Consider the following 270,149-nt stretch of genomic DNA (forward strand, 5'->3'; position numbering starts at 1 on the left):
TTAAGTATTAGTATTCTAGTTCATGACTTCTTGTGGGGCAAAGAGAAAAGTGCCCAGCTGTTAGCATTTGTTAACATTTCTCTCGCCATTATGGTATGATGCCTGTGTATGGAATTAACAAGTGACTGCTGTGGGAGGGAGATTTCAGAGTAATTGACAATACTAGGGGAGGGCTCACGGGAGCACAAATATGAACATTATGAATCTTAGTTGTGAGATCATGTTTCTTTGGAAGGATGAGTGAAGTTGTGAACTTCTTCGTGTAGTTTAAATACCACACAGTGCGCCTCCACTTTATCACAGGTCAGTAATAGAAATTATTTTTCAAAATATCCATTTCTACTATCATCTGGAGTTCTGACTGAGGTTATAAAAGAAGAATGACGAGAATCTAAAGCATCCAGGATGGGACTGCAGTACTGGTGAGTCAGATTTTTTTTTATCTTTGTACACAACAGTTTGTCTACATTGGTAGATCTCAATCTAAGCTGAATGTTCATGTTTACATTGTATTCTAACAGGTTCAGGATTCTGGTATTATTACTGGTCTTGGACTCATTTAACATCCAAGCAAATTGTCAGGTGAGATGTAGTTAAAATCCAAGATGTCATACATCATCACAGCATATGGAGACACAAATGAAAACGTACTGGTAGCTAGTAGAGCTGAGTGCAAAGTAATGGCTCCTGGAAGAATAACTTTCTGATATGCCACTTTTTCTTTCTTATTCATTTAGAATCTGACAGAAAAGCCTCTGTATGAATCTACAGGAAATTAATTATTTTTTATTTTTTAATTTATTTTTTAATATTCTGTTACTTCAGGGTTTTTTCTAGCAACAGAAAACTAGCATCTAGCACTGTCTATTGAAATGCAGGACACCAGTGCTGGTGACTCTGTTTATTTATCAGAGATAAAATCCATTTACTGTATATCTGCCAGTGAGCTGTCACTGCACATGCTTCCTCACCTGCAGGCAGCATGGTAAAGAACAGGAAAGGTTGAGCATAATGATATATGACTTTGTACAGACAGATGCAGCTTATGTTGGAGTTTATTTGGGTACATTTAGGAGGGGTGCAATCAGTTACTGACAGTCCTGTCTGAGTCAGGCCGGTTTCACACGTCAGTGGCTCCGGTACGTGAGGTGACAGTTTCCTCACGTACCGGAGCCACTGACACACGTAGACACATTGAAATCAATGCATCTGTGCAGATGTCATTGATTTTTTGCAGACCGTGTCTCCGTGTGCCAAACACGGAGACATGTCAGTGTTCGTGGGAGCGCACGGATTACACGGACCCATTAAAGTCAATGGGTCCGTGTAAAACACGTACCGCACACGGACGTTGTCCATGTGCAGTCCGTGTGCCGTGCAGGAGACAGTGCTACAGTAAGCGCTGTCCCCCCAGCGTGGTGCTGAAGCCGCCATTCATTTCTTCTCTCCAGCAGCGTTCGCTGGAGAGAAGATATGAATAATCCTTTTTTTTTTTGTTTCTCGTGTTTAACATAAAGATCCATGTCCCCACCCCCCTCCCACCCCCTGTGCGCCCGCCCGCTGTTATTAAAATACTCACCCGCCTCCCTCGCAGTGTCCTGTCCTGGCCGCAGCTTCTCCTGTATGCGGTCACGTGGGGCCGCCCATTACAGAAATGAATATGCGGCTCCACCCCTATGGGAGGTGGAGCCGCATATTCATGACTGTAATCGGCGGCCCCACGTGACCGCTCATACAGTAGAAGGTGCGGCCAGGACAGGAAGCAGCGCCAGTGAAGGAGCCGGGTGAGTATTTTAATAACAGCGGGCGGGCGCACAGGGGGTGGGGACATGGATCTTTATGTTAAACACGAGAAACAAAAAAAAAAAAGGATTATTCATATCTTCTCTACAGCGAACGCTGCTGCAGAGAAGATATGAATGGCGGCTTCAGCACCACGTGGGGGGGACAGCGCTTATCTCTAGCGCTGTCTCCTGCACGGTGCGTGTGGTACCCAGTTGGCACACGGGCGGCACACGTGTGCCACACTGATGTGCCACAGAAACGCACGGGCACACGGACACTGATAATTCCGGTACCGACTTTTCCGGTACCGGAATTATCTGGACGAGTGGGACAGGCCTCAGTGAGATGGCTCACTATCCTGAGAAGCACACCATAAGCTAAAGATTAACCCCTTAATGACACAACCTATATTTCAAATCTGACATGTGTCACTATGAGTAAAAATAACTTTGGCTAGCCTTTATGTATGGATTGCCTATTTCTGAGCCTGCTTTTACAACATATTGTTCTTTATGATAATATTAAAATTAGGCTCATTTTCAAAACATTAACAAAATATGAAATTTACTAAAAAAATTATACAAATGTATATTTTTCAAAAGTTTAATGTCCTTGACAGTAAAGTCATATCACAGAAAATGGTTAAAATATAATTTACCGTATGTCTACTTTATGTAGGCATTGTTTTTTTGTCCATTTATTTTTTAGGGACATAATGTGGCTTATTTTTCAAATTTTCAAGAAACTTCAGAAAACCAGTTTTTTAGGGTCTGAGTCAGCTCTCTGTTGCCTATGTAATACAAACCCTTTAAGGGAACCCTTTTAAAATATTCAAAATAGTATTTAGGAAATTGTGTAACCCTTTAGTGGTTTCACAGGATTTAATGGAAAATGAAAGGAATAATAGAAGAACACCCTATATGTCATTGTACACTACTGTTTGGGCACACGGCTGATCTCAGAATAGCAGAAGCCCACCAAAGTGACCACATTTGGTAAGTATACCTATCAAGGATTTCATCTACTAATATCATGAGCACTTTGATCCAACAGGTGTTTAAAAAGGTTTGCGGGTCATTAACCCCTTTACCCCCCAAGGCTGTATGCACGTTAATGACAATTGCCATGATTGTTTTTTCGTGATATATTGGACTTCATGATAATGGTAAAATTTATTCTATATGACTCGCGTTTATTTGTGAAAAAAATGAAAATTTGGCAAAAATGTAGAAAATTTTACAATTTTCAAACTTTTATATTTTATGCGCTTAAATCAGAGAGTTATATCAAACAAAATAGTTAATAAATAACGTTTCCCACATGACGACTTTACATCAGTACAATTTTTTTAAAAACTTTTATTTGGTTAGGAATTTGACCAGCGATTTCTCATTTTTCAAATAAAATTTACATAACCATATTTTTAGGGACCAGATAACATTTGAAGTTGCTTTGAGGGGCCTATATGACAGAAAATAATGAAAAGTAACACCTGTTATGATCCAGGCCTGGGTTTTTTTCTTGTTATTCTCTCCCCAGTCTGGTCATGCAGGGGTTAACCTTCTCTGACTCTTTTTGGGTTCTGTGTGGCTATTTTAGTCTACTGTGGCCTGCAGACCAACGTCAGTGATAGTTCATGCTCCCAGGCTAGAGCAGCTGACTCCTTGATACCGTGTTTTGTCCTCTGCCCGTTTATTCTGTTCCTGTGATTTCCCTTTCCTGCCACCCGCTTGTCTTAGTGTTTGCTCCCTATGCTTGGACCTTTTGGTATGTGACCCGGCTTGTCTTCTGACCTGTTTAACTGTCTCTTGTCTCGGTTATATCTGCTCCCATCTGGCTCTGACTTCTGGCTTGTATTTGAACACGTGCATTGCTGTTACCTCTGGTACTTCTTGTGCTGACTGTTTCTGATTCGGCTCGTCTGACCACTCTTTCGTCATCAGGTGGCGCTTGTGCTGCTGCTCAGTGGTGTTACGCTGTATGCAACCTCTTTTCCCTCCCCAGCATACCCTGGTGGAGGTTTCACTATACTGCTCTGCAGCAGTATTACAACACCATTATAAAAACTACACCCCTCAAGGTGCTCAAAACCACATTCAAGGAAAAAATGGAACTCAAAATTTGTTGTGCAATTTATCCTGAGCATAATAATACTTCATATGTGGGGGAAAACCACTTTGAAACCCCAGGTTCATCTCAGAAAGTTTATAACGTTGAGCCATGAAAATAAAAAAAAAATCACATTTTTTAGTCCCAAATTTTCCATTTTCACAAGGGTAACAGGAGAAATTGCACCATACAATTTGTTGTGCCATTTGTCCTGAGTTTGAAGATACCTCATATGTGGGGGTAAACTACTGTTTGGGCTCATAGCAAGGCTAAAAAAAAGGGGTGGAATCAACGTCGGACTGGAGTACCTTGGGCCCACCAGAGAAAAATCATTCTTAGGGCCCACCATGCAGTTATGTAAAAATACCACACGGGACACATCCTCTATACACTGCACAGCACAGGACTCATCCTCTATATACTGCACCACACGGGACTCTATATCCCACTGGCTGTATTCCACTGCTTCTGGCAACTAAGAGGACCAAAGCTATGACACAGTTGCAGAAGACAGCGACTGTTAGGTATTTTATTACACACAGGGAACTTACTGATACCACTCTGGTGGTGAAATAAAAAAATACCCCTAAGTAATGCTTTAATACTTTATGAAAGTATTGGAATGTGCCATAATTATCTGATGTTGTACCATGCACAGCTAATTAAAGTTAAATGTCATTTTACAGAAAATATATTGCTTGACGTGTGTGTGTGTGTGTGTATATATATATATATATATATATATATATATATATATATATATATATATACACAGGTCCTTCTCAAAAAATTAGCATATAGTGTTAAATTTCATTATTTACCATAATGTAATGATTACAATTAAACTTTCATATATTATAGATTCATTATCCACCAACTGAAATTTGTCAGGTCTTTTATTGTTTTAATACTGATGATTTTGGCATACAACTCCTGATAACCCAAAAAACCTGTCTCAATAAATTAGCATATCAAGAAAAGGTTCTCTAAACGACCTATTACCCTAATCTTCTGAATCAACTAATTAACTCTAAACACATGCAAAAGATACCTGAGGCTTTTAAAAACTCCCTGCCTGGTTCATTACTCAAAACCCCCATCATGGGTAAGACTAGCGACCTGACAGATGTCAAGAAGGCCATCATTGACACCCTCAAGCAAGAGGGTAAGACCCAGAAAGAAATTTCTCAACAAATAGGCTGTTCCCAGAGTGCTGTATCAAGGCACCTCAATGGTAAGTCTGTTGGAAGGAAACAATGTGGCAGAAAACGCTGTACAACGAGAAGAGGTGACCGGACCCTGAGGAAGATTGTGGAGAAGGACCGATTCCAGACCTTGGGGAACCTGAGGAAGCAGTGGACTGAGTCTGGTGTGGAAACATCCAGAGCCACCGTGCACAGGCGTGTGCAGGAAATAGGCTACAGGTGCCGCATTCCCCAGGTAAAGCCACTTTTGAACCATAAACAGCGGCAGAAGCGCCTGACCTGGGCTACAGAGAAGCAGCACTGGACTGTTGCTAAGTGGTCCCAAGTACTTTTTTCTGATGAAAGCAAATTTTGCATGTCATTCGGGAATCAAGGTGCCAGAGTCTGGAGGAAGACTGGGGAGAAGGAAATGCCAAAATGCCTGAAGTCCAGTGTCAAGTACCCACAGTCAGTGATGGTGTGGGGTGCCATGTCAGCTGCTGGTGTTGGTCCACTGTGTTTCATCAAGGGCAGGGTCAATGCAGCTAGCTATCAGGAGATTTTGGAGCACTTCATGCTTCCATCGGCTGAAATGCTTTATGGAGATGAAGATTTCATTTTTCAGCACGACCTGGCACCTGCTCACAGTGCCAAAACCACTGGTAAATGGTTTACTGACCATGGTATTACTGTGCTCAATTGGCCTGCCAACTCTCCTGACCTGAACCCCATAGAGAATCTGTGGGATATTGTGAAGAGAAAGTTGAGAGACGCAAGACCCAACACTCTGGATGAGCTTAAGGCCGCTATTGAAGCATCCTGGGCCTCCATAACATCTCAGCAGTGTCACAGGCTGATTGCCTCCATGCCACGCCGCATTGAAGCAGTCATTTCTGCCAAAGGATTCCCGACCAAGTATTGAGTGCATAACTGAACATTATTATTTGATGTTTTTTTTGTTTGTTATTAAAAAACACTTTTATTTGATTGGACGGGTGAAATATGCTAATTTATTGAGACAGGTTTTTTGGGTTATCAGGAGTTGTATGCCAAAATCATCAGTATTAAAACAATAAAAGACCTGACAAATTTCAGTTGGTGGATAATGAATCTATAATATATGAAAGTTTAATTGTAATCATTACATTATGGTAAATAATGAAATGTAACACTATATGCTAATTTTTTGAGAAGGACCTGTATATACACACAGCCCACCAGACTCCAGGCTTATAGCTCTCCTAGACTCCAATTACCAGTACAGAACCCAACACTGTAGAATGTAATGTCATTTTACAGCACTGGCTCCAGTACGGATATGGAAATAAAGAAGACAGAGCAGGACACAGGACTAATGCAGAGTTAGGCCTCATTCACACTTTTGCATTTTGGTCGCCATTTAGCATTGGGATTTGTAAGACAAAACCCAGAGCTGAAGCTACACAGAATATAATAGAAAGATTCACATTTATTCTTCAAATTACTGACGAAAACATGTCAGTGCAGATGAGGCCTAATAAGCAGCTCACCACACAGACCAGGAACTAAATTTGATGGGCTCACTCACACGAGCGTATAACACGGCCGAGAGCTATGTGATGTTGTATCGGATAGCACTGGGCCCAGTGTTCTACTATGGGATAGTGCAGATGTGCAATTATGGCAGCAAGGTGCAAGTGTATCTGATATTCGGATGACACGTACCCATACAAGTCTATAGGTGCGTGCAGTAGTGTAACTAGCGATAGGGGGCAGATGGTGCTGTTGCCCTGGGCCCCCCGCTCTGAGGAGCCCACCTGGAGCTACACTACATATAACTTTATCACTGTGCATAGCGCGCCAATACAGTTAAACTCAGCGACAAAGCGGGAGAGTTTGAGCAGAGTGACATTACCATAATCGGACCAATTCTTTTGCATAAGAGAATCAATGGCCATGTGAACGAACCCTAAACCTCACATGATTGAAGATGTAGAGAACCCGGTGCCTAAATGTGAACATCAAGAAAACAATGACATCCCATCTGTAAAAACATGAATGATCATTATTAATACTGGAAACAGGGGCACTACTCACAATTCTGAGGCTGAGATCTCACCCGTTAGCTTGTCTGGGGTCGGCTCACTATGGTAAGGAAAAGTTAGATGTGAGTAGAAAACAAAATACAGGTCAAGCTCCTGACATAATGACATTAGGCTTCCTATAGATTTACTGTACTGACGGATCTCAAAATATGTCTGTGTATGGTACATTACTAAAAGGAAATAGTTCATTAATGTAACATATAGTAACATAGTTAGTGCAGCGCCCCCACTGCCGCAGGGCCGAGGGGTACCCGGTACCGGGCCTCTGAGTCTCTGCTCTGGGGTTGTCACGGTGGCTAGACCCGGTCCGTGACCCTGCTGAGGGGCGCCCAATGAAAGGTGTGAATGGTGGTGGTAGTGCGGTGCAGTAAATAACGAGGACACCAGGTTGCAGTCTCTTTACCTCTTTACTGAAGGCTTCAGGGTCCTCAATCCGGAATACGGTTAGCCGGGCTACGCAAGCTTGGCCGGTCCGATGGCACATCCAGAGTTCAACAACAAAGAAATAAAAACACACCAGCGCTCCCAGAAGGATAAACTAGAAAGCTGCAGGTGCCTAGACAGCTACTGTGCTGACTCTGTCAAATGACCAAAGAGAATAATTAATAAATAAGGACACCGCGCTAACTAGATGAAGTAGTACAGAGGAATAAAAAGTGAACGTCTAACTAGACAAGACGTGCACCACAATAAGAGTATAAGCAATATAGGCAATATAGGCAACCAATAACCAATACAAGAAAGAGCAGAGCAGGTGCCTATTAAAGCCGAGATTTCACATCAAAGTGCGTGGCAAGTAAAAGTAAAAAAAGCACACTTACTGAATGATAGTAAAACTGCTTGTGAAGGTGCTAGCGTGCTCCCAGTGAAGGCTGTAGCCGTCCAGATGGGTATGGGAACAGAAACACCAGCGGCCCAAGTAGATAGTATTACGATGTCCAAAGTAGAAGCGTGGGGCAGTACAAACACCTGGTGGTATGGGGAGCGTCCTCCCTGGTGAGTGTATGCCCGCCGCGCACGACAGGAGCGCTGCTGACCGGCACACGTGGACCGGAAAAAAGCCGCTGCACAGAGCGGTGAAAGGAGGGGGCGTGATTTGGGTGACGTCACCAAAAACAAAAAGCAAAGGACGGATGCCGCACAGGACCACAATTGCCTACGCGTTTCGAAGGTCTCCGGACCTTCTTCGTCAGGGCTCTACTTTGGACATCGTAATACTATCTACTTGGGCCGCTGGTGTTTCTGTTCCCATACCCATCTGGACGGCTACAGCCTTCACTGGGAGCACGCTAGCACCTTCACAAGCAGTTTTACTATCATTCAGTAAGTGTGCTTTTTTTACTTTTACTTGCCACGCACTTTGATGTGAAATCTCGGCTTTAATAGGCACCTGCTCTGCTCTTTCTTGTATTGGTTATTGGTTGCCTATATTGCCTATATTGCTTATACTCTTATTGTGGTGCACGTCTTGTCTAGTTAGACGTTCACATCCAGAGTTCCCTTTGCAGGTGGAAATCTGTGCCTACCTGCTAGCGCTTGTGTGTTGTAGTCCTTCCCTGCTGAGCACCACGGGATAGTCCTCACAACTGTTGTGTCTGTTTCTCGTGTTCCCTCACAACTCGATTCTGATGTTCTTCCACGTCCCCCAGATCTTATGGTTAAGACGCACCCATATGACGGGGAGGCTCGGAGCTCTTCCGGGACTCTAGCGTCACCCCACTCCTGTTGTTACCCCCCTGTGTCTTCCTAGGTCAATTGGGTGAGACAGCCCGCCTATAACTGACTGTCCTGCCGTAGGTTTGAAGTTTGGCTTGGAGCTCTATACTTCCTCGGCGTTCCGGCCACCGGTTATGCGCCTCAGTAGGATGTTGCCTCGTCTTACAGCACGACTCCTACTGGTATTCTCCTTGTTGCGTTGATCTCGTTTCTCACTCAGCACAATATACCTCGCTTCTTGTCCTTTCTTGGGGTACCGCCGCTATATCGTGCAGGCGCGGTCCCGTAACGTTCTCTCTGGTTGCTAGGCCTCTGTCAGGATCCCACCCCTGACAGGGACGCCTCTGAATCTTCCCCCTACAACACCCTCTGCCACAAGGTGTTGCCTGGTTCCAACCCAGTCAGCTTTCTCCCTAACTTCCTGCCTAACCCCCAGTTTTACCAGATTGTGAGGAGTGGCCTAATAAATTGAACCCTTAGCTCCCCCTGGAGGCCAGACTGTGAAATGTATTTGTGTCTGTGATACCTGGTCAGATGAACTCCTTCAGTGCCATCAGACGTACCATAGCCCCCCTTAGTGGCGGAGCAACAGTACTGCAACGACCAGGACTCTGGGGCGCTGCATTTGGAGCGCCCCCACACCGCCGCAGGGCCGAGGGGTACCCGGAGCCGGGCCTCTGGGATCTCAGTCCTGGGGTTGTCACGGTGGCTAGACCCGGTCCGTGGCCCTGTCTGTCAGTGGGGGACGTCCGGTGCAATAAGTGGTGTTGTAACGGTGCAGTTGTGGGGTGCAGGTCGCGATAAATAATGAGGACACCAGGTTGCAGTCTCTTTACCTCTTTACTGAAGATCTCTGGGTCCTCAATCCAGAATACGGCTCACCAGGCTGCGCAAGTCCGGCCGGTCCAATGACACTTCCAGAGTTCTCTTCACAGGAGGAAATCTGTGCCTTCCCCCTAGCGCTATGTGTTGTAGTCCTTCCCTGCTGTGCTTACGGAAAGTACCCCACAACTGTTGTGTCTGTTTCTGATGTTCCCTCACAACTCGACTAGATGATGTTCTGCTAATCCTCCGTCCCTCCCTGAGGTTCGGGTAGGAACGGCACCCGTTTGACGGGTAGGCCTGGAGTTCTTCCGGGACCCTAGAGACGCCCCTCTCCCACAATTGCCTCCCAAGACTTCATAGGTGATTTGAGTTAGACAGCCCGCCTGAGACTGACTGTCCTGCCGCTGTTTGGAGTATTGCTTGAAGCTGAATGTTGTTCTACTCCCTCGGCGTTCCGGCCACCGGTATTGCGCCTCAGTAGGATGTTGCTCCGGTCTTACAGCACGACTCCTACTGGTATTTCTCCTTTGCGTGATCCCGTTTCTCACTCAGCACAATCTATCTCTCTTCTAATCCTTTCTTGGGCACCGCCGCTACCCGGAGCAGGCACGGTCCCATTACGTTCGTTCTCGTTGCCAAGCCTCTGTCAGGATCCCACCCCTGACAGAGACCCTACTGTATCTTCCCCTACAACACCCTCTGCCACAAGGTGTTGCCTGGTTCCAACCCAGTCAGCTTTCTGATCTAACTTCCTGCCTGACCCCCAGTTTACCCACTATGGTGGGGAGTGGCCTAATGAATAGCACCCTTAGCTCCCCCCGGAGGCCCGGCTGTGAAATGTATTGGTGTCTGTGATACCTGATCAGATGAACTCCTTCAGTGCCATCGGACGCACCATAGCTCCCCATAGTGGCGGAGCCACAGTACTGCAACGACCAGGACTCTGGGGCGCTGCACATTAGCAAGGCTGAAAAAAGACATTTGTCCATCCAGTTCATCCTATATTCCGCCAGAATAAATCCCCAGATCTACGTCCTTCTAAAGAACCTAATAACTGTAAGATACAATATTGTTACGCTCCAGGAAGACATCCAGGCCTCTCTTGAACCCCTTGACTGAGTTCGCCATCACCACCTCCTCAGGCAAGGAATTCCAGATTCTCACTGCCCTAACAGTAAAGAATCCTCTTCTATGTTGGTGGAAAAACCTTCTCTCCTCCAGACGCAGAGAATGCCCCTTGTGACCATCACCTTCCTTGGTATAAACAGATCCTCAGAGAGATATTTGTATTGTCCCCTTATATACTTATACATGGTTATTTGATCGCCCCTCAGTCGTCTTTTTTCTAGACTAAATAATCCTAATTTTGCTAATCTCTCTGGGTATTGTAGTTCCCCCATCCCCTTTATTAATTTTGTTAACCCTTTCATGATGGGGAAATTTTCAAGTTTTGCGCCCTAATTTTGTACTTCCTTTTGTTTCAAGAGCCATCCTTATGCCCATATAGACCAGGGGTGGGCAATTAATTTTCCCAAGGGGTCACATGACAGACCGTGACTGTTGTGGAGGGCTGAGCCAATAGGCCGAAATTAACTCTGCTCAATTTTAATATTGATATATTATAATTATTATACTATTGATAATTTTATTAATATTAATTGCATCACTTAATATTGAGCAGAATTAAGTATGCTGACATCCCCCTATATATCGTTTGAACCCGAGCACAGCCCCATCTGTATATCGTATGAGCCCACCAACATCCCCTTATATGTGTCATGAGCCCCACACAGCCTCCCCATATACTGTATGAGCCCCACACAGCCTCCCCATATACTGTATGAGCCCCACACAGCCTCCCCATATACTGTATGAGCCCCACACAGCCTCCCGATATACTGTATGAGCCCCATATACACTGCATGTTGCCCCATAGCCTCCCCATATGCAGCATGTCAGCTCTATATGCAGCACCAAGTGCCATGTCGCCCTCATATGCAGCACCATGTGCAGCATGTCACCCCCCATGTGCAGCACCATGTCACCCTCCCATGTGCAGCACCATGTCACCCCATGTGTGCAACACCATGTCACACCCCCATAGCCTCCCCATGCACACCCAATTAGCCTATACACAGGAGAGAGAAAAAATTAACCCCACATACTCACCTCGGTCCCGTTCCCTGGCGCACTGCTTGTCTCCCCGCCTCCGGTGCGCTGACTCTTCGATGTACATAGCTTACGCAATGAAGTGATGTCATTGCGCCAGCTGTTTCACACGCTGATTGGTGGAGGAATTGGCTGGAGGCCCCTCCTCCACCAAAGGAGTCAGCGGCGCAGCGCAGAACCACAGATGGAGACAGCAAGCGGGCGGGCACTGTATGGCCCATGGACCTCTGATTTCCAGCCCCACGGCTGTCTTGGTACATGGGCCGGACTGAGACAGCCAGAGGGCCGGATGTGGCCCGTGGGCCTCACTTTGCCCAGGTCTGATATAGACATATGAGGGCTTGTTTTTTGCAGTACAAGTTGTACTTTTGAATGATACCATGGATTTTTACACATAGTGTACCTGAAAAAGGGAAACAAATTCGAAGTTCAGTGAAATTGTGAAAAAAAAAACTAAATTCTGACTTTTTGTTTTTAATTGTTTTTACGGTCAGCATTGTGTGGTAAAATGACCTTGCAATATCATTCTGCTCATCAGTATGATGACGGCGTTACCAAACGTCCATTTTTTTAATTATTTTAGTAGTGAAAAGAAATAGAAATTTGAGACAAAAATGTTTTTGTGTCACCATCTTATAAGACCAGTAATGTTTCTATTTTTCGGCTGATGGAGCTGTGTGATAGCTTATTTTGCAGGGCTAGATGATGTTTTTATTAGTACAATTTTAGGATAGATGTGACTATTTGATCGCTTGTTACAGTTTTTTGTGGAATTGTGGCAACCAGAAAAAAGGAAATTTCACATTCTTGAATTTTTTTCTGATTAGGCTCCTTTCACACGTTGCGTTTTTGCTTCGTTTTTTTAATGCAAATTTTCAGCTGTGTTTTACAGTAGCAGCAAAATCTATGAGATTTCAGAAATTACATGCACACAGCTTGATTTTTTTTGTCCTCAGTATTGCAAAATGCCTCATGTCACTCCTTGCTGCAGTTTTTCAGTGTTTTAGTAGTGTTTTTCACCTATTGAAAGCAATATGTAGTGCAAACAAACACTGCAAAACGCAGTAAAAACGCAATGTGTGAACATAGCCTTACGGTGTTGACTGATCGGGTTAATTGTTTTTATATTTTGATAGAACTGATTTTTTAAATTTTTTAAACATCTTTATTTTCAATGGGGTACAAGGGGGATGATTTGAACTTTAAGGTTTTTTTTTTTTTTAATTTTTAAATTTTCACTGTTATTGTTATTGCCCTTCGGGGACTTAAAGATGCGATAGTCTGATAGCCCGTGCTATATAGAGTGATGCCAGAGCATCGCTGTATATTGCAGAAATCAGTCTCCTTTGGTGTTTCAAAGGAGCTCTGTAATGACAGGCACAGGGGTCATCAGCTGACCCCTTGCTGTCATGGCAATCCACCGGCGACCCACGATCACATAACAGGTGCGCCGATGGGCAAAAGAATGATGCGTACGCATGTCGGCGCCACATGTTAAATGCAGCTGTCAGAGATTGACCGTGGCATTTAACATGTGCCATACATGTAAGGCGGATGTCATGAAGGGGTCAAATACCTGAGGGCCCCCTCCCCACTGTGTCACGTAATTTCCTGAGGCTGAGGGCCCCCTTCCCCAGATGGGAAATGGTGGGAGAGGTGAGACCCACAGTAAATTAAGAGACAGTGGGGAAGGGGGACCACAGGAAATTAAACATTTTCTATGGGGGACCCCCACCTTGTGTCACCTTTAGATTGCATGGGGGGCCTCCACTAACTACCTCAGTGGCTGGAGAACTATGCTGCACGCTGCCTGCAGGCATCATCTATGTTACTTACACATCACTGCCTGCAGCCAGTCATCACAAATGTCCCTCAGCTCCAGTCTCCATCTATATATTGCTGTGCTGCTTGGGCAGGACAGCCGACCAATCACAGCACAGATCATTGCCTGAGGTGTGCTGTGAGGTCACACAAAGAAAACTAATGCTGATTGGCTAATATGCAGCCAATCAGCATTAGACCACCTCTGTCCACACTTTATGATGAAGAGCTGGAGACCCAGTGCAAGAAACAGGTGACTGTGGTGGGTCAGCTGCTGCGTGCATGTGTGTCTCCTCTCTGACTCTGCCTCACAGTCAGCTGTGCCTCTGACTGTGCTGGCTAAAGTGAGGTCGGCACACACTCGCGCTGCGCACGGGCCGGCTCTTAGCAGATCAATGGAAGTCGGCAGCGCCAGCAGGTGATGAGAAGGAGCTGCCGCGCGGCTGCACTTCACATCATTTGTTCCATACAGCCTGCGCGCCGATGCCGGCTATAAAACAAAGTGGGCACCGCTCGGTGCACACTATTGGCATGCAGGGCAGGGAGAAATGAAGGAGGCAGGAGCTGGTGCTGGGGGCGGGGCCCACCGGAGGATTCTTCGGTGTCCCGGTGCCCCAGTCTGACCCTGGGTGGAATGCAGACTTTGATGGAATGGTCTGCCGGTGTCATGTCTCATTTCGAGAGCTCCTGATTTGCCTAAACAGTGAGAAAAACCCACAAATCTCGAAATCCTGATGTGATAGCCAAAAACGGAGTTCATATTCATAATCAGCAGCCAAAATTGACTTAAAATATGTTTTAAAACCTTTTTCCAGAAAAATTGCGTTGACCAGTGTTATCCGTGTGTCATCTGTATGCCATCTGTACGATTTTCTCGCCGGCTTGCAAAATGGACATAGAATGCATCCATGGGCCTAAATATTCGTGAAAACGTATATACAGTCTATAGATATATATATATATATATATATATATATATATATATATATATATATATCAGTGAGACACACATATATATATATTTATATTTCATACAGAGCTAGATAGCAGAAAAGCCGGTAATTCAATTGCCGGCTTTTGCTATCTCCTTACCAAACCCGACAGGAGATTAGACATGGTTTACATACAGTAAACCATTTAATATCTGATATATTTTTACATATTCCTCACTAATAATATTATTAGTGTGTGTGTGCAAAATTTGGGAGCTCTGGGTGTTAAAATAAAGGGTTAAATCACGGAAAAAACTGGCGTGGGCTCCCGCTTAATTTTCTCGGCCAGAGTGGGAAAGCCAGTGACTTAGGGCAGATATTAATAGCCTAGAGAGGGTCCATGGTTATTGGCCCCCCCTGGCTAAAAACATCTGCCCCCAGCCACCCCAGAAAAGGCACATTTGTAAGATGCACATGGGTACTACCCCCTTCCCAGGCTATAAACATCGGCAATCAGCTGTCGATTTTCCCTCTGCTGGTTCAAAAATTATGCGGGAGCCCACACGGTTTTTTTCAGAAAAATTATCTTTTAATAATTAAATGCATGTACAGTTTGCTGCATACACTCTGTACTAATTGTATATGTCACAGACATCTGTATATCTACCTATTCTATGTGTATTTACTATATGTAATCCATCTATTCTATCCTGTCAGCTCCTGCTGTGATTTTACACTACGTGGCTCTTGAGGGTATGTGCACACGTCAGGATTTCTTGCAGAAATTTCCTGAAGAAAACCGGAAATTTTCTGCAAGAAATCCGCATTTTTTTTTTGCGTTTTTTTCCCGGTTTCTTTGCGTTTTTTTTTAGCATTTTGCCAGCGAAATTAGCTTGCAGAATGCTAAAGTTTTCCAAGCGATCTGTAGCATCGCTTGGAAAACTGACTGACAGGTTGGTCACACTTATCAAACATAGTGTTTGACAAGTGTGACCAACTTTTTACTATAGATGCAGCCTATGCAGCATCAATAGTAAAAGATAGAATGTTTAAAAAAAATAAAAAAAATAAAAAAATGCTTATACTCACCTGCAGACAACCGATCTCCTCGCGGCGTCCGTTGTCCTATAGATGGTGTGTGCGCGCAGGACCTTCCATGACGTCGTGGTCACGTGAGCGGTCACATGACCGGTCTCGCGACCAGTCACAAGACCACGACGTCATCGCAGGTCCTTCACCGCACACCAGCTATAGGAACCGAAGCGGCAGCATGCACCAGAGAGGCGGGAAGACTCCGGAGGCCATCGAAGGTGAGTATATTACTATTTTTTATTTTAATTCCTTTTTTTGACCAATTATATGGTGCCCAGTCCGTGGAGGAGAGTCTCCTCTCCTCCACCCTGGGTACCAACCGCACATGATCTGCTTGCTTCCCGCATGGTGTGCACAGCCCCGTGCGGGAAGTAAGCAGATCAATGCACTCCTAGGTGTGCGGAATCCCCGCAATCCTGCAATTTTAATGAACATGTTGCTTTTTTTCCGCAATGCGATTTTTTCGCAGAAAAAAATGCAACATTTGCACAAAAAATGCGGAATACCCTGTACATAATAGGAGGCATATGTTAACGGTTTTTTTTGCGTTTTTATAGTGAAAAAACGCGAAAAAGAGAAAGGCTCATTGTGAGCTGAAACGTTGAATTAACATGTGGGTAAATTAAACCCTGCATGTTTTTTCATTGGAATAATGGAGTGCTGCCTCTTTTTTTGAAACTTTATCTATCTATCTATCTATCTATCTATCTATCTATCTATCTATCTATGTAATCTGTATACATTTTTATGTGTGTCACTGACATCTATAAATCTATGTAATCTATGTGTATATATCTATTCTATTCTAACCTGTCACGCTGTGATTTTACTGTATGTGGAACATTGAATTGCAGGCTTTTCAAAGAACACAGGTGTGTAAAAATTGGACAGCACTCGCATGGTCCAAGTGCTGTGTGATTTTTTTGCATTGGCGAGTCTCAGCCGAGTCTCGTGAAAATCACAGCATGCTGCTATTTTTCACGCACGCCGAATACGGCTGAGAAAATAAACGCTGATGTTAGCTGCCCCATAGATTAATACTGGGCCAAGTGCGATGTTTTCTCACATAGCACTCGGCCGAATTCTATGGTAGTGTAACTCTGCCCTTAGGGATATGTTACTGGTGATTCTCATTGTATGCTGTGTTATATGAATGTATAATAAATAAATTTGAAAAATCAGAAAAAAAAACATTCCAAAGCATTACTGTTGGATCTCACAATAATAATACATTAAAAATATATAATAATTATTAATAAATAACCACAAATGAAACTCTAAAAATAAACGAAAACAAGCCAGTAGTCAGAATGACTACATTCAGTAGTTCTAGTCGGGGTCACGAGTCCAGTAGTCCTAGTGTTAAATGCATGACGGACACAGTGTGTCCTGGTTCGGGAACTGACACCCGACTATGACGGACTGTGTCCGTCAGTGGACGTTAAGGGATTAAACTTGGAAAAGTCAATAGTTGCTTTTCTACAAAAAGTCTGTAGGGCTTATGTAAGGAGATGGATATATTGCCCATGTTCCCCCTTGAAGAATATGTATATTGTATGAATTGGGATGTGCGTTAAAAATATTAGTAATATTGATAATGTGTGTAGTGTAACAAGTCTGCTGGCATCACGGCATGGCTCACACTATCTTACCCACTGCTCCAGGTTATGTTGCGGTTTCTGTTTTTCGCCAGCTCCATATTCTGTGTCTCTGCTCTCTGCATGCTTCCTGGCTGTGTACATAGGGGGGCGGCGCCTGAACTCTCTGGTTCTTATAGGAATCAGGTGCATCTGTCTAATCTGTTCCTGACCAATTGCCAGGAGGTCTCCAGTATTTAGTGCAGCTCCACCCAGTGGACTGGGCCTGTGCAATGTGTTAGCTCAGTTTGTGTTTTGCTTCTGAGTTTGCCAGGCCTTGCTCTGAGTTACTCCCTCTCTGGAGGCTTTTCTCTGTGTTATTGCCTTGATCTTGTTGTCTGCCCTTCAGGAGGCAGAATATCCTGGTCCCTGTGTCTTTGTCCTTGTTTCTTGTCTTATTCCATTTCCTTGTCTGAACTTAGTCTTATCTCGGTCTCCTTGTCTGTGGCTTCCTTCCCTGCTGTGTCTTTCCTCGTGTTCTCAGTCTGCTTACACTCCGCACTCTTGCGGCTCTGCCTGCTCTGTACCTTTGTGGCTTTACCTCTGCTCTGCACTCCTGTGGTTCTGCTCCCTTCTACTCTGCTTATCTTCTGCTGCAGCAGTAATCTCTTGCTGCAGCTCCTCTCCACATTCCTTGCGGTTCTGCTCTGCTTTGCTGCTACAGAAACCTCTTGCTGCAGCTCCTCTCCACATTCCTTGTGGCTCCGCTCTGCTTAGCTTCTGCAGCTGCAGTAATCTCTTGCTGCAGCTCCTCTCCACATTCCTTGTGGCTCCGCTCTGCTTAGCTTCTGCTGCTGCAGTAATCTCTTGCTGCAGCTCCTCTACATATTCCTTGTGGTTCTGCTCTGCTTAGCTTTTATTGCTGCGCTATATCTTGCTGCTCTAGTGCTCCTATCCGCAGCCTTGCGGTTCTCTTCCTGTGTGAACAGGTCCCAATCTGTTCCTTCATACCTCATTCCTTTCTGCTTGTTTCTTTTCCTGCACTTCCTGTGTGAACAGGTCCCTACCTGTACCTTCATACACCACATCAACCAGCCCTGTGTTCTCTGCCAGCCCTGTGTTCTCTGCCGTGCCTGCCAGCCCTGTGTTCTCTGCCGTGTCTCTGCCAGCCCTGTGTCTCAGCCGTGCCAGCCTACTCATCTGAGTTTCAGCCGTGCTCTTCTGCCAGTCCTGCCTGAAGCCCGCACTAATCCTGGTGTTCCTGTCTCCCAAGTGGGATCAGCAGCCACAGCCAGACATCACCCTGGAGTAGCACCTGGCAGCTGCCTGCTGCACAAGCCTGACCTCACCATCAGGGGCTCCAGTGAAAACCCAGGCAGCTGTCATAGTCACGCCCCTTCCAGGGTAGTCTGGTTTGTGGCACAGTGGGGCCACAAACCCCCCGAGCTCATGCCCACCAGTCAGGGTGTGAGCGTGACATGTAGTTTGACATTAGAGATAGCGAGAGTTAATGTTTGCAATTAGCTCAGAGTGGGAAGAGCTAAATTGAAGGGAAACTGACTGTTTCAAACTTTCAATAATCCAAATACTATTAATTGGGTATATATCAATAGCAATAATCATAAAATTCCCCATAAAACTCAATTTTTATTAAATTACTCTAAAAATGCCACCAACCTGTGGCTACTGACACTCTCGGTCACCGTGAACACAAAAACCGTGCAAACAAAGTGAAAAAATACGGTGAAAAAACCCCTAAGTTTGGGGGAAGATTTACTGGATCCTATTAATTCCTCTATACTGATACCTGCCTATCTGCGGGGGTTGGCACCCTAGAAGGAGCGTTATGGCGCCCCCGCTCAGAGATGGCTTACCCTAGGGTCCCTAGATACACCCTGCAGTGGATAGTAACCCTTCTACCCAAAGTACGATTCTAAAGGGTCCCCTCACGTCTATACAGAGATAGATCCTATTCCTAAGGAAAACCTTATCCCCAAATCTATTAAAAACAATAGAGAACATGTATTTCGGCTCTGGTCGGCACTATATATAAACTATGCATACTTTTTATTTTTGACTTCTTTAGTAAAAAAGTCTCTGAGCCATCTGGTCACTTGATAAATCCCAGCACCTCAACCCCTTATTGATATTATAGGGAATCTCCCATATTCATCTCTTATGGTGCAGGGTGTCACAACTTATTATCTGTGACTATGCAATATCAGTGATACTTATCATAGCCCTGTATGCCGTGCCGCCCGCCTTCTCTCGCCTCAACGCGTTTCGCCCCTCTGGCTCATCAGGAGGCCCAATCCTCAATCATGTGTATCGATATAGAGTGATGCATTACCAACCTATTCACTGACCTTGGTTTAAAAAGGCCCGCTTCTGTGTGCATGCCGCTACTTTTCTTCCGGTTCATTTACCAGGAAGGAGACCTTTTCCAATGTATTCTGGGTTTTCAGTCCGAATTGCGCTTGCTGTATATGGACCGCACTGCGTTCCAGCCCTTTTAGCCTTTATGCGCCTGCGCTGCTTTGCTTACCCTTAACGTGGCCTGAGCTGCGCCTGCTCTCAGTGGAACGCAGCTCTCCTGACTGCGTTCCAAACTTGATACATTCATTGAGAGCCTGCGCCACCCTGCTCGCCTATTGTCCGCGCTCCATCTGCGATCCTCCTCGGATCTCAGATTAAGTGCTACTTCACAATGTTGCTATGCAGCAGGATGCTGTATCTGCGCTCATATTCAGATAGCAGACAGAGCGCTAATTTATAGATATTTTAGCAGGGTGCTGTATCTGCGTTCATATTCACATAGCCAATAAAGCGCTACTTTATAGTAATACCATTTTTTGACACATATCTATATCCAGCTGAACGCGCCCATACAGCCCCAATGTGATCCTATATCCGTATTTATTAGTATTCCACACCTTTTCAGCTGACTACCTTCAGCCACAGAATCAAAATATGTGCCTGATACCCACACATGGAAATACATCTCTGTAGACTAAGTATCCTATCAACATGCACCGGGTCCATAAACTCAAGGATTATTTTTCTAAAACACCATATATATATATCTTTGCAGAAATCTGCATATCCCTTTTAAACGGGATCTCCTGGAATACCGCATGTCTAGGTTCTCAATTTGTCTTAATTCAATCAATCATTTAGTTGGGCCGAGGCCACAGGTACTTCCTCTGTGAATTACAAGAAACATGCAAATGATAACTGTTCATTTAGACCTTTCGGGCTTATTGCATCCATTCTAAAGGTCCATTCACACTCTCTTTGTAATATTAACTTATCTACATTACCTCCTCTAGGGCTTTGTTTGACTACTTCTACAACCGTGAACCTTATACTATTTATATCATCCTGATGTTTCAGCCTCATGTGTTTGGCCAGGGGGGTATCTCTGTTATTTCTTATGTCCCCCATGTGTTCTCCCACCCTTCTACGTAGCTCTCTCTTCGTCTTGCCTATGTAATCCATAGGACAGGGGCATGTGGCCATATAAACTACCCCCGCTGTCTTACAATTGGAGAACTCTCTCTGGTAGAACACTTTGCCTGTTGAGGAGCTCACAAAAGATTTATTCGGTTTCATCCATTTGCACATCTGGCAATTGCCACATTTGAAAAACCCACATGATTTTCTATCCAACCATGTCCCTTCTCCCATAGGTCTGGTGTAGTGACTATGCACTAACATATCCTTGAATGACTTTCCCTTTCTATATGTAATGTCCGGGCCATTCCCTATCATGTCTCTCAAATCAGGATCCATTTTGAGGATGTCCCAATGTCTGTTGATTACTTCCCTGACCTTCCGGTGCTGGTTATCATAGGTCCCTATGATTCTCGTGCGTTCTTCACTACGCTCTATCTGTATCGTCGGTTTATGTAACAGATTCTGCCTATCCTCATTTATTGCAAACTGGTATGCCATGTCAATGACGTGGCCTGGGTAGCCCTTTTCCTTAAATCTATTCTGCATGTCTACCGCTTGGCCATGAAAGGTTCTATTATCTGAGCAATTTCTTCTAAGCCTCAAGAACTGACCTTTGGGAATCCCTCTTTTAAGAGGGATCGGATGATGACTATGCCAGCTCAAGAGGCTGTTAGTACTCGTTGGTTTCCTATATATCCCAGTTGTCAAACCTCCATTTTGTTCCTTTTTAATTTTTACATCCAAGAAAGCTATTTCCTCCCTGTGTATTTCTGAGGTGAAGCCAAGGCCCACGTCATTGCAATTTAGTTCTTCAATCAGTAAATTAAACTGCTCTTTTGTGCCGGTCCATACTACAAAGACATCGTCTATAAAACGATACCACATGGTCACAAACTCATGCCACCACTTTGGATTCTCCCCAAACACACTAGTCTCTTCCCACCAGCCCAGGAACAAATTTGCATACGATGGGGCACAGGGACTCCCCATTGCAGTGCCCCTGAGCTGGTGGTAGTGTTTGCCATCAAATTTAAAGGCATTATGGGAAAGGATATAATTCAAAAGCCGCATGACAAAGTTATTATGATCTCTACTGTTGTGAATTCCGTTCTCAGACTCCCTCCTGTGGTCATGAATGGTACTTTGGTTAGTTCTGCTCTTGGACTCCCTCTGGTGGCTTTGAGCGGAACTGCTGGTCACTGAGGTTGGCTTTGTCAGCTGCTCTCGTTTATTGCTTGCTGGCTTCCTTATTTAACTCCACTCAGATCGTTACTTGATGCCAGCTGTCGTTGTTTCAGTATTGGTTCAGATCTCTCTTGGACTTCTCTGAGGACCTGTCTACTCCAGCAGAAGCTAAGTCTTTGCTAGTTCATTTTTTGTTACTGCTTCCTGAATATATTTCTTAGTACTGCTATTTCTACTCCAGCTTGCTATTATGATATTCCCTTGCTAGCTGGAAGCTCTGGGGTGCAGAGTGGCACCTCCACACTGTGAGTCGGTGTGGGGAGTCTTTTTGCTTACTCTGCGTGGCTTTTTGTAGTCTTTTGTGCTGACCGCATAGATCCCTTTTCTATCCTCTGACTAAATTAGTGAAGTCTGGCCTCCTCTGCTAAAACCTGTTTAATTCCTGTGTTCGTGACTTTCCTCTTAACTCACAGTCAATATATGTGGGGGGCTGCCTTTACCTTTGGGGAATTTCTCTGAGGCAAGGTTAGGCTTCTATTTCTATCTTTAGGGGTAGTTAGCTCTTAGGCTGTGAAGAGGCGTCTAGGGAGAGTTAGGTACGCTCCACGGCTATTTCTAGTGTGTGTGATAGGAGTAGTGTTTGCGGTCAGCAGAGTTCCCACTTTCCCAGAGCTTGTTCCGATTGCTAGTTTACTCATCAGGTCATTCCAGGTGCTCCTAACCACCAGGTCCATAACAGTACAGCTGGCCTTCAAAGTGTTAATGCATCTCAAAAGAGGGATAAGAGAAGTTCTGAGCCCATTTTTTTTTCTTTGCAGTGTGTTTTGTCTCTCTTTTCCCCTTAATCTCTGGGTGGTTCAGGACTCAGGTGTAGATATGGATATTCAAGGTCTGTCCTCTTGTGTGGATCATCTCACTGCAAGAGTACAAAGCATTCAAGATTATGTAGTTCAGAATCCGATGTTAGAGCCTAGAATTCCAATTCCTGATTTGTTTTCTGGGGATACATCTAAGTTTCTGAATTTCAAAAATAATTGTAAACTGTTTCTTGCTTTGAGACCCCGCTCCTCTGGTGACCCCATTCAGCAAGTAAAAATTATTATTTCTTTGTTGCGTGGCGACCCTCAAGACTGGGCATTCTCCCTTGCGCCAGGAGATCCTGCATTGCTTAATGTAGATGCGTTTTTTCTGGCGCTTGGATTGCTTTATGACGAACCGAATTCAGTGGATCAGGCAGAGAAAATCTTGCTAGCTTTGTGTCAGGGTCAGGATGAAGCGGAGATATATTGTCAGAAGTTTAGAAAATGGTCTGTGCTTACTCAATGGAATGAGTGTGCCCTGGCAGCAATTTTTAGAAAGGGTCTTTCTGAAGCCCTTAAGGATGTTATGGTGGGATTCCCCACGCCTGCTGGTCTGAATGAATCAATGTCCTTGGCCATCCAAATTCATCGGCGTTTGCGTGAGCGCAAAATTGTGCACCATTTGGCGGTGTCCTCTGAGCAGAGGCCTGAGCTTATGCAATGTGATAGAACTTTGACCAGAACTGAACGGCAAGAACACAGACGTCAGAATAGGCTGTGTTTTTACTGTGGTGACCCCACTCATGCTATCTCTGATTGTCCTAAGTGCATTAAGCGGTTCGCTAGGTCTGTCACCATTGGTACTGTACAGCCTAAATTTCTTTTGTCTGTTACTCTGATTTGCTCTTTGTCATCCTACTCGGTTATGGCATTTGTGGATTCAGGCGCTGCCCTGAATTTGATGGACTTGGAGTTTGCCAGGCACTGTGGTTTTTTCTTGGAGCCTTTGCAGTATCCTATTCCATTAAGGGGAATTGATGCCACGCCTTTGGCCAAGAATAAACCTCAGTATTGGACTCAGTTGACCATGTGCATGGCTCCTGCACATCAGGAAGATATTCGCTTTTTGGTGTTGCATAATTTGCATGTTGTGGTCGTGTTGGGTTTGCCATGGCTACAGGTTCATAATCCAGTATTGGATTGGAAATCAATGTCTGTGTCTAGTTGGGGTTGTCAAGGGGTACATGGCGATGTTCCATTGGTGTCAATTTCTGCTTCCACTCCTTCTGAAGTCCCTGAGTTTCTGTCGTATTACCAGGATGTATTTGATGAGCCCAAATCCAGTGTCCTACCCCCTCATAGGGATTGTGATTGTGCTATAAATTTGATTCCTGGTAGTAAGTTTCCTAAGGGCCGACTTTTCAATTTATCTGTGCCAGAGCACGCCGCTATGCGGAGTTATATAACGGAGTCCTTGGAGAAAGGGCATATTCGCCCGTCTTCATCACCGTTGGGAGCAGGGTTCTTTTTTGTGGCCAAGAAGGATGATTCTCTGAGACCCTGTATAGATTACCGCCTTCTCAATAAAATCACGGTCAAATTTCAGTACCCTTTGCCTCTGTTGTCTGATTTGTTTGCTCGGATTAAGGGGGCTAGTTGGTTCACCAAGATAGATCTTCGAGGGGCGTATAACCTTGTGCGTATTAAACAGGGCGATGAATGGAAAACAGCATTTAATACGCCCGAGGGCCATTTTGAGTACCTGGTAATGCCATTCGGGCTTTCAAATGCTCCATTTGTGTTTCAGTCCTTTATGCATGACATCTTCCGAAAGTATCTGGATAGATTCATGATTGTATATTTGGATGATATTTTGGTCTTTTCGGATGATTGGGAGTCTCATGTGAAACAGGTCAGAATGGTATTCCAGGTCCTTCGTGCTAATTCCTTGTTTGTGAAGGGGTCTAAATGTCTCTTCGGAGTTCAGAAGGTTTCCTTTTTGGGCTTCATTTTTTCCCCTTCTACTATCGAGATGGACCCTGTTAAAGTTCAGGCCATTTATGATTGGACTCAACCTACATCTGTGAAGAGCCTCCAGAAATTCCTGGGCTTTGCTAATTTTTACCGTCGCTTCATCGCTAATTTTTCTAGTGTGGTTAAACCTTTGACTGATTTGACAAAGAAAGGTGCTGATGTGGTGAATTGGTCCTCTGCGGCCGTTGAGGCTTTTCAGGAGCTGAAACGCCGTTTTTCTTCGGCCCCTGTGTTGCGTCAGCCAGATGTTTCGCTCCCTTTTCAGGTCGAGGTTGATGCTTCTGAGATTGGAGCAGGGGCTGTTTTGTCTCAAAGAAGTTCTGATGGCTCTGTGATGAAGCCATGTGCCTTCTTTTCTAGAAAGTTTTTGCCTGCTGAGCGTAATTATGATGTTGGCAATCGGGAGCTGCTGGCTATGAAGTGGGCATTCGAGGAGTGGCGACATTAGCTTGAGGGAGCCAAGCACCGCGTGGTGGTCTTGACGGATCACAAAAATCTGACTTATCTCGAGTCTGCCAAGCGGTTGAATCCTAGACAGGCTCGATGGTCGCTGTTTTTCTCCCGTTTCGATTTTGTGGTCTCATACCTTCCAGGTTCTAAGAATGTGAAGGCGGATGCCCTTTCTAGGAGTTTTGTGCCTGATTCTCCGGGAGTCCCTGAGCCGGCTGGTATCCTCAAAGAGGGGGTAATTCTGTTTGCCATCTCCCCTGATTTGCGGCGGGTGCTGCAGGAGTTTCAGGCTGATAGACCTGACCGTTGTCCAGCGGAGAAACTGTTTGTCCCTGGTAGATGGACTAGCAGAGTTATTTCTGAGGTTCATTGCTCAGTGTTGGCTGGTCATCCTGAGATTTTTGGGACCAGAGATTTGGTGGCTAGGTCCTTTTGGTGGCCTTCCTTGTCACGGGATGTGCGTTCTTTTGTGCAGTCCTGTGGGGCTTGTGATCGGGCTAAGCCCTGCTGTTCTCATGCCAGTGGGTTGCTTTTGCCCTTGCCAGTCCCGAAGAGGCCTTGGACGCATGTTTCCATGGATTTTATTTCAGATCTTCCTGTCTCTCAAAGGATGTCTGTCATCTGGGTGGTTTGTGATCGCTTTTCTAAGATGGTCCATTTGGTACCCTTGCCTAAATTACCTTCCTCCTCTGATTTGGTGCCATTGTTTTTTCAACATGTGGTTCGTTTGCATGGCATTCCAGAGAACATTGTGTTGGACAGAGGTTCCCAGTTTGTCTCTAGGTTTTGGCGGTCCTTTTGTGCTAAGATGGGCATTGATTTGTCTTTTTCTTCGGCTTTCCATCCTCAAACAAATGGCCAAACCGAACGAACCAACCAGACTTTGGAAACCTATCTGAGATGCTTTGTTTCTGCTGATCAGGATGATTGGGTGACCTTCTTGCCATTGGCTGAGTTCGCCCTTAATAATCGGGCTAGTTCGGCTACTTTGGTTTCGCCTTTTTTCTGCAATTCTGGTTTTCATCCTCGTTTTTCTTCGGGGCAGGTTGAGCCTTCTGACTGTCCTGGTGTGGATTCTGTGGTGGACAGGTTGCAGCAAATTTGGACTCACGTGGTGGACAATCTGACGTTGTCCCAGGAGAAGGCTCAACGTTTCGCTAACCGCCGTCGTTGTGTTGGTCCTCGACTTCGTGTTGGGGATTTGGTTTGGTTGTCTTCTCGTTATGTTCCTATGAAGGTTTCTTCTCCTAAGTTTAAGCCTCGTTTCATTGGTCCTTATAAGATTTCTGAAATTCTCAACCCTGTGTCATTTCGTTTGGTCCTTCCTGCTTCTTTTGCCATCCATAATGTGTTCCATAGGTCGTTGTTGCGGAGGTACGTGGCGCCTATGGTTCCCTCCGTTGATCCTCCTGCTCCGGTGTTGGTTGAGGGGGAGTTGGAGTATGTGGTGGAAAAAATTTTGGATTCTCGTATTTCGAGACGGAAGCTTCAGTACCTGGTTAAGTGGAAGGGCTATGGTCAAGAAGATAATTCCTGGGTTGTTGCCTCCGATGTCCACGCTGCCGATTTAGTTCGTGCCTTTCATTTGGCTCATCCTGATCGGCCTGGGGGCCCTGGTGAGGGTTCGGTGACCCCTCCTCAAGGGGGGGGTACTGTTGTGAATTCCGTTCTCGGACTCCCTCCTGTGGTCATGAATGGTACTTTGGTTAGTTCTGCTCTTGGACTCCCTCTGGTGGCTTTGAGCGGAACTGCTGGTCACTGAGGTTGGCTTTGTCAGCTGCTCTCGTTTATTGCTTGCTGGCTTCCTTATTTAACTCCACTCAGATCGTTACTTGATGCCAGCTGTCGTTGTTTCAGTATTGGTTCAGATCTCTCTTGGACTTCTCTGAGGACCTGTCTACTCCAGCAGAAGCTAAGTCTTTGCTAGTTCATTTTTTGTTACTGCTTCCTGAATATATTTCTTAGTACTGCTATTTCTACTCCAGCTTGCTATTATGATATTCCCTTGCTAGCTGGAAGCTCTGGGGTGCAGAGTGGCACCTCCACACCGTGAGTCGGTGTGGGGAGTCTTTTTGCTTACTCTGCGTGGCTTTTTGTAGTCTTTTGTGCTGACCGCATAGATCCCTTTTCTATCCTCTGACTAAATTAGTGAAGTCTGGCCTCCTTTGCTAAAACCTGTTTCATTCCTGTGTTTGTGACTTTCCTCTTAACTCACAGTCAATATATGTGGGGGGCTGCCTTTACCTTTGGGGAATTTCTCTGAGGCAAGGTTAGGCTTCTATTTCTATCTTTAGGGGTAGTTAGCTCTTAGGCTGTGAAGAGGCGTCTAGGGAGAGTTAGGTACGCTCCACGGCTATTTCTAGTGTGTGTGATAGGAGTAGTGTTTGTGGTCAGCAGAGTTCCCACTTTCCCAGAGCTTGTTCCGATTTCTAGTTTACTCATCAGGTAATTCCAGGTGCTCCTAACCACCAGGTCCATAACACTCTACATACTATTGATCTCTGTTTCAAAAAGTGATGAACCCCTCTGGTCCCTGCTTCATGAGGTATAATTCTGTACAGAGACTCTACATCGATCGATGCCAGCCATGAATCCTCATCTAAATAAATTCCCTCAAGTTTTTTTAAAAGGTCTGCTGTATCCCTTAGATAAGAGGGGAGGGAAACCACAAATGGGCGGAGTATTTTATCGATGTACAGGCCACAGTTCTGTGTTAGTGAATTTATTCCAGATACAATTGGTCGTCCCCTCAGCGGTTCCAACCTTTTGTGTACTTTGGGTATTGAGTAAAAGGTAGCCACTGAGGGGAAGACTGGGAATAGGAAATCATGTTCATTCCTAGAGATGAGGCCCTTGATAAGCGCCTCATCCAGGATTTCTTTCAGCTCGAATTTATAGCTTTCCATTGGATCTATCCTTAGTATCTCATAGGTGTTTTTATCCTGAAGGATGGTATTGCACATATCGCAATATTTCTTGTGATCCATGATTACCACGTTCCCCCCTTTGTCCGATGTTTTGATCACCAGCTGGTCATTTTCTTTTAACCTCTGTAAGGCCCGTTTCTCTCCTTCTGTTAAATTGTGTTCCCCCTCTAAGACATGGCTTTTGATTTTTCGTAGATCTCTTTCCACTAGCTGCAAAAATATGTCAATATTGCTTACTTCCCCTTGTGGTGGCATTCTCGTGCTCCTATTCTTAAGAGTGGTAAAAGGACCCTTTCCTGTCTCATTATTCTGTTCATTTTCACTAAGAAGGCCTAATAGGGCCTGATAGTTTTCCACATCATCCTCTTGGAGGCCTTGTTTTAAACATTCTTCCCTATTATTATGTAGGAAAAACTTTTTCCATCTAAGTTTTCTACAGAAAAGGTTCAGGTCCTTAAACCACTCAAAACAATTAAATTGATTCGTGGGTACAAAATTAAAACCCCTTTGTAGTATACTGGTTTCTTCCCTGGAAAGTGGGTATGTTGACAAATTTATAATTTGACCCCGATCTAGTTGAGTTTGGTTCTGAGGTAATAACCTGTTTTCACACTCTGTTCTAAAAAAGAGGCCGAGGAGGACGAGGACGAGGCCGATGCTGGTGTGTCCCGTACCGTGGGAAAAGAGGTTTTCATCATTCCTCCTCCATTTCTGTATCCTCCTCGCCCCCTTCTGCCCCGTCTTCCCTTTTGGTACTGCCATTTATAGTAAAAGGGCGCCGCTCCTCCTCCCTGTCCCCCTTTAGATGATGATTCTGTTCTCTCTGTATCTGAGGTATCGATATCTGAGGAGGACGCTTCTACTACTGCGTCTTTTTGGAAATCATAAGCCTGGTTTTCACCAAAATTTTTAAGATCTTTCTGGAATTGTATTTGCTTTCTTTCCTTCAACAGCGCTTGATATTTCTCTACAGATGTTTGTAGGAGCCCTTCCCTTCTATTAACGTCCAGATCTGATTTAAATTTTAAGATGTTTTCTATTAGTTTATTTAAATTATCTGTAGTTTTCTCAATGAGTTTTTTCTCCTCCGCCAGCAGTATCTGCATGAAGCGGATAGATGAGTCAATTGACTCCTTTAACCACAGATTGAGCAGTTCGGGGGAGCAGGTTCTAGGTGATGGACTGATGTTAATCCTAAGACCTCTTGGAACTATCCTATTTTTTATATAGTTCTCTAATGTCCTGATTTCCCACCAGGACTTCAGGAACCCCTTATATCCCACATATATTTCATTAAATAGATTTTTTAAGGTCAATGTACCAACATCTTTGTCCTGTGTACCATTCACATTAAAGGCCTGATTTGCATCTTCCAACCACTGGTTTAGATTACCGTAATTGGACCTGATAAGAAACTAGCCATGCTATATCCAAATAAGTCAAACTTTCAATAATCCAAATACTATTAATTGGGTATATATCAATAGCAATAATCATAAAATTCCCCATAAAACTCAATTTTTATTATATTACTCTAAAAATGCCACCAACCTGTGGCTACTGACACTCTCGGTCACCGTGAACACAAAAACCGTGCAAACAAAGTGAAAAAATACGGTGAAAAAAACCCTAAGTTTGGTGGAAGATTTACTGAATCCTATTAATTCCTCTATACTGATACCTGCCTATCTGCGGGGGTTGGCACCCTAGGGGGAGCGTTATGGCGCCCCCGCTCAGCGATGGCTTACCCTAGGGTCCCTAGATACACCCTGCAGTGGATAGTAACCCTTCTACCCAAATTACGATTCTAAAGGGTCCCCTCACGTCTATACAGAGATAGATCCTATTCCTAAGGAAAACCTTATCCCCAAACCTATTAGAAACAATAGAGAACATGTATTTCGGCTCTGGTCGGCACTATGTATAAACTATGCATACATGATTGAGGATCGGGCCTCCTGATGAGCCAGAGGGGCGAAACGCATTGAGGCGAGAGAAGGCGGGCGGCACGGCATACAGGGCTATGATAAGTATCACTGATATTGCATAGTCACAGATAATAAGTTGTGTGTTGTGAATTTGGATTCTGGGCTCCCCCGGTGGCTACTGGTGGAATTGAACTGGTGTTTTCATCTTCTCTGTTCACCTGTTCCCATCAAGATGTGGGAGTCGCTATATAACCTTGCTGCTCTGTTAGTTGCTTGCCGGTCAGCAATGTTATCAGAAGCCTCTCTGTGCTTGTTCCTGCTCCTGGACAACTACTAGATAAGTTGGACTCTTGTCCATGTTTGTTTTTGCATTTTTGTTCCAGTTCACAGCTGTGGTTTCGTTACTGTGTCTGGAAAGCTCTTGTGAACAGGAATTGCCACTCTGGTGTTATGAGTTAATGCCAGAGTTTTAAAGTAATTTCTGGATGGTGTTTTGATAGGGTTTTCAGCTGACCATGAAAGTGCCCTTTCTGTCTTCTGCTATGTAGTAAGTGGACCTCAAATTTGCTAAACCTATTTTCATACTACGTTTGTTATTTCATCTTGATTCACCGCCAATACATGTGGGGGGCCTCTGTCTCCTTTCGGGGTATTTCTCTAGAGGTGAGCTAGGACTAATATTTCCCTCTGCTAGTATTATTTAGTCCTCCGGCTGGTGCTGGGCATCTAGAATCAACGTAGGCATGCTACCCGGCCACTGCTAGTTGTGTGTTAGGTTTAGTTCATGGTCAGCTCAGTTCCCATCTTCCAAGAGCTAGTTCCTATATATGCTGATGCTATGTTCTCTTGCCATTGAGAACATGATAGTTTGACCGGCCCACTAAAGGGTTAAAATCCTTGGCTGAGAAAGGAGAGAAATAAGAAGTCTGCTGAGAATTTTTTTTTTTTTTTTTTCTCCTTCTAATCTTTGAATGGCTCTGTGTCCACCTGTTTGTAATGGATCTTCAGAGTGTAACTGCAGGTTTGAATAATCTCGCCACGAAGGTACAAAATTTGCAAGACTTGGTTTGTCATGCACCTATATCTGAGCCGAGAATTCCTTTGCCGGAATTTTTCTCGGGGAATAGATCTGGGTTTCAGAATTTTCGAAATAATTGCAAATTATTTTTGTCCCTGAAATTTCGCTCTGCCGGAGACCCTGCACAGCAGGTCAGGATTGTGATTTCCTTGCTCCGGGGCGACCCTCAAGACTGGGCTTTTTCATTGACACCAGGGGATCCTGCGTTGCTCAATGTGGATGCGTTTTTTCTGGCCTTGGGGTTGCTTTATGACGAACCTCATTTGGAGCTTCAGGCAGAAAAAACTTTGATGTCCCTATCTCAGGGGCAAGATGAAGCGGAAATTTACTGTCAAAGATTCCGTAAATGGTCTGTGCTTACTCAGTGGAATGAGTGCGCCCTGGCGGCGACTTTCAGAGAGGGTCTCTCTGATGCCATTAAGGATGTTATGGTGGGGTTCCCTGTGCCTGCGGGTCTGAATGAGTCCATGACAATGGCTATTCAGATCGATAGGCGTTTGCGGGAGCGCAAACCAGTGCACCATCTGGCGGTGTCCACTGAGAAGTCGCCAGAGAGTATGCAGTGTGATAGAATTCTGTCCCGAAGCGAGCGGCAGAATTTTAGACGGAAAAATGGGTTGTGTTTCTATTGTGGTGATTCTACTCATGTTATATCAGCATGCTCTAAGCGCACTAAAAAGCTTGATAAATCTGTTTCCATTTGCACCTTACCGTCTAAGTTTATTCTATCTGTGACCCTGATTTGCTCTTTGTCATCTATTACCACGGACGCATATGTCGACTCTGGCGCCGCTTTGAGTCTTATGGATTGGTCCTTTGCCAAACGTTGTGGGTATGATTTAGAGCCTTTGGAGACTCTTATTCCTCTGAAGGGGATTGACTCCACCCCATTGGCTAATAATAAACCACAATACTGGACACAAGTAACTATGCGTATTAATCCGGATCACCAGGAGATTATTCGCTTTCTGGTGCTGTATAATCTACATGATGATTTGGTGCTAGGATTGCCTTGGCTGCAATCTCACAACCCAGTCCTCGACTGGAGAGCTATGTCTGTGTTGAGCTGGGGATGTAAGGGGGCTCATGGGGATGTACCTGTGGTTTCCATTTCATCATCTATTCCCTCTGAAATTCCTGAGTTCCTGTCTGACTATCGTGACGTCTTTGAAGAATCCAAGCTTGGTTCATTACCTCCACACCGAGAGTGCGATTGTGCCATAGATTTAATCCCGGGTAGTAAATACCCAAAGGGTCGTTTATTTAATCTGTCTGTGCCTGAACATGCTGCTATGCGAGAATATGTAAAGGAGTCCTTGGAAAAGGGACATATTCGTCCATCGTCATCTCCCTTAGGAGCCGGTTTTTTCTTTGTGTCAAAAAAAGACGGCTCTTTGAGACCATGTATCGATTATCGGCTTTTGAATAAAATCACTGTAAAATATCAATACCCATTGCCGTTGCTGACTGATTTGTTTGCTCGCATAAAGGGGGCCAAGTGGTTCTCTAAGATTGACCTTCGTGGGGCGTATAATTTGGTGCGAATCAGGCAGGGGGATGAGTGGAAAACCGCATTTAATACGCCCGAGGGCCACTTTGAGTATTTAGTGATGCCTTTTGGTCTTTCAAATGCTCCGTCAGTTTTCCAGTCCTTTATGCATGATATTTTTCGCGATTATTTGGATAAATTTATGATTGTGTATCTGGATGATATTCTGATTTTTTCGGATGACTGGGACTCTCATGTCCAGCAAGTCAGGAGGGTTTTCCAGGTTTTGCGGTCTAATTCTTTGTGTGTGAAGGGTTCTAAGTGTGTTTTTGGGGTACAGAGGATTTCCTTTTTGGGATATATTTTTTCTCCCTCTTCCATTGAAATGGATCCTGTCAAGGTTCAAGCTATTTGTGATTGGACGCAGCCCTCTTCTCTTAAGAGTCTTCAGAAATTTTTGGGCTTTGCTAACTTTTATCGTCGATTTATTGCTGGTTTTTCGGATATTGCTAAGCCATTGACCGATTTGACTAAGAAGGGTGCTGATGTTGCTGATTGGTCCCCTGACGCTGTGGAGGCCTTTCGGGAGCTTAAGCGCCGTTTTTCCTCTGCCCCTGTGTTGCGTCAGCCTGATGTTGCTCTACCTTTCCAGGTTGAGGTCGACGCTTCTGAGATCGGAGCTGGGGCAGTGTTGTCGCAGAAAAGTTCTGACTGCTCCGTGATGAGGCCTTGTGCCTTCTTTTCCCGTAAATTTTCGCCCGCTGAGCGGAATTATGATGTTGGGAATCGGGAGCTTTTGGCCATGAAGTGGGCTTTTGAGGAGTGGCGCCATTGGCTTGAGGGGGCCAGACATCAGGTGGTGGTATTGACTGACCACAAAAACTTGATTTATCTTGAGACCGCCAGGCGCCTGAATCCTAGACAGGCGCGCTGGTCATTATTTTTCTCTCGGTTTAATTTTGTGGTGTCATACCTACCGGGTTCTAAGAATGTTAAGGCGGATGCCCTTTCTAGGAGTTTTGAGCCTTACTCGCCTGGTAACTCTGAGCCCACAGGTATCCTTAAGGATGGAGTGGTATTGTCAGCCGTTTCTCCAGACCTGCGGCGGGCCTTGCAGGAGTTTCAGGCGGATAGACCGGATCGTTGCCCACCTGATAAACTGTTTGTTCCTGATGATTGGACCAGTAGAGTCATCTCTGAGGTTCATTCTTCTGCGTTGGCAGGTCATCCTGGCATTTTTGGTACCAGGGATTTGGTGGCAAGGTCCTTCTGGTGGCCTTCCCTGTCACGAGATGTGCGAGGTTTTGTGCAGTCTTGTGACGTTTGTGCTCGGGCCAAGCCTTGTTGCTCTCGGGCTAGTGGATTATTGTTGCCCTTGCCTATTCCTAAGAGGCCTTGGACGCACATCTCGATGGATTTTATTTCAGATCTGCCTGTTTCTCAGAAGATGTCTGTCATCTGGGTGGTGTGTGACCGTTTCTCTAAGATGGTCCATTTGGTTCCTCTGCCCAAGTTGCCTTCTTCTTCCGAGTTGGTTCCTCTGTTTTTTCAAAATGTTGTTCGTTTGCATGGTATTCCTGAGAATATCATTTCTGACAGAGGGACCCAATTCGTGTCTAGATTTTGGCGGGCATTCTGTGCTTGGATGGGCATAGATTTGTCTTTTTCGTCCGCTTTCCATCCTCAGACGAATGGCCAGACCGAGCGGACTAATCAGACCCTGGAGACATATCTGAGGTGTTTTGTGTCTGCTGACCAGGATGATTGGGTTGCTTTTTTGCCATTGGCAGAGTTCGCTCTCAATAATCGGGCCAGCTCTGCCACTTTGGTGTCCCCATTTTTCTGTAATTCGGGGTTTCATCCTCGATTTTCCTCTGGTCAGGTGGAATCTTCGGATTGTCCTGGAGTGGATGCTGTGGTGGAGAGATTGCATCAGATCTGGGGGCAGGTGGTGGACAATTTGAGGTTGTCCCAGGAGAAGACTCAGCTTTTTGCCAACCGCCACCGTCGTGTTGGTCCTCGGCTTTGTGTTGGGGATTTGGTGTGGTTGTCTTCTCGTTTTGTCCCTATGAGGGTCTCTTCTCCTAAGTTTAAGCCTCGGTTCATCGGCCCGTATAAGATATTGGAGATTCTTAACCCTGTTTCCTTCCGTTTGGACCTCCCTGCATCCTTTTCTATTCATAACGTTTTTCATCGGTCATTATTGCGCAGGTATGAGGTACCGGTTGTGCCTTCCGTTGAGCCTCCTGCTCCGGTGTTGGTTGAGGGTGAGTTGGAGTACGTTGTGGAGAAAATCTTAGACTCTCGTGTTTCCAGACGGAGACTCCAGTATCTGGTCAAGTGGAAGGGATACGGCCAGGAGGATAATTCTTGGGTGAATGCATCTGATGTTCATGCCTCTGATCTGGTTCGTGCCTTTCATAGGGCCCATCCTGATCGCCCTGGTGGTTCTGGTGAGGGTTCGGTGCCCCCTCCTTGAGGGGGGGGTACTGTTGTGAATTTGGATTCTGGGCTCCCCCGGTGGCTACTGGTGGAATTGAACTGGTGTTTTCATCTTCTCTGTTCACCTGTTCCCATCAAGATGTGGGAGTCGCTATATAACCTTGCTGCTCTGTTAGTTGCTTGCCGGTCAGCAATGTTATCAGAAGCCTCTCTGTGCTTGTTCCTGCTCCTGGACAACTACTAGATAAGTTGGACTCTTGTCCATGTTTGTTTTTGCATTTTTGTTCCAGTTCACAGCTGTGGTTTCGTTACTGTGTCTGGAAAGCTCTTGTGAACAGGAATTGCCACTCTGGTGTTATGAGTTAATGCCAGAGTTTTAAAGTAATTTCTGGATGGTGTTTTGATAGGGTTTTCAGCTGACCATGAAAGTGCCCTTTCTGTCTTCTGCTATGTAGTAAGTGGACCTCAAATTTGCTAAACCTATTTTCATACTACGTTTGTTATTTCATCTTGATTCACCGCCAATACATGTGGGGGGCCTCTGTCTCCTTTCGGGGTATTTCTCTAGAGGTGAGCTAGGACTAATATTTCCCTCTGCTAGTATTATTTAGTCCTCCGGCTGGTGCTGGGCATCTAGAATCAACGTAGGCATGCTACCCGGCCACTGCTAGTTGTGTGTTAGGTTTAGTTCATGGTCAGCTCAGTTCCCATCTTCCAAGAGCTAGTTCCTATATATGCTGATGCTATGTTCTCTTGCCATTGAGAACATGACAGTTGTGACACCCTGCACCATAAGAGATGAATATGGGAGATTCCCTATAATATCAATAAGGGGTTGAGGTGCTGGGATTTATCAAGTGACCCGATGGCTCAGAGACTTTTTTACTAAAGAAGTCAAAAATAAAAAGTATGCATAGTTTATACATAGTGCCGACCAGAGCCGAAATACATGTTCTCTATTGTTTTTAATAGGTTTGGGGGATAAGGTTTTCCTTAGGAATAGGATCTATCTCTGTATAGACGTGAGGGGACCCTTTAGAATCGTACTTTGGGTAGAAGGGTTACTATCCACTGCAGGGTGTATCTAGGGACCCTAGGGTAAGCCATCGCTGAGCGGGGGCGCCATAACGCTCCCCCTAGGGTGCCAACCCCCGCAGATAGGCAGGTATCAGTATAGAGGAATTAATAGGATCCAGTAAATCTTCCCCCAAACTTAGGGGTTTTTTCACCGTATTTTTTCACTTTGTTTGCACGGTTTTTGTGTTCACGGTGACCGAGAGTGTCAGTAGCCACAGGTTGGTGGCATTTTTAGAGTAATATAATAAAAATTGAGTTTTATGGGGAATTTTATGATTATTGCTATTGATATATACCCAATTAATAGTATTTGGATTATTGAAAGTTTGACTTATTTGGATATAGCATGGCTAGTTTCTTATCAGGTCCAATTAATCTAAACCAGTGGTTGGAAGATGCAAATCAGGCCTTTAATGTGAATGGTACACAGGACAAAGATGTTGGTACATTGACCTTAAAAAATCTATTTAATGAAATATATGTGGGATATAAGGGGTTCCTGAAGTCCTGGTGGGAAATCAGGACATTAGAGAACTATATAAAAAATAGGATAGTTCCAAGAGGTCTTAGGATTAACATCAGTCCATCACCTAGAACCTGCTCCCCCGAACTGCTCAATCTGTGGTTAAAGGAGTCAAATGACTCATCTATCCGCTTCATGCAGATACTGCTGGCGGAGGAGAAAAAACTCATTGAGAAAACTACAGATAATATAAACAAACTAATAGAAAACATCTTAAAATTTAAATCAGATCTGGACTTTAATAGAAGGGAAGGGCTCCTACAAACATCTGTAGAGAAATATCAAGCGCTGTTGAAGGAAAGAAAGCAAATACAATTCCAGAAAGATCTTAAAAATTTTGGTGAAAACCAGGCTTATGATTTCCAAAAAGACGCAGTAGTAGAAGCGTCCTCCTCAGATATCGATACCTCAGATACAGAGAGAACAGAATCATCATCTAAAGGGGGACAGGGAGGAGGAGCGGCGCCCTTTAACTATAAATGGCAGTACCAAAAGGGAAGACGGGGCAGAAGGGGGCGAGGAGGATGCAGAAATGGAGGAGGAATGATGAAAACCTCTTTTCCCACGGTACGGGACACACCAGCATCGGCCTCGTCCTCCTCGGCCTCTTTTTTAGAACAGAGTGTGAAAACAGGTTATTACCTCAGAACCAAACCCAACTAGATCGGGGTCAAATTATAAATTTGTCAACATACCCACTTTCCAGGGAAGAAACCAGTATACTACAAAGGGGTTTTAATTTTGTACCCACGAATCAATTTAATTGTTTTGAGTGGTTTAAGGACCTGAACCTTTTCTGTAGAAAACTTAGATGGAAAAAGTTTTTCCTACATAATAATAGGGAAGAATGTTTAAAACAAGGCCTCCAAGAGGATGATGTGGAAAACTATCAGGCCCTATTAGGCCTTCTTAGTGAAAATGAACAGAATAATGAGACAGGAAAGGGTCCTTTTACCACTCTTAAGAATAGGAGCACGAGAATGCCACCACAAGGGGAAGTAAGCAATATTGACATATTTTTGCAGCTAGTGGAAAGAGATCTACGAAAAATCAAAAGCCATGTCTTAGAGGGGGAACACAATTTAACAGAAGGAGAGAAACGGGCCTTACAGAGGTGAAATTAAAATGACCAGCTGGTGATCAAAACATCGGACAAAGGGGGGAACGTGGTAATCATGGATCACAAGAAATATTGCGATATGTGCAATACCATCCTTCAGGATAAAAACACCTATGAGATACTAAGGATAGATCCAATGGAAAGCTATAAATTCGAGCTGAAAGAAATCCTGGATGAGGCGCTTATCAAGGGCCTCATCTCTAGGAATGAATATGATTTCCTATTCCCAGTCTTCCCCTCAGTGGCTACCTTTTACTCAATACCCAAAGTACACAAAGGGTTGGAACCGCTGAGGGGACGACCAATTGTATCTGGAATAAATTCACTAACACAGAACTGTGGCCTGTACATCGATAAAATACTCCGCCCATTTGTGGTTTCCCTCCCCTCTTATCTAAGGGATACAGCAGACCTTTTAAAAAAACTTGAGGGAATTTATTTAGATGAGGATTCATGGCTGGCATCGATCGATGTAGAGTCTCTGTACAGCATTATACCTCATGAAGCAGGGACCAGAGGGGTTCATCACTTTTTGAAACAGAGATCAATAGTATGTAGAGATCATAATAACTTTGTCATGCGGCTTTTGAATTATATCCTTTCCCATAATGCCTTTAAATTTGATGGCAAACACTACCACCAGCTCAGGGGCACTGCGATGGGGAGTCCCTGTGCCCCATCGTATGCAAATTTGTTCCTGGGCTGGTGGGAAGAGACTAGTGTGTTTGGGGAGAATCCAAAGTGGTGGCATGAGTTTGTGACCATGTGGTATCGTTTTATAGACTATGTCTTTGTAGTATGGACCGGCTCAAAAGAGCAGTTTAATTTACTGATTGAAGAACTAAATTGCAATGACGTGGGCCTTGGCTTCACCTCAGAAATACACAGGGAGGAAATGGCTTTCTTGGATGTAAAAATTAAAAAGGAACAAAATGGAGGTTTGACAACTGGGATATATAAGAAACCAACGAGTACTAACAGCCTCTTGAGCTGGCATAGTCATCATCCGATCCCTCTTAAAAGAGGGATTCCCAAAGGCCAGTTCTTGAGGCTTAGAAGAAATTGCTCAGATAATAGAACCTTTCATGGCCAAGCGGTAGACATGCAGAATAGATTTAAGGAAAAGGGCTACCCAGGCCACGTCATTGACATGGCATACCAGTTTGCAATGAATGAGGATAGGCAGAATCTGTTACATAAACCGACGGTACAGATAGAGCGTAGTGAAGAACCCACGAGAATCATAGGGACCTATGATAACCAGCACCGGAAGGTCAGGGAAGTAATCAACAGACATTGGGACATCCTCAAAATGGATCCTGATTTGAGAGACATGATAGGGAATGGCCCGGACATTACATATAGAAGGGGAAAGTCATTCAAGGATATGTTAGTGCATAGTCACTACACCAGACCTATGGGAGAAGGGACATGGTTGGATAGAAAATCATGTGGGTTTTTCAAATGTGGCAATTGCCAGATGTGCAAATGGATGAAACCGAATAAATCTTTTGTGAGCTCCTCAACAGGCAAAGTGTTCTACCAGAGAGAGTTCTCCAATTGTAAGACAGCGGGGGTAGTTTATATGGCCACATGCCCCTGTCCTATGGATTACATAGGCAAGACGAAGAGAGAGCTACGTAGAAGGGTGGGAGAACACATGGGGGACATAAGAAATAACAGAGATACCCCCCTGGCCAAACACATGAGGCTGAAACATCAGGATGATATAAATAGTATAAGGTTCACGGTTGTAGAAGTAGTCAAACAAAGCCCTAGAGGAGGTAATGTAGATAAGTTAATATTACAAAGAGAGTGTGAATGGACCTTTAGAATGGATGCAATAAGCCCGAAAGGTCTAAATGAACAGTTATCATTTGCATTTTTCTTGTAATTCACAGAGGAGGTACCTGTGGCCTCGGCCCAACTAAATGATTGATTGAATTAAGACAAATGGAGAACCTAGACATGTGGTATTCCAGGAGATCCCGTTTAAAAGGGATATGCAGGTTTCTGCAAAGATATATATATATATGGTGTTTTAGAAAAATAATCCTTGAGTTTATGGACCCGGTGCATGTTGATAGGATACTTAGTCTACAGAGATGTATTTCCATGTGTGGGTATCAGGCACATATTTTGATTCTGTGGCTGAAGGTAGTCAGCTGAAAAAGTGTGGAATACTAATAAATACGGATATAGGATCACATTGGGGCTGTATGGGCGCGTTCAGCTGGATATAGATATGTGTCAAAAAATGGTATTACTATAAAGTAGCGCTTTATTGGCTATGTGAATATGAACGCAGATACAGCACCCTGCTAAAATATCTATAAATTAGCGCTCTGTCTGCTATCTGAATATGAGCGCAGATACAGCATCCTGCTGCATAGCAACATTGTGAAGTAGCACTTAATCTGAGATCCGAGGAGGATTGCAGATGGATCGCGGACAATAGGCGAGCAGGGTGGCGCAGGCTCTCAATGAATGTATCAAGTTTGGAACGCAGTCAGGAGAGCTGCGTTCCACTGACAGCAGGCGCAGCTCAGGCCACGTTAAGGGTAAGCAAAGCAGCGCAGGCGCATAAAGGCTAAAAGGGCTGGAACGCAGTGCGGTCCATATAGAGCAAGCGCAATTCGGACTGAAAACCCAGAATACATTGGAAAAGGTCTCCTTCCTGGTAAATGAACCGGAAGTAAAGTAGCGGCATGCACACAGAAACGGGCCTTTTTAAACCAAGGTCAGTGAATAGGTTGGTAATGCATCACTCTATATCGAGACACATGATTGAGGATCGGGCCTCCTGATGAGCCAGAGGGGCGAAACGCGTTGAGGCGAGAGAAGGTGGGGGCGGCACGGCATACAGGGCTATGATAAGTATCACTGATATTGCATAGTCACAGATAATAAGTTGTGACACCCTGCACCATAAGAGATGAATATGGGAGATTCCCTATAATATCAATAAGGGGTTGAGGTGCTGGGATTTATCAAGTGACCAGATGGCTCAGAGACCTTTTTTACTAAAGAAGTCAAAAATAAAAAGTATGCATAGTTTATACATAGTGCCGACCAGAGCCGAAATACATGTTCTCTATTGTTTTTAATAGGTTTTGGGGATAAGGTTTTCCTTAGGAATAGGATCTATCTCTGTATAGACGTGAGGGGACCCTTTAGAATCGTACTTTGGGTAGAAGGGTTACTATCCACTGCAGGGTGTATCTAGGGACCCTAGGGTAAGCCATCGCTGAGCGGGGGCGCCATAACGCTCCCCCTAGGGTGCCAACCCCCGCAGATAGGCAGGTATCAGTATAGAGGAATTAATAGGATCCAGTAAATCTTCCCCCAAACTTAGGGTTTTTTTCACCGTATTTTTTCACTTTGTTTGCACGGTTTTTGTGTTCACGGTGACCGAGAGTGTCAGTAGCCACAGGTTGGTGGCATTTTTAGAGTAATATAATAAAAATTGAGTTTTATGGGGAGTTTTATGATTATTGAAACTGACTGTTTCCTTTTAGAAACTTAGATAGGGCCTGGAGTGCATAGAGAAAAGTCTTAAGGTCCAAAGTGAGTAGTGCCACATTCTTCGGTGTTCCTAAGTGAGAGGAGACCAAGAGGAAAGGGATAGTGTGATCTGGAGCAGGAGTGACTGAGAGACACAGTGATTTTTTGAGACGGTCTTGTGAGAGAATGCCTAGCAGAGAGGCACAGATTTTATAACTGCTGAAATTAACGTGCCTGGAAAGCACTGAGTAATCAAGACAAGTAGAGTGCCCTGGACGGAGATCCAGAGTGCAAGCTCTAGACAAGGTAAGTACAGGCCATAATGGAACCATAGCTCCCTTAAAGGGAGAGAAGATGCGGGACCGCGGGTCGAGTAAAGGACTCTTGCTAAGCATGACTTAGTACTAAGCTGGGTTGTAGTGAAGTAGTGAGGAACCGTGAATACAAAGGATAAATAAGGAGCGTAAAGAGGAAAGGTAAAGATAGACGTCAAGTCTAATGAGGAAGGCATCTGTGTGCGGAAAATGCTTTGAGTTGTGAAGGAAACATTCATAAGACTGTGTACCCGCTATCTCTTGTATATATTCCCTACCAAGTTACCATTCATTAAAAAAATTTAATTTTGACTGGTAATCTCCCTAATTGAACTGTCTGGTTCAGGTCAACCAGCAACATCGGTTACATGCGGCCTGCAAAGGTGTAGTGCTCTCACAACACAAGTCCACACTCCCACCCAGGACCTCCACCTACATATAAGGTGCCAGGGCGTAAGAGATGAATACCTCACCCACAATTACAGCACGGCACCACGTTACACTTTCAAAAGTAGGCCTCAACAGATCTTGGAGCCTCATTCAGCACCCTGCATATGCAGTTATTCCTCTCTGTCTCAGGCCAGGACAGAACTTGCCATCACCCGCCACAGTCTGTCAGCCTGTTTCAATTTCACAATAGAGTTTATAGATCTTATCTCCCTCAGTTTGACCCCTTACAATCTTTTCCCATTATTCTTTCATCTTCTCAGTTTCACCAATACAACTATTCTGGAAAAAAACAAAACAAAATTGTTACTCCAAGTAGTTTCCTTGCAGCGGCCATGTGCAGGGGAAATACTCTTCTAATATATTTTTATCCTCAGTGCTAACAAAGCACTTGACTTATGGAAAATAGCCCAAGTGGATACAATTTTCATCCCTGATCCTTTCATAGGAGAAAGTAAATTTTCTGACACTCCACTTGTCCTTCCACTGTTCCTTGTCACCAGCTCCTGAGAGTGCCTGTCACTGTTCTCTGCAGCAGAAGTTTATAAGGGAACATGTAGTCACAGGCATGTGAACTATGACAACAATGTGCCTTCAACAAGCATTGCTATTTCTCAGTTTTAATACCCTGAGATTATACATACTGGGAACATTCTGTCTTTTGCCTAATGCAATATTCAGTTAAAGGGCCTTTTAAAATGTACCTTTTATTTTTTTTTTTTTTACATCAGCTCAGTAATGTACAGCATATGTTATTCTTGTATGTATTTAATTGTTGGCATTAACCTTCACACAGACTTTGCTTTTATCAATCACACTGCAGGAAGTCTTCTACATTAACCCTGGGCAGTGAGGTAAATGTAACTGGTAACATCTACTATATAATTCTCTAAGGGTCACTTCCGTCTGTCTGTCCTTCTGTCTGTCTGTCTGTAACGGTTGTTCGTTCGCTGATTGGTCTCGCCAGCTGCCTGTCATGGCTGCCGCGACCAATCAGCGACGCGCACAGTCCGGAAGAAAATGGCTGCTCCTTACTCCCCGCACTCACTGCCCGGCGCCCGCATACACCCCTCCGCTCACCGCTCACACAGGGTTAATGCCGGCGGTAACGGACCGCATTATGCCGCGGGTAACGCACTCCGTTACCGCTGCTATTAACCCTGTGTGACCAAGTTTTTTACTATTGACGCAGCCTATGCAGCGCCAATAGTAAAAACATCTAATGTTAAAAATAATGAAAAAAAATAAAAAATGATTATATACTCACCTACGCCGCCTTTCCCGCTCCTCGCGATGCAACCGCCACGTTCCGTTGGCACAGATGGTCTGGCAGAAGGACCTGCCGTGACGTCACGGTCATGTGACCACGACATCATCACAGGCCCTGCGCTCCTGCACGAGCAGGCTGGGACCGGACGCTGCCGCCCGTACCTCGCACAGGCGACAGAACTACAAGTATGGTGAGTATGTTAGAACTACAAGGGGCCCTCGGATCGGAAGGTGAGTATGTTTATTTTTTATTTTTAACCTGTGACATATGTGGCTGGGCAATATACTACGTGGCTCTGTGCTGTATACTACATGTATATAGAGAAGATGGGGGCACCACGGTCAGTGGGATCACACCAAGACCTATTGGAAAATCAATGTTGAAATATGAAGAAAAAGAGGAGGTAGGTCTTACAAACGGGGATCACAGGACCACAGCTTTATTTCAAAAATCCAAAAATACACAAAAGGCAAAGCACAAACATTTAAAACCATTTAAAAGAAGGGGAAATACAGAATAACCCCATATAAACAACAACCCCTAATAAGGCAAAAAAAAACGCACAAACCTTCAGGGTACAAAGTGAACATGCCCACCAAAAGAAGTCCTAAATGGACTGCATGACCATCAATGAGTATAATAACTGGCACAAGTGCCTGTGTGACTAGCAGATCAATATACAAATATCAAGCAGCTAAGTAAGGCTGGTTTCACACTTGCGTTTTTGTCTGCAGCGTTTTTTGCCCAAAAAACGCATGCGTTTTTTTCCCCTATATTTAACATTGAAAACGCATGCGTTTTTTCGCGGCAAAAAAATGCATTGCTGTCTATGTAAACGCATGCGTTTTTAAGCACATGCGTTTGTTTGCGTTAAAAACGCATGCGTTTTTATAGAAAAAAAACAGAAAACACACTGAAAAGCCACCCACCACCATCAAGGTGATAAAGGGATCCTAACCCTAACTCTACCCCTAACCTCACCCCTAACCGTTTAATGAACATTTTCTGACAGTCATAGTGCCACGTATTTAAGTGCCACGTATCACGTATTTCAGTGCCACGTATTTAAGTGCCACGTATTTCAGTGCCACATATTTCAGTGCCACGTATCACGTATTTCAGTGCCACGTATTTAAGTGCCACATATTTCAGTGCCACATATTTAAGTGCCATGTATTTCAGTGCCACGTATTTCACTGCCATGATATTTCAGTGCCACGTATTTAAGTGCCACGTCTTTCAGTGCCACGATATTTCAGTGCCACGTATTTAAGTGCCACGTACTGTAAATACTATAACTACGTGGTTATACGTGGCACTGAAATATCGTGGCACGTAAATACGTGGCACTTAAATGCGTGGCACTGAAATACGTGGCACTGAAATATCGTGGCATTTACGTGAAATACGTGGCACTTAAATACGTGGCACTTATATACGTGGCACTTATATACTTGGCACTTAAATACGTGGCACTTATATACGTGGTCACTGAAATATCGTGGCACTTATATACGTATATATGTATATACGTATATAAACGTATTTCAGTGCCACGCATTTCAGGTTAGGGTTAGGGGTAGGGTTAGGTGTAGGGTTAGGGGTAGGGTTAGGGTTAGGGTTTTTTGTTTTTTTCTTGTTTTCTTGTGTTTTTCTATAAAAACGCATGCGTCTAAAAAACGCATGCATTTTACCGCGTTTACATGCGTTTTTTCACACATGCGTTTTTTAAAAAACGCATGCAGATAAAAACGCAAGTGTGAAACCATAACATGGACTAATGCAGACACCAAGAGATAAATAACACAGTGTGAATTGATGAAAAGACACTGTAAAAGGAACACAGAGCACATAGTACCTAAACAAGCAGGGCTAGTGTTGCCAATATGGCAGACATATAATAATGTCAAATACACACCTAAGAATGTACCTGGCGACCGGAGAGGATAAGGTGCATGAGCGGCAAACCTGCCTTACAAAATGACCCTCCCGTAGCCGGCCATGGGCAAAGACCTCTGAGCGTGAGGACCCTGGTAGGACCATGTGAGCATGAGGACCCTGAAAGGTGAAAGTGCGGGCTATGCGGAAGCATAAACTGATCTCTGATTAATACACTGCCAGGTCTGTGACATCATGCAAGCACAAGCTTATGTCAGCTGTGTGGTTTTCCATGCCAGTCGAGATGTGGACGGTACAAACGAAAGTTTAGTGTGTTCTGTGGCTCGCTAAATTCGAATCCGTGAGCAAAGTGCTACATGAATATCGGCGCATTTATAACGAAGCGCCACCACATAGGAATAACATTACTCGGTGGGATAAGCAGTTGAAGGAAACCAGCAGTTTGGTGGAGAAACCCTATTCTGGTAGGCCATCAGTCAGTGACGAGTCTGTAGAGGCTACACGGGATAGCTACCTAAGGAGCCCTAAAAAATCTGTGCATGTGTGTGCTCGACAATTATACCTAAGCAAGACTACAGTTCATAAGGTGTTAAAGAAACATCTCTGTTTAACTGGGTACAAATTGCGGCTGTTGCACGCTATCAAACCGACGGATAGACCCAAACGATGTCTGTTTGCTACAGATATGCTTCATGAGATCAACAATAATGCAAGATTTTTACAGAAGATTGTGTTTAGCGATGAGGCGACCTTCCATATCTGTGGACATGTTCATCACCATAACGTCTAAATATGGGCTTCTGAACATCCTCATGCCTATGATGAGTACGAACGTAACACTCCTAAAGTGAACGTGTGGTGTGGCCTGATGCATGATAAGGTGATAGGCCCATTTTTTTTCGCGGAGCGGTCTGTGACGGCAAACATGTATCTTGACATGTTGGAATTGTATACAGTGCCACAATTTCCAGAAGGTGTCATCTTTCAACAGGACAGCACTCCTCCACCCTATGCCACCACTGTTCGTGAGTTTCTGGATCAAACATTCCCCCGGCGGTGGATAGGCAGGGGTTCTGTCAAGCCAAGACCACCACGAACCCCGGATCTGACACCCTTAGACTTTTACTTTTGGGGTTATGTGAAGTAACATGTGTACATTGAACGTATAAACAACATTAATCACTTAAAACAGTGAATCACAGACATTATTCACTCTGTTACACCAGACGTCCTTACCCGTGTGTGGCAAGAACTTCACTATCATTTGGATGTGTGTAGGGCAACAAATGGAGCCCACATCGAACTGTACTGAATAGGTATGAAACTGGGAGAGTTTTTCTTTTATTTGTAGCAGATTTCATATTCTATCATTTTTTGCTGCTTTCCAGTGACTGGTCAAAAGTGCACCATGACATTACGGACACACTGTAGTTGTGCTGGTTATTATGCTTACTTACATTGGTTCTATAGAGTTTGGCATTTGACTAATAAAAAGCGAATGCATAGGGTGTTCAAAGACCGCAAAGTGCACTTTACAGTGGGTACGGAAAGCATTCAAACCCCTTTAAATTTTTCACTCTTTGCTTCATTGCAGCCATTTGGTAAATTCAAAAAAGTTCATTTTTTTATCATTAATATACACTCTGCACCCCATCTTGACTGAAAACCCCCCAGAAATGTAGACATTTTTGCATATTTATTAAAAAAGAAAAACTGAAATATCACATGGTCATAAGTGTTCAGACCCTTTGCTCAGACACTCATATTTAAGTCACAAGCTGTCCATTTCCTTGTGATCCTCCTTGAGATGGTTCTACTCCATCATTGGAGTCCAGCTGTGTTTAATTAAACTGATAGGACTTAATTTGGAAAGGCACACACCTGTCTATATAAGACCTCACAGCTCACAGTGCATGTCAGACTAAAGGAGAATCATGAGGTCAAAGGAACTGGCCAAGGAGCTCAGAGACAGAATTGTGGCAGGGCACAGATCTGGCCAATGTTGCAAAGGAATTTCTGCAGTACTCAAGGTTTCTAAGAGCACAGTGACCTCCATAATCCTTAAATGGAAGAAATTTAGGACCATCAGAAGTCTTCCTAGACCTTGCCGTCCAGCCAAACTGAGCAATCATAGGAGAAGAGCCTTGGTGAGTGAGGTAAAGAAGAACCCCAAGATCACTGTGGCTGAGCTACAGAGATGCAGTAGGGAGATGGGAGAAAGTTCCACAAAGTCAGCTATCACTGCAGCCCTCCACCAGGCGGACCTTTATGGCAGAGTGGCTTGACGGAAGGCTCTCCTCAGTGCAAGACATATGAAAGCCCACATAGAGTTTGCTAAAAAATCACATGAAGGACTCCCAGACTATGAGAAATAAGATTCTCTGGTCTGATGAGATGAAGATAGACCTTTTTGGTGATAATTCTAAGTGGTATGTGTGGAGAAAACCAGGCACTGCTCATCACCTGCCCATACAATCCCAACAGTGAAACATGGTAGTGGCAGCATCATGCTATGGGGGTGTTTTTCAGTTGCAGGGACAGGACGACTGGTTGACATTGAAGGAAACATGAATGCGGCCAAGTACAGAGATATCCTGGATGAAAACCTCTTCTAGAGTGCTCTGGACCTCAGACTTGGCCGAAGGTTCACCTTTCAAAAAGACAATGACCCTAAGCACACAGCTAAAATAACAAAGAATTGGCTTCAGAACAACCCTGTGACCATTCTTGAATGGCGCAGCCAGAGCCCTGACCTAAATCCATTTGAGCATCTCTGGAGAGACCTGAAAATGACTGTCCAACAACCTTCACCATCCAACCTGATGGAACTGGAGAGGATCTGCAAGGAAGAAAGACAGAGGATCCCCAAATCCAGGTGTGAAAAACTTGTTGCATCATTCCCAAGAAGACTCATGTCTGTACTAGCTCAAAAGGGTGCTTCCACTCAATACTGAGCAAAGGGTCTGAATACTTATGATCATGTGATATTTCAGTTTTTCTTTTTTAATAAATTTGCAAAAATTTCTACATTTCTGTTTTTGTTTCAGTCAAGATAGGGTGAAGAGTGTACATTAATGAGGAAAAAATGAACTTTTTTGAATTTACCAAATGGCTGCAATGAAACAAAGAGTGAAAAATTTAAAGGGGTCTGAATAGTTTCCATACCCACTGTAGATACCTAGAAAATCAGACCAGAGACTATTGAATTTGTTACTATAAGGAATATATATTTATTCATTGCAGGTGTGTCGAATTTGTGTGGCAATGTGTACACAAACTAGTTCCTTTAACTGTGTGGTACTCAGATGCGGCACTTTACTCAGATGAAACATTTGCTTAAATGTTACAGTACCAACACATCTGTAGTCTTTTCGAAGACACATATCCTAAACAGACCTTCTGTGGACATCCCACCACAAATAGACTTGCTTTCACACTTGCAATTCTCTGGACCTCTCACTCTTGGTGGGTTCCTCTGCTGGCAATGAGACTCTTGTCTCTTCCACATTCTTTGCCAGGTCTTAGCACTCACATGCCCTTGTGTCACTCCCTAGCGGCAGCTTACCTAAGCTGGACTTTTGCTATCAACTCTTTCAGGTGACAAACACTTGTCACTTTCTCATGGCAGCCTTCACCTCTCTGTCTCCTCAGGGATGAGTTTGACTACAGCAGACTTCTATTTTTCCCAGGGTATGGATAGTTGCAGGGGCAATTCTCTATCAGGTCGGGCTCTCCTTCACCTCCTTACATATGTAAGAAAGAGACTGACCTAATAGTCACCCCCACAAGGATCCATAGCTGGGAAATAATGTTTTTCTTTGCAGTCACAAAGGCAATCTTCCTTCTGTCACCTAGGGCAACACACCACTTCAGATGCGCTCTCTTCCCATATACATATCATGGATTTTAACAGGCAGCATGGCTACTATCCACTCCACATGCACCCTGCAACTGACCCATCTTTTAGAGAAGCACTTGCATCAAAGTTTTTATCATTTTAATATATTGTAGTAGTCATCATATTATACAGCGCTGTGTACTTACAATTGCTCATTTTACCTCTCTACCCAGTGAGTTCTTCTCTTTTCCATTACATCTATGATACCACATCACACACTAGCTGAATCCTTCTAAGCTCTATGTAGAAACAGGAAGTCTCTTTTCCCTTCATGAGTCATCACTGCAAAAGTACCTGGTTTCTGGCAGGGGGTGGAGGGATCAGCTATGACAGGAATTTAAAGGGAACCTGTCACCCCCAAAATCGAAGGTGAGCTAAGCCCACTCCCCCTCTCTGACCTTTCCCGGCGCTGGCGCACTGCAGTACTTTGCTCTGCCCTCAACAGGTCAGACAAAGTACGCCTGTGCCGGAGCCGCAGCATGAAGACAAGAAGAGGACATCATCCTAAGAAGATGGGAAGCCCCGGACCGCGACGCCCATCGGACCGGATCGCAGTGGGAACGCCCCTGGGTGAGTATAATCTAACCTCTTTTTCTCATCTTTCAGGATACATCGGGGGCTTATCTGCAGCATTACAGAATGCTGTAGATAAGCCCCTGATGCCGGTGGGCTTAGCTCACCTTCGATTTTGGGGATGACAGGTTCCCTTTAATAGGGGAATGATTTATGCAGGGGAAAGAGATGTCCTGTTTCTTGATAAAGCAGAGAAAAGAGAAGGATTAACTGGGTACCCAGTGCTGTATAATATGATGATTGCAATATGTCTCTAACCCCTTTGAGGCCAGTCTCACACGTCCAGATAATTCCGGTACCGGAAAAATCGGTACTGGAGTTATCCGTGTCCGTGTGCCTGTGCGTTTCTGTGGCACATCAGTGTGGCACACGTGCGGCACACGTGTGCTGCCCGTGTGCCGACTGGGTACCACACGCACCGTGCAGGAGACAGCGCTAGAGATAAGCTCTGTCCCCCCCACGTGGTGCTGAAGCCGCCATTCATATCTTTTCTGCAGCAGCGTTTGCTGTAGAGAAGATATGAATAATCCTTTTTTTTTTTTGGTTTCTCGTGTTTAACATAAAGATCCATGTCCCCACCCCCCTCCCACCCCCTGTGCGCCCGCCCGCTGTTATTAAAATACTCACCCGGCTCCCTCGCTGGCGCTGCTTCCTGTCCTGGCCGCACCTTCTACTGTATGAGCGGTAACGTGGGGCCGCCGATTACAGTCATGAATATGCGGCTCCACCTCCCATAGGGGTGGAGCCGCATATTCATTTCTGTAATGGGCGGCCCCACATGACCGCATACAGGAGAAGCTGTGGCCAGGACAGGACTCTGCGAGGGAGGCGGGTGAGTATTTTAATAACAGCGGGCGGGCGCACAGGGGGTGGGAGGGGGGTGGGGACATGGATCTTTATGTTAAACACGAGAAACAAAAAAAAAAAGGATTATTCATATCTTCTCTACAGCAAACGCTGCTGCAGGGAAGATATGAATGGCGGCTTCAGCACCATGTGGGGGGGGACAGCGCTTACTGTAGCGCTGTCTCCTGCACGGCACACGGACTGCACACGGACAACGTCCGTGTGCGGTACGTGTTTTACATGGACCCATTGACTTTAATGGGTCTGTGTAATCCGTGCGCTCCCACGAACACTGACATGTCTCCGTGTTTGGCACACGGAGATACGGTCCGCAAAAAATCAATGACATCTGCACAGATGCATAGATTTCAATGTGTCTACGTGTGTCAGTGGCTCCGGTACATGAGGAAACTGTCACCTCACGTCCGGAGCCACTGACGTGTGAAACCGGCCTGAGATGAAGCTTGTTTTCATCTTCCTGACCAGTCCAAATTTTATAATTCTGACTAGTGTCAATTTATGTGGTCATAACTCTGGAACGCTTCAACAGTTCCCAGTGATTCTGAGATTCTGATTGTACTTCATGATAGTGGTAAAATGTGTTTGATACGTATTGTGTTTATTTGTGAAAATGTCAGAAATTTGGCCAAAATTATACAATTTTCAAACTTCAAATTTTTCTGTCTTTAAATTAGAGAGTTATGTTACACAAAACAGTTAATAAATAATATTTCCCACTTGTCTACTTTAACCCCTTAACAGCCAATGACGGACATAGTCCATCATTGGACGCCTCCCCCTGTTTGGTGCAGGCTTCGGCGATGAGCCCGCCCCTTTTCCATCACATGACAGCTGATCTGATCAGCTGATATGTACCCCTAACAGCTGCGGGTAGAATCGCGATCCACTCATGGCTGTTTAACATGCACGCGCTGGAAGTGTGTCATTACCTCCTCCCATCAATGACCATGTCACATGACTGTGGTTTGCCGATGGGTCGGCATGACAACCAGAGGTCTCCTAAAGACCCCTACAGTTGTCACTGCCGGATTGCTATGAGTGACACCTGGTGGCCGGCGCTCATAGCAAGTGTGTAATTCTACTACTTACAGGTGACCTGATCATTGCCTATATGTAGCAGAGCCAATCGAGTTATGGCAGCTTCTAATCTCCCATGGAGACTATTGAAGCATGCCAAAAGTAAAAAAAAATGTTTTCAAAAATAAAAAATTATAAAAGTTTAAATCACCTCCCCTTTCGCCCCATTCAAAATAAAACAATTAAAAAATATCAAACATACACATATTTGATATTGCCGCATTCAGAATTGCCCAATCAATAAAAAAAGATTAACCTGATCGTTATACGGTGTAGCGAGAAAAAAAGTGAAAACGCCAGAATTGCGTTTTTTTTTCTCGCTGCGACATTGCATTAAAAAGCAATAACGGGCGATCAAACGATCGTATCTTGACCTCATTTAGTATCATTAAGACATCAGCTCGGCGCTCAAAGAATAAGCCCTCACCCAACCCCAGATTACAAAAAATTGAGACGCTACGGGTATCAGAAAATGGGACAATTTTTTTTTTTAAACAAAGTTTGGAATTTTTTTTCACCTCTTAGATAAAAGAGAACCTAGACATGTTTAGTGGCTGTGAACTCGTAATGACCTGGAAAATCATAATGGCAGGCCAGTTTAAGCATTTAGTGAATCTAGTAAAAAAGCCAAACAAAAAACAAATGTGGGATTGCACTTTTTTCAATTTCACCGCACTTGGAATTTTTTTCCCGTTTTTGAGTACATGACATGACAAAACCAATGATGTCATTCAAAAGTACAACTTGTCCTGCAAAAAACAAGCTCTCACATGGCCATTTTGACCAAAAGCTAAAAAAGTTATGACCATGGGAAGAAGGGGAGCAAAAAATGGAAACGCAAAACTGGAAATACCCCTGGTCCTTAAGGGGTTAAATCAGCACAATTTTTGAAACATCATTTTTTTTTCATTAGGAAGTTATAAGGATTAAAAGTTGACCTGAAATTTTTCATTTTTCCAACAAAATTTACAAAACTATTTTTTTAAGGGCCACAACACAGTTGAAAAGTCTTTGAGGGACTTGCGTATGACAGAAAATACCCCAGAGTGACATGATTCTAAAAAATGCACCCCTCGAGTTGTTCAAAACCACATTCAAGAAGTTTATTAAGCCTTTAGATGCTTCACAGGAATTAATGGAATGTGGAAGGAAAAAATTAACTTTTTTTCTCAAAAATTTTACTTTAGACCTTAATTTTGTTTATTTTCAGTAAAAATGTATATCTTTCCACATATACAGGTACGCGCTGGGTAATGACAAAAATTAAAGAAAGAAAATGGCAACAAACAGAGATTCTTGTATAATTCGGTCAGAGATCACAATGATAAAGTGTCCCAATGCTGCAATAAAAACCGGCAGCTAAATGGGTACAAGGCGGTTTTCCCTACCTTTACTGTTGGTAATTTGCCAAAATGAGGAAGCTGAAATGGTATCCCTCGTCTTCTCCGCTGAATCCAAATAGCGGTACGCTTGTAGAAGCTGGTGGCTGCCCCGGCCGGTAGCAGCCACCTAGAACTAACCTTCGATAGGGAGCGGGATCCTGCAAAGCCGGTGCCGCGTGTGGTGTCAGCGGTGATCCGGATGGTGCGCAGGACCTGCGTGACGTAGGCGATCACGTGACCGCTCACACAAACCGATGGTGAGTACGGGGTGCGGTAAGGATCAAAACCAACACGTTTCGGAGATTCCTGTCTCCTTCCTCCTGGTTTTGATCCTTACCGCATCAGGTTAACAGGGGAAAATAGATACAAAACCCCTTATGTGGCCGAAACTGAACACAAATCCGAATGTGCTACTTTTGCGCCAAATTTGAGATTGGCGAATGTTTTCCGAACAAGTTCTTTCATCTCTAGTAGTGATAATTTTATTTCTATGGGTGTTCTCCAGAAACAAGCAGCAGTGGATGCTAATGAGGAAAAATTGCAAACTGCCATTGTGGTGCCCGTACATTGTAGTCCCCAGTATCTTGCAGTCAGCAGTATGTTGTAGTCCCCAGTACTTTGTAGTCACCAGTACGTGGTAGTCACCAGTTTGTCATCACTATAGAAATGCCAAACATGTGGACGCTAAATGTGGTTTAGGCAGGGGTGGATTAAGAGTAGCCAGGGCCCCGGGCTGTTCAGACTCTGTGGGCCCCCAGTCATGTGACGGCGTCATGCAACGGGGTCATCGTATACCTGAACCAGATTATTCCAGAAAAATAGTTGCTGAGTGAAACTCCACTTCTCACCTATCACACATTAACAGTTCCCATCACCAGATCACACATATAACCGGCAGCTTTTGTTTTGGCCAAAAGATTTTTCAAGCCGCCACCATAACACGGTAGACACTTTTGGCAGGGCCCTACTCTATTGTAACCTATTAAATATTTGTTAAAATATGCAATACAATTTAGGTATATTTTTATTTATTTTTCAATTTTTAAAATGACCAATAATATCACATACAAAGAACAAATACCACCGCACCATGACCAGACCACATATTACCACCACAAAGTGACCAAATAGCACGTACAAGGAACAAATACCACAGCACCATGTCCAGACCACATATTGCCACCACATAATGACCTAATACTGCAATACTGATCAGTAATAAAAAAAACACAATACTATCACCATAAGTGCCATTATACACAGGAGATCTGTACTTAGTATGTAGTGTCTGTGTACAGGTAATAGTGATCACTGGTGGTATTATACACAGGAGCTCTGTACATAATGTATAGGTAATACAGTGATCATTGGTGACATTATACACAGGAGCTCTATATATAGTATACAGTGTATAGTGTCAGTGTATAGGTAACACACTGACTCACCAATGACATCTCTAGGTGAAGTCCTTCATTTTTCATCCAGCATAGACCGCCATCCCTTCTTCCAGCCAGGGCTCATCTCTGCAGGAAATAACACCGTTATCTTGAGCTCCGCTTGCAGAGCACATTACTTAATTTTTCCTAACTTCTACATTACACCACTTGAAGAAAAAGAGGCGACATAGTGTCACTCTACACAGTAACAGGACCGCCCCCCATTTAAAACGATATACTCAAAGAATAAAATAAATACATCACCAGTAATAATATACCTTAATTAGCCCCTATGGTAATAATATTCCCCATCCTGACCCCTGTGTGTCTCATTCCGGGCTTCAGCCATATGTTCTCCTATCCTGCCCTCATGAGTATCTATTCTGCCCCATATGATCTCCTCATCCTGCCTCATCTGTCTCCATCGTATCCATCCTGCCCCATGATCCAATCCTGCCCCATGATCCTGCATGATCTGTCTCCAATCCTGCCCCCAGTGTCTCCAATCCTGCCCTGTATCTCCATTCTGCCCCCTATGTCTCCAGCATTCTGCCCCGTGTCTCCAGCATTTCTGCCCCCAGTGTCTCCAGCATTTCTGCCCCAGTGTCTCCAGCATTTCTGCCCCAGTGTGTCTAGCATTCAGCCCCCAGTGTTTCCAGCATTCAGCCCCCAGTGTGTCCAGCATTCAGCCCCCAGTGTGTCCAGCATCTCTGCTCCATCTGTGTCCAGCATCTCTGCCCCATCTGTGTCCAGCATCTCTGCCCCATCTGTGTCCAGCATCTCTGCCCCATCTGTGTCCAGCATCTCTGCCCCACCTGTGTCCAGCATCTCTGCCCCATCTGTGTCCAGCATCTCTGCCCTAATGTCCAGCATCTCTGCCCCCAATGTGTCCAGCATCTCTGCCCCCAATGTCCAGCATCTCTGCCCCCAGTGTCCAGCATCTCTGCCCCCAGTGTCCAGCATCTCTGCCCCCAATGTGTCCAGCATCTCTGCCCCATCTGTGTCCAGCATCTCTGCCCCCAGTGTCCAGCATCTCTGCCCCCAATGTGTCCAGCATCTCTGCCCCATCTGTGTCCAGCATCTCTGCCCCATCTGTGTCCAGCATCTCTGCCCCATCTGTGTCCAGCATCTCTGCCACAATGTGTCCAGCATCTCTGCCCCCAATGTCCAGCATCTCTGCCCCCAATGTCCAGCCTCTCTGCCCCAGTGTCCAGCATCTCTGTCCCTAGTTTCCAGCATTCTGGCCCGGGTCCCCCGGATTGCCGCTCTCAATAAAAAAAAGAAACGAGTTCTCCTCACCTGACTGCGCTCCTTCGGCGAAGCTCCCTCCTCGCAGCTGAAGCACGCACTCGCCGGCGACTGACAATGACATCAGACATCGGCGACTTGCGCGCTGCGGCTGACGTCAGCTGCCAGCCTCCAATTGGCTGGTGGCTGTTAACTATTGACGTGCAAGCCGGCACGTCAATAGCGTTAAACTGCCGCAGCGCCAGTAGAGGCCCTGTGAGCAGATGAGACGGGGCCCGATGCAGGCCCCCTCTGCCCACCGGGTCAATACGTCAGTCTTAGCCTTGCTTATGTCATGGGAAAAAGTAAATGCCCTCCAGTGAAGAATCTCTTCTAACTCCCCCTTGGTTTTATTAGAAGTTAGCATGTATTCTTTACAAGTTAATATCTCTGCAACAGAGATGAGAAATCAAAAAATATATATTATATTCTGTGGTAAAATTACAAAAATTGTGCAATTCCACAATTGATTTTTTTTTTTACCATGTTCACCAAATGCTAAAACCGACCTGCCATTATGTTTCTCCAGGTAATTACGAGTTTGTAGATACCAAACTTGTTTAGGTTCTTTTTTATTTAAGTGGTGGAAAAAAAATTCATAGTTTGTAAAAAAAAAAAAAAAAAAAAAAATTGCGACATTTTCCAAGACCCGTAGCGTCTCCAGTTTTCACTATCTGGGGCTGGGTGAGGGCTTATTTTTTGTGCACTGACCTGATGTTTTTATTGATTCCATTTTGGTGTAAATACAATGTTTTGATTGCTTTGACTTTTTTCTTGTTTCACCATTTACCGTTTGGATTAATTATTTTTATATATTGATAGATCGGGCGATTCTGAACACGGCGATATCAAATAGGTGTATTTTTTATTTTTATATACATTTTTTAGTTTGAATGGGGGGTGATTTAAACTTTTTATATATTTTTTATTTTTTTTAAATAGTTTTAAAAACATTTTTTTTTGTTACACTTGCTTCAGTAGTCTCCATAGAAGACTAGAAGCTGTGATTATCCAATGGTTTAAATGCTCACTTGCTATGAGAACCACAGGGGTCGGCTGCAGACCCTGGGTTGTCATTCCAACTCATCGGGGATTAGTGACTCGCTTCCTGCGTGACCGTGTTAAATGCTGCTGTCAGATTTACAGCAGCATTTAACAGGTTAACACCCGCGAGTGGATCGCGATTCCACCTGTGGCTGTTAGAGGCACATGTCAGCTACTGAAATCATCTGACATGTGGCGAAATAGATGTAGGCTCAGCGCCGGAGCCTACATCAAAGGAGGGGACCCGACATGCGCTGTACCTGTACGGTGCATGTTGTGAAGAGGTTAAAGGGGTTTTCCCATCAGCAAAAGTTCATTTTATTCACCAGTATATCTTGGAATAATAATAATTTCCACATTTGGATGAATTTTGTGAGGTTGCACTTACTGAGTGTATTGGGGGACACTCACTTGGTACGGGATTAACGTAGTCACCCAGGCACGATTTTTCACACAAAACAGTCCATCCGGTTTATTAAAGTGTCATAAACCGGGTTATGCACAGTTCATATTATACATTTCATAGAACACAATAGGTACCAACTGGTGATATTAACTTGCAGCTTTATCTTGTACACTTCATATACGGCTTTGTCTCACTGACATTAAACATGCTGGACCTCTCACTTCATCCAGTTACCACGGGTGTCCGTACGTCGAACAGTTCACCAATGTCCCTAGTCATGTAGCGCACATGACATTGGGTCGCGGTCTCTAAACACGCTGAACCTCACCCCGGTCAGTTGCCGTGGGAGACCACACAGTTCATAGAATATCACAAGCACCAACAGTTAATGGTACCTTATGGGAGTTCCTGCTCCACCTGCTGACTCCTCGTCAGTCCTCTCTCCTGGGGAAACTGCCTTTACGGGGTTCACCAACTTGCCTGGCCGGCACACATCAGTCAGTCCAGTGCCACCGAAGGACGGTAGCTTCCCCAACACAGACCATCCAGAACCATAGCCTTACTGTGTGCTATTCAGGACGTCCATCCCACATGGGACCGTCCAACACACTGGCATGTGCTCTTCAGGATTCCTACTCCCAGGAGATCCAACACAGGTTGTGCTCTTCAGGAAGCCTACTCCCAGGTCTTCCAACACAGGTTGCCCAGTGTGCTATTCAGGACGTCCATCCCACATGGGATCGTCCAACACACTGGCATCTGCTCCTCAGGACTCCTACTCCCAGGAAATCCAACACAGGTTGCCCAGTGTGCTATTCAGCATTCCTACTCCCAGGAAATCCAACACACTGACATCTGCTCCTCAGGACTCCTACTCCCAGGAAATCCAACACAGGAACCACACAGCAACATGTGACCCACACCCTGGTCACATTATATACCTGTAACCACTCCCCTGGGTGGTAGTGTGTGGGTGTGGCTAGTTTGTCCTGCCCATTTCACACAACTAGCCTATTAAGTCTCCCTTCACAACTATACAAACTCTTAAATGACTACAGGTCCCAGAACAACAACATTGCATCAGACTTACCACGCAGACTCCGTCTGCGACACATATCGGCCATTCATAACACTGCCAGTCATTGTTTCACCACCATTATAACAACAAATATGCCTCCATGCATATCCCAATGAGCACACACAGCGCCCTCTAGCTGCCACAGGGGTCACTGCATCACAATTTATATAAAATGTCCCCGTGCTAAGATAATCTTATAAATCTGTCCCTGCTATGTGCTGTGGAAAGGCCGTGTCTCACCGTACAGTAATATGTTCTGATCACGCCACTGCTTCTGTTCAGGTGTGGGAGAAAAAAAAGGATACAGACATTACTGCAGGAGATCACAGCTGATTCTTTGAGGTAAAACATTTTTAAAACTGGCAGTGAAAAAGAATCATCTGTGATTCCCTGCTGTAATATCTGTATCCCTTTTGCATCCTCCCCTGCCCAGGAGCTGTGGTATGATCAAACCATGTCCCTGTATGGTCACAGCCATTACACAGTACACAACAGGGGCACATTTATAAGATTATCTCAGCACAGGAACATTTTATTTAAACATATCCAATTGTGGAGCTTATTATTATTCCAAAATCTATTGACGAAAATTAACTTGCGTTTGTGGGAAAACCTCTTTAAGCACAATAAATGTGGTGAAAGTTCTTCTTTAAAGTAGCATTGACATGTGGTGTTTTAATTAAAGCACATCAGTCTCATAACTATGGACAGATTGACAGCACCATAGCCTGACTAGTACATTAACGCCATAACCGTTGGTAATATTTTTTTTCTCAGTCTATGTCCATATGTTTTCCTTGTTTGTATGACAGTGTTTATAGAGCTTCACATCTAGCCAAATCAGTTCTCATACTTTGCACTAATGAGGGCCAGTAGCCCGAAACACCGTGTCTGCAAATTGAGATTCTAATTTGGCGTCTATCCTAAGTCATATTGCAAGACTCGTTAAAGAGTTGATAGTGACTTGTAGGATCGCTGCTTCCAACAGGTGGCACTATAGAGTACAAGTCCTCTTTCTATCTAAAGAAGCAATTTACATACATAATTTTTTATAACATAAATGCAGCGCCCCAGAGTCCTGGTCATTGCAGTACTGATGCTCCGCCGCTCCGCTAGAAAGATGGTTCAGTGTTCCTGTGCTAAGAAAAGAGGCAGTAGGCCTGGGCAGATAGGCAGGCGGTCCTGCATAAGACAAATCAAGAAGAAAGTGTTGCACTTAGAAGAGAGAAGTGATAAAAGTTAATTTATATTTTAGGAGTTTTATAGTAAGCCTTTAGTGGATTCAGCTTATACGTCCTTAGAGGTAAAGTTAAATTATTGTTGAGAATTTGCACTAAGTAGAATACCCGGCTGGGTAAGAAAAGTTATTTATAGGATGTTATTTAAAATATTTAACCATGTTCTGTTTGTAACGTTCAAGTGTTCTCTCCTCCCATAAAGGGAAGCTCTGTTCAAATTTACTTGTTTCTGCATTTCCAAAAATTGTATGTCTTTTTGCTGGCATGTATTGTTGTTTTCTTCCCAGTCCGGGAGTACTGGATTTAACCGGGGGGGAGTGCAGCGCCCCAGAGTCCTGGTCGTTGCAGTACTGATGCTCCGCCGCTAAGGGGAGTGATGGTACGTCTGATGGCACTTAAGGAGTTCACCTGACCAGGTATCACAGACACCAATACACTTCATAGTCTGGCCTCCAGGGGGAGCTAAGGGCACTATGTATTAGGCCACTCCTCACAATCTGGTAAAACTGGGGGTTAGATAGAAAGTTAGACAGAAAGCTGACTGGGTTGGAACCAGGCAACATCCTGTGGCAGAGGGTGTTGCAGGGGAAGATTCAGGGGGGTCCCTGTCAGGGGTGGGATCCTGACAGAGGCCTAGCGAACAGAAAAGAACGTTAAGGAACCGCACCTGCACTACATCGCAGCGGTATCTCAAGAAAGGCAAAGAAGCGAGGTTTATTGTGGAGAGTGAGAAACGAGATCAAAAGCAAAAAGGAGATAACACCAATAGGAGTCTGTTATGATCTGGTGGCCTAGGAGCAGCATGGACGAGCTCTGGAGTAGGTGGCCTCTATACTGACCGCAGACCCTGAACCTAACACCGCAACTAGAAGTAGCCGTGGGATGTTCCTGTCACTCCCTAGACACCTCGTCACAGCCGGAGGACTAATTACCCCTAAAGAAAGAAACAGGAAAACTATCTTGCCTCAGAGAAAATCCCCAAAGGAAAGACAGCCCCCCACAAATATTGACTGTGAGAGGAGAGGGAAATTACAAACGCAGACTGAAAACAGAATTTAGCAAAGGAGGCCACGCTACCTAGAAAGAAAAGACAGGACAGAGTACTGTGCGGTCAGTATTAAAATACTACAAAAATCCACCACAGAGAATACAAAAATCTCCACACCTAACTAAAGGCATGGAGGGTAACTCTGCGACTCCAGAGCTTCCAGCTTGGCTGAATAAATCCTTACACAGACAAAGCTGGACAAGAAAAAACATAGCAATTCACTGAACTATGAAGTTCACCGCATGTGGACTGCAAAAACAAAGCCAGGACTTATCTTTGATGATTTGGACAATCCAGCAGGAGAAACCAAGCAGAGATGTGAATCCTCCAGAAAAACAATGGACAACTGGCACTCACTAAAGGGTGAAGCCAGACTAAATAGCCCCATCCAAAGTGGAAGCACCTGATGACTGCTGTGAAGGACAAACAGCAGCACTACCACTTATAACCACCGGAGGGAGCCCAAGAGCAGAACCCACAACAGAATTCACAACAGGAGTTGTGCTGTAAGATCGAGGCAACATCCTATTGAGGCGCGTAGCCGGTGGCCAGAACGCCGAGGAAGTATTAGGCTCCAAGCAATACTTCAAACAGAGGCAGGACAGTTGATTATAGGTTGGCTGTCCCACCAAAATCACCTAAGAAGACATAGGGGGCAACAGTGGGAGAGGGGCGACGCTAGGGTCCCGGAAGAACTCCAGGCCTTCCCGTCATACGGGTGCGTCCTATCCATATCATCTGGGGGACGGAGAAGAACATCAGAACAGACACAAGTTGTGGGAAATAACATCAGAAACAGACACAACAGTTGTGAGGACTATCCCGTGGTGCTCAGCAGGGAAGTACTACAACACACAGGCGCTAGAAGGTAGGCACAGATTTCCACCTGCAAAGGGAACTCTGGAGGTGCCATCGGACCGGCCGGTCTCTTACAGCCCTGTTAACCGTACTCTGGATTGAGGACCTTGAAGCCTTCAGTAAAGAGGTAAAGAGACTGCAACCCTGTGTCCTCGTTATTCACCGCGAACTGCACCACGCACCACCACCTACACCTTTCATTGGACGCCCCTTAGCAGGGTCACGGACCGGGTCTAGCCACTGTGACGACCCCAGAACCGAGACAGAGAAGCCCGGTACCGAGTACCCCGCGGCCCTGCGTCTGGGGGTGCTCCATAAACATAACGCACCAGCCCATCTCCATTAAATCTAGGGAGGGCAACACTCCAAATTATATATAAACATACTGACTACCCGGCAAGTTATTAAACTGCACTTAGTCAAGAAGTGTTTTTGTTTGATTAAAAGAAATACAACTTTATTGATACACTTAAAAATACACACAATAAAATTAGTGCCTCAAAACCAGAACAATTATGCAAATAAGGTAAGCGAAAGAACATGTAGGTATCCAGTTAAGGTTACTCAGCTCTATTCCCTATTATACAGAAAAAGTCGTAAATATTAGGACCCATTAGTCATACACAAAATCTTCTGCAGTAAGAGCATTTTTAGAAACTATGTACACAAAAAAACAAAAGTGTGGTGGACTAAGACTACGCTGGAAAATTATGTGAGTCAAAAGATAATTCCTAGAGTTTTAAGGGTGCAATTGTATCCGACCTTTGACCTGGGTGATCAACAGCTTACAGATCGGTGGAAGTTGGCCGCTTCAACATGTTCTCTAGAATTCTTACAAATAATTATAGAAAGCAACAATCTGTCTATTAAAATAATAGAAGAGGAAATTAATAGACTGGAACTTTCACTTAAAAAGGAGGTGAAAAAAGAACAATTAGACATGTTTTTTTAAGGAAATTTCTAATGACCTTGAAAAATGGGCAAAAGAAATCTGCTCTGTGAAAACCAAGAAATATTCGAGGGATGTTGCAGACTATGGGAATGACAGGGTTTACAAATGGCAGGATCCACAACCAAATAAGGAGAAGAGGGACTTTAGAGCTACTTCTGTTAGCTCAACATCATCTATGTCGGATGCAAGTACTTCCAATCAGGGTACAGAGGTTGTCCCCTGAAATAAGCGTACAAGATACGGTGGCAATCCTAGAACCCACGATTTTTTCAAGAAGAGACCATACCAAAGAAATCATAAAATGAAGGTGATCAATTTTTCATCACATGTATTTGTCTCATGAACAGACATCTATTCTTGAGAAGGGTCTTACGTTTTGTCCTTCGTTCTCTTTAGATGCATTCACATCAATGAAAGATCTGCACCTCTTTTCAAGAAAGCTAATTTTAAAGAAACTCCACCATAAATGGCAAAGGGATGATGTGTTTGACACTGAGGAGGAGAGGGAAGCCCTGGCCAATTTGGAAGCCCTAGAGCTTGAAAGTAATTTTACTGAGGTGAGTAGTTTCCCAAACCATTTGGTTGGAAAACCTAAAAAGTTTCCAGCATTAAACATTTGCCCGGCAGTTGAGGTGTTTACTAAACTGGTAACCAGGGAGATCGAGGAACTTGCAGGGAAGGGATTTGGCCACTCCAATATTAGACAGTCAGATAGACAAGCATTGGATATCTTGAAAGGGTGGGATGATGTCGTGTTCAAACCAGCCGACAAAGGCGGTAACCTGGTCATATGGCCCCACACCTTGTATGAGAAGCAGGCACATAAGCTTCTAGACAACAGAGACTGCTATAGGAAATTGACCAATAACCCCATGAGATTTTTTCAGGACCAACTGAGTGATATTTTGGAGAGGGCTTTTTTGGAAGGCATAATCCCAAAGAGATTATTGGAGGTGATTAAGAACATGCATTCAAGGATGCCAACATTATATCTATTACCCAAAATTCACAAAGACCCCATTGACCCCCCGGGGAGACCTATTGTGTCGGGCAATGGGGGTCTATGTGAGGTCATCACACAAGTTCTTGATCATTATCTCAAACCTCTGGTTAGCCAACTACCATCTTTTATAAAGGATACCACAGCAGCCCTGCATAGGCTGGACAATCTCCAGCTGGGTCTGAACAGCATGATGGTTACTGCAGATGTGGAGGCCCTTTATACCTCAATTAGACATGCCGATGGGATTAGAGCGGTGGCTTGGTATCTTGAATCAAGCAATTTGGATAAAAAACTGATCCTATTATTAATAGAATTACTTGAATTTGTGCTTACACACAATGTGTTTGTCTTTGGGCGCGGCACGTATCTGCAGTTACAGGGCACCACCATGGGTGCGTGCTGTGCCCCCTCCTATGCAAACCTTTTTCTGGGGGCTTGGGAGAGGGAGATTTTTATGAGCAACCCCATCCCCCAGAGCCATCTCATCCAGGAGTGGATGGGATATATTGATGACATTTGGTTTGTATGGGAGGGGAGCATTGCCGACCTCAATGTCCTGATGCAGACCTTGAACCAGAATAATGTGAACTTCAGGCTCACCTTCAAATTTGGAAGGTCAGTAGATTTTTTGGATCTGCAGATACGTGCCCAGCCCGAGGGTGATATTGTCACGAATGTTTTTCGTAAGACCACAGCTACCAACTCGCTGCTTCATGCCCAGTCTGCGCACTTACCCTCTACAATTAGAGGAATACCCATTGGACAATTTTTGCGGGTCCGCCGCATTTGTTCAAAGGATACTGATTTTGTGGCCCAATCTGAGGATTTGGCTGAGAGATTTGTCCAACGGGGATATGGTCAAAAAACAATAAGAAGGGGGTTGACGAGAGCCAGAAACACCCAAAGGGATGTTCTGCTTTACAACAATAACACAAGGACAACCAGAGACAGCAAAGATCAGGTACGACTGATCACTGGATATCATAACAAATGGTATCAATTTAAGCAGATTATAGAAAAGCATTGGTCTGTCCTGCACATAGACCCAACTCTGGAACAGATTTTACCCCTGAAGCCATCCATAGTGGCCAAAAGGTCAAGAAACATTCGTGACATTTTAGTGCATAGTCACTATGAGCCTGAAAAGAAGATCAAACGGTTTGATAGTGACTTAAGGGGCTTTTTTCCGTGTGGTCGGTGTAAGGCCTGTTCTAATTGTATTAAAACCAAGAAGTTCACCAACTTTGACCGGTCAAAGACTTATGACATCAGGAAATTTGTTTCGTGTACATCAAAGGGGGTGATTTATCACTCCACCTGTCCATGCGGAAAAATATACATAGGCCTCACCACCAGGGAATTAAGGGTACGTGTTCGGGAACACGTTTTGGATATCGAGAAAGCCAAAACAGTGGAAGACATCTCAGGCCTAAAAACAATCCCAAGACACTATAAGAAATTTCATGATTGTGATCCTCGTCTGATGATTGTGAAAGGCATAGACCTTGTAAGTATGGGTCCCAGAGGAGGTGATTTGGGTAAAGCCTTGGCTCAAGTAGAAAGCCGATGGATTTATCGGTTGACACCTTGGCCCCTCAGGGGTTAAATGAAAATTTAGGCTTTGGTTCCTTTTTGTGAATTTTGGTATTTTTGGTAGGTTTTCTCCTTTTGCTGTTTTTTTGTGGCTATTTATCATATCTAGGCTCATGATCTTTTTGTCACATCGGTCTTCTTATGCAATTTTTAATTGGTTTGTCTTTGGGTTTTGTTTTTAATGTTTTTATTTTTCAGTTTCTCTAGGTTTTCTTTATGCACTTGATGGGTATATATACGTTTAAAGAATTGTCAGCCAGCATTTTGGAGCTGGAGAAAATCAGGAGGTGGATACTGCCCATGGACGACTCTGGTCCTTCTACCGTATCTGAAATTGAACAAAGGATGGTCTTTTTGGCCGGGAAATATGGACTATGAGAAATAAGAAAAAACTATCGACCAGAGGCTGAGATGTCGGTGGATACCAGGACCTGTACTAACTAATAGAGGACTCTTGTGGGAAATGGATTTTGTGTTTACGTTTTTCTATTTTGTTATGGGTGATATTTAGGGGCATATATGCTGTCAATTTGCATTTTTGCATTATCCCAGGCGTTCCACATTCGTTGGTGGCTGAATATATTTAAGGTTTTTGTTAGTAGTAATTAGGTGGTTTTATTAGGGTTTCTGTGCAATTTGGCATGTGATAGGCATAGTTCTGAAATGGGCATTTTTCTGGGGTATGCTGCCCCTTTCTTTGGGGTCACGCTGGGTCTGATGGTGTTGTCTGGTACCCCTTCCTGCAGGGTAGGTCCCCCTTGATGTGGCCACTCTCTTTAGATATCTACACTTATACCCACAGTACATGCGGGTTTTATATTTATTTCCCCATAGGCGCTGTCACAGAGTGTTTTATAGTGTTTGTTTACACATGCCTGGTGCTGATCTTCAGGGCGCTATTACATTCTGTCACTATTGGCTGGGGTCACAATGGATATTTTATCTGTTGAGCAGTGCATCGCAGTGCAGAGGTATCGCATGTGGCGTACTTAGTGACTGGGCGCTCTGGTAGGGGTGGCCAGTACAGTAATGGGCGGGCGACTTTGGTCTTCGCCGTATGTTTATGCCGGCATGAAGACACGCCCCTGTGTGACGTGCCGGCAACAGCTCCGCCTGGAGAAAACCTGATTGGTTGTTTTATCCTTTAAGAACTTCACGATGCCTAACCTTAGACACGCCCCCAGGAGGAAGCAGTCGCAAAACGCGTGTCGGGGTAGCACAGGTACAGCGTGCCACACGGTAGGACATTGGGGAACACCACTTTAACCAGGTAATATGTATATATAATTGTCTAAGGGTTTTTCCGTCTGTCTGTCTGTCTGTCTGTCTGTCTGTCTGTCTTTCTGTCTGTCTGTCTGTCTGTCTGTCTGTCTGTCCTGGAAATCACTCCATATAAGGTATGGTCTACAAACAGGATACCTTATATGGAGTGGTCGGCGGTTTGTAGACCATACCTTATATGGAGTGGTCGGCGGTTTGTAGACCATACCTTATATGGAGTGGTCGGCGGTTTGTAGACCATACCTTATATGGAGTGGTTGGCGGTTTGTAGACCATACCTTATATGGAGTGGTCGACGGTTTGTCGGGCGGCCTCGACCAATCAGAGATGGGCACAGCATGGCGACGATGATGTCATAATGGTTGCCATGGCGACGATGATGTCATAAAGGTTGCCTCGACCAATCAGCGACGGGCACAGTCTGCCGCGAATCACATACTACGGGGACATGCATATTCTAGAATACCCGATGCCAGGCCTCGACCAATCAGCGACGGGCACAGTATCAACATAGATGTCATAATGGTTGCCATGGCGACGATGATGTCATAAAGGTTGCCTCGACCAATCAGCGACGGGCACAGTCTGCCGCGAATTCTGGAATCATCATTGTCCATATACTACGGGGACATGATGCATATTCTAGAATACCCGATGCGTTAGAATCGGGCCACAGTCTAGTATGTATATATTAGGTTTACTGAGTCTCCCCCTATCTATATATATAATTGTCAAAGGGTTTTTCTGTCTGTCTGTCTGTCTGTCTGTCCTGGAAATCCCGCATCTCTGATTGGTCGAGGCCGCCAGGCCGGGCACAGCATGGCGACGATGATGTCATAAAGGTTGCCTCGACCAATCAGCGACGGGCACAGTCTGCCGCGAATTCGCCTCGACCAATCAGCGACGGGCACAGTATCGACGTAGATGTCATAATGGTTGCCATGGCGACGATGATGTCATAAAGGTTGCCTCGACCAATCAGCGACGGGCACAGTCTGCCGCGAATTCTGGAATCATCATTGTCCATTTACTACGGGGACATGCATATTCTAGAATACCCGATGCATTAGAATCGGGCCACAGTCTAGTAATTGAATATGCGGCATTCATGGGATGAATGCGTAGGTAATGTCGCAGGACGTATATTGATTCAATTGGCATTAGGTTCCGGTTTCATATTATGTTTATGGGTGGTGAAATTAGCCTTCTGTTTAGGTGATCCTATCAATGTGCAGTTTGCACACTTTATTTCTGATGAGTAGGATGTATACGGTTTAACAGGCATTAGGCTCTGGTTCTATATTGCGTTCATGGGCGGTGGAATCAGCTTCATGTCCAGGTGATCCTACCAATGTGCAGTTGCATTCTTTTGTCCTTAAGGGGTAGTCTGCACTGCCACTTTGAATTTTTGGAATGTTTATGGTTAATGAGACATATGAGAGTTGGATCACTATGCAGAGTCCGGCGCTTTTTCTAATTAGGAGGAGATTGTGGTCCCAGCTATTGCAGTTTGATGGCACAATGAATTGTTTTTGGTGAATGTATGTACAACTTTGTATGCAGCCCTATATAATTTATCAATGAGTAATGTGCACTGTCACTTTAAAATATTTAAAAATGCTCTTACTGCAGAAGATTTTGTGTATGACTAATGGGTCCTAATATTTACGACTTTTTCTGTATAATAGGGAATAGAGCTGAGTAACCTTAACTGGATACCTACATGTTCTTTCGCTTACCTTATTTGCATAATTGTTCTGGTTTTGAGGCACTAATTTTATTGTGTGTATTTTTAAGTGTACCAACAAAGTTGTATTTCTTTTAATCAAACAAAAACACTTCTTGACTAAGTGCAGTTTAATAACTTGCCGGGTAGTCAGTATGTTTATGTATAATTTTTTATAATAAGATTTCCCTCAGTAGAAGCTAAATAATAATCTTGTAGATATGATGCCTTTTAATGGATTACAAAAATAAAATAAGTGATGTTACAAAGCAAGCTTTTGAGACTACTTAGATCTCTTCATCAGGCATAGTATTATAAAGTATCTGAAGAAACACAAATACACAGATATATACTCAAAAAGAGCAGATACTGTCATGTCGGACACTGTCCAGACCAGGTCGTCTGACAGACAGCGGTAATTCCGCGTTTCACCACTGTTTGCTCATTGGCGTCGGCTAGTTTTCGTCTGGCTGCTCCGGGGTTAAGTTATCTGATCCTCGGATTGGAAGCTGGACCATGCCCATTTCCTTTAAATGGTTCTCCTGATCTTTGGCCCGATTATAGCTTCTGTCTTATCCGTAGTTATCTCGGTCCGGAGTGGAGAGCTGGTTGTTGGAGAATCGTTGCTGGTGGTGTATTTTCCTTTGTTTTATTTACTCCTTCCTATATTTGTTTTTATTTTGCCCTGCACCTTTATAGTGTATTCCTGATTGACTGCGGCGTGGTGTATATTTTCCTTTATCCTTGTTTGTTATAACTGTGGGTATTGGTCTATTGCATTCACTGGGTGGTGGGCGGTGGTGTTCAGTCTAGGGTGGAATCAGGAGTCAGGGTGAGGTTGGAGGCCTGAACATGCACGCCTTCAGTGTAAACTTCAGGTACAGGGTCAGACAGGGTTTCCCTAGTCTGAGGGAAATTGCAGGGGCCCGGGTTATTAGCTCTCAACCTCCTTGTATCCCCGTGACATTATAATCGGCCTAACAAAAAAAAAAAAGAAAAAAAGGGGTTCCTTTTTTTTTTTCTCTTCTCTGTGTTTTCTCATGGATCCCATGACTTCCATAACCCGCCAGTTGGAGGCGCTGTCCCTACAGGTCACTGAGTTGAAGGGAGCAGTACAGCAACAGGGACTAGCAGTATCTAATATACAGGCTGGAGCGACAGGAGGAGTTAATGAGCCCAAGTTTCCTTTGCCTGAAAAATTTGCTGGGGAACGCAGTAAATTTGTTTCTTTTCGTGAAGCTTGCAAACTGTATTTCCGTATGCGCCCGATCTCCTCTGGTAATGAGGCTCAACGTGTGGGCCTGGTGTTGTCATTATTGAGCGGGGATCCCCAAGCATGGGCATTTTCGTTGCCGTCTGATTCTGTTGCATTTAACTCAGTGGAGAGTTTCTTTTCTGGTCTAGGACACATTTTCGATGATCCAGACAGAATGGCTCTAGCAGAATCTAAGTTATGCACTATTTGCCAGGGGGAGCGTGTTGCAGAGGATTACTGTTCTGAATTTCGCCGCTGGGCGGTTGACACTCAGTGGAATGAGCCAGCATTGCGGAGTCACTTTATTCATGGAGTTTCTAATAGGGTTAAAAAAGCCCTCCTGATGTACGAGACTCCTGCTTCACTAGATTCCGCTATGAGTCTTGTTGTCCGCATTGATCGCCGTTTGCGTCAGGGGAATCATGAGACGCCGCCTGTGGGTGAAGGTTTAGGTTCACGTGAGGTTGCTGCAGGTGAGCCCATGGAATCTATGCAAATCGCAGGGGTGTCTGTTATGACCCCAATGGCAGAGGGTCTCAAAAGTACATACCAAGTCTGCAAACACAAAAAAACAGCTCATAGGACAGTGGTAACTGGGCTGACCGTATATCTAATCCTAGCACCACAAATAGCAGCAGCCGGGGAACGTGCCTACGTTGGTTCTAGACGTCTCGCGCCAGCCGGAGAACTAACTAACCCTAGAAGGGAAAAGATAGACCTTTCTTGCCTCCAGAGAAAAGACCCCAAAAGTTGGATACAAGCCCCCAACAAATAATAACGGTGAGGTAAGGAGAAAAGACAAACGTAAGAATGAACTAGATATTTAGCAAAGAGAGGCCCACTGACTAATAGCAGAATATAGTAAGATGACTTATACGGTCAGCAAAAACCCTATCAAAATTTCCACGCTGGATATTCAAGAACCCCCGAACCGTCTAACGGCCCGGGGGGAGAACACCAGCCCCCTAGAGCTTCCAGCAAAATCAGGAATCACATTTAATACAAGCTGGACAAAAGATAAGAGCAATGCAAATAACCAAAAAACAAAGAAGCAGGACTTAGCTTAATTTTGCAAGAACCAGGACCAGCAGACAGGAGCAAACAGAAAGGAACTGATTACAACGATGCCAGGCACTGGACTGAGAATCCAGGAAGTCTATATAGCAACACCCCTGGACTAACGACCCAGGTGGGTGCCAAACTGAGGAAAGACAATCCCAGAGTCATATCACCAGTGACCACAAGAGGGAGCCAAAAAAGTCTAATTCACAACAGTACCCCCCCTTTAAGGAGGGGTCACCGAACCCTCACCAAGACCACCAGGGCGATCAGGATGAGCAGCGTGAAAGGCACGAACTAAATCGGCCGCATGCACATCAGAGGCAACCACCCAGGAATTATCCTCCTGACCATAGCCCTTCCACTTGACCAGATGCTGAAGCCTCCGCCTGGAGAGACGAGAATCCAAGATCTTCTCCACCACGTACTCCAACTTGCCCTCAACCAACACCGGAGCAGGAGGCTCAACAGAAGGAACCACAGGCACAACGTACCGCCGCAACAAAGACCTATGGAACACGTTGTGAATGGCAAACGACACCGGAAGATCCAAGCGAAAGGACACAGGATTAAGGATTTCCAATATCTTGTAAGGACCGATGAAGCGAGGCTTAAATTTAGGAGAGGAGACCTTCATAGGAACAAATCGAGAAGACAGCCATACCAAATCCCCAACACAAAATCGGGGACCCACACCGCGGCGGCGGTTGGCAAAACGCTGAGCCTTCTCCTGTGACAACTTTAAGTTGTCCACCACATGATTCCAGATCTGCTGCAACCTATCCACCACGGAATCTACCCCAGGACAGTCAGAAGGCTCCACATGTCCCGAGGAAAAACGAGGATGGAAACCAGAGTTGCAAAAAAATGGCGAAACCAAAGTAGCGGAACTAGCCCGATTATTAAGGGCAAACTCAGCCAACGGCAAGAAGGTCACCCAATCATCCTGATCTGCAGAAACAAAACACCTCAAATAAGCCTCCAGAGTCTGATTAGTTTGCTCCGTTTGTCCATTAGTCTGAGGATGAAAGGCAGACGAAAACGACAAATCAATGCCCATCTTAGCACAAAAGGATCACCAGAACCTGGAAACAAACTGGGATCCTCTGTCAGACACAATATTCTCAGGAATGCCGTGTAAACGAACCACATTCTGAAAGAACAAAGGAACCAGATCGGAAGAGGAAGGCAGTTTAGGCAAAGATACCAAATGGACCATCTTGGAAAAGCGATCACATACCACCCAGATGACAGACATGCCCTGAGACACCGGAAGATCTGAAATGAAATCCATGGAAATGTGTGTCCAAGGCCTCTTCGGGACAGGCAAGGGCAAGAGCAACCCGCTGGCACGAGAACAGCAAGGCTTAGCTCGAGCACAAGTCCCACAGGACTGCACAAATGACCGCACATCCCGTGACAAGGAAGGCCACCAAAAGGACCTAGCCACCAGATCTCTGGTGCCAAAAATTCCCGGATGCCCTGCCAACACCGAGGAATGAACCTCGGAAATGACTCTGCTGGTCCACTTATCAGGAACAAACAGTCTGTCAGGTGGACAAGAGTCAGGTCTACCAGCCTGAAATCTCTGCAACACACGTCGCAAATCCGGAGAAATGGCCGACAAGATAACTCCCTCTTTAAGAATACCAACTGGTTCTGCGACTCCAGGAGAGTCGGGCACAAAGCTCCTTGAAAGAGCATCAGCCTTCACATTCTTTGAACCTGGTAAATACGAGACCACAAAGTCAAAACGGGAGAAAAACAATGACCAGCGGGCCTGTCTAGGATTCAGGCGTTTAGCAGACTCGAGATACATCAGATTTTTGTGATCAGTCAAGACCACCACACGATGCTTAGCACCCTCGAGCCAATGACGCCACTCCTCAAATGCCCACTTCATGGCCAACAACTCCCGATTGCCAACATCATAATTCCGCTCAGCAGGCGAAAACTTCCTAGAGAAAAAAGCACATGGTCTCATTACAGAGCAACCAGGGCCTTTCTGCGACAAAACGGCCCCTGCCCCAATCTCAGAAGCATCCACTTCAACCTGAAAGGGAAGTGAGACATCAGGCTGGCACAAAACAGGCGCCGAAGTAAACCGGCGCTTCAACTCCTGGAAAGCTTCCACGGCTGCAGGAGCCCAGTTAGCAACATCAGAACCTTTCTTGGTCATATCCGTCAAAGGTTTAACAACGCTAGAAAAATTAGCGATAAAACGACGGTAGAAGTTAGCAAAACCCAAGAACTTCTGAAGACTCTTAACTGACGTGGGTTGAGTCCAATCATGAATAGCTCGGACCTTGACTGGGTCCATCTCCACCGCAGAAGGGGAAAAAATAAAACCCAAAAAGGGAACCTTCTGTACTCCAAAGAGACATTTTGAGCCCTTAACAAACAAAGCATTCTCACGCAAAACCTGAAACACCATCCTGACCTGCTCTACATGCGAGTCCCAATCATCAGAAAAAAACAGAATATCATCCAGATAAACAATCATAAATTTATCCAGATACTTCCGGAAAATATCATGCATAAAGGACTGAAACACTGAAGGAGCATTAGAGAGCCCAAAAGGCATCACCAAGTACTCAAAATGGCCTTCGGGCGTATTAAATGCAGTTTTCCATTCATCTCCTTGCTTAATGCGCACAAGGTTGTACGCACCACGAAGATCTATCTTGGTGAACCACTTGGCACCTTTAATCCGGGCAAACAAGTCCGACAACAGAGGCAAAGGATACTGAAATTTAACAGTGATTTTATTCAGAAGCCGATAGTCAATACAAGGTCTCAAAGATCCGTCCTTCTTGGCCACAAAAAAGAATCCCGCACCAAGAGGGGAAGAGGATGGACGGATATGCCCCTTCTCCAGAGATTCCTTGATATACGAACGCATTGCGGTATGCTCAGGTACAGACAGATTAAATAATCTTCCCTTAGGAAATTTACTACCTGGAATCAAATCTATAGTGCAGTCGCAGTCCCTATGAGGAGGAAGAGCACTGGACCTGGACTCGCTGAATACATCCTGATAATCAGACAAATACTCAGGAACTTCCGAAGGAGTAGAGGAAGCAATAGACACCGGCGGAGAATCACCATGAATTCCCTGACAGCCCCAACTTGACACAGACATTGCCTTCCAATCTAAGACTGGATTATGGGTCTGTAACCATGGCAGACCCAAAACGACCAAATCATGCATTTTATGCAGAACAAGAAAACGAATCACCTCCCGATGTTCAGGAGTCATGCACATGGTTACCTGTGTCCAAAACTGCGGTTAATTTTCCGCCAATGGCGTAGCATCAATACCTCTAAGAGGGATAGGATTTACCAACGGCTCAAGAACAAAACCGCAGCGCTTGGCAAATGACAGATCCATAAGACTCAGGGCAGCACCTGAATCCACAAACGCCATAACAGGGTAGGAGGACAATGAGCAAATTAAAGTTACAGACAAAATAAATTTAGGTTGCAAATTACCAATGGCGACAGGACTAACAACCCTAGTTAGGCGTTTAGAGCATGCTGATATAACATGTGTAGAATCACCACAGTAAAAACACAACCCATTCTGACGTCTATAATCTTTCCGTTCATTTCTAGTCTGAATTCTACCACATTGCATTAAATCAGGTGTTTGTTCAGACAACACCACCAGAGGATTCGCGGCTTTGCGCTCCCGCAAACGCCGGTCAATTTGAATAGCCAGCGCCATGGAATCATTCAGACTTGTAGGAATGGAGAACCCCACCATCACATTTTTAATGGCTTCAGAAAGGCCATTTCTGAAATTTGCGGCCAGAGCACACTCATTCCACTGAGTAAGCACGGACCATTTCCGAAATTTTTGGCAATACACTTCAGCTTCATCCTGACCCTGAGAAATAGCCAGCAAGGCTTTTTCTGCCTGAATTTCAAGATTGGGTTCCTCGTAAAGCAATCCGAGCGCCAGAAAAAACGCATCAATATTTGCCAATGCCGGATCTCCTGGCGCTAGCGAGAAGGCCCAATCCTGAGGGTCGCCCCGTAAGAAAGAGATAACAATTTTAACTTGCTGAGCTGAGTCTCCAGATGAACGGGGTCTCAGAGATAGAAACAATTTTTCAATTATTCCTGAAATTCCTAAACTTAAATCGGTCTCCAGAGAACAGTTCAGGAATAGGTATTTTAGGTTCAGACATTGGACTGCTGGTAACAAAATCTTGTATGCCCTGCACACGAGCAGCAAGCTGATCCACACTTGTAATCAAGGTCTGGACATTCATGTCTGCAGCAAGCACAAGCCACTCAGAGGTAAAGGGGAGGAAAAAAGAGAGGAAGGAAAAAAAAAAAAAAAAACTCAGACTTTCCTTTCTTATAATCCCACTTCTGCAATGCATTAAACATTCAACTTGGGCCTGGCATACTGTTATGACCCCAATGGCAGAGGGTCTCAAAAGTACATACCAAGTCTGCAAACACAAAAAACCAGCTCATAGGGCAGTGGTAACTGGGCTGACCGTATATCTAATCCTAGCACCACAAATAGCAGCAGCCGGGGAACGTGCCTACGTTGGTTCTAGACGTCTCGCGCCAGCCGGAGAACTAACTAACCCTAGAAGGGAAAAGATAGACCTTTCTTGCCTCCAGAGAAAAGACCCCAAAAGTTGGATACAAGCCCCCAACAAATAATAACAGTGAGGTAAGGAGAAAAGACAAACGTAAGAATGAACTAGATATTTAGCAAAGAGAGGCCCACTGACTAATAGCAGAATATAGTAAGATGACTTATACGGTCAGCAAAAACCCTATCAAAATTTCCACGCTGGATATTCAAGAACTCCCGAACCGTCTAACGGCCCGGGGGGAGAACACCAGCCCCCTAGAGCTTCCAGCAAAATCAGGAATCACATTTAATACAAGCTGGACAAAAGATAAGAGCAATGCAAATAACCAAAAAACAAAGAAGCAGGACTTAGCTTAATTTTGCAAGAACCAGGACCAGCAGACAGGAGCAAACAGAAAGGAACTGATTACAATGATGCCAGGCACTGGACTGAGAATCCAGGAAGTCTATATAGCAACACCCCTGGACTAACGACCCAGGTGGGTGCCAAACTGAGGAAAGACAATCCCAGAGTCATATCACCAGTGACCACAAGAGGGAGCCAAAAAAGTCTAATTCACAACAGGTGTCACATGTTAAGAATGGTACCCCTGTACTCAGGAAGCAGGGAGCCTGTTTTTTCTGCGGTAAAACTGGTCATTTTATTAACATCTGTCCTCTGCTGTTAAAGAAAAACGCAACGGCGGAAAACTTCTGAGCTCAGAGGGTGTGGAGGAGTCCAATCTGAGCTTATGTATATCCTCCATGATGATTTATCAGTGCATGCTCCCTGCCAAAGTTGTTGTCGCTGGCAGAGAGATACCAATCACTATTTTTGTGGATAGTGGTTCCGCCACAAATCTCATGGATGAGGAGTTTGCGCGCACTGCTGGTTTTAAGATTGAAAAACTGCCTCATCCTATCCGTGTGGTCACCATCAATTCTGCTCCTCTTCCACAGGGGGAGATTACTGAGTTCGTGGCTGAGGTTAAACTCCACATTGGGGTTCTTCATTTCGAGCAGGTCACATGTAAGGTGCTCAAGAGTCTTCCGGCACAATTGGTTCTGGGTTTTCCATGGTTGTTTACACACAACCCGGTGATTGACTGGAAAACTCAGGACATAATCCAGTGGAGTGATTTCTGTCAGGAGAATTGCCTGGCCACATGTGTGTCCGCTGTGACTTCAAGCGTTCCTGAGTCACTTCAGGATTATGCGGATGTGTTCTCTGAGAAGGGTTGTTCAGAGTTGCCGCCACACCGCTCCTATGACTGTTCTATCAGGTTTAAACCAGGGGCCAAGTTGCCTAAAGCAAGGATGTTCAACATCTCCGGTCCGGAGAGACAAGCGCTCAAGGATTACATTTCTGAAAGTTTGAGCAAAGGGCACATCAGGCCGTCATCCTCGCCGGTGGCAGCAGGGTTCTTCTTCGTGAAGAAGAAAGATGGCAGATTACGCCCGTGTTTGGATTTCAGGGAGTTGAACCAGATTACGGTTCGTGATCCATACCCTATGCCACTGATACCTGACTTGTTCAACCAGGTGGCAGGTGCTAAGTGGTTTACCAAGCTTGACCTCAGGGGGGCGTACAACCTCATAAGAGTCCGTCAAGGTGATGAGTGGAAGACGGCTTTTAATACCCCTGAGGGTTATTTTGAAAATTTGGTGATGCCTTTTGGGTTAACTAACGCACCTGCAGTGTTCCAACATTTCATCAATGATGTGTTCTCGCATGTTTTGGGGAAATTCGTTATCGTGTACCTAGATGACATCCTCATATATTCTTGCGACCGTGATGCTCATTTAGATCATGTCAGGCAGGTGTTACAGCTTCTCAGAGAGAATAAGCTGTATGCTAAACTTGAGAAATGTGTATTTTTTGCTCAAGAGTTGCCGTTCTTGGGTTATATTGTGTCTGCTTCTGGTTTTAAAATGGACGCCGCTAAGGTGCAAGCGGTGCTGCATTGGGAACGTCCTGATAACCTGAAAGCACTTCAGCGGTTCCTTGGGTTTTCTAACTACTATAGGAAATTTATCAACGATTTCTCTATCATTGCTAAACCGCTAACTGACATGACTAAAAAGGGTACCAATTTCTCCGTTTGGCCTGAGGCTGCTGTTGGCGCATTTGAATTTCTCAAGAACAGTTTTGTTTCAGCCCCCATTCTTGTGCAGCCAGACGTATCTAAACCCTTTGTCGTGGAAGTCGATGCGTCTGAGGTTGGTGTGGGGGCGGTACTATCTCAAAGTTCATCCTTGAGTGGTTTGCGTCCGTGCGCCTATTTCTCAAAAAAACTGTCGTCCGCTGAACGTAACTACGATATCGGCAACAGGGAGTTGTTGGCTATTAAGTTGGCCTTTGAGGAATGGCGACACTTCTTGGAGGGGTCGGTACATCAGGTCACTGTTATTACCGACCATAAGAATCTGCTGTATTTGGAGTCTGCCAAGCGTCTGTCTCCCAGGCAGGCTCGCTGGGCATTGTTTTTCACGCGGTTCAACTTTGTTGTCACTTACAGACCAGGGTCTAAAAACACTAAGGCGGATGCTCTGTCCAGGTGTTTTCTGGGGGGAGAACCTCGGGAAGATCCAGTACCCATCCTCCAAAAGGGTGTTGTGGTTTCGGCTCTCACTACCGAGGTTGAGGCTGAGATTGCCGAGGCCCAGGAGGAGGTACCATCTGAGCTTCCAATCAACAAATCTTTTGTACCGCTTCATCTCCGCCTAAAGGTGTTGGCGGAGCATCATGATACTGTCCTGGCTGGCCACCCAGGGGTTAGAGGTACTTTGGAGTTGGTGTCACGTCGGTTTTGGTGGCCCAAAATCCGACAGGACGTGGTCTCATATGTGTCAGCTTGCACCACGTGCGCTAGGGCGAAGACGCCCCGCTCCCGTCCTGTTGGCACACTACTTCCTCTGGAGGTACCTAGTAAGCCATGGACGGAAATCTCCATCGACTTCATCACTGATTTGCCTCCCTCAGCTGGGAACACGGTCATTTTGGTGATTGTGGATCGGTTTTCAAAAATGTCGCACTTTGTGTCTTTGCCTTCTTTATCTAACGCTAAGACTCTTGCTCAGGTGTTTGTGCAGGAGGTGGTCAGGCTTCATGGAGTTCCGTCTGACATCGTGTCAGATAGGGGTACTCAGTTTGTAGCAAAATTTTGGAAAGCATTTTGCTCACGGCTGGGGATCAAGTTGTCTCATTCGTCTGCATTTCATCCCCAGTCAAATGGTCAGACCGAGCGTATGAACCAAAATTTGGAGCAGTACTTGGGCTGCTTTGTCTCTGATAACCAGGAGGAGTGGTCTACCTTTCTTCCTTTGGCTGAGTTTGCCATCAATAATCACCGCCAGGAGTCGTCTGGGGAGTCTCCGTTTTTTTTGTGTTTACGGGCTACATCCTCAGTTTTGTACGTTGAGTCAGAGAGGCTCTTCTGGCGTTCCGGAGGAAGACCAGTTAGGAACACAATTGTCATCAGTCTGGAGGAGAGTGAAACAGCGCCTGTTGAGTGTGGGTGCTAGGTACAAACATGTGGCTGACAGTAGGCGTGTGCCAGGTCCGGACCTGAGTGTGGATGACTGGGTGTGGTTATCCACAAAAAACATAAGACTCAAGATACCATCCCTTAAATTGGGTCCACGGTTTATTGGTCCATTTAGGGTCACCGCCATCATTAACCCAGTAGCGTACCGACTGGAGTTCCCAACGGTGTATAAAATACACAACGTGTTCCACAGGTCTCTTCTTAAGAAGGTGGTGGGTTCTGTGGACGCAGCGCCTATGCCACCTCCAGTCTTGGTGGATGGTAACCTAGAATTTGAAGTCTCCAGGGTGGTTGACTCTCGTGTGGTGCGCCGCACTTTACAATATTTGGTACACTGGTGTGCTTATGGGCCTGAGGAGAGGTCCTGGGTACCAGCCTCGGACATTCATGCGGTTCGGCTGGTCAGGTGTTTTCATCGTCACCATCCGGACAAGCCGGGTCCTATAAGCCGTGAGGGCCCTGGGGTCCCTCGTAGAAGGCGGGGTACTGTCATGACCAGGTCGTCTGACAGACAGCGGTAATTCCGCGTTTGACCACTGTTTGCTCATTGGCGTCGGCTAGTTTTCGTCTGGCTGCTCCGGGGTTAAGTTATCTGATCCTCGGATTGGAAGCTGGGCCATGCCCATTTCCATTAAATGGTTCTCCTGATCTTTGGGCGTCGCCGATTATAGCTTCTGTCTTATCCGTAGTTATCTCGGTCCGGAGTGGAGAGCTGGTTGTTGGAGAATCGTTGCTGGTGGTGTATTTTCCTTTGTCTTATTTACTCCTTCCTATATTTGTTTTTATTTTGCCCTGCACCTTTATAGTGTATTCCTGATTGACTGCGGCGTGGTGTATATTTTCCTTTATCCTTGTTTGTTATAACTGTGGGTATTGGTCTATTGCATTCACTGGGTGGTGGGCGGTGGTGTTCAGTCTAGGGTGGAATCAGGAGTCAGGGTGAGGGTGGAGGCCTGAACATGCACACCTTCAGTGTAAACTTCAGGTAGAGGGTCAGACAGGGTTTCCCTAGTCTGAGGGAAATTGCAGGGGCCCGGGTTATTAGCTCTCGACCTCCTTGTATCCCCGTGACAGATACATGGCATAATAAATGGACATTTAACCCCTTCACAACTTTGAATGTATCCATACGTCCGGGTCGGAAGGTACTTACCGACCTTGTACATATGGTTATGTCATAGCTTTAAAGGGGTTGTCCACTACTAGGACAACCCCTTCTTAAACTAAATGTTCTGCCTGAATAAAATAATAAATCTCATACTCCCCTCGCGTGCCAGCTACGTTCCAGCAGTGTTGGCACTCGTGGTTCGGGGGCTGTGATGTAGTGGATGACACGTGATGACAGGCATCCAATCAGCGCTAGCGTCACTGTGTCTGCCTTTGGACAAACTAAACATGGAGAGGGAGTCCAAGATGAGCTGCAGCCCTGACTTAAAAAACATTTTAAGTTTGTCTGAAGGCAAAGACAGTGACGCCAGCGCTCATTGGGCACCTGTCATGAATCCCAATGGCTAGGGATAGCACAGGACAAGCAAGGTACAAATATATAACGGACGAGCTCTAGGGTGATGGAACCTGGGCTGACCGCTGCCCTACGCCTGACAAACGCAACTAGAGATAGCCAGGGAGCGTGCCTACGTTGGTTCTAGACGCCACGCACCAGCCTAAGAGCTAACTAGCACTGCAGAGAAATAAAGACCTCACTTGCCTCCAGAGGAATGAACCCCAAAAGGTTTAGTTGCCCCCCACATGTATTGACGGTGAAATGAGAGGAAGGCACACACATAGAGATGATATATATAGGTTTAGCAAATAGAGGCCCGCTGTAAACTAGAAAGCAGAACGATACAAAAGGGGTCTGAGCGGTCAGCAAAAAACCCTAATCAAAAAACCATCCTGAGATTACAAGAACCCATGTGCCAACTCATGGCACATGGGGAGAACCTCAGTCCACTAGAGCTACCAGCTAGCATAGAGACATAATAAGCAAGCTGGACAAAAAACCAAACAACTGAAAATCAGCACTTAGCTTATCCTGAAAGATCTGGGAGCAGGTAGGCAGGAACAAAACAGAGCACATCTGAATACATTGATAGCCGGCAAGGGAATGACAGAAAGGCCAGGTAAAATAGGAAACACCCAGCCTCCGATGGACAGGTGGAAACCAAAGGCCGCAACCCACCAAAGTCACCCAGTACCAGCAGTAACCACCAGAGGGAGCCCACAAACAGAATCCACAACAGTACCCCCCCCTTGAGGAGGGGTCACCGAACCCTCACGAGAACCCCCAGGGCGATCAGGGTGAGCTCTATTGGAGGCGCGGACCAAATCAGTCGCATGAACATCGGAGGCGACCACCCAGGAATTATCCTCCTGACCATAACCCTTCCACTTAACCAAATACTGGAGTTTGCGTCTGGAAACACGAGAATCCAAGATCTTCTCAACAACATACTCCAATTCTCCCTCCACCAGCACCGGAGCAGGAGGCTCAACTGAAGGAACAACGGGCACCTCATACCTCCGCAACAACGACCGATGGAACACATTATGAATAGCAAACGATGCTGGGAGATCCAAACGAAAAGATACAGGGTTAAGAATCTCCGAGATCCTATAAGGACCGATGAACCGAGGCTTGAACTTAGGAGAAGAGACCTTCATAGGGACAAAACGAGAAGACAACCACACCAAATCCCCAACAAGAAGTCGGGGACCCACGCGGCGACGGCGATTAGCAAACTGCTGAGTCTTCTCCTGAGATAACTTCAAATTGTCCACCACCTGATTCCAAATCTGATGTAGCCTGTCCACCACCACGTCCACTCCAGGACAATCCGAAGACTCCAACTGACCAGAGGAAAAACGAGGATGAAACCCCGAATTACAAAAAAAAGGAGAGACCAACGTGGCAGAACTAGCCCGATTATTAAGAGCAAATTCGGCCAGTGGCAAAAAAGCAACTCAGTCATCTTGATCAGCAGAAACAAAACACCTCAAATAAGTTTCCAAGGTCTGATTAGTTCGCTCCGTCTGGCCATTCGTCTGAGGATGGAATGCAGACGAGAAAGACAAATCAATGCCCATCTTGGCACAAAACGTCCGCCAAAATCTAGACACAAACTGGGATCCCCTGTCAGAAACGATATTCTCCGGAATCCCATGCAAACGAACCACGTTCTGAAAAAATAAAGGGACCAACTCAGAGGAGGAAGACAACTTAGGCAAGGGCACCAAATGAACCATCTTAGAAAAGCGGTCACACACAACCCAGATAACGGACATTTTCTGTGAAACCGGGAGATCAGAAATAAAATCCATGGAAATGTGCGTCCAAGGCCTCTTCGGGATGGGCAAGGATAACAACAACCCACTGGCCCGAGAACAGCAAGGCTTAGCTCGAGCACACACTTCACAAGACTGCACAAAGGTACGCACATCCCTAGACAAGGAAGGCCACCAAAAAGACCTGGCCACCAAGTCTCTAGTACCAAATATTCCAGGATGACCAGCCAACACAGAAGAATGGACCTCGGAGATGACTCTACTGGTCCAATCATCCGGAACAAACAGTCTTTCTGGTGGACAACGATCCGGTTTATCCACCTGAAACTCCTGCAATGCACGTCGCAAGTCTGGGGATACGGCGGACAATATTACCCCATCCCTAAGGATACCAGTAGGCCCAGAGTCTCCAGGAGAGTCAGGCACAAAACTCCTGGAAAGAGCATCTGCCTTCACATTCTTTGAACCTGGCAGGTATGAAACCACGAAATTGAAACGAGAAAAAAAACAACGACCAACGAGCCTGTCTAGGATTCAAACGCCTGGCAGACTCAAGGTAAATGAGATTCTTGTGATCAGTCAAGACCACCACACGATGTTTAGCACCCTCAAGCCAATGACGCCACTCTTCAAATGCCCACTTCATGGCCAAAAGCTCCCGATTACCCACATCATAATTGCGCTCGGCGGCCGAGAATTTTCTAGAGAAGAATGCACATGGCTTCATCACCGAGCCATTAGAACTTCTCTGTGACAAAACCGCCCCCGCTCCAATCTCGGAAGCATCAACCTCAACCTGAAAAGGAAGTGAAACATCTGGTTGACACAACACAGGAGCAGAAGAAAACCGGCGCTTAAGTTCCTGAAAGGCCCCCACGGCCGCAGGAGACCAATCAGCAACATCAGCACCCTTTTTAGTCAAATCAGTCAAAGGTTTAACAATACTGGAAAAATTAGCAATGAACCGACGATAAAAATTAGCAAACTCCAAGAACTTCTGTAGGCTCTTAACAGATGTAGGTTGTGTCCAGTCACAAATTGCCTGAACCTTGACGGGATCCATCTCAATAGTAGAAGGAGAAAAAATGTACCCCAAAAAAGAAATCTTCTGGACTCCGGAGAGACACTTTGAGCCCTTCACAAACAGAGAATTGGCCCGCAGAACCTGAAACACCTTCCTGACCTGTAGAACATGAGACTCCCAGTCATCAGAAAACACCAAAATATCATCCAAATACACAATCATAAACTTATCCAGATATTCACGGAAAATATTGTGCATAAAGGACTGAAAGACTGACGGAGCATTGGAGAGTCCAAAAGGCATTACCAAATACTCAAAATGGCCCTCAGGCGTATTAAATGCGGTTTTCCACTCATCACCCTGTTTTATCCGCACCAAATTATACGCACCGCGAAGATCTATCTTAGTGAACCACCTAGCCCCCTTAATGCGAGCAAACAAATCAGTCAATAATGGCAATGGATACTGATATTTGACTGTAATCTTATTCAGAAGGCGATAATCTATACAAGGCCTCAGGGAACCATCTTTTTTTGCCACGAAAAAAAAACCTGCTCCCAGAGGGGACGAAGATGGACGAATATGTCCCTTTTCCAAGGACTCCTTAATATAATTCCGCATAGCAGTATGCTCTGGCAGTGACAGATTAAATAAACGACCCTTAGGGAACTTACTGCCAGGAATCAATTCTATAGCACAGTCACAATCTCTATGAGGAGGGAGCGAATTGAGCTTAGGCTCCTCAAAAACATCCCTATAGTCAGACAAAAACTCAGGGATCTCAGAAGGAGTAGATGAAGCGATTGAAATCGGAGGTGCATCATCATGAACCCCCTGACATCCCCAGCTTAACACAGACATTGTTTTCCAGTCCAGGACAGGATTATGAGTTTGTAACCATGGCAGACCCAGCACTAGTACATCATGTAAATTATACAGTACAAGGAAGCGAATCACCTCCTGATGAACGGGAGTCATGCGCATGGTCACTTGTGTCCAATACTGCGGTTTATTCATAGCCAATGGTGTAGAGTCAATTCCCTTCAGAGGAATAGGAACTTCCAGAGGCTCCAGACTAAAACCGCAGCGTTTAGCAAATGACCAATCCATAAGACTCAGGGCAGCGCCCGAATCCACATAGGCATCAACGGAAATGGAAGACAGTGAAAAAATCAGAGTCACAGACAAAATGAACTTAGGCTGCAGAGTACCAATGGCAAAAGATTTATCAAGCTTTTTTGTGCGTTTAGAGCATGCTGATATAACATGAGCTGAATCACCACAATAAAAACACAATCCATTTTTCCGCCTATAATTTTGCCGTTCACTTCTGGACTGAATTCTATCACATTGCATAGTCTCAGGTGCCTGTTCAGAAGACACCGCCAACTGGTGCACGGGTTTGCGCTCCCGTAAACGCCGATCAATCTGAATGGCCATAGCCATAGACTCATTCAGACCTGTAGGCGTAGGGAACCCCACCATAATATCCTTAATGGCCTCAGAAAGACCATTTCTGAAGTTTGCAGCCAGGGCGCACTCATTCCACTGAGTAAGCACCGACCATTTCCGAAATTTTTGACAATATATTTCCGCTTCATCATGCCCCTGAGAGAGGGCTAACAAAGCCTTTTCAGCCTGAATCTCCAGGTTGGGTTCCTCATAGAGCAATCCCAATGCCAGAAAAAACGCATCCACACTGAGCAATGCAGGATCCCCTGGTGCCAATGCAAATGCCCAATTCTGAGGGTCGCCCCGCAGGAAAGATATTACAATCCTGACCTGTTGAGCAGGGTCTCCAGAGGAGCGTGATTTTAAAGAAAGAAACAATTTACAATTGTTCCTGAAATTCAGGAAGGTAGATCTATCTCCAGAGAAGAACTCTGGAATAGGAATTCTAGGTTCAGACATGGGAGTGTGAACAACAAAATCCTGTATGTTTTGAACTTTTGCCGCGAGATTACTCAGGCTGGAAGCCAAACTCTGGACATCCATGTTAAACAGCTAAGATCAGAGCCATTCAAGGGTTAAGAGGAGGTAAGAAGCAGCTAGACAGCAATAAAGGGCTAGGCAGCAAAACTCTGAAGGAAAAAAAAAAAAAAAATTTCCCTTAAACACTTCTTTTTCTCCTGCTTCAGCCCCAACAATTAACACTTTGTGGGCCGGCTATACTATCATGAATCCCAATGGCTAGGGATAGCACAGGACAAGCAAGGTACAAATATATAACGGACGAGCTCTAGGGTGATGGAACCTGGGCTGACCGCTGCCCTACGCCTGACAAACGCAACTAGAGATAGCCAGGGAGCGTGCCTACGTTGGTTCTAGACGCCACACACCAGCCTAAGAGCTAACTAGCACTGCAGAGAAATAAAGACCTCACTTGCCTCCAGAGGAATGAACCCCAAAAGGTTTAGTTGCCCCCCACATGTATTGATGGTGAAATGAGAGGAAGGCACACACATAGAGATGATATATATAAACCAAAGGCCGCAACCCACCAAAGTCACCCAGTACCAGCAGTAACCACCAGAGGGAGCCCACAAACAGAATCCACAACAGGCACCAGCGTCACGTGTCACAACACTGCATCACAACACCAGGGAGAGCGAGTGCTGACACTGCGGGAACGGTGCCGGCACAGGTGGTGAGTATAGGCTTTATTATTTTATCGGGGCTGAACATTTAGTTTAAGAAGGGGTTGTGCTAGTAGTGGACAACCTTTTTAATGCGGCACCGTGACCGCAGTCACGATGATCGCATTAAGGTGCCCACTGATTCACACAGCATGGCACCTGGAGTCGTGCCCCCTTCACCCCGCAACTATCATCACTGCTACTGGCTGGTTAATCACAGTGCTTCTCATTGTTTCAGGCATTAAATTGCCTGACACACTGATGTCCATCCTATGATCGGGGTTGGAGCCTAGCAACCACAGCGTCACCAGAGCCAGCTCTAATTGGTGCAATTGACGATGACGTGGTTAAGTGCAATAACAAGAGGGACGTCCTTTTCTTGACCACTATACATGGAGATGGCTGCACCCCCACCGCTGTACGACGTACCTCAACACAGGTTACCAAACCAGTACAGCAAAATTAAATCAATGATGCTACATAAATAAATAATAATAATGGGGTACAACAAGAACACTGAAGGGACTGGATCTCTCTGATCAAGTCCTCCAGCCGTACAGTGCCATGAGAAAAGCCAAGGTGTGGTACAAGAAGCTGACCATGCACATTGTGCAGATGGCAATGTACAACACTTGCATGCTATGATGATGTGCCACTACATACCTTCAGTTCCTGTCACATGTGTGTCAGATGCAACCGACTGTCGCTCTGCATCTGGCTGTAGAAGGTCTCTGAGTTTGCAATTACAGAAGCCTCCTTAATCCTTCTGACTCTAGGACCCAGCGGCAACCTCCCTCTGGCTCTAGTTGACACACCTGGACCTGTGTGTTTATAAATCCCCAGTCTGCTGCAGAGAGTTGCCAGTGATATTCACATTTTTACCTTGTGAAGGCTTGTAGCTATAGCAGTTGGCTAACTTCCTCTCTGGAGCTGTTTGAGGACGTTTGGTGTTACATCTCTGAGTCTGCTCAAGCTAGGTTCAATCCCCTTGTCTGTCTACCTTTTTGTCTTTGATTTACAGTGGGGACTGACCAGTGCTCATCCTCTCCCCTTCCCTATCCAGGGCCTATCTCTAAGGAGATACAGGGCTTAGGTTTCCTCCTCGGCGATTGGTGAGGAACCAATTTAGGGATGGTAAGGCAGGTAGGGTGTTATTAGTTCTACCTAGGAGTCTAAACTCACCCTTTCTCTAGTGTCTGGACTTCCTTCCCCTCATCCCTTCATTTTGCACTTAGTCTTCCCACACTGTGCTTGACAGTTCCAGGAGGCAGTAATCAAGACCCTAATCTTTGGAGTTCAGGAAGGAGTGGGCGCCAGCACTTACGGTACTGAAGGTGCTCGTATTGTATCAGGCCAACTGTTCCCCATTGAGATCTCTTAAAACACAAAGAAAGGAAGGTTACAAAAGAGGTGTCGTGTGTGTTACAGAAGGGAGATACGCAAGGACCCCACCTGGCCTGTGTACAAAAGAATGCTTCAATTTGTACCACACATCCATGGACTGCTTAATTCATTTCTGACTTACACAACTCACATATGACAACCTGACATACACTACACAACTCACATATATCAACCTGATGCACTTTAGACAACTCATGTATGCTGTGAGAGCTAGACCCGTCATGGAATAAATTGATTAGCAGCACCTCAGCGGAAAGGTGAGGAATATTGTTTTTTTTCACCTCTTTTGCAGATGACAAGGGCGTCGAGGGAATGGGAGAAGTTGTGAGTATGGTTTAATTAAGAACATTAAGGAGACTGTGTCATTCATTCAATTAAAGGACTTTATTCTGAGTGTATGTGTTTTTATACAATATGACTATGGAGCTAGTAATGGGGGCATTTTATTTACGACTCTCCATTACTAACCTCAGGGCTTGATGTTACCTGACAATACAAAGGTGATATCAGCCCCCCCAACTATGACCCCACTTGCCACCGCTACAGGGAAAGTGGAAAGAGCAAGGCTAAGTGCCAGAATTGGCACATCTTAGAGATGTTCCTTTTCTGGGGAGGCTGAAAGCTGATGTTTTTAGCCTGGGCGGCCAATATCCATGTCCTCTTCCTAGGCTATTAATATCAGCCTGCAGCAGTCTGCATAGCCTTTGCTGGTTATTAATTATAGGGGGACCCTACGTCATTTTTTCTCTGCTAGTTACAGAAATTACTCAGGAGCCCATACCACATTTTTGGAAAAGTAATCTTTTATTAATTAAACACATGTACAGTAAGCTGCACACACTGTACTACTTGTATATGTCCCTGACAGATGAATTGCCAGTTTTTCTTCTATCTATCTATGTAATATATATAAACACTGCTCAAAAAAAATAAAGGGAACACTAAAATCCCACATCCTAGATATCACTGAATGAAATATTCCAGTTGTAAATCTTTATTCATTACATAGTGGAATGTGTTGAGAACAATAAAATCTAAAAATTATCAACATAAATTACAACTAAGATCCCACGGAGGTCTGGAGTTGGAATGATGCTCAAAGTCAAAGTGGAGAATGAAGTTACAGGCTGATCCAACTTCAGTGGAAATGCCTCAAGACAAGGAAATGATGCTCAGTAGTGTGTGTGGCCTCCACGTGCCTGTATGACCTCCCTACAATACCTGGGCATGCTCCTGATGAGGCGGCAGATGGTCTCCTGAGGGATCTCCTCCCAGACCTGGACTAAAGCATCTGTCAACTCCTGGACAGTCTGTGGTGCAACGTGACGTTGGTGGATGGTGCGAGACATGATGTGCCAGATGTGTTCAATCGGATTCTTTTCTGGGGAACGGGCGGGCCAGTACATAGCTTCAATGCCTTCATCTTGGAGGAACTGCTGACCCACTCCAGCCACATGAGGTCTGGCATTGTCCTGAATTAGGGGGAACCCAGGGCCACCTGCACCAGCATATGGTCTCACAAGGGGTCTGAGGATCTCATCTCAGTACCTAATAGCAGTCAGGCTACCTCTGGCGAGCACATGGAGGGCTGTGCGGCCCTACAAAGAAATGCCACACCATTACTGACCTACTGCCAAACCGATCATGCTGAAGGATGTTGCAGGCAGCAGATCGCTCTCCATTGTGTCTCCAGACTCTGTCACGTCTGTCTCATGAGCTGAGTGTGAACCTGCTTTCATCTGTGATGAGCACAGGGCGACAGTGGCGAATTTGCCAATCCTGGTGTACTGTGGCAAATGCCAAGTGTCCTGCACGGTGTTCGGCTGTGAGCACAACCCCCTCTGTGGACATCCTCATGGAGTCAGTTTCTAATCATTTGTGCAGACACATGCATATTTGTGGCCTGCTGGAGGTCATTTTGCAGGGCTCTGACAGTGCTCCTCCTGTTCCTCCTTGCACAAAGGCTGAGGTAGCGGTCCTGCTGCTGGGTTGTTGCCCTCCTACGGCCCCCTCAACATCTCATGGTGTACTGGCCTGTCTCTTGGTAGTGCCTCCAGCCTCTGGACACTACACTGACAGACACAGCAAACCTTCTTGCCACAGCTCGCATTGATGTGTCATCCTGAATGAGCTGCACTGCCTGAGCCACTTGTGTGGGTTGTGGAGTCCGTCTCATGCCACCACGAATGTGAAAGCAGAACCAACATTCAAAAGTGACCAAAACATCAGCCAGAAAGCATTGGTACTGAGATGTGGTCTGTGGTCCCCACCAGCAGAACCACTCCTTTATTAAGTGTGTCTTGATACTTGCCAATAATTTCCATCTGTTGTCTATTCCGTTTGCACAACAGCATGTGAAATTGGTTGTCAAACAGTGTTGCGTCCTAAGTGGACAGTTTGATTTCACAGAAGTTTGATTTACTTGGAGTTATATTCTGTTGTTTAAGTGTTCATTTATTTTTTTGAGCAGTGTATATATTTTCTGACAAGGAGAAGTGGTCAAAATTACAAAAAAAAACAGTGCTTTCAGACCTCAAATAATACAAAGAAAACAGTCCATAATCATTTAGAAACAACAATACTAATGTTTTAACTCAGGAAGATGACAAAAAAAAAAGACTCGCACATCCAAACTAGTGTGAATAGGTGCATACCAGGAGCAGCTACCTCCATACATAAATATACAAAATAGGTTGCACTCTATCGTGCCAAAGCATGTCTAATATGAAATACATGAAATATGAATAGCAAAATGGCTTTTGAACATTAGGAAAATATTTAAGAGACGCTTTGCACAGAATTTGATATAATCAAATAGTGTGAGCCCATCAACCATCGTCAAGGTGGTCTCATAAAACTGATGGGTCCCTGACCTCCCTGTCCAAATGTGAACACTTACCGAAGGCCAATGTCTGTATGCCTGGGTGAATGTGGACACCTCTGTTCAGCAAAGCCTACATATGAGTTGGCCGGGACCAAGTGTGATGAGATGCAATTAAAAACCACATGGTGATGGGAGGAGTGCTCAGTCAGTCAGCTAACATAGAAATGACAAAAAAAAGACTCGCACATCCAAACTAGTGTGAATAGGTGCATACCAGGAGCAGCTACCTCCATACATAAATATACAAAATAGGTTGCACTCTATCGTGCCAAAGCATGTCTAATATGAAATACATGAAATATGAATAGCAAAATGGCTTTTGAACATTAGGAAAATATTTAAGAGACGCTTTGCACAGAATTTGATATTATCAAATAGTGTGAGCCCATCAACCATCGTCAAGGTGGTCTCATAAAACTGATGGGTCCCTGACCTCCCTGTCCAAATGTGAACACTTACCGAAGGCCAATGTCTGTATGCCTGGGTGAATGTGGACACCTCTGTTCAGCAAAGCCTACATATGAGTTGGCCGGGACCAAGTGTGATGAGATGCAATTAAAAACCACATGGTGATGGGAGGAGTGCTCAGTCAGTCAGCTAACATAGAAATGACAAAAAAAAGACTCGCACATCCAAACTAGTGTGAATAGGTGCATACCAGGAGCAGCTACCTCCATACATAAATATACAAAATAGGTTGCACTCTATCGTGCCAAAGCATGTCTAATATGAAATACATGAAATATGAATAGCAAAATGGCTTTTGAACATTAGGAAAATATTTAAGAGACGCTTTGCACAGAATTTGATATAATCAAATAGTGTGAGCCCATCAACCATCGTCAAGGTGGTCTCATAAAACTGATGGGTCCCTGACCTCCCTGTCCAAATGTGAACACTTACCGAAGGCCAATGTCTGTATGCCTGGGTGAATGTGGACACCTCTGTTCAGCAAAGCCTACATATGAGTTGGCCGGGACCAAGTGTGATGAGATGCAATTAAAAACCACATGGTGATGGGAGGAGTGCTCAGTCAGTCAGCTAACATAGAAATGACAAAAAAAAGACTCGCACATCCAAACTAGTGTGAATAGGTGCATACCAGGAGCAGCTACCTCCATACATAAATATACAAAATAGGTTGCACTCTATCGTGCCAAAGCATGTCTAATATGAAATACATGAAATATGAATAGCAAAATGGCTTTTGAACATTAGGAAAATATTTAAGAGACGCTTTGCACAGAATTTGATATTATCAAATAGTGTGAGCCCATCAACCATCGTCAAGGTGGTCTCATAAAACTGATGGGTCCCTGACCTCCCTGTCCAAATGTGAACACTTACCGAAGGCCAATGTCTGTATGCCTGGGTGAATGTGGACACCTCTGTTCAGCAAAGCCTACATATGAGTTGGCCGGGACCAAGTGTGATGAGATGCAATTAAAAACCACATGGTGATGGGAGGAGTGCTCAGTCAGTCAGCTAACATAGAAATGTGTTGTGAATTTGGATTCTGGGCTCCCCCGGTGGCTACTGGTGGAATTGAACTTGTGACATCATCTTCCCTGTTCACCTGTTCTGATTAGATCTGGGTGTCGCTATATAACCTGGCTTCTCTGTTAGATGCTTGCCGGTCAACAATGTTATCAGAAGCCTCTCTGTGCTTGTTCCTGCTCCCAGACATCTACTAGATAAGTTGGACATTCGTCCATGTTTTGTTTTTGTATTTTGGTTCCAGTTCACAGCTGCAGTTTCGTTACTGTGTCTGGAAAGCTCTTGTTGATCAGGAATTGCCACTCTGGTATTATGAGTTAATGCCAGAGTCCTAAAGTAATTTCTGGATGTGTTTTGTTAGGGTTTTCTATTGACCATGAAAGTATGCTTTCTGTCTTCTGCTATCTAGAAAGCGGACCTCAAATTTGCTAAAACTATTTTCCTGCTGCGTTTGTTATTTCTTCTAAAATCACCGCCAATATATGTGGGGGGCCTCTGTCTCCTTTTTTTGGGCATTTCTCTAGAGGTGAGTCAGGTCTTATATTTCCCTCTGCTAGCATTATTTAGTTCTCCGGCCGGCGCTGGGCATATAGGGATAAAAAGTAGGACATGCTACCTGGCTACTTCTAGATGATGCGGTAGGTTTAGTTCATGGTCAGTATAGTTACATCTTCCAAGAGCTTGTTCCTATAGAGGCTTATGCTAGTTCTCTGGCCATGGAGATCATGACAGAAATGACAAAAAAAAGACTCGCACATCCAAACTAGTGTGAATAGGTGCATACCAGGAGCAGCTACCTCCATACATAAATATACAAAATAGGTTGCACTCTATCGTGCCAAAGCATGTCTAATATGAAATACATGAAATATGAATAGCAAAATGGCTTTTGAACATTAGGAAAATATTTAAGAGACGCTTTGCACAGAATTTGATATAATCAAATAGTGTGAGCCCATCAACCATCGTCAAGGTGGTCTCATAAAACTGATGGGTCCCTGACCTCCCTGTCCAAATGTGAACACTTACCGAAGGCCAATGTCTGTATGCCTGGGTGAATGTGGACACCTCTGTTCAGCAAAGCCTACATATGAGTTGGCCGGGACCAAGTGTGATGAGATGCAATTAAAAACCACATGGTGATGGGAGGAGTGCTCAGTCAGTCAGCTAACATAGAAATGACAAAAAAAAGACTCGCACATCCAAACTAGTGTGAATAGGTGCATACCAGGAGCAGCTACCTCCATACATAAATATACAAAATAGGTTGCACTCTATCGTGCCAAAGCATGTCTAATATGAAATACATGAAATATGAATAGCAAAATGGCTTTTGAACATTAGGAAAATATTTAAGAGACGCTTTGCACAGAATTTGATATAATCAAATAGTGTGAGCCCATCAACCATCGTCAAGGTGGTCTCATAAAACTGATGGGTCCCTGACCTCCCTGTCCAAATGTGAACACTTACCGAAGGCCAATGTCTGTATGCCTGGGTGAATGTGGACACCTCTGTTCAGCAAAGCCTACATATGAGTTGGCCGGGACCAAGTGTGATGAGATGCAATTAAAAACCACATGGTGATGGGAGGAGTGCTCAGTCAGTCAGCTAACATAGAAATGACAAAAAAAAGACTCGCACATCCAAACTAGTGTGAATAGGTGCATACCAGGAGCAGCTACCTCCATACATAAATATACAAAATAGGTTGCACTCTATCGTGCCAAAGCATGTCTAATATGAAATACATGAAATATGAATAGCAAAATGGCTTTTGAACATTAGGAAAATATTTAAGAGACGCTTTGCACAGAATTTGATATAATCAAATAGTGTGAGCCCATCAACCATCGTCAAGGTGGTCTCATAAAACTGATGGGTCCCTGACCTCCCTGTCCAAATGTGAACACTTACCGAAGGCCAATGTCTGTATGCCTGGGTGAATGTGGACACCTCTGTTCAGCAAAGCCTACATATGAGTTGGCCGGGACCAAGTGTGATGAGATGCAATTAAAAACCACATGGTGATGGGAGGAGTGCTCAGTCAGTCAGCTAACATAGAAATGACAAAAAAAAGACTCGCACATCCAAACTAGTGTGAATAGGTGCATACCAGGAGCAGCTACCTCCATACATAAATATACAAAATAGGTTGCACTCTATCGTGCCAAAGCATGTCTAATATGAAATACATGAAATATGAATAGCAAAATGGCTTTTGAACATTAGGAAAATATTTAAGAGACGCTTTGCACAGAATTTGATATTATCAAATAGTGTGAGCCCATCAACCATCGTCAAGGTGGTCTCATAAAACTGATGGGTCCCTGACCTCCCTGTCCAAATGTGAACACTTACCGAAGGCCAATGTCTGTATGCCTGGGTGAATGTGGACACCTCTGTTCAGCAAAGCCTACATATGAGTTGGCCGGGACCAAGTGTGATGAGATGCAATTAAAAACCACATGGTGATGGGAGGAGTGCTCAGTCAGTCAGCTAACATAGAAATGACAAAAAAAAGACTCGCACATCCAAACTAGTGTGAATAGGTGCATACCAGGAGCAGCTACCTCCATACATAAATATACAAAATAGGTTGCACTCTATCGTGCCAAAGCATGTCTAATATGAAATACATGAAATATGAATAGCAAAATGGCTTTTGAACATTAGGAAAATATTTAAGAGACGCTTTGCACAGAATTTGATATAATCAAATAGTGTGAGCCCATCAACCATCGTCAAGGTGGTCTCATAAAACTGATGGGTCCCTGACCTCCCTGTCCAAATGTGAACACTTACCGAAGGCCAATGTCTGTATGCCTGGGTGAATGTGGACACCTCTGTTCAGCAAAGCCTACATATGAGTTGGCCGGGACCAAGTGTGATGAGATGCAATTAAAAACCACATGGTGATGGGAGGAGTGCTCAGTCAGTCAGCTAACATAGAAATGACAAAAAAAAGACTCGCACATCCAAACTAGTGTGAATAGGTGCATACCAGGAGCAGCTACCTCCATACATAAATATACAAAATAGGTTGCACTCTATCGTGCCAAAGCATGTCTAATATGAAATACATGAAATATGAATAGCAAAATGGCTTTTGAACATTAGGAAAATATTTAAGAGACGCTTTGCACAGAATTTGATATTATCAAATAGTGTGAGCCCATCAACCATCGTCAAGGTGGTCTCATAAAACTGATGGGTCCCTGACCTCCCTGTCCAAATGTGAACACTTACCGAAGGCCAATGTCTGTATGCCTGGGTGAATGTGGACACCTCTGTTCAGCAAAGCCTACATATGAGTTGGCCGGGACCAAGTGTGATGAGATGCAATTAAAAACCACATGGTGATGGGAGGAGTGCTCAGTCAGTCAGCTAACATAGAAATGACAAAAAAAAGACTCGCACATCCAAACTAGTGTGAATAGGTGCATACCAGGAGCAGCTACCTCCATACATAAATATACAAAATAGGTTGCACTCTATCGTGCCAAAGCATGTCTAATATGAAATACATGAAATATGAATAGCAAAATGGCTTTTGAACATTAGGAAAATATTTAAGAGACGCTTTGCACAGAATTTGATATAATCAAATAGTGTGAGCCCATCAACCATCGTCAAGGTGGTCTCATAAAACTGATGGGTCCCTGACCTCCCTGTCCAAATGTGAACACTTACCGAAGGCCAATGTCTGTATGCCTGGGTGAATGTGGACACCTCTGTTCAGCAAAGCCTACATATGAGTTGGCCGGGACCAAGTGTGATGAGATGCAATTAAAAACCACATGGTGATGGGAGGAGTGCTCAGTCAGTCAGCTAACATAGAAATGACAAAAAAAAGACTCGCACATCCAAACTAGTGTGAATAGGTGCATACCAGGAGCAGCTACCTCCATACATAAATATACAAAATAGGTTGCACTCTATCGTGCCAAAGCATGTCTAATATGAAATACATGAAATATGAATAGCAAAATGGCTTTTGAACATTAGGAAAATATTTAAGAGACGCTTTGCACAGAATTTGATATAATCAAATAGTGTGAGCCCATCAACCATCGTCAAGGTGGTCTCATAAAACTGATGGGTCCCTGACCTCCCTGTCCAAATGTGAACACTTACCGAAGGCCAATGTCTGTATGCCTGGGTGAATGTGGACACCTCTGTTCAGCAAAGCCTACATATGAGTTGGCCGGGACCAAGTGTGATGAGATGCAATTAAAAACCACATGGTGATGGGAGGAGTGCTCAGTCAGTCAGCTAACATAGAAATGACAAAAAAAAGACTCGCACATCCAAACTAGTGTGAATAGGTGCATACCAGGAGCAGCTACCTCCATACATAAATATACAAAATAGGTTGCACTCTATCGTGCCAAAGCATGTCTAATATGAAATACATGAAATATGAATAGCAAAATGGCTTTTGAACATTAGGAAAATATTTAAGAGACGCTTTGCACAGAATTTGATATAATCAAATAGTGTGAGCCCATCAACCATCGTCAAGGTGGTCTCATAAAACTGATGGGTCCCTGACCTCCCTGTCCAAATGTGAACACTTACCGAAGGCCAATGTCTGTATGCCTGGGTGAATGTGGACACCTCTGTTCAGCAAAGCCTACATATGAGTTGGCCGGGACCAAGTGTGATGAGATGCAATTAAAAACCACATGGTGATGGGAGGAGTGCTCAGTCAGTCAGCTAACATAGAAATGACAAAAAAAAGACTCGCACATCCAAACTAGTGTGAATAGGTGCATACCAGGAGCAGCTACCTCCATACATAAATATACAAAATAGGTTGCACTCTATCGTGCCAAAGCATGTCTAATATGAAATACATGAAATATGAATAGCAAAATGGCTTTTGAACATTAGGAAAATATTTAAGAGACGCTTTGCACAGAATTTGATATAATCAAATAGTGTGAGCCCATCAACCATCGTCAAGGTGGTCTCATAAAACTGATGGGTCCCTGACCTCCCTGTCCAAATGTGAACACTTACCGAAGGCCAATGTCTGTATGCCTGGGTGAATGTGGACACCTCTGTTCAGCAAAGCCTACATATGAGTTGGCCGGGACCAAGTGTGATGAGATGCAATTAAAAACCACATGGTGATGGGAGGAGTGCTCAGTCAGTCAGCTAACATAGAAATGACAAAAAAAAGACTCGCACATCCAAACTAGTGTGAATAGGTGCATACCAGGAGCAGCTACCTCCATACATAAATATACAAAATAGGTTGCACTCTATCGTGCCAAAGCATGTCTAATATGAAATACATGAAATATGAATAGCAAAATGGCTTTTGAACATTAGGAAAATATTTAAGAGACGCTTTGCACAGAATTTGATATAATCAAATAGTGTGAGCCCATCAACCATCGTCAAGGTGGTCTCATAAAACTGATGGGTCCCTGACCTCCCTGTCCAAATGTGAACACTTACCGAAGGCCAATGTCTGTATGCCTGGGTGAATGTGGACACCTCTGTTCAGCAAAGCCTACATATGAGTTGGCCGGGACCAAGTGTGATGAGATGCAATTAAAAACCACATGGTGATGGGAGGAGTGCTCAGTCAGTCAGCTAACATAGAAATGACAAAAAAAGACTCGCACATCCAAACTAGTGTGAATAGGTGCATACCAGGAGCAGCTACCTCCATACATAAATATACAAAATAGGTTGCACTCTATCGTGCCAAAGCATGTCTAATATGAAATACATGAAATATGAATAGCAAAATGGCTTTTGAACATTAGGAAAATATTTAAGAGACGCTTTGCACAGAATTTGATATAATCAAATAGTGTGAGCCCATCAACCATCGTCAAGGTGGTCTCATAAAACTGATGGGTCCCTGACCTCCCTGTCCAAATGTGAACACTTACCGAAGGCCAATGTCTGTATGCCTGGGTGAATGTGGACACCTCTGTTCAGCAAAGCCTACATATGAGTTGGCCGGGACCAAGTGTGATGAGATGCAATTAAAAACCACATGGTGATGGGAGGAGTGCTCAGTCAGTCAGCTAACATAGAAATGACAAAAAAAAGACTCGCACATCCAAACTAGTGTGAATAGGTGCATACCAGGAGCAGCTACCTCCATACATAAATATACAAAATAGGTTGCACTCTATCGTGCCAAAGCATGTCTAATATGAAATACATGAAATATGAATAGCAAAATGGCTTTTGAACATTAGGAAAATATTTAAGAGACGCTTTGCACAGAATTTGATATAATCAAATAGTGTGAGCCCATCAACCATCGTCAAGGTGGTCTCATAAAACTGATGGGTCCCTGACCTCCCTGTCCAAATGTGAACACTTACCGAAGGCCAATGTCTGTATGCCTGGGTGAATGTGGACACCTCTGTTCAGCAAAGCCTACATATGAGTTGGCCGGAACCAAGTGTGATGAGATGCAATTAAAAACCACATGGTGATGGGAGGAGTGCTCAGTCAGTCAGCTAACATAGAAATGACAAAAAAAAGACTCGCACATCCAAACTAGTGTGAATAGGTGCATACCAGGAGCAGCTACCTCCATACATAAATATACAAAATAGGTTGCACTCTATCGTGCCAAAGCATGTCTAATATGAAATACATGAAATATGAATAGCAAAATGGCTTTTGAACATTAGGAAAATATTTAAGAGACGCTTTGCACAGAATTTGATATAATCAAATAGTGTGAGCCCATCAACCATCGTCAAGGTGGTCTCATAAAACTGATGGGTCCCTGACCTCCCTGTCCAAATGTGAACACTTACCGAAGGCCAATGTCTGTATGCCTGGGTGAATGTGGACACCTCTGTTCAGCAAAGCCTACATATGAGTTGGCCGGGACCAAGTGTGATGAGATGCAATTTGGCACGATAGAGTGCAACCTATTTTGTATATTAACTCAGGAAGAGTTCGGAAATCAATATTTTGTGGAATAACCATGATTTTTAATCACAGCTTTCAAGCGTCTTGGCATGCTTTCCACCAGTCTTTCACACGTCGCTCTTGGGTGACCTTATGCCACTCCTTGTACAAAAATGTAAGCAGTTCTTCTTTGTTTGATGGCTTGTGACTATCCATTTTCCTCTTGATTACATTCCAGAGGTTTTCAATGGGGTTCAGGTCTGGAAATTGGGCTGGCTATGACAGGGATTTGATGTGGTGGTCCTTTATGGCTGTCAGACATGTAGAGAAGCTGATTTTTATAAAACTGTGCAGTGGTCTCTTAATATTTGCCAGAGCAGTATACACTCACTGGCCACTTTATTAGGTACACCTGTCCAACTTCTTGTTAACACTTAATTTCTAATCAGCCAATCACATGGCGGCAACTCAGTGCATTTAGGCATGTAGACATGGTCAAGACAATCTCCTGCAGTTCAAACCGAGCATCAGTATGGGGAAGAAAGGTGATTTGAGTGCCTTTGAACGTGGCATGGTTGTTGGTGCCAGAAGGGCTGGTCTGAGTATTTCAGAAACTGCTGATCTACTGGGATTTTCACGCACAACCATCTCTAGGATTTACAGAGAATGGTCCGAAAAAGAAAAAAAATCCAGTGAGCGGCAGTTCTGTGGGCGGAAATGCCTTGTTGATGCCAGAGGTCAGAGGAGAATGGGCAGACTGGTTCGAGCTGATAGAAAGGCAACAGTGACTCAAATCGCCACCCGTTACAACCAAGGTAGGCCTAAGAGCATCTCTGAACGCACAGTGCATCGAACTTTGAGGCAGATGGGCTACAGCAGCAGAAGACCACACCGGGTACCACTCCTTTCAGCTAAGAACAGGAAACTGAGGCTACAATTTGTACAAGCTCATCGAAATTGGACAGTAGAAGATTGGAAAAACGTTGCTTGGTCTGATGAGTCTCGATTTCTGCTGCGACATTCGGATGGTAGGGTCAGAATTTGGCGTAAACAACATGAAAGCATGGATCCATCCTGCCTTGTATGGAGCATCTTTGGGATGTGCAGCCGACAAATCTGCGGCAACTGTGTGATGCCATCATGTCAATATGGACCAAAATCTCTGAGGAATGCTTCCAGCACCTTGTTGAATCTATGCCACGAAGAATTGAGGCAGTTCTGAAGGCAAAAGGGGGTCCAACCCGTTACTAGCATGGTGTACCTAATAAAGTGGCCGGTGAGTGTATATCTACTATGTAATCGTCTAATTCTCTGTGTTTGTCTGTAACAGAAATCCCGGGTCTCTGATCAGTTGCGCCAGCCGTTCGTGACCAATCAGCGACAGGCGCAGTCCGGCTGCGAATTGGCGTGGGATTTGAACCACGCTTCGCTGATTGGTCGCGCCCGCGACCACTCAGCGATATTGGCTCGGGATTTAAACCGCGCTTCGCTGATTGGTTGTGCCCGGCCGGCCGTGACCAATCAGCGATATTGGTGCGCAATTTAAACCTCGCTTCTAGAATACCCGATGTGTTAGAATCGGGCCACCATCTAGTATATATATATATATATACAGGGTGGGCCATGTATATGGATATACGTAAATAAAATGGGAATGGTTGGTGATATCAACTTCCTGTTTGTGGCACATTAGTATATGGGAGGGGGAAAACTTTTCAAGATGGGTGGTGACTAGGGTTGAGCGACTTTTGCTTTTTTAGGATTGAGTTGGGTTTTGTGAAACCCAACCTTCTCGAAAGTCGGATCGCGTGAAATCGGCCGATTCTACTGTAAAGTCGGGTTCCGGACCGGAACACGAAACCCAATGCAAGTCAATGTGGATTATATCTCCCTCCCTCCCTCCCTCCCTCCCTCACTCCCTCTCTCTCTCTCTCCCCTCCGTGCAAAGCATATGTTGTGTTTGACTGCGGAAAACACTGCAGCCCAAACGGTAATATGGCTCTATGACGCCGCAAAAACCAGACCGGAACCTATGTCATCACGCTGCCCACACTCCTTAATTGGCTGAAAAAATGGCGGGGAAGGCGTCATACAAAACGCGACTTTGGCGCCAAGATCGCCGACCACGTGGCCGATCCCACGCTGGAGTCGGGTCGGGTTTCACGAAACCCGACTTTGCCAAAAGTCGGCGACTTTTGAAAATGAACGATCCGTTTCGCTCAACCCTAGTGGTGACCATGGCGGACATTTTGAAATCAGCTATTTTGGATCCAACTTTATTTTTCCAATGGGAAGAAGGTCATGTGACACATCAAACTTATTGAGAATTTCACAAGAAAAACAATGGTGTGCTTGGTTTTAACGTAATTTTCTTCTTTCATGAGTTATTTACAAGTTTCTTTTTGTTTAGAGGCATTGACATGTCGCAGAGGTTAACACGTGAGGAGCGGATAGAAATTGTGTTGATGTCTGGTGAATGCAGTACCTGGGTCATTACAGCAGATTTCAAGGCAAGACACCCTACGCAAGAAAACTGTCACCATTCCCGTGTTATTTAGGTGTATCCATAAAAAGGGCACACCCAAAAAAGTTTGCCTCATCACTGAACATAATGTTCTGTGTAAACTGAGGGTCCTGTTCCAATTTTTGTTTTGCCCATTCTGCAAATACAGCGCGCCGATCTGGGTCATCCTCATTGAGATGCTGCAGCAGCTAGATTTTGTAAGGGTGCCATTTGTGAGTAGCTAATACTGATGCCTGATCAGTGCGCTGAATATGACAGTTGAATTTAGTTTTCCCCCTCCCATATACTAATGTGCCACAAACAGGAAGTTGATATCACCACCATTCCCATTTTATTTAGGTGTATCCATATAGGTGTATCCATATGCAGCGCCCCAGAGTCCTGGTCGTTGCAGTACTGTGGCTCCGCCACTAAGGGGAGCCATGGTGCGTTCGATGGCACTGAAGGAGTTCCTCCAATCAGGTATCACAGACACCAATATGTTTCACAGCTGGGCCTCCGGGGGGAGCTAAGGGTGCTATTCATTAGGCCACTCCCCACCATAGTGGGTAAACTGGGGGTCAGGCAGGAAGTTGGTAGAGAAAGCTGACTGGATCGAACGAAGCAACACCTAGTGAGAGAGGGTGTTGTGGAGGAAGAGACAGAAGGGTTTCTGCCAGGGGTGGGATCCTGGCAGAGGCTTGGCATTGAAAGAACGTAACGGGACCGCGCCTGCTCAGAATAGCGGCGGTGCCCTAAGAAAGGATTAGAAGCGAGATAGATTGTGCTGAGTGAGAAACGAAATCAAGCAGAAGGAGAATACCAGCAGGGGTTTTGTTGAAAGAGGCAGCACCTTGCTGAGGCGCATTACCGGTGGCCGGAACGCCGAGGGAGTGGAATAATATACAGCTTTAAGCCATACTCCAAACAGCGGCAGGACAGTCAGTCTCAGGCGGGCTGTCTACCACATATCACCTATGAAGTCTTGGGGGGCAATTGCGGGAGAGGGGCGTCTCTAGGGTCCCGGAAGAACTCCAGGCCTACCTGACAAACGGGTGCCGTTCTTACTGTAACATCAGGAAGGGACGGAAGATTAGCAGAGGATCAGTTAATCGAGTTGTGAGGGAACTTAAGAAACAGACACAACAGTTGTGGGGTACTTTCCGTAAGCAGAGCAGGGAAGGACTACAACACAAAGCGCTAAGAAGGAAGGCACTGATTTCCACCTGTGAGGAGAACTCTGGAAGTGCCATTGGACCGGCCGGACTTGCGCAGCCTGGTGGACCGGATTCTGGACTGAGGACCGAGAGATCTCCAGTAAAGAGGTAAAGAGACTGCAACCTGGTGTCCTCGTTATTTACCGCGACCTGCACCCCACAACTGCACCGCTACACCACCGTTAACAGCACCTATTTGCAACGGACGTCCCCCACTGACAGACAGGGCCACGGACCGGGTCTAGCCACCGTGACAACCCCAGGACTGAGATCCCAGAGGCCCGGCTCCGGGTACCCCTCGGCCCTGCGGCGGTGTGGGGGCGCTCCAAATTTTGGCGTCACGAACAGGATCTACTTAAGCCTGAAGAATCAGGTCATGTGTGCCTAGAGACTGTGATTTGTTGTGCATGAACTGTAGCTTTATTGAGAGACTGTGTGCTACCACTGACCAATAGAAGTTCCCGCCAAAAGCCGCCGCCATTGCTACTTTGGAGAAGAAGGAGGGCGTGCTATGGGAGGAGACTACCAGAATGGCGCGAGAAATGGATACCGCCCTCTGCGCTTCGGGCTGCAAGGAGATGACCTGCCCCAAAGCAGAAGACAACCTCCTGATTTGCAACGGCGGGAAGCAGGAGATGGAGAAGCCCGACCTCGGAGAAATGGCGGAGTCAGGTGCATGCACTGCCACCGACTATCAGGCAGCGATGATGAACAGCAAGTGCCTGAGCGAGGAAGATGCGACTCCGGCTTGCCCCTCTTCACCGGAGACGGACTTATGTCCCCTTCAGCCGGAGGGCCTGAACCTCCTGGAGCAGATAGCAGAGCTGAGTCCACCAACCCTGACCTTGGAGTCCGTGGAGGAGGAACCACAGCGAGCGGAGCAGCGTTCGGGGGCCGCATCGGAAGAGCCGCGGTCCGAGCAGCAGCCGACTCCAGCGTTCTTGTCGGCGGACCGGATCGACATCGGTGGAACCACATCAGGCGTAGGTACGGAAGACACCCCTGCTCCCCCTCCCGAGTCCGCTTCCACGACCCACCTCCATCTCAGTAAAGGTCGACCCTTCTCGGCAGGGTTAATGGTGTTATCCCCTGGTGACCTGGGGAGGATGGTGCCACCGCTGTCGACTAGAGTGGGAGAGCCCGTGGATGTGAGTCTAGATGGAGTAGTTCTTCGGTGGGACAGCCCCTGGGTTGGGACAGATGGATCCCAGGAGAACGGGTCCACTCTTGCGGTGCTTACGTGGGAACAATATAGACAGTGCTTGATTCTACAGTGGAAAGGCCGGAAAGAGGCCGAGCCGATGGGTCCATCGAAAATACAACAATCCCCTCCGGCATGGGATGACAGAGACGTGATAAGGCGGGGCACTGTGTTGGTCTACCATGCAAGAAGGGGGTGGGGCCTCATACACGAGCCAGGATTGGATACTGACGTTTTTGTTGCGCACTGTAACGTGAGGGCTCCCTGCTGTGGCCGAAGTGGAGAACCATTGCAAAAGGGGGATCAGGGGACCTACAGCCGTCACCAGAACCCGCTCGGGTGGTATGCATGGAATGTTCGGCGGTGTATGTTTGGAGCCGCGACCCTTACCACCTCGGACCTGGTCCCAGGAGCACCCGACCTTGTCACCATCGCGACAGTGCGCCTGGTAGCGGCCACTGAGTTGGCCAGTCGAGTTCATCTGCACGTTCGAACCGCGGACACTGGCACCACAGTGGCCGGGGGGCAGGAGCCCAAGCCACCTGAGCAAGAGTAAACCTCGGAAACCTGAAAATGTAAATAGTTACTGTTTGTTCTTTAAGTTGCTGCTAAACCCGTCCAGGGTAAACTTTAAAAAGGTGACCCCTTTGTTGACCCGGGGTCACTATTGTTGTTTTCTTGAAGTTTTTGCACAAAGTTACACAAACTGCGAAATCATGGACTGTGCATGATTTGAACTTTCTTGTAAATAGTTTGCACCTTCTTAAAGGTGCTTCCTACTGGTTTTGTTTAAAGACATTTTGCGAAGATACCATTCCGGAGCCTTTGCATGGACTGGTAGGCTGAGAAGAAGAGCTACCTCAGAAAGACTTGATCTCCTCTTAAAGGGGAGGTTAGAATTGAACTTGAAAGTGATACTGTTTTAGAACAGTAATGTCGAGATAATGCTTTGAAGGAAATGTAACTGTTTTTCATGGAAAAGTTATGTGTGTTTAATTTGTTTAAAATGTGAGACCTAGATAATGTTCTTTGAAGAGAAAGATGCAGAAAGCCCGTAGGGGTAGATGTAGAGTTCCGTTTAACTAAAAGTAAAGAAGTAATAACGAATGTGAGGATAGAAGGTAAACCCTGCGTCCCCATAGAAAGTTAGTTCGTTACTAAGGACAGAAAGTAGACCCGTAGGGGTTAGTGAGTGAGTCCTTATAGGAGCCAAGCAGAGTGTGCTCCATGCTCTCAAATTGAAAGGAATGTTATGTCTATACTATGTATAGTAGAGAAAGGCAGTAGGCCCTGGCTGAACGGGGCGGTCCTGTAAAAGAAAGGAGAGGCAGTAGGTCTGGTGCCATAGGGACAGGCGGTCCTGCAGGTTCAAAGTAGGAGAATGTGAAGTTACCTTGCCCTGTAATGTGATTATAGGAAGGCCTTTGATAAACTAAGAGTGTATGTTTCTTAAAGGCAATGTTAATTTATTGTTCCAGCATTTGCACTTAGTAGAATACCCGGTTGGGTAATGAGAGTTAATTGTAGCCTGTTGCTATGATATTTGATTATGTTTTGTAACGTTAAAGTGTCCTCACCTCCCATAAAGGGAAGCCTGTTCAAGTATGCTTATTGTTTTGCACTCAACAAATTTGTATGTCTTTTTGCTAACCTGTATTGTTGTTTTCTTCCCAGTCCCGGAGTACTGTGTTTAACCAGGGGGGAGTGCAGCGCCCCAGAGTCCTGGTCGTTGCAGTACTGTGGCTCCGCCACTAAGGGGAGCCATGGTGCGTTCGATGGCACTGAAGGAGTTCCTCCAATCAGGTATCACAGACACCAATATGTTTCACAGCTGGGCCTCCGGGGGGAGCTAAGGGTGCTATTCATTAGGCCACTCCCCACCATAGTGGGTAAACTGGGGGTCAGGCAGGAAGTTGGTAGAGAAAGCTGACTGGATCGAACGAAGCAACACCTAGTGAGAGAGGGTGTTGTGGAGGAAGAGACAGAAGGGTCTCTGCCAGGGGTGGGATCCTGGCAGAGGCTTGGCATTGAAAGAACGTAACGGGACCGCGCCTGCTCAGAATAGCGGCGGTGCCCTAAGAAAGGATTAGAAGCGAGATAGATTGTGCTGAGTGAGAAACGAAATCAAGCAGAAGGAGAATACCAGCAGGGGTTTTGTTGAAAGAGGCAGCACCTTGCTGAGGCGCATTACCGGTGGCCGGAACGCCGAGGGAGTGGAATAATATACAGCTTTAAGCCATACTCCAAACAGCGGCAGGACAGTCAGTCTCAGGCGGGCTGTCTACCACATATCACCTATGAAGTCTTGGGGGGCAATTGCGGGAGAGGGGCGTCTCTAGGGTCCCAGAAGAACTCCAGGCCTACCTGACAAACGGGTGCCGTTCTTACTGTAACATCAGGAAGGGACGGAAGATTAGCAGAGGATCAGTTAATCGAGTTGTGAGGGAACTTAAGAAACAGACACAACAGTTGTGGGGTACTTTCCGTAAGCAGAGCAGGGAAGGACTACAACACAAAGCGCTAAGAAGGAAGGCACTGATTTCCACCTGTGAGGAGAACTCTGGAAGTGCCATTGGACCGGCCGGACTTGCGCAGCCTGGTGGACCGGATTCTGGACTGAGGACCGAGAGATCTCCAGTAAAGAGGTAAAGAGACTGCAACCTGGTGTCCTCGTTATTTACCGCTACCTGCACCCCACAACTGCACCGCTACACCACCGTTAACAGCACCTATTTGCAACGGACGTCCCCCACTGACAGACAGGGCCACGGACCGGGTCTAGCCACCGTGACAACCCCAGGACTGAGATCCCAGAGGCCCGGCTCCGGGTACCCCTCGGCCCTGCGGCGGTGTGGGGGCGCTCCACATATACATGGCCCACCCAGTATATAGACGTGTGTCAATGACATCTATATATCTATCTATTCTATGTGTATATATCTATTCTATCTATTCTATTCTTTCCTGTCACTCTGATTTTACTGTTCGCGGCACATGAATTGACGGCTTTTAATCTATCTATCTATCTATCTATCTATCTATCTATCTATCTATCTATCTATCTATCTGTCTGTCTGTCTGTCTGTCTGTCTGTCTATCTACGAATATTTCCTTTGAAAATGATGTGTGAATGACATAGAGAATTGCTCTATGTAAAAGCTCATGTTAAAATCGTATTGCAATCAGATAGCAATCGCACTGCATTCGGATGTAAATCAAATGCTAGGTGGGAAAAATCGGATTGTACTCGCATGACACTCGCATTACACTTGTGCGACTCTCAGCAGGGAGACTCGGACAGATTTTTCATACGTTTAGTGTGACTCCGGCCTAAGTCATGAATCCTTGTGACAGATTTAGTCCTGTGTGCAGTGTATCAAAGATTAAAATAAATTTATATTCCCAGATATTTCAGTGTTTTTGTGATTTGAAGTTGCGTTTTTATATGAGAACTTTCATATGTAGATAGGTTTTTTGTCTGTAATCGAGTGGCAATGAGACCTCATCCTTGTTCTCAGTTTCTGTCCTGTTCCTCCAACATAAAGATTCCCAGCAGGACATATAGTGCACAGAAATAAGTACACCACATTGGAAGAAGAACAAGTGAATGTCCCGGGAATCTGATAGTTTGTAGACAACAGTAAATTCTTTTCAATGTGATCAGTTTTTTCTTTTACAAACAAATCAGAAAGAAAACGGGACTTTCCATTCAATCTCTGGTGTTTGGACAACATGGGGGCCTTGGTCTGGCTGCTCCAGTTCCTGTGGAAAAGGGGTGACACTTAGAACCCATAAATGCCAAAGGTAAGCAAAGAAAAAACACATCTTTAAAACTTCACATAAGGTATTTCAATAATTTTGTTACTGTTTATCTACAAAAAAAGCTAAAATTCTGAATTATTTGTCTAACTTTTTCAAACCTAACCTGTCGGCAGGATTGTACACAGTAACTACAGACAGTGTCAGGTCGGCGCCATTAAACTGAATACAATGATACCGTGGTTGATGAAATCCGTCTTGTGGTTATTGTGTAATCTTTATTTTCAGTTTTGAGTTAATGATATGCTCGTGCCCCGGGGCGGCCTGTCGGGATCTTCATGTGGTGCTCTGATTAGGTAGTCATGTGTATGGCTTCTGACAGGTCACTAATCCGTCACTGACCTGCCCCTATTTTACATATTGCATTTAATAGTGTTGATATTACTGTTGATAATATTCTTGATATGTAATATTGTTGATAATACTTGTAATATTGTGGCTATTGTGTAGCTTACAAAATAAAATGTACATTTGTAAATTTCTTTCTCCCACAGTAAGGGGAGTCGTCATAGGGGAGTTCGCAGTGAAGGACATTCAGCAGACGCCCGAGACTGCTGGGCTAAAACAAAAATTCAGGACTGTCCGCTGTATCTGGGACAGTTGGGACTAGAGATGAGTGGATGCATTCACGGGACGCCGGTCCAGTATGCAAGTCAGTGTTACCTGGCGGCTGGACGGGAGGGCTTGTATCTCTAAACTTCCAGCATCCCCGGCGAGACTTTTGATTAGTTTGGGCTGGAGCGACTTCACCTGTGCATCCTGCTCATCTCTAGTTGGGACCTCGGGACTTTTTTTTTCCTTCATTCACAGTCGGAGCTGACAGAACTTTCTCATCTTTTTGTAGCGTCACTATATGACACCTGTCTGTAAGGCTATGTTCACACGTTGCAAAAATACTATGTTTTTTGTTCTCTGCCTGATCCGCACCAAACTACAGAATATCAATCTTCTCCGCCTTATTTGATGCGTTTTTGGTGCAGACATGAAGCCGCGTTTTTAATGTGCTTTTTATAGTACAGAACAGCTTTGATTTTGCACATAAAAAAGTAACTGCAGTTTTTTACATGTGTTTTTTTTCAGCTCCATAGCGAAGACAAGAGAGAAAAAAAAGCACCAAAACCGCACAGTTCAGCCACGTCCTTGGGCGCACAGTGGGCGCTTTTTTATTAACGTAGTTTTTATTTTTTTTACATTTTATAAATACTCAGTAATACAGATGCAAACAAGATGAAAATAAAAGCAAATGAGCAAAATTTAAAGGCATGACATATTATAGGCAAAATAAAGAGTGCAAAGGGTTAAGGCAGGAAAAATATGGTTTATTATGGAAAATGGAAAAAAGGAAAGAGAAACAAATTAAAGGGATAGAAGGAAAATGAAAAAGACTGGTATGTACAGGATAGGTAATGGAAAGGGGTTATGATTAGTAATGAACGAATAGTGAAATATTCGGATTTGAGAAAATCATTCAAAATCATTTCTACAATTCGGGTATTTGTACCAAATAACGAATACAATGCAAGTCAGTGAGAAAGCCAAATATTTTTCTGCTGAACCCAACAAACAGGTCTGGGGGCATGGGAAAAAAGCTGAATTTGATGGGAAAGAGCTAAATCTAAATGGAAACACAATGGAGAAGATGCCTACATGCCCTTCTGACTCACATATAGTATCTGGGAATAATGTTGTCTGACTATTGCGCTGGTTTTGCGGATTTATAAGAAGACCTACCAAACCAAACCAACATTTTTTTAACCCCTTTACAATGTTGGGCGTAATAGTACCACGTCGGAATCCCTCCCTTTGATGTGGGCTCCGGCGGTGAGCCCACATCTTTCACGGTACATGTCAGCTGTTTTGAAGGGTTTGGAAGTTACGGGATGGACGTCAAGACAACTTAGAAAAAAGAACATTTGGGCTAAATTTAGGTTGGGTTGCTGTCATCCGTAGGGCTTACAAAGGAAATACAGCCCTTGCTCAATTTTAGAAGAGTCAACCTGTCTGCATCTTCTGTTGACAGTCGTGTGCGCCTATCCGTTATGATTGCACCGGCCAAACTAAAAACCCGCTCAGACAACACACTTGCGGCAAGGCATAACAGCACGGATAGGTCGGGTCAAGTGTGCAGCTTGGACAACCAATAGTTAAAGGGCACTGAAGAATTAGGAAGTACGCTGGTGTGGCACCCCAGGAGTCCGGTTGCCACAATGGCATTGCCTTCCTCACAGGGGGTGATGTCAGGCCTGAAACAAGGAGGGATCCCTTGGCCAGGTATACACAGCATGCAACACAGTTCCTGCTCCGGGCCAGCAGGGGGAGCCTGGACCCAACTTCAGGGGAGGTGCTCTCTCTGGTCAGGAGGAGGAAGTTAGTTTGGAGTTGCAGTCAGAGTCAGAGAGGAAGAGAGAAGTATAGGAAAGCTTGGGAAGAGGAGCTGTGACCATGCTCATCTCAGAGCTTGGCGCTAGAATTGGACACCGGAGTCTGTGACTGCAGGGTACCACGGTCCCAGCAGCTAAATCTGGTGGGCAGGGATTGCAGGTCCCCTGGCCCCATCACACACCTAAAGGCACAGCAGCAGGTTAGAGCCTGGAGATGCCAACAAGGAGCAACACCTGTGAAAAGGCTCAAGCTGCCTTCCATGCGAGTAACGTTTTCTGTCAGAAAGTGAGAGGAACAGAGGACTGAACATAGCTTTAGTCAACAAGGACCACAGAGAGAGAAGCGCAGAAAGGAGGCCTCCAACTCACCTGGCTTAGTGGATCCTAAGTTGCTTCAGGCTGCCTGGACCTCCATTGTCATCTGTACCCAGTGCTCCGGTCTGCACCTCTATGCATCCAGTAAAGGTAAAGGAAACTACAACCCCGCTGTGTCCTCAGATTTGTTTGCTACACCATCTGCCCTGCACTACAACCACCATCATCTCATCACTTATACATACAGTTGCCCTGGAGTCTAGCTCTACCTGTGGAGAGCTGTACCAACTCTGGTGCATCACCAAAAGCCCCAGCGGACTCTGAAGCAGCGTCGGCTAACACTTTTATTGCCGAATACCACAGGTGGCATCACAAACTATTTCATTTATCCCCTCTATTTATTTCCCTTTTCCTCTTTGTACCGTGGGCCTGCCACCATCAAGAGGTCATGGAAAAGACTCAGTGCCCACAACCGAAACTGCAACATTTCCAGGGCTAGCAATCTGGCAATGTGGACGTTTGGTCCTGTGGGTGGGTGGATATTTCCGCTTCCTGTTAAACGTCTCGGGCAGGGACAACTGAATGTTGCGCTGGGACAACGAAGAGGACATGGTTGCTGATTGTTGTGTCTGTGTAACCACAGGTTATGAGACATCAGCACCTGCTTCCTGGACAGCAGATAGGGAAGGCCGTAACAAAGGGGAAGCGGCAGTGGTTACACCCTCATACACAGATTTTGTACCCAGGTGTTCTGCCTACCTACTGAGGTGCTTGGCTACCATGTGATTCTGCATGCTGATGTTTCTTACATTGGCAGTGTACTTGCCTCTTCTCAGCTTGGTATGACAGATGCTACAAATTACAGTTGTTTTGTCTGAAGGACTTTTCATAAAAAAACTGCCATACAGGGGAACAACCCTTGGCCTGTTATGTAGCTGAGTGGAGGGCTCTGTGGAATAGTTGACCGAGTTCTCCCTCTGGTCAAACCACCAGCTCTTCTTGCATTTTTTCGTGCTACGGATCCATCCCTCTCTGCACTTCTGTGCTCGCTATTCGTGCCATCGTGACAGGTTGGATCAATGGCCTCCTCATCGGCCACGTCATCTTCCAATTCATCATTCTGATCTTTTTTCTGAGTTGCGATTTTAGGCTGATCTGATGGCAACTGTGATTCATTATTATACTGCACCTCTTCAGACATGAATTGACATTCCTCAACTTGACTTTGTTCTTGCTGTGGGTGCTCAAATGTTTGTGCATCACTGCACTCCACCTCCTCATGACCCTCTTTATTGGTGCATGGGGAGAGGCCAGCTTTGGGGTCATGTGTCTCCCGTGACTCTTGATGGGGGCAGGAAGGAGGACCAGGTTGAGGATTGTGAGGTCCGGCCTCTTGACTACTGAGACTGGACTGAGTGGAAGACTTGATTGTCAACACACTAGAGCCTTTGTCCGCCATCCAACCCACAACATCCTCGCACTTGTCTGGGTTCGACAGGGGTGTAGCACGCAGACCGAATTTTGACAGAAAGCTAGAATAAGATAAGGTTACCTTCTGATCTGTCACACGGCCTTGGCATGCACCACCACATTCACGTCCCCGTTCCTTAATGTCACTCTTTCCTATATTGAATGCATTATGAAAAAAAAATTCCTGGCTTTCTTTGTCACCCACAGAGGTGTTATGTAGAAATTCCCTGTATCTAGCAAAGTGTGGGTAATTTTTTTTTATAGCTATCACCTTTATTATACATGTCAACAGCAGACTCAGGTAAATTACTGGTAATTAGTAATGTCCGTGTATGTCAGCAGCCTTTACGCCAGTTGCACAACTGCTAGATAAATGTATGCTATTTCACCAATAGCAGAGTAAAAACATTTTTTATATCGCCTTTATTAGACATGCCAACAGCAGACACAGGAGATTTACTGTAAAATAGTGACGTTTGCATATGTGAGCAGGCTTTAAGGCTACGTTCACATTTGCGTTGTGCGCCGCAGCGTCGGCGACGCAACGCACAACGCAAATGTGAACGCATGCACAATGCAGCGTTTTGTGACGCATGCGTCCTTTTTTTGCTTGATTTTGGACGCACCAAAAATGCAACTTGCTACGTCCTGTGCGCCCGGACGCGTGCGCTGCAGGGACGCATGCGTCACAAAACGCAAGTGCGACGCATGTCCATGCACCCCCATGTTAAATATAGGGGTGCATGACGCATGCGGCGACGCAGCGGCGCCCGACGCTGCGTCGCACAACGCTAATGTGAACGTAGCCTAAGCCAGTCACACAACTGCTAGATAAATATACTCTATTTAACCAATAGAAGAGGGTTTTTTTTATATCCCATATCGTCTTTATTGCACACGCCAACAGCAGAGTCAGGTCAATTACTGGCAAATAGTGAGGTTTACGTATGTCAACAGGCTTTATGCCAGTCGCACAACTGCTAGATAAATATACGCTATTACAGCAATAGGCAAAGAATATTATTTAGCTCTAAAAAAAGATGTTTAGTATATGCTGGTACTGAGAAATATTATTTAGTTCTAAGAAAAAAGTGGTTTAGCTTATGCTGGTACTGAGGAATATTATTTAGCTCTACAAATAACTATTTTGTATATTATGGCACTGGATATGAAACCCTGCCTCTCTCTCTACTCCCACAATCTGTTCCTACACTATACACAACACAACCTAAGGCCGGTTTCACACGTCAGTGGCTCCGGTACGTGAGGTGGCAGTTTCCTCACGTACCGGAGCCACTGACACACGTAGACACATTGAAATCAATGCATCTGTGCAGATGTCATTGATTTTTTGCGGACCGTGTCTCCGTGTGCCAAACACGGAGACATGTCAGTGTTCGTGGGAGTGCACGTATTACACGGACCCATTAAAGTCAATGGGTCCGTGTAAAACACGTACCGCACACGGACGTTGTCCGTGTGCAGTCCGTGTGCCATGCAGGAGACAGCGCTACAGTAAGCGCTGTTCCCCCACGTGGTGCTGAAGCCGCCATTCATATCTTCTCTGCAGCAGCGTTTGCTGTAGAGAAGATATGAAAAATCCTTTTTTCTTTTTTTTTCGTGTTTAAAATAAAGATCCCTGTCCCCTCCCACCTCCCACCCCCTGTGCGCCCGCCCGCTGTTATTAAAATACTCACCCGCCTCCCTCGCAGTGTCCTGTCCTGGCAGCACCTTCTACTGTATGAGCGGTCACGTGGAGCCGCCGATTACAGTCATGAATATGCGGCTCCACCTCCCATAGGGGTGGAGCCGCATATTCATCAACTGTAATGGGCGGCACCACGTGACCGCTCAGTGCAGGAGAAGCTGCGGGGCGGAGAGCAAGCGTCGAGGGAGGCGGGTGAGTATTTTAATGCCGGCGGCCGGGCGCACAGGGGGTGGGAGGATTCCCTAAAGTTTATTTTAAACACATAAAAACAAAAAAAAAGGATTTTTCATCCCTTCTCCCCAGCGAGCGCTGGAGAGAACGGATGAATGGCGGCTTCAGCACCATGCTGGGTGGACAGCGCTTACTGTAGCGCTGTCTCTCCTGCACGGTCCGTGTGGTACCCAGGCGGCACACGGCTGCCGCACGTGTGCCACACGGATGGCCTACGTGAGCTCACGGACACACGGACACGGATAACTCTGGTACCGATTTTTTCCGGTACCGGAATTATCTGGACGTGTGGGACAGGCCTAACAGAGATCTGCAGCATGTACTTGCAATGCTAACACCCTACCTGCCTTTCCCTCTCTCTCGTATTAAATCTCTCCCTACGCTATCTCACCCAAACAGAGAACTAATCTTCACACTAAGGCCGGCCTCACACTCAGCGTATGTAAATACGGTCCGTTTTTTACGGCCGTAATACGCAGAAAAGTCCCCAAAATAGTGATCCGTATGCCATCCGTAGGCAGGGTGTGTCAGCGTATTTTGCGCATGGCATCCTCCGTATGTAATCCGTATGGCATCCGTACTGCGATATTTTCTCGCAGGCTTGCAAAACCAACATCTAATGGATTTATGTGCTCAAATGTTCGTTAAAACATCTATACAGTATATATACACTCACCGGCCACTTTATTAGGTACACCTGTCCAACTTCTTGTTAACACTTAATTTCTAATCAGCCAATCACATGGCGGCAACTCAGTGCATTTAGGCATGTAGACATGGTCAAGACAATCTCCTGCAGTTCAAACCGAGCATCAGTATGGGGAAGAAAGGTGATTTGAGTGCCTTTGAACGTGGCATGGTTGTTGGTGCCAGAAGGGCTGGTCTGAGTATTTCAGAAACTGCTGATCTACTGGGATTTTCACGCACAACCATCTCTAGGGTTTACAGAGAATGGTCCGAAAAAGAAAAAAAATCCAGTGAGCGGCAGTTCTGTGGGCGGAAATGCCTTGTTGATGCCAGAGGTCAGAGGAGAATGGGCAGACTGGTTCGAGTTGATAGAAAGGCAACAGTGACTCAAATCGCCACCCGTTACAACCAAGGTAGGCCTAAGAGCATCTCTGAACGCACAGTGCGTCGAACTTTGAGGCAGATGGGCTACAGCAGCAGAAGACCACACCGGGTACCACTCCTTTCAGCTAAGAACAGGAAACTGAGGCTACAATTTGCACAAGCTCATCGAAATTGGACAGTAGAAGATTGGAAAAACGTTGCTTGGTCTGATGAGTCTCGATTTCTGCTGCGACATTCGGATGGTAGGGTCAGAATTTGGCGTAAACAACATGAAATCTTTGGGATGTGGTGGAACGGGAGATTCGCATCAGGGATGTGCAGCCGACAAATCTGCGGCAACTGTGTGTTGCCATCATGTCAATATGGACCAAAATCTCTGAGGAATGCTTCCAGCACCTTGTTGAATCTATGCCACGAAGAATTGAGGCAGTTCTGAAGGCAAAAGGGGTCCAACCCGTTACTAGCATGGTGTACCTAATAAAGTGGCCAGTGAGTGTATATCTAATATATAAAGCTGAATGTGTGTATGTATGTGTGTATGTATGTCCGGGATTGGCATCTGAACCGTCGCAGCTACAGCAACAAAATTTTGCACAGTCACACGTCTGGACCCCGAGAGCGTCATAGGCTATATTGTGAGGTGAAATTTTAACCCCGCGCTTTCCAATTCACCAAACAATTTTGCCCCTATCTACATAATGGGGAAAGAGTGAAAGGAAAAGTGTTGGAGGCGTCGCAGCTACAGGCACAAAATTTTGCACAGTCACACGTCTGGACCCCGAGAGCGTCAAAGCTATGTTGTGAGGTGAAATTTTAACCCCACGCTTTCCAATTCACCAAACAATTTTGCCCCTATCTACATAATGGGGAAAAAGTGAAAGGAAAAGTGTTGGAGGCGTCGCAGCTACAGGCACAAAATTTTGCACAGTCACACGTCTGGACCCTGAGAGCGTCAAAGCTATGTTGTGAGGTAAAATTTTAACCCCGCGCTTTCCAATTCACCAAACAATTTTGCCCCTATCTACATAATGGGGAAAAAATGAAAGGAAAAGTGTTGGAGGCAAATTAACAGCTGCCAGATGTGAACAAGAGGGACTTAAAGAATGAGAGCGATGGCGCCAAAGAGTATATACTGTACAGTTGCTAAGGTGGGGCCCCGACATGGGATAATCACCACACCACCACGGGGATATGAACACACACACAAAATGCGCCACACACTACCACGTGCTCGAACACATATACCACCCTCAGCGCACATTTCACCACACATACACCAACCTCGCCACATAAAAGTTGAAACACAAAAGTCGCCGCTCAAAACTCGCCACGCGCAAAACTCTCCACATGCAAAACTCACCTCATGGAAAACTCGCCACACGCAAAACTTACACACGCGGAAAAATTGCCACATGCACAAAAGTTGCAACACATGCAAAAGTTGCCTCACACAAAACTTGCACATACTCAAAAGGCACCACACATAAAACTCGCCACGCGCAAAACTCGCCATGCGCAAAACTTGCTGCACACAACTTGCTACACTAACCTGTCACATGCAACTCGACACACAAAAAGTTGCTACACGCATGTCGCCACACAAAACTCATTTCACAAAAGTCGCTACATGCATGTTGCCACACGCAACTCAACACACACACCTTGACACACGAAACTTGCCCTAAAACACACACAAGTCTGGTATTATCCTTCAAAAATAAAAATCTGATTATTAAGCTGACAAACTACAAGAGCAACAAATGTACCATATAGGAATCCGGCAGCTGTCAGTCACATGACCAGTCTATTTTGTGTATGTGTGAGCTAATATATACTGCCAGGGGGTGGGCTTACTGTTGGCTGGGGATTTATCAGGCTGCCAATTTAGCTTACAAATATTGAGGTAAAAATACTGACCAAATAACGTGTGAACGAGGTCTAATACAGGAGGAGATGACATACAGATATATACTATATACAGGAGGAGATGACACACAGGTATATACTATTTACAGGGGAGATGACACAGGTATATACTATATGCAGGAGGAGATGACACACAGATATATACTATATACAGGAGAGATGACACACAGGTATATACTATATAGAGGAGGAGGTGACATACAGGTACATACTACATACAGCAGGAGATGACATACAGGTATATACTATATACAGAAGGAGATGACACACAGGTATATACTATATACAGGAGCAGATTACCTACAGGTATATAGTATATACAGGAGGAGATGACATACAGGTATATACTATATACAGGAGGAGATGACACACAGATATATACTATATATAGGTGAGATGACACACAGGTATATACTATATACAGGAGGAGATTACATACAGGTATATACTATATATAGGAGATGTCATACAGGTATATACTATATACAGGGGAGATGACACACAGCAGGTATATACTATATACAGGGGAGATGACATACAGGTATATACTATATACAGGAGATGGCATACAGGTGTATACTATATATAAGGGAGATGACAAACATGTATATACTGAGGTGAAAATGAGAGGTGTGAGGTGAAAATGAAAAGGTGTGAGTGCAAAATGAGAGGAGTGAGGGAAAATAGTGGAGTGATCGGAAAATGACAGATGTGAGGTCGAAATGACAAGTGTTAGGGGGGAATGAGAGGAGTGAGGGGGAAAATAAGAGGAGTGAGGGGGAAAATGAGAGGTGTGAGGGAGAAAATGAGAGATGTGAGGGGGAAAATGAAAGATGTGATGGGGAAAATGAGAGGCGTGATGGGAAAATAAGAGAAGTGAGGTGCTATAACTAACCACAGATATTTACTATGCCCAGGCAACGCCGGGCTCTTCAGCTAGCTTAGATTTACAATCTCCATGCTTTTCTCATGGTCAACTTTATGTGGCCTGTTCAAGAGTTGGAACAGCCAAAAATCTGTTTGTCTTTGCACCTGAAGGAAAAACTAAGAATGTCGTTTATCAAAAGGCTCTCGAATAAGTAGTAGAAGATTACTTCACATTACTTGGCCAATTTAGTTAAATCTGTGTGGAATATCTCTGGTGTTGAAATATATGTTGTAAAATGCTTCTATTAGCTTAGTTTTTGCCTTTTAATAATTACATTTCTATCTATTTGTTTTGTGGTTTTTTTGTGCAGAATACATTTTTGTTAACACATTCTCTTTTGCTAACAGCAGTTATTACCCCGGGCGAAGCCGGGTAGTACAGCTAGTATACTATATATAGGTGAGATGACACACAGGTATATACTATATACAGGAGGAGATTACATACAGGTATATACTATATATAGGAAGAGATGACATACAGGTATATACTATATACAGGGGAGATGACACACAGCAGGTATATACTATATACAGGGGAGATGACATACAGGTATATACTATATACAGGAGATGACATACAGGTGTATACTATATATAAGGGAGATGACAAACATGTATATACTGAGGTGAAAATGAGAGGTGTGAGGTGAAAATGAAAAGGTGTGAGTGCAAAATGAGAGGAGTGAGGGAAAATAGTGGAGTGATCGGAAAATGACAGATGTGAGGTCGAAATGACAAGTGTTAGGGGGGAATGAGAGGAGTGAGGGGGAAAATAAGAGGAGTGAGGGGGAAAATGAGAGGTGTGAGGGAGAAAATGAGAGATGTGAGGGGGAAAATGAAAGATGAGATGGGGAAAATGAGAGGCGTGATGGGAAAATAAGAGAAGTGAGGTGCTATAACTAACCACAGATATTTACTATGCCCAGGCAACGCCGGGCTCTTCAGCTAGCTTAGATTTACAATCTCCATGCTTTTCTCATGGTCAACTTTATGTGGCCTGTTCAAGAGTTGGAACAGCCAAAAATCTGTTTGTCTTTGCACCTGAAGGAAAAACTAAGAATGTCGTTTATCAAAAGGCTCTCGAATAAGTAGTAGAAGATTACTTCACATTACTTGGCCAATTTAGTTAAATCTGTGTGGAATATCTCTGGTGTTGAAATATATGTTGTAAAATGCTTCTATTAGCTTAGTTTTTGCCTTTTAATAATTACATTTCTATCTATTTGTTTTGTGTTTTTTTTGTGCAGAATACATTTTTGTTAACACATTCTATTTTGCTAACAGCAGTTATTACCCCGGGCGAAGCCGGGTAGTACAGCTAGTATACTATATATAGGTGAGATGACACACAGGTATATACTATATACAGGAGGAGATTACATACAGGTATATACTATATATAGGAGGAGATGACATACAGGTATATACTATATACAGGGGAGATGACACACAGCAGGTATATACTATATACAAGGGAGATGACATACAGGTATATACTATATACAGGAGATGACATACAGGTGTATACTATATATAAGGGAGATGACAAACATGTATATACTGAGGTGAAAATGAGAGGTGTGAGGTGAAAATGAAAAGGTGTGAGTGCAAAATGAGAGGAGTGAGGGAAAATAGTGGAGTGATCGGAAAATGACAGATGTGAGGTCGAAATGACAAGTGTTAGGGGGGAATGAGAGGAGTGAGGGGGAAAATAAGAGGAGTGAGGGGGAAAATGAGAGGTGTGAGGGAGAAAATGAGAGATGTGAGGGGGAAAATGAAAGATGTGATGGGGAAAATGAGAGGCGTGATGGGAAAATAAGAGAAGTAAGGTGCTATAACTAACCACAGATATTTACTATGCCCAGGCAACGCCGGGCTCTTCAGCTAGCTTAGATTTACAATCTCCATGCTTTTCTCATGGTCAACTTTATGTGGCCTGTTCAAGAGTTGGAACAGCCAAAAATCTGTTTGTCTTTGCACCTGAAGGAAAAACTAAGAATGTCGTTTATCAAAAGGCTCTCGAATAAGTAGTAGAAGATTACTTCACATTACTTGGCCAATTTAGTTAAATCTGTGTGGAATATCTCTGGTGTTGAAATATATGTTGTAAAATGCTTCTATTAGCTTAGTTTTTGCCTTTTAATAATTACATTTCTATCTATTTGTTTTGTGGTTTTTTTGTGCAGAATACATTTTTGTTAACACATTCTATTTTGCTAACAGCAGTTATTACCCCGGGCGAAGCCGGGTAGTACAGCTAGTATATATATATTCTGTACTTATATTTAATTCAGCGCGAGATATGTGAAAAGCCGGTAATTCAATTGCCGGCTTTTCATTTCTCCTTCCCAAACCCGACAGGATATGAGACATGGTTTACATACAGTAAACCATCTCATGTCCCTTATTTTTTTGCATATTCCACACTACTAATGTTAGTAGTGTGTATGTGCAAAATTTGGCCGCTGTAGCTGCTAAAATAAAGGGTTAAATGGCGGAAAAAATTGGCGTGGGCTCCCGCGCAATTTTCTCCGCCAGAGTGGTAAAGCCAGTGACTGAGGGCAGATATTAATAGCCTAGAGAGGGTCCATGGTTATTGGCCCCCCCTGGCTACAAACATCTGCCCCCAGCCACCCCAGAAAAGGCACATCTGGAAGATGCGCCTATTCTGGCACTTGGCCACTCTCTTCCCACTCCCGTGTAGCGGTGGGATATGGGGTAATGAAGGGTTAATGTCACCTTGCTATTGTAAGGTGACATTAAGCCAGATTAATAATGGAGAGGCGTCAATTATGACACCTATCCATTATTAATCCAATAGTACGAAATGGTTAATAAAAAACACACACATTATTACAAAGTCCTTTAATGAAATAAAGACACAGGTTGTTGTAATATTTAATTATTCTCTTAATCCAACTGAAGACCATCGTTCTGTAACAAAGAAAAAATAACAAATCAACAATATCTCATACCTTCCGATGAGCAGTCACGTCCCATGAATTAAATCCATCTGAAGGGGTTAAATCATTTTACAGCCAGGAGCTGTGCTAAAGCACTCGCTCCTGCCTGTAAAACCCCGGGTACTGAATGGAAAGCAGTTTGATCTGTACTTACCTTGAGTCGCGGTGATGCGCCCTCTGCTGGATGTCCTCATATGAACTCGAGCGTGGGAACTTTTCCAAGGCTCCAGTTCATGAGGACATCCAGCAGAGGGCGCATCACCGCAACTCAAGGTAACTACAGATCACCCAGCTTTCCATTCAGTACCCGGGGCTTTACAGGCAGGAGCGAGTGCTTTAGCACAGCTCCTGGCTGTAAAGTGATTTAACCCCTTCAGATGGATTTACTTCGTGGGACGTGACTGCTCATCGGAAGGTATGAGATATTGTTGATTTGTTATTTTTACTTTGTTACAGAACGATGGTCTTCAGCTGGATTAAGAGAATAATAAAATATTACAACAACCTGTGTCTTTATTTCATTAAAGGACTTTGTAATAATGTGTGTGTTTTTTATTAACCATTTCGTACTATTGGATTAATAATGGATAGGTGTCATAATTGACGCCTCTCCATTATTAATCCTGCTTAATGTCACCTTACAATAGCAAGGTGACATTAACCCTTCATTACCCCATATCCCACTGCTACACGGAAGTGGGAAGAGAGTGGCCAAGTGCCAGAATAGGCGCATCTTCCAGATGTGCCTTTTCTGGGGTGGCTGGGGGCAGATGTTTGTAGCCAGGGGGGGCCAATAACCATGGACTCTCTCTAGGCTATTAATATCTGCCCTCAGTCACTGGCTTTACCACTCTGGCGGAAAAAATTGCGCTGGAGCCCACGCCAATTTTTTCCGCCATTTAACCCTTTATTTTAGCAGCTACAGCAGCCAAATTTTGCACATACACACTACTAACATTAGTAGTGTGGAATATGCAAAAAAATAAGGGATATGAGATGGTTTACTGTATGTAAACCATGTCTCATATCATGTCGGGTTTGGGAAGGAGAAATGAAAAGCCGGCAATTGAATTACTGGCTTTTCTCTCTAACACCGGTGCGTATTTCTCGCAGGTCACACTGCTGGTCCGTGTGTAATCCGTATTTTTCTCGCCCCCATAGACTTTCATTGGCGATTTTTTTGCGCAATACGGTGACAAACGCAGCATGCTGCGATTTTGTACGGCCGTACAAGACCGTATAATACGGATCAGTAAAATACGGCTGATAGGAGCTGGGACATAGGGAATCATTGGGCCGTGTGTTATGTGTATTTTACGGACGTAGTTTATGCGCTCATACGTCCGTAAAACTCGCTAGTGTGAGGCCGGCCTAAGTAGCCCTTAACCCCTTCCCGACCTTTGACGCCACGTAGGCGTCATGAAAACCCGTGCCAATCCGACCTATGACGCCTATGTGGCGTCATGGAAAGATCGCATCCCTGCAGATCGGGTGAAAGGGTTAACTCCTATTTTACCCGATCTGCAGGGAGAGGGGGAGTGGTACTTCAGCCCAGGGGGGGTGGCTTCACCCCCCCGTGGCTACGATCGCTCTGATTGGCTGTTGAAAGTGAAACTGCCAATCAGAGCGATTTGTAATATTTCACCTAAAAAACTGGTGAAATATTACAATCCAGCCATGGCCGATGCTGCAATATCATCGGCCATGGCTGGAAACACTAATGTGACCCCCCCACACCCCACCGATCGCCCCCCCAGTGCTCCGTTATAGGGTCCGGTCCCCTCCGTCCGCCTGCCGGCTCCCCCGTCCTGCTGTCCGCTCCCCCGTCCTCCTGCCCGCTCCCCCCCTGCTCCTATGTCACCCCCCCGTGCTCCGACGCCCCCCTCGTGCCCCGATCTCCCCCCCCTTATACTTACCGAGGCTCCCGGTCCCCGTCCGCCTCCATCATGGGCGCCGCCATCTTCCAAAATGGCGGGCGCATGCTCAGTGCGCCCGCCGGCCGGCAGATTCATTAGAGGTACATTTTGATCGCTGTGGTAGGTTCTATCACAGCGATCAAAATAAAAAAATAATAAATAAACCCCCCCCCTTTATCACCCCCATAGGTAGTGACAATAATAAAATAAAGAAAATATTTTTTTTTCTTTTTCCACTAGGGTTAGGGTTAGAACTAGGGTTAGAACTAGGGGTAGGGTTAGGGGTAGGGTTAGGGTTACGGGTAGGGTTAGGGTTAGGGGTAGGGTTATGGCATGTGCACACAGAGCGGATCGGCCGCGGATCCGCAGCGGATCGGCAGCGGATCGGCCGCGGATCCGCAGCGGATTGGCCGCGGATCCGCAGCGGATTGGCAGCGGATCCGCAGCGGATTGGCCGCGGATCCGCAGCGGATTGGCCGCGGATCCGCAGCGGATTGGCCGCGGATTGGCAGCGGATCCGCAGCGGATTGGCCGCTGCGAATTCGAAGCAGTTTTCCATCAGGTTTACAGTACCATGTACACCTATGGAAAACCAAATCCGCTGTGCCCATGGTGCGGAAAATTCCGTGCAGAAACGCTGCGTTGTATTTTCCGCAGCATGTCAATTCTTTGTGCGGATTCCGCAGCGTTTTACACCTGTTCCTCAATAGGAATCCGCAGGTGAAATCTGCACAAAAAAAACACTGGAAATCTGCTGTAAATCCGCAGGTAAAACGCAGTGCCTTTTACCTGCAGATTTTTCAAAAATCGTGCGGAAAAATCTCACACGAATCCGCAACGTGGGCACATAGCCTTAGGGTTAGGATTAGAGATAGGGTTGGAATTAGGGCTAGGGTTTGAAATAGGGTTAAGATTAGGCTTGTGGTTAGGGTTACGGATAGGGTTAGGGGTGTGTTGGGGTTACAGTTGTGGTTAGGGTTGGGATTAGGGTTACGGTTGGGATTAGGGTTAGGATTAGGGTTGGAATTAGGGTTACGGGTGTGTTGCGGTTAGGGTTGTGGTTAGGGGTGTGTTGGGGTTAAGGTTGTGATTAGGGTTATGGCTACAGTTGGGATTAGGATTAGGGGTGTGTTGGGGTTAGTGTTGAAGTTAGAATTGAGGGGTTTCCACTGTTTAGGCACATCAGGGGTCTCCAAACGCAACATGGCGCCACCATTGATTCCAGCCAATCTTGCGTTCAAAAAGTCAAATGGTGCTCCCGCCCTTCCAAGCCCCGACGTGCGCCCAAACAGTGGTTTACCCCCACATTTGGGGTACCAGCGTACTCAGGACAAACTGGGCAACAACTGTTGGGGTCTAATTTCTCCTGTTACCCTTGCAAAAATAAAAAATTACTTGCTAAAACATAATTTTTGAGGAAAGAACAATTATTTTTTATTTTCACGGCTCTGCGTTGTTGGGGTGTTTCTACTGGTTAGGCACATCAGGGGCTCTGCAAATGCAATGTGACGCCCGCAGACCATTCCATCAAAGTCTGCATTTCAAATGTCACTACTTCCCTTCTGAGCCCTGACGTGTGCCCAAACAGTGGTTTACCCCCACATATGGGGTATCAGCGTACTCACAACAAACTGGGCAACAAATATTGGGGTCCAAATTCTCCTGTTACCCTTGTGAAAATAAAAAATTGCTTGCTAAAACATCTTTTTTGAGGAAAGAAAAATGATTTTTTATTTTCACGGCTCTGCGTTGTAAACTTCTGTGAAGCACTTGGGGGTTGAAAGTGCTCACCACACATCTAGATAAGTTCCTTCGGGGGTCTAGTTTCCAAAATGGGGTCACTTGTGGGGTGTTTCTACTGGTTAGGCACATCAGGGGCTCTGCAAATGCAATGTGACGCCCGCAGACCATTCCATCAAAGTCTGCATTTCAAATGTCACTACTTCCCTTCTGAGCCCTGACGTGTGCCCAAACAGTGGTTTACCCCCACATATGGGGTATCAGCGTACTCACAACAAACTGGGCAACAAATATTGGGGTCCAAATTCTCCTGTTACCCTTGTGAAAATAAAAAATTGCTTGCTAAAACATCTTTTTTGAGGAAAGAAAAATGATTTTTTATTTTCACGGCTCTGCGTTGTAAACTTCTGTGAAGCACTTGGGGGTTGAACGTGCTCACCACACATCTAGATAAGTTCCTTGGGGGGTCTAGTTTCCAAAATGGGGTCACTTGTGGGGGGTTTCTACTGTTTAGGCATATCAGGGGCTCTGCAAACGTAACATGATGCCCGCAGACCATTCCATCAAAGTCTGCATTCCAAAACGTCACTACTTCCCTTCCGAGCCCCGGCATGTGCCCAAACAGTGGTTTACCCCCACATATGGGGTATCAGCGTACTCAGGAGAAACTGGACAACAACTTTTGGGGTCCAATTTCTCCTGTTACTCTTGCAAAAATAAAAAATTCTGGGCTAAAAAAATATTTTTGAGGAAAGGAAACACATTTATTATTTTCACGGCTCTGCGTTATAAACTTCTGTGAAGCACTTGGGGGTTCAAAGTGCTCACTACACATCTAGATAAGTTCCCTTGGGGGTCTAGTTTCCAAAATGGAGTCAATTGTGGGGAGTTCCTACTGTTTAGGCACATCAGGGGCTCTGCAAACGCAACCTGACGCCCGCAGAGCATTCCATCAAAGTCTGCATTTCAAAACGTCACTACTTCCCTTCCGGACCCCGACGTGTGCCAAAACCGTGGTTTACCCCCACATATGGGGTATCAGCGTACTCAGGAGAAACTGGACAACAACTTTTGGGGTCCAATTTCTCCTGTTACCCTTGGGAAAATAAAAAATTGTGGGCTAAAAATCATTTTTGAGAAAAGAAAAATTATTTTTTATTTTCATGGCTCTGCGTTATAAACTTCTGTGAAGCACTTGGGGGTTCAAAGTGCTCACCACACATCTAGATTAGTTCCTTGGGAGGTCTAGTTTCCAAAATGGGGTCACTTGTGCGGGAGCTCCAATGTTTAGGCACACAGGGGCTCTCCAAACGCGACATGGTGTCCGCTAATGATTGGAGCTAATTTTCCATTCAAAAAGCCAAATGGCGTGCCTTCCCTTCCGAGCCCTGCCGTGCGCCCAAACAGTGGTTTACCCCCACATATGGGGTATCATCGTACTCAGAACAAACTGGACAACAACATTTGGGGTCCAATTTCTCCTATTACCCTTGGGAAAATAAAAAATTCTGGGCTAAAAATCATTTTTGAGGAAAGAAAAATTATTTTTTTATTTTCACGGCTCTGCGTTATAAACTTCTGTGAAGCACCTGGGGGTTATAAGTGCTCACTATGCATCTAGATAAGTTTCTTGGGGGGTCTAGTTTCCAAAATGGGGTCACTTGTAGGGGAGCTCCAATGTTTAGGCACACAGGGGCTCTCCAAACGCGACATGGTGTCCGCTAACGATTGGAGCTAATTTTCCATTCAAAAAGTCAAATGGCACGCCTCCCCTTCCGAGCCTTGCCGTGCACCCAAACAGTGGTTTACCCCCACATATGAGGTATCGGCATACTCAGGAGAAATTGCCCAACAAATTTTAGGATCCATTTTATCCTGTTGCCCATGTGAAAATGAAAGAATTGAGGCTAAAAGAAATTTTGTGTGAAAAAAAAGTACTTTTTCATTTTTGCGGATCAATTTGTGAAGCACCTGGGGGTTTAAAGTGCTCACTATGCCTCTGGATGAGTTCCTTGGGGGGTCTAGTTTCCAAAATGGGGTCACTTGTGGAGGAGCTCCAATGTTTAGGCACACAGGGGCTTTCCAAACGCGACATGGTGTCCGCTAACGATGGAGATAATTTTCCATTCAAAAAGTCAAATGGCGCTCCTTCCCTTCCGAGCCTTACCATGTGCCCAAACAGTGGTTTACCCCCACATGTGAGGTATTGGTGTACTCAGGAGAAATTGCCCAACAAAATTTAGGATCCATTTTATCCTGTTGCCCATGTGAAAATGAAAAAATTGAGGCTAAAATAATTTTTTTGTGAAAAAAAAGTACTTTTTCATTTTTACGGATCAATTTGTGAAGCACCTGGGGGTTTAAAGTGCTCACTATGCTTCTAGATAAGTTCCTTGGGGGGTCTAGTTTCCAAAATGTGGTCACTTGTGGGGGAGCTCCAATGTTTAGGCACATGGGGGCTCTCCAAACGCGACATGGTGTCCGCTAAAGATTGGAGCCAATTTTTCATTCAAAAAGTCAAATGGCGCTCCTTCCCTTCCGAGTTCTGCCGTGCGCCCAAACAGTGGTTTACCCCCACATATGAGGTATCAGCGTACTCAGGACAAATTGGACAACAACGTCCCTGGTCCAGTTTCTCCTTTTACCCTTGGGAAAATAAAAAAATTGTTGCTAAAAGATCATTTTTGTGACTAAAAAGTTAAATGTTCATTTTTTACTTCCATGTTGCTTCTGCTGCTGTGAAACACCTGAAGGGTTAATAAACTTCTTGAATGTGGTTTTGAGCACCTTGAGGGGTGCAGTTTTTAGAATGGTGTCACTTTTGGGTATTTTCAGCCATATAGAACCCTCAAAATGACTTCAAATGTGAGGTGGTCCCTAAAAAAAATGGTTTTGTAAATTTTGTTGTAAAAATGAGAAATCACTGGTCAAATTTTAACCCTTATAACTTCCTAGCAAAAAAAAAAATTGTTTCCAAAATTGTGCTGATGTAAAGTAGACATGTGGGAAACGTTATTTATTAACTATTTTGTGTCACATAACTCTCTGGTTTAACAGAATAAAAATTCAAAATGTGAAAATTGCGAAATTTTCAAATTTTTTGCCAAATTTCCGTTTTTTTCACAAATAAACTCAAAAATTATCGACCTAAATTTACCACTAACATGAAGCCCAATATGTCAGGAAAAAAAATCTCAGAATCGCTAGGATCCGTTGAAGCGTTCCTGAGTTATTACCTCATAAAGGACACTGGTCAGAATTGCAAAAAACGGCAAGGTCATTAAGGCCAAAATAGGCTGGGTCATGAAGGGGTTAAAAAAGCTTTTGGGACTCAGAAACTCTCCCTATATGCTGCTTTCACTCTCCCTACGCTCACACTACACTCTCACTATTCTGTTTGCGCATGTATTTGCACAAGAAGGCTCTGCAGGGCTTAAATATTTCCCTATGATGCTGGAAGGCCAGTCAATCACAGTAATGCCACAACCAAGATGGCGCCATCATTATTGTGATTGGCATGCAAGCCCAACATATTCATTGGCAGCAAATAAAGTGCCACCATACTGGGCGAGTCACTCGAATATGCCGAGGAGAATAGCTAATTACTCGCCTAATAACGAATAGCCTGAATAGTGCCGAATGTATTTGCTCATCTCTAGTTACGATACACACATAATATACCTTATATATAAAACATCTAAGGGGTTGGAGGGGAAGAAAAGAAAAGGGAAAGGAAGAACACCTGCAACAGATGGAGAAACAAGAATAGAGATTAAGACTACTTTCAATGCGCAATGGCGACGTACCGACGCATGTTGTGAAAAAAAAGCACAACGGGGGCAGCGGATGTAGTTTTACAACGCATCCGCTGCCCCATTGTAACATCCGGGGAGGAGGGGGAGGAGTTTCGGCCACGCATGCACGGTCGGAAATGGCGGACACGACGCACAAAAAACGTTACATGTAACGTTTTTTGTGCCGACGGTCCGCCAAAACACGACACAACCGTCGCACGACGGATGCGACGTGTGGCAATCCGTCGCAATGCGTCGCTAATGCAAGTATATGGAGAAAAAACGCATCCTGCGGGGCAACTTTGCAGGATGCATTTTTTCTACAAAACGACGCATTGCGACGTGCGTTGTACGATGCTAGTGTGAAAGTAGCCTAATACTGACTGTTACATAATGCAAAGTACTGTTTGTTGAATTCTAATACCAGGTGCAGTTTTCATGAAATCACATCCACGCTGCTTGGACAGTTAAACACAGCAGAATTTTTATGCAAAATAAAAGCAGCAGAAAATACGCAACATGTATACTTCAAGTGAACACGGTCTAAATTTCAGAGCAAAGTGGAGGTGATTCCATGAAATTTCCACCTCCTGTGGTCTGAAGACGCTGCTGAATTCTGAGATTTTGGTGCACTTTTTCTCTATAAGTTTCTTCTGAAAAAACGTATGAAGATAAAAAAAGCGCAGAATCAAAGCTTTTCTGTACTATTAAAAAAGTGTTAAAAAGCGTCATATCTGTTCAAAAATCACATCAAATACAAGGGAAAAAGCATAAAATAAACGCAGCAAATATGCAATACTGTTCAGAAAAAAAATAGCATTTACGCTACATGTGAACATGTCTTCACTTTTCAGCATTACAGTTTTATTACATACTAGCTGTACTACCCGGCTTCGCCCGGGGTAATAACTGCTGTTAGCAAAATAGAATGTGTTAACAAAAATGTATTCTACACAAAAAAACCACAAAACAAATAGATAGAAATGTAATTATTAAAAGGCAAAAACTAAGCTAATAGAAGCATTTTACAACATATATTTTAACACCAGAGATATTCCACACAGATTTAACTAAATTGGCCAAGTAATGTGAAGTAATCTTCTACTACTTATTCGAGAGCCTTTTGATAAACGACATTCTTAGTTTTTCCTTCAGGTGCAAAGACAAACAGATTTTTGGCTGTTCCAACTCTTGAACAGGCCACATAAAGTTGACCATGAGAAAAGCATGGAGATTGTAAATCTAAGCTAGCTGAAGAGCCCGGCGTTGCCTGGGCATAGTAAATATCTGTGGTTAGTTATAGCACCTCACTTCTCTTATTTTCCCATCACGCCTCTCATTTTCCCCATCACATCTTTCATTTTCCCCCTCACATCTCTCATTTTCTCCCTCACACCTCTCATTTTCCCCCTCACTCCTCTTATTTTCCCCCTCACTCCTCTCATTCCCCCCTAACACTTGTCATTTCGACCTCACATCTGTCATTTTCCGATCACTCCACTATTTTCCCTCACTCCTCTCATTTTGCACTCACACCTTTTCATTTTCACCTCACACCTCTCATTTTCACCTCAGTATATACATGTTTGTCATCTCCCTTATATATAGTATACACCTGTATGTCATCTCCTGTATATAGTATATACCTGTATGTCATCTCCCCTGTATATAGTATATACCTGCTGTGTGTCATCTCCCCTGTATATAGTATATACCTGTATGACATCTCCTCCTATATATAGTATATACCTGTATGTAATCTCCTCCTGTATATAGTATATACCTGTGTGTCATCTCACCTATATATAGTATATATCTGTGTGTCATCTCCTCCTGTATATAGTATATACCTGTATGTCATCTCCTCCTATACATAGCATATACCTGTATGTCATCTCCTCCTGTATATACTATATACCTGTAGGTAATCTGCTCCTGTATATAGTATATACCTGTGTGTCATCTCCTTCTGTATATAGTATATACCTGTATGTCATCTCCTGCTGTATGTAGTATGTACCTGTATGTCATCTCCTCTATATAGTATATACCTGTGTGTCATCTCTCCTGTATATAGTATATATCTGTGTGTCATCTCCTCCTGCATATAGTATATACCTGTGTCATCTCCCCTGTAAATAGTATATACCTGTGTGTCATCTCCTCCTGTATATAGTATATATCTGTATGTCATCTCCTCCTGTATTAGACCTCGTTCACACATTATTTGGTCAGTATTTTTACCTCAGTATTTGTAAGCTAAATTGGCAGCCTGATAAATCCCCAGCCAACAGTAAGCCCACCCCCTGGCAGTATATATTAGCTCACACATACACATAAAAGACTGGTCATGTGACTGACAGCTGCCGGATTCCTATATGGTACATTAGTTGCTCTTGTAGTTTGTCAGCTTATTAATCAGATTTTTATTTTTGAAGGATAATAGCAGACTTGTGTGTGTTTTAGGGTGAGTTTCGTGTGTCAAGTTGTGTGTGTTGAGTTGCGTGTGGCGACATGCATGTAGCGACTTTTGTGAGATGAGTTTTGTGTGGCGACATGCGTGTAGCAACTTTTTGTGTGTCGAGTTGCATGTGACAGGTTAGTGTAGCAAGTTGTGTGCAGCAAGTTTTGCGCATGGCGAGTTTTGCGCGTGGCGAGTTTTATGTGTGGTGCCTTTTGAGTATGTGCAAGTTTTGTGTGAGGCAACTTTTGCATGTGTTGCAACTTTTGTGCATGTGGCAATTTTTCCGCGTGTGCAAGTTTTGCGTGTGGCGAGTTTTGCACGTGTGGCGAGTTTTGCATGTGGAGAGTTTTGCGCGTGGCGAGTTTTGAGCGGCGACTTTTGTGTTTCAACTTTTATGTGGCGAGGTTGGTGTATGTGTGGTGAAATGTGCGCTGAGGGTGGTATATGTGTTCGAGCACGTGGTAGTGTGTGGCGCATTTTGTGTGTGTGTTCATATCCCCGTGGTGGTGTGGTGATTATCCCATGTCGGGGCCCCACCTTAGCAACTGTACAGTATATACTCTTTGGCGCCATCGCTCTCATTCTTTAAGTCCCTCTTGTTCACATCTGGCAGCTGTTAATTTGCCTCCAACACTTTTCCTTTCATTTTTTCCCCATTATGTAGATAGGGGCAAAATTGTTTGGTGAATTGGAAAGCGCGGGGTTAAAATTTCACCTCACAACATAGCTTTGACGCTCTCAGGGTCCAGACGTGTGACTGCAAAATTTTGTGCCTGTAGCTGCGACGCCTCCAACACTTTTCCTTTCACTTTTTCCCCATTATGTAGATAGGGGCAAAATTGTTTGGTGAATTGGAAAGCGCGGGGTTAAAATTTCACCTCACAACATAGCTTTGACGCTCTCGGGGTCCAGACGTGTGACTGTGCAAAATTTTGTGCCTGTAGTTGCGACGGTTCAGATGCCAATCCCGGACATACATACACACATACATACACACATTCAGCTTTATATATTAGATTTTTATGGGTTTAATAGAGAAAAAATATCAATCACGCCATTTATTTTGCATCATGTACCTAGTTCCGTAAATAATCTGTTGTGCGGGTTGTTACGATTACAGGGACACCAAATATATCTGTGTTATTTGCTGATTTGTGATATTTATTATTTAACCCCTTCATGACCTTGGGATTTTCCGTTTTTCCGTGTTCGTTTTTCGCTCCCCTCCTTCCCAGAGCCATAACTTTTTTATTTTTTCGTCAATTTGGCCATGTGAGGGCCTATTTTTTGCAGGACGAGTTGTACTTTTGAACGACACCATTGGTTTTAGCATGTCGTGTACTAGAAAACAGGAAAAAAATTCTAAGTGCGGTGAAATTGCAAAAAAAGTGCAATCTCACACTTGTTGTTGCTTACGCTTTTTTGCTAGGTTCACTAAATGCTAAAACTGACCTGCCATTATGATTCTCCAGGTCAGTACGAGTTTATAGACACCTAACAAGACTAGGTTCTTTTTTATCTAAGTGGTGAAAAAAAATTCCAAACTTTGCTAAAAAAAATATATATATATATATATATATATATATATATATATATATATATTTGCGCCATTTTCCGATATCCGTAGCGTCTCCATTTTTCATGATCTGGGGTCGTTTGAGGGCTTATTTTTTGTGTGCCGAGCTGGCGTTTTTAATGACTCCATTTCGGTGCAGATACATTCTTTTGATCGCCCGTTATTGCATTTTAATGCAATGTCGCGGCGACCAAAAAAACGTAATTCTGCCGTTTCTAATTTTTTTCTCGCTACACTGTTTAGCGATCAGGTTAATGCTTTTTTTTATTGATAGATCGGGCGATTCTGAATGCGGCGATACCAAAAATGTGTAGATTTGATTTTTTTTATTGATGCATTTTGAATGGGGCGAAAGGGGGGTGATTTAAACTTTTATTTTTTTTACTTTTTTTTTTACTTTTTTTTTTTTACTTTTGCCATGCTTCAATAGCCTCCATAGGAGGCTAGAAGCAGGCACCACTCGATCGGCTCTGCTACATAGCAGCGATCTGATGTTCGATGCTATGTAGCAGAATTGCAGGTGTGCTGTCAGCGCCGACCACAGGGTGGCGCTCACAGCTACCGGCGATCAGTAACCATAGAGGTCTCAAGGACCTCTATGATTACAATGGAGAAGCATCGCCGACCTCCGATCATGTGACGGGGGTCGGCGATGCGCTCATTTCCGGCCGCCCGGCCGGAAGCACCGGTTAAGTGCCGCTGTCTGCGTTTGACAGCGGCATTTAACTAGTTAATAGGTGCGGGCAGATCGCGATTCTGCCCCCGCCTATTGCGGGCACATGTCAGCTGTTAGAAACAGCTGACATGTCCCGGCTTTGATGCGGGCTCACCGCCGGAGCCCCCATCAAAGCGGGGCTTCTGACCTCGGACGTACTATCCCATCTGAGGTCAGAAAGGGGTTAAAAAAAGAGCATTAAAAGTGACATTTTTTCATTATCAAGTGTTTTTGTTTTTTTGTAATTTTATAGGATTAAAAAATCTCTTATTCCGTCTCTAGAATACAGAAACATACATTGTACACAACAATGTATTTCAATCAGTATAATCTACCTGTAGTCAGAGCCTGGAATTCAGATCAGGTACACAAAATTCTGCTAATTAATGACATTGCTAAAGCTTGTGGTTCAGCAACTTAAAGCACCTCTCAGAAATGTTAACGTCATAAGTTCAAGAAATGGGATCATATGAAAAAAACATAATGTTGTAATAGTATTTTTAATACTTTTATAGGAACGAAATGTTTTTTCTTGACCTCTGTTACAGGCACCATAAAAATTCATTGTTGTATACACATTGTATTTCTATGGATATGTATACTCTACTTCTAGGTTCATTGCCTGATCACAGTGGGGAGAAAATGTGAATATATAATTTAATTTATGCCCTCAGCAGAGAGAAGTATCCCCACCCCCCAGGTGGAAGAACTACAGGAGCGAAGAAAACGTCGGAGGGGAGAACAGCTGAGTCGTCTCGGGACAGTCCCGCCGAATCTGTGACGGTTGGGAGCTATGCTATATCATATTGCAGTCAAAAGAGGCAGAAATGTGGGTGAGGGCTTTGTTTAGGGCTATGTGCTCATGTGAGAGGGGCCACTTTGATTCAAGTAATTGGCAGCGCCCGTGACCTCATTCCCAGCTATAATGTCCTGATGGCAGCACTGAATGCATTACTACTACAGCTACCATCGTTTTCTATTATAGTAAGCGCTAGAGGACTAGATACCTTAGGGGTGACAGAATGTATGTGTGCAACTACTCAATGTAGCTATGTTTGCATTTGCAATTTCTATTTGTACCGTTTTTTTATTTATAAGGATATCAGTGTATGTCATTGGTTTTAACATATCATGTACTGGAAAACGGGAACAAAAATTCAAGTGTGGTGAAATTGAAAAAAAAAAAAGTGTAATTCCACAGTTGTTTTTTTTTTTTTTAATCATGTTCACTAAATGCTACAACTGACCTGCCATTATGATTCTCCAGGTCATTACAAGTTCATAGACACCTAACATGTCTAGGTCATTCTTTATTTAAGTGGTGAAAAAAAAATCCAAACTTTGGGAAACAAAATAATGACACCATTTTCCGAGATCTGTAGCGTCTCCACTTTTCATGATCTGGGTTGGGTGAGGGCTTTTTTTTGTGCACAACCTGACACTTTTATTGATACCATTTTGGTGTGGATATGATCTTTTGATCGCCTGTTATTGCATTTTATTGCAATGTAGCGACGACCAAAAAACGTAATTCTGGAGTTTTGAATTTTTTTCTCTTTATGTCGATTAGCAATTGGGTTAAAACTTTTTTTATATTGATTGATTGGGCGATTCTGAAAATGGGGATACTAAATATGTCCTTATTTGTATTTTTTATTTTGAATGGAGTAAAAGGGGGTGATTTGAACTTTTATATTTTTTTATTTTAATATTGTTAAACATTTTTTTTAACTTTTTGCATGCTTCAATAGTCTCCATGGGAGGCTAGAAGGTGCAGTTGTCTGATCACCTCTGCTACATACAAGCAATGATCAGATCGCCTGTGTGTAGCAGAAATGCTCACTTGCTGTGATCGCCGACCACCTGGCAGCACTCATAGCAATCTGTCAATGACAACCATAGAGGTCTGCTTCAGACCTCTGGTTGTCATGCCGACCCATCGGTGACCCACGATCACGTGACGGGGTCACCGATGGGCGCACATCCGGTAAGCTTGAGATAAATGCCGCTGTCAGAGATTGACATTCCACGCGCGGCAAAATGGGGGCTCAGCGCCGGTGCCCACATCAAAGAGAGGGATTCCGACGTGGGCGTATTAATACATCCAACGTCGGAAAGAGGTTAATACATTTTTTTTTTGCTATGTGCAAAAGGAAAAAAAAAAGAGCATGAACCGCACATCCCAAAATCATACGTTGATCTAAAGCCGCTAGGCAAAAATTTAAATACTGAACATGAGGTTTTCAGTTTAACATTCTGATCAGACTGTATGAAGCCCACTGCCCCTTCACGGCAAACCTCGTAGTGGGTCCTAACGCCCTAACGGAGCGGAGCCGTGCGGCAACCACCGCCGCAGCGGCCATGCACCAGCAGGGCGGACGGCCTGTTGCCCCACAGCACCCATGCTGCGAGACTGAGTCCCCAAGACTCCAGACCGCGCCGCCCCACCAGCACAAAGCCACAGCAACAATGGCCGCCACACAGCACCAGCACCAAAATGAAGGGAGCATTTAAACTCACCTTCCTCCAGCTCTTCAGTGAGAGCCAAAATGGGCTAGACCCCTTACTTTGCAGTCTCCTGCTAATTAAAATCACCTGAGCCAAATGGGAGGAGTGCTGGTCCAAAAAAAGAGACAAGTACATGCTATGTGCAAAAAGAAAAAAAAAAGAGCATGAACCGCACATCCCAAAATCATACGTTGATCTAAAGCCGCTAGGCAAAAATTTAAATACTGAACATGAGGTTTTCAGTTTAACATTCTGATCAGACTGTATGAAGCCCACTGCCCCTTCACGGCAAACCTCGTAGTGGGTCCTAACGCCCTAACGGAGCGGAGCCGTGCGGCGACCACCGCCGCAGCGGCCATGCACCAGCAGGGCGGACGGCCTGTTGCCCCACAGCACCCATGCTGCGAGACTGAGTCCCCAAGACTCCAGACCGCGCCGCCCCACCAGCACAAAGCCACAGCAACAATGGCCGCCACACAGCACCAGCACCAAAATATTGATTGATTGGGCGATTCTGAAAATGGGGATACTAAATATGTCCTTATTTGTATTTTTTATTTTGAATGGAGTAAAAGGGGGTGATTTGAACTTTTATATTTTTTTATTTTAATATTTTTAAACATTTTTTTTAACTTTTTGCATGCTTCAATAGTCTCCATGGGAGGCTAGAAGGTGCAGTTGTCTGATCACCTCTGCTACATACAAGCAATGATCAGATCGCCTGTGTGTAGCAGAAATGCTCACTTGCTGTGATCGCCGACCACCTGGCAGCACTCATAGCAATCTGTCAATGACAACCATAGAGGTCTGCTTCAGACCTCTGGTTGTCATGCCGACCCATCGGTGACCCACGATCACGTGACGGGGTCACCGATGGGCGCACATCCGGTAAGCTTGAGATAAATGCCGCTGTCAGAGATTGACATTCCACGCGCGGCAAAATGGGGGCTCAGCGCCGGTGCCCACATCAAAGAGAGGGATTCCGACGTGGGCGTATTAATACATCCAACGTCGGAAAGAGGTTAATACATTTTTTTTTTACACAGGACACTGATTTCTTGTAACTTCTTTTTTTTTGTAAATAATTCTTTATTTTTTCAAACAGAAAAGGCATATACAATGCAAATTATGTCAAAGTTAAAATGAACATAAATGTAACAAAAGACACAAGTGCAAAAGAAGTCTTCATGGTCAATATGAGTTGAAATTGAGAGAACAGAAACAGGTGATCATTACATGAGTAGACAAGCAAGTCCATCTTGAATTAAATGGCTGAAATAGGGAACAGTAAAGTGATGGGTTACTAAAACGAAAACATCTAGTGAAAAAAATAATAGGAGACCTTATAGTGGCAACGGACTCGGGGGGAAAGACAAGGGATGGGGAGAGTTTGAAGGTGTATCATTTGGCATCACATCCCAGGATTTAGTTATCCAGGAAGACCATGTCTTAACAATAAGTGTACAGTATGTGTGTGTTACAAACTAGACAATTCTTCTAGGCTGTGTAGCAGGCGTATTTTATATAACTACTATACATGGGTTGTAGGTTGCTTCTGGTGTATAGAGGTTAAATGTTTTGCAGCCTCAATCATTAGCAATGTTTTTTATTGGTTTAAAGTGCTTGGAGGGGCAAGATAATAAAACTTATGAAGGTTTCAAATTAACTCTAATTAGACCCAAATCTTACAAAGTCTGATTCATTTTGGTCCAGAAAGGTGGTATTTTAAGACATAAGCAAAATATATGAGGGTGGGTAACTTTGTGGGTACCATATCTCCAGCACAAGTTAGATTCAAGTAATCCTAGAAGTCGAAAAAAATAAGGGGCCCTTTACCAGCGACACAGAATTTTGTAGTTTTCCTGTAGAAAAGCCGTGTGAATTAGAGGATGGACTTAACTTCCGAGTCACTTAAGCTAATACTTAAATCATTTTCCCAAGAGATCATGAAGGTTGTTCAGTTTTTAAGGACTTCAGGGGGAGATCAAGTGGTAATATATTTCCGAGATCCCTTTGGGGAATAGGAAGGGAAGTTTTGAAAGTAAGCCAAGCCAGGACCATTTTCTAGTTTTTGGGAATTGTAGTTTAAATTGTTTAAATATATGAGTGACATGGATTTGTTGCAAAAAACAAAAAACTACCAAGGAGCTTTGTAGCTTCTTCTGGCCAGGCATTTTTCATAGGAACTGTGTTAGTTATGAATTTGGAAATGTTATTATTGGGCAAGCAGGGCCATAAATTATATGCATCCACATATTCGAGTTCTAGAAAGTATAAAATAGTTCAAACTGGGGCTAAAGCTGAAGGAGCATTTGAGGGAGCCAAGACTCTTTCCAGGGTCCTTTTAATACATAGGGTAGCAGTAATGATATTGTCTAGGCCATTATCAGTTGGAGGAAGAGAGTTGGTGCAGATATATTGATGTTCACCAAGTAGTAGGAGCTCTATGTCTGAGCTATTGTTATGCTTTAAAGAAACAGCAAGTTTTAGCCATCTATTTAGGTAAATTGCTTTGTAATAGGTATAGATATCTGGGAGACGTAGGCCTCCTGATGATCTAAGTTGGGTAAAGAGTTTATATGGTAATTTTTCTTTTTTATATTTCCATATAAAGAGGGAGAGAAGTTGTTTGACTGTCGAGAAAAAGGAGTTAAGGAGACCAATAGGTAGCATATTCATTGTATATAATATTTTGGGGAAAATATAGGATCTTATTACATATTTGCTACCCGACCAAGAGAAGAAGAGTAAATCATAGGATTTTAGGAGGGATTTGATGGTATCAATCAGCGGAGGGAAATTACTTTGATACAGGTGCTTTGGATTATCAGTAATTATGATTCCTAAACATTTGATAGGGCCATTTATATGGCATATGTTTCTGTAGACTTATGATGTCATTTTTGGGGAGCAGAGATATTGAAAACTTCTCATTTGTCAAGATTGATTTTAAATTTAGACAGCTCACCAAACTGTTCAAAGATTGCCATGAGCTCGGGATAGGATTTTCTAGGGTTTGAGAGTAAGAGAAGTACAAGTAGATCATCTATAGTATATGACTGAGACAAAGACCTCTAGAGATTGTTTAGGCAGGGTGTGTCCATTAAGAAAGGAGATAATGTTTTTCTAAGTCTGGAATAATGGTTTAATGTCTTTTTTATAATAGATAATTGGGAGGCCATCTGACACAGGACATAGGAATTGGGAATAGTCTTAATCGTGTCTAATATTTATTGTTGGGTGAATTGGGAGGTTAGCATTTGACAATCAGTTAGTTTGAGGGTGGTGAGGGACAGAGAGTTTAAAAAATATTTTATTTTAATGGAGACTTCTAGTAGGTTTGGCAATGTAGGTGCTGTCTATAAATTATAAAGGTTTTCGTAAAAGTGTTTGAATGATTTTGCTATTTCTTCAGTATTATCTACTGCAGCCTTTTTATTGGTCATATTTGCTTAATAAAGAACCGTTCAGAGCATTTCTTCAGTAAGGAAGAAGTAAATTTATTACACTTATTATCATGCATATCCAATTTTTGTTTGCATTCTTGATAAAGTTTGGCTGAGTGTATATATAAAATATCCTTAAGTTTGTGTCTTAAAGTTTAGAGGTCATTCTGAATGGTTTCTTGTATTTTCTTTTTTATCACAATCTGTATAATGTTTGGAATATAATTTCCCAGTACAGAAATAGTTGATGATAGTTGGTGCTGATAAGATTCTATGCAGGTGGTAAGAGGAGGGAGGAGCTCTGCCATAAGTCCGGTTGGTGGTTAAGGAAACAAAACTGCTGGATTTGTGTACATGGCAGCAGAAATTGAGTGCAACATTGAGTGCTGCCGAACTTGAAAAAACCTTTCAGAGAAAGCTAGGTGTTTGTTTAGAGGTTTTGGAATTGTTTTGAAATAGGCTGAGGGAAAGAATGGATCCCAACGAAGGGGCTTATTTTGCCACAAATCTGATATCCGTATTGTTTAGTATGGAATTGAGATTAGCGTCAATATTGAGCATGGGTAGATGTTTTTTAATAATGTGTGTAACCTCATAATACTGTGGACTGTATTCTGTTGAAATAATGGGGTTATTCCTATTGTTACCCCCTGGGAAATGATTTTGCTCTTGTGTTGAAAATGCCCGATGTTTGGATCAAGTAAATCTTGTCTATCTATCATTGATACCTGTTGGACGGCATTATTCAACACTGAATTTCTACAGCCCTTGTTTCTCAATCTGCGGCAAATGTGGTTAGATTCTCTGGAAAAATCTCCCTTGGAGGTGCAATTCCTTTTAATGAGAATGAGTTCCCCTTTAGAGATATTTTTTTCACGTGTGGGGGATGGCATGATCCAAAGTGCAGAATAGAGTTGCAGTCAGTAGATTTCCTATATGGGAAAATTACGACTTGCCTGTTATGTACGTCTGCCTGTAATTTGACATCGAAAAAATTGATCAAGTCCCAGTTATGAACATGGGTAGATTTGAGATTAAATGGATTGTTAATGAAGTTTATGAATTCTGCAATTTGTTCATGTGTGCCAGTCCAGACAAACAAGAGGTCGTCTATGAAGAGACCAAACAATTGTTTTTTATCTCTACATAGATTCATTTCACTGAAAAGAAATCTTTCCTCCCAAACTGCCATCATTATGTTTGCAAGAAATGGGGAAAATTTTCCCCTCATGCTTACTCCCTGCTGCTGTAAGAAAAATTGGTTATCAAATGTGAAGAAGTTGTGCTTCAGCAGAATGGAGACAGGCATGAGAGGAAATCCTCTATAGGTGTGATGTATGTACTATATTTGCTTAGAAAAAAACGAAGTCAATGGCAATGTGGTGGAGTATGAAGGGATATAGACCAACCACATCAGAGCCGAGCCACTGATAATGGGGCTGCCATGTGAAATTGTCAAAAGTGGATACCATGGCTTTTGTGTCCCGGATGAATCCTGGGATGTTGATCACTAAGGTCTGCAAGTAGTGATCTACCCATACTCCTAATTTTTGACTCACGGATCCTATGCCTGATATAATGGTCTAAATGAAGGAGGTGAAAATATTCTTGTGAATTTTCGGTAGAGAATGGTAAAATGCTATTACAGGATTATCAACATATAGAAACACAGTCAATAGGTCCCATACAAAATAGCTTTATTAAATATATATTATTAAAAACACAGAAGGAAAAGGTACATAGGGAAAAATGGGGCTAGTGAAAAACTGTACAACAATGCATAGTACACAAAGGGCTACAAGGTACCACCCACCGCAACAGCACACAATATATTACTGGCGTAGACCACACAAAGTGGATAGAAACATCTGAGAACACACATACACCGGTCAATCTCTATAAGGCCGATACACAGTATATTAAATATAGTGCAAGTGCACAAAAAAAAAAAAAAAAAATACATTCATTGAGTGTATTTTTTTTTTTTTGTGCACTTGCACTATATGGAATATACTGTGTATCGGCCTTATAGAGATTGACCGGTGTATGTGTGTTCTCAGATGTTTCTATCCACTTTGTGTAGTCTACGCCAGTAATATATTGTGTGCTGTTGCGGTGGGTGGTACCTTGTAGCCCTTTGTGTACTATGCATTGTTGTACAGTTTTTCACTAGCCCCATTTTTCCCTATGTACCTTTTCCTTCTGTGTTTTTAATAATATATATTTAATAAAGCTATTTTGTATGGGACCTATTGACTGTGTTTCTCTGTGGAGTGTTAGGATTTCTGTTTTACAGTTGTCCCTATTTCTGGTCCTAGCATACGCACATGGTACATTAGTGCTGGTATTAATTTTGATGTATGATATTCTGTGTGCCCCATGTATGTAATATGTATGACACAACTTTATTATTTAGGATTTTCAACATATAGGTTTTCTTTTAATTTATTGTCAATAGCGCCTATACGTACCCCTTCTGTCAAAAGAGACAAAAGTTCAGCTTGGAAGTTGTTAGTTGGATTAGAGGGAAGTTTAGAATACATGGTGGAATTATTCAGCAAAATCAAGTTTAGGGAATAATACAATTCTGCATTTAGTAATAACAGAGCTCCTCCCTTGTCAGCAGGATATCAAGTCTCAATTGTTTTTCAATCTTTCTAGGTCCCTAAATTCTTCTGTCGTTAGGTTCCCATTTTGTGCCATTTTGCACAAGTATATAAAGGTGATTTATGCTAATTAATTTTCAAAATCATTGAAGAAGTGCACAAACCCATTAAGGGTGACAATTATAAAAAAGATTCTCAACAGAGAATCTTTCTGGATATTTATGCTGAAGACTAGGTTTCCATCTGGTCTTAACGCTAGACAGGATTTGATTTTACAATGTTCAAAACAAGTCCCTAATAACAGGTTTCTGTAAGGATGTGTTCCCATATGCATTGTGTAACCAAGAGTAAAGGCTGAGTCACACATAACGATTTCGTTAACGATATCGTTGCAACGTCATGCTTTTGGTGACGTAAGCAACGATCCCGCTAACGATCTCGTTATGTGTGACAGCGACCAACGATCAGGCCCCTGCTGGGAGATCATTGGTCGATGGGAATGATCAGGACCATTTTTTGGTCGCTGATCACCCGCTGTCATCGCTGGATCGGCGTGTGTGACGCCGATCCAGCAATGTGTTCACTTGTAACCAGGGTAAATATCGGGTTACTAAGCGCAGGGCCGCGCTTAGTAACCCGATATTTACCCTGGTTACCATTGTAAAAGTTAAAAAAAAAAAACAGTACATACTCACATTCTGATGTCTGTCACGTCCCCCGGCGTCCACAGGGTTGACTGTGTCAGCGCCGGCCGTAAAGCAGAGCACAGCGGTGACGTCACTGCTGTGCTCTGCTTTATGGCCGGCGCTGACACATTCAGTGCAGGGAAGCTCTCGGCAGCAGCGCGTGCATTACCAGCGCTCCTGCCGAAAGCAGTTTAAACCCTGTGGACGCCGGCGGGGGACGTGACAGACATCAGAATGTGATTATGTACTGTTTTTTTTTTTAACTTTTACAATGGTAACCAGGGTAAATATCGGGTTACTAAGCGCGGCCCTGCACTTAGTAACCCGATGTTTACCCTGGTTACCCGGGTGCTGCAGGGGGACTTCGGCATCGTTGAAGACAGTTTCAACGATGCCGAAGTCGTTCCCCTGATCGTTGGTCGCTGGAGAGAGCTGTCTGTGTGACAGCTCCCCAGCGACCACACAACGACTTACCAACGATCACGGCCAGGTCGTATTGCTGGTCGTGATCGTTGGTAAGTCGTTTAGTGTAACGGTACCTTAAGGCTTTGAAAGCCAAAACGCGTAGCCTCGCTGGAATTCCTTTTTCTCAGCCTTGCTATCCAGCCTGTCCCAGGGCGGGTTCGCGAGAGTCTACCAGCTGGTCTTGCTGCAACTTTCATGGTGAGCTGACTCTCCACCTCACCACTCCCTCCTTAATGGGTATCTACATAGAATCTCATCAATAAAAGGAGAAAAATAGGAGCATATGGATATTTTTTAATTAGAAAAGGCTTTATTAGTAGGTGTGTAATTAACACGCTTAGTAGCAAAATACAAAAAAACACACAAAGCACACATAAGTATATAATTTATACAAGGATGTTTTTAAAAGAGAAGTGGATACACCCCCGGTGTGCACATGCCAGTAAACTTATTTATGCATGACTATGCTACATACAGGCAGCTGCTGCAAACACCTATATCGCTATAGCGGTAAAACACATGCCATGTGGCATAAAATTGAGAGGCTGAAAAGGCAGCGCTTACCCGTGAGAGGCACCAGGCAGGGTACACCGGTTAGGGTCCACAGAACGCGACCCCCGACGCGCGTTTCGCCCGCAAACAGAGGGCTTTTTCAAGGGAAGGTAGCGGTGAAGACATCTATAGTCCTTATATAGCACCAGTAACAAGGCATATAATTAAACACCTGGTACGTGTCAGCAGGTGGTTGCGGGTTAGCCGGCGCATGCGCGCGTGATAGGCCGAGCCCGGCGTCACAGGCCGCGTCATGCCAGGCGCGCGCGCCCGGGGAAAACCCAGAGCGCACGCGCCGGGCACCGGAGACGCGCTGGGACAGCGGGCCAGGCGAACCACGCAGCACAGGCGCACCACCGCATACCTGGTGAGTATCGGCCAGTATCTGCAGGGTAAGAGGGCGCATGCGCGCGTCACCAGCCGGGCCAAGTGTTACAGCCCGCGTCAAGCATCGCGGGGGCGCCCGGGAGGTGAGTCCAGGGCGCACGCGCGAAGCAGTGATGGGCGCCGCCGGAACAAATGGCCGGACGAAGTGCGCAGCGCATGCGCACCACCACAGCAGGTATGCCGTACCAGAATGTATATCTGCTGATGACACTAAGAAAGGAGGCGTTAGATAAGCAGAACAATGTTGAATCTTTGACCGCTAAGACGTGCCAAAGGGTATATCATAAATATAAAAAACAAACAAGCAAAACACCATTGGATTAACAGACACTACAACATGCCATACAGTGTATAATGTACCCTAATAGAGAAAAAGACAGCAAAAAATCATATACATCTACTGTAGACCCAATATAATAAATCCAAACACTGGGGCATAAATTGCAGAGGATGACCAAGTCCAACAAGGTTTTGATTGTGACCGAGAGGCAGTCACTATCAGCGGTAGATTCGGCTTGAGCAGGAAAAGGTTGTGCCAGATGAGGACATCGATGCTTCAAACATCATGATGTAACTGGAGGGTATATAAAAGAATATACTTAATATTAAAAACAAATTAAAAAAGAAAGAAAGAGGACCCCAGGTGGGTATCCACGCCAAGGGGGAGATGTTAAATTAGAAAGGACAGAGGAATGGACAGGAGCACCAACAAATACTACTAAAATACACGAGGATTCTTATGTACATGGGAGCAATACAATTGTTCATGAGGAAAATAAATAAAACACCCAAAAAGGAGCACCAACCAGGTGCTGAATGGCATTATGATGATTAGTCCATGCAGAGTGGGGAGGAATCTTTTTAGAGGAAGGGGGAGAAACTCAAGTACTCGTTAAGTCCCTTAGGCACCATAGAATCCACACGGACAATCCAGCCCGCTTCGCGCTGGGCGAGAACCTTTTTATAATTGCCGCCTCGTACCCCAAGATGGATACTCTCGATGCCTCTGACCTGAAGACACACCTACTAATAAAGCCTTTTCTAATTAAAAATATCCGTATGCTCCTATTTTTCTCCTTTTATTAGTGACTGTTATGGAGTTGGTTTCTTCTTCCGGTGGGGGGTTTTCTTGCACTATTTAGTGCCTGCAGTCTCTCCCCCCATCTGTATGTATCTAATATGCCGCCTGATTTTGTTATTATAGAATCTCATCAGTAGCAACTGTCATCTCCTATGTCTGTAATGGGAAAATCAGTCTTCACTTTTCATGTGTAGTATTGATTTATGAAATAAAAATTAAAATAACGTTTACTCTTTAAATTATCAGAAGTAATAGGTTTTCTTCTTTTACAGGGATAATATAGAAGTGTCATGTGTAGGACAGCTGCGGCAGTATAAATCTTGTCAGTCTATGGTAAGTGTCTAGTATAAGCGTGGTTTAGAGATAACTAGTTTTTTGTTGTTTGAGCATTTTCCTGTAATTTAACAGTTGTGCCCTGAAGATTCAGTGCCATTTAGGGATGTACAGTGCACCCTCTATAACAACAGACCAATCCCTGGCTCATCTCAGAGATATCACTGGGTGCCATTCTATGGAGGTATGAAAACAAGCACTAAGTATACTATAATATGGATGAATATTTTTGTATACAGCATAAAATAATTTCTAGCTACTAGTGATTTCATAGAATGTCTTGACTGTTTCCATACCTTTAGCTCCCATTCCCTGTGACTTGAATTGCTTGGCTGTTGGATACAACTTTTATTACACCTTTGGAAGAGTGCTAGATGGAACTAGCTGTCGGCCAGACTCTAATGGTACTTGCATCAATGGTCAATGCCTGGTAATTATCTATTAACCAGTTTCAAAAATTAACGTACCGTAATATGATAATGATTAAAATTACTATGTTATTGCCTTGTCAGTCTTACTCTTCCACAATTTGTGTATTCATTCTACAGACAGCAGGCTGTGATGGTATCTTGGGTTCTGGAGTGACGAATGATCCTTGTGGAAACTGTGGTGGCCAGAATGATTCTTGTTTTCACATCCAGGATGTTTATCGGATTCCATATCCTTCTACAGGTTATATTCAGCTATGTATTTAAATGGCTACCGATGAATTTGTCTATTGCGGGCAGGCTCGGACTGGCCCAAAGGGGAATAGAGGAATCCCCCGGTGGGCCCCTGTGCAGATCTGGGCCCCCAACCCCACTATATGAGCAGTACTTAGCATAATTCACTTGATTCACTCTGTTCAGAAAAAAAGCAGCATTTCATTATTCACTAACCAAACTATCCAGTTTATTATTATAAGGAGATATAGGTAAATTTGTCAACAAGGGTAGTGTAATATTTGTATAAAGGTGAAAAGTGGGCCCCCAAAGTCGATGTTACTGGTGACCCCTTGGTACCCCAGTCCGACACTGATTGTGGGTGACGTAATATATTATCATGGAGTTTACAGGAGAAAATCCAAGTGTTGAGGCTTATTTTCTACCACTGAGAGAAACGATTCACTTTGCTAGCCTAGACCTGTGTACACTGGGAAAGGCAAAGTGACTTGTCTCCTAGCACTCGGGGCACATGTCCTGACACCCTGTATGAAAGTTGATAAAATATCAGTGTTTTACAATTGTTTCCATCTTTCGTTATTGCTTCTAATTTTTTTACATTTCTTTCTTTTCCTTCTGCTGATAAATTGCTACTTTCAAAATGAGTATGTGTTCCACATTGATTAAAATGTCCAGCTGGAATCAGATGTCAGCAGGACATTATGTTCTGCTACAGCATGCATGTGAAAGATAGATTTCAACATTCGTAAATTAATGACCAGAAAACATTTTTCGTTATGCTCAGTCAGCCATCAATTATCTACAAGTTGCGGCTAAGCAGTAAAAAACGTGATATCTACATTTTGACAAATGATTGGATAGGTGTTGCTGGTTATTTGCTCGAAAGGATAGTTTTGTAGACTTTCAAACTTGACTATCAGTGTATTTTTCAAAGTTCATACTCTGGGTATGATGTTTACTTTCTAGTGTTATTCCCATAGGTTTGTGTGGAGGAATTTAAGAATGTCTGAAAAAACACATATTGCAAATGTCTAACTTCCTATTGCCTTCAAACACATTAAAGGGAATCTGTCAACAGGATTTCATCCCTAAACTATTTATCTGCACATGTCCCTCTTTCAAAGACAATTCCAGCATTATCTTTAAATGGCCTGACTGTTCCTCCATTACTGGGAAATCAACATTTGAAATGATATGTAAATGAGGCTGAATAGCTATTGTAGATCTGAAGGTTTATTCCTCTCCTCCTGCTTGGATGACAGTTCCTTTGCCTGAAGTCACACAGTATAGAGCACCATTTCCCAAACCCCGTAACACATCATGGTTTCAGGATTTCCTTAGCATTGCACGAGTGAGAGAACCTGTGGCAATTTCTGTTGTCTTATAATTTTATCACCTGTGCAATACTAAGGGAATCCTGAAAACATGACGTGTTGGGGGTCGTGAGTACTGGAGTTTGGGAAACTCTTGTATAAAGGTTGTCAGTCAAGCTGGTGGAGGATTATTATTATTTTTAACTTTTAAAGCATCCTTAATTGCAGGGTGCTGAACACGTGAAATATAAGTTACATATGTAACATATATAAACTTTTTAAGCAAACATACTGTCAGACAGGTACAGTGGGGGAGAGGACCTTGCCCTCACAGGCTTACCATCAACAAGGTGGAGCTGAAGTGGCGACAAGTCTTCAATCAATTCAAATTAATACGGATTTCTTAGTAATGGAGGAATGGACTGGCCATGTAAAGATATTGTTGGACTAGTCTTTGAAAGTGGTACATTTGCATATAAATATTTAGGGGGATGAAATCCTGCTGACAGACTCCTTTTAAAGGTGTTGCCCTTTTATGTTTATTTAAAAAAAAGTATTGGAAACTAAATTATGCCCAACCTACTAATATAAAGTTATTTGAAAATCATAGCCTTCACCTGAACATGACCACTTATGGAGGGGCTTGTAACCAGATATGCTTCTCCATGGAGGTTGTTGATGGATAATGCCCAGTTTAAAAAATCCTGCTGAAGTATGTGTCTAGTCATGTGCCCAACGGCGACGAGAGTAGTACTTCACTAGAAAGTTGCATATGCAATGTTAGGCCCTCACTCAGCCTATGTGACGTGGGATGGGGGCAGGGCCGTATTTAGGGTTTCTGCTGCCCTAGGCACTTTTAGTGCTGCCTCCCCCTTTGGTGAGTATGACACTATCGGCAGTGACTTTAGCAAGAATCGCTGATGTGAAAGTCGCCTTTTGCAGCAGATCCGTCAGTTTTTCTGCATGTGCTGCGTAACGGATCACTTAAGCAACACTGCATTCGGCCTCATTCATTCCCTATGGGATTTGCGGCACTTGCCATGATCTGGCAAATGCGGTACCATACCTCCCAACTTTTGAAGAAGGGAAGGAGGTATAAAGTTTGCGGTGCGCATAGCGCGCCGCGGCAAATTTTAGGCCACGCCTCTGACCACACCCATTTCACAACTAGTCACACCTATATCCACATTCCAACCACAGCCATTTAGCACTGCTGATCACACTGTTTTATATACAATAATTATAAACGAAACAATATGGCCACAGTGCTCCATACTGTATAATGGCCACAAATGATGCTCAATACTGTATAATAGCCACACGTGATGCTCCATACTGTATAATGGCCACAAATGATGCTCAATACTGTATAATGGCCACAAATGATGCTCAATACTGTATAATGGCCACAAATGATGCTCAATACTGTATAATGGCCACAAATGATGCTCAATACTGTATAATGGCCACACGTGATGCTCCATACTGTATAATGGCCATTGGCCACACATGATGCTCCATACTGTATAACGGCCACACATGATGCTCCATACTGTATAATGACCACACATGATGCTCCATACTGTATAACGGCCACATATGATGCTCAATACTGTATAATGGCCACACATGATGCTCCATACTGTATAACGGCCACACATGATGCTCAATACTGTATAATGGCCACACATTATGCTCCATACTGTATAATGGCCACACATGATGCTCAATACTGTATAATGGCCACATATGATGCTCAATACTGTATAATGGCCACATATGATGCTCCATGCATACTGTATAATGGCCACACATGATGCTCCATACTGTATGATGGCCACACAGTGCTCCATACTGTATAAAGGCCACACATGATGCTTCATACTGTATAATGGCCACATATGATGCTCCATGCATACTGTATAATGGCCCACCCCACCTCCCATCATGTATGCATGGCTCATCTCCCCCTCCCTGTATGCTTAGGTGGCTCATCTCCCCCCCTGTATGCGTGGCTCATCTCCCCCTCCCTGTATGCATGGGTGGCTCAGGCACTGGCTCATCTCCCATCCCCCCTGTATGCATGGCTCATCTCCCCCTCCCTGTATGCATGGGTGGCTTAGGCACTGGCTCATCTCCCATCCCCCCCCTGTATGCGTGGCTCATCTCCCCCTCCCTGTATGCATGGGTGGCTCAGGCACTGGCTCATCTCCCATCCCCCCCTGTATGCGTGGCTCATCTCCCCCTCCCTGTATGCATGGGTGGCTCAGGCACTGGCTCATCTCCCATCCCCCCTGTATGCGTGGCTCATCTCCCCCTCCCTGTATGCATGGGTGGCTCAGGCACTGGCTCATCTCACATCCCCCCCTGTATGCGTGGCTCATCTCCCCCTCCCTGTATGCATGGGTGGCTCAGGCACTGGCTCATCTCCCATCCCCCCCCCTGTATGCGGGGCTCATCTCCCCCTCCCTGTATGCATGGGTGGCTCAGGCACAGGCTAATCTCCTCCCCCCCTGTATGCGTGGCTCATCTCCCCTTCCCTGTATCTGCGTGGGTGGCTCGGGCACTGGCTCATCTCCCCCCTGGGCCCCGCCGTATGCGTGGCTCATCTCCCCCCCTGGGCCTGGCTGTATGCGTGGCTCATCTCCCGACTCCCCCCCTGGGCCTAGCTGTATGCGTGGCTCATCTCCCCCCCTGGGCCTGGCTGTATGCGTGGCTCATCTTCCCCCCTGGGCCTGGCTGTATGCGTGGCTCATCTCCCCCCCTGTATGCATGGGTGTCTCAGGCACTGGCTCATCTCCCATCCCCCCCTGTATGCGTGGCTCATCTCCCCCTCCCTGTATGCATGGGTGGCTCAGGCACTGGCTCATCTCCCATCCCCCCCCTGTATGCGTGGCTCATCTCCCCCTCCCTGTATGCATGGGTGGCTCAGGCACTGGCTCATCTCCCATCCCCCCCCGTATGCGGGGCTCATCTCCCCCTCCCTGTATGCATGGGTGGCTCAGGCACAGGCTAATCTCCTCCCCCCTGTATGCGTGGCTCATCTCCCCTTCCCTGTATCTGCGTGGGTGGCTCGGGCACTGGCTCATCTCCCCTCCGGGCCCCGCCATATGCGTGGCTCATCTCCCCCCCTGGGCCTGGCTGTATGCGTGGCTCATCTCCCGACTCCCCCCCTGGGCCTAGCTGTATGCGTGGCTCATCTCCCCCCCTGGGCCTGGCTGTATACGTGGCTCATCTTCCCCCCTGGGCCTGGCTGTATGCGTGGCTCATCTCCCCCCCTGGGCCTGGCTGTATGCGTGGCTCATCTCCCCCCTGGGCCTGGCTGTATGCGTGGCTCATCTCCCCCCTGGGCCTGGCTGTATGCGTGGCTCATCTCCCCCCCTGGGCCTGGCTGTATGCGTGGCTCATCTCCCCCCCTGGGCCTGGCTGTATACGTGGCTCATCAGCTCCCTGACGCTCCCATCCTGTATGGCTCGGCTCCCTGTCCACCACGGTCCTCCTTCATCCTCCCCGGCTCCTCCCGTCCTCCCTGGCTGTCATCATTCATACTCACCTCACACACCGCGCAGAAGAACGGAATCCGGCTCCACCTCTGTCCCTGCGCAGCACCGTTCCTCGTCCTGTGTGAGCGCCGCGGTCAGGTGGTACCGCTCATTTAAGGTGATGAATATGCATGCATATTCATCATCTTAATGAGGCGGCACCATGTGACAGCTCACACAGGGCGAGTTGCAGTCGTGCAGTCGCTGAGAGCAGACCAGCCGGCACCGCTGGAGCAGGTGAGGTGAGTATGATGACAGTCAGACAGGAGGCATCAGTGGCGGCGCCGGGAGGGGAGGTGGGGGGGGTCACTGTCTTAAGGTGACCACGGCCGGACCGGACTTTATGATAAAAAAAAAAAAAACCTGCTCAGGTGCCGCCCCCTGCATTGTCCCCACCCTAGGCACGTGCCCCCCTCGAGTGCCTAGTGGCAAATACGGCCCTGCCCCCCAACCAATCTACACATCCAAGAAACTCAATTCTGCAACCACTTACTGAAAGGACAATAAGTCTCGATGTCATGCAGCAAATGTACTCACTGCCAACAGCCTTAGACGGGTCATATGCATAAACTAGTACTTAGTCTTTAGGAGACATTATGGCTCTTTAGAGCAGAGCAATAAGGCAAAGCTATTAACGGGTATCTGTCAATAGGATCAAGCCTCCTAATCCATTTACATGGGCATCCATACCACAGGAAGCTGAATACAATGATACCTTGATATCTGTGATCTGATGTTTGATCCACATTTTTCTTATATGTAAATGACCTCTTCCCGGCTATGGAGAGGATGCTGGGTGGAAGATAACTTTGCCTCCAGACCTTATTTTAAATAGCAGATGTAGCTACCGGTGTGAGACATGTAACTAGCACAGAACAGCAGAACCGAACTTTGTATTCTTGCAAACACATTTTGTAGCTCTCTGAGCGCTGCTGTATTGTAACAATATTACAACCCTGTCTGTCTGTGAGATGGAAGCGGAAAGGAACCTGCAGATGTGCCAAGTATAATCACACACAGTTCTGCAGTGAGATCAGGAGAGCAGAGAGCGGCCATTACACATAACACTGGTAACTGCCCTGTCATGTAAAATGAGCTCTGGAGGCAGAGCTATCTTCCTGGAAATGTCCTCCCCAAAGCCGTGAAGATGTAAGTTATATAAAAGGATAAAAGATGATTTATCAACAACAAGGCATCTGATATCAGGCATACATGTTGGAGTTTTTTTTCAGTTGTCCATAACCTGTATGACCATATTAATAGTTTAGGCTGGTTTCACATTTGTGGTTGTGTCCGCAGCATTTCTGATGCATACGTCCGCATGCGTCTTGATTTTGGGTTAGAATGTGCACAAGTCCAATTAGCTTGGGTCCCAGTTTGTATCAACAAATGGGAAATACTCCATTATTATATAGAGTCCATTTTTGGGACTCATGGGAGGGTTCTTCATTACACATACATATCGTCCTATTACTCCTTCGACAATGTATCTGATATATTACACATATGATATGAATTTTTGAGGCAGTAGCCATGTGCTCCCTCTAAGCAAAAATCTATATAGAAAAGAAATACCATAAATAAAAAATAATTAACAATACAATGAATACCATACACAAATGATATAACCCAAAAACGTATTCAAAGAAATATGTATTCAAAATAATACTTTATTAATAGGTATAAAACATGATTACACAAAAATTCATAATTAAAACACATCATAATACAAGGGGGAAGGTAAAAAACGAAATGTAAAATCACAATGTATGCAGGGGCAGGATATGTCAACTGAGTTGGCAAATGGTAGATAAAGTAATAAATGAAATATCCAAAATAAAGGACAAAATTAATTGAGACTGCTGAACTTAATTATTCACTGATGGGAAAAGTAGAAATTAACAAAGTGTGCAGTGCAAAAATATATATATTATGTAAATACTAGTGATGAGCGAATATACTCGTTACTCGAGATTTCTCGAGCACGCTCGGGGGTCCTCCGAGTATTTTTTAGTGCTCGGAGATTTAGTTTTCCTCACCTCAGCTGAATGATTTACGTCTGTTAGCTTAGCTTGATTACATGCGGGGATTCCCTAGCAACCAGGCAACCCCCACGTGTACTTATGCTGGCTAACAGATGTAAATCATTCAGCTGCGGCAAGAAAAACTAAATTTCTGAGCACTAAAAAATACTCGGAGGACCCCCGAGCGTGCTCGAGAAATCTCGAGTAACGAGTATATTCGCTCATCACTAGTAAATACTAATGTGGCTAATATAATATACTGTATAAAGGATATGAATGAACATAAGACAGATATATGGCTTAGATATTAGATGATTAGAAAGGTTAATCTATAATAGAAATTTGCATTAATCACCAAAGTGTATAGTGCAAAAATAGCCTTGCAGCCTATATAACCAGCAGTGCAACATGATGATTTATAAAAGAAAATAGCAGTCACAAGAAATCCATTGTAAAAGCACAATACCATCCAAGATGACACACCACTGCCCCCACACATCACACCAACTCGCGTTTCGCTTTCGCTTCGTCAGGGAGACATTGCATACATTGTTATTTTATATTTTGTTTTTTACCCTCCCCCTATATTTGGTGATATCACGTTTTAATGATTAATTGTTGTGTAATCATGTTTTCTATATATTAATAAAGGATTATTTTGCATATATATTTCTTTGAATACTTTTTTGGGTTATATATGCTCCCACTAGACTGCACTCGGAATTTACATAGTAAAGGCATTGTGTGAAGTGTCAGAGGTGAAAGTCATGCCCTAATTGTGTTCTTACAAGAAGGATGAGAAACACATTGCCATTTTTTATTGATCATTCTGGAGTCAGTGGAAGATATGGGGACTTAGACAAAACATATTTTATACAATACGTATAAGTTACAGTGGCTTATCTTCACTACATGCAAGATTAGTGTTTCCAACATTATACGACGTTAAATTATACAAAACATGGCCAACCCCTAAGTGCATGTTCTGAGAGTTAATCAGATGAAAACAAGAGCAACAATATCTATCCTGGAGCAATGAAAAACTGTTAAAACGATCTAAAGGTGTAAAGCAATCTTATAGGACAGTTCCTTCAAGGTGCAGTTTATTTTACTTTTTCTGGAGCAGTCTATCACACTGGCAAAAAAGAATAGAACATTTCTCTACAAAATGATAGCATATTTTCAGGCTGGATACAGAAATGTTAGGCATTTAAAGATTGATTTGCATTCAACACACATTATTTCAATATAATATTTTGTATTATATTAGGAATCTTTGGCTACATAAATGTGACAAGTATTCCTGCTGGTGCAATGCACATTAAAGTGACGGATCGGAGTCGAAACATTTTAGGTAAAAAGAAGAATATTGCTCATATTGTTGGAAATACCAACGTTTGTAAAATGAAAACAATTTACCGTAAAGTGGTTTTCTCAAAATCTAAAATGGGTAAAATCGATAAGTGCTTGTAAAAACAAGAAACATTCCTGTTTACCACATATTAAAAAATACTCTCCGTTCTCAAGAATGGAGACATTTTGTATTGTTTACTGTTCAATACCTAGGTTAGGCTACGTTCACATTAGCGTTGTGCGGCGCAGCGTCGGGCGCAGCCGCGGCGACGCATGCGTCATGCGCCCCTATATTTAACATGGGGGGCGCATGGAAATGCGTTGTCTTGCGTTTTGTGACGCATGCATAATTTTGGCACAACTGTCAGGGCGCAGAGGACGCTGCATGATGCAGTTTTTTCTGCACCAAAAATCATGCAAAAAATGAACGCATGCGTCACAAAACGCTGCGTTGTGCATGCGTTTTGCATGCGTTGTGCGTTGCGTCGCCGACGCTGCGCCGCACAACGCAAATGTGAACGTAGCCTTACTGGCCACTTCTGCAGGCCATGAGAGGTCTTCTAGACACAGAGCCATACAGCTTGCCAGTGCTGGTCTTAAGCTGGACTCTGAGATGCCTCTGCTTGCAGCATGGGGTGTGCACAATTCGCGCTAGTGGCATAGCCTTGCCACTAGCCTGAACTGTCAATCTGTCAGGAAGTAGTGAATAATGGACTCCTGAAAACACATAGTGAGACAACAGCTTCAACTCTTTTCTCTTGCATCTGACATTTTCCACCATCATTCCATTTTATTTTTGTTCAAAATATTGATGTACAAGTAACACTCTGGTATACAAGATCATTAGTTCTCCATGCACATGATATTATGCTTGATGAAACTGTAAATTCTCATAGAATCATAGAATGTTAAAGTTAAAAGGGATCTCCAGGGTCATCGTGTCCAACCCCCTTCTCAGTGCAGGATTCACCAAACTATCTCAGAGCCCCTGTTTGGGGACTTCCATTGAAGGAGAACTCACCACCTCTTGCGGCAGCCTGTTCCACTCAGTCATCGCCCTCACTGTCAAAAGACCCTATTACAATGTGTATATATATATATATATATATATATACACTCACCGGCCACTTTATTAGGTACACCTGTCCAACTTCTTGTTAACACTTAATTTCTAATCAGCCAATCACATGGCGGCAACTCAGTGCATTTAGGCATGTAGACATGGTCAAGACAATCTCCTGCAGTTCAAACCGAGCATCAGTATGGGGAAGAAAGGTGATTTGAGTGCCTTTGAACGTGGCATGGTTGTTGGTGCCAGAAGGGCTGGTCTGAGTATTTCAGAAACTGCTGATCTACTGGGATTTTCACGCACAACCATCTCTAGGGTTTACAGAGAATGGTCCGAAAAAGAAAAAAAATCCAGTGAGCGGCAGTTCTGTGGGCGGAAATGCCTTGTTGATGCCAGAGGTCAGAGGAGAATGGGCAGACTGGTTCGAGCTGATAGAAAGGCAACAGTGACTCAAATCGCCACCCGTTACAACCAAGGTAGGCCTAAGAGCATCTCTGAACGCACAGTGCGTCGAACTTTGAGGCAGATGGGCTACAGCAGCAGAAGACCACACCGGGTACCACTCCTTTCAGCTAAGAACAGGAAACTGAGGCTACAATTTGTACAAGCTCATCGAAATTGGACAGTAGAAGATTGGAAAAACGTTGCTTGGTCTGATGAGTCTCGATTTCTGCTGCGACATTCGGATGGTAGGGTCAGAATTTGGCGTAAACAACATGAAAGCATGGATCCATCCTGCCTTGTATGGAGCATCTTTGGGATGTGCAGCCGACAAATCTGCGGCAACTGTGTGATGCCATCATGTCAATATGGACCAAAATCTCTGAGGAATGCTTCCAGCACCTTGTTGAATCTATGCCACGAAGAATTGAGGCAGTTCTGAAGGCAAAAGGGGGTCCAACCCGTTACTAGCATGGTGTACCTAATAAAGTGGCCGGTGAGTGTATATATATATATATATATATATATATATATATATAATATGCAGTGTAAGATGGCTGCCAGATGAGTCCTGGACGGGAGATATCGGAGGGTGTCATCGCGGCTATTAGCTGTGGTGATATGAGCTTGGGAGTATGCTCCTGCACATATTGTCCTTAGAGAGTTATTTGGGCCATTCCAGAGCCAGGCTTTACGAGCGGTCATAAGCTATGAGGGGGGAATGACCGCTCACATATCCCAACCCCAGGGGCGTGGTTTGGCTAATAAAATGGAGGCCAAATGTCTCATTCGGTGTCTGTGGCTTGAGATGTGGAGACCTTCAGTGTGTGTGCCAAAGACACTGACCCACAGTACTATATGGACTGTTTATTTTTCTATTTGCTTTTCACTTTGTGCCAGAAAGAGGCTGTTTGTTTGTTTTGGCTATCCAGAGCAGTTTATGTAAGCAGTTTAATAAACTCGTCTGGACATTCCAACAATACTGCTTCCTGTGCCTACCTCAGCCAAATGAGTACAGACTCCTACAGCAGTCATGGCCAAAAGTATACACACCGTTTAAATTGTTCCAGAAAATGAAGCATTTCTCCAAGAGAAGTATTGCAATTGCACATGTTTTGTCATTCACATGTTTATTTCATTTGTGTGTATTGGAACAACACAAAAAAGCAGATAAAAAAAGACAAATTGTACATCATTTTAGACAAAACCCCCAAAATGTGTAGGACAAAATATTGGCACCTTTCCAAAATTGTGGGTAAACAGCTTTGTTTCAAGCCTCCGATGCTCGGTTCAAACCTACCTGTGGCAAGGAACAGGTATGGGCAATATGAAAATCACACCTGAGACCAGATAAAAACAGGAGAAGTTGACTCAATCTTTGCACTGTGTGTGACACCCTAAGCATGGAGAAATGAAAGAGGTGAAGTGAACTGTCTGAGGACTTGAGAACCAAAATTGTTGAACAATATCAATAATCTCAAGGTTGTGCTCTGTTCTTTTGTATTGTTCCAGTAAACACAAAGGAAATAAACAGATGTATAACATAATTGTAATTGCAATAATTTTTTGAGAGAAATACATCATTTTCTGGAACAATTTCAAAGTTGCCAACACTTATAATTTAAATGCAATTTAATTATTTAAAACTTATACAATATCATTTTCAATAACCTGGTTCACACTATATTATCACGTGATTGGTGACTTCAGGGGCAGGAACACAACAGCACAGTCCACCATTCTTACACGTTTCATGAGAATACGATAAATGTTCAGTCTATACTAGCTGCCAATCCCCCAAAGAATGAGCAAAACTCTGGTTCCTCGTGTGAAATGATTTTTTGCTCTACAAAAAAGATAATTTTTTCAGAACATTATCCTGGGTGAATAGGACTTGTACTGATGATTATTCTATTAATGTTCAGTGCACATCCTAAGACTGGTCTACCTTTGTAAATAGGCTCTAATAGAACCGCAAATCGGCAATTATTTATTATTTATAATAATAATTATATTATTTATAATAATAATTTATAAATAATAAATTATTTATTTATTGCTGTAAATGAGCCCTTCTGTGCAGATCTGTGTGTCTTCGTGGTCACAGACTACAATAAACTGTATGGCTTTCCCTGCATGTAGCAATGTATTACACCTTTAATTCTACTCCCTGACCCCCATAACCACAAGATCAAACCACACAGTTTGGGAGCTTATAAAATTGGCTAGAAAATATATTTTATTCTAATGTTAAATTATATTTTAATATTAAGTGCACATTCTTTTTTTATCAGCCCTGATGAGCTTGAGTAAAGGCTATGTGATTAATGGGAACTGGGAAATTTCCAGATCTGGAGTGTACAAAGTGGCAGGGACAGAGGTACGATACTCCAAAGTTACAGCCAGTCATGAATTCCTGGAGGTTTTGGGGCCCACCAATGAAGATTTGTATGTTCTGGTAAGATTCCCTTTTTTCTATTTCTGTCTTCTCATTTTCTTGTAAAATAAAATATATTGATAAAGAAAACGAGATATGGCAGTTGATACTAGGTTCCCAATACTCTAACCATATCTACATTGGTACTTAAAAAAAAAAAATAACAAAAAGGCAGACACAAATAATATACAGTGGATATAAAAGTCCACACACCCCTGTTAAAATGTCAGGTTTATGTAAAAAGTTTCTCAGTTTGTTTCTCAATTAATTTGTACAGATTATGGGTGACATTAAAGGTGGAAAAAGTTTATAAATGATTGTTATTGATATGAGGTCTAAGGGGTAAGGTTTCTCCATGTGGAGAGTGACATACCAGCTCTGGCTTGTCAAGGTAATGATGCTTATTTGCTGTGCAATGCTCCTCTGGGAAATTTAATATGCAAATTGCCTCTTTAGAGAAAAAGAGGACTTGTAGGACCCTTTAACGAGTCTTGCAATATGACTTAGGATAAAAGCCAAATCAGTATCTCTGCGAATTGAGCTTCTGATTTGCCTTTTATCCTAAGTCATATTGCAAGACTCGTTAAAGGGTTGATTGTGACTTGTAGGATCACTATTTCCAACAGGGGGCGCTATAAAGTTCAAGTCCTCTTTTTCTCTGAAGAGGCAATTTGCATGTTATTGATATGATTATTTTACATGACAAAAACCTACATTTTTAACAGAATTATGTAGACTTTGTATAACTTTGTATATACAGAATATTAAAATCTGTATATTTAAGATAATAGGAGACCAGGAGACAGGCCAGTAGACCAGGAGATGTGGAGGGGGCCATAGGAGGGCAACAACCCAGCAGCAGGACCGCTACCTCAGCCTTTGTGCAAAGAGGAACAGGAGGAGCACTGCCAGAGCCCTGCAAAATGACCTCCAGCAGGCCACAAATGTGCATGTGTGTGCACAAACGATTAGAAACCGACTCCATGAGGATGGTCCACAGATGGGGGTTGTGCTCACAGCCCAACACCGTGTAGGACGCTTGGCATTTGCCACAAAACACCAGGATTGGCAAATTCGCCACTGCCGCCCTGTGCTATTAACAGATGAAAGCAGGTTCACACTGAGCACATGTGACAGACGTGACAGAGACTGGAGATGCCATGGAGAGCAATCTGCTGTCTGCAACATCCTTCAGCATGACCGGTTTGGCAGTGTGTCAGTAATGGTGTGGGGTGGCATTTCTTTGGAGGGCTGCACAGTCCTCCATGTGCTCGCCAGAGTTAGCCTGACTGCCATTAGGTACCGAGATGAGATCCTCAGACCCCTTGTGAGACCATGTGCTGGTGCGGTTGGCCCTGGGTTCCTCTTAATGCAGGACAATGCCAGACCTCATGTGGCTGGAGTGTGTCAGCAGTTCCTGCAAGATGAAGGCATTGAAGCTATGGACTGGCCCGCCCGTTCCCCAGATCTGAATCCAACTGCACAAATCTGGGACATCATGTCTCACACGATCCACCAACGTCACATTGCACCACAGACTATCCAGGAGTTGGTGGATGCTTTAGTCCAGGTCTGGGAGGAGATCCCTCATGAGACCATCCGCCACCTCATCAGGAGCATGCCGAGGCATTGTAGGGAGGTCATACAGGCACGTGGAGGCCACACACACTACTGAGCATCATTTCCTTGTCTTGAGGCATTTCCACTGAAGTTGGATCAGCCTGTAACTCCATTTTCCACTTTGATTTTGAGCATCATTCCAACTCCAGACCTCCATGGGATCTTAGTTGTGATTTACGTTGATAATTTTTAGGTTTTATTGTTCTCAACACATTCCACTATGTAATGAATAGTGATTTACAACTGGAATATTTCATTCAGTGATATCTAGGATGTGGGATCTTAGTGTTCTCTTTATTTTTTTGAGCAGTGTATGTTGTTACTTTGTACTGGTAATGGGAGGTTCTAGTATCTTTCAATTGAAAAAAGTATAAGGGGCTTCTTTTTCATTGCTTTTGCGCCATTTTTGTAGATTAAAAATAGTTCTTTTAGAGACTATTATATTTCAGTCTTATCCATGATTTAATTTGTGCTCTTTTTTAAATATTTTTTTCTTGTTTTTTTATTTTTTTTCTTCTTTATGGGCGTGGCTTTGGTTATCCAGGTGTTTCTATCTAATTAATCATTTGCAACTTTTTGAAATGTTGGCAATTTTTTTTTTTTGCTATTTTACTTCAATACCCTAGTGGAGTTCATTTTTTTCAAGCAACTGTAGACTAGTTTGCTGCACTTTTGAACTTTTTACTATAAAAGGGTAGACAAGAGCCAAAAAAATAGACATCTTTGAATTTGCGTTAACTCATCATACACTGTGTGCTAATTTTGATGACTATAGCATAAGATCCACCAGCGCAAAAAGAAAGACAAAACAAGAAACAAAATACGAACCCACAAACGATTAATCACTGCCTTAGTCTTTTATTGATACTCTGTTTTAGAAATCATTCCTGGCTTTGGCAGCCATAATATTCTTTACTACAAACTGTACTTTATGTGCCTATGTACTGTCTTATAGAAAGTCAGTCAGTATACTCTATTTCATATTCATATTAATGCCTGCAAATGAAAACCTAAGGTATTCACAAACCACTCACACATATATAAAATATATCAACATTTTTATTGTGCATGTTTAAAAATATACAAAATAGCAAATATAAATCTAATATATAAAGCTGAATGTGTGTATGTGTGTATGTCCGGGATTGGCATCTGAACCATCGCAGCTACAGCCACAAAATTTTGCACAGTCACACGTCTGGACCCCGAGAGCGTCATAGGCTATGTTGTGAAGCGAAATTTTAACCCCGCGCTTTCCAATTCACCAAACAATTTTGCCCCTATCTACATAATGGGGAAAAAGTGAAAGGAAAAGTGTTGGAGGCGTCGCAGCTACAGGCACAAAATTTTGCACAGTCACACGTCTGGACCCCGAGTGTTATGATCCTTAATGGCTGAGGATCACAAATAGACCAGCAAGTGAATAAACTAAGGACGAGCTCTAGGGAGATGGTAACTGGACTGATCGCAAATCTGAACCTATCCAAAACAACTAGAGGTAGCCGGTGAACGTTCCTAAAAAATTCCTAGACGTCTCGAGCCAGCCTGAGGAACTAGCTACCCCTAAAGAGAAAGAAAGACCTCGCTTGCCTCCAGAGAAATAATCCCCAAAGATATAGAAGCCCCCAACAAATATTAACGGTGAAGTAAGAAGAAGGCACATACATATGGATGAAATCAGATTCAGCAAAAGAGGCCCACTAGTACTAGAAAGCAGAAAATAGAGCAGGGGTCTATGCGATCAATAAAAAACCCTTACAAAATATCCATCCTGAGATTTCAAGAACCCACACACCAACTAACGGTGTGTGGGGAGAAACTCAGCCCACTAGAGCAACCAGCAAGCGAGGGAATTACATTTTAGCAAGCTGGAACAGAAAACATGAAAAACACTGCTGATAAAAAAAATGAGCAAACAAAACTTAGCTTGAGCTGGATGGACTGGGAGCAAGGTAGTCAGAAGGAATCTGAGTAGCACTGATTACATCGACAGCCGGCAACAAGTGGAAGTAAAAGAGAGCTATATAGGAACCTCCCAGAGGATAACGAACCAGCTGATAACCAGAGACCAGCAGGATAACAGACAAAGCCACCAGGGGGAGCCCAAAGCAAAAGTCACACCATACCACCAGTGACCACAAGAGGGAGCCTGAACACAGAGTTCACAACACCCGAGAGCGTCAAAGCTATGTTGTGAGGTGAAATTTTAACCCCGCGCTTTCCAATTCACCAAACAATTTTGCCCCTATCTACATAATGGGGAAAAAATGAAAGCAAAAGTGTTGGAGGCAAATTAACAGCTGCCAGATGTGAACAAGGGTGATTTAAAGAATGAGAGCGATGGCGCCAAAGAGTATATACTGTACAGTTGCTAAGGTGGGGCCCCGACATGGGATAATCACCACACCACCACGGGGATATGAACACACACACAAAATGCGCCACACACTACCACGTGCTCGAACACATATACCACCCTCAGCACACATTTCACCACGCATACACCAACCTCGCCACATAAAAGTCAAAACACAAAAGTCGCCGCTCAAAACTCGCCACGCGCAAAACTCTCCACATGCAAAACTCGCCACACGTGCAAAACTCACCTCATGGAAAACTCGCCACACGCAAAACTTGCACACGTGGAAAAATTGCCACATGCACAAAAGTTGCAACACATGCAAAAGTTGCCTCACACAAAACTTGCACATACTCAAAAGGCACCACATATAAAACTCGCCACGCGCAAAACTCGCCATGCACAAAACTTGCTGCACACAACTTGCTACACTAACCTGTCACATGCAACTCGACACACAAAAAGTTGCTACACGCATGTCGCCACACAAAACTCATCTCACAAAAGTCGCTACATGCATGTCGCCACACGCAACTCAACACACACAACTTGACACACGAAACTCGCCCTAAAACACACACAAGTCTGGTATTATCCTTCAAAAATAAAAATCTGATTAATAAGCAGACAAACTGCAAGAGCAACAAATATACCATATAGGAATCCGGCAGCTGTCAGTCACATGACCTGTCTATTATGTGTATGTGTGAGCTAATATATACTGCCAGGGGGTGGGCTTACTGTTGGCTGGGGATTTATCAGGCTGCCTATTTTTACCTCAGTATTTGTAAGCTAAATTCTGACCAAATAACGTGTGAACGAGGTCTAATACAGGAGGAGATGACATACAGATATATACTATTTACAGGGGAGATGACACACAGGTATATACTATATACAGGAGGAGATGACACACAGATATATACTATATACAGGAGAGATGACACACAGGTATATACTATATAGAGGAGGAGATGACATACAGGTACATACTACATACAGGAGGAGATGACATACAGGTATATACTATATACAAGAGGAGATGACACACAGGTATATAATATATACAGGAGCAGACTACCTACAGGTATATAGTATATACAGGAGGAGATGACATACAGGTATATGCTATGTATAGGAGGAGATGACATACAGGTATATACTATATACAGGAGGAGATGACACACAGATATATACTATATATAGGTGAGATGACACACAGGTGTATACTATATACAGGAGGAGATGACATACAGGTATATACTATATATAGGAGGAGATGACATACAGGTATATACTATATACAGGGGAGATGACACACAGCAGGTATATACTATATACAGGGGAGATGACATACAGGTACATACTATATACAGGAGATGACATACAGGTGTATACTATATATAAGGGAGATGACAAACATGTATATACTGAGGTGAAAATGAGAGGTGTGAGGTGAAAATGAAAAGGTGTGAGTGCAAAATGAGAGGAGTGAGGGAAAATAGTGGAGTGATCGGAAAATGAGAGATGTGAGGTCGAAATGACAAGTGTTAGGGGGGAATGAGAGGAGTGAGGGGGAAAATAAGAGGAGTGAGGGGGAAAATGAGAGATGTGAGGGGGAAAATGAAAGATGTGATGGGGAAAATGAGAGGCGTGATGGGAAAATAAGAGAAGTGAGGTGCTATTGTAGCGCCCCCACTGTCGCAGGGCCGAGGGGTACCCGGTACCGGGCCTCTGAGTCTCTGTTCTGGGGTTGTCACGGTGGCTAGACCCGGTCCGTGACCCTGCTGAGGGGCGTACAATGAAGGTGGAGGGAATGGTGATGATGTTGTGGTGGTGCGGTGCAGGTCGCAGTAAATAACGAGGACACCAGGTTGCTGTCTCTTTACCTCTTTACTGAAGGTCCCAGGATCCTCAGTCCTGGGCTGCGCAAGTCCGGCCGGTCCGATGGCACCTCCAGAGTTCCCTTTTCAGGTGGATTTCTGTGCCTACCTTCTAGCGCTTGTGTGTTGTGGTCCTCCCCTGCTGTGCTTACGGGATAGTCCCCACAACTGTTGTGTCTGTTTCTGAAGATCGCTCACAACTCGATTAAGATGTTCCTCTTCGTCCCCCAGATGATATGGCTAGGACGCACCCGTATGACGGGTAGGCTCGGAGGTCTTCCGGGACCCTAGCGTCGCCCCTCTCCTATTGTTGCCCCCTGTGTCTTCGTAGGTGATTTGTGTGAGACAGCCCGCCTATAGCTGACTGTCCTGCCGTAGGTTTGAAGTATTGCTTGGAGCCTAGTACTTCCTCGGCGTTCCGGCCACCGGCTACGCGCCTCAGTAGGATGTTGCCTCGTCTTACAGCACGACTCCTACTGGTATTTCTCCTTGTTGCGTTGATCTCGTTTCTCACTCAGCACAATATACCTCGCTTCTTGTCCTTTCTTAGGGTACCGCCGCGATCAAGTGCAGGCGCGGTCCCTTAACGTTCTCTCTGTTCGCTAGGCCTCTGTCAGGATCCCACCCCTGATAGGGACCCCCCTGAGTCTCTCCCCGCAACACTCTCTGCCACAGGGTGTTGCCTGTTCGATTCCCAGTCAGCTTCTGTCTAACTTTCTGCCTAACCCCCAGTTTTACCAGATTGTGAGGAGTGGCCTAATACATAGCACCCTTAGCTCCCCCTGGAGGCCAGACTGTGAAGTGTTTTGGTGACTGTGATACCTGGTCAGAAGAACTCCTTCAGTGCCATCAGACGTACCATAGCCCCCCTTAGCGGCGGAGCATCAGTACTGCAACGACCAGGACTCTGGGGCGCTGCACTATAACTAACCACAGATATTTACTATGCCCAGGCAACGCCGGGCTCTTCAGCTAGTATAAAAATAAAGTTCAAAACGAGAAGAATCAAGTAAAGAGGAAAGTGGCTTTAGTAAGGGGCAAGGTTGTCAGTTCACATATATTAAGAACAGTTCCCATACATAAATGACCACTCCTACACAATTGCCTGTAGACTTAAGGGGCATCAATATACACATGTCACAAAATACTGCCACTACTTACCCATATTGTAGAATAGAAACCAACTCAGATACCCCATGCAGATTTTTAAAGAAATGCTTTCTCAAGAAGTGTACAAAATAACCTCTCTTGATTACCTTATATCTCCACCAGGCTTCAAATATGGGCCAATCAGATGGTGCATGTAGTACCAGTCACCCGTCACAGGTGCATCTTGTTCCAGTTCTCATCATTGGCGCTAGTGATGAGCATGCGTGCTCGGATAAGGTGTTATCAGAGCATGCTAGTGTGCTAATAGAGCATCTTTTGGCATGCTCTAATACTATGTTCGAGTAGCCATTGCTGCATGTCTCGTGGTTGTTCAACAGCTGCAACATGTGCAGGGATTTCCTGTTTGTTAGACAATCCCTACATGCGTTGCGGCTGTCGAACACCCACAAGACGTACGGCCACGGTGACTCGAACATAGTATTAGAGCACACTGAAGATGCTCTATTAGCACTCGTGCAGGCTCTGATAACACCTTATCTGAGCACGCTCGCTCATCACTAATTGGCGCATTTAAGGAGAAATTATTTTCATGACGTCATAGATGCACGCTGATGATAATGTGAGGCCTTCACAAATGCAGGAGATATCATAACTCGTGTGCATTGGCAACAGTCACCATTTTTTCAAGTCCACAGGTGGACGTCATCCTGTGTAAAGGTACCGTCACACTCAGCAACTTTGCAAAGAGAACGACAACAATCCGTGACGTTGCAGCATCCTGGATAGCGATCTCGTTGTGTTTGACACGCAGCAGCGATCTGGATCCCGCTGTGCCATCGCTGGTCGGAGCTAGAAGTCCAGAACTTTATTTCATCGCCAGGTTGGCGTGTATCGTCGTGTTTGACATCAAAAGCAACGACGCTAACAATGGATGTAATGGAGCTAACAACCAGCGAGAACGAGAAGTGAGTCGCCATTACGTCACTGGATTGCTCCTGCATCGTTCTGGAGTTGCTGTGTTTGACGTCTCTACAGAGACCTAAACGGTTCACCAGGCTGCGCAAGTCCGGCCGGTCCAATGGCACCTCCAGAGTTCTCTTTGCAGGTGGAAATCTGTGCCTTCCTGCTAGCGCTATGTGTTGTGGTCCTCCCATGCTGTGCTTACGGGATAGTCCCCACAACTGTTGTGTCTGTTTCTCGTGTTCCCTCACAACTCGTTCGGATGATGTTCTTCTCCTCCGTCCCTCCCGGTGTTATGGTTGGGACGGCACCCGTATGACGAGTAGGCACGGAGCTCTTCCGGGACTCTAGAGTCGCCCCTCTCCTAGTGTGCCCCCCATGTCTTCATAGGTGATATATTTGAGACAGCCCACCTATGACTGACTGTCCTGCCGTTGGTTTGAAGTATTGCCTGAAGCTGAATATAGTAATACTTCCTCGGTGTTCCGGCCGCCGGTTGTGCGCCTCAGTAGGATGTTGCCTCGGTCTTACAGCACGATTCCTACTGGTATTCTCCTTCTTGCTTTGATCTCGTTTCGCACTCAGCACAATATATCTCGCTTCTGTTCCTTTCTTAGGGCACCGCCGCTATGCTGAGCAGGCACGGTCCCGTGACGTTCTTCCTTGTTGCCAGGCCTCTATCAGGGTCCCAAACCTGACAGGGACCCTACCGAATCTTCCCCCACAACAACTGGGGGTCTCAGTCCGGGAAAAAACTAATTTTTGTGTTTATTTTGTTCTGTTTGGTTTTTCTAATTTTTTCTCATTTATTTAGATCGTTTTTTGCTAATTTTTTATGTTATTTTTTGGTCTGTAGATCATCATAAATGAAGTGACTGGGGCTCTCTACCTGCTTATTGTATTATATACCCCCAAGGATACATGATATACGAACAGTCCATCGAGAATCCGCAGCTTGGGCAAAAGAACATGAATTTTTTGTTTTTTTGTTTAGTTTGTTTTTTCTAATTTTTTCTTATTTATTTATACTATTTTGATTATTTGTTATGATATTTTTGGTTTTGGGTCCATAATTGTGACACTACCTTATTGGTATAATAGGGCAATTGTAGGGCCTGTAGGGCCAGCCATCGGTGAGTGGGGGCGCCAACCGCAGAAAATTAGGGTGCCTACCCCCGCATATAGGTAGTGGATAGGAATAGGGTTTTGACAGGGGTCAGTTAGTTCCCTTGTAACTTTTATATTGTATTGTCTTCAATTCAGAACTGTGTATTTTAACTTTGATTATTAAAAGTTATATTTTAGGAATCCTTGTGTTTTGGTTTGGTGTGGTGTTCCCCCACAACACCCCCTGCCACAAGGTGTTGCCTGGTTCCAACCCAGTCAGCTTTCTGACTAACTTCCTGCCTGACCCCCAGTTTACCCACAGTGGTGAGGAGTGGCCTAATAAATAGCACCCTTAGCTCCCCCTGGAGTCCCGACTGTGAAATGTATTGGTGTATGTGATACCTGGTCAGATGAACTCCTTCAGTGCCATCGGACGTACCATAGCCCCCCTTAGCGGCGGAGCCACAGTACTGCAACGACCAGGACTCTGGGGCGCTGCATTAACAAATTTAGCAATTTTAATTTAACAGGGGGTTAACTTATCGCAGGGAGATGAAGGATTAAAGTGGAGCATAGCAGTCCAATTGAGAAGGATATGCAGGGTTAATAAACAAATTGACGGTAGTTCTGTTGTGCACTTGTCGTGTCAGGAGTTCTTCAGAATGCAGGTACCACTTGGGGGTTGGTAGCGCCAGCAATGGCTGGCACGGTGTTTGTCCAAGGAAATTCAGTTAATAACGGCGATCTGTCTTCTGGTGGCAGCTGTCGGTCTCTGGCACCTTTGCTGAGCCCCTAGTCCATGAACATATGCGGCTGGAGCAAACAATGCCGTGGCACGATCAGGATCCCCTGTGGTCGGGAAGTTATATGCTGGTAAGGGGGGCCGCAAACATCTGTCCAGTACCCAGCTCTCTCTCTATATGCGCTATGCTCACGGTCATGAAGCACACAGCACCTCTCTCTCTGCAATCCCCGCTGGTCACGGCGAGGGTACACAAATGCATGCCGGCGCAGTCCCGGTGCTCAAGGAACAGAACACGTTTCTCTCTGTGCTGCACGTTGCCTGTTCCTGCCAAGACTGACTGCTTCCGCGTGCGTGTGGCTGTTGCAGCTTAGCCACACACCTGGTTTTCGAGTGCAAAGGTTTGTCTGGTCTCTTACTCCTTCCCCCGGACAACAGAGGAGACAGCCCCAACAGTTCCGGACCTGGCATAGGACAGGTACCCGCAGCCCAGTTCTCCTCCTTACACTCCCCCTCTCCTTTAGCTCACCATTCCACGGAGAAGAGTTCATTCAGTAAACGTTGACACTGTTCGATTTCTCAGATGATCCGCTGCCAAATAAACTTGTCTTGTTCGTAACGTCTGGGTGGTATATCAGCTGTTGTTCGTTCTGTGCGGCGTAAATCAGGTTGAGTAGCCGAGTCAGGTTGGGTAGTGGAGTCAGGTTGAAAGGGCGAGGGTAAGGAGTCGCCCATATTCAGTGGAACAGCCACCTTGCGAGCTTCTCCTGGGTCGATAGGTGATGGGCCGGAAAATTCTTGTTCCTCACAGTCAACAGTTGTAGAAAGGAGTGTTTTAATAATGTTTTGCATTCTCTCCAAGTGATCTGGGTCTCGTGACAGACAATGACATAGCATGTTCCGATGGACTACGCGAGTGGGGGCGTCTTCTTCCCCTTCAGGTTGAATCTGTTATGGTCTGGTGATTAAGGAGCGACATGCGACTAGCTCTGGGCAGGTGGTAACTATACCGACCGCAGTTCCTAATCTTAACACAGACACTAGCAGTAGCCGTGGGATGTTCCTGTCACTCCCTGGACACCTCGTCACAGCCGGAGAACTAGCTACCTGTTATGGACCTGGTGGTTAGGAGCACCCGGAATGACCTGATGAGTAAACTAGTAATTGGAACAAGCTCTGGGAAAATGGGAACTCTGCTGACCGCAAACCCTACTCCTATCACACAAACACTAGAAATAGCCGTGGAGCGTACCTAACTCTCCCTAGACGCCTCTTCACAGCCTAAGAGCTAACTACCCCTAAAGATAGAAATAGAAGCCTAACCTTGCCTCAGAGAAATTCCCCAAAGGTAAAGGCAGCCCCCCACATATATTGACTGTGAGTTAAGAGGAAAGTCACAAACACAGGAATGAAACAGGTTTTAGCAGAGGAGGCCAGACTTCACTAAATAGTCAGAGGATAAAAAAGGGAACTATGCGGTCAGCACAAAAGACTACAAAAAACCACGCAGAGTAAGCAAAAAGACTCCCCACACCGACTCAAGGTGTGGAGGTGCCACTCTGCACCCCAGAGCTTCCAGCTAGCAAGGGAATATCATGATAGCAAGCTGGACTAGAAATTGGCAGTACTAAGAAATATATTCAGGAAGCAGTAACAACAAATGAACTAGCAAAGACTTAGCTTCTGCTGGAGTAGACAGGTCCTCAGAGAAGTCCAAGAGAGATCTGAACCAATACTGAACATTGACAGCTGGCATGAAGTAACGATCTGAGTGGAGTTAAATAGGGAAGCCAACATAGCAATAAACGAGAGCAGCTGACAAAGCCAACCTCAGTGACCAGCAGTTCCGCTCAAAGCCACCAGAGGGAGTCCAAGAGCAGAACTAACCAAAGTACCATTCATGACCACAGGAGGGAGTCCAAGAACGGAATTCACAACAGTACCCCTGTCATGATCTCAATGGCAAGAGAACATAGCATAAGCATATATAGGAACTAGCTCTTGGAAGATGGGAACTGAGCTGACCATGAACTAAACCTAACGCACAACTAGCAGTGGCCGGGTAGCATGCCTACGTTGATTCTAGATGCCCAGCACCAGCCGGAGGACTAAATAAAACTAGCAGAGGAAAATATTAGTCCTAGCTCACCTCTAGAGAAATACCCCGAAAGGAGACAGAGGCCCCCCACATGTATTGGCGGTGAGTTGAGATGAAATAACAAACGTAGTATGAAAATAGGTTTAGCAAATTTGAGGTCCACTTACTACATAGCAGAAGACAGAAAGGACACTTTCATGGTCAGCTGAAAACCCTATCAAAAACACCATCCAGAAATTACTTTAAAACTCTGGCATTAACTCATAACACCAGAGTGGCAATTCCTGTTCACAAGAGCTTTCCAGACACAGTAACGAAACTACAGCTGTGAACTGGAACAAAAATGCAAAAACAAACATGGACAAGAGTCCAACTTATCTAGTAGTTGTCTAGGAGCAGGAACAAGCACAGAGAGGCTTCTGATAACATTGTTGACCGGCAAGCAACTAACAGAGCAGCAAGGTTATATAGCGACTCCCACATCTTGATGGGAACAGGTGAACAGAGAAGATGAAGACACCAGTTCAATTCCACCAGTAGCCACCGGGGGAGCCCAGAATCCAAATTCACAACAGTACCCCCCCCTCAAGGAGGGGGCACCGAACCCTCACCAGAACCACCAGGGCGATCAGGATGGGCCCTATGAAAGGCACGAACCAGATCGGAGGCATGAACATCAGATGCATTCACCCAAGAATTATCCTCCTGGCCGTATCCCTTCCACTTGACCAGATACTGGAGTCTCCGTCTGGAAACACGAGAGTCTAAGATTTTCTCCACAACGTACTCCAACTCACCCTCAACCAACACCGGAGCAGGAGGCTCAACGGAAGGCACAACCGGTACCTCATACCTGCGCAATAATGACCGATGAAAAACGTTATGAATAGAAAAGGATGCAGGGAGGTCCAAACGGAAGGAAACAGGGTTAAGAATCTCCAATATCTTATACGGGCCGATAAACCGAGGCTTAAACTTAGGAGAAGAGACCCTCATAGGGACAAAACGAGAAGACAACCACACCAAATCCCCAACAGAAAGCCGAGGACCAACACGACGGTGGCGGTTGGCAAAAAGCTGAGTCTTCTCCTGGGACAACCTCAAATTGTCCACCACCTGCCCCCAGATCTGATGCAATCTCTCCACCACAGCATCCACTCCAGGACAATCCGAAGATTCCACCTGACCAGAGGAAAATCGAGGATGAAACCCCGAATTACAGAAAAACGGGGACACCAAAGTGGCAGAGCTGGCCCGATTATTGAGAGCGAACTCCGCCAATGGCAAAAAAGCAACCCAATCATCCTGGTCAGCAGACACAAAACACCTCAGATATGTCTCCAGGGTCTGATTAATCCGCTCGGTCTGGCCATTCGTCTGAGGATGGAAAGCGGACGAAAAAGATAAATCTATGCCCATCCTAGCACAGAATGCCCGCCAAAATCTAGACACGAATTGGGTCCCTCTGTCAGAAACGATATTCTCAGGAATACCATGCAAACGAACAACATTTTGAAAAAACAGAGGAACCAACTCGGAAGAAGAAGGTAACTTGGGCAGAGGAACCAAATGGACCATCTTAGAAAAACGGTCACACACCACCCAGATGACAGACATCTTCTGAGAAACAGGCAGATCTGAAATAAAATCCATCGAGATGTGCGTCCAAGGCCTCTTAGGAATAGGCAAGGGCAACAATAATCCACTAGCCCGAGAACAACAAGGCTTGGCCCGAGCACAAACGTCACAAGACTGCACAAAGCCTCGCACATCTCGTGACAGAGAAGGCCACCAGAAGGACCTTGCCACCAAATCCCTGGTACCAAAAATGCCAGGATGACCTGCCAACGCAGAAGAATGAACCTCAGAGATGACTCTACTGGTCCAATCATCAGGAACAAACAGTTTATCAGGTGGGCAACGATCAGGTCTATCCGCCTGAAACTCCTGCAAGGCCCGCCGCAGGTCTGGAGAAACGGCTGACAATACCACTCCATCCTTAAGGATACCTGTGGGCTCAGAGTTACCAGGCGAGTCAGGCTCAAAACTCCTAGAAAGGGCATCCGCCTTAACATTCTTAGAACCCGGTAGGTATGACACCACAAAATTAAACCGAGAGAAAAATAATGACCAGCGCGCCTGTCTAGGATTCAGGCGCCTGGCGGTCTCAAGAAAAATCAAATTTTTGTGGTCAGTCAATACCACCACCTGATGTCTGGCCCCCTCAAGCCAATGGCGCCACTCCTCAAAAGCCCACTTCATGGCCAAAAGCTCCCGATTCCCAACATCATAATTCCGCTCAGCGGGCGAAAATTTACGGGAAAAGAAGGCACAAGGCCTCATCACGGAGCAATCAGAACTTTTCTGCGACAACACTGCCCCAGCTCCGATCTCAGAAGCGTCGACCTCAACCTGAAAAGGTAGAGCAACATCAGGCTGACGCAACACAGGGGCAGAGGAAAAACGGCGCTTAAGCTCCCGAAAGGCCTCCACAGCATCAGGGGACCAATCAGCAACATCAGCACCCTTCTTAGTCAAATCGGTCAATGGTTTAGCAATATCCGAAAAACCAGCAATAAATCGACGATAAAAGTTAGCAAAGCCCAAAAATTTCTGAAGACTCTTAAGAGAAGAGGGCTGCGTCCAATCACAAATAGCTTGAACCTTGACAGGATCCATTTCAATGGAAGAGGGGGAAAAATATATCCCAAAAAGGAAATCCTCTGTACCCCAAAAACACACTTAGAACCCTTCACACACAAAGAATTAGACCGCAAAACCTGAAAAACCCTCCTGACTTGCTGGACATGAGAGTCCCAGTCATCCGAAAAAATCAGAATATCATCCAGATACACAATCATAAATTTATCCAAATAATCGCGAAAAATATCATGCATAAAGGACTGGAAAACTGACGGAGCATTAGAAAGACCAAAAGGCATCACTAAATACTCAAAGTGGCCCTCGGGCGTATTAAATGCGGTTTTCCACTCATCCCCCTGCCTGATTCGCACCAAATTATACGCCCCACGAAGGTCAATCTTAGAGAACCACTTGGCCCCCTTTATGCGAGCAAACAAATCAGTCAGCAACGGCAATGGGTATTGATATTTAACAGTGATTTTATTCAAAAGCCGATAATCAATACATGGTCTCAAAGAGCCGTCTTTTTTTGACACAAAGAAAAAACCGGCTCCTAAGGGAGATGACGATGGACGAATATGTCCCTTTTCCAAGGACTCCTTTATATATTCTCGCATAGCAGCATGTTCAGGCACAGACAGATTAAATAAACGACCCTTTGGGTATTTACTACCCGGGATTAAATCTATGGCACAATCGCACTCTCGGTGCGGAGGTAACGAACCAAGCTTGGATTCTTCAAAGACGTCACGATAGTCAGACAGGAACTCAGGAATTTCAGAGGGAATGGATGATGAAATGGAAACCACAGGTACATCCCCATGAGCCCCCTTACATCCCCAGCTCAACACAGACATAGCTCTCCAGTCGAGGACTGGGTTGTGAGATTGCAGCCAAGGCAATCCTAGCACCAAATCATCATGTAGATTATACAGCACCAGAAAGCGAATAATCTCCTGGTGATCCGGATTAATACGCATAGTTACTTGTGTCCAGTATTGTGGTTTATTATTAGCCAATGGGGTGGAGTCAATCCCCTTCAGAGGAATAGAAGTCTCCAAAGGCTCTAAATCATACCCACAGCGTTTGGCAAAGGACCAATCCATAAGACTCAAAGCGGCGCCAGAGTCGACATAGGCGTCCGTGGTAATAGATGACAAAGAGCAAATCAGGGTCACAGATAGAATAAATTTAGACGGTAAGGTGTAAATGGAAACAGATTTACCAAGCTTTTTAGTGCGCTTAGAGCATGCTGATATAACATGAGTAGAATCACCACAATAGAAACACAACCCATTTTTCCGTCTAAAATTCTGCCGCTCGCTTCGGGACAGAATTCTATCACACTGCATACTCTCTGGCGACTTCTCAGTGGACACCGCCAGATGGTGCACTGGTTTGCGCTCCCGCAAACGCCTATCGATCTGAATAGCCATTGTCATGGACTCATTCAGACCCGCAGGCACAGGGAACCCCACCATAACATCCTTAATGGCATCAGAGAGACCCTCTCTGAAAGTCGCCGCCAGGGCGCACTCATTCCACTGAGTAAGCACAGACCATTTACGGAATCTTTGGCAGTAAATTTCCGCTTCATCTTGCCCCTGAGATAGGGACATCAAAGTTTTTTCTGCCTGAAGCTCCAAATGAGGTTCGTCATAAAGCAACCCCAAGGCCAGAAAAAACGCATCCACATTGAGCAACGCAGGATCCCCTGGTGTCAATGAAAAAGCCCAGTCTTGAGGGTCGCCCCGGAGCAAGGAAATCACAATCCTGACCTGCTGTGCAGGGTCTCCGGCAGAGCGAGATTTCAGGGACAAAAATAATTTGCAATTATTTCGAAAATTCTGAAACCCGGATCTATTCCCCGAGAAAAATTCCGGCAAAGGAATTCTCGGCTCAGATACAGGTGCATGACAAACAAAATCTTGCAAATTTTGTACCTTCGTGGCGAGATTATGCAAACCTGCAGTTACACTCTGAAGATCCATTACAAACAGGTGGACACAGAGCCATTCAAGGGTTAAGAGGAGGTAAGAAGCAGCTAGACAGCAATTAAGGGCTAGGCAGCAAAACTCTGAGGGGAAAAAAAAAAAATTTCCCTTCAACACTTCTTTTTCTCCTGCTTCAGCCCAAACAATTAACACTTTGAGGGCCGGTCAAACTGTCATGATCTCAATGGCAAGAGAACATAGCATAAGCATATATAGGAACTAGCTCTTGGAAGATGGGAACTGAGCTGACCATGAACTAAACCTAACGCACAACTAGCAGTGGCCGGGTAGCATGCCTACGTTGATTCTAGATGCCCAGCACCAGCCGGAGGACTAAATAAAACTAGCAGAGGAAAATATTAGTCCTAGCTCACCTCTAGAGAAATACCCCGAAAGGAGACAGAGGCCCCCCACATGTATTGGCGGTGAGTTGAGATGAAATAACAAACGTAGTATGATAATAGGTTTAGCAAATTTGAGGTCCACTTACTACATAGCAGAAGACAGAAAGGACACTTTCATGGTCAGCTGAAAACCCTATCAAAAACACCATCCAGAAATTACTTTAAAACTCTGGCATTAACTCATAACACCAGAGTGGCAATTCCTGTTCACAAGAGCTTTCCAGACACAGTAACGAAACTACAGCTGTGAACTGGAACAAAAATGCAAAAACAAACATGGACAAGAGTCCAACTTATCTAGTAGTTGTCTAGGAGCAGGAACAAGCACAGAGAGGCTTCTGATAACATTGTTGACCGGCAAGCAACTAACAGAGCAGCAAGGTTATATAGCGACTCCCACATCTTGATGGGAACAGGTGAACAGAGAAGATGAAGACACCAGTTCAATTCCACCAGTAGCCACCGGGGGAGCCCAGAATCCAAATTCACAACATACCCCCCCTTGAGGAGGGGTCACCGAACCCTCACCAGGGCCCCCAGGCCGATCAGGACGAGCCAAATGAAAGGCACGAACTAAATCGGCAGCGTGGACATCGGAGGCAATAACCCAGGAATTATCCTCCTGACCATAGCCCTTCCACTTAACCAGGTACTGAAGCTTCCATCTCGAAATACGAGAATCCAAAATTTTTTCCACCACATACTCCAACTCCCCCTCAACCAACACCGGGGCAGGAGGATCAGCGGAGGGAACCATAGGCGCCACGTACCTCCGCAACAACGACCTATGGAGCACATTATGGATGGCAAAAGAAGCTGGAAGGACCAAACGAAATGACACAGGATTGAGAATTTCAGAAATCTTATAAGGACCAATGAAACGAGGCTTAAACTTAGGAGAAGAAACCTTCATAGGAACATAACGAGAAGACAACCAAACCAAATCCCCAACACGAAGTCGGGGACCAACACAACAACGGCGGTTAGCGAAACGTTGAGCCTTCTCCTGGGACAACGTCAAATTGTCCACTACGTGAGTCCAAATCTGCTGCAACCTGTCCACCACAGAATCCACACCAGGACAGTCAGAAGGCTCAACCTGCCCCGAAGAAAAACGAGGATGAAAACCAGAATTGCAAAAAAAAGGCGAAACCAAAGTAGCCGAACTAGCCCGATTATTAAGGGCGAACTCAGCCAATGGCAAGAAGGTCACCCAATCATCCTGATCAGCAGAAACAAAGCATCTCAGATAGGTTTCCAAAGTCTGGTTGGTTCGTTCGGTTTGGCCATTTGTTTGAGGATGGAAAGCCGAAGAAAAAGACAAATCAATGCCCATCTTAGCACAAAAGGACCGCCAAAACCCAGAGACAAACTGCGAACCTCTGTCCCACACAATGTTCTCCGGAATGCCATGCAAACGAACCACATGTTGAAAAAATAATGGCACCAAATCAGAGGAGGAAGGTAATTTAGGCAAGGGTACCAAATGGACCATCTTAGAAAAGCGATCACAAACCACCCAGATGACAGACATCCTTTGAGAGATAGGAAGATCTGAAATAAAATCCATGGAAACATGCGTCCAAGGCCTTTTCGGGACTGGCAAGGGCAAAAGCAACCCACTGGCACGAGAACAGCAGGGCTTAACCCGAGCACAAGTCCCACAGGACTGCACAAAAGAACGCACATCCCGAGACAAGGAAGGCCACCAAAAGGACCTAGCCACCAAATCTCTGGTCCCAAAAATCCCAGGATGACCAGCCAACACTGAGCAATGAACCTCAGAAATAACTCTGCTAGTCCATCTATCAGGGACAAATAGTTTCTCTGCTGGACAACGGTCAGGTCTATCAGCCTGAAACTCCTGCAGCACCCGCCGCAAATCAGGGGAGATGGCAGACAGAATTACCCCCTCTTTGAGAATACCAGCCGGCTCAGGGACACCCGGAGAATCAGGCACAAAACTCCTAGAAAGGGCATCCGCCTTCACATTCTTAGAACCCGGAAGGTATGAGACCACAAAATCGAAACGGGAGAAAAACAGCGACCATCGAGCCTGTCTAGGATTCAGCCGCTTGGCAGACTCGAGATAAGTCAGATTTTTGTGATCCGTCAAGACCACCACGCGGTGCTTGGCTCCCTCAAGCCAATGTCGCCACTCCTCGAATGCCCACTTCATAGCTAGCAGCTCCCGATTGCCAACATCATAATTACGCTCAGCAGGCGAAAATTTTCTAGAAAAGAAGGCACATGGCTTCATCACAGAGCCATCAGAACTTCTTTGAGACAAAACAGCCCCTGCTCCAATCTCAGAAGCATCAACCTCGACCTGAAAAGGGAGCAAAACATCTGGCTGACGCAACACAGGGGCCGAAGAAAAACGACGTTTCAGCTCCTGAAAAGCCTCAATGGCCGCAGAGGACCAATTCACCACATCAGCACCTTTCTTTGTCAAATCAGTCAAAGGTTTAACCACACTAGAAAAATTAGCGATGAAGCGACGGTAAAAATTAGCAAAGCCCAGGAATTTCTGGAGGCTCTTCACAGATGTAGGTTGAGTCCAATCATAAATGGCCTGAACTTTAACAGGATCCATCTCGATAGTAGAAGGGGAAAAAATGAAGCCCAAAAAGGAAACCTTCTGAACTCCGAAGAGACATTTAGACCCTTTCACAAACAAGGAATTAGCACGAAGGACCTGGAATACCATTCTGACCTGTTTCACATGAGACTCCCAATCATCCGAAAAGACCAAAATATCATCCAAATATACAATCATGAATCTATCCAGATACTTTCGGAAGATGTCATGCATAAAGGACTGAAACACAGATGGAGCATTTGAAAGCCCGAATGGCATTACCAGGTACTCAAAATGGCCCTCGGGCGTATTAAATGCTGTTTTCCATTCATCGCCCTGTTTAATACGCACAAGGTTATACGCCCCTCGAAGATCTATCTTGGTGAACCAACTAGCCCCCTTAATCCGAGCAAACAAATCAGACAGCAGAGGCAAAGGGTACTGAAATTTGACCGTGATCTTATTGAGAAGGCGGTAATCTATACAGGGTCTCAGAGAACCATCCTTCTTGGCCACAAAAAAGAACCCTGCTCCCAACGGTGATGAAGACGGGCGAATATGCCCTTTCTCCAAGGACTCCTTTATATAACTCCGCATAGCGGCATGCTCTGGCACAGATAAATTGAAAAGTCGGCCCTTAGGAAACTTACTACCAGGAATCAAATTTATAGCACAATCACAATCCCTATAAGGGGGTAGGACACTGGATTTGGGCTCATCAAATACATCCTGGTAATCCGACAGAAACTCAGGGACTTCAGAAGGAGTGGAAGCAGAAACTGACACCAACGGAACATCGCCATGTACCCCTTGACAACCCCAACTAGCCACAGACATTGATTTCCAATCCAATACTGGATTATGAACCTGTAGCCAAGGCAAACCCAACACGACCACATCATGCAAATTATGCAACACCAAAAAGCGAATATCTTCCTGATGTGCAGGAGCCATGCACATGGTCAACTGAGTCCAGTACTGAGGTTTATTCTTGGCCAACGGCGTGGCATCAATTCCCCTTAATGGAATAGGATACTGCAAAGGCTCCAAGAAAAAACCACAGCGCCTGGCAAACTCCAAGTCCATCAAATTCAGGGCAGCGCCCGAATCCACAAATGCCATAACCGAGTAGGATGACAAAGAGCAAATCAGAGTAACAGACAAAAGAAATTTAGGCTGTACAGTACCAATGGTGACAGACCTAGCGAACCGCTTAGTGCGCTTAGGACAATCAGAGATAGCATGAGTGGGTTCACCACAGTAAAAACACAGCCTATTCTGACGTCTGTGTTCTTGCCGTTCAGTTCTGGTCAAAGTTCTATCACATTGCATAAGCTCAGGCCTCTGCTCAGAGGACACCGCCAAATGGTGCACAATTTTGCGCTCACGCAAACGCCGATCAATTTGGATGGCCAAGGACATTGATTCATTCAGACCAGCAGGCGTGGGGAATCCCACCATAACATCCTTAAGGGCTTCAGAAAGACCCTTTCTAAAAATTGCTGCCAGGGCACACTCATTCCATTGAGTAAGCACAGACCATTTTCTAAACTTCTGAAAATATATCTCCGCTTCATCCTGACCCTGACACAAAGCTAGCAAGATTTTCTCTGCCTGATCCACTGAATTCGGTTCGTCATAAAGCAATCCAAGCGCCAGAAAAAACGCATCTACATTAAGCAATGCAGGATCTCCTGGCGCAAGGGAGAACACCCAGTCTTGAGGGTCGCCACGCAACAAAGAAATAATAATTTTTACTTGCTGAATGGGGTCACCAGAGGAGCGGGGTTTCAAAGCAAGAAACAGTTTACAATTATTTTTGAAATTCAGAAACTTAGATCTATCCCCAGAAAACAAATCAGGAATTGGAATTCTAGGCTCTAACATCGGATTCTGAACTACATAATCTTGAATGCTTTGTACTCTTGCAGTGAGATGATCCACACAAGAGGACAGACCTTGAATGTCCATATCTACACCTGAGTCCTGAACCACCCAGTGATTAAGGGGAAAAGAGAGACAAAACACACTGCAAAGAAAAAAAATGGGTTCAGAACTTCTCTTATCCCTCTTTTGAGATGCATTAACACTTTGTGGGCCAGCTGTACTGTTATGGACCTGGTGGTTAGGAGCACCCAGAATGACCTGATGAGTAAACTAGTAATTGGAACAAGCTCTGGGAAAGTGGGAACTCTGCTGACCGCAAACCCTACTCCTATCACACAAACACTAGAAATAGCCGTGGAGCGTACCTAACTCTCCTTAGACGCCTCTTCACAGCCTAAGAGCTAACTACCCCTAAAGATAGAAATAGAAGCCTAACCTTGCCTCAGAGAAATTCCCCAAAGGTAAAGGCAGCCCCCCACATATATTGACTGTGAGTTAAGAGGAAAGTCACAAACACAGGAATGAAACAGGTTTTAGCAGAGGAGGCCAGACTTCACTAAATAGTCAGAGGATAGAAAAGGGAACTATGCGGTCAGCACAAAAGACTACAAAAAACCACGCAGAGTAAGCAAAAAGACTCCCCACACCGACTCACGGTGTGGAAGTGCCACTCTGCACCCCAGAGCTTCCAGCTAGCAAGGGAATATCATGATAGCAAGCTGGACTAGAAATTGGCAGTACTAAGAAATATATTCAGGAAGCAGTAACAACAAATGAACTAGCAAAGACTTAGCTTCTGCTGGAGTAGACAGGTCCTCAGAGAAGTCCAAGAGAGATCTGAACCAATACTGAACATTGACAGCTGGCATGAAGTAACGATCTGAGTGGAGTTAAATAGGGAAGCCAACATAGCAATAAACGAGAGCAGCTGACAAAGCCAACCTCAGTGACCAGCAGTTCCGCTCAAAGCCACCAAAGGGAGTCCAAGAGCAGAACTAACCAAAGTACCATTCATGACCACAGGAGGGAGTCCGAGAACGGAATTCACAACAGCTACCCCTGAAGGTAGAAACAGGAAAGCTATCTTGCCTCAGATAAAATCCCCAAAGGATAGAACAGCCCCCCACAAATAATGACTGTGAGAGGAGAAGGAAATGACATACGTAGTATGAAACCAGATTTAGGAAAGGAGGCCACTACTAGCTAGACAGAATTAGTACAGAACAGAAAACTGTGCGGTCAGTAATAAAAACTAGAAAAAGTCCACCGCAGAGAAATGCAAAAATCTCCACACCTTACTAAAGGTGTGGAGGGCAAACTCTGCTGCCCAGAGCTTCCAGCTTAGCTAAATAGATCCATAATGATAAGCTGGACAAATGAGCAAAACATAGAAAATGCCAAACAACAAAGTCCACAACAAGTGAACTGAAAAAGACAAGCAAGGACTTAGCTTTGCTGAAATGGTCAGAGTGGCAGGGAAATCCTCAGAGAGCCATGACTCCAAGCTCAACAATTGACAACTGGCATTGAATTAGGGATAAAGCCAGACTAATATAGCCGAGCCTGAAAGACGATCAGTGAGAACAGCTGCTGATGCTAAATCCAAGAAGCAGCCATACCACTCAAAACCACAGGAGGGAGCCCAAGAGCAGAACTCACAAAAATGCTACTTATAACCACCGGAGGGAGCCCAAGAGCGGAATTCACAACAGAATCTCATAGACAGGACATTCGGATCCAATCTGGCGTTTCACCCGGTACAGGGTTTTCTCCCACCGATACTCCAACTTGCCCCAAGGCCGCTTGTCTTGAACCAGTACTTGGCCTTGAGAGCTGTCCCTCGCAGGGGCATCGTCTCATGATGTTCAAGCTCCCCAAACTTGGTCTGGACCAATCGAAGCAGAGTCTGTAAGTGATGTTGATGTTCACGGACCCATGTGGACACCCCATCCGCTGGTAGTCCTCCTCGGGGTCCAACTCCAACTCAGTGATCTCTCACCTTTTTGGCCGAACAGCATTGTGTATGGTGTATATCCAGTTGTGCCGTGTACTTGGTTGTTGTACACCCAAACAAATTCGGCCACATACTCAGGCCAACGGACTTTGGCGGTCCTCCTCTAACGTCCTCAGCATCTGAATCAGTGTCAGATTGAAATGCTCATAGGCTCCATTTTCTTGTGGATGATAAGGCATCATTCTGGATTTCTCAATCTGATACAGGTGATGCAGTTCTTCCATTACTCTTCCTTGGAAACAGTCGCCTTGGTCAGAGTGGATTCTCTTCGGACAACCGTATACTTGGATAAAGTCTTTACAAATGGCCTGTGCCGCTGGTTCGGCAGTCTTATCCTGGGTCGGAGTTACCACAGCAAATTTGGTAAAATGATCGGTCATCTCCAGACAGTGTTCATATCCTAGATGAGCTGGACCCACAATCAAGTAATCGATCATCAATACCTCTAGAGGAGCAGATGTCTCAATGGTCTGCGTTGGGGCCCTCGGTTCCGGAGGCTTGGCCAAATCGCAGTTCATGCACCAGTGACAAGCTTCATCTACTGCAGTCTTTAGCTGAGGATGGTAAACCAACTTCTGTAGCCACTGGAATGTCTTCTCTGGGCCAAAGTTGGCCCCTCTCTCATGAGCTTCGGTGGCCACCTCACTGATCAGTTTTTCAGGAAGCACCACTTGCCAGGTAATTCCCAACTCTCGTTCTAGCTGCACTTTCCGATACAACAAGCCATCCTCCAACTGAAGCCTCTCCCATTGCCGGAGGATCTGAAGTGTTCCTGGGGACAGAGCCTCCCTCTCTTCTCGGCTGGGAAGTTGCTTTAAGGCCAACGTCCTGGCGGGGTTCCGGAACCTAGGGATCTCTTGAGCCTCCAGCTCTTCATCCAAATTACACCCGGGTCGCTCGTGAGTCACTCTGGATAGAGCATCAGCATGCGTATTCTCAGCTCCTCTCCAATATATGATCTTCTATCGATACTTTGCCATTCGGGCCACCCATCTCTGCTCCAGAGTCCCCAGTTTCACGTTTTCCAGGTGGGCCAGGGGATTGTAATCAGTGCGTGCCAAGACTTCAGACCCGGACAGATACTCAGCGAATTTCTCGATCATTGCCCACACTAGAGCCAGCAGTTCCAGCTTGAAAGAGCTGTAATTATCTGAATTTCATTCAGATTCGTGAAGAGACTGGCTCACATAAGCAATTACTTGCTCTTTCCCATTCTGCATCTGCGGCAATACAGCTCCTAGTCCATGTGAACTCCCATCGGTGTGGAGGATGAAAGGTTGAGAGAAGTCTGCATAGTACAGGTGCTTCGGTCAGGGCCATCTTTAAGGTTCAGAAAGCTTCTTCCTGGATATCTCCTCACTCGATGGTCTGATTCTTGGTGCCGGATGGTACTCCCTTCAACATTTCCAGCAGTGGATTAACAATTTGAGTGAAATTTTTCATGAACCGTCTATAATATCCGGTAAGTCCCAGGACATCCTTCATGGTCTTCGGAGTGGACCAGTCCTGCACTGCTGCTATCTTCTCACATGCCAGTCTCACCACTTTGGTGGATAGGACATGTCCCAGATATTTAATATGCTTGCGAAAGAGATGACACTTCCGAGGTTTCACTTTCAGGCCGTGCCTCTGCAGCCCTCTCAACACCTGATCCAGCCATTGCAGGTGTTCCTCAAAGGTGGCGGCATTGACAATGATGTCATCAAAAAATATGAGGGTAGCTTAAAATTTCAGGTCTCCCATACATCTCTCCGTCAATCGTTGGAAGGTCCCGGGTGCATTGGTAAGGCTGAAAGGCATCCAATTGAACTCAAACAATCCCATAGGCAGTATGAATGCTGTCTTTGCCCGGTCTTGCTCAGACATGGGCACTTGCCAATATCCACTGGTCAGATCTAGCGATGAGAGGTACTTCGCTTTTCCCAGAGCAGACAAGGATTCCTCAATTCTTGGTAGCGAGTGCGAGTCTCGCACAGTGCAGGCATTCAGCTTCCGGTAATCTACATAGAAACGCAGAGTCCCGTCCTTCTTTTGTACTAGAACAATGGGGCAGCCCACAGACTTTGGCTCTTTCGGATGTCCCCGCTTTGTAGCATATGCGCCAACATCTTTCACCTCCTGGTACATTTGTGGTGGAATTTGTCTATATCGTTCTCGAATGGGTGCAGTTTTTCCCATTGGAATCTCATGGGTGATGGCTGTAGTGCAGCCGAAATCATCAGCATTATGAGCAAAAACGTCCTGGTTGGGAGATCTACACATCCACGGGCATAATGTCCAATGTCCCTACATGTAAAACAGATCAGTGGTCTTTCTGAGCGAGGTTGTCTCTTTTCCTGGTGAGGCTCGGGATTAGTTCAACCTCTGGAGGGATCCAGGGTTACGGAAGGTTTCTTCCTTAACCCCTTAATCCCATATGACGTACTATCCCGTCGAGGTGGGGTGGGCCTTAATTCCCACCGACGGGATAGTACGTCATAGCGATCGGCCGCGCTCACGGGGGGAGCGCGGCCGGTCGCGGCCGGGTGTCAGCTGCCTATCGCAGCGGACATCCGGCACTATGTGCCAGGAGCGGTCACGGACCGCCCCCGGCACATTAACCCCCGGCACACCGCGATCAAACATGATCGCAGTGTACCGGCGGTACAGGGAAGCAACGCGCAGGGAGGGGGCTCCCTGCGGGCTTCCCTGAGACACTCGGTACAAGGCGAAGTACTCACCTTGTACCGAGCGTCTCCTCCCTGCAGTCCCCGGATCCAAAATGGCCGTGGGGCTGCATCCGGGTCCTGCAGGGAGTACTTCCGGGTGCCGTGCAGGCGCTGGTAAGCCTGCAGCGATGTGAGTGAGATCGCCAATCTGATAGAGTGCTATGCAAACTGTCAGATCGGCGATCTGTGATGTCCCCCCCCCCGGGACAAAGTAAAAAAGTAAAAAAAAAAATTTGCACATGTGTAAAAAAAAAATAAAAAAAATTCCTAAATAAAGAAGAAAAAAAAAATATTATTCCCATAAATACATTTCTTTATCAAAAAAAAACAAAAACAATAAAAGTACACATATTTAGTATTGACGCGTCCATAACGACCCAACCTATAAAACTGTCCCACTTGTTAACCCCTTCAGTGAACACCGTAAGAAAAAACAAAAAACGAGCCAAAAAACAACGCTTTATTATCATACCGCCGAACAAAAAGTGGAATAACACGCGATCAAAAAGACGGACATAAATAACCATGGTACCGCTGAAAACGTCATCTTGTCCCGCAAAAAACGAGCCACCTTACAGCATCATCAAAGAAAAAATAAAAAAGTTATAGTCCTCAGAATAAAGCGATGCCAAAATAATTATTTTTTCTATAAAATAGCTTTTATCGTATAAAAGCGCCAAAACATAAAAAAATGATATAAATGAGATATCGCTGTAATCGTACTGACCCGACGAATAAAACTGCTTTATCAATTTTACCAAACGTGGAACGGTATAAACGCCTCCCCAAAAGAAATTCATGAATAGCTGCCTCACAAAAATTGGAATAAAAAGTGATCAAAAACTGTCACATGTCCAGAAATGTTACCAATAAAAACGTCAACTCGTCCCGCAAAAAACAAGACCTCACATGACTCTGTGGACCAAAATACGGAAAAATTATAGGTCTCAAAATGTGGAGACGCAAATACTTTTTTGCTATAAAAAGCGTCTTTTAGTGCGTGACAGCGGCCAATCATAAAAATCCGATATAAAAAATGCTATAAAAGTAAATCAAACCCCCCTTCATCACCCCCTTAGTTAGGGAAAAATAATAAAATTAAAAAAATGTATTTATTTCCATTTTCCCATTAGGGCTAGGGTTAGGGTTAGGGCTAGGGTTAGGGCTAGGGTTATAGCTAGGGGTAGGGCTAGGGCTAGGGTTAGGGCTAGGGTTAGGGCTAGGGTTGGGACTAGGGTTGGGGCTAAAGTTAGGGTTGGGGCTAAAGTTAGGGATAGGGTTGGGGCTAAAGTTAGGGTTAGGGTTGGGACTAAAGTTAGGGTTAGGGTTGGGGCTAAAGTTAGGGTTAGGGTTTGGATTACATTTACGGTTGGGATTAGGGTTGGGATTAGAATTAGGGGTGTGTCAGGGTTAGGGGTGTGGTTAGGGATACAGTTGGGATTAGGGTTAGCGGTGTGTTTGGATTAGAGTTTCAGGTAGAATTGGGGAGTTTCCACTGTTCAGGCACATCAGGGGCTCTCCAAACGCGACATGGCGTCCGATCTCAATTCCAGACAATTCTGCGTTGAAAAAGTAAAACAGTGTTCCTTCCCTTCCGAGCTCTCCCGTGCGCCCAAACAGGGGTTTACCCCAACATATGGGGCATCAGCGTACTCGGGACAAATTGGACAACAACTTTTGGGGTCCAAGTTCTCTTGTTATCCTTGGGAAAATAAAAATTTGGGGGGCTAAAAATCATTTTTGTGAAAAAAAATTTTTTTTTATTTTCACGGCTCTGCGTTATAAACTGTAGTGAAACACTTGGGGGTTCAAAGTTCTCACAACACATCTAGATAAGTTCCTTGGGAGGTCTAGTTTCCAATATGGGGTCACTTGTGGGGGGTTGTACTGTTTGGGTACATCAGGGGCTCTGCAAATGCAACATGACGCCTGCAGACCAATCCATCTAAGTCTGCATTCCAAATGGCGCTCCTTCCCTTCCGAGCTCTGCCATGCACCCAAACAGTGGTTCCCCCCCACATATGGGGTATCAGCGTACTCAGGAAAAATTGGACAACAACTTTTGGGGTCCAATTTATCCTGTTACCCTTGTAAAAATACAAAACTGGGGGCTGAAAAATCATTTTTGTGAAAAAAAAGGAATTTTTATTTTCACGGCTCTGCGTTATAAACTGTAGTGAAACACTTGGGGGTTCAAAGCTCTCAAAACACATCTAGATAAGTTCCTTAGGGGGTCTACTTTCCAAAATGGTGTCACTTGTGGGGGGTTTTAATGTTTAGGCACATCAGGGGCTCTCTAAACATGACATGGTGTCCCATCTCAATTCCAGTCAATTTTGCATTGAAAAGTAAAATGGCGCTCCTTCCCTTCCGAGCTCTGCTATGCGCCCAAACAGTGGTTTACACCCACATATGGGGTATCGTTGTACTTAGGACAAATTGCACAACAACTTTTGTGGTCTAATTTCTTCTCTTACCCTTGGGAAAAAATTGGGGGCAAAAAGATCATTTTTGTGAAAAAATATGATTTTTTATTTTTACGGCTCTGCATTATAAACTTCTGTGAAGCACTTGGTGGGTCAAAGTGCTCACCACACATCTAGATAAGTTCCTTAGGGGGTCTACTTTCCAAAATGGTGTCACTTGTGGGGGGTTTCAATGTTTAGGCACATCAGGGGCTCTCCAAACGCAACATGGTGTCCCATATAAATTCCAGTCAATTTTGCATTGAAAAGTCAAATGGCGCTCCTTTCCTTCCGAGCTCTGCCATGTGCCCAAACAGTGGTTTACCCCGACATATGGGGTATCAGCGTACTCAGGACAAATTGTACAACAACTTTAGTGTCCATTTTCTCCTGTTACCCTTGGTAAAATAAAACAAATTGGAGCTGAAATAAATTTTGTGTGAAAAAAAGTTAAATGTTCATTTTTATTTAAACATTCCAAAAATTCCTGTGAAACACCTAAAGGGTTAATAAACTTCTTGAAAGTGGTTTTAAGCACCTTGAGGGGTGCAGTTTTTAGAATGGTGTCACACTTGGGTATTTTCTATCATATCGACCCCTCAAAATGACTTCAAATGAGATGTGGTCCCTAAAAAAAAAATGGTGTTGTAAAAATGAGAAATTTCTGGTCAACTTTTAACCCTTATAACTCCCTAACAAAAAAAAATTTTGGTTCCAAAATTGTGCTGATGTAAAGTAGACATGTGGGAAATGTTACTTATTAAGTATTTTCCGTGACATATCTCTGTGATTTAAGGGTATAAAAATTCAAAGTTGGAAAATTGTGAAATTTTCAAAATTCTTGCCAAAATTCCATTTTTTTCACAAATAAACGCAAGTTATATCGAATAAATTTTACCACTAACATGAAGTACAATATCTCTCGAGAAAACAGTGACAGAATTGCCAAGATCCGTTGAAGCGTTCCAGAGTTATAACCTCATAAAGGGACAGTGGTCAAAATTGTAAAAATTGGCCCGGTCATTAACGTGCAAACCACCCTCGAGGCTTAAGGGGTTAAGTTGGACCATTCCTCTTGCATTCCCAGGATTTCTTTCTGCATTTCGCTCACCCAGCTTGGTTCAGTTGCAAGCGGAGCAGATACCTCCCTGCTCCGGACCATCCCTACCAGGGCTGTCACTCTCTGCTCTTGCTCGTGTGCGTGCGCCTCCGCCCCAACCTCCAAAACAGACATACGAAGATTAACCCACAAGCTCTCCGGAAGAGCCTGTTTAAGCAGTTCATTTTTAAAGCCTGCCACTAGTTGGTCTCTCAGAACTATGTCAGGAGGCCCTATGCCTACGTCATCCCACTTAACGATCGCATCGTGAATCTCCTGCAGCGCATTCCTGTATTGGGTCACTGACTCCCCCTCCCTTTGGACAAGACTAAACAATCGCATACGGAATTCCCTGACGTCCATAGGGACCCTGTGCATCACCTCTAGAATTTGTAACACCTTGGTAAAGGTGTTTCGTTCATGTGGGGGCTGGAACATGACAGAGCACCTTGCTGCTCCATCCAGAGCCATCATGGCAATCTCCGCCTGCATGGTGGATGTCATACCATGCATCCTCAACATGCCCTTGACCTGTTCAGTCCAGTCCCATAGTAAACTTTGGAAGGTTGATCAGCATGGCTCCCAGCGGTATATTGGCCCTTGGGGTACCCATTGCCACCTGGTCTGTCTCTTCTGAGCTTGTGGACTGCATCCTGCCGACTACGCCAAGTGTTAGCAGGTTGTGGGATGCAGTGATAGATAGAAGGCAGAGCAAGGGTTAACAAATTTAACAATTTTAATTTAACAAGGGGTTAACTCCTCGCAGGGAGATGAAGTATTAAATGGGAGAATAGCAGTCCAATTGAGAAGGATCTGCAGGGTTAATAAACAATGTGTCGGTAGTTCTGTTGTGCACTTATCGTTTCAGGAGTTCTTCAGAATGCAGGTACCACTTGGGGGTTGGTAGTGCTGGAAACGGCTGGCGCGGTGTTTGTCCAAGGAAATTCGGTTGGTAATGGCGGTCCGTCTTCTGGCGGCAGCAGTCGGTCTCCAGCACCTTCCGCTGAGCCTCTAGTCCATGAACATATACGGCCGTAGCAAACAAGGCCATGGCACGATCAGGATCCCCCGTGGTTGGGAAGGTATATGCTGGTAAGGGGGGCTGCAAATGTCTCTCCGGTACCCGGCTGTCTCTCTGTGGTCTGTGCGCTGTACTCACGGTCATGAAGCGCACGGCACCTTGCTCTCTGCCAGTTACCCGGCGCATTGCACTTCTCTCTCTGCAATCCCCACTGGTCACGGCGATGGTACACGAATGCAGGCAGGCGCAGTCCCGGTGCTCAAGGGATGGAGCACTTCTCTCTCTGTGCTGCACGCTGCCTGTTCCCGCCAAAACTGACTGCGCCATCTTGCTGTGGCAGTTGCCGCTTAGCCACACTCCCTGTTTCTGAGTGCAAAGGTCTGTCCGATCTCTTACTCCTTCCCCCAGACAACAGAGGAGACAGTCCCGGCAGTTCTGAACCCGCCATAGGACAGGTACCCACGGCCCGGTTCTCCTTAGGCACACTTGCAAGTTCAATGTGAGGAACTCGCATGAGTCTCTCGCATCAAGTCCCGGCACTGCCGCCGGCATTGAACTAGGAAGTGTGACCCAGCCTTACACAGACACTAGGAGCAGCAGTGGAGACACAGTGCTTGATCCCCACAGGGTAAATAAAGGGCAGGTTTGTTTGTTTTTTTTAAATAACTTTGCTTCCGGATGGTTTTCTGAAACTGGGAAACCTTTTAAATCCAAAGCAGCTTGTAATCAATTTGCTTCATCTTTTGCTGCCCTTACTCGACACTGAAATCTATAGGACTGTAAGTAGGTGTAGATTTACTTTGTATTCTCATCTAAACATACCTACTTTTCAACAGTGTCGAGAGAGGTAAAAAGTCCTAAAGTGTAAGCACAACATTATAGTGATTTCAATGAAAATTACCATATATTGTTTAATAAATTCCCTTCATAGTCCTGTAAGATGTATTCTTTGGGCTCCTGATTTATTACCTCCAATCTGTGCTCCAGCCACTGACATCAGCTTAATATTGTACTTTAATATTATCTCTACAGGTTCTCTTTCAAGAACAGAACCCAGGCATTGAATACGAGTATTGGCTATCAAAGGAGAACTTCCGCAACATGCAGAAAGATTCACAAGTCCCACAGCAGCCACTTGATTTAATTTTGGAGGCCTGGGTTCGTATACCTACATCCACGAGTGCAGGAGACACAATGGACGATGAAAGTAAAAAAGTTCACTCTAATGACAAAACAGGTATGTCTATGTGATACTTTACTGAATATTAGGTGTTAGCCTCCCATCCATATTCATTACCACCATTATGCTTGATTCTAAATAAGCACAATTTAAGCAAGAGTGACCTTCTGGTTTGTGTAGATAAAGCATATACAAATTGTTTAATTAAAGGGGTTTCCCATGATCAAAAAGTTCATTTTAATCAATAGATCTTGGAATAATAATAAGTTCCACAATTGGAAATGTTTAAAAAAATATTCCTGTGCTGAGATAATCTTATAAATGTGCTCCTGCTGCGCACTGTGTAGCGCCTGTGTCTGACCGTGCAGGAATATGGTCTGATCATACCACAGCACCTGGGCAGGCGGCAAAAGAGTATGCAGACATTACAGCAGGAGACCACAGTTTTTTCTTTCTTTGAAGTAAAACATTGCTTAAAAACACGCAGGGAAATTTTTTATTCCAAAACAATATACCATACGTGTCCATCGTTGTGTCCCATGCTGTAATCCACGTCTGGGGGCTAAATAGTTTTCAACCTGGACAGTGCCAAGATGCGACCGTCCCGGCTGAAAACCACTGGTGAATGAGCTGCTGAGAGCGCAGCATCATTCACTAGCGGTGACATCATCAAGGCCGGGCTGAACTGCGGCGACCTCAAAACCGTGGGAAAAAGCCAGTGATGATGGCACCGTCCAGGTTGAAAACTATTTAGCCCCCAGACATGGATTACGGTATGGGACACAATGATGGACAGGTATGGTATATTGTTGTTTTTTTATTTTACTTTTATTACAGGAGATCGAGGGCTTCGCAGGAATTAGGCGTTGCAGTATGGTTTAATTTAAAATATTAAAGGAGTCTGTGTCATTTTTTCGTTCATTTCATTTAATTCATTTTTCATTCTTATTCTGGCTGTGTCTTTATTTAATATATAACTATAGGACTAGTAATGTAGAGGTGTCTTATAGACACCTCTCCATTACTAAGCTGTTGGCTTGATGACAACTGATATTACAGAGGTGACATCAAACCCACAAATATGAACCCCACTTGCCACCGCTACAAGGCAAGTGGGAAGAGCTGGGCAAAGCGCCAGAAAAGGTGCATCTAATAGATGATTAACATATGCTGTAACAAAAAAGCAACTATCAGAAATCTGCGGGAAATGCAATATCAGTTTATTTTTCATATTTTTTTTTAAATTTTTTAAATTGCATGGGCTCCCACATAATTTTCATAACCAGCAGAAGGAACGCCAATGGCTGAGGTCTGATGTTAATATTCTGGGAAGGAGCCAATAGCCAAAGATTCCCAGGCTATTAATATCAGCTCACAGCTGTTTGCTTATCCTTTACTGGCTAGCTTACAGGGGAACCCCAGAAAAAAATTGACATGGGTCCCCCTATAAAATCGAACCAGCAAAGGCTAGGCAGACAGCTGCGGGCTGATATTAATAGCCTGGTAAGGGGACATGGATATTTGCACCCCCCAGGCAAAAAACATCAGCTCTCAGCCATACCAGAAATGACACATCTTATAGATGCGCCAATTCTGGCACTCAGCCTCGCTCTTCCCAGTTGCCCTGTTGCAGCAGCAAGTGGGGTTCATATTTGTAGGGTTGATGTCACCTTTGTATTGTTTCGTGACATCAAGCCCACGGTTTAGAATGGAGAGGTGTCTATAAGACACCTCGCCATTACTAATCCTATAGTTATGCAGCGCCCCAGAGTCCTGGTCGTTGCAGTGCTGTGGCTTCGCCGCTAAGGGGAGCCATGGTACGTTCGATGGCACCGAAGGAGTTCCTCCAATCAGGTATCACAGACACCAATATGTTTCACAGCTGGGCCTCCGGGGGGAGCTAAGGGTGCTATTCATTAGGCCACTCCCCACCATAGTGGGTAAACTGGGGGTCAGGCAGGAAGTTAGTGAGAACGCTGACGGGATTGAACGGAGCAACACCCTGTGGCAGGGGGTGTTGTGAAGGGAGAGACTGTAGGGTCTCTGCCAGGGGTGGGATCCTGGCAGAGGCTTGGCATTGAAAGAACGTAACGGGTCCGCGCAGGCTCCTGGAAGCGGCGGGACTCAAGAAAGGACTAGAAGCGAGATAGATTGTGCTGAGTGAGAAACGAGATCAAGCAGAAGGAGAATACCAGCAGGGGTTTTGTTGAAAGAGGCAGCACCCTGCTGAGGCGCAATACCGGTGGCCGGAACGCCGAGGGAGTGGATTAGAATACAGCTTCAAGCCATACTCCAAACAGCGGCAGGACAGTCGGTCTCAGGCGGGCTGTCTACCACATATCACCTATGAAGTCTTGGGGGGCAATTGCGGGAGAGGGGCGACTCTAGGGTCCCGGAAGAACTCCAGGCCTACCTGACAAACGGGTGCCATTCCAACCTGAATACAGGGAAGGGGTGGATTACAGAGGAACATCAAATCGAGTTGTGAGGGAACTTAAGAAACAGACACAACCGTTGTGGGGTTACTTTCCGTGAGCACAGCAGGGAAGGACTACAACACATAGCGCTAGAAGGAAGGCACAGATTTCCACCTGAGAGGAGAACTCTGGAGGTGCCATTGGACCGGCCGGACTTGCGTAGCCTGGTGAACCGTGTTCTGGACTGAGGACTCAGAGATCTCCAGTAAAGAGGTAAAGAGACTGCAACCTGGTGTCCTCGTTATTTACCGCGACCTACACCCCACAACCGTACCGCTCCATCGCTACCATTACCACCACCTATTACACCGGACGTCCCCCACTGACGGACAGGGCCACGGACCGGGTCTAGCCACCGTGACGACCCCGAGACTGAGAACTAGAGGCCCGGCTCCGGGTACCCCTCGGCCCTGCGGCGGTGTGGGGGCGCTCCAACTTGGCGTCACGAACAGGATCTACTTAAGCCTGAAGAATCAGGTTATGTGTGCCTTGGAACTGTGATTTATTGTGCTTGGACTGTACTTTATTGCAAAGACTGTGCTGCGCCATTTACCGCCAAAAGTTCCCGCCAAAACCGCCGCCATTACAGCGCTGAGGAGAGCGCAGGAGAAGAAGAAGGGCGTGGAAGTGGGCGTGAACAAGCTGAAGAGCGCGAAAGACAATGGCCGCCCAGTCTAAATATCTCGGCCCCTTGAGGACGTGTCCGTCAGCAGCCGAGATCCGCCTCCTGATCCTTAATGGTGGGCAGAGACAGAGAAAACGAAACCGCCCACGAAGAAGAGAGCGGGAAAAGGACCAGGAAGAAGAAGTCAGCGACATGGAGGACGCCATGGCGAGCCACCCGGAGGGGCACCGCAACCAGGCCTCCACCGCTGATGCTGAATTCCTGCAGGTCGGAGTGGACGAGCTCAGCGACCGACCCCGGCGGACGCAGCTGAGCACCGAGGCCGGGTGGAAGAAGGCCATCATCAGGAGCCTCATCGGACATCTGTCGGCAGCCTCATCTGGTCCGGAGCAGGGAAGAAGTCCCAGCGCTCCGAAGCTGGAAAGCAAGGCCCTGCCGGAAAGCGAGGTGCTGCAAGCAGAGATGACAGCGTCGCAGCACAAGGCCCCGCAGCCAGCGTTCCAGACCCCAGCGGAGGCAGAGCAGACCGGCACTGGAGGAACCGCATCTGAAGCAGGTATGAAGGACGACCCTGCCCTGACGACCGACACCACTCCCGTGACTGCTGGTGCCACAGCTGCTGACTCCGTTCCAGTGACTGATCTTGCAGCAGCCGCTACCTCTGCTGCAGCAAATGCCCATACTCAAGCTGCGCGGACCTCCATCGCTGTGCATGACCTAACCGTACATGAGAGACGGATTAACGGCGTTTGTCCAGCACTGGGTGTAACCCTGGATCCCACTTTGCCCAGGCCAAGAAGGGTTAAGTGCCAGGTGCAGCCCTGGAAGCCGTCCCACTAAACCTCGGAAACCTGAAACTGTAAATAGTTAACTGTTTATTTCCTTGCTGTTTTGCTGCTAAAACCCGTCCTGGGTTAACTCTTAAAGGGATCCCTTTGTTTACCCGGGATCCCTATTGCTTTTTATTTTTGCTTTCACTTTCATTTTTGCTTTTTGGTTCACAATGTTATAAGAACTGCCGTAATCATGGACTGTGCATGATTCGAACTTCCTTGTAAATAGTTTGCACCTTCTTAAGGGTGCCTCCTACTGGTTTTAGTTAAAAGACACTTTGCGAAGATATTTGCCCTATTGGTTTGAGCCAAAGACACTTTGTGAAGATACCTTTCCTACCGGTTCTAGTTAAAGACACTTTGCGAAGATACCATACCGGAACCTTTGCGTGGACTGGTAGGCTGAGAAGACGAGCTACCTCAGAAAGACTTGGTCCCCTCTTAAAGGGGATGTGTGAAATTGAACTTGAGAAAGATACTGTTGCAGAACAGTAATGTGATAATGAAGCTTGAAAAAGAAATGTAACTGTTTTACATGCTAAGTTATATGTGTTGAATTTGTTGAAATGTGAAATCTAAATAATGTTTTGCAGAAAGAAAAGATGCAGAGAGCCCGTAGGGGTAGAGATAGAGATCTGCATAGCTGAAAGTAAGGAAGTAATGATGAAGGTGAGGATAGAAGGTCAACCCTGCGTCCCCATAGAAAGTTACTTTGTTACTAAGGACAGAAGGCGAACCCGTAGGGGTTAGAGAGTGAGTCCTTAAAGGAGCCGAGTAGAGCGGGCTCAGAGTTCTTTAAACGAAAGGAATGTTATGTCTATACTATGTATAGTAGCGAAAGGCAGTAGGCCCTGGCTGAACGGGGCGGTCCTGTAAAAGAAAGGAGAGGCAGTAGGTCTGGTGCCATAGGGACAGGCGGTCCTGCAGGTTCAAAGTAGGAGAATGTGAAGTTACCTTACCCTGTAATGTGATTATAGGAAGGCCTTTGGTAAACTAAGAGTGTATGTTTCTTAAAGGCAATGTTAATTTATTGTTCCAGAATTTGCACTAAGTAGAATACCCGGTTGGGTAACAGGAGTTATGCATAGCCTGTAATTTATAATGTTGACCATGTTTGTAACGTTAAAAGTGTCCTCACCTCCCATAAAGGGAAGCCTGTTCAAGTATACTTATCGTTTTGCACTCAACAAAATTGTATGTCTTTTTGCTAATCTGTATTGTTGTTTTTCTTCCCAGTCCCGGAGTACTGTGTTTAACCAGGGGGGAGTGCAGCGCCCCAGAGTCCTGGTCGTTGCAGTGCTGTGGCTTCGCCGCTAAGGGGAGCCATGGTACGTTCGATGGCACCGAAGGAGTTCCTCCAATCAGGTATCACAGACACCAATATGTTTCACAGCTGGGCCTCCGGGGGGAGCTAAGGGTGCTATTCATTAGGCCACTCCCCACCATAGTGGGTAAACTGGGGGTCAGGCAGGAAGTTAGTGAGAACGCTGACGGGATTGAACGGAGCAACACCCTGTGGCAGGGGGTGTTGTGAAGGGAGAGACTGTAGGGTCTCTGCCAGGGGTGGGATCCTGGCAGAGGCTTGGCATTGAAAGAACGTAACGGGTCCGCGCAGGCTCCTGGAAGCGGCGGGACTCAAGAAAGGACTAGAAGCGAGATAGATTGTGCTGAGTGAGAAACGAGATCAAGCAGAAGGAGAATACCAGCAGGGGTTTTGTTGAAAGAGGCAGCACCCTGCTGAGGCGCAATACCGGTGGCCGGAACGCCGAGGGAGTGGATTAGAATACAGCTTCAAGCCATACTCCAAACAGCGGCAGGACAGTCGGTCTCAGGCGGGCTGTCTACCACATATCACCTATGAAGTCTTGGGGGGCAATTGCGGGAGAGGGGCGACTCTAGGGTCCCGGAAGAACTCCAGGCCTACCTGACAAACGGGTGCCATTCCAACCTGAATACAGGGAAGGGGTGGATTACAGAGGAACATCAAATCGAGTTGTGAGGGAACTTAAGAAACAGACACAACCATTGTGGGGTTACTTTCCGTGAGCACAGCAGGGAAGGACTACAACACATAGCGCTAGAAGGAAGGCACAGATTTCCACCTGAGAGGAGAACTCTGGAGGTGCCATTGGACCGGCCGGACTTGCGTAGCCTGGTGAACCGTGTTCTGGACTGAGGACTCAGAGATCTCCAGTAAAGAGGTAAAGAGACTGCAACCTGGTGTCCTCGTTATTTACCGCGACCTACACCCCACAACCGTACCGCTCCATCGCTACCATTACCACCACCTATTACACCGGACGTCCCCCACTGACGGACAGGGCCACGGACCGGGTCTAGCCACCGTGACGACCCCGAGACTGAGAACTAGAGGCCCGGCTCCGGGTACCCCTCGGCCCTGCGGCGGTGTGGGGGCGCTCCAGTTACATGGTAAATAAAGACACAGACAGAATAACGTCCTTTATTTGAAATAATCACAGACTCCTTAATTGAATCTAAATTTACCATACTTACTGAAAGCCTGATAGCCAAAGCACTCGTCTCCTGCAAACAATCAAAAAATAATAACCCTACATATAATACTCTCCTATCTGACTTAGTCCATTTAATACCGAGTGTCCCACAGAGATCTCATGTGCAGAACAATCACATTGGGAGATGTGACCGCTCTACCCGGCCTCCGGCGATGCACTGACAGGAGATAATCGCAATGTATTACTGAGCTACCTTGAGAGTTCACCGGAATTCATCAGCTCACTTACGGCACTACCACTGTGTGAGAACTATCCCACGCAGCGGTGCCGTAAGTGAGAGCACTGGAGCTGATCAGCTGGTGAACTCCGGTAAACTCTCACGGAGGCTCAGTGATACACTGTGGGAGCGATCACCTCCTGTCAGTGTATCGCCTGCGGCCAGGTGAGATCGTTGTGGGACACTCTGTATTAAATGGACTATGACGGAAAGGTTTTTTTTTACAAAGGAACACAGGCGCAGGATGATGAGACTATTCTCCCATCATCGGCTCATGCTGTCTCTGTTAAATGTGACAAAAGACATAGCGGGATTGGAGCAGTAGCTACACCAGACGACGACTGAGTACACACATCGCATGGGTACACACAGACAGACACACACACGCAGACATATGCAGACTGACACACGCACATATTCTCCGCCCACACAGAGACACATGCAGATATTCTCCACCCACACACAGAGACACACACATTCTTCCTCCTTCTGACATCATTTCCCTTTGACAATTCGCAGCATTTTTGGCAGCAAATCTGCAGCAAATACGCAAACCTTTTTACAATCTGCATTTTTGCTGCAGATTTGACTGACTCATTTGAAGTCAATGAGTCAAAAACGCTGCAGAAAATAAAATGCTGCAAATATGTACGGAAATTTACTGATCATGTGCACAACACTTCAGGATTGTCATTGAATTACCTTGCTTTAGTATTCCATTGTGTTTTGGGATCATTTACACTCGTAAAAAAAGCTGCAAAAATGCATAAAAACACATCGTATGCACAAATCCTGTAGCATAAATGTGCATTTTGCCGTATTTTTGGGTGCGTTTTTGCCGCTGTTTTGCAAGTGTTTTTGTACAGCGATAAAGACTTTTTTTTAGCTAAATAAAGATATTTATAAAACGTTTTTTGAGGTAATTTCTTGGTTCAACACCACCTTTTTCATTCTGATGCATCAGGGTACTGGAATTAGGGCTTGGTGCCAGTAGCTGTTATTGACACAAAGCCCTAGGTCTAGTAATGAAAAGGTGTAGCGTAATGTTCAATCACCGCACACTCTTAATAGATGCTTGTGAAGACTTTATTATACAGGTGTGGATGCAACGATAACACAATTCATGAATAAGGATTGGTGCAGGGATAGAGAAAATGGTGAGGCGACAAGAACATAATGTTTTGACCCTCATAGAGTTTTATTCATATAGTTGCTGTAGAAGAAAAAACAAGGTATGAGAGATCAATTCCATAATACAATTACAAACAAAAAACAAATAAATAAAATACAAGTATATACTTGGTAAAAACAATAAGCTTACAAGATTACGAAAAACAAAATTATTCAAAGCATAATTGCAGTCATGTATAGATCTGGAAAAAATGACATATAGGTCTGGAATAAGCCATAGAAGCCATCAAATAACATCCCAAGGCAAAAAATGGCAATCCTTTAGAGTAAAAAGGGGTACAAGAGACAATATAGGATAAATAAGACTTGATATGTTTGAATATAGGGGAATTAACCCCAATTGACAGTGCCATAAATATATGGTAGGGTGTATACCCTTATGCTAAGATGTACCCATTAAATGTGAAGTTGATGCTGAGTATGAAAAGATATAGCCCATATTACCTGTTGGCAAAATTCACTGAACGGTGTAAAGGATATCCCGCTTGCAAAAGGACACCTGTTGTAGGAAAGGGGATTTAGTACTAATGGGCAAATAAACAGAGTAATAAGTGTCAAGAGTCATGGGGCCATCGATTACCTGGGTCCTGGGTAGGTCAGGCGCCCCTGCGCCTTGGATTGTAGGCTGCAATAGGGGATTGCCATCCCACTTCACCAGCACCTCGGATCTCAGCAAGAGTGCTCGCCTCACTACTTCTCCCATGCCTCCTCTGACCTTCACATGACCTTCTCCCATGCCTCCTCTTGGTCATCCAGATGACCATTGGTGAACTTCAATCGGGCCTGGACATGTGCTGGTGTGAGCAGGGGGATCTTGCGTGCCCTGCAGGATTTTAATCCATGATGGCGTAGTGTTTTACTTATAGTAATGTTTGAGACTATGGTCCCAGATCTCTTTAGGTCATTGACCAGGTCCTCCTTTAGTTCTGGGCTGATTCATGACCTTTCTCAGCATCATCCTTACCCCACGAGGAAAGATCTTGCATGGAGCCTCAAACCAAGAAAGATTGACAAAACAATAATGAATAGCCCCAAAATACATACGGAGGACCACAAGAAAGATTGACAGTCATCTTGTGTTTCTTCCATTTTCAAACAATTGTGTCAACAGTTGTTGCCTACTGACCAAGATGCTTGCCTATTGTCCTGTAGCTCATCCCAGCCTTCTGCTGGTCTACAATTTTGTCCCTTGTGTCCTTAGACAGCTCTTTGGTCTTGGCCATGGTGGAAAGATTGGAGTGTGATTGATTGAGTGTGTGGACAGGTGTCTTTTATACAGTTAATGAGTTCAAACATGTGCAACTAATGCAGGTAATGAGTGCAGAGTAAGAGGCTTCTTAAAGAAAAAAACAACAGGTCTGTGAGAGCTTCAAGAATAATTCTTGCTTGTTGGTAGGTGATCAAATACTTATTTCATGCAATAAAAAATAATTATTAAAAATCATACAATGTGATTTTCTGGATTTTTTTAGATTATATCTCTCACAGATAAATTGTACCTGCAATAAAAATTACAGGCCTCTCCACTCATTGTAGGTGGGAAAAATTGCAAAATCGACAGTGTAACAAATACTTATTTTCCCCAGTGTGTGAGTGTGTTTATGTATGTGTATGTGAGCGTTTATATATACATATATACATACATACACACACAGTATTTTTCGGACTATAAGACGCACCGGACCATAAGATGCACCTAGGTTTTAGGGCAGGAAAAATTAAAGCAAAACAATGTAGTCAATTCTGTACCATTATCCCTATTTTGGTATATATGGTCCCCTCATTCCCATCCTGGTATGAATGGCCCCCTCATCCCTATCCTGGTATGCATAGCCCCCTCATCCCTAACCCTGGTATGCATGTCCCCTCATCACTACCCTGGTATGCATGGCCTCCTCATCCTTATTCTGGTAAGCATGGCCCTGCAGATGCCATGTGTTCACTGCCAGAGCAGGTACATCCTGACTATAAGACGCACTTCCCCATTTTCCTCTATTGCAGCCATTTGGTAAATTCAAAAAAGTTCACTTTTTTCACATTAATGTACACTCTGCACCACATCTTGAGAGAAAAAAAACAGAAATGTAGAAATTTTTGCAAATTTAATAAAGAAAAACTGAAATATCACATGGTCATAAGAATTCAGACTCTTTACTCATATTTAAGTCACATGCTGTCAATTTCCGTGTGATCCTCCTTGAGATGGCTCTTGTTGTGAACTCTGTTTTTGGGCTCCCTCTTGTGGTCACAACTGGTACTGTGTGAGTGCTGTCTTTGGGCTCCCTCTGGTGGTTCATGGTGTCATTCTGCAGGTCTGAGGCAGGATCAGCTGTCTCGTTATCTCTTAGCTGGTTTCCTATTTAGTTCACCTGGACTCTCAGTTGTTGCCTGCTGTCAATGTCTTCAGTGCTATTTTGGAGCTCTCCTGCAGTCCTTCGTTATCAGTCTCTTCAAGAGAAGCTAAGTTTTGCTTGGTTCATTTTTTGACCATCAGTGGTCACATGTTTCTTGGTTTATTTTTGTCAAGCTTGCTAATATGTGATTTCCTTGCTTGCTGGTAGCTCTAGGGGGCTGAGTTTCTCCCCTCACACCGTTAGTTGGTGTGGGGGTTCTTGTATTCTCAGCGTGGATATTTTGCATAGGGTTTTTTACTGACCGCACAGTTCCCTATCTGTCTTCTGCTATCTAGTATTAGCGGGCCTCATTTGCTTAATCTGTTTTCATTTCTACGTTTGTGTTTTCACCTTACCTCACCGTTATTATTTGTTGGGGGCTTCCTATATCTTTGGGGTGATTTCTCTTGAGGCAAGTGAGGTCTTACTTTCCCTCCAGGAGTAGATAGTTTCTCAGGCTGCGTCGAGACGTCCAGGATTTTAGGCACGTTCACCGGCTTCCTTTAGTGTGTTGGTTAGGATCAGGTTTGCGGTCAGTCCAGTTACCACCTCCCTAGAGGTCGTGTCTATTTTCATAAACTTAGCTAGTCCGTTTTGTGATCCTCAGCCACTAGGATCATAACAGTACAGCAGGCCCAAAAAAAAGTGTTTATGCATCGCAGAAGTGGGATAAGAGAAGCCCTGAGTACAATTATTTTTTTTTTCTCTCTATCTTTGCTGCAGTCTGTCCAGCTTCTCTCATCCCCTTAATCTCTGGGTGGTTTTGTGTTCAGCTGCAGACATGAATATTCAGAGTCTGACTTCTAGTGTGGATCATCTTGCTGCAAGGGTGCAAAGCATTCAGGATTTTGTTGTTCATAGCCCTATGTCAGAGCCAAAAATACCTATTCCTGAGTTGTTTTTTGGAGATAGATCTAGGTTTCTGAATTTTAAGAATAATTGTAAATTATTTCTATCTTTGAGACCTCGTTCCTCTGGTGATTCTGCTCAGCAAATTAAAATTGTTATCTCCTTGTTACGTGGCGACCCTCAAGATTGGGCCTTCTCTCTGGTGCCAGGAGATCCTGCATTGCTGAATGTGGATGCGTTTTTTCTGGCGCTTGGACTGCTTTATGAGGAACCTAATCTTGAGAACCAGGCAGAAAAGGCCTTGCTGGCTCTTTCTCAGGGCCAGGATGAAGCTGAGGTGTATTGTCAAAAATTTCGGAAATGGTCGGTGCTTACTCAATGGAATGAGTGTGCCCTGGCTGCAAATTTCAGAGAAGGTCTTTCTGAAGCCATTAAGAATGTTATGGTGGGGTTCCCCACTCCTGCAAGTCAGAATGACTCAATGGCTTTGGCCATTCAGACTGATCGGCGTTTGCGGGAGCGCAAATCTGCGCACCATCTGGCGGTGTTTTCTGAACAGAGACCTGAGTCTATGCAATGTGACCGAGTTCTGACCAGAATTGAGCGGCAAAATCATAGACGTCAAAATGGGTTGTGCTTTTACTGTGGTGATTCAACTCATGTTATCTCAGCATGCTCTAAGCGCGTTAAAAAAATCGCTAAACCTGTCACAATTGGTACTATACAGCCTAAATTCATTTTGTCTGTTACTTTAATTTGTTCTTTGTCATCCTACTCGGTTATGGCTTTTGTGGATTCAGGTGCTGCCCTGAATCTGATGGATTTGTCGTTTGCCAGGCGCTGTGGTTTTGTCCTGGAGCCTTTGGAATTCCCTATTCCACTGAGGGGAATTGATGCTACACTATTGGCTGAGAATAAGCCTCAATATTGGACTCAAGTGACCATGTGCATGACTCCTGTACATCAGGAGGTGATTCGCTTTCTTGTGCTGCATAATTTGCATGATGTTGTCGTGTTGGGTCTGCCATGGCTGCAGGCCCATAATCCAGTTCTGGATTGGAAAGCTATGTCTGTGTCAAGTTGGGGTTGCCAGGGGATTCATGGCGATGCTCCTTTGGTATCAATTGCTTCTTCCACTCCTTCTGAGGTCCCTGAGTTTTTGTCGGACTACCAGGATGTATTTGATGAGCCCAGATCCGGTGCCCTGCCTCCTCACAGGGATTGTGATTGTGCTATAAATTTGATTCCTGGTAGTAAGTTCCCTAAGGGACGACTTTTTTTTTTTTTTTTCAATAATGCATTTATTAAACTTTTTTGACAAAACAAATATAAAATTTGCACATTCTTGTATCAATCAGTCAATGTTATGTCACATCTCGAGCAATACGGTGTAAGTAAATAAAATAATTTGCATAAACATAACAAATAAGTAGAATGGCTAATTTAAAAGGTCTGTTTTTGGTCCTTATTATCTGTCATTGCCATATTTTGACGTTATGCCGGAATGGGCAAAAAGACAGAGAAGTATGAGGAAAATACTTAGGAAAGTGAAGGGGGGGGGGGGGGGGGGAGGAGAACATCTGGGGAAAATGAAAGAAGGGGGAAGGGGGGGAGAGCACCCGGCTTCCACTCCTACATCCTCAGGTTTATATGTCCCAATCCGCGAGTCATCCTCACAGAGGCGGACGACCTGCTATTGTTTGTTCCAAGAACCAAGTAGTCATCTTAAAACAATTTCTGATTCCTTGCTTAGTGTGAGCCGGAAGGATCGCTATAAATGGTTCCCATGTGTCAAAGAATGTCTGAGTCCTTCTCTCTTTTTGGAGGGAAGCGTCTATCCAGTCCATTCTAAACAGAAAAGCAAGTTTCTCTAGGAAAAGTCGCAATGTGGGCACTTTAGGCGCCAACCAGTTTTGCAGAACTGTTTTACGAGCTGCAGCTGAGATAATAAAAAGGAATTTTTTACCATGGTATGGTATATGGACATCACTATCCGTAATATGACCAAAGAGAGCCCAGGCTGAAGTAAGTGTGATGTTATATGAGGTGTGCGTCGACACGAAGGTATATATACGCTGCCAGAACAATTGAATTTGTGGACAAGCCCAAAAGCAGTGATAGTGGTCCGCTTCAGATTCCCCACATCTAGAACAGGCCGGGCTCGCCAGATTCCCCATCAGATAACTACGTTTTGGTGAAACATAGGTCTTGTGTAGGATCTGTAACGCCATTTCCCAATAAGAGACAGAAGATATATATTTGAGTGCTTTCTGTAATGCCCGCAAGATAAGAGATGGTGTAAAGGAGACATCATCCACCTGCCATTTTGTAATTCCCACCCCTACGGTATCATACTGTATCAGAGGACGAAGGAATGTATAGTACTCCGAGACCAGACCCTTATTCTGAGTGCATGTATTCAACTTGCTCAGTAATTCGTCCTGCCAGTCATTGTCATTGAAAGCGTGTATGACACTATGTGCGTAGCTTTGCAACTGCATGTAGTGGAAAGGGTGTGTGCGTATATAGTCAAATAAAGTGCATGCCTGAGCAAATGAAATGACGGTCCTTGTCTGTGTGTCAACTATGTCTCCAATGGATTGTAAACCCTCTCTCTGCCATCTAGAGAAGATGGGGTGTGCCTTTCCATCATGGAAACTAGGATTATTGGAAAATGACTGTGCAAGTGAAACACCACTGGACAAGTGTAGCCTCCTACGCACCACCACCCACGTCCTCCACATTGACATAAATAAGGGGTTATTTTTATGGTCTGATGTTAATGAGGGATATGGGGAATGTAATAAGCTTACCAGGTACCTATTATCTATCAGAGATGATTCCACGGTATTGGATGAATACGTGGATGTACCGTTCAGCCAGTCCTTAAGGATCCGCATATTGGCTGCCAGATTATATAATTTAACATCTGGGAAATTGATTCCCCCATTAGTCTTAGGCTGTTGGAGGATGTACAGTCCAATTCTAGGTCTCCTTCCCTGCCATATGAAATTGCGGAATAGTCGATTGATGTTGCGTTCATCTACGGGTCTTAAATAGAACGGCAGGACATTAAACAGGTATAACAGCCGCGGGAAGGAGATAATTTTTAACAGGTTTGCCCGACCTATAAAAGATAGGGTGAATTTGCTCCACGCATTTAAGTCGTCCTGTAATGACTTGATAAATGTCTGCAGGTTGGTCCGCTGCAGTTCTGCTGGAGATCTAGTAATTTGAACACCCAGATATGTAATAGATTGGGTTTTCCACTGAATAGGGTAATTTTGAGCCCACGTAGGTTTTGCGGGTCCCGTGAGCATCAGAGCTTCAGATTTTGTCACATTTATTGAGAAACCTACTAGTGCTCCCTTTTGCTCTAGGGACGACTTTTTAATTTGTCTGTACCAGAACATGCCGCAATGCGGAGCTATATAAAGGAGTCTTTAGAGAAGGGACATATTCGCCCGTCCTCCTCCCCTCTTGGTGCAGGATTCTTTTTTGTGGCCAAGAAGGATGGTTCTCTGAGACCTTGTATAGATTATCGTCTTCTAAATAAAATCACGGTCAAATTTCAGTATCCTTTGCCATTGTTATCTGATCTGTTTGCTCGGATTAAGGGGTCCAGTTGGTTCACCAAGATAGATCTTCGTGGTGCGTATAACCTTGTGCGCATTAAGCAGGGGGAGGAATGGAAAACAGCATTTAATACGCCCGAAGGCCATTTTGAGTACTTGGTGATGCCTTTTGGACTCTCTAATGCTCCTTCTGTGTTCCAGTCCTTCATGCATGACATCTTCCGAGAATATCTGGATAAATTTATGATTGTGTATCTGGATGACATTTTGGTCTTTTCTGAGGACTGGGAGTCCCATGTGAAGCATGTCAGGATGGTATTTCAGGTCCTGCGTGCTAATGCCTTATTTGTGAAGGGCTCTAAATGTCTCTTCGGAGTACAGAAGGTTTCCTTTTTGGGTTTTATTTTTTCTCCTTCTACTATTGAGATGGACCCAGTCAAGGTCCAGGCCATTCATGACTGGACTCAGCCTACATCTGTTAAGAGTCTTCAGAAGTTCTTGGGTTTTGCTAATTTTTACCATCGCTTCATTGCTAATTTTTCTGGCGTGGTTAAACCCTTGACGGATTTGACCAAGAAGGGTTCTGATGTGACTAATTGGTCTCCTGCGGCCGTGGAAGCCTTTCGGGAGCTGAAGCGCCGGTTTTCTTCGGCTCCAGTTTTGTGTCAGCCTGATGTCTCTCTTCCTTTTCAGGTCGAGGTTGATGCTTCTGAGATTGGAGCAGGGGCTGTTTTGACGCAGAGAAGCTCTGATTGCTCTGTGATGAAGCCTTGTGCTTTCTTTTCAAGAAAGTTTTCGCCTGCCGAGCGAAATTATGATGTTGGTAATCGGGAGTTGTTGGCTATGAAGTGGGCATTTGAGGAGTGGCGACATTGGCTTGAGGGAGCTAAGCATCGTGTAGTGGTCTTAACTGATCACAAAAATCTGATTTATCTCGAGTCTGCCAAGCGGCTGAATCCTATACAGGCTCATTGGTCGTTGTTTTTCTCCCGTTTCGATTTCGTGGTCTCGTACCTGCCTGGTTCGAAGAACGTGAAAGCTGATGCTCTTTCTAGGAGTTTTGTGCCTGACTCTCTGGGAGTTTCAGAGCCGGCTGGTATCCTCAGAGAGGGAGTGATTTTGTCTGCCATTTCCCCAGATTTGCGACGAGTGCTGCAGAAATTTCAGGCGGATAGACCGGACCGTTGCCCACCAGAGAGACTGTTTGTCCCAGATAGATGGACCAGCAGAGTTATTTCCGAGGTTCATTCTTCGGTGTTGGCAGGACATCCTGGGATTTTTGGTACCCGAGATTTGGTGGCTAGGTCCTTCTGGTGGCCTTCCTTGTCGCGGGATGTGCGTTCCTTTGTGCAGTCCTGTGGGATTTGTGCTCGGGCTAAGCCTTGCTGTTCTGGTGCCAGCGGTTTGCTTTTGCCTTTGCCTGTCCCGAAGAGGCCTTGGACGCACATTTCCATGGATTTTATTTCGGATCTTCCAGTCTCTCAGAGAATGTCTGTCATCTGGGTGGTGTGTGATCGTTTTTCCAAAATGGTCCATTTGGTGCCCTTGCCTAAGTTGCCTTCCTCCTCCGATTTGGTTCCTCTATTTTTTCAGAATGTGGTTCGCTTGCACGGCATCCCTTAAAATATTGTGTCTGACAGAGGATCCCAGTTTGTGTCCAGATTTTGGCGGATCTTTTGTGCTAAGATGGGCATTGATTTGTCTGTTTCGTCGGCCTTCCATCCTCAGACGAATGGTCAAACCGAGCGAACTAATCAGACCTTGGAAACTTATTTAAGATGTTTTGTTTCTGCTGATCAGGATGATTGGGTGACTTTTTTGCCATTGGCCGAGTTTGCCCTTAATAATCGGGCTAGTTCTGCTACTTTGGTTTCGCCTTTTTTCTGCAATTCTGGTTTTCATCCTCGTTTTTCCTCGGGTCAGGTTGAGCCTTCTGACTGTCCTGGGGTGGATTCTGTGGTGGATAGGTTGCAGCAGATTTGGAACCATGTGGTGGACAATTTGAAGTTGTCACAGGAGAAGGCTCAGCGCTTTGCCAACCGCCGTCGCGGTGTGGGTCCCCGACTTCTTGTTGGGGATTTGGTATGGCTGTCTTCTCGGTATGTTCCTAGGAAGGTTTCCTCTCCTAAATTCAAGCCTCGCTTCATCGGTCCTTATAAGATTTTGGAAATCCTTAACCCGGTGTCATTTCGTTTGGACCTCCCAGCGTCGTTTGCCATTCATAATGTGTTCCATAGGTCTTTGTTGCGGAGGTATGTCGTGCCTGTGGTTCCTTCTGTTGAACCCCCTGCTCCGGTGCTGGTTGAGGGCGAATTGGAGTACGTGGTGGAGAAGATCTTGGATTCTCGTATTTCTAGATGGAGGATTCAGTATTTGGTTAAGTGGAAGGGCTATGGTCAGGAGGATAATTCCTGGGTTGTCGCCTCTGATGTTCATGCGGCCGATTTGGTTCATGCCTTCCATGTGGCTCATCCTGATCGCCCTGGGGGTTTTGATGAGGGTTCGGTGACCCCTCCTCAAGGGGGGGGTACTGTTGTGAACTCTGTTTTTGGGCTCCCTCTTGTGGTCACAACTGGTACTGTGTGAGTGCTGTCTTTGGGCTCCTTCTGGTGGTTCTTTGTGTCATTCTGCAGGTCTGAGGCAGGATCAGCTGTCTCGTTATCTCTTAGCTGGTTTCCTATTTAGTTCACCTGGACTCTCAGTTGTTGCCTGCTGTCAATGTATTCAGTGCTATTTTGGAGCTCTCCTGCAGTCCTTCGTTATCAGTCTCTTCAAGGGAAGCTAAGTTTTGCTTGGTTCATTTTTTGACCATCAGTGGTCACATGTTTCTTGGTTTATTTTTGTCCAGCTTGCTAATATGTGATTTCCTTGCTTGCTGGTAGCTCTAGGGGGCTGAGTTTCTCCCCTCACACCGTTAGTTGGTGTGGGGGTTCTTGTATTCTCAGCGTGGATATTTTGCATAGGGTTTTTTACTGACCGCACAGTTCCCTATCTGTCTTCTGCTATCTAGTATTAGCGGGCCTCATTTGCTTAATCTGTTTTCATTTCTACATTTGTGTTTTCCCCTTACCTCACCGTTATTATTTGTTGGGGGCTTCCTATATCTTTGGGGTGATTTCTCTTGAGGCAAGTGAGGTCTTACTTTCCCTCCAGGAGTAGATAGTTTCTCAGGCTGCGTCGAGACGTCCAGGATTTTAGGCACGTTCACCGGCTTCCTTTAGTGTGTTGGTTAGGATCAGGTTTGCGGTCAGTCCAGTTACCACCTCCCTAGAGCTCGTGTCTATTTTCATAAACTTAGCTAGTCCGTTTTGTGATCCTCAGCCACTAGGATCATAACAGGCTCTACTCCTTCATTGGCATCCAACTACATTTAATTAAACTGATAGGACTTGATTTGGAAAGGCACACATCTGTCTATATAAGACCTCACAGCTCTCAGTGCATGTCAGACCAAATGAGAATCATGAGGTCATAGGAACTGGCCAAGGAGCTCATAGACAGAATTGTGACAAGGCACAGATCTGGCCATGGTTACAACAGAATTTCTGCAGTACTCAAGGTTCCCAAGAGCACAGTTGCCTCCATAATCCTTAAGTGGAAGAAGTTTGGGACCAGTAGAAGACTTCCTAGACCTGGCTGTCCAGCCAAAATCGTAGGAGAAGAGCCTTGGTGAGAGAGGTAAAGATGAACCCCAAGATCACTGTGGCTGAGCTCCAGAGATGCAGTAGGGAGATGGGTGAAAGTTCCACAATTCAACTATCACTGCAGCCCTCCACCAGTCGGGCCTTTAAGGCAGAGTGGCCCGACGGAAGCTTCTCCTCAGTGCAAGACATATGAAAGCCTGCATAGAGTTTGCTAAAAAACACATGAGGGACTCCCAGACTATGTGAAATAAGATTTTCTGGTCTGATGAGACGAAGATAGACCTTTTTGGTGGTAATTCTAAGTGGTATGTGTGGAGAAAACCAGGCACTGCTCTTTACCTGCCCATTGAAGGAAACATGAATGCGACCAAGTGCAGAGATATCCTGGATGAAAACCTCTCCCAGAGTGCTCTGGACCTAAGACTTGGCTGAAGGTTCTCCTTCCAACAAGGCAATCACCATAAGCACACAGCTAAAATTACAAACGAGAGGTTTCAGAACAAATCTGTGACCATTATTGACTGGCCCAGTCAGAGCCCTGACCTAAACCCAAGTGAGCATATCTGGTGAGACCTGAAAATGGCTGTCCACCAACGTTCACCATCTAACCTGATGGAACTTGAGAGGATCTGCAAGGAAGAATGGCAGAGGATCCCAAAATCCAGGTGTGAAAAACTTGTTGCATCATTCCCAAGAAGACTCATGGCTGTATTAGCTCAAAAGGGTGCTTCTACTCAATACTGAGCAAAGGGTCTGCATACTTATGACCATGTGATATTTCAGTTTTTCTTTTTTAATACAGTTACAAATATTTCTTCATTTCTGTTTTTTTTCAGTCAAGATGGGGTGCAGAGTGTACATTAATGAGAAAAAAAATTAACTTTTTTGAATTTACCAAATGGTTGCAATGAAACAAAGAGTGAAAAATTTAAAGGGGTATAAATACTTTCCGCACCCACTGTATATATATATATATATATATATATATATATATATATATATATATATATATATATATATATATACACACAGTTGAAACTAGAAGTTTACATACACTATATAAGAAGTCACATATGCATGTTTTTCTCAATATCTGACATGAAATCAGAATAAACTTTTCTGCTTTAGGTAAATTAGGATTACCATAATTATTAATATTTGCCAAATTCCAGAATAATGAGACAGAGAGAATGTTTTAAGGCATTTTTATTACTTGTTGTATAGTCCAAAGTTTACAGACATTTCATTAGTATTTGGTACCATTGCCCTTAAACTGAGTGGCCTGGGTCAAACATGATATCCTTCCACAAGCTTTCCACAATAGTTGATCGGAATTCGGGCCCATTCCTCCTGACAAAACTGATCCAGGTTTGTAGGTCGCCTTGCCCACACCTGCCTTTTCAGCTTTGCCCATAAATTTTCAATAGGATTGAAATCAGGGCTTTGTGATGGCCACTCCAAAACATTGACTTTGTTATCCTTAAGCCACTTTGTTACCATTTTGGCAGTATGCTTCGGGCCAGTGTCCATTTGAAAGACCCATTTCCTCCTAAGCTTTAACTTCCTGGCTGATGTCTTGAGATGTTGCTTCAGTATTGCAACATAATTTTTTCTCACGATGTCATCTATTTTGTGAAGTGCACAAGTCCCTCCTGCAGCAAAACAACTTCACAATATGATGCTGCCACCCCCGTTTTTCAAATTTGGGATGGTATTCTTTGGCTTCCAAGCTTATCCCTTTTTCCTCCAAACATAACAATAGTCATTATGCCCAAAACGTTCAATTTTAGTTTCATCAGACCACAGGACATGTCTCCAAAAATTATGGTCTTTGTTCCTGTGTGTATTTGCAAACATTAATATGACTTTTTATGGTTCTTTTGGAGCAATGGCTTCTTCTTAGCAGAGTGGCCAAAAAGAGGGTAATGTGGCAAAATAACCATGACAATATCCCTGTAAGGCCCTAAATCTGGGGTGGGGAACCTCAGGTCCATTGGCCATTTTCGCCTCTCAATGACCTTTCATCTGCCCGTGGAAGATTCCTGAGGACTGTAGTACTTAGGCCAGCAGCTGTATTTTGATAACTGCAGGTCCATTGATTTCTTCTTGCTCTGTGAGCATTGAGGCACATGCAATATATTATTACATCCTGATACCTTTGCCAATGTCAGGATGTACTTTGTGGGTGGAGTTATCATGCAATTTGTAAGACCCCTGAATGATGGTTTAAATACCTCAATGGCCATTTGCAGAATAGAATCCCCACCCCTACCCTAAATCAGCCCAACCTATCAGCAGATATTCAATGCAAGTAAAGGCCCCACCGCTCCTCGTCGTCTATCCCTTAGAGTCCTATGACCACCCTAGATCGATTTGTTTTTTTTTTTTTACTCTTAGAGCCACGATTATGGACACCTATTAAGGGAAGGACATCTACGGTATTTCTCCAGTTGTTTTATAATGCAGTTTTGTCAATTCTATATAGTGACAGCCACCTGCAAATGGTGAACCCTATATGTGGGTTTAAAACCATAGCATCTGAACAGGCTGCATTTATACACGTGTATGGTACCCCATTTCACACAGTTTATTAGATTATTTTGAATGGGACACACTGTTACAGGGATACTCTGTTATAGTACTGTGGCTAGTTATTTATCTATTTTTTGTGGAGGTGCACGTATTTTGGACACTATCAATTTAACATCTTTTATTTGTACCTAAAAGATGCATATATTGCCACATAAGGAGACGACTGCTTTTTCATATCTTATAGGCTATCATTTCTGTGTTTCTGTGCTCTAAGGGTACCGTCACACAGTGCCATTTTCATCGCTACGACGGCACGATTCGTGACGTTCTAGCGATATCGTTACGATATCGCTGTGTCTGACACGCTACTGCGATCCGGAACCCCGCTGAGAATCGTACGTCGTAGCAGATCGTTTGAAACTTTCTTTCGTCGTCTAGTGTCCCGCTGTGGCGGCATGATTGCATCGTGTGACACAGGTTGTATACAATGTGCGCACAGTAACCAACGGCTTCTACATCGCAAATACGTCATGAAATTATCGCTCCAGCGCCGTGTATTGCAACGTGTGACCGCAGTCTACGACGCTGGAGCGATAATCATACGACGCTGCAACGTCACGAATCGTGCCGTCGTAGCGATGAAAATGGCACTGTGTGACGGTACCCTTAGGGTAAAACAATTATCTAGGATCGTCATAGGTGCTAGACGACGAAGAGCGCCTTCACTTGCATTGCCTATTAAACTCCATGGCTAGGTAGGGCTCAAGATTTAGGGCCTTACAGGGTTATTGCAGTGGTTATTTTGCCACATTCACCCCATTTTTTATGTACCTTTTTTGGGTTGTTATTATTTTTCTCACTTTTAATGTATACCCACTAAAGTATTTATCTTTTAATAATAAGGGTTTCTTCACATGCTAGACTGACTTTTGAATGCTTATATTCATTACAATTTGGTTAGCCAATATTGAAAAAAAAAACAAACAATCATTTCTAATATTTCATATTCTTTTCTCAATGGGCACCTTATTTTTTTATTTAATAGCTGCTTAGATGGTGTTGTCTAACTCTGGCTCTAAATCAGCAGAGGTTGCAGCTGCAATTAGGCTCTATAACTTGGAGTACTAAAAAGGAGTACTAAAAAGGTACTAATAGTTGAGGGGTCCTATTGGAAATTTGCATTGGGCCCAGAGATCTTCAAGCTATACTTCTGAATAGAAAAATATGAAGCGCTCACATTTTTTTGGGGCACGCTTTCATATTTGCCTTTTGGATCGCCAATATTTTTTCCTAATGCAGCATGCTGTAGGTGTGCTTTTTTACATTTTATCTATAGGAAATGCATACATGAATGTTTAAGATACGCCACAAAAAAAATCTCTTCATGAAGGAAACTAGCAAGCTGTATTTTATTGATAATATCTGATAACTGTTGTTACTAATATCTAATTGTTATGGATTCTTAACGTTTTTGTTTCTTGGATGAGATTGCCAAAAGTGTATGCAGTTGAAAGGCAGAGCTCAGAGGAAGAAACATTATTGTCACAGTGATTTTGGTAAGCATGAGATTCATTCAATACTTCATTGTAAGGTTAAAGTTGTTAGATAACGAGCTATCAGAAGAATTTAAATCAAGCGAAGGGCTAATGAATTTTTTTCTAACTATTAAAATGTAATATGTGAGAAAAGTAAAGAATTTGTACAGCCTTAGGTGACAAAAATCTTCAGCATTGTACTATGTCAAAAAGTTTTGAAGCTTTCTAATAATTTGCATTGTAATTACCATTTTTTATGACTTCTACTTTTTCACTCGGAGGTTGATATTTGTCTTATGTATGCTATAATGTGTTTCCTGTCTTGTGTTTGTTTTTTATACCAACCGCTCCTGCTCCAAGAATTCCCGAAATGGGACAACGTCTTTAAATGCTGTATGGAAACTTTGAGGCAACAATGAATATATATTATATTAATAAGTGTTTTGGGTCACCTACATCATTAACCTACAGGTGCTTTTATAGCATCTTATTCTAAATCCATGGACATTAAAAAGGAGTTGGTCCCTTGTTTACAGATAAAATTTACCCTCATCTTTGAAGGATTTCTACAAGATTTTAGAATGTTTGCTGGGATTTTTTCCCTTTTAGTTAGAAGAACATTTATTTGTAAGGTCAAACACTTATTTTGGATAAGAGGACCTGGCTTACAATCTCCATTCTAGTTAATCATAGTTTTCTATGAAACTATGGTAAGGCCTTGGTGCGGTCAGTGGAGTTCTTCCATGCCAAATTTACCCAACTACAACTAAACCTAGCTTTGTGCACTCGGGCACAGTCATATTATTACTCATAGAGTATGTCTAAGAGGTAAGAGGACCCCTCCAAAACATATAGCATACAGTTATGGCCAAAAGTGTTGGTACCCTTGAAATTGTTCCTGAAAATGAAGTACCGTATTTCTCCCAGAAAATTATCGCAATTACAACACAAAAAAAAACAGAGAAAAAAATGCAAATTGGATATAATTTTACACAAAACCCCCAAAATGGGCAAGACAAAATTGTTGGCACCCTTAACTTAATTTTTGGTTGCACACCCTTTGTAATAAATAACTGCAATCAATCACTTCCTATAACCATCAGCAAGCTTCTTACACCACTCAACTGGAATTTTGGACCACAGTTCTTTTGCAAACTGCTCCAGGTCTCATATTTGAAGAGTGCCTTCTCCCAAAAGCTATTTTAAGATCTCTGCATAGGTTTTCAATGAGACTTAGATCTAGACTCATTGCTGGCCATTTTAGAACTCACCAGCGTTTTGTTTCTAATCATTTATGGGTGCTTGTTGAAGTATGTTTGGGATCATTGTCCTGCTGGAAAACCCTTGACCTATGATGCAAACACAGCCTTCTGACACTGGGTACTACATTGTGAACCAAAATCCTTTGGTAATCTTCAGATTTCATGATTTCATTTGAACTTCCATTAAATTTGATGGTAGGTATTGTGCTCAGGAAGAACGTGAAGACCTTAATGGTCTTTCAGGCAGCATAGGTCTGAGTTGCCATTGTCTAGTCTGAAGTTAGCACTATCTTTGCTCATTCAGGAACCAAAAGAGACGGTGGGGTTCTCATCCTGTGTGCATGGCCTCGTCATTCCTATCCTGGCATGCATGGCACACCCATCCTGGTATGCATGGCCCCCCTCATCCCCATCCTTGTGTGCATGGGCCCCCTGATCCTTATCCTGGTATGCATGGCCCCTCTCATCCCCAACATGGTGTGCATGGCCCCCTCATCCCTATTCTGTCATGCATGGCACACCCATCCTGGTATACATGTCCCCCTCATCCCCATCCTGGTGTGCATGGGCCACTTGATCCTTATACTGCTATGCATGGCCCCTCTCATCCCCATCCTGGTGTACATGGACCCCTCATCCCTATCCTGGTAGGCATGTCCCCCTTATCCCTAGCCTAGTAGGCAAGGCCCTTTCATCCCTATCCTGGTAGGAATGTCCCCCTGGAATGCAGGGCCCAAATCTCTGTCCTGGTATGCATGGTCTCATCCTTATCCTGGTATAATTGGCCCCATCTCCATCCTGGTGGCCCCATTCTTATCCTGGTATGATTGGCCCTCATTCGCATTCTGGTTTCAGGGCCCCCATCTCTGTCCTGGAATGCAGGGCCCCACTCTTTTCCTGCTGTGATTGGCCCCATCCCTATCCTGATATGCATGTCCCCATCCTTATCCTGGTATGATTGGCCCCATCCCCATCCTGATATGCATGGCCCCATCAGAAAAACATTAAAAAAACTAATACATTACACTTACCTTCCCAGCGCTCCCTCACAGCGTCTTGCTCCGATGCCAGCAGCTGCTTTATACTTGTAAGCAGCACATGGCAGGGACATCATGCGCTGCTTACAAGCCGAAGGACAGCTGATGAAATACTCACTGCTCTGCATGCCAGGACTGTTATGATCTGGTAACCTTGGAGCCGCATGAGAGACTTTCTTAGGAGTAGGTGGTACCTGTACTGACCGCAAACCCTAAACTAACACCGCAACTAGAAGTAGCCGTGGGATGTACCTAACACGTCCTAGACATCTCGACACAGCCGGAGGACTAAATACCCCTATAGATGGAATTGGGAATTCTATCTTGCCTCAGAGCAGAACCCCAAAGGATAGGCAGCCCCCCACAAATATTGACTGTGAGTATAAGAGGAAAGACACACGCAGGCAGAAAAACAGGATTTAGCAAAAGAGGCACTTCTAGCTAAATAGAAAAGGATAGGACAGAATTCTAAGCGGTCAATATTAAAATCCTAAAAATATCCACAGCAGATAATACAAATATTCCACATCTAACTAAAGACATAGAAAGTATATCTGCATCTCCTGAGAATCCAGCATGACTGAAAAATCCAAACAAAGTCTAAGCTGGACAAAAACACAATAAATTGCACTGAATTGCAAAGCACACTGCATGTGTGCACAGAGACAAAAAAACAGACACTTATCTTAGATGAATTTGCAGCAGGGCATGAGGAGCCAGAGAGAGATGCAATCCCTCCAAGTACAATGGACAACTGGCACAGACTCATGGATCCTGCACACCTAAGTACCTAATAGAGCTGCAATCAGCAGAAACACCTGCCCGGATTACAACCCCAAGACAACTGCACTACCACCAACAACCACCGGAGGGAGCCCAAGAGCAAAATTCACAACAGTACCCCCCCCCTTGAAGAGGGGTCACCGAACCCTCACCAGAGCCCCCAGGCCGATCAGGATGAGCCAGATGAAAGGCATGGACCAAATCAGCAGCATGGACATCAGAGGCAAAAACCCAAGAATTATCCTCCTGGCCATAACCCTTCCATTTGACAAGGTACTGAAGCCTCCGCCTCGAAAAGCGAGAATCCAAAATCTTCTCAACCACATACTCCAACTCCCCATCAACCAACACAGGAGCAGGAGGATCAACAGAGGGAACAACAGGCACCACATATTTCCGCAATAAAGATCTATGGAAAACATTATGGATGGCAAAAGAGGCCGGAAGGGCCAAACGAAAAGACACCAGATTGATAATCTCAGAAATCCTATAAGGACCAATAAACCAGTTAAACTTAGGGGAAGAAACCTTCATAGGAACATGACGGGAAGACAACCATACCAAATCCCCAACCCGAAGCCGGGAACCAACACACCGACGACGGTTAGCAAAATGCTGAGCCTCCTCCTGAGACAACACCAAATTGTCCACCACATGAGCCCAAATCTGCTGCAACCTGTCAACCACAGAATCCACACCAGGACAATCAGAAGGTTCAACTTGCCCCGAAGAAAAACGAGGATGAAAACCAAAATTACAAAAGAAGGGCGAAACCAAGGTAGCCGAACTAGCCCGATTATTAAGGGCAAACTCGGCCAATGGCAAGAAAGCCACCCAATCATCCTGATCAGCAGACACAAAGCATCTCAAATAAGTTTCCAAAGTCTGGTTAGTTCGCTCGGTTTGGCCGTTTGTCTGAGGATGAAATGCGGAAGAAAAAGACAAATCAATGCCCAGCTTAGCACAAAAGGACCGCCAAAACCTAGAAACAAACTGTGAACCTCTATCGGACACAATATTCTCCGGAATGCCATGCAAACGAACCACATGCTGAAAAAACAACGGAACCAACTCAGAAGAGGAAGGCAACTTAGGCAAAGGTACCAAATGAACCATCTTAGAAAACCGGTCACAAACCACCCAGATAACCGACATCCCCTGGGAAACCGAAAGATCTGAAATAAAATCCATAGAAATATGCATCCAGGGCTGTTATGATCTGGTGGCCTAAGAGCAGCATGAGACGTACTCTGGAGAAGGTGGTACCTGTACTGACCGCAGACCCTGAACTTAACACCGCAACTAGAAGTAGCCGTGGAATGTACCTAGCACTCCCTGGACATCTCGACACAGCCGGAGGACTAATTACCCCTAGAGATAGAAAAGGGAAAACTATCTTGCCTCAGAGAAAATTCCCAAAGGACAGACAGCCCCCCACAAATATTGACTGTGAGAGGAGAGGGAAAAAACATACACAGACTGAAATCAGAATTTAGCAAAGGAGGCCACTTCTAACTAAATAGAAAGGATAGGACAGAGTACTATGCGGTCAGTATTAAAACACTAGAAAATATCCACCACAGAAAATACAAAATCTCCACAGCTAACTAAAGATATGGAGGGTATATCTGCATCTCCAGAGATACCAGCTTGGCTAAACAAATCCTTATACAGACCAAGCTGGACAAGACAAAAACATGGAAAAGAACTGAACAATAAGGCCACAGCATGTGGACAGCAAAAATCAAGGCCAAAACTTATCTTTGTTGAAAAGAACTGCAAAGCAGAAGAGACCAGGCAGGGATGTGAATCCTCCAGGAACAATGGACAACTGGCACTGACTAAAGGGTGAAGCAAGACTAAATAGCCCAGTCAAAATTGCAAAAAGTGAACACACCTGATAAATGCTGTGATTCAGAGACAGCAGCGCTACCACTTACAACCACCGGAGGGAGCCCAAGAGCAGAATTCACAACAGTACCCCCCCCCTTGAGGAGGGGTCACCGAACCCTCACCAGAGCCCCCAGGCCGATCCGGACGAGCCAAATGAAAGGCACGAACCAAATCATCAGCATGAACATCAGAGGCAACAACCCAAGAATTATCCTCCTGGCCATAACCCTTCCATTTGACAAGATACTGAAGCTTCCGCCTCGAAAAACGAGAATCCAAAATCTTCTCAACCACATACTCCAACTCCCCATCAATCAACACCGGGGCAGGAGGATCAACAGAGGGAACAACGGGCACCACATATTTCCGCAACAAAGATCTATGAAAAACATTATGGATGGAAAAAGAGGCTGGAAGGGCCAAACGAAAAGACACTGGATTGATAATCTCAGAAATCCTATAAGGGCCAATAAACCGAGGCTTAAACTTAGGGGAAGAAACCTTCATAGGGACATGACGAGAAGACAACCAGACCAAATCCCCAACCCAAAGCCGGGAACCAACACACCGACGACGGTTAGCAAAACACTGAGCCCCCTCCTGAGACAACACCAAATTGTCAACAACATGAGCCCAAATTTGCTGCAACCTGTCAACCACAGAGTCCACCCCAGGACAATCAGAAGGCTCAACCTGCCCCGAAGAAAAACGAGGATGAAAACCAGAGTTACAAAAGAAGGGTGAAACCAAAGTAGCAGAACTAGCCCGATTATTAAGGGCAAACTCGGCCAATGGCAAGAAAGCCACCCAATCATCCTGATCAGCAGACACAAAGCATCTCAAATAAGTTTCCAAAGTCTGATTAGTTCGCTCGGTTTGGCCATTTGTCTGAGGATGAAATGCGGAAGAAAAAGACAAATCAATGCCCAGCCTAGCACAAAAGGCCCGCCAAAACCTAGAAACAAACTGGGAACCTCTATCGGACACAATATTTTCGGGAATGCCATGCAAACGAACCACATGCTGAAAAAACAACGGAACCAAATCAGAAGAGGAAGGCAACTTAGGCAAAGGTACCAAATGAACCATCTTAGAAAACCGGTCACAAACCACCCAGATAGCTGACATCCTCTGGGAAACCGGAAGATCCGAAATAAAATCCATAGAAATATGCGTCCAAGGCCTCTCAGGGACCGGCAAAGGCAAAAGTAACCCACTAGCGCGGGAACAGCAAGGCTTGTCCCACAGGACTGCACAAAAGAACGCACATCCCGTGACAAAGAAGGCCACCAAAAGGACCTACCAACCAAATCTCTGGTACCAAAAATCCCCGGATGACCAGCTAACACAGAACAATGAACCTCCGAAATCACTTTACTAGTCCATCTGTCAGGAACAAACAATTTCCCCACTGGACAGCGGTCAGGTTTATCAGCCTGAAATTCCTGAAGAACCCGTCGTAAATCAGGGGAGATGGCAGAAAGAATCACCCCTTCCTTCAGAATACCGACCGGCTCAAGGACCCCAGGAGAATCAGGCAAAAAGCTCCTAGAGAGGGCATCAGCCTTAACATTCTTAGAACCCAGAAGATACGAGACCACAAAATCAAAACGGGAGAAAAACAGGGACCATCGGGCCTGTCTAGGATTCAGCCGTTTGGCAGACTCGAGATAAATCAGATTCTTATGATCGGTCAAGACCACAATACGGTGCTTGGCCCCCTCAAGCCAATGTCGCCACTCCTCAAATGCCCACTTCATAGCCAACAACTCACGATTTCCGACATCATAATTGCGTTCCGCAGGCGAAAACTTTCGAGAAAAGAAGGCACACGGTTTCATCAAGGAACCATCAGAATTCCTCTGAGACAAAACGGCCCCTGCCCCAATCTCAGAAGCGTCAACCTCAACCTGAAAAGGAAGAGAAACATCCGGCTGACGCAACACAGGGGCAGAAGTAAATCGGCGTTTAAGCTTCTGAAAGACAGAAACAGCCGCAGAGGACCAATTCGTCACATCAGCGCCTTTCTTCGTCAAATCGGTCAGGGGTTTAACCACACTGGAGAAGTTGGCAATGAAACGGCGATAAAAATTAGCAAAGCCCAAAAATTTCTGAAGGCTCTTCACGGATGTGGGCTGGATCCAATCATGAATGGCCTGAACCTTAACCGGATCCATTTCTATAGATGAGGGAGAAAAAATGAAGCCCAAAAAAGAAATCTTCTGTACTCCAAAGAGGAACTTAGACCCCTTCACAAACAAGGCATTATCACGAAGGATCTGAAATACCATCCTGACTTGTTTCACATGAGACTCCCAATCATCTGAAAAAATCAAAATATCATCCAAATATACAATCATGAATTTATCAAGATAATTCCGAAATATATCATGCATGAAGGACTGAAACACAGATGGAGCATTAGAGAGTCCGAATGGCATCACAAGGTATTCAAAATGGCCTTCGGGCGAATTAAACGCAGTTTTCCATTCGTCACCCTGCTTAATACGAACAAGATTATATGCCCCTCGAAGGTCAATCTTAGTAAACCAACTAGCCCCCTTAATCCTAGCAAACAGATCAGAAAGCAAAGGCAAAGGGTATTGGAATTTGACCGTGATCTTATTCAAGAGGCGATAATCAATACAGGGTCTCAAGGAGCCATATTTTTTGGCAACAAAAAAAAAACCTGCTCCCAATGGTGAAGAAGATGGCCGAATATGCCCCTTCTCCAAGGACTCCTTAACATAGCTCCGCATGGCGGTATGTTCTGGCACAGACAGGTTGAAAAGTCGGCCCTTAGGGAACTTACAGCCTGGAATCAAGTCAATAGCACAATCACAGTCCCTATGCGGTGGAAGGGAACTGGACTTGGGCTCATTGAATACATCCTGGAAATCTGACAAAAACTCAGGAATTTCAGAAGAGGGGGAGGAGGCAATTGACATCAAAGGAACGTCACGATTAACCCCCTGACAACCCCAACTAGTCACAGACATAGATTTCCAATCTAATACCGGATTATGCACCTGTAACCATGGGAAACCCAGCACAATAGCATCATGCAAATTATGCAACACCAGAAAACGACAATCTTCCTGATGGGCTGGCGCCATGCACATGGTCAGCTGTGTCCAAAACTGAGGTTTATTTTTAGCCAACGGTGTAGCATCAATGCCCCTCAAAGGAATAGGACTCTGCAAAGGCTGCAAGGGGAAACCACAACGTCTGGCAAATTCTAAGTCCATTAAGTTTAGAGCGGCGCCTGAATCCACAAATGCCATGACAGAAAATGACGATAATGAGCAGATCAGGGTCACAGATAACAGAAATTTAGGTTGTACAGTACTGATGGTAACAGAACTAGCGATTCTCTTGGTACGCTTAGGGCAATCAGAAATAACATGAGCAGAATCGCCGCAGTAAAAACACAACCTATTCTGACGTCTGAATCCTTGTCGTTCAGCTCTAGACACAATCCTATCACACTGTATAGGCTCAGGACTCCGCTCGGAAGACAATGCCATAGTGTGCACAACTCTGCGCTCGCGCAAGCGCCGATCAATCTGAATGGCCAGAGACATAGAATCACTCAGACCAGCAGGCGTGGGGAACCCCACCATAACATCTTTAACGTATTCAGAAAGACCCTTTCTGAAGATTGCCGCCAAGGCATCCTCATTCCATTTAGTCAGTACAGACCATTTTCTAAACTTCTGGCAATATGATTCTGCCGCTTCTTGACCCTGAAACAGGGCCAACAAGGTCTTCTCAGCATGATCCACTGAATTAGGTTCGTCATACAATAACCCAAGCACCTGAAAAAAGGTGTCTACATTAAGCAACGCTGGATTCCCAGGTTCCAGTGCAAATGCCCAATCCTGGGGGTCACCATGCAGCAGAGATATAACAATTTTAACCTGCTGGATGGGATCACCAGAGGAACGGGGTTTCAGAGCAAAAAACAGTTTACAGTTATTTTTAAAGCTCAGAAATTTGGACCTATCCCCAAAAAACAAATCAGGAGTTGGAATTCTAGGCTCTAAAACCGGAGTCTGAACGATATAATCGGAAATACCCTGTACTCTAGCAGCAAGTTGATCCACACGAGAAGCCAATTGCTGAACATCCATACCAGCGCCGAACTCCTGAGCCACCCAGAGGTAAAGAGGGAAGAAAAAAAACACAACAGACTACAGAAAAAAAAATGGCTCAGCACTTTCCTTCCCTTCTTCTGAGATGCGGTTAACTCATTGTTGGCCAGTTGTACTGTTATGATCTGGTGGCCTAAGAGCAGCATGAGACGTACTCTGGAGAAGGTGGTACCTGTACTGACCGCAGACCCTGAACTTAACACAGCAACTAGAAGTAGCCGTGGAATGTACCTAGCACTCCCTGGACATCTCGACACGGCCGGAGGACTAATTACCCCTAAAGATAGAAAAGGGAAAACTATCTTGCCTCAGAGAAAATCCCCAAAGGATAGGCAGCCCCCCACAAATATTGACTGTGAGAGGAGAGGGAAAAAACACACAGACTGAAATCAGAATTTAGCAAAGGAGGCCACTTCTAGCTAAATAGAAAGGATAGGACAGAGTACTATGCGGTCAGTATTAAAACACTAGAAAATATCCACCACAGAAAATACAAAAACTCCACAGCTAACTAAAGATATGGAGGGTATATCTGCATCTCCAGAGATACCAGCTTGGCTAAACAAATCCTTATACAGACCAAGCTGGACAAGACAAAAAACATGGGAAAGAACTGAACAACAAGGCCACAGCATGTGGACAGCAAAAAATCAAGGCCAGAACTTATCTTTGTTGAAAAGAACTGCAAAGCAGGAGAGACCAGGCAGAGATGTGAATCCTCCAGGAACAATGGACAACTGGCACTGACTAAAGGGTGAAGCAAGACTAAATAGCCCAGTCAGATTTGCAAAAAGTGAACACACCTGATAAATGCTGCGATTCAGAGACAGCAGCGCTACCACTTACAACCACCGGAGGGAGCCCAAGAGCAGAATTCACAACAAGAATGGTACTGACATGGTGGTTCAAATAGGGACAATGTTCAGATACTGGCCGGACCAGGACCAGGGGACAATGTTCAGGAGCTGGCCTCAGTGGGATCAGAGTAGTTTGGGAACAGGACTGGCAGCACCATGACCAGGGGACAATGGCAGAAGGGTACGACGCTGTGGGGCCGGAGCAGTGAGTATGCCAGCATTCCTGCATGGTGGGGAAGTGGAAACCATGCCGGGGAGCTGGCAATAGTGTTACAGTACCACCTTTCTTTACTGCCCTCTTTTTCAAGCCCGTGAGGACTCTCTACAGAAAGTTGGAGGCAGACACCTGTTCCTGGACTCCCACGACCTCTCAACAGGACGACTTCGGTCTACTATGCAGAGGAGATGGCAATAGTGCTAAAACCCATATACCTCAGTCATGTTTCTATGAATATGGACTATCCTATATATATTATTATGCACAAAGAGTTTAGGAGTGATAAGGTAAAAAAAAATTTGTTTGTCATTTAAACTCATTGATGGTGATGTTTGTCAGGGCTCTTTATATCACTGAAAGCGATTGCAGATACCTGTGCAAATTAGTTTGGCAGGTGTGTCCAAATAAAGGCAAGACTACTTAAAAAGGCTGTTCTACATTATTAAGCAGCCTACATTTTTTGCCAAAATGGGAAAGAAAAATGATGTGTCGGCTGCTGAGAAGCAACAAATTGTGGAGTATTTAGGTCAAGGCATGACTACAATCAACATTGCCAAGACACTTCATCGTGATCATCACACAATCAAGAAGTATGTAGCTGATTCCCAGGACACACGTGTGCGTGCTGATAAGGAAAAATTGAGGACTCTTTCCAACAGGCAATTGCGTAAGGTTAAAAGAGCAGCTGCAAAAATGCCTTGTCATAGCAGCAGACAAGTTTTTGAAGCTGCTGGTGCCTCCAACGTCCCCAGAACAACAAGATGTAGGGTCCTTCAGAGGTGCGTAAGCCATCCTGTCGACCACCTCTATCCACTGCACACAAGCAGAAATGGCTTCAGGGGCCAAACGATACATGAAGACTGACTTCCAAACTGTTTTGTTCACCGATGAGTGCCGTGCAACGCTCGATGTCCAGATGGATGGAGTGGAGGATGGCTGGTTGATGGACACCCCATGAAAACACGGCTAAGGTGCCAACAAGGCGGAGGTAGAGTAATGTTTTGGGCTGGAATCATGGGGAGAGAGATTGTCGGCCCCTTTATGATCCTTGAAGGGATATAGATGAACTCCATAATCTATGTGGAGTTTCTAAAACAACACTTCCTGCCATGGTTCAAGAGGAAGAACCGTGCTTTCCGCAGCAAGATCATTTTCATGCATGATAATGCACCGTCTCATGCTGCAAAAAACACATCTGCATCTCTGGCTGCTATGGGCATAAAAGAGGACAAACGTATGGTGTGGCCACCATCTTCCCCTGACCTCAACCCCATTGAGATCCTCTGGAGCATCATCAAAAGGAGTGTCTATGATGGCGGGGGGCAGTTCACATCTAAGCAACAGCTCTGGGAGGGTATTCTGTCCACATGCAAAACAATTGAAGCAGAAACCATCCAAAAACTGACAAATTCAATGGACGAGAGAGTTCAGAAGCTTCTTTCGAACAAGGGGTCCTATGTGCAAATGTAACATCATCTAGAATAAAGTTTTCACTTGAAAACGGTTTGATTTTATTTTGTAATAAGCTAATAATGCTTATAACTTCACAATTGACCATTTTTTTGCTCAAAATAAAAAAAAAAGGTTGAAAACTCTGTTGTGCATAATAATTTGGAACATGCATTTTGAGTGTTTATTTTTTTTAAAAAGATACTGTTTTCATAGGCAGTTTGTTCCAAAACATTGCAATTATACTTGAATAGTAGATGACTGGAAAATAACAATGACTGCAATTCAGATAGGTAATTTAGAGAAAATATGAGGAAATATTATTTGCATAATAATTTGGAACACAGTGTATATATATATATATATACACAGTAAATCCTATATGGCTCTAACTGTTGAGTACTTGGCTTAATGACATCTTTGGTCATTTAGGGGTTCATCCGGGAATTCCTTCAATCAGGATAAAAAAGGTGACCATAAGCTGTACTGCGATGAGGATAACAACTCATAGTCCCAGGCAATATGCCTCACATAGCCTCCTACATACAATATGAGCCCTCACACAGCCCTCTATATACAACATGAGCCCCCACATAGCCCTGAACATACAGTATGAACCCACTCACAGCCCCCTACATACAGTATGAGTCCACACACAGCCCCCTGCATATAGTATGAGCACTCACATAGCCCCCAATTTACAGTATGAGCATTCACATAGCTACCTAGCTACAGTATGAGACCCAACATGACCCCTAGATAGAGCATAAGCCCCATATAGCTCCCTCTATATTGTATGAGCCCCCATATAGCCTTCTATAAAAAAATATGAGCCTTCACATACCTTCCTATATAAAGTATGAACCTGAACATAGCTCCCTATATAAAGTATGAGTCTGTATATAGCCCACACATAGTCTCCTATATAGAGTATGAGTCTTCACATAGCTTCCTACTATATACAGTATGAGCCTTCACATAGCTCCTCAATACACAGTATTAGTTTCATATAGCCTCCTATATACAGTATGAGCCTTCATGTAGCCCCTCTATATGCAGTATAAGCCCCCACATAGTCTCCTATATACAGTATGAGCCTCACAAAGCCTCCTACAAACAGTATGAACCCCCATATCGCCTCCTATATACAGTATGAGCTCCCATATAACTCCTTATAAACAGTATGAACCCTCACATAGCAACGTATGTAAAGTACAAGCCTTCACATAGCCCATATATATAGGTGTACAACCCATACACATATTAGTAAACATACATACATATGTATGTATGTACATACATACATGCTGACGTGATCGCGCTGGCAAGTCAAAGCAGAGACGGCGGGAGCTCTCCTTTAGCTGCGCTGCTACTCTGTATCGTCTGCAGCATAGCTCCACGAAAGCTCCCTGCTGGGATATGTGCACCACAAAACAGTGTACTGAGGAAAATCTGGCCATGGGCCCCCCTGAAGCCTCGGGCCTTGAGCTGTAGCCCAGATTGCACACATAATCCGCCTCTGAATGTATCAAGAAAGTTTTTTCAAAGTGAAATACCAGAAAGTATCAAAAGAAAAGCATCTTTATGTAAAACATGACATGCCAAAGGAAAACAAAAACTGCAGTGTCAGAAATGCAATAAGAAATGCAATAAAAATGCATATAAAACAATGCACAAAAGTAACATAATTGAACTAATGTGCACAGAAAGGCTGCACACAATCTGCAAAATGAAAAACAAACTCTTGTTGAACCAGAGGCTTAGGAAGAGGTTTTTTTTTAGGAGTTTTTCAGTTCTTAAACCAGGACCCTGTAATAGTATGCAGGTACTGAGTATGTCACCATGGAACAGACAGACCAACAGTTGAGGGGTTTAATAACAGGAATCAGGTTCTCCTCACAGGGAGGAAGCAATGGAAAAATAACTAGCAATAAAACAGTGCAAAAATATGGGAGTCAAACAATGCAACAGAAGTAAGCAAGATTTCTTGAGAAAAGAACACTTATCAGTCTGATGAGGACTTGCTTGAAGGGTCGCCTTTTCCAACGTAGGCGCCGAGAAAAAGTGGCACTTGTCGTCCCTCTGTTGTCCGTGGGCTGAGTAGTCTCTATGAGCCCGCTGCCTGGGGTTTCAGGACTTAATGTGATATGCACAGGCTCTGAGTCTTTAGCTTTTACAGCACAGCCAGGTATCAGGGGCTCTGCACTGTTAAGTCTCTCACCAGGAATCACAGTCTCTGTACTGATACCGCGGGTACCAGGGGGTCGCAGTGTCTGCACGGGCCAATGTCTTTACACGGGTCTCAAAGCGCCCCTCTCCAGTCACAGCAGAGTCCGCTTTCATGTACTTACAAGCTGCAGTCTTTCTGGGCAATCTGCCTGTATTTGTCCTCTAACCAGGAGCTCTCTCTCTCCCAGAGCGCAGCTGCACCCTGCTCTGACCACTGCTCACACTGCTCTGTTCCTTGCACGCGAGCCTTTCCCGGTCTCTGCCTGGCTTCTTTCCTGTCCCAGTCTCTAAGTCTGCCCCCTGGGGAACCTGCAGCACAGCTCAATGGTTCCAGGCACAGAGCCGAGAAGGTAACCGCCCCCAGACTCTTCTTGTGTTTCACCTCCTTACAACCCCATAGCAGAAGTCCTAACAGACCCCCCCCCCAAAAAAAAAAGATCAAAATAAATAATATTCAACGAGGTCACAGGAGAGCATATCTCACAACTTTGCAGCCCTTTCAAAGTAATTTTGTTACTATTGAAGCCCCTTACGGTTCCTATGCACTAAGTTACCTATTTCATGGACCACATAATGACCTCTACACAGTATAATGCCCCACAGTGACTCCAATACAGTATGATCTCCCAAAAGGGACTCCAACACAGTATGATGCAGCACAGAGACCCCAACACAGTATGATGGCGACCCACAGCCCGCCACACAATATGAATGCCCACAAACATCCCTCCATATAGTATAAAGGCTTCCACCCAAACTTCCACACAGTATAATGGACCCAACACAATCCTCCACTCTGTATAATGGCCCACACACAGTATAAGGCAGGTTTCACACATCCTGGAAAAAAACTGTATCGGAGATGCCAGTGTCTGTGTGTCCGTGTTTGTAATACCTGTGGCTCACGTGTGACAACCGCGTGCCGCCCATGTGTCGCATCAGTACCACACGCATGGGTGCCAGGGAAGAAACGGTACAGTAAGCGCTGTTCCCCAGCACCGGGTGCTGAAGATCGCTATCATCATTCTCCTCTGCTCTGCCGGTGATCAGCGCAAGCAAGGGAGAATGATGAGAATTATATTCAAGTGATAAGTTATCACTGATAACAATGACAGCAGGTGGCGAATTTTGGGACTATTACTCTCATCAGCTTACACCTGCTGCCGCTAACAACAGTGACAGCAGAAGCGGCTGACAAGCATATTTCTTATCCACCGCCTGCGCTATCAATAAATAAATGAAAAAAACGGCATGGGTTCCCCTGTATTTTTTTTAACCAGCCAGGTAAAACTGACAGCTGAGGGCTTCAAGCCTCAGCTGACAGAGTTAGCAAGGCTGGATATCAAGAATAGAGGGGTCCCCATAGTGTTTTTTTGTTTAATTATTTAAAGGGAACCTGTCACCCCGTTTTTTTCAGTATGAGATAAAAATGCGAACTCGGCTTCAGGAAAATGGCCGCCGCGATCCCCATCTGCGCACGCGTGGCATCCCGCGGCCATTTTCCTGAAGCCCCGGGCAGCAGAGCGCTTCATCTGCGCACGCGCGGCCTCAAGAAGATGGCCGCCCCACCGATCACCAGGGGAATAGCGCAGATCGCGCTCTTTTTCTTCACCTGCGCTGTGGATTCGGCAGTTGGGCATGCGCAAACCACTACGCCACCAACGGAAAAATAAGCAAGATCTGGGGGAAGAAACAGCGATGTCACCATGCCCATTTTACCTGACCACCTGGATTGACAGGCGAAAACGGCGACTTTGGTAAGGTATTTCGGCAGCATAGGTGGGGAATCAGGGTACACAAAATACACTATTGTAACGCACAGCTCAGGCCCTATTTAACGGTATTTTTATCTCATACTGAAAAAACTGGGTGACAGGTTCCCTTTAAATAAATAATTTCAAAAAACGGTGTGGGGTCCCCCAATTCTTGACAACAGCCTTGTTAAAGCTGACCGCTGGGGGCTGGTATTCTCAGGCTGGTAAAGGGCCATGGATAATGTAACCATTTTTGGACCAGGTGTAGGAGGTCAAACATTTGGAACCTGGGAGGTTTGTCACTGCAATAGGCCCAATGGTGCACCCGTTGCACCCTGACAGTCAGAGTAATTCCTAAGCGTGACAAGATCTCATCTGTTCACTTGGTGTACTCTTTTGCATCCTGCAAGGCCAGGTCATAATAGGCCTCCTGTGGTTCTCCTGTTAAGTATGGTGCCAGATCCTCCACCCACTCCTCTGAAGGTTATTTGTCCCATTCCACCACCCTTTCAAAAACTGCCAGGAACACCTTGACGTCATCACCCAGGGTAATCTTTTGTAATTGTCTTCTTACCGTCTACTTCGCATGTGAGCCATCACTTGGATTTGGGGTTGGGGCAGTTGCCCTGCCACGGATCACCTCGGCTAGGAGTTCCATCTGCTGTTTATGCTGCTGCTGCCCAGGGCCAGTTTTAGGCAAAGTGTGGCCCTAGGCAAAAGTTGAAAATGGTGCCCCAAATGCTAACATATTGCACATCACACCAAAGCATTTCTGTGGTATTTGCATGCGCTGAGTTCAGGCCGCTAAACGAGCATGATCGACAATATTGAAGTCATTCGATGCGTGTTTCCTGGCCTCTTTATACCAACTAAAAAAGAATGATGGGAATAGAACAATCACTATTAGATCAATCTGTCCCCATACAGTATCATGTTATCAGCAGCACATCTACAGTTTACACCGGCGATGTGCTGCTGAGAACAAGGATTTTTATTCCGGGATAAACAATCCAATCACTCGATGAATATACAGCATTTTGCTTGTTTAGTATAATACACCCCATAGTCTTCCATATATTATAATGTGCCCAACAGTCCTCTATATTGTAAAATGCACACCCGATAGTCCTCATTATAATATAATGTGCCCCATAGTCCTCCATATAGTATAATACACTCTCCATAGACCTCCATATAGTATAATACACTCCCCATAGTCCTCCATATAGTATAATACACTCCCCATAGTCCTCCATATAGTATAATACACTCCCTATAGTCCTCCATATATTAAAATACACTCCTCAGTCCTCTATATAGTATTATACACTTCCCATAGTCCTCCATATAGTACACTACTCACAAAAAGGGAACACTTAAGCAACAGAATCTAACTCTAAGTAAGTCAAACTTATAGAATATAATGTAGCCCTCCATAGAATATAATACAGCCCACCTCCCCATAGAATATAATGTAGCCCCCCATAGAATATAATACAGCCCACCTCCCCATAGAATATAATGTAGCCCACATGGAATATAATACAGCCCACCTCCCCATAAAATATAATGTAGCCCCCATAGAATATAATACAGCCCACCTCCCCATAGAATATAATGTACCCCCCGGAGGATGGCCCCACAGTCCAGTACTCAATGATATATTAAAAAAAACCACAATCCTCATCTCTCCTTGTGCCCCACGCTGCTCCAGGCTCTCCTCCGGTCTCAACTGCTGCACTGCCCAGGCCCGGCACACAGCGAGTGAGCAATGAAGTGACGTCATTGTGCAACCGCAGTGTCAGAGGCAGAGGGGAATGATTGGAGACGCTCTGACGCTCAATCCTCCATCATTGCTTTGAACTGTACCGGCGTCATTATGACGTCGGTATAGTTCAATGCGGCGGCGGTGGGGGGAGTCGGTGCTGGCGGCAGGCAGGCCCCATAGCGGCTGCGTGATGTGCCGCTATTAGCAGCACGCCACTGGCTGAGGGCCCCTGGGGGAGCGGGGACCCTAGGCAGCTGCCTGGTCGGCCTGCCGCTAACAAAGGCCCTGCTGCTGCCATATATGTTGCTGTTGGAAATTAACCTGCACCAGTTGCTTTATCAATTCCTCCATGTTGTCCGAGTTCGCTGCTGAAGTTGCTTTCACCGAGGACATGCGGTATCTCTGCGGCACTCACACTGCTTCTTGGGATTCATGGACGTGCTTCTAGTACCAATTGTAGGGTTTTACTCATTCAGCTGCGGTTTGAAATAGGCACAGGAATCAGTTTTCATAAAAATGTCCAGTCAGTGTTATGGTTACCCCAATGACCAGGGGAATAAAAATACAAAACAGACTAGCTCTCGGGTGATGGAAACTAAGGTCGACCGTGACCTGAACCTGACCCAACACTTACAGTAGCCGGGGGATGTACCTACGATGCCCTAGACACCACGCGCCAGCCGGAGATCTAACTACCCCTATAAGAGGAATATACAGGCCTGCCTTACCTCCAGTGAGGAACCCCAAAAGATGATAGTAGGCCCCCACAGATATTGACGGTGAGTTCAGAGGAAATGACATACGTAGGATGAACAGCAGATTTAGCACAGTGAGGTCCGCTTACTAGATAGCAGAAGGACAGGAAAGTGTTACTTCACGGTCAACCTAAAAACACTATTCAAAAACACCATCCAGAAACTACTTTAAACTCCAGTGACAACTCATGCCACTGGAGTAGTAATTTTCTGTCCACAAGAGCTTCCAGCACAGAAAGGTCACATTGCAGATAGCTGGACAAAAATAGCAAAACAAGAAACAAAATTCAACTTAGCTGAACTGGGACTTGAAGCAGGTGAATGCAACAGAATGCTACTAGCACATTGATGGCCGGCATATGACTAACAGCCAAGCAGCCTTAAATAGGAAACTCCCCTAGAGGGTGGCGACAGGTAATCAGAGATGGAGGAAGGCACATAAGAGACACTACCATAACAGACCACCGGGGGAGCCCACAAACCGAATTCACAACAGTCAGGTTTATTAGCTCCATAAACCTGCTTAAGCATAAGCAAACAAAAGTGAAAACAGTTCTAACCGCTCAGGTCAGTGTCTTTAGCAAACAAACTGGAGCCTTCCACACCTCCAGTCACAGACACTGAATGAGACATTCGGACTCCATTTTATTTGCCAAACCACGCCCCTGGGGGTAGGGATGTTTGAGAGGTAATTCCCACCCATCTCTTATGACTGCTCGTAAAACCAGTCCCTGGAGTGTCCCAAATAACTGTCTCAGCACTATATGTGCTGGAGCATGCTTCCGGGCTCACATCACCACACCTACCAACCGCGATGATACATATCTCCCCTCAAGGACCTGTCCGGCGGCCATCTTACAACTGTAAAACAGTTAAATGAAGTGATATGTGAATGAACATGTGACCTTTCTCTACAGTATGTTCATTTCTTGCAGTTGTTTTGTGGCGCTTTTCCAGATTTCAGGTGGCATCTACCTGAAAAATATGTGATGTGCACATATCCTTAGTGATTCTTGTAGCGAACACTGTCCATGAATGGAAATACAGGAAAGATATATATCTTTGTACCGTGTTAGCCAGTAGATAGAAAAGTCTCGAAAGCTTGTAATTTGTTACCATCCTTTCAGTTAGCCATTAAAAGGTATCAACCACTGAGGACTCTCAATTCTAAATAATTTTCATGAATGGAAAGAAATGATGTAGATTCTGTAAACCTCTTCTGATGATGTGATGCTCTCACCTCTACAGGACTTGGTAGGCATTGAAGAGCTCTTGTGATAAATCATACAAGAGATCTTTGGATAGCTGACTAGTATCCAATCTGTGTATTTATGTATTACAGTACGAGGGCCCTTCTTTCTTATGTTTTTTGTGTTTGCATTTTTAAGTTCCTGAACATCTGTGCTGTTTGTAACAATTTCCTTTCTTCAGACAGCATCTCTTGAGAATTCTAGTTTGCAGAATTCCATTCCTCTTGACTATTATGACTTGGTCATAGTTTTCCAGAGCTTAAAAATACAGTTAATTACTGTATAGCAGGGGTTGCAAACTCAACTGGGTAAAAGGGCTGCAGATAGAAACAAATTGACATTGATGAGATGATGTTTTCAGTGATTCCATTTATTTATTTTTTATATAACTTATTGATCACTTTTTTGTGTCAGGGTAATGAAAAAGATGCAATTTTGGATATTTTTATAGATTTTTATTGCATGTGTTTTTGGTAGTTTTATCGTTTGAGTAGTTCTAGTTAAATATTGAGTAGTTAGTGGTGAAATAATTTTGCAGACTTTATTTTGAAATGTTTTTAATTTTCACAATTTTTTGTTTACTTTTTTTGAAATTTGGGACTTTAACTTTTACTTGCCTGATTGTTGATCTAATATATTTTCTTACTTCTCCAATATAGGATATTAGATCGGTTATACCCTGCTTATCTTTGGCCTTATAGTCTACTGTAGCTGGCTGACCCAAAGGCAATTTCTTGGCCTCATGTTGGCATACCAGCATACTGCAGGGTAGCACGATTGCAGGGTGGCAATATGCTTAAAACTGGACCCCCTCTATCAAGAAACCGCTATAAGTATTGACATCAGTATCTAAGGGTTAAATGGTCGATCGATGCTAATATTGATTGTCCCTCTGATGTCTTAGGAGCTCCAATGCTCCGTGGGCCACAGAAGAGAGCGTCAAGGAACGCATGCTTGAGACCCCTGCTGTACACCCATAATGCACACCTATTATTAATGCTTTAAACTAATAGTGAACTTCAATCTTCTTCAGGAACATATTGATCTCCTCTCTCTATATAATTATTCATTTAGCTTTTTTCAATAGTATCTCTCCCATATTTGATCTAAACATTATTATCCGAGTGACTTTGATAAACAAGAGATTTTACTTTATTGTAAAAACCAAATCGGAAAGATGAGCAGGGAGCATGCTAGATGTAGATTATGTATTATGCTAAATATTAAATTGCACAGCATGTAAAGGCTACGTATGTATTGTCTTGTGTAAAGGTTATTTCATAAGTTGTGAACAGTCTTAGGCTGCATGCCCATGATGAGGAATAGAAGCATTTCGGACGCAGTGTAATTTTGCTGCGTCCAGGAGCCTTCTACATTAGAAGCACAGTGGATGGCATTTATGGAAATCCCATCCACAGCGCTTCTATTTAACGCTGCGTAAACTCACCCGCGGTACGGGTCTCCAAGCCGCAGTATGTCAATTTCTGCGCATTCTGAAGAATAGAATGTCAGTACATGCAATAAATCCGCATCTACTGACAAACAAGTGCGACAATGAGAGAGCTGCTTTGTAGACACAGCGAAAATAAGAGTAAAAAATGTCACTATTCCTGATCGTGGGCACGTAACATAATATATTTTTTGTCAGTTGGAAAGTCATGTACTTGATTATTTGCTCTTGGTTAGTTTTACTCAGGCTACTGAGATTGAAAAAAAACAAAACGGGGAAGAACATTTGCCTTTCCTATATTTTGGCTGCATACACAACACAAAACAAAAAAAGTGCCTGGTGTTGTTTGGACATGACCAGGACAGTCTTTCAATCTAACCACGGCAAGAAGTCAATGTTAAAACTATAGAGAACTGAAACGCAAAGAATTTTAGAAAAGTTTTTACAGTTTACATAGTTATAAGAATGTTTTTACCATGTTTTTATTACAGTCTGGTTTACTTCTTTTCATGTAGTGATCCATGGCAAGATTTTGGGGCAAAAGACAATAGGTCAGGAGACACGTTATGACATCCATATTAAACATGTTTACAGAAACAAGTTCCCTCTTGTGAATCAAGAATACATTTGGGTTTCTAACAAGTGTAATTGTCCTAAGCTTCAAGACCATAAAGAATATATTATGATGCCTTCAAGACATGTGAACTATGAGCGCACTCTGAACCGAATCTTGCTTACCATCAATAGTTACATCAGACCCTGGTCACAACGCGAAGACTACCAGATGCAACGACTAAACAGTTTGTGCAGAGAATCCTCCTGAGACCTTTACACAACAACCTCTTTATTTTATGCATGCAAACAGAATAAACAAGAAATCCAAAGTCATCAAAAATAAGAACTGTAATTAATGCTCAAGGCAGAAGGGAATCCATTAAAAACTATATGTATGACTGAAAGTACCTGTAATCACAAGCACTTAGGACACTGTAGGCCTGAACTGTCTGACTTAATATAAAAATTATAGAATTTCTTTACTAATCCATTAAAAATGCCAAGCTATGAGCAGCGTTCATACCAATAACCCTCTTGAACTTATGTATGGGGTATAAGAAATCTAGTCCTGGGTTCTAGAAAAGGGAATCTGGATCGCATTGTAAATGGATTTTTAGGTTGGACTCTCGTAGCCCAAAAGGGTTAAATGAGGGTTTCACTTTCTCAGCATTTTTGATGGGTTAGTAAATTACTGCTGTGTGCTCCCCTATATTTTTAGTTTTTAGTTTCAGGTGATACCAAATGCAATAGAAAGATATAAAGAAAAGGATGCCTGCCATCACTCTAAAAAACTATCACATAGGAATATATGTAAAGTGAGTGAGTGGACAATAAGCTTAGGAACCCATTCTGAAATATATAGTAGATTTAAAGAAAATGCTATAGGTAGATATCATTATTGAAGAATTGAGTATGTGATACGCTAATAAATTAAATTAATATAACTATAATTTTAATATATGTAAATCATTTGTATCTATAGATCTACAACTATACATTAGCTTATTCTGATAATAGCCAATAAAATGACTGTTCATGCTTCAGATTATCATCAGTTGATTATGATGTCATTGCATAAATATGACATCATAAAATAATTATAACATCATTAGTTGATTATGACATCATCAAATAATTATGAAATTATCAGTTAATTATGATGTCATTGAATAAATATGATATCGTCAAATGATTATGACATCATCAGTTAATTATGACATCATCAAATAAATATCTATATATATAATTGTCTAAGGGTCACTTCCATCTGTCTGTCTGTCTGTCACGGATATTCATTGGTCGCGGCCTCTGTCTGTCATGGAAATCCAAGTCACTGATTGGTCGTGGCAAAACGCCCATGACCATTGCCATGACCAATCATCGACGGGCACAGTCCGGCGGCAAAATGGTTAATGCCAGCGTTACCGGAGCACGGTGTAACGCACTCCGGTTAAGCAGCTATTAACCCTGTGTGACCAACTTTTTACTATTGATGCTGCGTATGCAGCATCAATAGTAAAAAGATCTAATGTTACAAATAAGAATAATAAAAAAAAAAAGGTTATTCTCACTCTCCGACGTCGCCCGCTGTCCTCGGCAGTGCAAGCGGCAGGTTCCGGTGCCAAGGATGCTATGCGAGAAGGACCTTCCATGATGTCACGGTCATGTGACCGCGACGTCATCACAGGTCCTGCGCTCATACCAACCCTGGGACCGGAAGCTGCCGCGTGTACCGCACAGAGGCGCCAGGACTTCAAGGGGCCTTCGGAAGGTGAGTATATGTTTATTTTTTATTTTAAGTCTTTTTTAACCACGCATATAGTGCCCACATTGCTATGTACTACGTGGGCTGTGTTACATACTGCGTGGGCTCTGTTATATACTACATCTCTGTGCTATATACTAACGTGGCTATGTTATATACTGCGTGGCTGCTATATACTGCGTGGGCTGTTATATATTACGTGGCCAGTGTTATATACTGCGGGGGCTGTGCTATATACTGCGTGGCTGTTATGTACTGCATGGGCTGTGCTATATATTACGTGGCCGGTGTTATATACTACGTTGCCTGTGTTATATACTGCGTGGCTGCTATATACTGCGTGGGCTGTGTTATATAGTACGTGGGCTGTGTTATATACTGCGTGGCCACTGTTATATACTGCGTGGCCTGTATTAACGCAGCGGGTATTCTACAATATGTATGTATGTATTTATCAGCCACATAGTATATAGCACAGGCCACGTAGTATTTGTCTGCTATATACTACATGGCTCCTATATACTACGTGGCCTGTGCTATATACTATTTGGCTGCTATATACATACATACATATTCTAGAATACCCAATGCGTTAGAATCGGGCCACCATCTATTCTATATATAGAATTGTCTAAGGGGTACTTCCGTCTGTTTGTCTGTAACTAACTTCCGTAATGGAAATCCCACGTCGCTGATTGGTCGCGGCCGGCCGGGCGCGACCAATCAGCAACAGGCTTAGTCCGGCCGCGAATTGGCCTCTCCCTACTCTCCTCAAGTCAGTGCCCCCTCCCTACTCCCCTCCAGTCAGTGCCAGTGTGTTGCCCCATCCCGGACCAACTTTTACTATTGATGCTGCCTATGCAGCATCAATAGTAAAAAGATATAATGTTAAAAATAATAAAAAAATAAAAAATTCTATTGCTATTGCTATTCTCACCTTCCGACGTCCACCGATGCGTGTGATGATGCCGCCAGCTTCTGTTCCCAGTGATGCACTGCAAAATTACCCAGATGACTTAGCGGTCTCGCGAGACCGCTAAGTCATCTGGGTAATTTCGCAATGCATCACTGGGAACGGAAGCTGGCGGCCGCATCGCGGGCATCAGGACAGCTTCGGTGGATGACGGAGGGTAAGTATATAACTATTTTTTATTTTAATTTTTTTTTTAACAGGGATATGGTGCCCACACTGCTATATACTACATGGGCTGTGTTATATAATGCGTGGGCTGTGTTATATACTGCATGGCCTGTGTTAAATACTATGTGGGCTGTGTTATATGCTATGTGGGCTGTGCTATATATTACGTGGGCTGTGCTATATACTGCCTGGCTGCTATATACTACGTGGGCAGTGTTTTATACTGCGTGGGCTGTGTTATATACTACGTGGCCTGTGTTATATACTGCGTGGCCTGTGCTATATATTACATGGGCTGTGTTATATATTACATGGGCTGTTATATACTACGTGGCTGCTATATACTATGTGGCTGTCCTATATACTACGTGGCTGTGCTATATTCTACGTGGCTGTGCTATATACTACGTGGCTGTCTGTGTTATATACTACGTGGCTGTGCTATATACTACGTGGCTGTGCTAAGCGCCATGTACATACATATCTACATATTCTAGAATACCCGATGCGTTAGAATCGGGCCACCATCTAGTTACATCATAAGTTGATTATGACATTATCAAATCTATATATATAATTGTCTAAGGGTTTTTCTGTCTGTCTGTCCTGGAAATCCCGCGTCTCTGAATGGTCGAGGCCGCCAGGCCTTGACCAATCAGCGACGGGCACAGCACGGCGACGATGATATCATAAAGGTTGCCTCGACCAATCAGCGACGGGCACAGTCTGCCGCGAATTCACCTCCACCAATCAGCGACGGGCACAGTATCGACGTAGATGTCATAATGGTTGCCATGGCGACGATGATGTCATAAAGGTTGCCTCGACCAATCAGCGACGGGCACAGTCTGCCGCGAATTCTGGAATCATCATTGTCCATATACTACGGGGACATGCATATTCTAGAATACCCGATGCATTAGAATCGGGCCACAATCTAGTAATGACATAATCAGTTAATTATTTCATCATTGAATAATTATGACATCATCTGTTGATTATGACATCATCAGTTGATTATAACATCATTGAATAATTATAACATCATTTTGTTATGACATCATAAAATTATTATGACATCATTACTGACATCATTAAGTAACTGTGTCATAATCATAATTATGACATCATCTGTTTATTATGACATTATCATACAATTATGACATTGTCAGTTGATTATTGCATTATTGAATAATTGTGATGTCATCAGTTGATTATGACATCATTGAGTAATTATGACATCATCGGAACATTATGACATCATTGAATAAATATGATATTCATCAAATTATTATGGCATCATCAAATATTTATGACATCAGTTGATTATGACATAATCGAAAGAATATGACATCATCAAATAATTATTACATCATCAGTTGATTATTAAATTATCAAATAATTATGACATTATCAGTTGATTATTTCTTCACTGAATAATTATGACATAATCTGTTATGACATCATCAGCTGATTATAACATCATTGAATAATTATAGCATTATCATTTTGTTATGACATCATTGATTAACTGCAGGAATTAAGTACAGTCATTGATAGACCATTATTTTTAATCTTTAAAGATTCCATAATAACAACTGAACCTGAAAATTGTAGGCCAGTAAGCCTAACCTCTACTGTGAGTAAAATCCTGGAGGGTATTCTAAGAGATGCTATGCTGGAGTATCTGAAGAGGAATAACCTCATGACCCAATATCAGCATGGGTTTACTAGGGACCGTTCCTGTCAAACTAATCTGATAAGCTGCTATGAAGAGGTAAGTTCCGGACTTGACCAACGGAACGCAGTGGACGTAGTGTATATGGACTTTTTAAAAGCTTTTGATACGGTGCCACACAAAAGGTTGATACATAAAATGAGAACAATGGGGATAGGGGAAAATATGTGTAATTGGGTTAAGAGCTGGCTCAGGGATAGGAAACAAAGGGTGGTTATTAATGGAGCACACTCGGACTGGGTCGCGGTTAGCAGTGGGGTGCCACAGGGGTCAGTATTGGGCTTTCTTCTTTTTAACATATTTATTAATGACCTTATAGGGGGCATACAGAGTAGTATTTCAATATTTGCAGATGACACTAAACTCTGCAGGGTAATAAATACAGAGGATGACAATTTTATATTACAGGATGATTTATGTAAACTAGAAGCTTGGGCTGATAAATGGCAAATGAGCTTTAATGGGGATAAATGTAAGGTCATGCACTTGGGCAGAAGAAATAAGATGTATAATTATGTGCTTAATTCTAAAACTCTGGGCAAAACTGTCAATGAAAAAGACCCGGGTGTATGGTTGGATGACAAACTCATATTCAGTGGCCAGTGTCAGGCAGCTGCTACAAAGGCAAATAAAATAATGGGATGTATTAAAAGAGGCATAGATGCTCATGAGGAGAACATAATTTTACCTCTATACAAGTCACTAGTGCGACCACACTTAGGGTATGTTTCCACTGTCAGGATTGCATCAGGATTTGCTCAGGATTTGACGCAGGTAAAATCTGCACCAAATCTGCACCTGAGGTAACTGGCAGGTCACCTGCGTTGTTGATGCTTTTTTCATGTGTTTTTTTCATGCGGATTTTGTGTGTGTTTTTGTAAGCTAAATAAAGATATACAAAAAAAAAAGAATTGTGATGTAATTTCTTGTTCAACCTCTTCATTTACATACTCCATTGAAGAATAATGTTTAGACACACATATAGATAGATAGATAAATAGATAGATAGATACAAATTAATTACCAGCTTTTCTATAGAACACCGCTGCATATTTCTCGCAAGTCACATATATGGTCCGTGTGTAATCCGTATTTTTGCGCAATATGCTGACAAATACAGCATGCTGTGATTTTCTCAGCTCGTAAAATACGGCCAAGAAATATACAGCTGATGGGAGCTGCCCCATAGAGAAACATTGGTCCGTGTGCAATGCGTTGTTTTTGCGCCTCTCTCTTGTCCGTATTCCTCTCTAGTGTGAAGCCGGCCTAAAAGTGGGGAAAGTGCTCAGGAAGTGATCAGCTATTGATGCCTGTGTGTTATTTTTTGCAGAGACAAGTCCTGGCTGGAAGAAGTGATGGGGGTCTGTGCTGGCTGAAGAAGAAAAGCGAAGATGAAGGACTTCAACTACAGACGTCACTGGTGAGTCACTGTATTACATGTGCACGCACACTATATACTGTGTACAGAGCTCCTGTGCATAATGTCATTGGTGATCACTGTATTACCTGTAAACTATATGCTATATACAGAGGTCCTATGTATAATGTCACCGGTGATCAGTGTATTACCTGTACACTGATACTATATACAGAGCTCCTGTGTATAATGTCACTGGTGATCACTGTATTATATGTACACTGACACTATACACAGAACACCTGTGTAAAATGTCACTGATGATCACTGTATTACCTATACACTGACACTACATACAGATCTCCTGTGTATAATGTCACTGGTGATCACTGTATTACCTGTACACTGACACTATATACAGATCTCCTGTGCATAATGTCAATAGTGATCCCTGTATTACCTGTACACTGACACTATGTACAGAGCTCCTGTGTATAATGTTACTGGTGATCACTGTATTAACTGTACATTGACACTATATACAGAGCTCCTGTGCATAATGATGCCGGTGATCACTGTATTACCTGTACACTGACACTATATACAGAGCTCCTGTGTATAATGTCACTGGTGATCATTGTATTACCTGTGCACTGACACTATATAAAGAGGTACTATGCATAATGTCACTGGTGGTAATAATAGTGTTGTTAGTATTGTGGTTTGTATTCATAATCAGTACTGTAGTATTCGGTCACTATATGGTTGTAATTTGTGGTCTGGTCACTGTGTGGCAGTATTTGTCACTTGCATGTGGTATTATTTGGTCCCTATATGCTGGTAATATGTCATATTATTAGGTCACTATGTGGCCTGGTCATGGCGTGTGTTGTGAATTCTGTTTGTGGGCTCCCCCGGTGGTGTTTTATGGTAGTGCCACTTATTTGCCTTCTTCTATCCTTGATCACTTGTTGACACCCATTAGGGGAGTTTCCTATTTAAGGCTTCTTGGCTGCTGGTCCGATGCCGGCCAACAATGTATCAGTAGCATTCTGTTGCATTCTCCTGCCTCAAGATCCTGTTCAGCTAAGTTGAATTTTGTTTCTAGTTAATGCTATTTTTGTCCAGCTATTTGCAATGTGACTCTCTGTAGCTGGAAGCTCTCGTGGACTGAAATTGCCACTCCAGTGGCATGAGTTGTCACTGGAGTTTTAAAGTAATTTCAGGATGGTGTTTTTGAGTAGTGTTTTGAAGTTGACCGTGAAGTGACTCTTTCCTGTACTTCTGCTATCTAGTAAGCGGACCTCACTGTGCTAAATCTGCTGTTCATCCTACGTATGTCTTTTCCTCTTGACTCACCGTCAATATCTGTGGGGGGCTGCTATCTCCTTTTGGGGTTCATCTCTGGAGGTAAGGCAGGTCTGTATATTCCTCTGATAGGGGTAGTTAGATCTCCGGCTGGCGCGTGGTGTCTAGGGCATCGTAGGAAACACTCCCCGGCTACTTCCAGTGTCGTGTCAGGTTCAGGTCACGGTCACTTTAGTTCCCATCACCCGAGAGCTAGTCCGTTGTTATTTTGATTTCCCTGCCATTGGGAAAATCATAACAGTTTGGCCGGCCCACATGTGTTAAAACTATGCACTAAAGCAGGAAAGGATATGAAAAGGTTTTTTTTCCTTCTGTGTTTGGAAAGTGCACCTTAGTGCTTATTTGTACTCCTTGCTTAAACTGCAGTCTTCAGCCTTTTTTTTTTTCCTCTCCTCTTAATCTCTGAATGGCTTTGGTTACACCTGTTTGAATCATGGATCCACAGAGTTTGGTTGCAGGTCTGAATAACCTGGCTACAAAGGTCCAGAACTTACAAGATTTTGTTATACGTGCTCCAATGTCTGAACCTAAGATCCCTTTGCCTGAATTTTTTACCGGAGACAGATCCCGTTTTTTGAATTTCAGAGAGAATTGTAAATTGTTTTTGTCTCTGAAATCTCACTCTGCTGGTGATCCTGCGCAACAGGTTAAAATTGTTATTTCTCTATTGCGGGGTGACCCACAAAGTTGGGCATTTGCATTGTCGCCAGGGGATCCTGCGTTATTAAATGTAGATGCGTTTTTTCTGGCTTTGGGGTTGCTTTATGAAGAACCTAATTTAGAGATTTTGGCTGAGAAAGCCTTGATAGCTCTTTCCCAAGGGCAAGATGAAGCTGAGATATACTGCCAAAAATTTCGTAAATGGTCGGTGCTTACTAAATGGAATGAGTGCGCTCTAGCAGCTAATTTCAGAGAAGGTCTCTCTGATGCCGTGAAGGATGTCATGGTGGGGTTCCCTGTGCCTACAGGTCTGAATGATGCCATGAAATTGGCTATCCAGATTGATCGGCGTTTACGGGAGCGCAAATCTGTGCACCATATGGCGGTATCTTCTGAGCAAAAACCTGTGCACCATATGGCGGTATCTTCTGAGCAAAAACCTGTGCATCATTTGGTGGTGACCTCTGAAAAGGCACCAGAGCATATGCAATGCGATAGTGTATTGTCTAGAGGCGAACGACAGAATTACAGGCGCAAAAATGGGTTGTGCTTCTATTGTGGAGATCCAGCTCATGTTATATCAGCATGCTCTAAACGCATAAAGAAGGTTGATAAAAAGGTTGATAAATCTTTTTCTATGGGTACCTTGCAGTCTAAATTTCTTTTGTCCGTGACATTGATTTGTACTTTATCATCTGTTACTGTGGATGCTTATGTGGATTCTGGCGCCGCTCTGAGTCTCATGGATTGGTCCTTTGCCAAGCGTTGTGGGTTTGATTTAGAGCCTCTGGAGGTTTCTATTCCCTTAAAGGGTATTGATTCTACACCTTTGGCTAGCAATAAACCACAATATTGGACACAAGTGACTATGCATCTTTCCCCAGACCATCAGGAGATTATTCGTTTCCTTGTGTTATATAATCTACATGACGTATTAGTACTTGGATTACCATGGTTACAAATTCATAATCCAGTCTTGGACTGGAGATCAATGTCTGTGCTGAGCTGGGGATGTCGGGGGATTCATGGGGATGCACCTTTGGTTCCCATTTCTTCATCTACTCCCTCTGAGATCCCAGCATTTCTGTCAGATTTTTATGATGTCTTTCAGGAGCCTAAAACTGATTCTCTCCCTCCTCACAGAGAGTGTGACTGCGCTATTGAGTTGATTCCCGGTAGTAAATTTCCTAAGGGTCGCTTGTTTAATTTGTCTGTACCTGAACATACTGCTATGCGGGAGTATATCAGAGAATCTTTGGAAAAGGGTCATATTCGCCCCTCTTTGTCTCCACTGGGGGCAGGGTTTTTCTTTGTGGGTAAAAAGGATGGTTCATTGAGACCTTGTATCGACTATCGACTTCTGAATAAGATTACAGTTAAATACCAGTACCCGTTACCTTTACTGACTGATCTTTTTGCTCGCATAAAGGGGGCGAAGTGGTTCACTAAGATCGATCTACGTGGTGCGTATAATTTGGTGCGGATTAAGCAGGGGGATGAGTGGAAGACCGCATTTAATACGCCTGAAGGCCATTTTGAGTATTTGGTAATGCCTTTCGGTCTCGCGAATGCCCCTTCCGTTTTTCAGTCCTTTATGCACGATATTTTCCGGGAATATCTGGATAAATTTATGATTGTGTATTTGGATGATATTTTGATTTTTTCGGAGGACTGGGAATCTCATGTTCAACAGGTCAGGAGAGTTTTTCAGGTTTTACGAGCTAATTCTCTATTTGTGAAGGGCTCAAAGTGTATTTTTGGGGTTCAGAGAATTTCCTTTTTGGGATATATTTTTTCCCCTTCATCTATGGAGATGGACCCTGTTAAGGTTCAGGCTATTTGTGATTGGATACAACCTACTTCTCTAAAGAGTCTTCAGAAATTCTTGGGATTTGCTAATTTCTATCGCCGATTCATAGCGGGTTTTTCTGCCATTGCTAAACCTTTGACTGATTTGACCAAGAAGGGTGCTGATGTTGCTAATTGGTCCTCTGCGGCTGTGGAGGCCTTTCGGGAGCTTAAGCGCCGCTTTTCTTCTGCTCCTGTGTTGCGCCAGCCTGATGTTTCGCTCCCGTTCCAGGTTGAAGTAGATGCTTCCGAGATCGGAGCAGGTGCAGTTTTGTCGCAGAAAGGTCCTGACTGCTCAGTGATGAGACCATGTGCGTTTTTCTCTCGAAAGTTTTCGCCCGCTGAGCGAAATTATGATGTTGGAAATCGGGAGCTCTTGGCCATGAAGTGGGCATTTGAGGAGTGGCGTCATTGGCTTGAGGGTGCTAGACACCAGGTGGTGGTCTTGACTGACCACAAAAATCTAATTTATCTTGAGTCAGCCAGGCGTCTGAATCCTAGACAGGCGCGCTGGTCGTTGTTTTTCTCTCGATTTAACTTTGTGGTTTCATATCTGCCTGGGTCTAAGAATGTGAGGGCGGATGCCCTCTCTAGGAGTTTTGAGCCTGACTCGCCTGGTGATTCCGAACCTACTGGCATCCTGAAGGATGGGGTGATATTGTCAGCTGTCTCCCCTGACCTGCGGCGCTCTTTGCAGGAGTTTCAGGTGGATAGGCCTGATCGCTGTCCGCCTGGTAGACTGTTTGTCCCTGATGACTGGACCAGTAGAGTTATTTCGGAGGTTCACTCTTCCGCGTTGGCAGGTCATCCTGGAATTTTTGGCACCAGGGATCTGGTGTCTAGGTCCTTCTGGTGGCCTTCCTTGTCTCGAGATGTACGTATTTTTGTGCAGTCTTGTGATGTTTGTGCTCGGGCTAAGCCCTGCTGTTCCCGGGCCAGCGGGTTGTTGTTGCCCTTGCCTATTCCTAAGAGGCCTTGGACGCACATCTCTATGGACTTTATTTCTGACCTTCCTGTTTCTCGTAGGATGTCCGTCATCTGGGTGGTGTGTGACCGTTTTTCCAAGATGGTGCACTTGGTACCTTTGCCCAAATTGCCCTCCTCCTCTGAGCTGGTCCCTCTATTTTTTCAGAATGTTGTGCGTTTGCATGGTATTCCTGAGAATATAGTGTCTGACAGGGGTACTCAGTTTGTGTCTAGATTTTGGCGGGCGTTCTGTGCCAGGATGGGCATCGACTTGTCTTTTTCATCTGCATTCCATCCTCAGACTAATGGCCAGACTGAGCGTACTAATCAGACCTTGGAGACTTACTTGAGGTGTTTTGTGTCCGCTGATCAGGACGATTGGCTTGATTTTTTGCCATTGGCAGAGTTTGCCCTTAACAATCGGGCCAGTTCTGCCACTTTGGTTTCTCCATTTTTTTGTAATTCAGGGTTTCACCCTCGCTTTTCGTCTGGTCAATTGGAGTCTTCGGATTGTCCTGGAGTAGATGCTGTGGTTGATAGAATGCATCAGATTTGGGGACAGGTTGTGGACAATCTGAAGTTGTCCCAGGAGAAGACTCAACAGTTCACTAATCGTCATCGGCGTGTCGGTCCTCGTCTTTGTGTTGGGGACCTGGTTTGGTTGTCTTCTCGATTTGTTCCTATGAAGGTCTCGTCTCCTAAGTTTAAGCCTCGGTTTATCGGCCCTTATAGGATTCTGGAGGTTCTCAATCCTGTGTCCTTTCGTTTGGACCTCCCAGCATCTTTTACTATTCATAATGTTTTTCATCGGTCATTGTTGCGGAGGTATGAGGTGCCGGTTGTTCCGTCTGCTGATCCTCCTGCTCCTGTGCTGGTTGAGGGTGAGTTGGAGTATGTGGTGGAAAAGATCTTGGACTCCCGTGTTTCCAGACGGAAACTTCAGTATCTGGTTAAGTGGAAAGGCTATGGTCAGGAGGATAATTCTTGGGTGACAGCATCTGATGTTCATGCTCCTGATTTGGTTCGTGCATTTCATAGTGCTCATCCAGATCGCCCTGGTGGTTCTGGGGAGGGTTCGGTGCCCCCTCCTTAAGGGGGGGGTACTGTTGTGAATTCTGTTTGTGGGCTCCCCCGGTGGTGTTTTATGGTAGTGCCACTTATTTGCCTTCTTCTATCCTTGATCACTTGTTGACACCCATTAGGGGAGTTTCCTATTTAAGGCTTCTTGGCTGCTGGTCCGATGCCGGCCAACAATGTATCAGTAGCATTCTGTTGCATTCTCCTGCCTCAAGATCCTGTTCAGCTAAGTTGAATTTTGTTTCTAGTTAATGCTATTTTTGTCCAGCTATTTGCAATGTGACTCTCTGTAGCTGGAAGCTCTCGTGGACTGAAATTGCCACTCCAGTGGCATGAGTTGTCACTGGAGTTTTAAAGTAATTTCAGGATGGTGTTTTTGAGTAGTGTTTTGAAGTTGACCGTGAAGTGACTCTTTCCTGTACTTCTGCTATCTAGTAAGCGGACCTCACTGTGCTAAATCTGCTGTTCATCCTACGTATGTCTTTTCCTCTTGACTCACCGTCAATATCTGTGGGGGGCTGCTATCTCCTTTTGGGGTTCATCTCTGGAGGTAAGGCAGGTCTGTATATTCCTCTGATAGGGGTAGTTAGATCTCCGGCTGGCGCGTGGTGTCTAGGGCATCGTAGGAAACACTCCCCGGCTACTTCCAGTGTCGTGTCAGGTTCAGGTCACGGTCACTTTAGTTCCCATCACCCGAGAGCTAGTCCGTTGTTATTTTGATTTCCCTGCCATTGGGAAAATCATAACAGGCGTGGTGGTATTTGTCCCTTGTATGTAGTATTATTCGGTCACTATGTGGTCTGGTCATGGTGTGGTAGTATTTCTTCCTGTATGTGGTGGTATTGGTCTTTGTATAGGGGATTGTGTTCTGTATGGCGGTCATTTGTTCTCTCTGACACTAATTAGGAGAAGATTATTTCCATTATAGATTAAATACTTAGAACACAGCAGCGGAGATGCACTTACAGGGGGTTTCCTGTGGAAAAAAGTAATCATCTATCCACAGGATAAGTGATAACATATTGATTGGTGGGGTCTGACTACTTGGACCCATTCAGCAAAATGTGGAACTTTTTATTCCCATTACACTGAAGTGGCATGTTCGACTTGACCACTAATCCATTCATTCACTCAGTGGCTGTACTTGTTTTTTTCTAGAAGCCCCAAAGATAATGAATGGAGCCGTGGTCAGACATCCCACCTGCCGCTCCATTTTAAAATGCGGGTAAGTGTCCTATCAATGATAAAACTGGTGCAGTTTCTAATGGTCGGACCTAAGCAATCACCTATCCTGTGGAGCCCATGGATCAATGATAACTTGTTTTAACCCCTTAATGACCGCCGATACGCCTTTTAACGGCGGCCGCTAAGGGTACTTAAACCACAGCGCCGTTAATTAACGGCGCTGTGGAAAAAGTGAATAGCGCTCCCCAGAGTCGGATTTTCTCTGGGGTCTCGGTTGCCGAGGGTAGCCGAGACCCTAGAGAACATGATTCAGGGGGTTTTTACCGACCCCCGAGTTGCGATCGCCGGTAATTAACCGTTTACCGGCAGTCGCAACAAAAAAAAACCGCGATTTGCCATTTAATTTCTCTGTCCTCCGATGTGATCGCACATCGGAGGACAGAGAAATAGTGTCCCCGATGGCCCCCAATAGCCCCCCAATACTCACCTATCTCCCCCGGTGCTCCTCGTGGCTCCCGATGGGCGCCGCCATCTTTTTTCCGGGAAAAAATGGCGGGCGCATGGGCAGTGCGCCCGCCGCCCGGAAGATCTTTGGGGTCTCGGCTGCCGGGGGTAGCCGAGACCCCAAAGAACATGATCGGGGTCGGTTTTTACCGACTCCTGTTTTGCGATCGCCGATAATTAACTGTTTACCGGCGACCGCAAAAAAAAAAAAAAAAGCGATCTGTAATTCTCTGTCCTCTGATGTGATCGCACATCAGAGGACAGAGAAATAGGGGGATTCGGGGACCCTATCATACTCACCCGGTGTCCCTGGGTCCTCCTGCGTCTCCTCTTGCCGGCCGGCTTCTTCCTCGGTAAAGAAAATGGCGGGCGCATGCGCAGTGCGCCCGCCATCTGCTGCCATCTGCCGGCCGGCAGGAGAGACGAGTTGGGGCTAAAATTAGGGTTAGGGTTAGGGCTATGGTTAGGGTTAGGGCTAGGGTTAGGGTTGGGGCTAAATTTAGGGTTAGGGTTGGGGCTAAATTTAGGGTTAGGGCTAGGGTTAGGGTTAGGGTTAGGGTTAGGCTACTTTCACACTAGCGTTTTTTGGCTTCCGTCGCAAAACGTCGTTGGAGAAAAAACGCATCCTGCAAAAGTGCTTGCAGGATGCGTTTTTTCTCCATTGACTTGCATTAGGGACACATTCCGTCGTGCCGACGGATGCATCGTGCTTTGGCGGACCGTCAGCACAAAAAAACTCTACATGTAACTTTTTTTGTGCGACCTGTCTGCCCCCGCCTTCCCGCACCTCACAATGGGGCAGCGGATGCGTTGAAAAAACAGCATCCGCTGCACCCGTTGTGCGGCGCTTACAACGCTAGCGTCGGTACGTCGGCCCGCACACTGCGATGGGCCGAGTACGACGCTAGTGTGAAAGTAGTCTTAGGCTTCTTTCACACTTGCGTCGGTACGGGCCGGTCGCAATGCGTTGGCCCGACGTACCGACGCACGTTGTGAAAATTGTGCACAACGTGGGCAGCGGATGCAGTTTTTCAACGCATCCGCTGCCCAGTCTATGTCCTGGGGAGGAGGGGGCAGAGTTACGGCCACGCATGCGTGGAAATGGCGGACGCAATGTACAAAAAAAAGGTTACATTGAACTTTTTTTGTGACGACGGTCCGCCAAAACACTACGGATCCAGTGCACGATGGACGCGACGTGTGGCCATCCGTCGGTAATACAAGTCTATGGGCAAAAAAGGCATCCTGTGGGCACATTTGCAGGATCCGTTTTTTGTCCAAAACGATGGATTGCGACGGATGCCACACGACGCAAGTGTGAAAGTAGCCTTAGGGTTAGGGTTGGGGCAAAAGTTAGGGCTAGGGTTAGGGTTAAATTTAGGGTTAGGGTTGGGGCTAAATTTAGGGTTAGGGCTAGGGTTGGGGCTAAAATTAGGGTTAGGGTTAGGGCTAAAGTTAGGGTTAGGGTTAGGGTTGGGGCTAAAGTTATGGTTAGGGTTGGGGCTAAAGTTAGGGTTAGGGTTGGGGCTAAAGTTAGGGTTAGAGTTGGGATTAGGGTTAGGGTTTGGATTAGGGTTGGTATTAGGGTTACGTTTGGGATTAGGGTTACGTTTTGGGATTAGGGTTGGGATTAGGGTTAGGGTTGGGATTATGGTTAAGGTTAGGGTTGGGATTAGGGTTAGGGGTGTATTGGGATTAGGGTTAGGGTTGAGGTTAGGGTTGAGATTAGGGTTAGGGGTGTGTTGGATTTAGTGTTTTGATTAGGGTTATGGTTAGGGTTGAGATTAGGGCTGTTTTGGGGTTAGGGTTGTGATTATCGTTAGGGTTGTGATTAGGATTATGGATCGGGTTGAGATTAGGGTTAGGGGTGTGTTGGAGTTAGGGTTGGAGTTAGAATTGGGGGGTTTCCACTGTTTAGGTACATCAGGGGGTCTCCAAACACGACAGCCAATTTTGCGCTAAAAAAGTCAAATGGTGCTCCCTCCCTTCTGAACTCTGCCGTGCGCCCAAATAGTGGTTTACCCCCACATATGGGGCATCAGCGTACTCGGGATAAATTGGACAACAACTTTTGGGGTCCAATTTCTCCTGTTACCCTTGTGAAAATAAAAACTTGGGGGCTAAAAATCTTTTTTGTGGGAAAAAAAATATTTTTTTATTTTCACTACTCTGCATTATAAACTTCTGTGAAGCACTTGGGCATTCAAAGTTCTCACCACATATCTAGATAAGTTCCTTGGGGGGTCTATTTTCCAAAATGGGGTCACTTGTGGGGGGTTTCTACTGTTTAGGTACATCAGTGGCTCTGCAAACGCAACATAACGCCCGCAGACCATTCTATCAAAAGCCTGCATTCCAAAATGGCGCTCCTTCCCTTCCGAGCTCTGCCGTGCGCCCAAACAGTGGTTTACCCCCACATATTGGGTACCAGCATACTCAGGACAAATTGGACAACAACTTTTGGGGTCCAATTTCTCTTGTTACCCTTATGAAAATAAAAATTTGGGGGCTAAAAAATCTTTTTTGTGGGAAAAAAATATATTTTTTATTTTCACTACTCTGCATTATAAACTTCTGTGAAGCACTTGGGCATTCAAAGTTCTCACCACATATCTAGATAAGTTCCTTGGGGGGTCTATTTTCCAAAATGGGGTCACTTGTTGGGGGTTTCTACTGTTTAGGTACATTAGGGGTCTGCAAACGCAACATAACGCCCGCAGACAATTCTATCAAAGTCTGCATTCCAAAACGGCACTCCTTCCCTTCCGAGCTCAGCCATGCGCCCAAACAGTGGTTTACCCCCACATATGGGGTACCAGCATACTCAGGACAAATTGGACAACAACTTTTGGGGTCCAATTTCTCTTGCTACCCTTGTGAAAATAAAAACTTGGTGGCTAAAAAATCTTTTTTGTAAAAAAAAAATATATTTTTTATTTTCACGACTCTGCATTATAAACTTCTGGGATGCACTTGGGCATTCAAAGTTCTCACTACACATCTAGATAAGTTCCATGAGGGGTCTAGTTTCCAAAATGGGGTCACTTTTGGGGGCTTTCTACTGTTTAGGCACATCAGGGGCTCTCCAAACGCGACATGGCGTCCGATCTCAATTCCAGTCAATTTTGCATTGAAAAGTCAAATGGCGCTCCTTTGCTTCCGAGCTCAGCCATGCGCCCATACAGTGGTTTACCCCCACATATGGGGTGTCGGCGTACTCAGGACAAATTGTACAACAACTTCTGTGGTCCATTTTCTCCTGTTACCCTTGGTAAAATAAAAATTTGGAGGCAAAAAATCATTTTTGTAGAAAAAATGCGATTTTTTTATTTTCACGGCTCTACGTTAAAAACTTCTGTGAAGCACCTGGGGGTTCAAAGTGCTCACCACACATCTAGATAAGTTCCATAAGGGGTCTAGTTTCCAAAATGGTGTCATTTGTGGGGGGTTTCCACTGTTTAGGCACAACAGGGGCTCTCCAAACGTGACATGGCGTCCGATCTCAATTCCAGCCAATTCTACATTGAAAAAGTAAAACGACACTCCTTCTCTTCCAAGCTCTGCGGTGCGCCCAAACAGTGGTTTACCCCCACATATGGGGTATCGACGTACTCAGGAGAAATTGCACAACAACTTTTGTGGTCTAATTTCTCCTGTTACCCTTGTGAAAATAACAATTTGTGGGTGAAAAAATCATTTTTGTGAAAACAAATGAGATTTTTTATTTTCACGGCTCTACGTTATAAACTTCTGTGAAGCACTTGGGGGTTCAAAGTGCTCACCACACATCTAGATAAGTTCCTTAAGGGGTCTAGTTTCCAAAATGGTGTCATTTGTGGGGGGTTTCCACTGTTTAGGCACATTAGGGGCTCTCCAAACGCGACATGGCGTCCGATCTCAATTCCAGCCAATTCTGCATTGAAACTGTCAAACGGCACTCCTTCTCTTCCAAGCTCTGTGGTGCGCCCAAACAGTGGTTTACCTCCACATATGGGGTATCGGCGTACTCAGGAGAAATTGCACAACAAAATTTGTGGTAAAATTTCTGTTTTTACACTTGTGAAAATTAAAAAAAATGGTTCTGAAGTAAAATGTTTGCAAAAAAAAGTTAAATGTTCATTTTTTTCTTCCACATTGTTTCAGTTCCTGTGAAGTACATAAAGGGTTAATAAACTTCTTGAATGTGGTTTTGAGCAGCTTGAGGGGTGCAGTTTTTAGAATGGTGTCACACTTGGTTATTTTCTATCATATAGACCCCTCAAAATGACTTCAAAGGTGATGTGGTCCCTAAAAAAAACATGGTGTTGTAAAAAAAATTTGTTTCCAAAATTGTGCTGATGTAAAGTAGACATGTGGGAAATGTTATTTATTAACTATTTTTCGTGACATATCTCTCTGATTTAAGGGCATAAAAATATAAAGTTTGAAAATTGCAAAATTTTAAAAATTTTCGCCATATTTCCGTTTTTTTCATAAATAATCGCAAGTAATATCGAAGAAATGTTACCACTAACTTGAAGTACAATATGTCACGAAAAATCAATCTCAGAATCAGCGGGATCCGATAAAGCGTTCCAGAGTTATAACCCCTTAAAGTGACAGTGGTCAGAATTGTAAAAATTGGCTCCGTCATTAAGTACCAAATTGGCTCTGTCACTAAGGGGTTAACCAAAGAACCTCATTAATGTAAACTACCGTAATTACACATCCCAGTTATTGGGGCGCACAGTAGATGTGCAGGAGCCGCCTGTGTTTTACAGTCAATGCTCCACTATAATGGGGATAACGACTTACAGATATTTGCATATAGCTGTAGGGTGGGCCCCTAGAGTCCATTCCCCTGGTGGGCCCCAGACACCCCAGTCTGACCCTGCCTGTCTCAATACCTTTGGTTGTGAAAAATAAATATCTTGCACAAAACTCAGCTCATTGGAATGATATGATAAGCAAACTAAAAAAACAGCAACCTAAAGACTGCCTCTGCCATAGTGTAACTTTCTTCGCTACAATGAGCTGATCAATGGGAGAGAACAAATGTATTAGGTGTCATTTATATATCCTTGAGTCACCTGTCCAATATAATCTAATGAGCTGTTCACATATTTGTGTTTTTTTGTAGATTGTGTGTCTGTAAAAATCATGGACACATGTCCATTTTTGATCTGAGTCATGGATCATAATTACTCATGTGTTCCAAAGGACAGACAGTTTAATTATTTTTTTTGCATTAGTGAAAGTCACTTATGAAACACTGATGGTAAAAACTGACACAATGACCATACAGTGATAACACTCAGATCCAAAACATTGGTGAACAAAGGATTGCTTCCAGTCCTGGCACAGACCACTTCAGTGACTTGCACTGCATTCATGTGGGTGACAGAATCCATTCAATTAGGAGAGAGGCTATACACATCCATGCCAGCTGTAAGGGCAGGGGCGTAACTACCACGGTCGCAGCGGTCGCCAGTGCGACCGGGCCTGGCGGGTCAGGGGCCCGGCAGGTCAGAGGCACCCAACACCATGTTGCAGTGCAGGAGATTCCTCCTGCACGGCAACAGTCCGAGGCGTATCTAGGGGGAGGGGGCAGCCGGGGCACGTGAGAGACAGGAAGCAGCTCCAGTCATCACTGTGAGACAGCTTCTCCTGCTCTGCACTCTGCAGCCCCGGGACAGAAGGCAAGAGCAGGGGGGAGGTGCGGGACAGAGCCACTTTAGTCAGGAAAAGCTGAGGAGCTGCAGCCGGTTTACATCAGCCACCCCTGTACCCCCTGTGTGTGATATCTGTAGTATGTGTGTGTGTGTGTGATATCTGTAGTGTGTGTGTGATATCTGTAGTGTGTGTGAGACAGGGGCGTAACTACCACGGTCGCAGCGGTCGCCGCTGCAAGCGGCTCTGGCAGGTCAGGGGCCCGTGTGTCCCCTTGAGCCTGTCTCCCTTGTCCCCTTATGCTTGTGTCCCTTGTCCCCGTGTGCCAGTCTCCCTTGCCCATTAGTCCCTGTGTGTCCCCATGTGCCTGTCTCCTTTGTCCCCTTGTGCTTGTGTCAGTCTCCTTTGTCCCCTTGTGCTTGTGTCAGTCTCCCTTGCCCACTAGTCCCTGTGTGTCAGTCTCCCTTTCCCACTTGTCCCTGTGTGTCCTCTTGTGCTTGTATCCCTTGTCCCCGTGTGTCCCCTTGTGTCAGTCTCTCTTGCTCACTAGTCCCTGTGTGTCACCTTGTGCCTGTATCCCTTGTCCCCTTGTGCTTGTCCCTTGTCCCCGTGTTTCCCCTTGTGTCAGTCTCCATTGCCCACTAGTCCCCTTGTATCAGTCTCCCTTGCCCACTAGTCCCCGTGTGTCCCCTTGTGTCAGTCTCCCTTGCCCACTAGTCCGTGTCCCCTTGTGTCAGTCTCCCTTGCCCACTTGTCCCCGTGTGCCCCTTGTGTAAGGCTCCCTTGCCCACTAGTCCCCTTGTGTCAGTCTCCCTTGTCCCCTTGTATCAGTCTCCCTTGCCCACTAGTCCCCTTGTAACCTTCTCCCCTGCCTCCTTGCCCCCATGTGTCCCCTTGTGCCTGTCTTCCTTGCTCCCTAGCCCCCCTATGTTACCCTTGTGCCTGTCTCCCCTAACCCCCTTGTGCCCTCTCCCCTGCCCCCTCGTCACCATTTGCTTGTGTCTTTCTCACTGCCCCTGTATGGAGGGGCTGCATTATACTATGAGGGGTGCTGCATTATATTCTATGGGGGTTACATTGAATTGTATGGCAGGGCTGCAGGGGGGGGCCCCATTTGGAAGTTCGCACCGGGGCCCATAACTTTGTAGTTACGCCACTGTGTAAGGGTACGTGCAGATGATCAGTAATTGCTGTGGGTTTGACGCTGTGTACGTATGCAGTGTCAAACCTGCAGTGTCCATATGTTACAGCAGTGGTCCCCAATCTTTCTGACCTTGAGAGCCACATTCAGCTCTGCAAGAGGGTCACAAGCCACATCCAGCTCCTGTCCCTCTCACAGTAGTGGTAACCAAAGCCCCCATTATGGGTGTAATGATAACCAAAGCTTTTCCACACATCACCCTGAAGAAGTATACCAAGTTCCAGGGGTTCCCACCACACCCCACCACATTCAGCATTCTACCACCACGCACTCCCAACACAGTCACATCGATCTTCAAGCACCTCCTCTGAATGGTAGTATCATTCTGTCTCCAGTATACCATACTTAAATTATCTCTAATCTCCCAACACCAATTTATGTGCATCCAGATCTGCTCTTCTGTGCAGGACTACTCATAAACTTCACCATTTTGAGATGTGCTCTTCATACCAGTTTACTAAATCTGGAACTAATGCACCAAGCTGACAGACAGCTGCGAGCCACAATTCATGGGACCGCAAGCCACATGTGGCTCCTGAGTTACAGTTACAGCATAGTGGATGGTGTTTCAAGAAATCCCATGTCCACTATGTGTGCACAGACGCCTGCGACTTACCTGCAAAGATGGACATGCAGCGCATCTTTCCAGATTGCAGTGTAATGATCAGGTCCAGGTTATGACTGTCCCTTTAAATACCCCTGGACCGTGAGTAATCTTGTACACTACAGCTCACATCCTAGCTACAGTTTTTTTTTTACTGTTATTAGACATGTGCTTTCATTTGATTCATACATTTTTCCCGGTATTTTCTCATTTCTTGTGTTCCAGCACCATCTGCTGTGAAGTGTATACAATGTAAAGTATTGACATGAGATCTCAGGTTTCAAGAGGAGAGGCTATTCTAGTTTCCACCTCAACTGTTAGCCCTGAGACCTGTGTCTGTGGTCATTATCGTGAATGCCGTGTGGGGTGGATAGCAGTGAACGGAAAGCCCCCATTACAAGGGCTTTACAAGTGGCGTCACGAACAGGATAATATTCTTCTCTATTTACTATTATGGCACCACAAGTCTCAGAACTGCTTATTAACAATAATCATGCTAGTGAATGCTGCTAAGACTGTCTCCTGGTATATACTCTGCTGCTGCCTGTACTTATGTGTGGAGCCTGACTGCGCCAGCTCTTCTACTCTCCTACCATCTAAGTTGTACAGATAAAAACAGATTCTCATCCACAGCAGTGCTATATTCAAGAGGGGGAGCCTTCCATATCAGAGACTGTGTTACTGTATGATGCATCTCTTAAAGCTACAGTGTCGCCAATATTCCTAAAGCGACAGTACCTACATTATTATCATAATGTCTGATGCTCTTCATAATGACCAGACAGAGTCTCCTAACTCTGCATCATCCTTGTCACCAGCTAGTGCTCCAATCCATCAGACTAATGCCACCAACCTAGCTCCAGGCCCTGCCATGGCGACCGGTATGCCGTTCTTCCTAGGAACTCCTAGTCTCCCAAGTTACAGGGGAGATTCTCATACCCTTGCTGGGTTCAAAGAAAAGCTAATATACACTCTCAAACTTTTCTCGCTCTCTCCCATCAGCGAGTACAACTTCTCCTGGGATAGCTTGAAGGTCCAGCTGCTGAAGAAGCCCATTCCTGGCCATCTACTGAGAAGACCAGTGTAGATCAGATCCTCACCCACCTGAGAAACGAATTTGAATGCCAATCACCCACTGAGGTTCATCTCAAATTTTACAACAGACTTCAGGAACCAGGTGAGACCCTGAGGGACTACGTACTAGCCCTTCAGTCTGCGTACAGGGCAAATAGACACGAGACCCTAAGACTGTAGAAAACAGAATCACTGACAGATTCATAGAAGGTGTCGACTCCAGACTCGTACAAAGTCAACTCCGCATGCTAGCAGCACAAAATCCCAACATGACTTTCTTAGACTTTAAAGCTCCAGCTTTGCGGGTGGTGAGTACTGCTCACCTTGTACCAGCTATGCTCCTGCTCCTTATTTCCCTGACTTGGCTGCTGGAATATCCACCATATCCCCACTTTCACCTGTCTTTCCTATGAAGGCCATGCAGCCTTTGCCAGCCTCTACTCTCATTCATGCACCTTCTACCACAGATGCACTCGTTCAAATCCTTGATTCTGTATGCCAAACCTTAACGGAGCAGGTTCTAGTCGTCCAGGTTCTAGAAGATCTCAATATGTTGAGTGTGTCTACTGTACTTGTTGTGAACGTCCTGGGCACTATAAGTATCAATGCTATAAATTAAATGAGTCACCCCGAGGCCAAGGGCCGCCTCTTGGGAGGTGAATTCAGAGGGACAATTGTATTGGATCTCCTGGTTCATCTCCAAATGCCCTCATATAACCATATGGATTGATGGTGTACCTTTAGAAGCTTTAGTAGACACTGGTTCTCAAGTCACCACTATTGAACGCCGAACCTTTGAAAGGAATTGGGTCTATGATATTCTGATTCCAGTGGGCAAAGCGAAGTTACGCATGATTGCAAGTAATGGTCAATCTATTCCCCAGCTGGGCTGCTGGGAACCCACCATCCAAATTGGTGATCGTAAGTTACCAGATCAAGGTGTAATTGTTACTGAGGCTGAGGGAGATATCACAGCAGTAGTGCTAAGCATGAATGTTATGCATCAAGTCTTTCCTGAATTGCTCGATGTCTTGCATGCATCTCTTCCTTCTGCTTCTTCCCCTTATAGGCAAGTCGTCCGGTGGACTATTAAAGTGCTCTGTGCCCAACAGAAGTTTGCCAATAGTAAAGGTGAAATCTGCCGTGTGCGTATCACTGATGCACGACCAGTTACCTTGACGGCCAACAGCAAAACTCTAGTATAGTGCTGAGCTCAACCCGGAATTAACAACGAAGACTATGTAGCGCTTCTTAAGCCCATCCAGATTGAAGGACAGCCACTGGTAAAAGCTGACAAAAGTATCGTCACTGTTTGAAACGGTAGAGTACTGGTACGGCTAGTCAACCAGAGTGATGCACCCATCGAGCTATATAAGTTCAATTCAGTTGAGCAGCTGTACAGTCTTGATCAAGAAGACATCATAGATGAAGAGACCTTAGCTCATCAAAGGTTGATGAAAGCCACTCCCAAAGGTGTTAATATACCCACTACTTTCTGGTGGAAAAACAATGTCGGGAATGCTAATACCCCCATCGAACACATCCATGCTGTCACCAAACTTGCTAATCAACACAGCCAAGCTTTTAGCAAGCACCCACTTGATTTCAGCAAGACTTCTCTGATCCAGCACAAGATCCAGACAGGTGATCATCCCCCTATCGAAGAAAGACACCGTCCAGTACTTCCTGTTAACTATCAGCAAGTAAAGAAGCTGTTAAAGGAGATGAAAGTTTCTGAAGTTATTTGAGAAAGTCAAAGCCCATGGGCGGCACCTATCGTACTGATGAAGAAGAAGGATGGCAACATCAGATTTTGTGTAGATTACAGGAAGTTGAAAAATGTTACACACAAGGATGGCTATCCTCTCCCACGGATTGCGGAATCCATCACTGCTCTTGGCTCAGCAGCATACTTCTCCACTCTTGATTTAACCAGCGAGTACTGGCAGGTACCCATGGCTCCTGAGGATAGAGAGAAGACAGCCTTCACCACTCCGATGGGATTCTTCGAGTGTAACGGTATGCCGTTTGGGTTATGCAAGGCCCCTGCTATGTTTCAACGACTCATGGAAAGATGTCTTGGTCACCTTAACTTCCAGTGCATTTTGTTATATCTTGATGATGTGATTGTGTGTATATTCCCGCACTTATGAAGACCACTTACGCCCCCTTGCAGAGGTATTTCAAATACTCATTGACCATGGCCTGAAATTAAAGCCATTAAAGTGCCATCTGCTCAAGCCAAAGGTCAACTACCTGGGTCTTGTCAGTGCTGGTATCCAGCCTGATCCTGAAAAGATCGCAGCTGTGAAGGACTGGGACACCCCAAGAACCATGATCGAAGTCAGAAGTTTCCTAGGTTTTGAAGGTTACTATTACCGCTTTATACCTCATTTTGCGCAAATGGCTGAACCACTCACAGAACTACTACAAGGTTGCCCTAGAGAATATTATGATAGAAGACTCCCAATTAATTGGTCTGAACGACAAGAAACTGCTTTCCAGACACTAAAAAGCCTATTGATTTTACCTAAAATTCTGGCATATCCTGACTACAGCCATCCTTTCTGTCTCTACACGGATGCCAGCTACCAAGGCCTCAGAGCAGTACTATCACAAGTCCAGTTTGACAAAGAGAGAGTCATTGCCTATGCCAGCTGAACCTTGAGAGAAGCAGAGAGGAACAATAACAACTACAGTTCGTACAAGTTAAAGCTGCTAGCTCTTGTGTGGACAGTCATAGAGCAGTTCAAAGATTACCTCGCGACTACACCTTTCACCATTTATACGGACAATAACCCTCTCGCTCACCTTAATACTGCACAGTAGTTAGGTGCTCTGGAACAGAGATGGGCTTCAAGATTAGCAAATCTCCACCTGAACGCCAACTCCACCTGAACCAGCAGACCCTATCATTCGTACCCAAGAGGAAGATCAAGTGTTGAGGTGTTCAGAGCGAAGCACAAAAGGAATACTTCCAGCCCACTACACATTAAAAGGCCGAATCTTTTCCCATGGTAAATATTTATGTACTTATTTGGTTAGCTAGATAGCTAGTTTAGCAACGTTTAAGCCTCCGCTCATCAGTAATACCAAGCACCTTGCTTATTCTTTGCATTATTTTATATACAGCCATCGACTTGTTATTGACTGTGTCTTGCCTCTAAAAGTGCCATTCCAGAGCCTTTCATATGGAAAATAGTATATTGCGGGAAGAGACTCTATTTCAAATGGCCCTATCACCTTCTTGTTTTACAGATGTTGTTCTTGTATATTATTGTTCTTCCATATGTCTGAACATTCTTGCCATGTTGTTACTTAATATTGCATATATCTCTCCTTCCTTCTTTAGCAGTCCTCTATTTGTACAATCACCGAGGACAGCTTACCTTAAGAAGGGGAGTATGTAGTGACCGGGTCCAGGTTATGACTGTCCCTTTAAATACCCCTGGACCATGAGTAATCCTGTACACTACAGCTCACATCCTAGCTACCCTTTTTTTTACTGTTTAGACATGTGCTTTTATTTGATTCATGTATTTTTCCAGGTATTTTCTCATTCCTTGTGTTCCAGCACCATCTGCTGGTGAAATGTATACAATGTAAAGTTTTGACATGAGAACTGAGGTTTGAAGAGGAGAGGCTATTCTAGTTTCTGCCACGTCTAGACCAGAAGAGCTGGGAAAACCCCAGTCTGGAAGAAGCTGTCTCTGAATGCAGAGCACATGTGGAGGCTCCCTCTCTCCAAGACCCTCTGGTAGACCTGATAAGCTCTGAAATGACTCCAGGACTCCTAGATTGATGAAATACTCTTGCTATGTAAAATCTTCTTCAACAAGCTACAAAAGACTCTGAATCTCTCTATAACAACTTACAAGCATTACATGTAAAGGAGCAGGTTCTTAAAGCTCCGAAGCAGGGCAGTTTCTAGCCCAAAAATGACACAGGGCGAGAGTAGGAAATTTCTCCCCCCCCCCCCCCCCCCCCCCCCGGCACCGAAAATAATAAACATTATTTTTGTGGGCTTGAGTAATAAATAGAGAGCAGGCTTGTATCTTCCCTTTTTTTAATAAATTATAATTTGCCTTTAACTTATATAGAACTTGGGGAAAAGGGACAAGTATGCTAATTATTAACGGTGAGAACAAAGTTGTAGGTAAATAATATCTATTAATTATTTTGGAAACAGATCCTAAAAATTGTAGGTTGCAGATTTATGAGAAACTGACTCTTCTAGATTTAGCCGCTGCAAAAGCATTAATAGCTTCCGAATAATTCAGCTTTTCTGCCAGTTCATTTTCTAATTCCAGGTCACATTTACTAATCTCTTCTAAAAGGAGATTGGCGAGACTTTCCCCAGATGTATCAGTAGCAGGACGATAGCCAATAAAATGTTCCTTTATTGCTACGTGATCATCATCTATATCAACAAATCTTAAGGTGTATGACAACTGTTCAGTGTGACCTGCATCTTGTGTGCAGTCCAACATTATTGAAAAATACTTAGATCTTTTGGCTTTTTCTAGAATACATTTCTTCACCTGAGAGGCCATCAAGCAGATAATTTCATTTTGAATTAAATTTCCACAGTAATGTGTATGGATTTCCTGGGAAGTAATTCGTTTTAAATGATCTCTCATTACTGGTTCAAATTTTCCAAGAAGCTCTATAAGCCCAAGGAAATGTCCATTATTTGGTGTAAACAATGTATTTGACGATCCTCGAAAAGCTAAATTATTGGTTGCCAGGTATACAGTTACTGCCATAACTCTTTCCAACACTTCTCGCCTGGGTGAGGATGCCACCAGACTGCCAAAGATGAGGTAAGTCAGCTGGGCCCCCTCCCGGGTTTCATGCTGTGGGGCATGCCAAATCAGCATGCCCCAAGGGTGGTTGGGGGGGGGGCAGGTGTGGGGGTCCCCATCCAAAAAAAAAGGCTAGCCCAACCCATCCCATCCCTCAGACCCCCTCACCTGTTCAGTGTGTCAGTGCCCTCTGCCCTCTGAGTCTGAGCGCGCTCAGACTGCTAAATGGGGCTGCTGGGAAGGGAAGGACTAATCCATAGGCAGGGGGTGGGCATTTTTGCTATACTGCTACCACTGTCAGACTAGACTGCAGCCTGTCCTGTCCAGCATTGAAATTGGCAACAGCCAGGCAGCCTAGTCTGACAGTGATAGTGTGTGTGCTTAGCTCTTTGATCACTGTCTCAGGGAGCGCCCGTGCTCAGCCGAGAGCGCGGCGCCCCTGCTATCAGTGTGGGAGTGGCCGAGCTGCCTCATCCTGGCTGTTCATTCTCGCTGTTCATCCAGCGCGGAGCGGAGGTGAGTCATACCTCCCAACTTTTGAAGATGGGAAAGAGGGACAAAGTTTGCGGCGCGCTTTGCGCGCCGCGGCAAATTTTAGGCCACGCCTCTGACCACACCCATTCATAATTAGTCACACCCATATCCACATCCCAACCACACCCATTTAGCACTGCCGATCACACTGTTTCATATACAATAATTATAAACAAAAAAATATGGCCACACAGTGCCCCATACTGTATAATGGCCACACATGATGCTCCATACTGTATAATGAACACACATGACGCTCCATACTGTATAATGGCCACACATGATGCTCCATACTGTATAATGAACACACATGATGCTCCATACTGTATGACCGCACATGATGCTCCATACTGTATAATGACCGCACATGATGCTCCATACTGTATAATGACCCCACATGATGCTCCATACTGTATAATGGCCGCACATGATGCTCCATACTGTATAATGAACACACATGATGCTCCATACTGTATGACCGCAAATGATGCTCCATACTGTATAATGACCGCACATGATGCTCCAGACTGTATAATGACCGCACATGATGCTCCAGACTGTATAATGACCGCACATGATGCTCCATACTGTATAATGACCCCACATGATGCTCCATACTGTATAATGACCGCACATGATGCTCCATACTGTATAATGACCGCACATGATGCTCCATACTGTATGACCGCAAATGATGCTCCATACTGTATAATGACCGCACATGATGCTCCAGACTGTATAATGACCGCACATGATGCTCCAGACTGTATAATGACCGCACATGATGCTCCAGACTGTATAATGACCGCACATGATGCTCCAGACTGTATAATGACCGCACATGATGCTCCAGACTGTATAATGACCGCACATGATGCTCCAGACTGTATAATGACCGCACATGATGCTCCATACTGTATAATGGCCGCACATGATGCTCCATACTGTATAATGGCCACACATGATGCTCCATACTGTATAATGGCCGCACATGATGCTCCATACTGTATAATGGCCACACATGATGCTCCATACTGTATAATGACCGCACATGATGCTCCATACTGTATAATGACCGCACATGATGCTCCATACTGTACAATGACCGCACATGATGCTCCATATTGTATAATGACCGCACATGATGCTCCATACTGTATAATGACCGCACATGATGCTCCATACTGTATAATGGCCACACATAATGCTCCATACTGTATAATGACCGCACATGATGCTCCATACTGTATAATGACCGCACATGATGCTCCATATTGTATAATGACCACACATGATGCTCCATACTGTATAATGACATACAGGCACGCAGCTCACACACAGGCACGCAGCTCACACGCACGCAGCTCACAAACACATGCAGCTTTGACACAAATGCATCACACACGCAGCCATCACACACACACGCAGCCATCACACACACACACACGCAGCCATCACACACACACACACGCAGCCATCACACACACACACGCAGCCATCACACACACACACACACGCAGCCATCACACACACATGCAGCCATCACACACACACGCAGACATCACACACGCAGCCATCACACACACACACACACGCAGCCATCACACACACACGCAGCCATCACACACACGCAGCCATCACACACACACAGCCATCACACACACACAGCCATCACACACACACAGCCATCACACACACACAGCCATCACACACACGCAGCCATCACACACACGCAGCCATCACACACACACAGCCATCACACACACACGCAGCCATCACACACACGCAGCCATCACACACACGCAGCCATCACACACACGCAGCCATCACACACACGCAGCCATCACACACACACACGCAGCCATCACACACACACGCAGCCATCACACACACAGCCATCACACACACACACGCAGCCATCACACACACACACACACGCGCAGCCATCACACATGCAGCCATCACACACACACGCAGCCATCACACACACACACGCAGCCATCACACACACACACGCAGCCATCACACACACACGCAGCCATCACACACACACACGCAGCCATCACACACACACACACGCAGCCATCACACACACACACACGCAGCCATCACACACACACAGCCATCACACACACACACGCAGCCATCACACACACACACACGCAGCCATCACACACACACAGCCATCACACACACACACCCAGCCATCACACACACACACACACGCAGCCATCACACACATCACACACACACAATCTCCTCTGTGATGCAGGGGCGGCTGATGTCCATGTGCAGCTCTCTGCTGAAGTCTTCAGTCTCCTGCTCACAGCTCTGCACTATCCCGGCACCTCCCCCGTCTCTCCTTCTCTGCCGGGATAGCAGCTAAGAGCAGAAGCCGGAGCTCCGTGCACACACAGCCAGAGGTAGTGAATCGCTGACCTTTCTTCTTGATTGCTGCAGGCTCTCTCCTTCAGCGTGGCAGCGCCGCACAGGGGGCGGGAGGGGGGGGGGGGTGTTGCGCGGGCGGTCAGGAGGCAGCTTTTATATAAAAAAAAAAAAAAAACAGGCTCTCTCTACGTCCCGGAAGTGGGCGGGGCTTCACCGGCGGCCGCAAATTCGGGATTTTAAATGCCCGAAGCGGGACAGCGGGACCCCGGTGCCAAAGCGGGACTGTCCCGCTGAAATCGGGACGGTTGGGAGGTATGGGTGAGTGGCGGCGCCGAGGTGGCCGCAACCATTATGTGCGGTGCGGGGGGGGGGGCGCGGCGACGCGAGGCGATGATCTGACCGCTCAGCTGTCAGATTTGCAGCTGAGTTCGGGCAGGGCGCGCCCGCGCTCAGCACTGAGCGCGGCATCCGCGCCCCTGACAGCCCTTAAACAGCAGCAGCAGCGGGCAGGGGACCACCGGGGCCCGAGGCCTCTCCTGCGCCCCCCGGCCCCACGGCGCCCCGTGTGGCCGCCCTGCCCGCCCTGTTGAAGAAACGGCCCTGCTCCGAAGCCTCAATTCCATGTCAGAATCTAACTCTGTACCGTATTTGCTGTGGTTTAACCCCATGAGCTGTGAAGCTTTCCCGTTTCTGCAAAAGTAAACGCAACTGGTATCCCCGAGACCTGTGTCTGTGGCCATTTATCGTGGACGCTGCCTGGGGGTGGATAGCAGTGAATGGAAAGCCCCCATTACATGAGTTTTACAGCAGTATGTCTATTTTCTCAGCCAGGACAATATGACCCATTAAATGTATTGGACGCAGTGAATCTGCAGTTTAGTGACCACATGGGGATTCACCTGCGTACAGTAGATGGCAGCGCTTTGGACACAGCGAACATGCTACTTCCAGATCATGTGCACCCGACCTGAAAGTTTTGTTGATGATGGAAAACCTTTTTATTTTTTAACCCCTTAACGACCGCCGATACGCCTTTTCACGGCTGTAATTAAGGGTACTTAAACCACAGCGCCGCTTTTTAATGGCGCTGAGGTTTAAGGTTATAACGCACCCCAGAGTCAGATTTTCTCCGGGGTCTCGGCTACTGGAGACCCCAGAGAACATGAGTAAGGTCGGTTTTTACCGAACCCGGTGTTGCGATCGCCGTTTTTAATGTTATAACGGCGACCACAAAAAGAAAGTCCAATTTTCTATTTAATTTCTCTCCTCTAATGTGATCGCACATCAGGGGAAAGAGAAATAGGGTCCCCCAGTCCTCCGATCACCCCCCCCCCCCCGTTACCTTCGGAGTCCCTGCAATCCCCTCGTGATGTCCCCCCGAGCCGCTGGTGTCTTCTGGGAGAAAATAGTGGGCACATGCGCAGTGCGCCAGCTGAGATCTGTCAGCCAGCACCCGTCAATAGGAAATTTTTCCTATTGGTTCATTTTGATCACTGTGATAGACCCTATCGCAGTGATCAAAATGAAAAAATAGTAAATAAAACCTCTTTTATCACCCCCTTAGTTAGGAAAAATAACAAAATAAAAAATATATATTTATTTCAATTTTTCCATTAGGGTTAGAGTTGGGCTAAAGTGAGGGTTAGAGTTAGCATTAGGGGTAGCGTTAGTGTTAGCTTTAGGGTTAGTTTTAGAGTTAGGGTTAACATTAGGGTTAGCACTAGCGTTACGGTTAGGGTTAGAATTAGGGTTAGTGCTAGGGTTAGGGCTGGGATTACGGTTAAGGTTGGGATTAGGGCTAGGGGGTGTGTTAGGTTTGTGTTTAGGATTATGGTTAGGGATGGGATTAGGTTTAGGGGTGTGTTAGGGTTAGGGGTGTGGTTGGGATTAGGGTTAGAGGTGTGTTAGGGTTAGGTTTGCGGTTATGGTTGGGATTAGGGTTAGGGGTGTGTTGGGGTAAGGGTTGTGGTTAGGATTATGGTTAGGTTTGGGATTAGGGTTAGGGGTGTGTTAGGGTTAGGTTTGTGGTTATGGTTATGGTTGGGATTAGGGTTAGTTGTGTGTTGAGGTTAGGGTTGTGGTTAGGGTTATGGATAGGGTTGGGATTAGGGTTAGAGGTGTGTTAGGGTTCGGTTTGTGGTTATGGTTGGGATTAGGGTTAGGGGTGTGTTGGGGTAAGGGTTGTGGTTAGGATTATGGTTAGGGTTGGGATTAGGGTTAGAGGTGTGTTGGGGTTAGGGTTGTGGTTAGGGTTGGGATTAGGGTTAGGGGCATGTTGGGGTTAGGGTTGGAGTTATAATTGGGGGGTTTCCACTGTTTAGGTGCATCAGGGAGTCTACACGCGACATGGCGCCACCATGGATTCCAACCAATTTTGCGTTCAAAAAGTCAAACGGTGCTCCCTCCCTTCTGTGCCCTGCCATGCACCCAAACAGTGGTTTACCCCTATATATGAGGTATCAGCATACTCAGGACAAATTGCACAACAAGTTTGGGGGTCTAATTTCTCCTGTTACCCTTGTGAAAATAAAAATTTGGGGGCAAAAAGATCATTTTTGTGGAAAAAATATGATTTTCATGGCTCTACGTTATAAACTTCTGTGAAGCACTTGGGGTCTTAAAGTGCTCACCACACATCTAGATAATTTCCTTTGGTGTGTAGTTTCCAAAATAGTGTGACCTGTGGCACATCAGGGGCTCTCCAAATGCGACATGGTGTCCGATCTCAATTCCAGCCAATTCTGCATTGAAAAAGTCAAACGACGCTCCTTCCCTTCCAAGCTCTGCCATGCGCCCAAACAGTAGTTTACCCCCACATATCAGGTATCAGCGTATTCAGGAGAAATTGCTCAACAACTTTAGTGGTTCCTTTTCTCTTTTTACACTTGTGAAAATAAAAAAAATTGGTTCTGAAATAAAATGTTTGTGGAAAAAGTTAAATGTTCATTTTTTCCATCCACATTGCTTCAGTTCCTGTTAAGCACGTAAAGTGTTAATAAAGATCTTGAATGTGGTTTTGAACACATTGAGGGGTGCAGTTTTTAGAATGGTGTCACTTTTGGGTATTGTGGTGGTGGTGTCACTTTTTTGTCATGTACACCCCTCAAAGTGACTTCAAATGTGATGTGGTCCCTAAAAAAAAAATAGTGTTGTAAAAATGAGAAATTGCTGGTCAACTTTTAACCCTTATAACTTCATAACAAAAAAAATGTGTTTCCAAAAGTGTGCTGATGTAAAGTAGACACGTGGGAAATGTAACTTATTAAGTATTTTGTGTGACATATCTCATTAAGGGCATAAAAATTAAAAGTTTGAAAATTGCAAAATTTTCAAAATTTTTGCCATATTTCCATTTTTTTCATAAATAAACGCAAGTCATATTAAATAAATTTTACTGCTAACATAAAGTACAATATGTCACGAAGTGACAATGGTCAGAACTGTAAAAATTGGCCTGGTCAATAAGTACCAAATTGTCACTAAGGGGTTAATAGAGAAAATACCTTATCAGTTTTTTCCTACTGGAACATGACACAATCAACCAGTAAGGCTGGGGTCACACTAGAGAGTTTTACGGACATATGAGAGGCGCAAAAACAACGCATTGCACACGGACCAATGATTCTCTATGGGGAAGCTCCTATCTGCCGTATATTTCGCAGCCGTATTTTGCAGCCTGAGAAAATCGCAGCATGCTGCGTTTGTCAGCGTATTGCGCAAAAAATCTGCCAATGAAAGTCTATGGGGGCGAGAAAAATACGGATTACACATGGACCATCAGTGTGATTTGCGAGAAATACGCAGCGGTGTTCTATAGAAAATCTGGCAGTTCAGCGCGGTGCACAGTAAAATCACATGGACAGGTTAGAATAAAATACCGTATATACTCGCGTATAAGCCGACCCGAGTATAAGTCAAGACCCCGAATTTTACCACAAAAAATTGGGAAAACTTAATGACTCGAGTATAAGCCTAGGGTGGAAAATGCAGCAGCTACCGGTAAATTTCATAAATAAAAATAGACACCAATGAAAGTAAAATTAATTGAGACATCAGTAGGTTTAGTGTTTTTGAATATCCACATTGAATCAGGAGCCCCATATAATGCTCCATACAGTTCATGATGGGCCCCATAATATGCTCCATACAAAATACGCCCCATATAATGCTCCATACAGTTTATGATGGGCCCCATAAGATGCTCCATATTAAAATATGCCCCATATAATGCTGCACAAATGTTGATTATGGCCCCATAAGATGCTCCATACAGACATTTGCCCCATATAATGCTCCACAAATGCTGATTATGGCCCCATAAGATGCTCCATAGACACATTTGCCTCGTATAATGCTCCAAAAATGCTGATTATGGCCCCATAAGATGCTCCATACAGATATTTGCCCCATGTAATGCTGCACATGGCCCCATACAGATATTTGCCCCATATAATGCTGCACATGGCCCCATAAGATGCTCCATATAGATATTTGCCCCATATAATACTGCACATGGCCCCATAAAGATATTTGCCCCATATAATGCTGCACATGACCCCATACAGATATTTGCCCCATATAATGCTGCACATGGCCCCATACAGATATTTGCCCCATATAATGCTGCACATGGCCCCATAGGATGCTCCATACAGATATTTGCCCCACATAATGCTGCACATGGCCCCATACAGATATTTGCCCCATATAATGCTGCACATGGCCCCATACAGATATTTGCCCCATATAATGCTGCACATGGCCCCATAGGATGCTGCATACAGATATTTGCCCCACATAATGCTGCACATGGCCCCATACAGATATTTGCCCCATATAATGCTGCACATGGCCCCATAAGGTGCCCCATAAAGATATTTGCCCCATATAATGCTGCACATGGCCCCATAAGATGCTCCATACAGACATTTGCCCCATATGCTGTTGCTGCGATTAAAAAAAAATGACATACTCACCTCTCAGGTCCCCGGCACTTGCTATATTCACCTGTTCCACGTTCCACCTTCGGCTGTGTCTTCCCCGTCGCCTGCACTAACTGTTCAGGCAGAGGGCGGCGCGCACACTAATCGCATCATCGCGCCCTCTGACCTGAGCGTCAGTGCAGAGGATGGCAAAGACGCAGCGGCGGTGGTGGAACAAGGAGCAGGTGAATATCATGCACTCTGTTATACTCACCTGCTTCTGGCGCGGCGTCCCTGGTTCTCCGGCGCCGGCAGCTTCTTCCTGTAGTGAGCGGTCACATGGTACCGCTCATTACAGTAATGAATATGCAGCTCCACCCCTATGGGAGTGGAGTCGGGTCCATATTCATTACTGTACCATGTGACCGCTCACTACAGGAAGAAGCTGTCAGTGTCTGGAGAAGAAAAAAAAAAAAATGTTCCAGCTCCAAATGAATAAAATGAAAAACTTTAATGAAAACATTAAAAACACAATAGAACAATGCTCCATGCGGACAACACCATAACCCTGGTGAGTAAAGCTACGCGTTTCGACCGGAAAGGTCTTTGTCAAAGCTTTGACAAAGACCTTTCCGGTCGAAACGCATAGCTTTACTCACCAGGGTTATGGTGTTGTCCGCATGGAGCATTGTTCTATTGTGTTTTTCATGTTTTCATTAAAGTTTTTCATTTTATTCATTTGGAGCTGGAAAATTTTTATTTTTTTCTTCCTCTAATCTGCATCTTGTCAGGATCGGGTTCCGTGCTCTGCTGGAAATGGTGAGCTGGCTTTTTTTCTCTTTTTGTCTTTAGCGTCTGGAGAACCAGGGACACCGTGCCAGGAGCAGGTGAGTATTATTACACAGCTGCCGCTCCCCCTTCCCTGCCGACTCCTGGATATGACTCGAGTATAAGCCGAGAGGGGCAATTTCAGCCTAAAAAAATGGGCTGAAATTCTCTGCTTATACTCGAGTATATACAGTAGATAGAATAAATGTCTACACATAGGTATACATACTGTATATACTGTATATATACAGTATATATATATATATATATGTATATGTCATAGAGACACATATATATATATATATATATATATATATATATATATGTACGGTATATTTCATACAGCGCTAAATAGCTTAAAAGCCGGTAATTCAATTGCCGGCTTTTGCTATCTCCTTATCAAACCCGACAGGATATGAGACAAGGTTTACATACAGTAAACCATTTCATATCCAATTTTTTTTACATATTCCTCACTACTAATGTTAGAAGTGTCTGTGTGCAAAAGTTGGTGGCTCTAGGTGTTAAAATAAAGGGTTAAATCACGGGAAAAAAAAATTTTCTCCACCAGAGGGGGAAAGCCAGTCAGTGAGGGCAAATATTAATAGCCTAGAGAGGGACCATGGTTATTGGCCCCTTCTGGCTAAAAACATCTGCCCCCAGCCACCCCAGAAAAGGCACATCTGGAAGATGCACCTATTCTGGCACTTAGCCTCTCTCTTCCCACTCCCGAGTAGCGGTGGGATATGGGGTAATAAGGGGTTAATGTCACCTTGCTAATGTAAGGTGACATTAAGCCTGGTTAATAATGGAGAGATGTCAGTAAGAGACCTATCCATTATTAATCCACTAGTAGTAAAGGGTTAATAATACACACACACATTATGAATAAAGTAGCATCGTAGACTTGCGGTGATGCGCCCCCTTCTGGCATAAACTCATGTGAACTCTAGCCTGGGAATTTTTCTGAATATTTTCCCACGCTAGATTTCATATGAGGTTATGCCAGCAGGGGGCGCATCACTGCAAGTCTAGGTAGCTACGTTCCCCTGCATTCCATTCATTCCCCAGTTTTTACAACCAGGAGCAACAGCTGCATTAGCAGGCTCCTGGTTATAAATTTATTTAACCCCTTCAGATGAATTTACAGCGTGGGACATGACTGGTCGCCGGAAAGGTATGGGATATTGTTGCTTTTTTATGTTATTTTTTTTACAGAACAAGCATCTTCAGGTGGATTAAGCGTACAATAAAGATTTTAAAACCCCATGTATATTTATTTCATTAAAATACTTTATTCATAATGTGTGTGTGTGTGTATTATTAACCCTTTACTACTATTGATTTTGCATAAAATAGCGGCGCTCGTGGGATGGATATAGATAGCTGCGGGTATTACTCCTTACCACAAAAAAGGAGAAAAGGAAAAAATAGGATATAAAAATATTGTAACAATATTTCTACCTGCGCTAAGCTTTAAGGTGCATTGATCAGCATTCACAATAGGAAATTTACCTGTTTGGTGAGCGTGTGTAGCAAGTCAGATTTTGATCGTAGAAAGGGACTGTTTGATGAGCATGTATAACGAATCAGGTTTTGATCGTAAGAAGGGACTGAAATGGGAAGCAATAGGAAATTTAAAGATAGGGTCACAAGTATTTGGTTACTCATACATCACCTGATTAGTTCATAAGTAACGATCTGTCATGTAAAATATAATATATATGTGCTCTAGATATAACTGATATCAATCCGTATGTGCTGGATCATAAAACTTAAAAACGTAAAAACTTGAAAACTGACACCCTGCGAGTGCGTTACTCAAATTATAAGGTATGTGCTACTCCACCTGATAGGCTAAAATGCGGAGCCCAATACCTGTGGTGTGGACGTCTATGGAAGGAAAAGAGAGACAGTGTCCATATGT

General features: G+C 44.7%; 1 protein-coding gene across 3 annotated transcripts; it reads left to right on the forward strand.

The window, feature by feature from the left end:
• Nucleotides 1-228: 228 nt before the first annotated feature.
• On the forward strand, nt 229-233,641 carry ADAMTSL5 (ADAMTS like 5). Of its 3 annotated transcripts, XM_077271632.1 has the most exons (12): nt 229-422; nt 522-582; nt 106,680-106,795; nt 144,014-144,074; nt 144,150-144,258; nt 144,377-144,504; nt 144,623-144,746; nt 152,886-152,969; nt 156,773-156,936; nt 188,643-188,847; nt 211,148-211,216; nt 232,569-233,641. In XM_077271632.1, exons 1-12 carry the CDS (start codon nt 406-408, stop codon nt 232,874-232,876), a joined length of 1,446 nt encoding a protein of 481 aa, XP_077127747.1. In that variant the 5' UTR covers nt 229-405; the 3' UTR covers nt 232,877-233,641. The 3 variants fall into 3 exon arrangements, with proteins under 3 accessions (XP_077127747.1, XP_077127746.1, XP_077127752.1); XM_077271631.1 differs by lacking the exon at nt 229-422 and having other exon boundaries at nt 443-582; XM_077271637.1 differs by lacking the exons at nt 229-422; nt 211,148-211,216 and having other exon boundaries at nt 443-582.
• The last annotated feature ends 36,508 nt before the right edge of the window (nt 233,642-270,149 follow it).

Source organism: Ranitomeya variabilis, chromosome 1 (genome assembly GCF_051348905.1).
Source record: "Ranitomeya variabilis isolate aRanVar5 chromosome 1, aRanVar5.hap1, whole genome shotgun sequence".
Classification (NCBI taxonomy): domain Eukaryota; kingdom Metazoa; phylum Chordata; class Amphibia; order Anura; family Dendrobatidae; genus Ranitomeya; species Ranitomeya variabilis.

Bases quoted from the DNA above. Each gene is read 5' to 3' on its own strand.
- ADAMTSL5 (XM_077271631.1), top strand. From the start codon at position 493: ATGTTCATGTTTACATTGTATTCTAACAGGTTCAGGATTCTGGTATTA. The intron at 144,747-152,885 runs GTTATATTCAGC...GTATTATATTAG, and splicing joins GATTCCATATCCTTCTACAG to GAATCTTTGGCTACATAAAT. The intron at 156,937-188,642 runs GTAAGATTCCCT...TTATCTCTACAG, and splicing joins ATGAAGATTTGTATGTTCTG to GTTCTCTTTCAAGAACAGAA.